General features: G+C 44.6%; 1 protein-coding gene, 2 long non-coding RNA genes and 2 pseudogenes across 10 annotated transcripts; 1 reads left to right on the forward strand and 4 right to left on the reverse strand.

Annotated features, from left to right (window-relative positions):
- Positions 1-73130: 73130 nt before the first annotated feature.
- On the forward strand, positions 73131-113298 carry LOC148004687 (uncharacterized). Of its 4 annotated transcripts, none has more exons than XR_015625327.1 (4): positions 73131-73179; positions 75217-75356; positions 75773-75906; positions 112643-113298. It is a non-coding gene; the product is annotated as an uncharacterized LOC148004687 (long non-coding RNA). The 4 variants fall into 4 exon arrangements; XR_015625328.1 differs by lacking the exon at positions 73131-73179 and adding an exon at positions 74858-75018; XR_015625330.1 differs by lacking the exons at positions 73131-73179; positions 112643-113298 and adding an exon at positions 74999-75076.
- LOC148004688 (uncharacterized) lies at positions 79239-102603 on the reverse strand. 2 transcript variants are annotated; one of them, XR_015625324.1, is made up of 8 exons: positions 102492-102603; positions 93678-93809; positions 87107-87194; positions 85925-86463; positions 85771-85815; positions 85103-85343; positions 83730-83821; positions 79239-80191 (listed from the first exon to the last, which is right to left on the reverse strand). It is a non-coding gene; the product is annotated as an uncharacterized LOC148004688 (long non-coding RNA). The 2 variants fall into 2 exon arrangements; XR_015625325.1 differs by lacking the exon at positions 102492-102603 and adding an exon at positions 97432-97674.
- On the reverse strand, positions 81849-82571 carry Rpl12a-ps1 (ribosomal protein L12, pseudogene 1; annotated as a pseudogene).
- A 5059-nt stretch (positions 113299-118357) lies between the features above and the next one.
- Positions 118358-235378, reverse strand: Myrfl (myelin regulatory factor-like). Of its 4 annotated transcripts, none has more exons than XM_087557914.1 (25): positions 235080-235378; positions 199750-199840; positions 191017-191084; positions 190684-190927; positions 189931-190022; positions 182122-182269; positions 177136-177331; positions 174738-174814; positions 173194-173304; positions 171561-171651; positions 164982-165182; positions 159604-159712; positions 158678-158787; positions 145878-146065; positions 145209-145272; positions 141264-141349; positions 138508-138582; positions 138130-138182; positions 137830-138012; positions 126812-126874; positions 125303-125390; positions 123146-123220; positions 119359-119470; positions 118960-119034; positions 118358-118850 (listed from the first exon to the last, which is right to left on the reverse strand). In XM_087557914.1, the coding sequence occupies exons 1-25, from the start codon at positions 235123-235125 to the stop codon at positions 118764-118766; spliced, it is 2733 nt and encodes a 910-aa protein (XP_087414040.1). In that variant the 5' UTR covers positions 235126-235378; the 3' UTR covers positions 118358-118763. The 4 variants fall into 4 exon arrangements, 3 of the variants coding, with proteins under 3 accessions (XP_087414040.1, NP_001419336.1, XP_087414041.1); NM_001432407.1 differs by having other exon boundaries at positions 118573-118850; positions 145893-146065; positions 235080-235350; XM_087557915.1 differs by lacking the exons at positions 118358-118850; positions 118960-119034; positions 119359-119470; ... (1 more) ...; positions 125303-125390; positions 126812-126874 and adding an exon at positions 130694-131270.
- Positions 235379-239101: 3723 nt separating this feature from the next.
- LOC148004689 (histone H3.3A-like) lies at positions 239102-239678 on the reverse strand (annotated as a pseudogene).
- Positions 239679-246309: the final 6631 nt, after the last annotated feature.

Consider the following 246309-nt stretch of genomic DNA (forward strand, 5'->3'; position numbering starts at 1 on the left):
ATGGTAGCTCACAACCATCCCAGGGAATCCAACGCCCCCTACCGGCCTCCATGGGCACTTCATGTATATGGCAGACATACATGCAGGCAAAACACTCATACATATAAAAAAATAACAAATAAATAAGTAAAAAGATTTATGTGTGTTTGCTTCTATTAAGTTGGTATTGATAGATGATTTTTTGAACCTGCTGCAAAAGTCAAATATATAAACCTACACCTATTTTTGGAAGAATTCACATAGTTTTTATTTGTTTCATTCTGAAGATGGTTTAATGCAAAGTATGTTCGGAGAGTGAGGGTTGGTCTGCCCGTACAGATCTCAGCACTGTGCTTTCCTTCCTGGCCTAGAACAGTAGCTACCCCAGGACATCTATGTCAGTGAGAGTCCAGGGTCGTGGGAGAACCTGCCCAGCCTGCATACCGCAGAACTAGTTCTAGCCAGCGAGGATTCTAGTACACACAGGCCGGAAGCTACTACGGTGAGGACAGCGCTGTTGAGCATTTATCACACGATCAGTCCCAACCTGCTTGATAGGAAAGACAAGACGCTCCAGGTTCAGCTGACGTGTTCCCCGCGCCTACACCAGGAAGACTCTAATTTTAAAGGACCCAGAAAGAAGTTTCTCCGCCGCTTCACTCCTCTCTCCTGCTTTATTTCCACCCCACTCCAATGCGCTTCGATGTTGTTCCACTTTTAGAAGCTTTAAAGTTTTTATTTTTACTCTCTTTCTTCTATTTATCAAATTTTGTACATGCATTTTTCCCGTGAATCCCTCTAGGCTAGACCTTTAACGTTTCCTTTTATTATTTTATGCATATGTGTGTTTTGCCTGCATGAGTGTCTGTGCACCTCGCACATGCCTGGAGTTCACAGAGGCCAGAGGTGGGCATCGGATCCCCTGGAATTGTAATTACAGATGTTTGAGAGCTGACGTGTGGATGCTAGGATTGAACCTTGGTCCTCTGAAAAGGCTGTCGGTACTTGTAACCGCTGACCCATCTCTCCAGTCCCCATGCACCCATTTTTCAGTTGGTGGGTAACCTGACGTTTTACTCTCTTGCTCTACTCTACCTGACATTCTCTCCCATGCTCTTAATCCTTCGTTTATTTATCCTGGTTGCTCCTTTTTCTTTCCCCGTCCCTGCCCCTTCCTTTCCGGCATTCATTTGCTTTTCTATATTTGTCTTAAACAATTCTTTATTTCATGGCATTCTTTGCATCTGTTTACCTTTTATTATGCTATAGTTGTTGTGTTAGTTCACATTAGCCACTCTTACATGTATTTCCATATCTTGTTTGGTTTAGTGGTATTGTTGTGACAGTAATCTTTCTCAGCTGTACTGGGGATTCCCCATTCAGAAGATTCTCAGGCTGGGTGTGGTGGTTTTTAATCCAGCCCTTCAGTTTGAGGCCAGTGTTGTCTAAACAGCAAGCTCCAGCCCAGCCAACGCTCCATGTTAAGGCTGTGTCTTAAAATAAATAAATACATAAAGAAGATTCTCAAATAAAATTGGGAGACATCTACCTGCCAACATCTACAAACCAACAGTTGTGAGCATTGCAATACAGAAACCCGAGAAACAGGAACAGGACTACACAATGCCTCTAGGAGATCAAAGGTTCCTGATGATTGAACCCAAAGACACTGACATGATCAAAATGCCAAAAAGAAAAATTTAAATCTACCTTTAAAAATAAACAGTGAACTTAAAGAGGAAACAAACAAGAAGATGAACAGAGAATTGTGGGTCCACTGATGAATTATACTAATCCTTTAAAAAAGAATACCAGTAGTCCTTCATCATTTATCATTATTAAAAGAGACAGGGAAGGAACACTATTGATTCCTTCCCACAGAGACAGGGAAACCCTCACACAAAAGCTAGGCAAGGGCTAGACAGTGACAATGACAGGAAAGCAGAAAGGGACTGTTGTGGAGAGGAAGGTGGTCAGGAGAAGGGAGAGAGCCAAGGAGCAGAATGGGCATCAAGCATGAGGGAGGTATAGCAATGTATGTGTATAAATGCCAGAGGAAATGCATTCTATTGTATGCTAACTTTAAAGGTAATTAATAAAAGCATCCAACTCTTTCCACAGTGAAAGAGAAACAAGCAAATATCGTCACAATAAGTTTTCCCTGCCACTCTGGAGACTCAAGCCTCCCCCCACAGGAAACTCTAGGCACTGCTGAAATAAATTCAGAAAGAATAAAACCCAGTTGTCTGTCTGGGATGAACTCTGGAAAATGTTAAGTGATTACTTGAGATGCTACAGTGCCAGGTCTTCCCGGGGCTGCCCTGCTAGCTTTCTGTTTCTTCACAAAGGGAAGCACCTGTGGGAAACATTACAGCCACATTAACTGAGAAGATTTGGCTACGGAAATTAATGCTTAGGGAAACAGTAATTACATCGAAGGAAAAGAAACTTCAGGCCATTTCTTCACCCATTGTCAAGGAGACACAAGATAAACATGTGGATTTAAATCTTTAAATTATGTAGAAGGAAAAGCCATCTTTAAACTAGTGAGGATTTGATTGAAAGCCACTGACATTGGGCTGAGTTGTAAGGCAAGCTGCCAAATCCCTTTGCTGGGTCTTCATGTGACAAAGTAAAAAAAAAAAAAAAAGCAAATGCTTCTTTCAGGTCTTTTTTGGCATCTGTGATGATATGAAGGAGGGCATTTTGTGGCATGGTAATTGCTACAGGTCCTGTTACTTTGTTTCAAGCTTTTCTTACTAAATTGCTACATTGTTTTATGTGTATGTGGGGTGTGTGTGTGTGTGTGTGTGTGTGTGTGTGTGTGTGTGTATGTGTTGTATATGAATGTGTTTGTGTGTGAGTGTGTATGTGTGGTGTGTGAGTGTCTGTATGTGTGTGAGTGTGTATGTGTGATATGTGAGTGTGTGTATGTGTATGAGTGTGTTTGTGTGTGAATTAATACTTGTTTCTGTAATTCCGTTATTCTTTCTCACCTTTGTATTCCTTAGGGGAAAATGCAGAATAAAAATAAAAAAATCTTCACCTCTGATGATTACAAAATTAATGTTGATATTGTTTGAAAGAAAAACCAAATACAATGCTGGCTCCATTAACTAAGGCTGTTGTAAGATGATTGGGTAATATTAATTTCTTATTAATTGATAGTCCATTAGGCTCTGATGTCTTGGGCTGTGCAAGCAAACATAAGGTCAGTGTAAATGTTAAACAAAAATTAAACTTTATCAATCAAAAAATGACCTTCTGAAGGACTAGTGGTGATCCTCTACTAGGGAATAGACAAATTCATGGACACCAAAACAGAATAGTGGTTCCCAGTGTGGGGAAGGGAGGAGGGAGAAAGTGATTACTAATTGGTGAAGGGTTTCTTTTAGAAATGGTCAACTGTTATAAAAGCACATGATGGTGAAGGCTATGTATGTAACTCTACACCAAAAATGATCTGTATGAAGGAGAAAATTAAATATTATGTAAATTATTCCTCACTAAAATAAGTATTGACTACCTTTTTTGTACTGGAGGTTCTAAGAATAGTGTGCAAATATTTTTTAAAAAGATTATGATAAAAAGAAATACCATTTGATAAGACTTCATGTCCTTGTAAGTCACATATGTCAGTATCCTAATGGTTTTGTCAAAGGAAATTCCCTCACAGTAACTGTCTTACTTAGGGTTTTACTGTTGAACAGACACCATGACCAATGTAACTCTTATAAGGACAACATTTAATTGGGGCTGGCTTACAGGCTTGGAGGTTCAGCCCATCATCATCAAGGCAGGAGCATGGCAGCATCCAGGCAGGCATGGTGCAGGAGGAGCTGAGAGTTCTATCTTCATCTGAAGGCTGCTAGTGGAAGACTGACTTCCAGGCAGCTAGGGTAAGGGTCTTAAAGCCCACACCCACAGTGACACACCTACTCCAACAGGGCCACACCTCCAAATAGTGCCACTCCCTGGCTCAAGCATATTCAAACCATGACAGTAACCTAAGTTGCTATCTTTTCCACTAAGAAAATAGAAAGTATTTCAAATCAACACAGGAGAATCAGGTGCCACAGATTAAAAGGGAATAGAATTTCAAAAGAGAGAGAAGGAAAAATCGCCATCAGATGCCTTGGAGACACAAAGGATAGAGTATGTAGCTTTGTATTTGACACTTCGACCTGGGCGAACCTCTTAGCTCAGTGGACCAGCACAGGCAGGGACAACTTTGAAGTGATGTCATGTACATAGTGATTGCAAAAGAAATGCTGTTGCAGTGAAAATGAGTGTGTTTGATGGTTTGAATAAAAATAGTGCCCCCTTAGGGAATGGCACTAGTAGGAGGTGAGGCCTTGCTGGAGTAGGTGTGACTTTGTTGGAGGAAATGTGTCACTGTGGGAGGGCTTTGAGATCTCAGATGCTCAAGCCACAGCCAGTGTGACTTTCAGTTCCTGCTGCCTATGGATCCAGATGCAGAACTCTCAGCTATCTCTCCAGCATTATGTCTGCCTGCATGCTGCCTTGCTTCTTGCCATGATAAAAATGGACTGAACCTCTGAACTAGAAGCCAGCTCCATTGAAATGTTTTCTTTTCTAAGAGTTGCCATGGTCACGGTGCCTCTTCATGTCAATAATACCCTAAGGAAGAGGATGTCCTTTGGAAAAAGCAAGCAAAACATTTGAAAAATAGTTTGTAGGAAATGGGAAAAAAAGCAAGCAGCTTTAGTAGGAATATAGGTTAAGAGAGTTTCTTTACTTTTTAAAAAAGACTTATTTATTCATTTTATGTATATGAGTACACCGTCACTGTCTTCAGACACACCAGAAGAGGGCATCAGATCCTGTTACAAATGGTTCCCATGTAGTTGCTGGGAATTGAACTCATGACCTCTGGAAGAGCAGCCAGTGCTCTCAACCACTGAGTCATCTCTCCAGAACGAAAGTTTATTTCTTAAAAGGCAACTAATCATAGTCTAAAAACAAGCCAATAGGAGAGAAGAGCTCCCCACGATGAGGTGGTAAGAGGTGGCAGACAGCAAGCGTTAGAAGAGATGAGAGCAAGGTCAACGACCCAGGTGGAGTCATTGGCCATGCAGATAAGGACAGGCATCTGGTCGTCCAAGAAGAAGCAATTGTGATTGGATGGGAAGTCCAGGGGAACGATGACTAGTGACTTCAGGCTTATTAATGTTAGGTAAGTCATCTGCACAGAGTAAAGGTAGCAACGAAGGGTGCTAAAGGTGCCCATGAAGACTCAGAACCAGTTTGTAAAGAGCAGAAAGAACTGTACAAAGACAACAGAATGGATTGCCGAGCATGGCAGAGATCCAGAGTCAACCGGAAGGTAGACTCACAGGTTAGTGAGCCTAAGTGCGTCTTAATTTCTGTCGGCTAACTTTTATGAGTTCTTTGGATTTCATATCATTTGTTTATATTCACCCCTCCAAACTTTCTCAGATCCCCTCCCCCTTCCCCGCTCACAAGTCTATGCCTCCTTAAAACACCCCATCCGACCAGAATGCACTTTATATTTTCATTTGCTTCTCAGACTTTCTTTAAAAATTCTTCAGGGGTTGGGGATTTAGCTCAGTGGTAGAGTGCTTGCCTAGGAAACGCAAGGCCCTGGGTTCGGTCCCCAGCTCCGAAAAAAAAGAAAAAGAGAAAAAAAAAATCTTCAAAAAATTCTTCAGCAGTTAACACACATTCAGTTGTTAAAAGACAAAGAAGATAGGTCAGGACTCCACAGATGATTTCTTTGTGTATGTGCTTTGTTAATATTTAAAGTTAGCGCACAGAGCAATGGGTTTCACTAGGACATGTCCAGCCTATGTGTCATACTGTGTTCCAGTCACCCTCTCCTCCTGTCCTGCTTGGTGCTCCCCCCGCAGATGGGTCTTGTCCTTCCTCTGCTTCCAGGCCAAAAATTTCTCCTATATAACGCGTTAATCTTGAACTCAGCTTTAAAGTGCCATTCTGGGTTCTAAGCAGCACTCTGTCCCTTAGTGAGATGGCCCAAGCAAAACCCGCATGACTTAGAGAAATCTCAGCTCTCCCAGACCACCAAAGACATGAGAAGGCTTAGTCCGTCAGTACTCCGTCCACTGCAAATGTACAAAGCTTCACTTAAGACGGGCTGGAGAGGTGGCTCAGCGATTAAGAGCACTGACTGCCCTTCCAAAGATCCTGAGTTCAATTCCCAGCAACCACATGTAATGGTATCCGGGGCCCTCTTCTGGTGTGTCCCAAAACAGTTACAGTGTACTCATTTAAATATAATAATGAATAAATCTTTAAAAAAATATTTCTATGAATTCTCTGTGATCTAAACAGTCAATTTTAACTCTTGTCTCTTGCACCATTTACCTAATTCAATGTTGGTCATTCACCCTGCTGTTCATAAGAATGTTATACCATGCTAACCCAGTTGGGGATTCTAATACTTTTCCCTAATAGTTATTACTGTTCATGGATAATTACCTTGCTAAAAGTTGATAATACGCAAGGATTTGTATTACATCATATGAACGGGGAAAGAGCCTGAAGTCATCTTCCTGCACTTTCTTTGCAAGGTTCTAATTTTCCCCACTCTTTAGTGGCAGTGTAACTTAATCTCTGTGTCTCCTGAATTCAGACCAAGGAACATCGTGGCCTACTCAAACTGAGTAAAGTGCTCACAAGTGGCTGCCTCCTCCTCCTTCCCCTCCTCCCCCTCCCCCTCCTCCTCCTCCTCCCCCTCCTCCTCCTCCCCCTCCACATCGTCAGTGCATATTATTATTATTTTCTTTCTTGTAAAGGATAGGATGCTGAGGGCTGGAGAGATGGCTCAGCACTTAGAAGGGTTGCTGCTCTTACACAGGATTTGGATTTGTTTAGTAGCACTCGTGTGTGTGTGTGTGTGTGTGTGTGTGTGTGTGTGTGTGTGTGTGTACTCATAACCTCCTATAACTCCAGCTTCAGGGAATCCAATATCCTCTTCCAGACTCCATGGGCAGCTGAACTCACATGCACATGTTTTCCCCATGCACATAAGTGAAAATAAAGAAAGTCTATATAAAAGAAATATGGATGCTAGACAAAAACAACAAGTGTATCTGAATTGGAAGAAAACTTAGTGCTCCTAATTTTGGTATTTTAATGAAATGTGTTCCAAAGGGGAAAGGGTCCTATAGCTGTTACACTCTTGAGGTTTATGTTCAACCCTTTTGTAGAAATGTTATCAACTATAACACATCTCAGCTTCTCAGAGAACAATATGTGTTGCCTTAAATCACCAACGTTGCATAAGCTCAATGTTTTCATTTAAGCTGTAGTATTCTCTTGTCAAGCACTACAGCATGGTGTCTTTAAATATTCCTAAAATATCTACGTCAGACTTAGTAATCCTCGCTACAAAGAGTAAAATCCTATTTTTAGTAACTGCCATTGTCACTTCTATTAGTAATAGGAGGGAGAAAAGGGCAAAACAAAAGCTGGTAAGACACCGGCAATAAAAGGACCCAGGGAGTCCAAGGTGGGATTTTTAAGGCCTCTTGAGGGAATCGACCGATGAGGAAGAGGGTAACAAACAAGCCGTGTGCTGTCCCATCTGTGAGATGGCGTGTACGAGACAAGACCAAACGATGTAAACCAGAGGGAGAGCAGCAGCCTACAACTCGAGCAAACTCATGTCCAGGTGCCTACGGCAAAACCCTCAGGAGTCTCTCCGGATTCAGAATGCTTCGGCAATTACCTTCATGTGAGTGTAATGTGACCAGGAGAATTTCATGTGGTGATTGTAAGATGGGACCAGAAGCCGGGTCTCATTAAGAAGAGTAAAAATGATAGAATGGCTGAGGAGAGAGGGGAGGTCTTCAAACACTGCCGAGGAGGCATGGGTGGTCTTCAGAAGACTGCTGAAGAGTTGTGGGTGGTCTCCACGACACCGTTGAGGAAGCGTGGGTGGTACAAAGCCTGACTAAGAGCAGTTACTGCTCTAATGGAATTGTAAGGAGAGAAGAGAGTGGGTGGTCTCTACCTGGGTGAGCAATGGAAGCTCAGTGAAGGAGACACTGAGCTTTGGGGTTTGTGGAGAAGGGAAGAGGGGGACCTAGAAAGCCAGAAGACTCAGAAAGTTGGTCTATTGCTCAGCAGTTTAGAACTCAAAAAACTATCATAAAAACAACATTTTATTTGATACTATATGTTATACTCTGAGAATAATGGGTTGCTGACTTGGACATTAGACATTCATAAGCAACAGGAATCAGGTTTTTTTTGGACCCACCCGAGGAGCTGGAGGGTCCTTCAGAGATAGGGAGCTGGAGTCGAGAAGGCAAAACTCGATGAATAATAACCGGGCTTGAGTTAGGTGTAAGCCCAATCGCTCACAACTGAATTGTGGACAGTAAATGCTATTTCTTGAGTAGCTATGCTAGTCCAAGTACTGGAGTTGCTTCTCGCAAACAATCTTCTTTGATTCTCTTAATAAGCAAAGTGACTCTCAGTGACCTGCATGGCTTTGGGATGGAACTGACTGGATAAGGTAAGGAGTGACCCACAGAAAAGCTAGGTCCGAGTGGGCCACGTGCTCTAACAGAGATGCTCCAGCAGCCTAGAAAGTCAGCCCAGGAGACTGCTAGCTAGTCTCAATAGGGGTAGTGTCTCAGGCTACCCCTGTACAGAGGAAGTACCAGGGGGAGTGCCTTGCCATTCCCACGGCTCTGAGGAAGTGGGGTCCTTGACAGAGCAATGCTCAAGCCAATGATCCACATCCCCTCGGGACTCCAGCTGCGGCTGGAGTGAAAAGAAAGATGCTGCTGCAAGTGAAGGGAAGTGAGGTGAACCAGAAGCATTCTAAACATCAGAGTCTGTAACACAAGGGCGTTCCGTCAGACATGTTTGTACAGGAAATGCTTGGTAAGCTCTGAGTTTGGGGATAAGAGGATGACATCACCTACTTTGGGCTTTACAGCAGAGATTAAGATTGAACAAGCCCAGGTTATTAATACAGGAGTAATTATATTATCCTCACCTCACTCTTTTTTTCTTTTCTGAGAGCCAAAGGGTTTAATTGGGGTTATTCACATGAGCATGGGTGAAGCGCTCTTTACAGAACGTGAGCAACTCACCAGTGGCTATATCACTGAAGAAAACATTTCTTCACTCAGCAGCCATTAACTGCCTGTACACCATCAGAGATTGGTGAGATTAATGACACCCTCTCCCTTCCACGATGGGATGTTGATGAACCCAGTCCTGTGCAGGTCTTGTTCAGGTAACCAATGGCCCTTAAGAGTTCAAGAGAGCAGCTACCATGCCGTGCACAGAAGACAGCATCCCACAGCACTCCTGCCTTTCTTTGGGCTCATATATTTTTTCTGCTCCCTTTTCTGTGATGGTCTCTGAGCCTTGGAGAGGGCGATATTGGCTGATTATTCTGTAATCAATTATCCCCCAGTTCCGATCTCTGTGGTAACCACTGCTCACTGCACATAGAAGCTTCTCTGATCGAGGCTGAGAGCACCATGGATCTGTGGGTCCCCTTCCTACCTTTTCAAGCACGGAGCAGTAGCTTAACCGTGTTAAGCGAATGAATGGAATCTGGAACTCTGGGAAGCTTACACAGTAGCATTGGAACCACAAACAAATGGACAGATGCTAGAGTGCAGGTGGTGATATTTCCACGAAGAGCATGTGATGGCTTGTGGGAGATTATAACTTCCATTTAGGTGGCCAGGGGAGGTTTTCTTCAGAAGGCAAAAGCTGATCTGATCCTTCTGTGAAGAAGTCAACAGCCTGAAGGAGTTTCAGAAAAGCATTTCAGGCAAAGAAAATAAATGTCAGGGAAGTGGGTTTGATTCTTAAACACAGTTGACCTGTTTTCTAATCCTAGACTGTTTCAGATTTGGTAACATTTTGGAGAATGAAAAGAATTTCAGTTGGTCTAAAAATGTCTTCAATTCTTTTTTGTATTTAAGCTCTCAGCGGTCCAATCTGCTTCTAACATCCCATCATAAATATATTGAGTAGCCCCTTGTATGGAGGAGTCTTTATTCTCAGGTCTTAGAGAAAGGCATATTTATAGGAATTCGTTTACCTGTTTATTTTGCTACTGTGGCTTTGCAGCTTTTTGTATTAAGACAGTGACTCTTTCTCCACATCTTTGAATCTGGGGCCGACTTGCAACTTGCTTTAACTGATACTTCAGTGGAAGTAACAGCAAGGGACTCTGTGCTTAGATGACATGGAGTCTTGAAGCATTTGCTTTTAGAATGCCATCACCATATAAAAATCCTTCAGCCAAGGAGTGTGTGTGTGTGTGTGTGTGTGTGTGTGTGTGTGTGTGTGTGTGTGTTGCATGCATTTGAGTGTATGTGTTTCTGTGTGTGTGTTTGTGTTGCATGCATTTGAGTGTGTGTGTATGTATGTATGTTGCATGCATTTGAGTGTATGTGTGTGTATGTGTGTGTTGCATGCATTTGAGTGTATGTATGTGTGTGTCACATGCATTTGAGTGTATGTGTGTGTGTATTTGTGTTGCATGCATTTGAGTGGGTGTATGTGTGTGTGTATGTGTGTTGCATGCATTTGAGTGTATGTATGTGTGTGTGTCACATGCATTTGAGTGTATGTGTGTGTGTTTGTGTTGCATGCATTTGAGTGTGTGTGTATGTGTGTGTTGCATGCATTCAAGTGTGTGTATGTGTGTGTATGTGTTTATGTGTGTTGCATGCATTCGAGTGTGTGTGTATGTGTTTATGTGTGTTGTATGCATTTGAGTGTATGTGTGTATGTGTGTGTGTTTGCATGCATTTGAGTGTATGTGTGTATGTGTGTGTGTGTTGCATGCATTTGAGTGTATGTGCTTTGCTCTTCATTCCTTCTTCTTTCCCCCTAAGCTGCTGCTTAAGAATATGCAATGAGTTCCTATGATTTGATGTTGCCGTGCATCCATTCTGAGAATGCTCGACTTAGTTAGGATCTCCAGTTCGCCCATTTCCCCAATACCTCAATGTGGCCAGTTCAAATCTCCATCTTCTATACCTTTCTTCTGGTAAACACACCCTTGTGAAGCAGCTAGATACAAGTTCGTTGACCTACTCCACTGACCTCCATCTGCTTCCTGGACTGTGTAGATAAGCCACAGTGACCACATCACTCACTGTGTGGGCCACAGAGCTCATATTTTCTTGCTATAGATCCGCCAGCTAGCATTTCCTGTAGGAAACCTACTTAACTAACATCCTGAGCCCCAATAAAGGGTCGTGTATGTATGTATGTATGTATGTATGTATGTATGTATGTATGTATGTATCTTGCTTTCCATCTGTGCTCATGTCCATCATGGCTCCCCTCTTTCTGTAGGCTCTACCAAACATGGTACCTCTTGTGAGAATTCTTTCCCTGGAGACACATATCAAAGTCATCCCTGTCCTTATAAGGTCCCAATAACAGACCAAACAACAGTACCCTGGGGAAATGGTGAGTTTATTAGGTTTACTTACAGAGCACGGGCAAGGGGTTACTGGCAGGAGCATGAGTTACCCCAAAACAGTAGCACTGGAAAGTCTTCACCCAGCCTAGAGGAAAAGCCTCTCTTCAGTTACTCTTCCTCCTTCCTGTTAACAGCTTTGGAGACCTCAAGATTCCAAGGCTGGGACGATCAGTGCAAATGCATGGCTGGGAGGGGAGACCGGAATCTTAGAGTCCAGTGGCCTTTGCTGTCCTCTTCTTCTATGAAGGATTGTGTCAATAGTCACCAAGGTGATGGCCTCAAGCCATCAGGTACAGATGATCAGATGGAGATATAGGCCTCTTGCTCAGAGGACCACCATCTAGAACAATGTCTTCTTCCTCCCCGGATCTGTAAGTTACAGAAGCATTTCTGCCTCCAGTGTCTCACCTGACCAGCACACTGGTCCTAACTGTTTACTCCCCTAGGCTCTTTTAGAGAGTAGCTGTCTTGGCCTGAAGGTGCTAATTAGATCAGACAAGAGTTACAAGTGTGTCTGCCAGTATAAATAAGCTTCCCATGGGAAGGGTGCCTGGTCACAGGTAGGACACGTAGGCACTAGGCCATCTACCAGGATAAAAGCATCCCAGGAAGAAGGCCCAGTGTAACCTCCATAACCACCTGCCCTGGGGGCCTGTCAGGACAGAACTAAGACTATGACCACTTCCCAGAGCTAGACCTCAGGAGCAGATAAGAAAGAATTTATGGGACGTGTTAGTTGGAGTACGTAAGAACGTCGTTTGTCTCTGTAGGTTGATCGAGAATCTGTCCACCTCAGTAACTTATTGATGGGCAAAGTTTACCTCTTCACTTTCCCTACTGTACTGGCTGGTTCTGTGTGTCACCTTGGCACAAGCTGGAGTTATCACAGAGAAAGGAGCCTCAGTTGAGGAAATGCCTCCATAAGCCCCAGCTGTAAGGCATTTTCTCAACTAGTGATCAAGGGGGTAGGACCCAGCCCATTGTGGGTGGTGCCATCCCTGGACTGGTAGTCTTGGGTTCTATAAGAGAGCAAGCTGAGCAAGCCAGGGGAAGCAAGCCAGTAAGTAACATCCCTCCATGGCCTCTGCCTCAGCTCCTGCTTCCTGACCTGCTTGAGTTCCAGTCCTGACTTCCTTCCTTGGGAAATGAACAGCAATGTGGAAGTGTAAGCTGAATAAACCCTTTCTGCCCCAGCTTGCTTCTTGGTCATCATGTTTGTGCAGGAACAGAAACCCTGACTAAGACACCTAGCTTCCAAACCTTTTCTTTTCTTCTTCTTTTTTCTTTTTAATGAATGGGAAACTCAATATGTCTGCTGACTTCCGCATCCTGTATTCTTGGTGATTAGCAAAAACAACTTCATCTTGTGTTTCCGGCTTCTGATGTTAACTATGCTCTACTTTTCTTTCAGGATTGGCTAATCCAGCTTCCACTGCCTTGCCCCACATGGTTCCCTGTTAATAGAGTTTTCTATCTTTAAATTTCTGTTTTAAATGTAGATAGAGGTTTTTTAGGTTAGTAAATACTACTGGATGTTAAAGAAAGTACAAGTTGAATACCTGTGATTTAAAAAATCTGAAAGACAACATAGAAATTTCTGAGTCAGGCCTTATGTGATGGGCTACAATTTAAACACAAGCACTTCCTCAGTACTATATAAAATTTCCTTCACTGTCTGTGCAGATAGAGAATATGGAATATAAATGAGTTTTGTATTTAGGCTTGGGTGTCATGCTTGTGATCTCATATTAAATATATGCAAATATTCCAAAACTTGAAAGGAAATTGCTGAACATTTTCATTATTATTATTATAATTCATTAGCAATTTGGATAAGGAGGAGCAAGTGCAAAAATTGTAATGGTGCACGTTAAAACGTTAAGTCTAAGAACATTTTTCCCAAGCATAGTTCTTTCCACTGTTATTAAGCCTGATTTTCATCATTGATCAAAAGTAGAATAGCTTGTATAAAATTCCTGGCTATTGTTTTTATATTAACAGCCCATAATCACTAGAATGCAATTATATATACTTCTCTGTAAAATTCCAATGTTAGTGTGACATTCGGTCAGCCTTCATCCACATCTAAATCAAGTCACCTCGTGGAGCTGTAAAGACTGGATGTTGTACCACATGGTGGCTCACAACCATCTGTAATGAGATCCGATGCCCTCTTCTGGTGTGTCTGAAGACAGCGACAGTGTACTCATATACAATAAATAAATAAATAAATAAATAAATAAATAAATAAATAAATAAATAAATAAAAAGACTGGATGTTGTATATATTGGCAAGAACTGGAGATGCTCTGAATTAGGTCCCAAAAGAAAAAGAAATCTGTAACACCAAAGTCAGCCTCTCAGGGGCTTTTCTATATGGATTCAGGACACGCCAAGTCACGTGTGGTTTCTAGGCCGTGTCATGTGGGTTTCTACACACACTTTGGCAATGCTGCTGCATTATCCCGTGAGTCTCCATTTTCTCTATTCTCTTCATCTGTGTTCCGACTTCTAGTGAACCAGCACAGTGGGTATGTAGCGTCTCCGGTCAGAACGTTGCAAGGCATCTTTGCCAGGATCCAGAGGACTTGTTGCATCTTCTTCATGCTTTCTCTAGCCTTCTCTGTGCCCACAGAGCTCGATATTTATCTCTAATCTGGGGCTCACTACATCGCATTATTGTGTTTATAAATTGCTCTGCTCTACCGCTGTGGACTTTGCCATGCATTACACACTTGGCGTCTACAAGTGAGCGGTACACACATGTTATCAAACACATCTTGGTATCAGTTGCCGTGACTCACCTGGCTCAAAGTTTCTCAGTTCTTCAGCCATCCATCCCATCTAATCATCCCTTCATCACTCCTATTTATGACATAAGACATACATCTCTTTTAGCTACATGCGTATTCCATTACTGTATCCATCTAGCCCTTCTATCCTCTTCATCCATCTTCACTTATTCATCCATTCATCCATTTATCTATCCATCCATCCATACATCTGTCCATGTATTTATCCATCCCTCCATCCATCCCTTTATCCTAGTCACTTCTCTATCCATCCAGAAAACACTTACTATGATCCAGTGATTGCATAATGCATAAAAATGAGAAAGATATGACTTCTAGTGTCAAGGGGCTTACAAAGAGGAAATGGCTTAAAAGAAAATATAAACAGTTTACCTGTTTTGTACTATCAAAGGAAGAAGCTATAATATCATTCTCAACTATATTTTATTTATTTTTCTAAAACTTAATAATAGTTTGTTTCCTAGCAAAATAATATTTTACCTTTTAAGGAAATTTAGTATCACATGTTAGTTTTTCTTGCATTAGGCATAACACTAAGCTTTGGTGGTAAAAATAAGCTATTTTTTTCCCTATTAACTTAGTGGACTTTTAAAGCTCAATTTTTTTTTTTTGGTTCTGTTTTTCGGAGCTGGGGACCGAACTCAGGGCCTTGCGCTTCCTAGGCAAGCGCTCTACCACTGAGCTAAATCCCCAACCCCTAAAGCTCAATTTTTACATGTAATTTTCTCTCTTTAAATAACAGGAGAATATAGTAGCATATTTGTGCATTGATGATTTTTAAATGTCATCAGTAAATAGCTACTTTAAATAAATAGAATTTTAATCTCGGATAAAAACATCTTTGGAATGTATATCACTGCAGAGGTTCGCCTACATGTGGCAGAGGGCAGGCTTTGGATTTCTGGCAAACTGTATGAATCTGGGAAGCAGGAGAAGCCACACTGGCAGGCTGTGCGTGAACATAGGCATGGCAGATCCTGAATGATGAGATGAGTAGTTCCTGGGCTAGGCCCAGCAGAACTCAAGTTTCCTTTGGGTCTCACAGACCTCTGCTTCCACCTTGAATAGGGTTCCATCATTTCTGTTTGAGCTGAACCACAGAGAAGCATGAAATCCGTATCTTGGAAACGTTACTGTATCTGTAGATGATGGCTGGGATGTGGACAGTTACGAGGTTCAAGAGTGCCAAGCTCTATTGCATTCGGTTTTGTTTTCATCCAGGGTGACTTACACTCCTGGACTCAAGAGATCTTCCTACCTTAAGCCCTCTCTGAATGCTGAGACTATAAGGCACACACCTGCCAGGAATGGTAGCACACACTTGTATTATTACCTTGATTAAGAAGATGGGGTGGATGGAGTCAGGAGTTCAAGGTCAGACTTGACTGTACAGCAAGGTAGCAGCCAGGTTGGGATACATAAGACTGTTCACAAACAAAATCTGTGCCCACCACCAACAGAAAAACTTCATTGCAATCAGTTGCCTGTCCGACAGGAGGATGAAATTAGGTGTATACTTTTAGCCACTATTAGTTACCCTTGTTCTCACAAGCCCCTGGCTGTCTTCTGCTAATGAACAAAGCCTGACTAGGCAGGCACGATGCTGCAAGTTTGTAATCCCAGAAGTTAGAGGCCGAGGCAAGAGGCTCACAGTTTGAGATCAGCCTGGGCTGCACAGAGATACCTTGTCTCAAACGATGAAACAGAGGCAGTATTTGTGTATTCAGTTTTGCTTCTCTTCACTAGACTTAAATGATCTTGCTGTTGGCTGTCTTGGGTTAATAAGCAAAGTACATTTCAGATGCTATCAGCTTCCTGTTGCTTCTGATATGTTGTTTATAGATTTTAATGAAATCTCTAAAAGTGAAACAATTTACCTCTAATTTTACCGTCAAAACTTTTAAAAATATCTTAGTTTATTTAAGACTGTGTTTTGTAAGATCTTACATTTCTTGTTTCTTCCTTTTTTGCTTTTATCAACTAGAGTAGATGTAATGATAGAATGTAAGTTATCTGTGCTGTTTGTGAATACATGTAAAAATCATGTCTATTATAATATATATTTTAAGATTTTATATTTACTAATTTGTTTACTGTGTGTATGAGAGGGAGAGAAAGACATACAGTGGGGAGAGGGAGAGGGAGGGGGAGAGAGAAAGAGAGAGAAAGAGAGACAGACAATGACAGACAGACAGACAGAGATTATACACATGCTCATGCTTTGGCAAGCATGTGGAGGTCAGAAGATAACTTGGAGGTGTGAGTTCTCTCCTTTTAAACCACGAGGGTTCTAGGGACTAAACTTAGTTCATCAAACTTGGTGGCAAGCACCCTTACCCACTGAGCCATTTTACCAGCCTGCAAAAATATATTTATAAACAAGAAAATCCCCACAGCTAAAAGACGGTATAAAAACAGTTCATTTGAAACTTCACTTTGTAAAAATAAATAAATAAATAAATAAATAAATAAATAAATAAATAAATAAATGAGTCATTATTTCATTCTATGTTTGCTCCAATTTAAAGGCTGGTGTGATAGTTGAGTGGATAAAAGTGCTTGCCACACAGGCCTGGTGACCTGGAATCCATGTAAAGGTGGGAGAACCAGCTTCACAAAGCTGTCCTTTGACTTCTCACCCAAACCATTGTGCCCTGTCCCCCACCGCAATGTACGCACAGAGCAACAACAACAAATATTTTTAAGTTGATTAAATCAAGGCTCAAAAAGAGGTGAATAAATTTTATATTTTTAGAAATGTACAAAATGACATTTTTCTTTGATGTTCTGTTACTAATTCTCATGATGAAAGCTGAAGTAGTTCCCAAGGCTATCATAACAACTATTATTATAAAATATAACCTATCAATTTATCTTTTGACAGTCCAAGGCTGCATTCTCTGGGAAATGTAATAAAGGAATTAATAATACGATATCAGTATTTCATGATAAAAGCAAAAGCATGTTAATTCATTAAAGTATTTACCTTAGACCAGGGATCCCAACTTTCCTAATCCTTTGGCTCTTTAATACAGTACAGCTCCTCATGTTGGGGTGACTGACAAGCATAAGATTATTTCATGCTACTTCATAACTGTAATTGTGTTGCTGTTATGAGTTGTAATGTAAACACCTGATAAGCAGGATGTCTGACATATGTCCGTCCCTAAAGGGCCCGAGACCCACAAGTTGAGAACTGATTTACAATGATCTGCATAAATAAGAGGTTATTAATGATAATACTTTTTTTTTCTTTTTTTCGGAGCTGGGGACCGAACCCAGGGCCTTGTGCTTCCTAGGCAAGCGCTCTACCACTGAGCTAAATCCCCAACCCCATACTAATTTTTTTGATAATACTAATTTTTAAATTGTACTTTTCCTAAATTCTTCTCTCATTATTAGTGATTATTAGCGCTCCTTACTGATTTTCTTTTCTTTACCTCTTGGTGGAACCTACCATCCAGAGACTAAGACATGCCGGAGGCACGCCTTAAATGGTCTTTCTTAAGACAGAAGTGTGACAGTGGGAACAGGCCGGGTGTGTGTGGTGCCTCCGACCCTAGATGGACTAGGTCATGGCTGGTGTCTGTTTCTGCTTTTGTGTCATCTGCTTTTGCTGTTGGTTTCCTTCCTCCCCACTTCAATGAACTGGGATCCTATAAACAGAAGAGTACGGTGTCATCACTTGATAACCTGTGTCTTCATTCACAAACTAATTCTTCACACAACATCTTCAAATGTTGGGATGAAATATGCCCAAGATGTCATCATAACATGAGAAGAGATATTTACCCTGTGTGTGTGTGTGTGTGTGTGTGTGTGTGTGTGTGTGTGTGTGTGTGTGTGAGAGAGAGAGAGAGAGAGAGAGAGAGAGAGAGAGAGAGAGAGAGAGAGAATAAGATAAGACTCCAACATTCAGGGAGAGTTGTAAAAGCAATTTGACCAACTTGACATCTTAGGATCAGTAGGAAATAATGAAATGACCCAGCTAAAACGAACAGGGACAGGCATTTAAGAGAAAGTCACTTAACAAAATGTGGAAGAGGACAAGGACGCTGTGTGAGACTTGAATGGAGAGGAACTAAGAGATGGCGGAAGAGACACAGCATCTCTGCAGCTTTATTTCCAAGGAAAGTGTCCCCAGTATTCTGAGAAGGTAAATTCTCCTCAAAGCTCTGAAAGTGTAATGGCAGATGACAGTCTTCGCTCTCTTTTCATTATCTCACAGGATTCTTGCACACCACACCGTTCATTCCGCATGTGTCTGTTTGCCGTGACTACCAGGTGGCCCACGCTTCTTTGGATGTAACCGCTGCAGCATCCCTGGACTGCTTTTCCAGATATAATCTTACTATCTATTCTTTCCCGTCCTTCTCAGCCGTTTGTTCTTAGTTGCTTCTTTTCCCTTTTGAGTTACCCTGAAGGTCTAAAGCAGTGGTTCTCAACCTTCCTGATGCTGAAACCCCCTGGTGTTGTGGTGAGCCCTGACCATACAATTATTGCTGCTTCCTGTCTGTAACTTTGCTACTGTTGTGGATTGTAAGTAAGTATCTGATATGCAGGATAGCTGATATGTGATTCCTAAAGGGGTCACGACCCATTGGTTAAGAACCATGGGTCTAGAAGACTCTGGAGCACGGAAGAGATATACTCCAGGTCAAAATGTGCCTACTTCCTGTCTCTGGCTAGACTGTCTGTGTTGGCCAGCAGCTTTTGTCACAGGAGGAGAAGAGCTCGATCCCTCTTGCCAGCCGTAGAGTTCAACTGCATGATCACTTGATTAAAACACTGGTGGTTTTGGAACTGTGCATACTGGTGACAGATAAGTATAGGGATTAAAGAATATTCTTTATTCCTTCCAGTATTTCAAAATTTAAACAACTATCCTTATATTTCACATAAAACATAGACTTAAAGTTTCAAGGAGATATTTTTTTGAAGTTTCAATTTTTTTCTGGACTGAATTTAAAATTAGAATACTGTGGCTCTCATGCTATCCCTGTTCTCTCTCTCTCTCTCTCTCTCTCTCTCTCTCTCTCTCTCTCTCTCTCTCTCTCTCTCTCTCTCTTTCCTCCTTCTGAGTCAGGCTTTCTTTGTGCATCCCTGACTGTCCTGGTACTCTCTCTGCAGACCAGGCTGGCCTCAGACTCAGAGATCTGCCTGCCTCTGGTCACTCTTGAGTACTGCCATTAAAGGAATGCCCCACCACACCCAGTTTCCCCTCCACAGTTTTTAAACCTGAATTATGTTCTTCAGATGTTTTTCTGTACCAGTCAGTTTCCTCTTTACTGTGTCAAAATATTTGGGAAAGCATATTAAGGGAAGAAAAATATGTTCAGGCTTAGGGTTTCAGACCACACGATCTGGCATGGAGAGAAGGAAGAGAGCAGCTCTGTTGACAGGTGTAGGCAGGCGAGCCATCCGACCACCAGTGTGACCACCAGATTTGAAACCAGACCAACCAGGCTGAAAACAGGCCATGAAGACATGGCCTTCTAATGCCTGTCCTTGTGACTCACCTCTGGCTGCCAGGCCTCACGTCCCAAAAGTTACACCACACACACACACACACACACACACACACACACACACACACACACACAAAACAGCATGAGCAAATGTAAACACAAGTCCTGAGGAGACATTTCACACTCAAACCGAAATATCTGCGGTCATTCAGTGCGCTACACTTACTGGTTATATTTCCTTTCAGGTTGTAAAATCATGCTGCATGGATTTCTATGAGTCATACTCATTTCTTTCTGCAAGGAGACATGGCATAAATAAACAGAAAAATATTTATTAAGCAGATATTTTAGACCATTTTATACCAGGCATATTAACTAGCATAGTAATTATAAAAGTAAATGTCATACTGTGGGAAAAGAGATCAATCTTTTAATGATTGTCATGACATAGTATAGTTATAAAGAAAGGTATGTCATGGAGAAAGAATATTTACAGTGGATATATATATATATATATATATATATATATATATATATATATATATATATATCTGAATGAAAATGCTGGGCTGGAGAGATGGCTCAGTGGTTAAGAGCACTGACTGCTCTTCCAGAGGTCCTAAATTCAAGTCCCAGCAACCACATGGTGGCTCACAACCATCTGTAATGAAATCTGATGCCCTCTTCTGGTGTGTCTGAAGACAGCTACAGTGTACTTGTATATAATAAATAAATAAATTAAGAAAAAGAAAGAAAGAAAATGCTCCCCTGCCCCCTCCCGCCCATAGGCTCAAAAAGTTGTACTGTTGGGAGGTGTGGCCCTGTTAGAAGTGTGTCACTGTGGGCGGGCTTTGAGGTCTCAGACACTCAGTAGTGTGACGTCTACTTCCTGCTGCCTGCAGATCCGGATGTAGAACTCTCAACTACCTCTCCAGCACCACTCCTCTCTGCATGATGCCATGCTCTTTGTCTTGACAATAATGGACTAAACCTCTAAACTGTAAGCCAGCCCTGACCAAATGTTGTCCTTTAAAAGAGTTGCCGTGGTCATAATGTCTCCTCCCAGCAATAGGAAAGCTGACTAAGACAGCATTTGTGCTGAAGGGTAAGGATAAGGGAGAGGGACTGCATATGCCAACTCCTGGTACCTTAGGGAACAGCTGTCCAGCCAGACTGGCTGGACCAGCAGACGCAGTGGTGACCTGTGTGATGTCAAAGCCTAACAGGCAGTCTGTGGCGGAGTTTACTGAGACACTACTGCATTTCCTACAGAACTACAATTAATACAATGTTTATGGCACAGTGCACCAAGTCCAGGAGGAAACCTTGACTTTCTCCCAGAGTTGAAATCCGCGTCTGGAGAAGTTTAAGCTAAGACGTAGGACTAGATGTGCCCTCCATGTGACTTCGTGAATGAGAAGAGTCAGAGCAAGAAGCGGAAGGACAAACTCCCAGGAATTACGTACACTCTAACAAGGAAACCACAAGGCACAGAGGAGCAGAAAGTATGAAGTTATCCCCAGGCCAGCCCCAGGTCCTCGGGAGGGAGGCTCTCGGTAAACCAGATAACACAGGCAGCTGCTGGGATAAGAACCAGGAGACGTAGCCACAGGAGGACGCCTCCTTCCTCAAAGTGCCAGTCAGTAGGAAGATTTGGTCCTAACGTGATTTCTCCTGCACAACAAAGTAGCTGTAAGAAGAAACCCACCTCAACCTCTTCGAAGAACGGAACTATTATCACGGCTTCTGGGGACACCTTGCCCCAGTGATTGGGGGGTGGGCACGAGATAAATAAAGAAAGGGGGGTCTTTTAAAGACCCACGAAGGAGTACAAGCCATGGAGAAATGGGCTGTGGGGGGGTACAGTGATTGGTCCCATTCTGTGTGGTAGGGTTGGGAGTAGGTCTAGCCACATGGAGTTTAGCCTCGGGGCAGGGTCTGAGAGTGCAGAGGCTGAAGAAACCGAATTTCTAACTTCCCACAGCCCCTCCTTTTAGTACAGGGCTCAGTGGTCTATTTGATTCCCCGTTCTTTGAGGCTTTCAGAGATAACCTGTGGCTGGGTTATTTGCCACGTCCCTAGGAGCACAGACTGAGGGTCTAGGGACCGTGTAAGAATTCGCGTTGCCTCCGCACACAGAAGGTTGCATTGCTGCTGTAGCTCTGAGTACAATGACCTGTGGGCTGACTGCAGCCTTGCAATCCCCGTGGGAAACACAGGCAGAGCTCTGCTTGGTGAGAGCTGAGAGAACAGACCACAGGCCTTAGCTTGCCATGGCCTACTGCCCCCTCCCAACACAATACAGCAAAATGTCCTTGGTTAGAAGAAAGTCTTGACTTGTTTTCTCGCTTATCTTCTCTCACTTTCACCTGCTGTTATTCGTCTCTATTCACCGTGACATTTTGTCTCTTTTCCTCATTTTCACTTAAAAGTCCGCTTAATTTTTTTTTGCTCAAATTGTATTAATTTTGACCATATATTTAACTTTATAGCTTACTGTATATTATTTTGCCCTTCTCTTTTTCTTTTCTCTTTGGTTTTATTAGTATAGTTGTTTTAAATTGATTTTTTTATCATATTGCTTTGTCTGATATATATATATATATTTGATTTCTATTTTATTTGTAAATATTTTTTCTCTTTTATCCTACAGGTCCTTTGGGTATATGTTATGGCTTCCAGTTTAGTGTTTTATGGGATTCCTGAGTGTGGGAACTTGGGTCTCTGCATGTGTTTCTGTTTACAGCAACCCAGAGGACAGGGTGTGTTTTCGTGCTGTAGCTGTTATGGTGAGTTTCTGCTCTCTGCGTGGTCCTGGAGAGCAAACCCTCTCAGAGAGCTGTGAAAACACAAAGCTTGACAAACACTGAGCCGAACTACAAGACAGACAAGGCTGGAATAATAAAATTAGGGACAAAAGGAGAGACTGCCACGGATACCATTGGGATCCACGCCAGGACCAGGGATATTTTAAAACTTAATATGCCAGTAAACTGAAACATCTAAGAAAAAATGGACAGATTTCTATACTTTTATATGGTTACAAAAATTAAGCCTCTAGTCTTGTCCCCCACCCCCTCCAACCCCTCTTCCCACTTCTGGCCAGTATGAGGTGGGCAGCACTGTTTTGTCAAGCTCTTCTACTAAGATGGTCTCCCTCCCACGCTCAAGGGTGAGTAGAGCTACTTAAAGATGGAGAGACACCTCTGAGGCCACGGGCCATAGCACATAATACATCCCTTTAAAGGAAATAATTTCATGTGCAAGCTGTTTATGTTGAATATTTGGGGATATTTAGACCTCTTAGTTGGTCAAAAATGAAACTGGATGAAAAGTCTCTCAACAAGGAGAAGCTCAAGGCCAGATTAGTTCATGGCTAAATTATACCAGATCAAAAAAACCAAACCAAAACAAAACAAAACTCAAACAAACAAACAAACAAACAAACAAAAAACACCCAAAACTAACGCTACCACTCCTCAGACTAGCCTACCAAATAGGAACAAAAGATTTGCTTCCCAACGCATTCTACAGAGACATAGTCTTGTCCTACATGTCTGTCAGCATTTTTGTTTGTTTGTGCTGCTTTTTTCGTCACTGCAACAAATATTCAACATAAACAGCTTGCACATGAAATTATTTCCTTTAAAGGGACGTATTATGTGCTATGGCCCGTGGCCTCAGAGGTGTCTCTCCATCTTTAAGTAGCTCTACTCACCCTTGAGCGTGGGAGGGAGACCATCTTAGTAGAAGAGCTTGACAAAACAGTGCTGCCCACCTCATACTGGCCAGAAGTGGGAAGAGGGGTTGGAGGGGGTGGGGGACAAGACTAGAGAGAGATGGGGACAGAGACACAAACGGGAAGGCATCAGGTCAAAACACTCTTCAAGCAGTGCCCATGATGATTTACTGCTGCCAACCAGAGCCATCTTCCTAAAGTTTCTAGTGCTCCTCCCGAATAGTACCTCCAGCTGAGGAAAAGCCTTCTACATAGGGGTTGGTGAAGGGCACCACAACACCCTAATAATAACACCACACACACACACACACACACACACACACACACACACACACACACACATGAAAACTATAGGTCAAATCCTTAATGAACATGCATACAAGAGTCTTTAAGAATTGGAGTATTTTAGCTCGGTGGTAGAGCAATTACCTGACATGCCCAAGACCCTGAATTTGATCCCCACACAAAGGCACACATACCACCCCCAACCTGCACTTTCCACAAAACCCCACCTGGATAAAAGAATTCCAAATTACCTCAATAGTACATTAAAAATATTTTATTATTTTATTAAGGGATCAAGTTGGTTTCATTTCCAGGGTTGCAAATAAGTATAATCATAGATCAAACATCACATGATCACATGATCAATAATGAGGAAGTGAAGTTGGCGATAGAGGAAGGTAAATTCCGAGGCAAGAGTCCTCTAGCTTTAGCATGTGTAACTTGGATGTGACTGAACTACATGGCTTCTGACTTCTTTTTCAACTCTAAAAAGGGGTGTGCATGACTGGCCTTTTTCAGAAGTCTACTGAACTTAAACTCAGGCCTGGAGGAGTGGATCAGGGCTAAAGCACCTGCCACAAATGATTTCCGTTCGTGCAACTGTCTAATCTGGGGTCTCAGCATGCCTTCAGCCTTTAGGCCCTGGGATCCGTTTAAGGTCATTTAAGTAGAGGCCACATCTGTGGTCTCTGAATTATATAACGAAGCTGTCTGTTCTCATTGGATATTTGCCAACCATATGTTAGATCAAGGCCTGTTGGAATGGTCTCATTTTGAGAGACTAAATTGCAAGAGAAATTAGATCTGAAAGAAACGCATAAAGAGCCCGAGGAATTGGAACACCTGGGAGGCATTAGCCGTAATCAAAGCTTAGCCAGTATGGAAACGCATGGGAAGGGAGATGAGCACAGTGGAATATACATATATTTATGTCCTTGTGAATTGGTATGTATGAAAACGGTATATGTATCAATATATACACCTATCTGTATACACCAATATATTTGCATATATGTCTATATAGGAAAGTAAATTTATAATTTGCTTTAAAAGTCTTGTTTTCTGTGGCAATTTTTACTCATCATTCCTAACTTGAATCTTCCTACTGTGTCTCCGTCTACTGTCTAATCTGTCTACTGTGTGTGAAAGAGTTCGAAATTCTAAGACTATTTCCATATATTCTCAAACATGTTGCCTACCTGAGAGTGTAGTTATTACATTGTCTAAGTCAGGGTTTCTAGTTCTGCACGAACACCATGACCAAGAAACAAGTTGGGGAGGAAAGGGTTTATTCAGCTTACACTTCCACATTTCTATTTATCACCAAAGGAAGTCAGGACTGGAACTCACACAGGGCAGGATCCTGGAGGCAGGAGCTGATGCAGAGGCCATGGAGGGATGTTACTTACTGGCTTGCTTCCCCTGGCTTGCTCAGCTTGCTCTCTTATAAAACCCAAGACTACCAGCCCAGGGATGGCTCCACCCAACTGGCCTTCCCCTACTTGTTCACTCATTGAGAAAATGCCTTCCTACTGGATCTCATCGAGGCATTTCCTCAAGGGAGGCTCCTTTCTTTCTCTGGGATAACTCCGTTGTGGGTCGAGTTGACACACAAACCAGCAGTACATACACCTGCTGCCACTTCATTGAAGGGAACTGATCTTTCCCTCTGGACACCTATGGATTGCAAATAGCTTCTTAGTTGGAGGTGGGGCTTTGTGCCTGCTTCCCTGTCTCCATGCTGGGATGTCTGGTTTGCACTTGTACAGGTCTTGTGCCTGCTGCCACAGCCTCTGTGAGTTCACGTGTGCGTCACCCACATGGTGTCTGCAAGTTGTTTCTTTGGAGTCACCCCCCCACCTCCAACTCTTACGACCCCTCTGCCTTCTCTGCTGCGTAAATCCCTGAGCCTTGAGGAGAATGATTTAATAAGGACATCCCAGTTAGGGCCAAGTACACGAAAGTCTGCCACTCTCTATACTTGACTAGTCATTGGTTTCAGTGTTAATTACTATCTACTGCAAGAAGAGACTTCTCTAATTGGGGGGAGGGAGTCAATAATACACTGGTCTATGGGGTATAGAAGTATAATGGTCAGGAATGATGTGATTGCTTTAGCAGGATAATTGTAATAGGTTTTCCTGTGAGTTCTAGATCTCGTCTCAGCTTCATTAACCTACACCTACACAGTGCTAGGTGTAGGTTCAAGCTCATAGGGTGGGCCTTAAATCCAATCAAAAAATGGTTGGTTACTCAAGTGATACTTGTGCCATTATTGTTCCAACCGGCATTCCTCGCAACCGATCACTATGGTAGCTCACAGGCTTTGTAGCAGAACGAGACTGGTGATTGCTTTCGTCTTTTGGTATAAAGAACTTTTCAGCACTGTGAACACTAGTCACTGGGGATGAAGCCTCTCGTTGAGTACCAGCTCAATTTACCCATATTCGTTGATGTACGCAAGTGCTGTCTTCTACAGCATGGCCTTACCATTAGGCTGTGGAGGGAAACAAATAGCATCAGCAATCATCTGTGAGTTTTTTTTAGGGAATGGGACCCCTTCAGCCAAAAATCAACAAGCTGTAACCCATTCTGGTCCTGGCATAACTTGTATAAAATGCACTACATGCTATTCAGAAAAAAAAAAAACAATAGAAAGCTTTAATTGGGGATTTTAAAACCAGGCTTTGTACATTTCTGAAACTTTATCAACAGAGTGCCCCCCTTCTGCCTCGGAAGAGCACCTGCTGAATTTCTCATCGTGAATTCAGTGAGTCCAGAACTCAAGGCAATGTATTTAAAGCCTTAACTCCTTAAGGTTGAGCCTGAGCCTCTGAGCTTGGCTACTTAAAATAATTATGTTGTAAAAATAACACAAACATTTCTCGCTAGGGTCGGGATGATTCGCAGATTGTTTATTTCACTTCATTCTGATAAGGTAAGCTGGAATTCCCAGGAGCCTGAGTAAGAGTGGTTGTCGAGGGCTGACGTCATCAGACGTGTGGATCTATGACGTAATTCCGAGGACATCATTTGACTAAGTATATGTTTTGCAAAACTAAGCTCCAGAAGCACCACGCCCAGAACGTTATCCAGGGCGTGAGTGTCAAATCCGCACACGAGGACTTTCTAAGCTGATGCAATGCCTTCCAGTGTGCCGAAGCCTTGGGTCAGGTTATGCCGAGAGGGACGTGTAAATGCTGAGTTAAAAACAAGGGTGCTGGACATCTGCAGTCGATTACTGTGGGAAGGAAAACAGTAACCGGTTAAGAAATGGTTCATTATGTGTTGGGGATTTAGCTCAGTGGTAGAGCGCTTGCCTAGGAAGCACAACGCCCTGGGTTCGGTCCCCAGCTCCGGAAAAAAAAAAAAAAAAAAAAAAAAAAAAAAGAAATGGTTCATTATAAACCTTCTATATTTAAACATTCTCATAAGTTATTAAAATCAGTTTCATATATATTAATTAAGTATGTGGTACAAAGTAGAAATTTTTACATTTTAATATCTACTCTAATTGTATGGTATGCAGAAATAATTCTGAAAATGCACTTTGGGCACATGACACAAGAAATGTTAATAGCACTTGGGCAGTCTGAAATCGTTTTCTCTAGAATGGCAAATTTGAAGGAAAAGAGAGGATGGTGCTCATACTTCCCATGACATCCCCCTACTTCCCATGACACTCCCCACTTCCCATGACACTCCCCACTTCCCATGACACTCCCCACTTCCCATGACACCCCACTTCCCATGACACTCCCCACTTCCCATGACACCCCCACTTCCCATGACACTCCCCACTTCCCATGACACTCCCCCACTTCCCATGACACTCCCCCACTTCCCATGACACTCCCCACTTCCCATGACACTCCCCCACTTCCCATGACACTCCCCCACTTCACATGACACTCCCCACTTCCCATGACACTCCCCCACTTCCCATGACACTCCCCACTTCCCATGACACTCCCCCACTTCCCATGACACTCCCCACTTCCCATGACACTCCCCACTTCCCATGACACTCCCCCACTTCCCATGTCACCCCACTTCCCATGACACCCCTCACTTCCCATGACACTCCCCCACTTCCCATGACTCCCCCCACTTCCCATGACACTCCCCCACTTCCCATGACACTCTCCCACTTCCCATGACTCCCCCCCACTTCCCATGACACTCCCCCACTTCCCATGACACTCTCCCACTTCCCATGACACTCCCCCACTTCCCATGACACTCCCCCACTTCCCATGTCACCCCACTTCCCATGACACCCCTCACTTCCCATGACACTCCCCCACTTCCCATGACACCCCCCACTTCCCATGACACTCTCCCGCTTCCCATGACTCCCCCCCACTTCCCATGACACTCCCCCACTTCCCATGACACTCTCCCACTTCCCATGACTCCCCCCCACTTCCCATGACACTCTCCCACTTCCCATGACACTCCCCACTTCCCATGACACTCCCCCACTTCCCATGACACCCCCCACTTCCCATGACACTCTCCCACTTCCCATGACTCCCCCCCACTTCCCATGACACTCCCCCACTTCCCATGACACTCTCCCACTTCCCATGACACTCTCCCCCTTCCCATGACTCCCCCCACTTCCCATGACACTCCCCCACTTCCCATGATACCCCCCACTTCCCATGACACTCCCCCACTTCCCATGACACTCCCCCACTTCCCATGACACTCCCCCACTTCCCATGACACTCCCCCACTTCCCATGACACTCCCCCACTTCCCATGACACTCTCCCACTTCCCATGACACTCTCCCACTTCCCATGACACTCCCCACTTCCCATGACACTCCCCCACTTCCCATGACACTCCCCACTTCCCATGACACTCCCCCACTTCCCATGACACTCTCCACTTCCCATGACACTCCCCCACTTCCCATGATACCCCCCACTTCCCATGACACTCCCCCACTTCCTATGACACTCCCCACTTCCCATGACACTCTCCCACTTCCCATGACACTCCCCCACTTCCCATGACACTCCCCCACTTCCCATGTCACCCCACTTCCCATGACACCCCTCACTTCCCATGACACTCCCCCACTTCCCATGACACCCCACTTCCCATGACACCCCCCATTTCCCATGACACTCCCTCACTTCCTATGACACCCCCCACTTCCCATGACACTCCCCCACTTCCCATGACACCCCCCACTTCCCATGACACTCCCTCATTTCCTATGACACTCCCCACTTCCCATGACATTCCTCCACTTCCCATGACACTCTCCCACTTCCCATGACACCCCCCCACTTCCCATGACACCCCCCACTTCCCATTACTCCCCCCCACTTCCCATGACACCCCCCACTTCCCATGACACTCCCCCATTTCCCATGACTCCCACACGTGTGATACTGAGATATTGTAGTTCTACGTGACACCCATTTGTTATCAAATCTTCACTAACGTCTCCTATGCACTAGGCATTGGGCTAGGTTCTGGGTGGACCGTGGTAATTACAGTACCCATTACCCCTGCTGTCTGGGGCTTCCAAGTCCCACGGACCAGACAGACAAATGTATAACTAGAAACCATGAAAGTTCCAGAAAACAAACAAGCAGGCAACTCTTCTAGGGAATGTCTGGGGTAGAAGGGACAGGCAGGGGAAGTCTCTGTCAAGAGATGGCCTTTAGAGGTAGGTGTGCAGCTCACTTGGCAGAGCCCCTGGTGTTCAAGAAGCCTAGGGTCTGATTCCCAGCACCACATTAAACAGGCATAGCAATTCATATCTGCAACCCCAGCCTTCGGGAGGAAGAGGCAAAAGGATCAGCAGGTAAATGTCAACTACAAAGGAAGTCTGAGGATAGCCTGGACTACATAATACTTTCAGAGTAGGTGGAGAGAGGGAGGGAGGGAGGGGGAGAAAGGATATTTAAAGAGTTTGCACGATGAAGCAAGGAACAGTGAGATGGTGTTCTTTGTTCTTCCCATTTCCTGAGCCGTGGGCCTGGAGCAATGCATTTTTAAGGATCACTAATGACACTACGAAGCCCAGATTACAGATGAGCAAACCAAGCCAAGGCCTGGTTACCAGGTTGGGAGAGGTCAGAGGAGGAGGGATGAGATTCCAAGTCTAACCCCAGAATTCAAAGTTTCAAAATATAATTCCATTTCTTGAAAAAAAAATCATTCAAGAGTAATCAAGTAGTCAAATTGAAACTTGTATAACAGGATAACTCTAATAGTGTTTTAGGGTTTTTATTTGGACACTGAGAAAGGGTTTAAGACTTAGATTATAGTTTCATTTAAGGACACTTCTTTTCTTTTTGAGACTTTAGCCTGTGTGTGTGTGTGTGTGTGTGTGTGTGTGTGTGTGTGTGTGTAAGTGAGGGTATATGTATGTGTGTATGTGTGCATGTATGCATATGAGTGTGTGTGTGTAAGTGAGGGTATATGTATGTGTGTATGTGTGCATGTATGCATATGAGTGTGTATGTGTGTATGCATGTATGTAGGTGAGTATATGTATGTGCAGTGTGTGTGCATGAAAGCATGTGTGTGTATGCATATGTGAGTGTGTATGTATGCAGGCATGCATGTGTGTGTAGATGAGTGTGTGTGTGTGTGTGTGTGTGTGTGTGAGAGAGAGAGAGAGAGAGAGAGACAGAGACAGAGACAGAGACAAAGAGAAAGGGACTGAGGGACAACTTGGTGGACCTGGTTCTCTCCCTTTGGTTTTGAAGCATTGAAATCAGGTCTGCTTTACCCATTGAGCAATCCCAATGTCCCCTTATTTTAAGTGATTTATGTAAAAGGGTATATAAACCGAGCAGCTATCAAGATCCTAAAAAGTGATTAAATCTTATCATCCTGTACCTTGATGGAGAGGTAAAAAACAAACAAACAAACAAAAAAACCAAAAAAACAAATAAATGAGAAAGGAGAAAGGACTATAAATGGAAAAGGCAGTAAATAATCATAGAGGAGATGGTGTTTGAAAATCCATCAGTTATACACTGTCTCCAAGGATACCATAGTTTCCCCATTACCTAAGGCCAGTGAGACCTATCGGGCTATCCCAAATAAAGTTGGTGAAGGTATTCCCAGCATTCTCCGGGAAGCTTTACCGAAATGCATTCAATCGTGATGGCTCCGTGTCCAGTGTGTCTTTAGTTCCATGTGTGTGTACAAAATGGGACCAGGAAGTAGGACAGTTAGAACTGTGTTCCATGAAACGTCAGCAGCCAGAGCTGAGAGACACCGGTCTTTAATGTCTTAAGAAAAAAACCTTTGAATTAAAGAATTCATGCTGCTCCATGGACTGATTTAGATCCCTGGGTCCTGTGGAGACAAAGTGATGGGAGAACACGTCTAACAAACAAACACACAAACAAAAAACTAGTCAGAGAAGGCCTGAGACAGAAGCACAGAATGGGAAGCGTCAGACTATTACCAATAGTAAAGGCTGCTGAAGGATTGTGTGAGGACGGTATTAAAGACCCAGATAGGTAAGTCAGTCAGCAAGGCTCGTCAGATGGAGATGGTGCTTCTCGGAGCAGAGGCTGCACAGACTGGCCTATTTGTCGTTAGTCCATTAATTGTAGCTTCACACCTCCTTGCTGGACCTCCTGCACGCTTCTTCTTTTCTTTTCCCGGAGCTGGGGACCGAACCCAGGGCCTTGCGCTTGCTAGGCAAGCGCTCTACCACTGAGCTAAATCCCCAACCCCTCCTGCACGCTTCTTAACCGCTCTCTGAATCTGCGTGGAATACTGTTTCCTCCTAGGTTAGAGACAATCTTGAACGTGTATTAAATTTATATTTACCTTAGAGTCTGACTGAACTTTTGAAAACTATACCTTAAGAGGGACAGAGGGTCTTTCCTTATTAATTCCAGGTTTTTTATTTTTAATGTTATTTATTTTTTGCTATCAACAGTTATTCTTGTTTCTTGTTTATAGAATGTTATATATTATATAATATTATACCTATTATATAATGTATTTGTATAATATTATACCTGTTTTATCTTCACAGAAGAGATTTTATTCCCCCCAAAATTTAAACTGATGGACCCAATCACATTTATAGCCAATAGTTAATGCCCAGAACAGACAAAATTAAAGCCAAATATCATAGCCGAGTGTAGTTGACTTTTTAAAAATATTTCTGTCTCTGTTTTCCTCCTGTGGCTCCTTTTATCCCCTGTATATGAGTGCTGCGAAATAATTTGAGGTAAGTCTGAAAACAAAAACAGCAGTCAAACGGGACAGTCCACATCTATGCTTGCCTTGGTTATGTGCTGTCGGGGGCAAGTAGGTACACAGTGTTAACATGTATGCTGGAGTTCTGGGCTTGATACTACTGCATTGATTTAAAAGAGTATAGATTCCCACTCTACAAGCCACATGTACCGATGGATCCTTCTGCGTATTATACCAGAAGTTAGAGACCAGTGGGTGCAGGGAATCTTGCTCTATAGGTCCCAGCTGCTCAAAAAATTGAGACAAAAGAATCTTGAGCCTAGGAATTCCCTGATATTCAAGTCAAACCATTGTTAGGTGGTTGGATGTTTAAAGTTTTGTGTGTGTGTGTGTGTGTGTGTGTGTGTGTGTGTGTGTGTGTGTGTGTGTGTGAGCGCGCGCTTCTTTTTTCTTTTTTGTTTTTTCTAGACAGGGTTTCTCTGTGTAGCCCTGGCTGTCCTGGAACTTGCTCTGTAGACCAGGCTGGCCTTGAATGAATAGGGATTCACCTGCCTTTGCCTCTCAAGTGCTAGGACTAAAGGCGTGTACCACCACTGCCCGACTTTAATTCATCATCCTGATTTGATAATTACATAGTATACATGTGTATCAAACACCACAGTGTACCCCATAAATATGTGTAATTATTATGTGTACAAAACAACAAACAAAACAAAATTCGAGAAAGGCAAACTTTTGGCTAACATAGAAGGGTGGGAAGGAGAGAAGAAAGTTCTTCAACCCCTGGCCAAGGCCCTTAGCCTCAGCCTCACATTTGCAAAATGAAGACACTGGGGATGATATCAGCTTGCGCAATGCTTTTCAAGACTGAATAAACAGTGGTTGTTGCTGCTGTGATCTAGGGATGGACAGACCCAGCTCCCACCCCGACAGTGGGCTTTGTGCCCTACCTCCTAATTCCTTAGTGACACAACTGTCCCTCTTTAGGTCTCTTGGTTGAGAGAGAGAGAGAGAGAGAGAGAGAGAGAGGAGAGAGAGAGGAGAGAGAGAGAGAACTCTCCATCTCCCCGGAGCGGAGACGACACTCTGATCTGCTTTAAAGATTAGAACAGTCCATTCAGCTGTCTCTGTCATCAGAGTTAATCCAGTCGGCATGTTAATCACCTGAAATCTGACTCAACTGAAGATCTGCAGAGGGGATGCGGAGGAGACGGGTGGAGCAATTAATTACCCCTTAATGAGATAGTGTTCTTATCCAGCTCAGAACCCCTCCCCCATTGCAGCCTCACAGAGCCTCCCTTACAGCTACACTGCCAAGTCCGCCCTCTTTTCTGAGGGAGTGCAATTGTTTTCTGAGACTGGGTTTCCTTCCCTGTGCAGTGCTGGCTGTCTTGGAACTCTGTAGACCAGGCTGGCCTTGAATTCAGACATCTGGCTGCCTCTGCCTTCCCAGGGTTTTTTGTTTTGTTTTGTTTTTTAATTTAAATAATACATGTTTTAAAGTTTGTTTGTATGGTTTTCTTTCAGATACTAGCCAAAAGCTGGAGCTTGGGATTTCCTGCCCCTTCTCCGAGGCCCCCGGCCCTTCTCCGAGGACCCCGGCCCTTCTCTGAGGCTCCCCGCACAGGGCTGTTTCCTCACCTCCCTTGCTGCTCTCTTCTCTATCTTTCTCATCTGCAGCATCAAGATTGACGCACGCCGGCCTTGCTTTTCTCTCAGACTCTCCTTGCTCTTCCTTCCAAGTCCACTACTAAACTCTTCTTTTAGTGAAGTTAAGAACCCAAAGAATGAGGGCCTAATTCCTCAGAAGCCGGACCTACTTTGTATGTTCCTTAGCCACACCCGAGAGGAGCCAGGAGAGACACAAAGAAACGGCCTCAAGTCCATCTCTGCCTACACGAACATTTTAGACATTTTTTCTGCAATGTTTATCTGGCAAACCTTTTCTCCTAAGAGGGGGAAAAAACCGTTTCAGAACTGTCTTCTCTAAAGCAGTTAGGAGAACTTTTGTTAGACATTAAACACGTAGAAACTGCTTGACAAATCAGGAAAGCCCTCTCTAGGACTCTTTATCCTCAAGAGTTGGGTACAGAGGCAGATGATAGGGGTTGGACCTATAGCCCTGTGGGTAAAGGCTCTGTTGCCCAGCAACTGACAACAGAGTTTGAACTCAGGGACCCTCCTGGTAAAAGGAGAGAGCACCAACCAATTCCCTCAGATTGTCCTCTGGCCGCCCTGCCCCCACCTGCCCCCAATGAAATAAAATGTAATTAAAATATTTTAAAAGAAGTAGATGATAGGGAGGACTCCTTTTAACTCTGCAGGTTGACTACTTTTAATTAATTAATGTTGTAATGAAGATCAAAGCAAAGGCCTCATAAATTCCAGGCAATTCTCTATCACTGAAATACAGCCCTAGCCCACATTTTGAGGCTTTGATTTTTGAGTCTTGCACTTAGGCCGTTTGAAGATCTATAGGTTCTGACTAGTTTTTGAGTTTTCTCTTAAAATAATAACACTCTCTGTCAGTGTTTGCAGCCTATAAATTGCTCTCAACGATTCCATTGGTTCCCAACAACATGTAGCGCATAATAGGCACATATTAATTTTGAGTTAATAATATGGATGCTTAATTCTTGCAACTTCAGGAGTTTTTTTTGTTTTTTTCTTTTCTTTTTTCTTTTTTTTCGGAGCTGGGGACCGAAACCAGGGCCTTGCGCTTGCTAGGCAAGCGCTCTACCACTGAGCTAAATCCCCAACCCTTCAGGGTTTTTTTTTTTTTTTTTTAAGGCACTGAAGTGTAATAGACGAAAAAAAATACTTGGACCCCACTCACTTTAATTGTGTCCGTAGTGGGAAGTCAGTTACTCCTTAAATGTTTACCAAAGGAGAAATGTGGACCACGAACTGGATCTGGATACAGATTGACTTCTGGTCTGGGATTAAAACACAAAGCTAGGAAATTGCTGGATTGAAGCCAGCACAAACAGCGCCAACACCAGGGCGGTTGTGATGAGGTCGAAGCTCCTGCATCAGAATTGAAGGAACAATACGGGCGGATCCCTAGACTTGTGGGCCACACAGCACAGCCAATTTGATTCGGTCTTAACTAAGGTAGACAGCTACCGAGGAACACACCCGGATGTCCACCTCTGGCCAATATGCTCCCCTTCTACAAGCACGCATGCACGCATGCACGCACGCACGCACGCGTACAGGAACACATTCACAAAGCCCATACGTCAGGTTACATGTTTTATATTAATATACACAGGAAGAATGGGTAGGACTTTATTGATGTTATCTAAGGAACACTAGATGTACTGGGTTTTGTAAATCCAGGGCAAGACTATTTAGCGATTGCATCCCAATCATTTAACTGTTGTGTTTCTTCAGAATTTGGAAAGCCAGCCTGAGGAGAGGAAATAGAGGAGGTCTCGGAAAGAGGTGGCCGATGCTACGGGAGAGCATCCCAATTATTCTGATCATCTTAATGATGGTTGATCAGTTGCAAGAGTCATTCCTATCCATCTTTTTTTTTTTTTTTTTTTTTTTTTTGGTTCTTTTTTTCGGAGCTGGGGACCGAACCCAGGGCCTTGCGCTTCCTAGGTAAGTGCTCTACCACTGAGCTAAATCCCCAGCCCCCATTCCTATCCATCTTAAAGATGCCTACGATAGGAGCAGGAGCGATCGGTCTCACTGAAGCAATTTGATGGCAGAAGGTAACGGTCTGAGAAAGGAAACTGAAAAGCTGACGGAGTCTACTGCAGATGACTTAGTCACTCGGCCTTCCCAATCCCACGTTTCTGCCTATGAAATCAGAAATAAATTTCTCTCCCATTCCTATTGGATATTGCAGATTCCTGTTTCCATGGTGCCTTCCAGCGATGGAGAAGGAGTGGGTGTTTCTTCTTTTTTTTCCCAGGTAACATTTTTATGGCTTCTCAAATTTACATATAGTGTAACACCAAAACCTATTTTGTGTCTACAGGTCATTGTCATTTATGGTAAACATAATACCATCCTGGCTTCTCATTTAATACCTGAAATGATACTCCAATGGGGAAAAAGTTAAAGTAATAATTGAATATATCCATTCATAGAATGCACAAGAAAGAATGTTTTACAAAAGAACATGATGTTAGTACGGTCTCTGTTAAATAATCAGTCAAAGGATTGTTGTAAGAATATGTAATTCCAAGCCACAGAATGAGACTTCTTGTTTAATTAAATCACACTAAATAATGTTTTAGTAAATAATGTTTAGTAAATCATACTAAATAATGTTTTTTCCTTAATAGCCCCACACTGCCCAAGCTTAAAAATAATTCAAAGGTGGTGAGATAAAGCCACTCCAAACTCATTTAAAATATTAAATGTCTCTGAGTGTATACTTCTGTGTGTCTATGTTATGTTTCATGTATATTTATAATTATGTATATGTGTGTATATATACAAGTATGTAGTGTGGGTGTGTTCATGTATATGCACATGTGTGCACATTTGGAGATCAGAGGAGAACTCATGAGAATTGGTTCTCTCTTCTACTGTGTGGGTCTCAGAAACTGAACTAACTTGGCAGTGGGCACCTGTACCTGTGAGGCATCTTTCTAGGCTCTCTTAACCCAGAGACAATTCTGCCTGGAGGAAGTAAGTTATTACTAACAGCATTGGAAGAGATAAGGCTATCAAACCATCTTCCAAGGAAACTGGAGAAAGTGCTTCGCCGAGAAATTGAAATGTAATTTGACTCAACCTGGGCAGGCTATGGAGTGGAACTGAAGAAACTGAGGTGAATCTGGACCTCTTTAGGCCGTCTGCGACCTCTCCAGTACTTACTCACTTCCCATAAAAGTCAAATAAAGTAGAAGGTAGAGAACCACCCCAGGAGGTCTCCCTAGGCAGACACAGCAGGGTGGGCTATTTATTATAAAAGATGGAATAATAAGTCAGACAATGGTGGCACACGCCTTTAATCTTAGCACCCGGGAGGCAGAGGAAGTTTGAGGCCAGCCCGCTCTACAGAGCTAATTCTAGGACAGCCAGGGCTACACAGAGAAAACCTGTCTCAAACAACAAGAACAAAGAAAGAAATAAAAAAAGAAAAGAAAAAAAAATACAAATGCCCAACAAATACATGAAAAATGTCAACATCCTCATTCATCAGGAAAGTATAAATTAAAACTACATTGAGATTGAGATTCCGTCTCAGCCTAGTCAGAATGAATATCATGAGAAAAAAAAAAAGCAAATTCTGGCAAGGATATGGGGAGATGAGTGTCCTTCTTATACTTCTGGTGAGAGTGTAAGGTATGTCAGCCTCCATTGAAATCAGTGTGATGATTCTTTAGGAAACTAAAGACAGAACTGCCATGTGCCCTAGCCTTGGGTGTCTGTCAGTGCATGAGTTGAATAAAGAGAATGAGATACACACACTGAACTTTATTCGCCGGTAAAGAGGAATGAAATGCTATTTCCTAGGACACAGATGTAACCAGAGGTGGCCCACACTGAAGAGAGTGGGCTGGTCTCAGAGTGACAAATGTCATGCTTTTCTTTCACTTGTTAGTCCTGGGTTTTATATGGACACATGAAAATGGAAGAGAAGGAAAGGGTGCGCCATTCTATTAGTACAGGAGGAGGAGGAAGAGGAAGGAGAGGAAAAGGAGGAGGAGGAAGAAGAGGAGGAAGAAGAGGAAAGGAAGGGGAGGAAGAGGAGGAAGAGGAGAAGGAGGGGGGAGTAGGAAGAGGAGGAGGAACAGGAAAAGGGGGGAGAAGAAGGGGGAGGAGGAAAAGAGGAGGAGGGGGGAGGAGGAAAAGAGGAGGAGGGGGGGAGGAAGAACAGGAGGAGGAAGAAGAGGAGGAGGTGGAGAAAGAGTAGGAAAGTGAGGGCTTGAGTGGCTGTGTCAAACTATTCCTTATACTTCAAATTGTGTTTATGAAACTCAGCCCTGTGGACAATGAAATGTATAACTATATATAAAAGCCATGTTAGAATTTGTACTTAATTTGTAATAATCTTTCGATTTTCCACAGACTTTACAAAACTCAGTCCTTGAAATAAGAAATGCTGCAGTATATAGGGGAGAAGGAAGAAAGTTGTTCTGGACTCTTCTGTAATGGAAGAAAGGAGTCCGCCAGGTCACAAACTTCAGTGAGCACGCATTCCTTTAAGTGATTTACATTAAAAATATCCAGCATATGTCTTCAACTTTTTTCTTTATCTCTTCTTTAAATTAACCAACCAGCTATGTCATAATAACAGAGTCCTTTATTAAGTTACTATTTCTCTTCTCGACCCACTCTTGGCCTACTTAACTACCTCTGGGGTTGGGCCTTGCTAATATTTCTACTAGACACCAAAAAAAAAAAAAAATTAAGAAGCTGTCACTAGTCCTTGGGACTGTCACACTGTCAGCTTATTACACGGGTCTGATTTTGTCAAGAGTGTTTACGTGAAAAGAAATAAAAAAGAATAAAGCAGGGGTTGGGGATTTAGCTCAGTGGTAGAGCGCTTGCCTAGCAAGCGGAAGGCCCTGGGTTCGGTCCCCAGCTCCGAAAAAAAAAAAAAGAAAAAAAAAAAAGAATAAAGCAAAACAAACAAACAAACAAAACCCTGACCCACCCCTAACCATAACTCTAAGTATTTCAAGTCATGAGTTGATCAGAAGGACACGGGGTTATTCGGAAGTCCTCCTGGGCCTCAAGAGATCAGGGAGATGAAGCTCACACTCAGACCTACTGAGAATGCAGAAGCCGCTCTCTCTGCCTCAGCCTCTCTCAGTTGGCTCTGGTGTCAAATATACAGGGAGCTTCAGAAAGAAAGGCTGGGGGCTCCTTAAGGGAACAATAAATGATGCTGCTTTGATCAAGATAGTGACTTAGGGGGTTGGGGATTTGGCTCAGTGGTAGAGCACTTTCCTAGCAAGCGCAAGGCCCTGGGTTCAGTCCTCAGCTCCAAAAAAAAAAAAAAAGAAGACTGACTGTGCTGCCAGAGGTCCTGAGTTCAACTCCAGAAACAACATGGTGGCTCACAACCATCTGTAATGGGATCCCATGCCCTCTTCTGGTGTGTCTGAGGACAGCTACAGTGTACTCACATACATAATATAAATAAATCTTTAAAAAAAAAGATAGTGACTTAGGACTGGAATCATTTCCTTTATGTTTTCAACCTAACTTCCATAGGTTGAATAAGAATATTGATAATCTGTTGCAGAATACTCTTGACTTTCCCCAGCTATGTGATGAGGATTTAAAATATAGGAAATTACAACAATGGAGATGCTCTGGGTTATGGTATTTACTCATACACACACACACACACACACGTGCATATATACACATTCATATGCATATATATACATATACATATGCATCATATGTACAATATACATATACATACACACATGCATATATACATGTATTCATATGCATATATACATATGTATATGCATCATATATACCATATACATCATATACATACACACATACACATACACACATATACATGCTTATACATATATACACATACATACACACACACACACACACACACACACACACACACACACACACACACATACCCTGGTGGGATTTGAGGTGCTGGTGGAAACAGAATATGCTTTAGATGTTAAAAGGTAAGGGGGTTAGATTATGCGCGGGAAGATTCTGGCCATAAGCCACGTGTTTAGCAATTTTTGGTGTTGTTCCTCTAGGGGATTTTTCACTTTCATTTGAGAAACCAGTTTCCCATTTCCATTATTGTCAGCCCGTGCAGGTTTAATGGAGGGGACTCACCCTCGGCATCAGGGAATGGCAAGTGACCTAGATTTAGCCACTCACCATCCTCTTTATCCACACACTAATTTCCTGAAGGATGAGACAGCGGACTTAATAGTTCTATGTGGCCTTAATGAGACTCAAATAGGAACCACTGTAAAACAGAATTGATTTTCTCCTCCAGGGTTGTGACACTTACAGAGATAGGGTTTGGTGGTACTGATACCATGAGGAAGAGGTAGGCAGAGAGGAGACTAGAGAAGGAGAAAGACAGGGAAGCTCTAGTGAGAAGGACAGTGGTGTGAAATTCCAACGACCATTTTTAAGCTTGACCTAGTTATAACTAAAACTAAATGGACTTTTCAATTGTGCAACAATATGATCCCCTTTCCTTTGAAATGGTTTGACATAGTTTTATTTACAAGCTAGTCAAGTAAAAATTTCATGAGCATGGTAATGTGATTTAATAATTTTCTTATTTGAAATTGTTTCCTGAAATAATCTGATGCTCGCATTTAAATCTCTCGTGTTTATAGGAGAGGCACTCACTGCCTCCCTAAGTCTGGTGGCTGCACCCTGGGAAGCAAACTGACAAGAGAAATAAATTAACAGAGAGAAAAAAATGAAAGATTTATTTGCTATTACCATTTTTATATGACCCAGTGTACTTTGTAAGAATTGAGAATTCCTGTGGGTTTGACGATAATTCATGGTCTTATTCACAGATCTCGCTATAGACATGGAAGGCAAAGGAAAGGGTTTGAGCTGTGGGTGAGGAATCCTGGGAAAGGTGTGTGTGTATGTATATGTGTGAGTGTGAGTGTGTGTATGTATGTGTGTATGTGAGAGTATGTGTGTGTATGTATTTGCGTGAGTGTGACAGTGTGTGGTATGTATGAATGTGAGAGTGTATGTGTATGTATGTGTGTGAGAGTATGTGTGTGAATGTATATGTGTGAGTGTGAGTGTATGTAAGTATATGTGTATGTATATGTGTGTGTATGTGTGTATGTGTATGTGAGTGTGTGTCTGTGTGGCCTGTGTGTATATGTATGTACTGTTTGTTTATGTGCATTTATGTGTGTATGTATGTAAGGGTGTGTGCATGTGTATATGTATATGTCTGAGTATGAATGTATTGTGGTGTGTGTGTGTGTATGTGTGTGACTAAATGTGTGTGTATGTGTATGTGTGGTGCATGTGTTTGTGTATATGTGTGTGTGTGGTATGTGTGTGTGTATGTATGTAGTGTATGTGTTTATGCATGTGTATGTGGTGTGTGTGTGTGTGTGTGCGTGCGCACGTGCATGTGTGTTTAGGAGAACCAGCTTATTACATGGGTGCTGGCATCCAAACTTTGGCTGGGATTGTTCAGCATGTTCTCTTAACCACTGAGGCATCTTTCCAACCCCAGAACAGACACATCTTGACATAAACACACCGTCCTTGCTGTCCTCTTGCTGGTACAAGAAGGTCACCTTTCCTTTGGGAAATGTACGCGCTTATTTAAGTTAACAAAGAAAGGAAGAAAGCCCTTCCTAGAGGTTACTATTTCTCAATTTAATTTCAGTTCAAAATAATATGCTAAGGTGACAACTTCCATAGCAGCATGTTCTGATTCTCCGTACGCCTGTCTACTGTTTTCTCAAATGGAGGTAGATATCTGGCACTGTTCTCTACTGGCAACCTCTGTAAGATACTTAGACAGACACATATACCTCAGGATGATAGACTACGAGTGGGATTTAGTGGCTAAGACTTTGTAACAGAGGCAAATAACACCATCGTGAGAGCTTGAAAGGGTCTGGCTCGATCCACTGCAGATTAGTGCTGTCGTTTGATTATGTGTGTCCCGGGTCCACTTTGATTAGAGTCTCGGTCCCCAAGGTTATATTATTGGGAGATAGTGGTTCCTTTGGGAGTTGGGACCTAGTGGGAGGGTCTAGGTCTTAAGTAGTGTGCTCTCAGAAGTACTGAGGCAGTGAAAACTTAATGGAACTTAATATTTATCTCCCCCTTTTCTCTCCCCTATCTGGTAATGTAGTCTCTCTCCCCTCTCCCCTCCCTTTCCCCTTCCCTCTCCCTCCCCCTTCTTCCTCCCCTCTCCTCTCCCTGTCTTTTCTTCCTCTCCCCATCCCTCTCTCCCTCTCCTCCCTTTCCCCTCCCACCCCTCCTTCCCCTTCCCCTTCCCCCTTCTCTTTCCACACACTACATTATACCCTCACCTACCTTCTCCACCAGAGACTGACCCGGTGCAGCTGCCCAAAGATGAGTTTTAAATCTCTAAAACTGTGAGCTAAATCAACTTCCCTTTGTTTGTGGGTATCTTGCCTGGTGTTTCATCATGAAAATCCGACTAATACAAGTAATTCTTAGTAAACACACTCAGGTGTACGCAGAGAGATGTATTTCAAGAAAAAGTGAAGACATCACAGTTTTTTTCCACTGAGTCATTTATTAATCAACTGTCCATACTACCGTAAGAAAGAAGCCTCAATTCAGACATCTGTGTCTTCCAAATAACCCTCCCTCCTGCTGGGTTCACTTTGGATTTAGTTCACGAAGACAGGCACCAACAATCTTTAACTGAAGCTTAAAAAAAGCAATTTAGATACCCAGCTTTTATTCCAAATACAGAAATGCCCACACTTTACTGCAAAATTTTAAACAGGAATCACTTTAACTTTCAGTATCTATCTTAAAAGTATTTACTGTATTTGTTCTGGTAACTCCCCACAAAAATGTTACTGTGGCTTGTCTTATACTATTTACAGAATTTTTTAAAAAGTTACTAGACAGGTTTTCCATAACTATATTGTATCTTCCTTCCCCACATCTCAGGAGACCTGTCAACTTAATGGATTTATTATGACATTCAGGTGCTCTCTGAGCATTGAACCACAGAAATAATTTTCTTAATATTATAAAGAAATTGTGTGTGTGTGTGTGTGTGTGTGTGTGTGTTCATTCTTTGAAATACTTAACTAGGTGTGTCTGACTCACTATAAAAGGGACTGCTTGCCCCTCCACTCTCTCTTTTCTTTTCTTTTCTTTTTTTTTTTTTTTTTTTTTTTTTCAGAGCGGGGGACTGAACCCAGGGCATTGCGCTTGCTAGGCAAGCGCTCTACCACTGAGCTAAATCCCCAACCCCCCCCACTCTCTCTTGATCTCTTCTTGCCTTCTTGTTTTAAATGCCCTCTTGTCCCTTTCCCCATCTCTCCCCATTCCCCTCCCCTACCTCTCTCTACATGCTCATGGCTAGCCTCTATTCTCTTTCTCTCCTCTCTCTCTCTCTCCTCTCTCCTCTCCCTCTCCCTCAATTCCCTCAACTCCCCTCCCCAAGCCCTGAATAAACTCTATTCTATACTGTGGCTGGTGCCTCAGGGGGAAGTGGTCCTTTCCCCACACCTGACTGCACATCCACCAGACATATTCCTTCTCTCCTTATCTTTTTATAAAACAAACAGAGCTGACGTTGACAGTTGGGATGCATGAGGATACCTATGCAGTAGTCACAGGAACTCTGGACAACTCTTCTGAAGTGGCTCCTTCAGGCACAGTGAAAATCTAAGAGCTTGACTAACAGAAATAGGGTTTCCATGTGGGAGGTGAGAAGTAAGTAGCATTTGGAGCCCTGGGTGCTCTCAGGATCGTAAAAAGAACAGCACTGGATGCCATTAGAATGTCCTAAGGAAAGAGGGGAGGGAAACAGACCAGAAGGACTTGAACACAGATTCATCTGCTTCAGTGCTAGCAGAAGGGACGCTGAGTCAGGAAACGGACAGAGAAAAATCGAGTTTAGCCACTTCAGTACCTGCCCTGAACATGTCTGTAGTCCTGTCTGAGTTTCCTTCTCTCCTACATATGAAGGATCAGTGTCACGCTGAGAATGCTTATAGATCAGTAGTAAAAATATGAGTGAAATTGTTCACGTTGTATATTAAAATAGTGAGATTGTTCTTATGAGAAACAACGTGATTTTCTCATTATTTAAATGGAGACGATGTCCATAAAAATGCCCCCAAAAGTTTTTCTTGTATTTCTCTGATTGCTAGACCTCTGTCAGAACTCTATTTACAAGGTCCTAAGCAATTTAACTGTCTAGCTGATAGCATTTGGAAAAGGTAACTGTCATGAACAAACAAACAAAAAAAGGGTATAGACAAAGCGATGTAATAACTTACGCATCAATTTTGTCCTATGGTGTTATTAATTAACTTTAACCTGTATAGAGCAACTTAAAATCATTCTAAATAGTGCATGAACTCTGGAACATTAGGTAAAACCAGATGCACAAACTCTCTCCCCATACAATAGGATTTTCCATAATCCAAAAATGAAGAAAGAGTCAAGACTCTGAGAAGGTATAAGATTGCCTCAGGAGTCTGAGTCATCTCTAATAAAAGGCATTCTTTAATGTTGGGCAAAGACTTCTTGCCGAACAGGTCAGTAGAAGACAGAGAACACATTTTGGAAGGTGCGCCTACATGCCCAGGCAAGCTGGGTTTTGCTAGCGATTCTATACTAATGCTGTACTTGTAGCATCAAAGACTCAGGTGTAGCATCTACGGGGGAGCACAGTGAGGAAACTGACCCATCAATGAGGACACAACTCATAGAGCCCTTGACAACATTCTGATCTGGTGGGAACTGTTTCAAAAGCCCAGGGAGTGGGTTGTGCCCACAGGCTCAGGACAGGGTATTGAACCACACTGTCCACACCATAGTATTTCTGCAAAGATGAGTAGCCATGAGCGCAAGGTGGCTGGTTTTCAGAAATCAAAGGGAGTGCTAATATTCTCTTTCAACATGTTATTTATTTATTTAAATAACATGAAGTTATTTAGATCACTTTTGAATTTATGTACGAATAGCTACAAGAATTATCGGTCAAGTGAACCAATGTTAACATTTATTCCCATCGGGTTATTTTCCTTTTCAAAATCTATGTTTTCTTCTCTAGCCTCCCTTTCTTCATTTCTCCCAAGATCTGCGTCATATGCTTTGGGTGCCCCAATCTTGTTCTGATTTCACACTTTATGTCCTACGGATTCAGCTTCACAGGATGACATCATCCATCTAGAGGCATAACTTCCATGACAACTCCTGATCCTAGTGTTTCATCAAATCATAAACATCAAGGATGACGACAGCAGTGTGTGTAGAGCTTTGCAACTGCATCCTGGCACTGTCTCTGTGCCTGGCCCTTTGATTAAGACGATCCAGGTACATTCCAGCAAGGATGAAATCACTTTTATTTTGACCAAACTACTGGCTTATCTCTCTGTTGCAAAATGCAGTGATCCAACTGGTCTCGACTCCCTGGACCAGATCTCCAACAACGAACCTCCGATAAATGCATTCTTTGTAATTCTAGGTCTGTGTGGCTTTATTTCCTCAGGCTCCTGACATCGGGGCCTGTCCTCATACACTGCCACCAAATTATTCTCCAATGTGTGTTCTTTAACAAAGACCGACATTTGTTATCATTTGCAGAAATGTCTCCACTGATTTCTAAAAATTGTTACCTTTTTTTTTCTAATCATAATTGCTGGTAGTTAAAAATGATGTTGACTCAAAGTGAACTCATCTTGGTTGCTTCAAGTGGGTTAGGGCACTTTTAAACTCTACAGGTCCTTCCCTTACGTACTATGGCTTTTGGTTTGCTGCTTTTATGGGATTCCTGTGTGTGTGTGTGTGTGTGTGTGTGTGTGTGTGTGTGTGTGTGTGTCTGTATCCAATGGTTTTTTTGTGCTTTCTCTTTAGCTCTTTGGCTCCTGTTTGTTTTGTCCTATTCTGACTTTTTTAGTTTCTTTTTTGTTTTGTTTTGTTTTATCTTATTTTATCATTCCCTAGACGCCTGTTCTTTTTCTAACAAGAGGCAGAAAGGCTGGATCCTGATGAGAGGGGAGGTAAGGAGGAAATGGGAGGAATTGGGGGAAGGGAAACAGTAATCAGGATATACTGTGTGAAAAGTCCATTTTCTTTTATTTTTTATTTGTTCTCCTCTCATACATTACATACCAACCACGGGTTCCCCTCCCTCCATTCCTCCCAGTACCCCTCCTCTAGATCCACTGTTCCTCTGTTTCCCTTCAGAAAAGAGCAGGCCTCCCAGGGATATCAACTGAACACTGCACAACAAGTTGCAACAAGACTAGGCATAAACCCTCATATCAAGGCTGGACAAGGCAATCCAGGAGGAGGAGAAGGGTCCCAAGGGCAGGCAAGAGAGTCAGAGACACCACACGCCCACTATTAGGAGCCTCGCAAGCCTACATAACCATGACATATGTGCAAAGGACCTAGCTAAGGCCCATGCTTCTGTGGAATATTACCAAATATTCTGTGAGGTTTGGAATTGACAATCTAATTCTGCATCTCAGAAGTACCAAAGTGAGTGTGAGACAAAAGGTTTCAGAATGCCCAGCGATGTTGCCCATGCTGTCACCAGCGCTCTGGTACATAGGCAACTTGATCCAAGCTACAGTCTATAAGACAACCTACAAATGTCTTTGAAGATATTTTGTGAAATGTATTTATTTTTCCCTTCTTTCCACAAAAAAAGGGCAACTATTGTTAAAACATTTCATAGTTGCTTGGGGGGGGGGCATTCTTTGGCATTAAACTAGCCAGCACGAGGGAATTTTCTGGAACATTAAACAATTACTGATAGCCAGCTACATTGGGTTTTGCTTAAATGAAAGCCAGCATGAATCAACCAAATTGCCATATCTGGCCAAGAGGAGCGACACCCAGGCAATGACTTTCTCAGTAGGCACTTGCCCCGAAGGTTAATCCCTTTTAGAAAAAATGAAAATAAAGCAAGGCTATGTTGAGACCGACTTAGGAAGTGCAAAGGAAGCTGGGCCTTCCAGACCACATGCTATCCCAAGCAAAGCCCACAGCACAGACTGAGAGTGCACATGCCTGGTCTCCCAACTAGAAAACCAAAAGCAACACATTAAGATACTACCTTTAGCAAATATTTTGTAATTAAACTGTGGGGTCAAAGGAGCAACTCTATAAGAAGTAAAGTGTGAATCCCTCTGCTGGGGAACAGGAGTTCCCTAAGCAAAACATGTCTACACAGTAACAAGGAAGAGGACCCAGGCAGGGTAAGGGGTAAGGGCAGAGACCCCCCCCCCATCTCCCCAGTTCAGGATCCACCTATAACTTAACAATGAGAATGTGAGTGCGAACCAGAGGCACAGCACTCGGTATTTGTAGCCTGTTGTGTTCTGAGCAGTTGCTTAGATCGACAGTGGAGCAATATTGTAAGAAGCACAGAACATGGCGTGTTTCCTTTTACACCAATATTAGGCCCTCTGAGCATTGGTGATAGAACTGGGGGTGTCCAGCTAGTGATTGTCAGATATGCTAATTATTCATGTGAGATGACTGAATCAGGGGGAAGTGACAGAGAAAGGGAGACAGAAAGAGATCCAGAGATGGAGGGGGAGGGGAGAAAGAGGAGGGAGGAGAAGGAGCCAGAGGGAGAGAGAAGGGAAGGGGGAGGGGGAGAGAGTGAGCACTCTGGTACAGAGACACCCACTGTGCTTAGCAAATTTAACCCTCCCCCTTGCATTTAGAATACCCTTAGCCCTCTGTCACCATCTTTGAAAGAAATAAGTTACTGGTTTACGTCCTTTTTGGTAGAGTTTAGTTTCCTGTGAAACCTTTAATGTGCTATCTGATGTGTCCTAGATTTCATGGATAAACTACTGTTAGGCTATTGTTTCTTGGTACTGGGACTTTCCTTAAAAGCATCAGAATTGTCTTTTAAGTGGTGGCTTTGAAATCTAAAGGGTATGGTGTCACACTCTGGTTCTGCTATATCCAGGCTGTTGGAAGGAAATTTATTTCCTCCCAGTGGCAATGTGTATAGCATGTCTCTGACGGAAGACCAGTGCCTACCTTGCATAACTGTGGAGATAACCTCATGAGAAAAAACACACACGAAACGAACTTTACTCAGCACAGTGCACACCGTCAGCATCAAACAAATGCTCTCATTAACCACCGGCCGTCTCCTGCCGAGCCATCTGGCATTGATTCTTTAGCCGCACATCCTGGGGACTCAGTAGGACCATAAACTAAAGACAAGGGAAGCAATAATTCTCCTCTGACCACTCAACTGCTGAAGTAAAGGGTCCTGGAATTTTACACCCTCTCAGATAACAACAGAGAGCCATGTAACAGAGTAGCTGTGGCTTGTTTGGTGACTGTCGATGGCGGTACAGGGGGGCTCGGTGGGCCAGAGGGCTTTCTCCTGTACCTTGGCACCAAGGCCCCCTCACTCTTGACGTAACCTGACATAAGCAGGGGTGTTTTATGAAAGAATTAACCCCAAGTAGCAGCAGCAGAATAGCATGCCATGCTGAAGGCTCGCTCACAAGGGACGTGTGCTTTAATAAAAGCAGAAGACAGGCAAGGTAGAGGCGCAGGGGAGACTGCAGAAGTGTATGTTGGTTCTTCCCGCTCGTTTTTTAGTTAAGCACCTATGGGTTTTTTTTTTTTTTTTTTTTTTTTTTTTTTTTTTTTTTTTTTTTTTTTTTTGGTTCTTTTTTTTCGGAGCTGGGGACCGAACCCAGGGCCTTGTGCTTCCTAGGTAAGCGCTCTACCACTGAGCTAAATCCCCAGCCCCGCACCTATGGGTTTTCTAAGTGCCTTTCGTCAGACTAGAAAAATTAATTTCTTAAGTTAAGGAAGATGTTTTGCTTTTTCTGATTACGAGATAATACGTATTCACCACAGAAAGTGTACAAAGTACATTAAGGCCAAACATTTTTAGTTCCCCACAACCGAGAGGAACCTATCAAAACTCGTAGGGAAGGGCGAGCCCCTCCACACTTCCACTCGGACTGAGAGACATTTTGTTAGAGACACAGGCCTTTCCCCTCTCCCACAGACAACAAAGGGTTCTGTGTGCTAACAAAGTTAATTTTTTTTAATATAAAACAAAATTCTTTGGGTAGTATTAAATATATATTTCAATATATATTATTTCAAACCGTATAGTCACCGAAGGTTCTCTATAACCCTTTGAGCCCTCCAACACCCTGGGTTTCCTGTGCCCGGTCTCTTTTGGCATTCTATTGTCTGAGAAGTTGTTCCGTTATGGTCAGCATCTGCCTGTCTTTGTCCTGTCTGGTGCCTTCTCTGACTTCTTTGCACAGGCCTTCCAAGGCTTGGACTCGGGGATTGAGGATCAGGTTCAACCAATGACCTTGCAGATCTCTGACTTCTTCTCCTTAGCTTCGTCTCCTTTAGCACCTCTTTCTCCCTTCTCTCGGGTATGGTCCAGGGAGCACTGTGTGATCACAGGTGCCGAAAAACGAGATGTTGCGACTCACAGCTTGGGTCTGTCTTGCTGTTTTCCTTGTTTCTTTACACTGCTCCTTCCGCTAACTGTTTGGCTGCCTCCTGGAAAGTAGGGCTCATAAAAAGGACTTTAGCTTCAGACCTTAAGGGAAAATGCCCCATCTGGAGAGACATAGCTGAAGTGACAACATGGAAAATAATCCGTTCTGCCTAGCGACTTTAAACGGTTAGACCAAGCAGATGCACCATGGGGGGGGGGGGGCGGCTTAATTCCTTTGAATCTTGCACCAGAGCTCGATTACAGACATAAATCCTATGAGTCTTAACATGACTTTTTACTTTACAATGAAAGGACTGTCACCTTTAGACTGGAATGTCTCCTCAGGAATGTGATGCTGGGAACTGGTTGGTACGGGAATATTGTTGCTGCAGGTTGCAAGGTCATTACTGCAATCCTTGGAGAGTCTTGGCTAATCCCTGTGCAAAGCCTCTGCTTGCTGCTGCACATAATGTGGGGCAAATGACAAATGGCAATGTGCTCCCTATCGTCTCAGAACTAAGATTCAGTTCCTTTAAGAACGTTCCTGATGCCAGAATGGCTGCTGCAGCATTCCAACTGCTTTCTCCACCTTGACCAAGAAGCCTGCTCCCCAATCCATGGGGAAATGGGGGGATGTAGTCACGCCGGGAAAGAGCAGAAGAGTTGTGGAGAGCCCATGAGTCCAATAAACATCTCACTTTTGAAAAGCTCACTCCAGGAATACATAAAAAAAGCAGCTCACCTACTTTCTGAACTACTGCATTCAAGAAACGCAAGTCCGAAGTGGAAACCGATGGAACTCCCAGAGACAGGAGGATGGTGACTCACAGTCAAGGCTCTCCAAGAGCAGAACCCAGGGTTGTGCAGTTCCTCAGTGGTAGAGCATCTTGGAGACAGCAGTGAGGAGTGGTGATGTGCCTTTTACCTTCAAGCAAGCATACAGTTTCCGGTTGCAGAGAGGAACACATTCTAGACCCCAGAGAATGGCTTTTGTTTTTCAGTTTGCTTTACTATTTCTCTCTCTCTCTCTCTCTCTCTCTCTCTCTCTCTCTCTCTCTCACACACACACACACACACACACACACACACACACACATACACGCTGTGGTGATTTGAAAATACTTGGCCCAGGGAGTAGCACTATTAGGAGGTGTGACCTTATTGGAGGAAGTGCGTCACTGTGGGTTCAGGCTTTAAGACCCTTGTCCTGGCTACCTGGAAGCCTGTCTTTTCCTAGCTGCCTGCCGATGAAGATGTAGACTTTTCAGCTCCCCCTGTACCATGTCTGCTTGGACACTGCTATACTTCCTGCCATGCTGATAATGGACTGAACCTCTGAACCTGTAAGCCCACCCCAATTAAACGTTGTCCTTTATAAGAGTTCTTGGTCATGGTGTTTCTTTACAACAGTAAAACCCCAAGATACACACAGGTATGCATACATGCCACACATACAAGCACACACACATGCACATACATATACTTGCACACACACATCCACAAATCTGTGCACACACACATATATGCACATGTGCACACACACAGACATGGTATTGTGCCAGGCAGTTTGATCGCTGGTCATAGGTTTTAGCATTATGGTTGTGATATTTTTTCTGTATTAGCAGCAGAGACTATATGAAAATGTCATCTGAATGTTTCTGTGTTTGATTTTTGTTTTTTTTTTAAGACAAGGTTTCTTCATGTAGCTCTGGCTGTCAGGAACTCACTCTGTAGTGAGGCTGTCCTGGACCTTAGAGCTCTGCCTGCCTCTGCCACCCGAGTGCTGGGATAAAAGGCATGAGCCACCACACTCAGCTTCATTTGAATTTTTTTTAAGTTTAAGTGTTCCTGTAGAAATTTATGCATCCAGAAAGAATGTCAAGGTTGGATGCAACCGGAGATCATCATACCAAAGTGGAATACATCAGTCTCGGAAGCCCAGACAGCACGTTTCCCCTCATAGATTATAGAGACAGGAAATCGTGACTGTGTGTATGTCATGAAAGTGGGAGTGGTGGCTAAGAGCATCCCACAACCTTGTGTAACTTGACTTCTGAGGGATCTGTTGCCCTCTTTTGGCCTCCTCAAGCACTAGACATGCATGCAGTGCACATACATACATGCAGGCACTCGTACACTTAAAACAAGGACATATACGTCTTTTTAAAGGATGAAACAAAATAGTCCAGGGAACACAGGAGACCATCGAGGGGGAAAGCAGGCTGAGGGTGGAGCTGTGTTCAGTGTATTAGACACTTGTGTAAACATGTCCTTGTGAAAGCCAGTAGTGTGCACAACGAATATACACCTATAAAATTTGAAATGACTTTTAAAAAATGTTAAGAAATCTCACTGGATATTATATGCCATTTACAGGCTTCATTTTCAATAATTTCCAGGGGTGGACTGCTTGTCTCCCTTGAGTTTCAGCATAGTGCTTAATTTTAAATGACCAAATACTAACAAATACTCATTTCGAGTCGTCCTTGTCAGCTATTCCTGAGAAGCCTGCAGTTCTGGTTGCTTCCGTATTTGTTACAGCCCTGGTGCTAGGGCTGCCGTGGCAATGGCCACACATGGAGTGTCTCAAGCAACAGGTAGCTACTGCCTCGTAGCTTTGGAGGCTGGAACTCTAGACCAGAGTGCCATCAGGACAGGCGCTTCCTGGGAGCAGGGAAAGAACATATCCTGTTTCTCCTTCAGCGGATGGAGCCCGCTGCCAAGCTCTGCAATGCCTGGCTTATCTGAAGCTTCCTCCTCCCGCCTCCCATCTCAGCAGCAGCCAGACTTGACCCTGCTTACCCTCTGAGATCAGAAGGTCCTGCATGTTTGAGATGGTGTGTGTGTGTGTGTGTGTGTGTGTGTGTGTGTGTGTGTGTGTGTGTGAGAGAGAGAGACAGAGACAGAGACAGAGATACACAGAGAGATAGAGACAGAGGGGGGAGGGGGAACAGACAGACGGACAGAGGCAGAGTGTGTATTTCCCCCTTTCACAAGGATAACAGACATTAGATGGAGTGCCATCTTACTACACTCTGAATTCATGTCAAATAGTTGCATTGTGTAACCCTATTCAAAATGAGTTCAGATTGTGACATACTCAACATTGGGTCTTCAATGCAGGAATTTGACTCAGAGTCCTTAGTATAGGGTAAAAGAATAAAAACGCCTTTCTCTCCTACAGCCATGTCACGCACACAGTGTGGTCACCTTCCTAAGGAAAGGATGAGGAGGAGGCAGAGGCATGGAAAAGAAACAGCACTCACCGGACTCTTAGAGTAGATCAGTTCATGGCAAGGCATCTGAAGCATCCCGTAACATACTGTCCACTATACCAGGGAGGCAAGCACAGATGATAAAAACTAATCTCAAGGAAACTGGGAGCTGGGATCAAATGTGCATGTGTGCTCCCCTGCAAAGGCTGTAGATGCGTGCTCTTTTGCAAAGGCTGTGCATGTGTGCTCCCCTGTACAGGCTGTGCATGTGTGTTCCCCTGCAAAGGCCATGGATGTGTGCTCTTCTGCAAATGCTGTGCATGTGTGCTCCCCTGTACAGGCTGTGCTTGTGTGCTCCCCTGTACAGGCTGGGCACTTTCCTGATGTGCTCCTTGCTCTTCTGCAAGATGTTCTGTGTGATCAAAGGCAGAGCGGTGCAGATAAAGGGAAAGATGATGAAATCGGCTCAGGAAAATGTCCTATTGCAGCACTTCTCAACTTTCCTAAGGCTGTGACACTTTAATACAGTTCCTCGTGTTGTGGTGACCCCAACTATACAATTATTTTCATTGCTACTTCATAGCTGTAATTTTGCACGGAACTCAGTTCCCAGCACCCATAGCTGTAAATTTGCTGCCATTATCAATCCTAATGTTAATCTTTTTGGAGATAGAGGCTTGTCAAAGTGGGTCTCAACCCACAGTTTGAGAACCGCTTCCTATTAAACCAATTGCTTCTGCTGCATGGAACCAAACCTGCAGACAGACCAAAGCAGCGGAGACACCTCCGACAGGTGTACACACAAAGCTGCAGTCCCGTCTAAACGCTGACCGCAGGGTTTTACTTTCCAAGGCGAATGGGAGATAGTTTCAAAGAGATGCGAAAAGAAGAGGTAACAATCTAATTTAAATAGTTATGAGTGTCGGGCATTGAAAACCATTTGACTTGAGCCCTTATGCCTGGCAATTGAGGTAATATCACCTTGCAATCTTCTCGGCAGCAGCAGGTGGTGGTTACTGCCAGCATGCCATACCCCGGGCCAAATGCGCTTCCCGTTCTAGCTCACTGGAGCCTTACAATAATCCCAAGAGCCAGGGGCAGTATTATCGCCATTTCTCAGATGCTGAAGTGGAGAAACAGCTCTGAAGTCCACTTTGGAAGCAATGTGGCCTGCAGCTTGTCACCAGAGCACAAAACTATGCTTTGTAGCTATTGCTTTTCATCGTGGAATTATGGCGGTTCCAGAAAAGGATTTGATGTATGGGAAATCTGAATTTGAATCTTGGACCCAACCATTCAACTTCACGACCAAATGCAAGTAAGTTGCCTTGGGTCCCATTCATTTTCAAAAGAGAATGCTTTCCCCACAGGGTTATTATGGGGTACTTTAAAAGCAAATCATGACTGCTAGTCTATATGGAAGATCTGTTACATTTCTTATTTACTAGCAGACACAGCAATCCTTTGAGTTGCATTGATATATTTCCGGTTTTGTAGATGTGACTCCTTGGCAACTTCTCACCTCAGAAAGAAGAGGCTTCGTGTGCTTCTGGGGAGGACAGGCCCCTGCTGGAGTAAGGAGTGCTGCCTCCTGCTCCTGCTCCTGTTCCTGCTCCTGTTCGCTGCTGCTGAAGACTAAGGCGGGACGTTAAGCCCAAAGGTCCCGCCCCCTACCCCCACCCCCAACCCCTCGAGAATGAGCAGACTGTTCACCAAAGAACAGTCAAAACGACCAATGAGCACAGGAAGCAAATGTTTCACGTCACAGGAAGTGACTGTTCCATGTCACGGGAAGCAAATGTTCCACGTCACAGAAATGCAAATCGAAAGCGCATTGATTTCATGCTGGTCAAAATGGCGGTCATCGAGAACACAAGTAACGAGCACCAGCAAGGATGTGGGTGAAAAGGGACCGCCGGACCTTGCTAGTGGGAATGTAAAATAGTCCAGCCTCTATGGAAATCAAGCTGGAAGTCACAGAAAAACAAAGAAAAACCCACCCAAAACAGAGCTGCCCCATGACCTGCCTGAACCACTATACTAGATACAAAACAGACCAGCCCCATGGCCCAGCTGGACCACTACTAGATACATACCCAACTGAGTCTGGATTAACACAGCGTAGAGACATTTGCACATCAGTGTTTACTGCAGCATTTTCATAGGAGCTGAGATAGGTGTCCGTCAGCCAACCTAAGTGTCCACCAACGGAAGAGTGGTTGAAGAAACTGTAGTGAACATATACAGTGTAATGGTCTTCTGGTCATAAAAGGAGTGAAACTGGGCTGGAGAGATGTCTCAATGGGTTATGAGTGTTTGCTGCTGTTCCAGAGCACCCGAATTTGGTTCACAGTATTTGGGTTAGGTGGTCCGCAACCACTGGTAACTAGCTCCAGGGATCCTCTCCTGGCTTTCAGAGCACATACACACACTGGGACACTTGAACTCACACATGTGAGTGTGCACATGCACGCAAGTGCACATGCACGCACGCACGCACGCGCCCCCCCACCACTAAAAGATGGGAAAGGAAAAGGAGGAAGTTACATAATTTGCAGATTATATGCAACTAGAGATTATTGTATTAAGTGAATTCAGTCACTTCAGAAAGACTAGTAGTCCATGCTTTCTCATTTGTGAGTCCTAGATCTCTTATAGACACACAGATACGTGTACACATGACACAAAAGTAGAATCAAATTATTTAGGGAAACAAAGGAACTTACAAAGTGGCCAAGAAGAGAGAGAACAGTGGGATATGGTGGGGGAAACCTGCTTAAAGTACACTTACACACGTGTGTGAAATTGCCTTGTGTAACCAAGCACAGTATAAGGATAATAAGCAATAAAAACTTAGCTTCCTTAGCGCCCAGAGAACTTAGTTTGCATATATGAAATGGAATCGTCTTCATCTGAGTAGGGGAGACTCTCCTTTAGAATCTCTCTTAGTTGGCTCTGCCTATGCTATCATAAGGACACAGCGTGGAGGAAAGAGCCCTCAGTCAAAGAGACAAACTGGAGGAGAGAAGCTTCTGGAGGCAGACAGTTCTTCGATGTGCCAGCGCTAACAGCCAGCCTCCCTACCTTGAACATTCTACAGGAGGCTGCAGGCTTGGGCCTGAAGCCTCGTTTTAGAGTAAGTCTTACTTCCTCGTGCTGTAAGAGCAAGCACGGGGGGGGGGGGGGGGGGGGGCAGTAGACCTCTCTCAGTGAGCCTCACAGTATCCCGGGTTCTATGGTGCTCGGAGCTAGCAGGTAGTGCACAAATATTTAGCAGGGGTTCAAAGAGGCTCAAGATCAGCACACTCTGCTGGAAAGTGGGAGTTAGAGGAGAGAGAATCTCTGAAAGGTCGATTGATGGTCAGCTAGTTTGCTGTAAACAACAGTGAACAATAAGAGAGCCTCCATTTCAGAGTGGAGGAGGAGGCCTCATACTGTAGGGTTGCAGGCTCTGAAAGGTATCTTGATTCTCGGGGACCCCAGGAGATCAGGACCCTCTTACATAGCTACAGACCCTCAAAACCCCCTGTAGAGAGGTTTGGGACAGATCAGTCACGTAGGACAACGCCCCACGCCCCTCCTCCACATGTGAGGACGTGACCACAGGTCATGTAGGCTCAAGACAGACCAGTAACATAGAAGCAAGACCGTGCCCTCCCACATGTAGATAAGGTATTCGAGAGCTCTCAGGCCAAACCAATAGGAAGTACCTGCTGTCAGACCCTGACCCAGGATGTATGTAAATATCCTATTCAGAAGGATTAAAGGTGTGCAGGAATTCCATCGTCTGAGAGTTTCTGTCATAAGAGCTGTAACACTAGTGCTTGGGGAAGTTATCTGCTCTCCTGAAATCCCCGCCAGAAGCTCCCCTCCACCCCTTGCCAGCCAGTCAGTCTCCTGCTGGCTCAGCCTGGCCCAATGTTCTGGAGCAACAGAAGTGGCAACAGCGGAAACAGGAGGAGCAGCACCACCAGGAGCAGATGCAGCGGAAGCCGTTCCCCCTCCCTGCCAAGTTCTCTCCCCTTCATCTGAACCCACGCACCTAGCTGGACCAGAGATCTCCGTAGAAAGCCTCCAGCATGCACGCCAACACCATACCGCAGGTTATCCTTTGACTCCCACATGTCTAGGGATCTCTCTGCTCTCACACACAGGCACATCCACACATAAACTATGAGACACAGAAATTAACTTCCCCCAAATAACTTATTACTCATTTAGGATATAACTAAGAATACAGATAATGTTTGTAAGTGAAGAAAACTACAAAGATAAGTAAATTAAAATAACGTTGTTTGGGGGGGGGGGGTTATGGTAGTTTTCAGTCTGAGTTATTCAGAAAACAGAACCTGAAGCAATGTGCTTATGGTCCTTCTACGTCAGTAGGAATTATCTTCCAAGTGTGAAGGGACAGGGGAGAGAAGAAAAGAGAGGGAAGGGGGGAAGCCAACGTGAGACTGCACTGTCAGGCTGAAAGCTGATATCCAGGACTGAGTGTTTAAATCCACAAGCTTACTTGGATCCCAGAAACTATCTCCCAAAAGTTCATCCAGAGGGAGAAAGGGGAAAGAATTTATTGACTGTTTGCTTTTGTGCTTGTAAAAGCCAAAAGAACAGTCATCCCAGATATAATCTTGCAGGTTTAACCAACACTCTCGGTTTGGCTTCCCCTGGCTTGGTTTACCCAGTACTTTCTCAAATCCAAAGGACTGGAACAAAGCATAGAGGAAGAGCTCTTGTCTAGTGTACGTGAGGCACAGTTTCAACTGAGAGCTGCACATGCACTCACATAAAAATTATTCTTATAGCTTCTTTGACTTTTGATTAAGGTCTAGTATAATTTCGAGCTTGCCTCAGATGCTCTCCATGAAAAGTCTGCTAACTGGCCTACAGCACGGAGGATGAACATGAGACCCGTGACTACAAGTAGTCAAGTTGGGGCTCATCCTGCAGAACCCCAACAGCTGAATCTTGGCTTCCTTGTAACAGAGGACACCTGTCTTCGAGCCCTTTCTCTCTAATTAGCTAGCTACCTTACTCAGAGGACACAACTTGATCGTTGTGACTTGTTTACTAATTTATGAAAATGTAGAAACGTTTCATCTTAAAAAGAAGGTAGAAACCACTGGACTCAACACAGGAAGCAAGGAGTACTGGCGATGTGCAAGGACCTCATTTTCAGTCTTCACAACAATTGCACAGGACCGGTGGGCACACCAGTGTTTGTGGATGAGAAACCGGGAGCTTGGAGTTACATGGAGTTAAGCTGCCAAGGCCGGCATGTAAGCCAGCTGCATCCAACCTCCAAGCCCTTTCCCTTCATCTCCTTTTGAAAACAGATTTTGAATTTCACCAACAGCGTATGACTCATGAAAATTTCAACTGTTTCCGAGAAAGTGAGTGTGTCCTTGGAGCACTGACTGCCCCATTCCCAATTCCATAGATGAGTCCTCATCGCCCCTTTCAGTTCATAAATTCTCTGACAGGAAACAAAAAAAGAAATATATGAGTCTAATGACATAATAATTCACTCCAAACTATTCATTTGTTACCCAGTAAAATAGCACCAAATTGTGAAATATACATTAGCACTAAAGATACAGAGCCAAGGACAGCAAATGCAAGGGAGGATACAAACAGGTTCAGACAGGACAAGTGTCTTGCTGCTGGTAACTAGAGGCAACAGAGTCCTGTTTATGCTCATGTGAGAATGTGACTCAAGGACTTGTGTGGTTACTCTTGATTATAGTAAACCATTCTATAATCATTACTGTGGCTCAACGTGGCACCATGCGCTATGTGGGAGACTCTGCTTATTATGTCACTTAGCCCTAATGATAATCCTTTAGAGTAGATGCTATCTCTTATTTTATTGCTGAAGCAACTGTGGCTTGGGGCCAGCTGACAAAGTGATATTATCAAGGTTCGACCCAAGTGGCCAGATTTCAAAATGTCTGTCTTCTTCCGACTGCCTACCTACCACCCATCAGTTCAGAGGACCTAGCGACAGAAGAGAGCCTCTCCTGGTGTGAAAGCTGTCCACACCCAGTGCCCTGTATCCCCTTCAGTTATCTCCCATCCCCTTTTGCCTAGCACCTAGCCCTGAATAACTCATGATTTCCCATCAAGGCATTGCTGTGAGCTTCCATGCATAGCATTTTGTTTTTCGGGGATGCTCTTCTGTTCTTTTTCTAAACCCTGAACAATGCTCACCTTTTAGTTCAAGCATCAATTCTACCAGGAAACCTTGACAGCATCACCCCCTCACTTGCAACCCCCTATTCTTTCATTAGGGACCTGCCATGTTTTCCCACGATGCGTTTTGCTACCTTTCTTAAAGTACTTAGCTAACGGATTCTACATGTTTGACACGCCCTATTTTCCTGCACTTCACGGGGACCTCCTGGAGAACTGGAAGCACATAGTCACATCCCCGGTGTCTAAAAAAAGAAGGCACGTGATGAATAATTGGTGTGTACACACATTTCGGTGCTATATCCAATGGCGCACCTGAAAGGGGATTCTTCAGTTTCAAGTGTTGACTGCCCCAAAATAGTCACCTTAGTCACCCCTCTGCCGGGTTACTTTCCAAACCCTCAACTTCTTTTTTTTTTTTTTTTGGTTCTTTTTTTTTTTTTCGGAGCTGGGGACCGAACCCAGGGCCTTGCACTTCCTAGGCAAGCGCTCTACCACTGAGCCAAATCCCCAGCCCCAAACCCTCAACTTCTTAATCAGCAGTTTTCTCTACTTAACAGGAAGGAAGTGTGGCAGATAAGATTAGGAAAACTGATGTCAAGAAAGTTCGAAGACGTCAGGAGCGGAGACATTAAAAACCAAACGTCCCTTCCCTATGAGGCGCCCAGACTTATGTCACCTGTCATTATCAGGCATTCCTGTGCCCACACTGCACAAAGAAGAAAGTAAGAAAGAAAAGGAAGCTCTAAGCCATTGAGGGAGCATACAGGGAGTTTGGTAGGTGGAGAAAAATAATGGCAATATCCTAGGACATGTGAAAAAAAAATCTGTATATTTCCAAAGTTCTAAAGAGCAAAATTCATGATATTCAAAACCGACCACGTGAAGCGAACATATTTAGCAGATGATGGTTGCCACACAGTGCGTGTTCCTCTCTGTTTGATCCCAGATCACCCAAGGAGAGAATCTCTTTATCTCAAGCTTGCCAGCATGGGTTTGCTCTGAAAGTTCGAAAGTGGATCAGCATTCTTCAAGTGACGTTTCAAGCCCCATGGTGCAGATGTTTGGTACTCTAGACAACGCTTTAAAATGATCGAGGAATGAGAGTGTGCAATTTGTGTTTGCTAAACAGTAGATAGAAAAAGGAGAGCATGATGTTTGGAAGAGATGAGCATGTGTTTCAGAAATGGCTACCACCTACACCACATTATCTAGTCATTACTGAGTAATAGACGTTGTTGCTCTTTTTTGAGGCCTAGGCAATTTGGCCAATCAAAGAGACCGGTAGGAGACTGGCAAACAAGCCAAGGGAGGAAACTAGAATATTCTTCATGGTTCTGTAGTGGCTTAGGAAATTCCTTCAGCAGTAGTGACATCTCTGTGGCTAAGAGGTCTGGGGCACTGAAAGAAATGTGGTAATAGCCTCAATTCTTTCCTGGGGTCTAGAATAAATCCAGGATGCAAGCCTCTGCCCCCTCTGCCGTCCAGTTGATGGATACTGTATATATCACTTAGATAAGGTTGTGATGAACCTAACCCAATCTATCCTTTTAGAAGGTCCTATGATAATAAGAAATGGAGAAGCTAACAAGGTATAGCAGGAACACACAAAAATCCCCTATTCTATTTTTCAATTAAAAGAGAGAAAAAAGTAAATACTGTTACCCATGACTGGAGTAGTTTTCCAAACTACCAACTCCAAACTTCCAAGCAGTGACTCACATGATCAGAAATTCCCATGAAAACAGCTGCCTGAAGATTTATTTTTCTCTTTGATGGCAAGCAATAGTGAGTGGAAAAGTTCATCCTAGCTGTGGAACATTGAGCTGGACCCGTGGTACAGAGCCCATTTGTAGCTTGTTGTTCTGGCTGGTTTTATGTCAACTTGACACAAGTGAGAGTCATTTAAAGAGGGGCCCTCAGCTGAGAGGAAGCTTCCACAGGAGTGGCTTGTAGAAGGCCAACAGAGTCAACTAACCTGAACCCTTGGGGGCTCCCAGAGACTGAACTACAAACCAAAGAGTATACACAGACTAGACCTAGGGCCCCCTGACATGTGTAGCAGACATGCAGCGTGGTCTTCATGTGGGTCCCTCAACAAATGGAGTGTGAGCCGTTCCCAACCCTGTTGCCTGTCTGTGGATCCTGTCACCCTGACTAGGTGGCCTCGTCTGGCCTCAGTGGGAGAGGGTGTACCTAGCCCTACACTGACCGATGGTGTGCTGGATGTGTGGATGTGGGGTTGATGCCCAGTGGGGGCTCTCCCTTCTCAGAGAAAGGGAGGAAGAGGTAGGGGCTGTGTGGGGGAGAGATTTGGAGAAGAAGGAGAGCTGTGATTGAGATATAAAGTAAAAATTAATGGGAAAAGAATAAATAAACTCTATTTGTAACCTTTTAAAAAGAATGGCCTGTAAGCAAGTCTGTATTTTCTTAGTGATTGATGTAGGACCACCCAGCCCATTGTGGGTGGGGCCACTATGAGCAAATGGTCCTGGATGCTATAAGAAGGCAGGCTGAGCAAGCCATGTCCCCGTGCCTTTGAGCAGTGCTCATCCATGGCCTCTGCTTCAGTCCCTGTCTCCTCCTCCTCCTCTGAGAAGGGGGACCCTCTCCCAGGTACCACTCCCACCCTGACATGTACCCCTGCACATCAGTTACTGCAGGACTAGGGGCTTTGAGTTCCTGCCTGACTTCCTCCAGTGGTGGCCTGTTACCTGAGAGTTGTGAGATGAACTAGGCCTTTCTCTCCCCAACTTGTTTTTGGTCATGATGTTCTCCCACAGTGATAGAAACTCTAAGATACTTATATGTTCATAGTAATAGTCACTAATTAGGCATTGATTCATCTCTAGCCCCTATGCTAAAGTAGTATATTAATATAACATTTTTACAGTAGCTCAAAATTACTTTTAATGTTATTATCTGTCACTAGTCTCTGGAAAAGAAACCATGGGAGAAAGATTCAGCAAGATGGTAACCGGTACCAATTCACTCCTGCCTGACTTTGAGGACCACCAGACAGCAGTATGTTATAAGATGTCATATCTGTCCACAATCTTGCAGTGGCTCGGCTCCATGCTAGAACTCATAAAACTATGGTTTGAATTATATTCCACTTCAAATACCATCAGTAACTGGCCTGGTTAGCTTTAACTGTCAACTTGACACAGCCCAGAGTCACCTGAGAAGGAAGTCTTCTTTAAAGGATTTCCCAGGGCAGATTGGTCTATGAATATGTCTGGGTGGAGGTGGGGGGATTTACTTGGTTGTTAATTGATGTACAAGGGCCTAGTCCAATGTAGACAGCACCATTCTCTTGGGCTGTGTAAGACAGGTAGCTAAGCATGATGTAGATTATGTGTGCAGAGTTCCTCTAAAGTTTCTCTTCACCCTGTCCTGAGTTCCCTTAAGAGTGGACTGTGCCCAAGTGGGAGGAAATGTAAGGCAAATCAAACCTTTCTTCCCCTGAGTTTCATCTGGTTAGAGTGTTTTGTCTTAGCAACAGAAATGAACTGGAAAAACAAAATGCCATTGGATCCTATTGCTTTCGACTTATTAGAAAAAACAAACTTTCATTGTCACCGATTTTTAAGGGGCAGGTATGTTTCATTGGCTCCCGAAGAGTAACAGGCATCCGAGAGCCATTCTTCTCAAGTTCAGTGATCAAGTATTCCGTATCACAGTCACCCATAACAGGGTATTGAGTGCCAATGTTAACTCTTTGGAGGGCTGGACAGAAACAAATCTCTGGGACTGAAGGAGCAGAACTAGTGCTATGACATCCCACATGCCTTTGGGGAATGAGGGAAGCACGGGCTGCTGCGTGTTTACCATCCTTGCCAGCACTGCCGGTGCCTCAGCCTTTGAGCTTCTCTCCTCTGGACGCTTTCTCAGGGAGGTTCCTTAAATCTCTATGAAGCAAAGTGTCACATGACCCTACCAAGCCTGGTGCACAAATCTTTAATCCGAACACATGGGAGACAGAGGCAGGCAGTTCTGTTCAAGGTCAACCAGATGTACATAGCAGGTTCCAGGCCAGCCAGGGCTACAGAGTGAGACCCTAACTCAAAAACAAAATACACAAAACAGAATGCCAAAACATAATCCAAAATGTATGGTGAAGGGAAAAAATATGTCCTTTCTTCTTTTCTCCATCTAACGTTAGTTTGTTCCTCCCTCTCTGCTTCCTTCCCTCTTTCCTTCCCTTCTTGATATATAAAAGAAAAGAAGAAAAGAGGGAGGAGCGATTGTTCATGTCTGTGATGGAACCTCACAGAGTGGCAGGCCTAACCCCACCTTCTAGACCTGAGAGAATGTTTATGTATTCCTAGAAGCTTAGCTGGACAGGAAGAGCAGTAGATGTCAGTTTCTCCTTTGCCTTTGCACTCTGGGACAGTGTAGTGACCTAACACAGTCCAACCCTGTGGGCTGAGGGTCCCACCAGTGTCTCCTTTGGGGATGAGGGTCCCTAGCTTTGTGGGCTTCCCCTCTTCTTCCACCTCTGCAGTCACTCAGAGGTGGGGCTGCCTCGCTCGTCCCCACTGGGACAAGGAACTAGAGAGCAAGCTTTGGCGTTTCAGACACATCACGTGTGGAACCTTGGACTCGAGCCCTTACCTCCACCTCAGTGTTCTCTCAGGATTCTGGCCAAAGGGCCCTTCCCTGCTGGAAGTCAACCGTCACCCTGGGAGGTCTGCCAGCAGCCTGTTTTCCCAAATTAGCCTTTGCCTCCCACTGCAGGATAAACCAGAAGACCTCTGAAGACCAGCTCGAATTGAGGCTACTGTGTCAAAATATGTCTGGCTGAGGCTTCGCCAACACAGCAACTGTCTCGCTCACAGTTCATGTCTGTTGATGAAAGGACTTTGATTAAACCAAAAGCTGTCGTCAGGTAGCACAATTCTTGGTAGTCTCACCATACCTGAACAGGATCCAACTCCCTCAAGTTGCTGCATTTTGAAGTCTTTTTCTCCAGCAGTTGTGTCTACCTCACACTGTGGCCTTGTTATTACTCACAGCCACCAGCCCTTTGTTAGCTCAGTTTTATTTCCTACCCCTTGGCTTTTCCCTAATATCAATTTCAATAATGCCTTGACCTTAGCCTCTCCATTGACCACAGTGCCTTTCCCCCAATCCTTTGCTTCGCTTTCTCCCCTTGCATTCTCTTGGCAACACCAAGCTGAAGGCTGAGGAGAAGACACAGTGACAAAGGTGATTGCCAAAGAGGGAAGATCTGAAGTTAAGTTGTGGTGTTTCCATCTGTAATCCCAGCACTAGGGGCTGGTAGAGACAGGAGGAGCTAGCTATCTCTCTAGCTATCGAGTCCAGACTCAGTGAGAGCTTGTCTCATAAATGAGTGACTGAAGGACACACCTGAACACCACATACAGGCGTGCATGCTTGCAGCCACAGACACACGGGCACAGACACACAGGCACAGACACATATATGCTTACACACACACATACACACACAGACCCACAGGCACACATACACATACATACACACAGGCACAGACACACACATACAGGCACAGACACCCACAGACACACAGACACACAAACACAAAGGTACAGACACACACATGTACACACAGGCACACACACACATACACACAGGAGCAGACACATGAACACATACACATGCACACACATGTACACACAGTTACAGACACACACAGGCACAGACACATACACACAGATATAGGTAGAGGTACAGGCAGACAGACAGACAGACAGACGCACACACACACACAAACACACACACACACACACACACACACCACTGAAGAGGAAAAGGAGAGAAAGGAGGCACAGATTCCGGTTAGAACTAGGCCTTGCCTGCTGGTGCCCAGCTTCTGGCTGAAGGAAAGCACCCAACTCTGGCTGTCCCCACTCTAAATGCACGGCTGTAAACACCAAATGGCAAGCTCATTGTATTTTTTCTTGTTTATCACTACACTTTTCTGAACTGCTAATTTCCCCTTCTGCTCTCACCCCACGTTCTCAGCAAACCTCCATCCTGATGCTTGACCCCAGACAAGCAGCCTCCTAATTCCTTAAGAAGCATTCTGAGGAACATGTCTTCACTTCTCCCCAGTAGGGGCTCTCCAGGGCCGCGGTATCTGCCCTCACATTCCCTGCCTCCTACTAAGAGGAGCAGTGTGCCCACGGTCTTAATTAAGAGTTTTATCGTTGCAATAAAACACTATGATCAAAAGCAACCTGGAGATGAAAAGGTTTATTCCAAATTTCACATCCCAACCCCATCCTGAGGGGAAGTTGAGGTAGGAACCTAGAGGCAGGAACTGAAGCAGAGGCCATGGAAGAACACTGCTTGCTGCCCTGCCCTCAGCTGCTTACTGTGGTGATGGTTCGAATAAAAATGGCCCCACAGGCTCATAGATTTGAAAGTTTGGTCAGTGGGGAGTGGAATTCTTTGATAGGATTAGAGGGATTAGGAGGCGTGGCCTTGTTGGGGTAAGTGTGTCACTGAGCGTGAGCTTTGAGGTTTTTCAAAAGCCCACACAAGGCCCAGTGTTTTTCTCTTTCCCTCTCTCAGCCTATGGGTCAGGGTGTGGTTCTCAACTACTGCACCATCACCCCCACACTCTCCACCCTGAGGATAATGGACTAAACTTCTGAAACTGTAAGGCAGCTCCCAGTTAAGCTTTCTAGTGTAAGAGTTGCCTTGGCGATGGTGTCTTCACAGTCCTAGAACAGTGACGAAGACACTTGCTTACCCTGTTTTCTTAGGGCACCTATGGCTACCAGCCCAGAGGTAGCACATTTACAACAGTCTGGGCTCCACTCACATCCATCACCAATCAGGAAAATGCCCTACAGGGTTGCCAACAGGCCAATCTTATGAAGACATCTGTTCTCAATTAAGATGTCCTCTTCCCAGACATATCTCTAGCTTGCATCAAGTTGACATAAAAGTAGCTAGCATACCTACTAAAATCCATATGTGTGCTGACTCTTCTCCTTTTTACACATGCAAGGGCGTCGCCCCAGCAAATACCTTTCCATCTCCTGCTTTCGTTTGTTTTTTTGTCTTCTTACTATATGATTTCTGTAAGTCCCTGACCATACTGTTCCATTCACAGAGAACAAGTAACCCATTCAGTTTGTACTTTTCCTAGCTACAGCAACCTTTCTTTTCTTCCTTTAGCAATAGCATTCCTTATGAGTTGCCTGTACCTGCTGTCTGTCTTCTGCCTCTAACATGGCTAACCCCCTGCTGTCAAACTCTTGCCCCCATGATCATCTTGGAACTCCCTAACCATCCCAGTGATGCTGACACCCATGAATGCTTTCAGGAGTGTTTAGCATGGTCTCTCTCTCTCTCTCTCTCTCTCTCTCTCTCTCTCTCTCTCTCTCTCTCTCTCTCTCATATCTTCTTCACTTCTAGGATACCATACATTCTTGATTGGCTTCATTTATTCACAGTCATCTCTTCTTTTCTCAGCGACGTCGTTATCCTTGGACTTCTTACTACTGAAGGCTCTGGCTGGCGTCTGCACCTCTTCTCTTTTCTACCTCATTTGCTCCCTTTGCTATTTCATCTAAGCCTCCTCGGCTGTGTTGGGGATTCCACCTACGTTTGACAGTTATTTCCGTCCTTCTGGAGTGGACCGCCCAGGGACTGAATTCCCCAGGTGCTTTGTCTTTCCATGAAGGTGCATTGGAAGTCAAATGGATACTGTGTAAATGAATTTAGTCCCCATCGCTTGGCATTAAAGTAGAGTTATGAAATACTCATGCTTAAAATTATCCACATTTATCTGAAATTTGAATGTAACTAATTTCCTATGATGTTTTCATGTGCTACATATAGCAACCTTGCTAGTATTTTCTCTCTCTGCCTTTCTAAGGGAACTTTTCTCAACATACAAACAATTTCATGTTCAGCCAAGAGCTCAAGGGATCTCTGTGAAGATGATGGATGGACTGTTTTCTCTAGGTAATGATTCTGGTTTCCCAGTCATCTGTCCTGAGTTCTCTCCCCACTCTCCCCAAGTTCCAACATCTATGTCTCCCACTCAGCGTGAAGGCCGTGTTCTACCTGGGCACCCCCACCCCCCTGTCCTTAACACTTTCCTGTGGTCCAGAAGGGGCATATAGGAAAGGAGACAGGGTAGATTGTACAATCATTTCATTCTCCTTCCGTGGATCACGCTCTGAGTTGCGTGCTGTCTGTACACCATATGATTGTTCTTATGATTATGAATTAAAACTCGTGGGTTTTCTGTGAGTTATGTATCTCCCCACTTTCCACAGGTCATAATTTTGCATTTCTTTTCAAAATCAATCTCTTTCATTTTCAGGTATGTATAAACCCCATGAATGTAGACTTTTACCTCCTTTATGCATCTTCTCTGTCCCTAGTCCCAACTGGCCTGACAGGTGATAGACACTCAATATAAATTTGTCAACTAAATTAATACAGTGTGATAACAAAGAGGGATTGTCTGGGCTTGAGTGCTGGCTCTATTACCAGGTTGTGTTGGCATGAATCCGAATTGAATTTCCTTGGCTTCGGTTTCCCTTCTCTTCAGTGAGGTGGTGTTGGAATAGTAACTCCCCATGAAGCTGTAAAGATTACATGAGATAAGCAGCTAAAAAGAATTTAATGGAGTACCTAGTACCTTGTTGCTTCTTTTGCTTTTTAATCAGACCACCGTATAAGTTTACTTCAGACGTAAGAGCAATATTGAAATTGGCAAGTTTAATTCTTTGGTTCTTTTTTTTTTTTTTTTTTTTTTTTTTTTCGGAGCTGGGGACCGAACCCAGGGCCTTGCGCTTCCTAGGTAAGCGCTCTACCACTGAGCTAAATCCCCAGCCCCGGCAAGTTTAATTCTTAATGGCACCAAGTAAACCTTCATTTCTGGATTTTCAAATCTATCATTTCCACAGCTGAAGGAACTTTGCCTTCCCACATAGCGCACACGGTTTCTCACAATCCTCTTTGGAGAGGACTTCCAGCTCATCAGCGAATGCCTTCGGAGCATCTTCAGAACTCCTCCCCTAAGTGAGAGCTAACACAGACAAAGCACAGACTGCACGGATTTGTGAGCAAAATATGACGGACAGCTGTGATGGACAGCCTGTGATTTTCTACTCACTAAGACTATTTGTCCTCTTAGATGGCTGCCACAAAGGTCTCTAGATTTGCTTATTTCTAAGTGTTTTGTCTGAATGTTTGTATGTGCACCCTGTGTGACTACAAAGAGCAGAACAACATATTGGGTTCTCTGGAACTGGGGCTACAGATGGTGCTGCTGGGAACCGAACCCAGGTCCTCTGCAGGACCAGCATGGGCACTTGACCATTGAGCCATCTCGACAGCCTACAAAGATTGTTTCTACTACTTAACAGAATAGGTTCAAACATGGATCGCTGATCTTTACTGACTCATAGATTATGAACTAGTGTCTATTTTCTACCTTGTCCTGTTTTGTTGGTGAATGGAATTATTTGATTCAAGTTCAGCATAGGACACTTGAGCTAGTACACTTAAGACTTATATTGTCATTACTTATGTAGAAAAAAAAAACTCTGTCAGAGAGCTGGCACATATATTTAAACTTTAACATGTTTTTCTCTGGGTAAATAACATAGTCTTAATAATCATCAGGCAGCCATTTGGTGTTCAATGTCCAGATCTAGGGAAAATATAGTCATAGGGCTACTTAGCTAGTCAGATGAAATGGTTATAGAAATCATGTCATCTTAAAAACATGGTTACTGATATATCTTTACTATTAATTCTCTTGTCCAATTGCTACAAATGCTAGTTCTGCTTGTCAACTGCCACCACTTGGACTAGACATGCATGTAGAAGTCACCGTCAAGTACCAACGGTGAGGCTCCAGGATAACACACATACTACACAAGGGCCTAAGTTCTGCTGTCATGACTACAAGACCTTTTCTCCCCACTGGTAAACATGATATCAGCTATTGGTTTGAGACACAGCTCTCGAAAACAAGTTAGGAATATTTCATATCTATACAGATAATCACATCGGGGCAGTCTTAATTCTGAACATGGATATGATTGGTTCAAACACCTTTCACAGTCTATTGAGGTTTATAATAGAGTAAATTACATAAATAGTATTGATGTTGAAAATTATTTTATTTGGGCATTAGGAATAAGGAATTATATTTTGAAAAATAGTCTTATCTTAATTTACATTTCAAACCCACCATTCCACTCAATTTCTTTACAGTAATAAACTCTCACAATGCAGTCACCTTCCACCTGCTCCAATGAGCATCAAGGAGCTCTCTGAGCTGTGCTGCTGCTGAAGGCTTTAACCCTGTAACTGAGTCCATCTGTTTTTGTAAGCAGGCCTTTGCATCCTCTGACTACCTCAGAACTGGTGTGGAGTTCATTCTTGTCAGAGCTAGGCCCTGACTCCTGCAGGGGCAAGACCTCCCACGGCAGTCTTGTGTTTGAATTCCTGTCTTCTCTGGGGGACAGACTGTAGGGCCACTGTGTGGCATATGGAATCATCGGAGGTACTGCTGAAAGCACGGCTGTTCAAGGATTAACATTTGTAGTAACAGAGGACATTGAGAATTCTTGTTTATTTGAGTTCTGGCCACGGTGGCTCCTGAAAGAGCTGATTCAGAGAATCATGTTTTTAGTCTATTAAAGAGTCCCAACCCTGAAAAAATCTGAGAATTTATCTATACAAAAATTCTCATAAAATTATAAAATCAAACCATGTTATTGCTCCTCGAATGAGTCTCTTTTTTGTGGAAAGAGAAAGCAATGTGAAAATGAGACTATTTCAGGACATTTACAATCTTCCTTGTGTTTGAAATGTGCTCCTTCAACTCTTTCCTGGTTTCACCTCCATGTACAACCTCTCCTTTTATACTTTGAGCTGTGATAAACTTTCTCTTACGTTATGACAGTCTCTATTCTTGGATTGGTTGGGTTTTGTTGTCTCTCTTCCTTTTTATTGGATATTTTATGTATTTACATTTCAAATGTTATCCCTTTTCCCCATTTCCTCCTCTCCCATATCCCCTCCCTCTGCTTCTAAGAGGATGCTCCCTACCACCCTGGCATTCCCTTACACTGGGGAAATGATCCTTCACAGGACCAAGGGCCTTTCCTCCTATTGATGTCTGACAATGCCATCCTCTTCTACATATGTGACTGGCGCCATGGGTCCCTCCATGTGTGCTCTTTGGATGGTGGTTTAGTCCCTGGGCTCTCTGGGGGGGTTGGTTGGTTGATCTTGTTGTTCAATCGACTGAAGAAGTCAGCCTACAGAATGAGAGAAAATTTGATGCCTGTACACTGGACACAGGGTTAATATCTAGAGTATACAAAGAGCTCAAGAAATTAAACATCAAGGAAACAGCCTAATCAAAAAGAGGGTTCTAGAACTAAATAGAGAGTCTTCGAAAGTGGAAATATTAAAGGCTAAAAACCACTTTTAAATGTGTTCAACAGCCTTGGTGGACTGCAAATAAAAACTCCTTTGAGATTCCAGTTCACCCCAGTCAGAATGGTTACCCTCAAAAATTCAAATGTCTACAAATACTGCTGAGGTTGTGGGACAATCCTATTCACCGTCAGTGGGAGTGTAGACTGATGGAGCCACTGTAGAGATCATTTGAGGTTCCTCAAAAAGCTAGAAATACAAATACCATATGACCCATTTAGACTGTGCCTGGGAATAAACTAAAAGCATTCTATATCCTTCTACAGAAATACTTGCTTACCAGTGTTCATTGTTGCTCCATTACCAATAGCTAGGAAATTGGATCAGCCTTAATGTCTGCCACTAAGTGAATGGACAACACAAAGGGGTCACATACCCACAAGGAAATTTCATTCAGTATCAAAGAAAAATGGAATATTGAAATTTGCAGGTAATTGGATGGGATTGGAAAAATTCTACTGAGTCAGGTAAGCCAAGCCTAAAGGGACAATCATGGTATGTTGTCCTTCATGTCTAGGTCTTTGCTCTGAGTCTTCAGTTTTACACGTTGAACTTGGAGCACCTCCAGAAGTCAAGACACTGGAAAAGAGCCATGGATGATGTCTTAACAGAGTGGAGCTAGCAAAACATGTGATTTATAAGAATGTATGGAGAATACTGGGGGGGGGGGTTTAAAGCAGAAATGGGGTTGAGGGAATGGGGGAGATATAAAAGTGGGGGGGGGTAGCCAAAGTGAAGGGTCTGTTTTTCAAAAACCTAGATGGAAAGCTGCAAGTTTGTTAGCCAACCATAAATTAATAAAATAGGAAAGATAGATCTCCTATGATGCCTAGATAATGTCTAGATAAAGGTTCCAAGAAACCATTGTTTATCAAATAACATTCCAGTGCCAGGTGTGAGATGCTCACTTACAAGTCATTGGCCATAGAGGCTGAGGGGTCCCCAAAACGATCTCCTCTTGGTTGTCTATCAGAACTAGCAGATAAGACTCTATTGTTGAAGACACGGTATAACTTTGTTGCAAACATAGAGAAGCAAGCGAAAGCCCAGCTTCCTTCCTGCTGGTTAGCTTTCACAGGCTCTGGGCAGAGGTAAAGCAGACTTGGTATAACCTGATTGTGAACCCTATACACTAAAAGTCATCCTGATCTATAAGCTGTGCCCAGTGGTGCCATAGTAGCACAATCGTTATAGGGGTAACTAACTACTCTATGAATCTGAGACCCACTCCATAGGAGGGAACATATAACTCAGTCAAAAACCCATAGCTGAGGTGGTCATTAGCCCTAGAGGAGAACTTCCTATTGTGGTTTAGCTAAATTGACACAGTGCTAAACTCTAAATATTTATGCTTTATCATAACCATATACAAACTCTACTCCCACCCTTAAAGAATCTTCTCTTTTCAGTAAACAGCAGCCGGTGCAGTTTCACGGCTACTCAAGGATACTTTTGAGTAAGCAGTGGTCTAATTAATGCTCAACCCTAAATAGGACGTTTATACCACCTGCTCAAAGGCTCGAGGAACATTATTGAGGGGTGGAAAGGGTGCTAGAGCCAAGAAACAGTCCTTGCAAATCCGATCTCACAGCAGCTATGGTTGCATGCACAAGATGGAGCCTGTCAAGCTACCAATATGAACATGGAGTCATGAGACTTCACCCCTTCCTGTTGAACTATTGATGACCGATAGAATAGACTCCAGGGCGGAAGGCCTTGTCTTCAGTATGTACTAAATATTGATCCCATTGAACCCCGTCATCTAGTTCCAAACCCATGGCCATACTCAGGGTCCTAGTTAAAATCAGTGGGTCATTAAAAAAAGCAGAAAGGCATGACTATAGAAAGGGGACCTGTGGGGAGGATGTGGTAATGGCAAGGGTGGGAGACAAGTGAGAAAAGGGAGGAGGTGAGAGTAAACGGAATGCCCTATATACATGTATGAAAATCAAATAAATTAATTGATCAAAAAAAAAGATTTTTCTAAGGTTTTCCTATCCCCTTCATCACATGATCATCTTTCATGTTGTTATTGCATATGGTAAGAACAACACTAGGTAATGCTAGAGACATTTAATCCGCCATCTAACATAACTTAGGAAACCCATGACTTCTCTTCCTCCTGACAGACTATGATAATCATACAGACATGGAGATCTTTCGGCCTTGACCTCCATTTTAGGCGAGTTTTTGGCATTACTTATTTGAATACCTTTCCTTCACGACACTGTTTCCCCTCTGCCTGAGGAAGTCCACTGTACAAAAGCTAAATCCACTACTTTGTATCCAGATTGCTAAGGCTCCTGTCTTTCAGGTTAGGCAACTTCTGTTTCTTCAGTCTCAAGTTCTCTAGCATCTTCCTATGTTTTATTCATTCAATTATTGATTACACCCAGTAAGGATTTAAAATGGATTTGAAGCATGTCGTGATTCCATGTACCAATGGGGTACAGTATAGTATTTCAATACATCCATACAACAGATAACGATCAGGTCTGGACAAGCGGCAGAACCATCACCTCAAATTTGGTTTACCTTTGTGCTGGGAATGTTATTATTTTGAAATATTTAATGAGTTGCTGTTACTATGGTTATCCTATAGAACTCATAATGTGCTATAGAACATCGGATACTGACTCTCCTCAGGCTCACCCAGTACCAGTTAATAATCCTCTGTCCTTTCCAGTGCCACCCCACCTGCCCAGGCTTTGGTAACCACTTTTCTAGCTTTTGCTTTTATAAGATCAGCTCTTCAGCATCCATGTTTAAGTGAAAATATTCATTTTTCTATTACCAACCTAGTTCGCTGAATGACCTCCAGGTCTTCACAGTAGCATCTTACTCTAGATTAAATAACAATACTCCATCTGTATATGACATTTGTCCCTTTGTCCGTTTCCTGGTGGATGCTTAGGTTGAGTCCATGTCCAGGGGACTGTGAATAGAGCCGCAGTAAGCGGATTTCTCATTCACTCGTTATTATCAGTTCTTTAGATGTGCCCTGGGTAATGGGACACTCAGTGTCAGGATAGGACTTGTTAATTTCCACTAACACTGTGTGAGATTCCTCCCTTCTCCACCCACAAAATGCTGATTCTTTCCTGTGCCTTGGAGGTGACCACTCCCACTAAGGCGATGTGACATTTCCTTGTGACTGTGATTTGATCATCTTTAGTAATGCTGGGTGCATTTCCACGTAAGTGGCCATTTGTATTTTGTTCTTATGAAAGTTGTCTCATTTCCACATTTTTAATTGAAGGGGTTTATTTTTTCCACCTTTTCAGTTCTAAGATTCCCCTTCTTCCTCTTCTTCTGCTTCCTCTTCCTTTTTCTTTCTTCTCTCAAACTTTCTATTTTCCATTTGTTTTTTAGTGTGCTCGTAATGGCCTGCTAAAGCGATTTCCTGATGGCTGATTTAAATTCCCATCAGATAACCCCAGTCCATCTCATCTCCTGTTGACTTTTGCTAACAGCCTTTTCCAACTCATGTTTCTATCTTGCCGGTCCTTGGTATAAGCGACTTCCGGCATATGTGGCGTGCACGGTACAGCTGTAAACCTCAACTTCCTCCTGCATCTCCTGTGCAAGTTATCATCTTGCTGAGCTTGCAATTCTTTTTTTCTTTTTTCTCCATCTTTATTAACTTGAGTATTTCTTATTTACATTTCGATTGTTATTCTCCTTCCCGGTTTCCAGGCCAACATCCCCCTCCCCCTCCCCTTCTTTATGGGTGTTCCCCTCCCCATCCTCCCCCCATTACCGACCTCCCCCCAACAATCACATTCACTGGGGGTTCAGTCTTGGCAGGACCCAGGGCTTCCCCGTCCACTGGTGCTCTTACTAGGATATTCATTGCTACCTATGAGGTTGGAGCCCAGGGTCAGTCCATGTATATAGTCTTTGGGTAGTGGCTTAGTCCCTGGAAGCTCTGGTTGGTAGGCATTGTTGTTCATAAGGGGTCTCGAGCTCCTTCAAGCTCTTCCAGTCCTTTCTCTGATTCCTTCAAGGGGGTTCCGTTCTCAGTTCAGTAGTTTGCTGCTGGCATTCGCCTCTGTATTTGCTGTATTCTGGGTATGTCTCTCAGGAGAGATCTACATCCGGTTCCTGTCGGCCTGCACTTCTTTGCTTCATCCATCTTATCTAGTTTGGTGGCTGTATAAGTATGGGCCACATGTAGGGCAGGCTCTGAATGGGTGTTCCTTCTGCCTCTGTTCTAAACTTTGCCTCCCTATTCCCTCCCAAGGGTATTCTTGTTCCCCTTTTAAAGAAGGAGTGAAGAATCCGCATTTTGGTCATCCTTCTTGAGTTTCATGTGAGCTTGCAATTCTTAAATGTGGAAGATCCACAGACATTTTCTATTTCTGTTTCTTCTCTACCACCAAGGGCTTCCCTGAGTCAGTTTACCCTCCCCAACCCGGCTTAGCTAGATTTTTCAGTTAGAATACAGACACGGAACTGCTTTCTGAGGTGTGAAGGCTCACAGGATCCTTGTGGCTTTGTCTCTCCAAGAGTGCACCTCATAAGCAGTTTGGGATTGCGGGGTTGCAGCTCAGTTTCTCTCACCACTTTCTCACAGCCCTAGCTGCTTCTCCTTTTGGTGTGGAGCACCTGACTTGCTGGAGGGGAGTAAGGGGGCACCCACACTCACTTGAGCAAGGGCTGCTCTCAAGTCAGCTCCTTCAGTTCACACCTTGGGTGAGAGATGACTTCTAAGTACTGGGCAGCCTCCTGCTGTGAGCGTTGTGGAAATGAAAGCTAGCTTCACAAGGGGATGTAGGTTTCAGAAAAATGCCCGCAGTGTAGGAATGAGGGCCGAGGGTGAGAAAGGCCAAAGCTGTGTGCATAAACTCCCCTGCCCACCCTAAAAGATCTTTGAGAGTATTAGAAAGACAAACTAAACGCACCCCTTCTAGCTAACAGATGAAAACAGGGCAGGACCAGGTAGGAGGGCAAACAACCTGTGACTGCTGTAGGTGGGAGAAGAAAAATCACAAAACCACTTAAGCTTGAAAGAAGAGATGTTAGATACGACATGGTAAGAAATAGCAGACACTCCAGCAGCCAATCACAATGCTTCTTTCTTCAGTGTAAAGGTGAAAGGAAGTTACCCATTCTCTCTCTCTCTCTCTCTCTCTCTCTCTCTCTCTCTCTCTCTCTCTCTCTCTCTCTCTCCTCTCTCTCTCTCCTCTCTCTCTCTCAACTTAAGGCCCATGATGCACTTTTCTGTTTGTAGTTTATGAAGATCCTTTCTGCCTATCAGACTGACTAGTGGAGCCCTCAGAGCGAACATGTGGCCTCCATAGGGAACGGAGGCCTTTTCCACCGGAAGTTGGCGCCACAGAGGACCCCCCTCCCATCTAATTGGCCTTGATTGTAAGTAGTGCATTGTTCAAGGTGAGCCAGCCCCTCCCTGTTTTTGTGGGAACCTGCTTTAGCCCAGCTTCCTTCTTTGCAGTCGCAGTCGCCTGCGGGCGGCCTAGCTCTTGAATAAATACAACTCCTTCATGGAACCTGACCCACCACCTATAACCTGTTTTCAGGCTGGCTCTATGACAGAAACTGAAGAAGGAGGAGGGGCCGGAAGGGATTTCTAGAGAGCAGGAAATGAAGATCTAAGTGCCTACCCAGCCAATGGGGATGAGGCTCTGCGGGCTTGCGCTGTAGAGGTCCAGGTCCGTTTGCACGGGATGTCTGCAGCCAGGTCCAGCGTCTGTGTATGTCTCTGACCTAGTGGCCCCTTCTGTTCTTTGTTTTGCTTTCTCTTTGCTTGTTGAAACTTCTCCCACAAGTGGTCTCAAAAGCTGACAGAATATCCATCCACTGACCCCCGAAGCTCCTTGATGGCACTCTCCCTTACACTGTGAAGGACTCTTTAGACCAGATTGTCTTCATCTTCCAGCTCAGCAACTCCAGCTTCCCAAAGGTATGATGAACCTGTTTGCTCTGGAGCCATTAACTAGGCCATCCCTTTCCCAATAGTTGTATCTTAAGGAGCCTCACAGCTCGGTCTCAGAGTATAATTCCATGTGTCCTGAGAAAGGGAGACACCCCACTCCCACCCCAAGCCAGGCCTGACTGTCCTGATAGTACGGTTTTATGAGTGCTCTATCTGTATGTACCTGAAGGCCAGAAGAACAGAAAGGGGCATCAGATCCCAGTACAGACGGTTGTGAGCCACCATGTGGTTGCTGGGAATTGAACTCAAGTCCTCTGGAAGAGCAGACAGTGATCTTAACCGCTGGGCCATCTCTCCACCAATTGTTCTGGCTTGTAATCTTAGCTACTTGGAAGGTGGGGGCAGGGGGAATTGAAAGTGTCAGGCCTGCCTGAGCTACAGAATGAGTTTCAGGTCAGCCTTGGTGACCTAGCAACACTGTCTCAAAATAAATCCATTAAGTCAATAAAATAAAAAGGTGAAAAGAGTAGGAATATCTCTCAGTGGTAGAGAGCTTGCCTCACACATAAGTCCCCAGATTCCATGTTTCCATTCTGTGTGTGTGTGTGTGTGTGTGTGTGTGTGTGTGTGAGAGAGAGAGAGAGAGAGCGCCTTCTCTAGAGGAGTGTGTGAGTTAGAATTTAATAAACAGATTGCTTTCTGAATCTATGAAAGACAGAGATTACAATACCTACACAAAAGGCTTTTCAGGTGTGAAGTGCTGTAGTGCATATAACTAGCCCAGTGCTATAGAGAAGCAGGAGGCTGCTGTGCCTCCAGCGGGAAGAAACTAATGTAGCACACTCCCATGAACATAGCTAACGAAATTCATTCCAGATAATAGCTTTCTCAGTCTCCTGTCCATGTGCCCTTCCCCCTTCCCGTCTCATCGCATTCTGCCTTTGTCTCCAAGCCATTGGGAGATGCCAAGGGTTTGCGAAAGATCCACACCCAGATTGGGGCAGCCGTCTTCCTAAGTGGGTCTGACTCAAAGGTGCGCACAGTACAGCGAAAGAAACTCAGAACAAAGGTTCACCTCTGCCCAAGGACTGAGCTCAAGACCAGTGAAACCAAGAAAAACCTTCCCAATTTCTTATTCAGGTCGTGCTTTTGAGTTTGGGTTCAGAAAACGCTCATCATTGTAAATACAGGGCAGTAGGAAATCATCAACAGCACTGCATGAAATCGAGCTTGTGTTGTCACTGTGCATTAAAAACGCTACATGTCAGAATCTCTGGGGGAGGGGAGAGGGGAGGGAAGGGGGAGGGAAAGGGAGAAGAGGAGGGGGAGGAGGAGAGGAAGGGGAGGAGGAGAGGAGGGAGAGAGGGGAGGGAGAGAGGGGGAGAGGGGAGGGTGGGAGGAAGGAGAGGGAGGGAGGAGAAAGATTGTGTGTGTGTGTGTGTGTGTAAGGAGTGGAGGTTATCAGAGGGAAACTCAGTGTCTACACTGCAAACTTCTTTATTGTAAGACAGACTCCATAAAGTTGAGCCATCAGTTGAAGAGTGCACCTGTCATTTTATTGTTTCTGTCAATAAAGTTTAGTGCCCAGGAGAGGTCCTGAGATGCTGTTGAAGTCACTGTTCCTAGTGTAGCTGCAGCCCAGAACAAACTTGTCCCATCACCTCTCTCAGCCGCTTCATGGGACCCAAATATAACTAAGGCAGGTGACTTCTCTCTGCTTCTTCCGCAGTTGCCACTGGCACGAAAAGTATCTTTCTGCGTAATGGCTAGCTGATTTCTTGACATAATGGCACCAGACTGGCAACCCAAGGTTGAGCCTTTCCTAGTGATGTCCTGTCACTGTAAGGGTGCAGCAGTGACTGGGACAGCGACCTGCACAGTGACAGTAAAGTCACAGGAGCAGGCTGCTAGAGGGGAAAGGTGTTTGCTAGCAAGTGTGGGCAGAGACATCTGGCTCCTTCAGGGCAGCAGGAGTTCTGGAGCTTCAGGCCCACTGGGACTGGGAGAGGAATGCAGGGGGTCTTCGCTGTGTGTGTCCCCCCCACAGCAGATACACAAGGGGAGCTTGGGCATTGCTTCTGGCTACATGGCATAAGGCTCTTCTTTTGCTTGCCCACAAATTCTGAGTGAAGTAATGCCTCAAAACCCACCATTTTCCACTTAAAACAATACCAGTCCCTTCCCCCTAGTCTCTCTGCATAGCGGAGTAATCATTAAAAAGAACTCAGTGGGTGATATGACCAGGCATTGATTACCTCGGACACTGATAGGAGAGACAATACCAGGTTGTGGAATCTCAGAGAATACACACTGGACTCAGACATCAGCTGCCTCTGCGGGAGACTGGCGGGGAGGAGGGGTGCATGTGGACTCTTGTCGCTCATCCCAAATTTTTACTTGCATTTTTTAAAATAAGGAGAATGTTTTCTGGTGCTGCTTATGCTTAAAATATCAAAATAAAACACAGGAGAGAGAAAGCAACCCTAAGTGTGACACAGAGAGCTGGACCCCCCAGCTCACTCATGGCTCCGTCACATTCAGCTATGTTGTAAGCAGGTCCTGTGGACTCAGCTCAGCAACTCTCAACCTTCCTGATGCTTCGAACCTTTAATAGAGCTCCTCATGCTGTGGTGACCCCCAGCCATGACATTATTTTCGTTGCTCCTTCATAACTGTAATATGAACATCTGTGTTTTCAGATGGTCTTAGGCGACCCCGTGAAAGGATCATTAGACCCCCGAAAGGGACCGTTAAGTGCAGTTTGAGAAATGCTGGTTTAGATGAGGTAAACTAAAGGGACCTCAATGTTCTCGGTGACCAGAGAAGCAGATACACAAACAGATGAGTAACCCATAGTGCTTCGAGCAGAAAGACATTTTGTGGAGAACCCTGGAAGGGTCCTCTTAACACACCCTGGGAAGGACACGGCTGACATACCAGTAACTCTGAGTCTGCAAGAATAGTTAAAAGAAGGAAAAAAATTGGCTATGTGTCCATGAAGTGCGACCTCCACTATCATCTGCTTCCAGCCCATCCTCCCCGAACCTATGGGCAAGACAATCTTTACAGACCGTAGGAGAGGGAACGATGAAAAACTAGGAACACAATGAGAACAGTTAATTTAAGTCTAAACAGCCCTAGGAAGGCAAAGGCAGGACCTATGCCTCTGTGGCTGCCTTTCTCACTGGGAGTCATTTGGAAATCAAGAGGCTTCCTAGGGATACCAAAGCCACCAGACTGCTACTACCTTTCCTGGGCAGGGTAGGTGCATTCACAAAGAAAAAAAAATTATTTTCATTTTTTTTATTGTTTCCTAAACTACGAAAGCTGTTTACCCAAAATAGCAGAGAGAGGAGCTCTCCAAAGAAACACATTTATTCCAGAAGGAATAGAAGATTTTAAATCTGAGATACGCGTCTAAGGACAGATGGCAGACATATCCAGAGAGACTAAGGCAACACAAAACTTTTAGAAGCTGGAGGAAGTTTACGTAAGTCGTTTTGAAACAAGCACCCTTGGCTAGAAGGATCAATAATGAGCCCAAAGTTGAATGGGCGGTTGCTGGGCGGACATCCCTGAGGAATATTCCTTGTGTGAAGTGGCAGAGGAGGCCTTTGGGCCGCAGTGTGGTTTTCACAGAATCCCTTATGGCTCCTAAATCACAGACATGTGCTGGATCTGATGTCTCAAGCTCCTCCATTTTGTGAAGGTTGGGAGTTAAGTGACTTCATCTTGATCCTGATGGTGTTCACCAAGAGTCCCGGCTGGGCTGAGCAGCAGTTGGGTTTGTGAATCAGCTGAGGCTTGCCCTCCACACCACACACCCTAGTCCTGCAGCTTCCCATCCATTCTCATCGCTGACTACCCCGCTCCCTTTCTGAATGGCCCTGCTCAGTGTCCTTCAGTAGACAGCTCACGAAGCTTGCAAACGCTCCTTCCCAGCCTTTAGTTGGATGTTCATACCTTCCCTCCTCCCAGACACACTGACAATCACCGATCTGACTTTTCTAGGTTTAGCCAAGCACCAGAGCCAATCTGATAACTTTAACCTGCCAACATAATGACCCAGGGTAATGTCTGAGGAAGTGCTCCCTTCACGTCATGAGATTCCTAGTTCAGTCAAGTCTCCAGGGTGAACAATCTCCTGCCCCAAAGAAAAACATCAATGCACAGAAAAGTTCACTACTGTACGCCCTCCCCGGCCATATTGTTCACAATGAATGCCTGTCACTATGGGCCGTCCAGTCTAGTCAAACATCCTTGATCACCTCCCAGAGTCCAAATGGTACAAGGACAGCATCCAGCACAGGACCTGCAGTAGCAGACAGAGATCAAGGGAAGTCACTTCTCCCATATGTATTTAGTGAATTCCTAATGTGAGCAAGACACTGCTAGCTCTGGGACACAGAGGTGACACTTGGATCTTTCTCCCCAAGTGGGTGAAAAAAAAAAACCCAGCCGGGTATGAGATGAAAAAAAAAGCTTAGGCATAAGTAGATTCACTAATCCAAGCACTGGTGCTCTGTACTGCAGCTCAGCCCTCCGCAGTGCACGAGCCAGCTCCAGGCTCTGCTGCACCAGTGCCTTGTGTTTAAATAGAAGAAACTTCTGTCTACTTCGTTTTTCTCTTGGTTTTCTATGTTATTATGAAACATTTGAATCTTACGAATAACAATACAAGTACCCTTAATTCACCTCGCCAGAATCCAGTGGCTGCTAAACTTCTTAGCGTGTTTGTTTTGTTCCTGTCTTTAATGAGATGACAGATGGGAGGCATAGGCTCTTTGAACCTTTGGAACGTCTTCGTTTATTTCCACATTATTTCCCCATCTGATTCCCAAAGGTCATCCATCACTGACTAAAGTTGCCTTGTCTCTTTCCTGTTTATATTTTTAATTCTTTTGTTGCATCTGTGTGCTGCAGAGGTGTGTGTGTGTGTGTGTGTGTGTGTGTGTGTGTGTGTGTGTGTGTGTAATTGATGACATGCTTTTAAGATTTATACAAACACATTAACATTGTGGTTTTTTTTCCCTAAAAGTGTTAATTAAGTCAAGATTTAGATGCTTTATGGTTTCTGTTTGATAAATCTCAACTTGCTTTAAGATTAGGATATAAATAAATCTTTTGAAACTCCATCTGACGGACTACTGTTCCTCAAGGCCTTCCCCAGGTGTTCACATCTGGCTGTTTTTCGGTGATCTCAGAGCACCTGTGTTAGGATTTCTTGCCGTGTATCTTTGTTAGGTGAGGAACTGCGGTGGGCATCTGATTGGTTGTCAAGGACCATTGTTGCCTATGAACTGTCCTCACAAAAGATCCTGGGATTTTCTTTGATGCCCAGCATCTAACCTAACATCTGGCTTATGGAAGTAAGTCCATAAATATAAAATGCATTAACAAAATATGTAAGTATATCTTTCTGTGGCTACATATTTGAGTCTAAAGCAGACAAATTGGAGTATTGTGTACACCCCCCCCCCCAACACACACACACAAATTTTTACAACTGAAAGAAAAAGAAAGGAAAGGTTTGCTTTCAAAACCCTAAACTGGGTTTTGTGAGAAGTACTTGCACTGTTGCTAGTCCTGAGACGGATGCCCTACTGACCTCCTAAAGGGGACAGTTGGGCATGGTGCTTGTGCCATGTGGGTCTCGGCAACAGACTGGGCTGGGTCGGGCACTCACCAGCTGCTGAGCCAAAGGCCTCATGGGAGCCAAACTGGGCTCCAGGCCCCCTGCCACCAAGGCCCTGGCAAGTGGCCCAGAAACAGCTGTCTGGGCCACCCTTGGGCAGTCCTGACACTCATGGTCTGCTATCCTGACTGGCAGTCCTTCTCAAACAGAACAGCCATCTTTGACCCTCTCTACTGTGCCCTTTAGTTCCTAAAGCCTAGCCAAACAGCCCAAGGGGCAAGCTCCTGCTTTCACTTTCTCAGTGGCTGGTCTCTCTCTCTTTTTTTTTTTTTGGTTATAAGATAGTCTTTTATTTAAATATTTTCTTGTTGCTTCTTTTTTTTTTTTCGGAGCTGGGGACCGAACCCAGGGCCTTGGGCTTGGCAAGCGCTCTACCACTGAGCTAAATTCCCAACCCCTTCTCGTTGCTTCTTAACTAGCTGGGCACTCCACCGCACTGCTGTTGATGTCATCTATGATGTCATGAGGGTGGCGGCCGTCCACATTGCAGCCCACAGACTGTGCAGTACCCAGGATCTCCTTGATAGTTCCAGAAAGTTCTCTGGCCAAAGACCGGTGTCTCATCTGCCGGGCAATGTTGACAATCTCATCAAAAGTGATGTTTCCATTGTGTTTAATGTTTTTCTGCTTCTTCCTGTCTCTTGGTGGCTCCTTGAGGGCTTTGATGATCAGGGCAGACGCAGAGGACACCACCTCAATCTGGGCCTGTCTGTTCTGGATGGTCAGTTTCACTGTAATCCTGAGGCCTTTCCAGTCACCGGTAGCCTTGGCGATGTCATCACCAACTTTTTTGGGAGACAGACCCAGAGGACCAATCTTAGGGGCCAAGGCGGATGTGGCGCCGACCTCGCCTCCGGTGCACCTCAAGTACACGACTTTGATCTCGTTGGGGTCGAACTTGGGCGGCATGGTGGAGGTGGCTGGTGTCGGATGAACCCGGATTCGGGACGACCGAAGAAAGTTGCACCGTTGCCTCCTCCGAACCGAAAGCCGAAAAGGTGACTGGTCTCTCTTAAGGATCATCTTCTTCTTCTTCTCCTTCTCCTTCTCCTTCTCCTTCTCCTTCTCCTTCTCCTCTTCTTCCTCCTCCTCCTCCTTTTCCTCTTCCTCCTCCTCCTCCTTTTCCTCTTCCTCCTCCTCCTTTTCCTCTTCCTCCTCCTCCTCCTCCTCTTCCTCCTCCTCCTCCTTCTCCTCTTCCTCCTCCTCCTCCTCCTTTTCCTCTTCCTCCCCCTCCTCCTCACTGGGGCTATGCACCCGCTGTCTTCATTGCAGCCTCTGTGCTGCTGCTCACTGGGTTCTACCACAAAACAGCAAAGAGTAAAACTGAAGGATTCTCAGGGGACCTCAGCTGGGGCACAAGAGGCTTTTTCGGATTAGGAACAGTGTAGTGGCCTGTTTGTTAACCTGTCTGAGTGTGTCTGAAAACTAATTTCATTACTATATACTTCAGTCCTAATCTGTGACTACTTGAAAAAAACTAACATTTGAGTCTGACTAAGTACATCATGGGTCCCTGCATAATATAACCTTGGGTAATACGGCTCTTTAGACTGCTTCCCTTAGTAACCGAGGACTCAGAGATTAGAGCTGACTGTAGGGCCAGGTCGTGCCTTGGCCCTTTTAACCTAAGCACCTGAAATAATGTGGGGGGAGGAATATCAGGAGTTCCAGGCCAGTTTGAGTTACATAAGACAGAGTCAGGCAAAGTGGGTAAAATCTTTGTTTTATAATCCCAGCACTTGGGAGGTAGAGGTGAGAGGTTCCGGGCTAGCCTGGACTATGTGATGTCCTATCTCAAAAATAAAATAAAACCCACACATTTGTTTAGTGATTAAAATGGAGTCAGGTGCAGCAGCTCCTCACAACTGTAATCTAAGTACTGAGTATGCTAGCAGGAGGGCTTTTGTGAGTTCGAGGCTAGCCTAACCTGAATAGTGAGCTCCAAGTCAGCCTTAACCAGAGTGTGAGACTCTGTCTCAAAACTTAAGCAAACTGATCACTGGAAAATACTCTAAGAAGCCCCGAATCAGCTTAGCCAGGAAAAAAAAAAAAAAAAAAAGGCTCATACAGATTGAAAGGAAAAACTTTCACTTGAAGAAGAAAGATGTTCCTGAGAATAAAATCTGAATCAGCAGTTAAGATCCCAGTTTCTTACTTTGCCACACATCTCTCCTGTCCGATGCTGTCTCCTGGAGCCTTCTTCCACACAGTCAGTCACCTGGAGCCTTCTTCCACACAGTCAGTCACCTGGCGGGTGTGAGAGATAGAGTTTTAAATTAGCTCAAAACTCAGCAACAGGATCTGACTCAGGAAGACAGATGGTTAAAAATGCAGGAGGACTGGTGCAGACTCACTGACCCTCTGGATGTCACCAGACGTGGGTAACAGGGTCATAACAGCATCTCTATAGGACAATGAGGAGAGAAGGGAAAGTACTTAGGCTAAGGCCCAGGGTCAGGGAGAGCTCAGTGAATGTTAATTGTGTGACACAGAGAGCATAGACACATGGACAGTAAAACTAGAGGTGACACCAGTGGACTTTCAGATAGGAACACCACAACTTAGGAACTTCATAGACTATGACAGGTATATTTGGGCTTTCCAACTGCAGGCACAGATCAAGCACCAATATCGGATATCCTAGTGTTAAATCTGAGGCACCATTGGTTGTCTCACACCCGTTAATTTTGTGTGTTACTACAGAAATTAAAAAAAAATCGCTACTAATCAAATGATGGAGTATGATCAAATTTGATGATTGTACTGATATTAGAGACTTTAATATATGAACAAGCACATCGGGCACAGTAACTGTGAGGTAATCCTTGGACGGCTATCTAAGCCTCAAGTTCTTTCTCCCCTGTGTCCCAGTGTCAACACGAATAGCGCACACACACATTAACTGAGGTAAAGAAGAAAGAATGTGTTTTCCAGCCCTGTCTGGGCCTGATTTGGGAGCGACTGTGGGAACAACTGGTGCCTGATGCTGTCAGTTTAGGGCTGCCTGTTTTAGCCATGAGCTTAGCTCCCTCATGCAGCAAAGCCTTACAGTTCTCCGGGCAAAAGAATCGACCCACAAACCCCAGGACAACCCAAAGTTTGTTTTCTGCTCAGAGAGGGAAGAGAATACACAGTGGAAAGGTTCCTTGCTTTGTTAACGGCGGCCGCTGGCCTGAGCTAAAATTATACTATGCCTGAAGAACTCTGTAAGGCCTTTGTGCGTCAGGCTGAAGCCTCAGTCCAAGTATGTTTCTGGAATTTGGTTACAATAATAAAAACAAGGACTGTAAAAATAACACTTTCTGATCAACGTGCTTTCTACCCCAAATAAGTTCTTTACCATGCTGGGCCTTGGAAGCCAGCCTAGGGGTGACCCCACAACATGCAAATTCACAGATATGTCTGGCTCGGCACCAAGTCACGGACCACAAAAAAAAAAAAAAAAAAAAAACCTGGAAAAAAAGAGAAGTTGGTGACTTGGCGAGGCAGAAAGAAGGGCAAAAAGGAGGGCACGGGTGTGAGACCAACCGACTGCCAATTTGAAGGTTAAAGATGGGATGCAAACTGTTTTGAAGGTCATTGTTGTCTTTAATGTTCACACGCGTCACTTGGAGAGAGATGCCGCCAGTCTCTTCAGACTCCCCGCACACTGGGCCCTGCCCGGAGCTGAACGTGGGCTTTTGCAGTGCTCTGTGCTCTGTGCTCTCGGCAGCTTGTTTAAACCTCTTGTAGCGAGTGCTTCTCCCATTATCGGTCAGATTTCCCCTGGCTTGGATGAATAGGAAAACTTAGCACGCAGACTGAAGGACCACAAGGCAGAGGGCATGTGTGGGCTTTCATACAGACTTTGTGGGACCCCGGAAGGGCTTGCTTTATGGAGATAAACCTCTCTCTTGGGGTCCCTAAAATTGCCTGTGAGACAAGAGAGCTGTGAGTTAGACCGGGTGCAGTGCGCTGAGCTCCGTTTGTTAGACACTTGCTCTGTGATAGCCTCGTGTTATGCACTGGAGGAATACGGTAGACCTAGCCTCGGGCACCGAGTGTAATCAACACAGAAAGAGCGACTCAGCTCGTCCCAAACGTAAAGCCAGAGATGAAAGATGGATCCCGTGGCAAACCCAGAGGAGGGAGGGGATTCAGAGACAGTCACCCCACACCTTAGCATTAGCTATTATTTTCCTTGGCTAGAAACTCACCTTAGATACCCTCTGTTCCTCACTTCAGCCGTGCTCAGAGAATAGCTAAGTCAGAAGATTATGGATAAAACAGACAAATCAGTAGGCTCTGTGACACTCACTAGGCTATTAAAATTAAAAACAAAAACAACAACAACAACGAAAAAAAAACTACATGTGTCAGATCTTTCTCCAGGGCTCAGTCTTCTTCGTTCCTAGTGGTTTCTACCTCTGGTGTCAGCTTCCCTCTGTGTCGAATCCCTCACGTGCGGTGACTATTTTGAAATAACACATTCTGAGCTAAGACTCTGACAGAAGAATAAATCAATACCCCCTCCCCCAACTAATCATTACTTCCTTGTGCATTGAGCACAGACATCAGAGCAGTAGCAAGGCTAGGAGCAGGGGCCAAGTGCTGTGGGTCTGGTTACCTCACCAGAACCGATGTTCAAAGTAATAAGGATTTATTTTTTTTTAAAAAGGCAGTTGGCATGAAAATTGGTAAACTTCAGATCAACCATTGTGGATGTATTCAAACACAAAATCCGGCTGACGTGAAATGCTGGCCTTCTTCTTTCAGGATGCTGATTCCTAAGCATTAACAACTCCGCTTTGACCCATGGAAGGTGAGGAGACAGTTTAGACAAATGGTCCCATTAGCAAAAGCCACGCAAAGCCCATGCCGAGGGACAGAGAGCTGAACCCTCTCTGGATCTGTGAAGAGAAACAACATCTCATCTTTGCTCTGTGCCTAGGACTCCCTAAAGCCTACTCTGCATACTTGAGGTAAAGGCCAGTAGGGTGTTTGGCTGGCCAGGCCATCTGCTCACTGCTACTGCAATTTCCTCTTGCGCTTACGACCCAGCAAGAGCCATAGTCAGGGCAGAGCTGATGGGTGTGGCCGGGTTCCAACAGAATGTTATTTATGGACACCGAAGGTTGAATTTCCTGTCATTTGCATAAGTCACAAAATAGCCTTCTTTTGATCACCTTGCAACCACTTAGAAATGAAAGAAACATTCTTGGCTCACATGCAGAGGCCTGTATTTGATCTGTGGGCTATAGTTTGACTAACATGTTGAAGGATAGTATACTGAATGATGCTAAAGAAGAAAAGCTGGCCCCCAAGTCTCTCTCAATCACAACAGCCACTCTGGTTTCTGGGTTGTTTATTCAACAAGTACTGTACTGAGAACTGTGTACATATTAACTCATCTAACATTTCAAGTGATACCAAAATGAGGTATCATTTAGACCCGGGTAAAGCTGCCAGGATTTTGGATGAATTTTGCATAATTAGCAAGCTCGTGCCCTTAGCCCGGGTCATCCTAGGCCTACAATCCTGGATCTCACTTACCCATTGCTATCAGCAAGTCTCTTCCCTCGAATTCTCTGATGAGCAGGACAGCCATGGTCTGTGACTCAGACCCTAAAGGCATCTTCATCTAGAAAAACAGTAAGATGAGTTAAGGCATACTACAAACTTTATCTTTAGGAAAAAAAAAAAAGAAAAAAAAAAAAGAAAAGAAGCTCTATAAAATAAAGACATGGGTAGAGTAGCACTTGCAATTTTCTTTTCCCTCAAAAAATCAAGACACACCTGGTATGAGGGTCAAGCGTGTCTACCAGAGGTTCTCAACCTGTGGGTCTTGACCCCAAAGGGGTTGCATATCAGGTAGGCTGTATGTCAGGTATTTATATTACAATTTATAACAGTAGAGAATTACAGTTATGAAGTGGCATCAAAATAATTTCATGGTCGGGGGTCACCACAGCATGAGGAAATGTGTTAAAGGGTCGCGGCATTCGGAAGGTTGAGAACCACTGCGTAGGGCTCTCTTTAAGGGCAGGCTCAGTCTAGGCGAGGCTGGGCTTCATGCTTGACTGACAAAAAGCCAAGTGCAAACCAATGAAGGGCATGGCCAAAGCTAAGAGCTCTGCATCTCCACACTTTAAAAAAACAAGGGATAGAAGACTAGCTCTCTAGAGGACACAGGATTCCTGACAGAAAAGCCTATTATGCTTTATACATGTACACGTAAGCAGGCGTTTGAGGCAGTAATAGCTAGGTTATTAAAAATGAAAGAAAAACCAAAATTATGATTTCATTACTCCTAGGAAATTGTCATAATTTCTGTATCTTAAAACTACCTTAGTGGGAAAATGATGACGCAAAAACGTTAATATTGTGGGATACAAGAGGGGTAAATCACTAACTGGAAGCTTTAGATACATGACAAATAGGGTGGTTAGACAGACTTCAGGGAAGAATACAGACAGCAGGGATTCTAAGATAAATGAGGGGAGTGGTGGGTGATGTGGGTGCCATTCAGTGGAGGCCTGACAAGGATTTTCCAGTTGAGGCTGGCCCTGACCACATACATTCCTTCCCTCAACCAGCTATCTGACTCAGCTTGGAAATGAATCCGTCTCTCCCTGCCAGTCAAACCAGAACCCCAGGCACACATTCAAAGGGAAGTTTAGTTAAGCCTCGTAGACCGGAATAAACATTCACCAACCTAAGGGAAAAGTTGATTTGCACTGAATGGGAACCCAGACCTTTACAGAGTGAAGTACCTGTCTCCTTAACTTGAGAGAGACCAAGTCAAGGGGACAGACCCCAGGCTTTCAGCAAAGAGGCCCGTGTCAGAGGGCAGGGATCAAGACTTACATTGCCCAGAGACAGTTTGATGACATGAGTGTCCAGATAGCTGTTTTAAATTTATTTTTTGTTTTTTGAGATTATCATATAATTACGTTATTTCTCTTAACCCTCTCTTCCTTCCAAACCCTCCCATATATCTGTCTTGCTCTCTTTCAAATCCATGGGCTCTTTTTTCAGTAATTGTAAATGTCAACGTATAAGAAAAAAATGTATCATGCATATGATGTATGATCTATATTTGGGATATATATGTGATATATATGATACATGATATATATGATATATGATATAATATATATAATATATTATATATAAAAGAATTATGGAATATATGTGAATAGAATGTATATTGATATGTATATAATATTCCACACCATTCCCTGAACCTTAAGGCAGGAGTTGCTTTGAGGAGCTCCTGGAACAAGACACAACAGCTCTGTATTGTGATTGGTTATAGTTCCTGTAATGGTCTCTTCCTGTTACAAAGAGAAGTTCCCTTAATGAGGGGTCAGGACTACATTTAGCTGTGGGTATAAGGACATAGCTAGAATCCTTAGAGATTATGCAGGTTTAGTAAAATGGTGGTTATAAGTTCCTCTTCTCCAAGAACCATGACTCCACTAACCCTGGGCAGTTGGCTCCCTTCCTTCTGAGAGGGTCTCAAGCCTGATTATAGAGCTGTTGGTTACAGCTAAGACATTCATGCCACCATTACCTCTTTGGGGCTATCCTGCAATGATAGTCATTGCTGTGGTCCATGGGTATCATACATGGGTAAGACGGTTATTTCTCTGCTTTAGAAGCTTGTATGGAACCTCTGGTACTGTATTAATTAATGCTAATGGTGCCTTCTAGTTCAGTTGGAGGAGATCAATTCCATTTCAGGGGTCTCTGGGCCTTGTATCTAAAGTACATGGTGTCTTCAGAGATGTTTTCCACCTCTGAGGTTAACTCAGGGTACCAACAATATCCAATAATGTTCTTTGAAATAGTCATAAGAAACAATACTCTTCACTATCTAGTTAAAAATATATATAATGCACATGACTCAGTGTATAAATATACATAATATAGTTTAAATAGACTTTCCCACCTGCTCTGACAAGGCTCTCCTCAGGAGCCAAAGACCTTCTAACAAGAACACCAGCACAAGGCATAAAGGCCCTCTCTTGGGCTAGTGAGCAGACAATTTTATAATGGAAATGTGAGTTGTAATAAGAAGAAATAAGGCAGCCTGTAGAAAGGGCTTTAAAAAAGAATCTTGCTAAGTGAAAGGATTTTTCACGAGCAAAAAAGTTAGAAAAGTAGGCTAAAAAGATGACTGAATGGGATGACAATTACTATAAAATTGGAGCTGATTTAAATAATTAGCAACAGGAATTCTGATAAATAGTTATAGTACACTACACAGCAGAAATCACAAGGCTGTCATGTAGGATGATGGACTCTGAATTTATGGATATGAATGAATAGATTTCTACTGTGCTAAGTGGAGAAAAATATCTCTGTTCTCTGATTCTATTTGTAGAAATGTGGTGTGTGTGTATGTGTGTGTGTGTGTGTGTGTGTGTGTGTGTGTGTGTGTGTGTGCGTGCGCGCGCGCGCGCATTACCAATTGTACCTTTTTGAGGGTTTTTTTCTTTCTTTCTTTTTTTCGGAGCTGGGGACTGACCAGGGCCTTGCACTTGCTAGGCAAGCGCTCTACTACTGAGCTAAATCCCCAACCCCTTTTAAGGTTTTTGAATCCTCCCAGGATCACTAATATACATACATTCACACATACATCACTTCTTGTAAATATACATTTACAAAGAAGTGGCAAAGGAATTTTACAACATTTTATAACTTAGATCAGTTTAAATCTAATAAGTCAATGTGTTTACCATTAAAATTCATATAATTCTATATCACTAATAAGATCTATGGTAAAATTTCATTTCAAGGCATTTGGACAGGGTGGTCTGAGAATGGACCACAATCTGAAGTGGTTTGGGGTTTTCAGGCCTGCCTACATATTCCTTTGGATATAAGGTAACAAATTAAAGTATCAAAAGTGAAAACATGTTGCCCTCTGGAAGCCTGTGCTCACAAATGATCCTGACTTGTAGCAAGCTGGACCTCTGTCCCGAGTTGGAATGCTCCAGTCCCCACCATCCCCTCCAACCCCCACCGTTTCCTCCTTCTGGCTTCCCCAGGCTGTACTGGCTTTCAGAACGCATAGTTCCCAAAATATATTCTGAATGCCTCTTGAGCCATGGTCACCCCCATGGATTTACACTGGGGAGTTTGGCCTTTATCAACCCCCACTCAGAAAGCATGACTGAGTATGGTCCTTCGACAAGAGCCCAATAACCCCACCATGGTGTTGTGGCTCCTCTGTGATGGGTTACTGCTGAAGATCTAGAAACTGTCTCAGCTGTTGAAGCCCTGTACTAGAGTCAACAACTGGGATGATCAAAGAGCGTGACACCTGCACAGACATCCAAAGGCCACAGCTACATTGATGTGGACTAAAAGCAGGAGTCACATGGTCCTTTCTGCATGACTGGCAGACCAGGGCCTGCCCCAGACGCTCCATTCGGATCACTGAGCAGGTGAGGCTTATGCATTCACAGTCTGGCAGAAATAAATCTTTCCCAAGAACTGATGGTCTTCTGGGAGCCAGCAGACTGACAGAGATGGCACCCTGGGCCGAATTCCCCAGTAAACTGGACAGGAGCAGACACTGGGCAGTCAGGGTCTGTAGCCATCTGCCACAGGGAATGCAGAACAAGGGGTGAAAAACTGGGTTCTGATATTCCAAAAACACTTCTGCAAGCCATGTAACCCTAAAGGGTCTACCAGGACATGGCTTCACAGACAGCCAAGCTTGGCAGGTAGTGCTTGAAACAGGAGATATGATCTGGAATATGGGTTTGGGTTTTTTGCTGGTGGTGGGAGTTCTGTTTTGTTTTGCTTTGTTTGCTTGTTTTTGAATCTTCTTTTTGGTGACAACATTGGTCTTTGCAATCTGACTCAAAAATTAATGCGTGGGATAAATTATATGTATTTATTCCCCCCACCATTTTACTTAGGAAACCATTTTAATATGTTGAGCTGTGCATCTTTCTTCTTGGGTGTGTTTCTGGCAAAACACATAACCTTTTGTGTGTTTTAACTTATGTAACATTCAGGCAGAATATCTTTCTTTGCTTTCTGCTCTCCCCCAGTAAGCACCAGTATGGCTGCGTGTTGCTGGATTCCATGTTGCCCCATGTGTCTCTAATGTGTTATCCACGCTGACTGTATGACACTGTTTAAAACTCCTCATACTGACTGATTTGATTTTCCAGTGAGTCACTCACAAATAACTCGACAATTAACACTCTCATATGCACCTTATACACTTGTAAGAAGACATCCCGAGTATCCCAGGGGCATATTGTGGATAAAGACACGCTTACCTAAGTTCTGAAAGATGCCTGACCCTGCCGTGATTCCAATCTATGCTTCTATGAGCACTGTGTAAAGAGATCCGTTTCCACACGAAACGGGAACCATTTAGAAGAGCTAGCTCCCAACATGAGGCCCTCCCCTTCAGGAACTCAGAGGTTTGGCGTTTTGTTCCCAGACTGTCTTTGTGAACATTGTAAGGGCAAGGAGTTTCACTGCCTTTTTAATGCTGTGGACTCTGGATCAGCCTCCGAGTCAAAGGAGACACTTCTCTAAATGTTTGATGACTAAAAGAACACAAAGTTAGGAGTTGGGAAGTCATAAAACTTGAACTGATCGCCAAAGACTCATATTGGTGAGAATATGGCGGCGGTGGTGATGGTGGTGGCTTGGATGGTGATGGTGATGGTGATGGTGATGGAACTGTGGTTATGCAATGGCGGTTGATAGTCTGCGTGGTGATATGAATAGCTTGCTAGGCTGATGTCAACTGGACATACAAACTAGAGTTATCTGAGAGGAGGGAGCCTTAAGTGAGAAAATGTTAAGATCCGGCTGTAAGGCGTTTTCTTAACTAGTGATCAATGGCAGAGGGCACAATCCACTGTGGGTGGGGCCATCCCTGGGCTGGTGGTCCTGGGTTCTATAAGAAAGCAGGCCAAGCAAGCCATGAGGAGCAAGCCAGTAAGGAGCACCCCTTTCTCCATGGCCTCTGAATCAGCTCCTGCCTCCAGGAGTTCCTGCTCTACTTGAGTTCCTGTCCTGACTTCTTTCAGTGACAGACTATAATGTAGAAGACAAATAAACCCTCTCTTCCCCACCTTGCCTTTGGTCATAGAAATAGAAAGTATAACTGAGACATTAATGGTGGTGACCATGGTAATGGTGGGAGTATGGTGACACTGTGACAGTGGCGGGAGTCTGAGAGGTAATGGTGATGGTGACTATATTGGTAACGGCTGTGTTTTGAGAGGTAGTTATAGCAGTGGTAGTGGTGCTGGTAGTTATGGTGATGGAGGTGATGACGATAATGATAGCAATGGTAATGATTATGGTGATGATGATGATGATATCTACAGTGGTGGTAGGGTGGTACTGATGATGGTAGAAGTGATTTGGGTGATGGCTGTGGTGCTGAGTAGTAATGATAATAACAATAGTAGCAATAATGGTGGTTGGGAGGTTGGTAGTGATTTTAGGGGGTGATAGAAGTTCTCTCAAGGCAAGGAATGGGAAGTAGACACATAATGACAGGAACAGCTAAACGTGTTCAAATACCATATCAAATACCTATGTAAGCACCAGAATGCTGGTCCCTTAGCGTTGCCGTTGCGGTCAGTTCAGTCTTGTGAAGGAAGGCCATGGACAACTAAAAACCCTGAAGTACAGGGAAGAAGGTGGCACACGTCTACGTGAAGCAGTTAAGAACTTGTTTGGCAATGTAGTGAACAAAGAGTAAGTTTGGGATCACAAAGACCTGGACTTAAGTCCTACCTCTCTGTATCTCTAGGCAAAGAGATCTCTGTAAGCTAAGCAAATATGTGCGTGTTAACTAACTTCTGTTAGCATCCTCATGAGGAAAAAGAAAATGAACACAGCTAGAAAAAGCAAATAAGATATATTATAAATAACACACTTCGTGTCATAATAAGATACAGTAATTATTCATTCTTATTCATTTCAACTGAATTCTCTCTTATCTATGGGGTCTACTTGTAAGGGTTGGCAGAGGAATTTTAATTCAGCAATACGGCTGCTCTGTCAAGGGATTACATCCAAAGACCTAGGTCTGTGAGATCGGCTGGAATAAAGACATGCCCTTAGTACATACCTTTAATCCCTCTGACTGGAGTTCAGTTGAGTTTGGGAAGTTCCATTGAGTTCCATTCAGTTACAAAGTCAGTGTAGTTTAGTTATTGGAATTCAGAGGCAGTTTTTCCAAGCAGAACAATTCGATGAGTAGCTAAGAGAAGACAGTTTGAATAAAAGTTACTTTTACAAGGGTTACTGTGGACACATGAATACTTAACTCGATACTTGTAACAAAAATGTTACTCATGTCCCATAAATACTCCCCATTTTACAGAAGAACAAACAGGTCTAGAGATGTTGAGTAACTTGCCCAATGCTACAAACCCAATAAGTAACAGCACTGGCCTTCATGCTCTCTGCCTGACATAGTGTCAGGTCTGATCAAATACATCAGTGTCTTGTCAATCTAAATGGTCAACTTGACAACACAAGGCCACCTGGAGGTCAGGCTTCCAGCCATGCCTATTAAGGTTACCTTGATTAGGTTGAGATGGAAAGACCTGCCCACAGTGGGCACCACCATTCCCTAGCCTGGGATCCCAGATTATATTTGTGAAAAGGAGAAAATGAGCTGAGCACCTGTCATCTGTCATTCATCTATCTCTGCTTCCTGAGTATGGCTGCAGTCTGACTAGCCAGCCTACTGCCATGCTTATCATGCTATGATGGACTATAGTCCTCTGGGACTACAAGCCAGAACAAGCCCCTTCTCCCTTAAGTTGTCTCTGTCAGGGTATTTCGTCATATGAATGAGAAAGGAAGACACTCCTCCCACCTACTCAGACCTCTTCCCACCCACACTGCATGTCTCTGCTTGCCTCCCTGAACCAAGTGTTGAAGTGTTTCTGTGTGGGTCTGCAGGGGCATGAGCTCGTTACACACACACACACACACACACACACACACACACACACACACCCCTGTCAGATGTGGGAGGAGGCCATAATTATGCTACCTAGTCCTTTACTGAAACAGCAGATAAACCGACTCCTGAGAATTCAGAACCTTTATGAAAAATACCAGTGGATCTCTGAACCTTGTTTAAACTGGAGTTCAAATAAAAACCTGAGTCATTCTCTTGTTTTTCCTTAAAGAAATGGGAAAACTCCACTATGGAGCCTGACAATTGCTACCTATTTCATGTAGAATTGAGCAGCCGTCTAGGTTGTTGGATTATGGGTAGTCACTACAATTTTCAACAAAGTAAACTCAAAGAATGAAGAAGCCCATGGGCAAGGATAAGTCATCTGAATAGACACTTGGGAGTGTTGAAACGTTTCTCCCCTCTTGGTATAATGAATTTTCCAGGGACGATTTCACTCTGGGAGTCATCTGCTTCCTGAGAGTGGCCTAGAACTAACTCTCTGAGGTCTCTCAAGGACCCAGAGGAAGGTACAGAGATGAAGTCACAGTGCAAACTCAGGAAGCACCAAGATCCAACTGGATGCTTTTCCCAGACTCTTCCTCCCCTCCCCCACCCAGCCCTTTCCTTTTAACCCTGTGATCCTCTTGAGCTTTGCGGGGACCTCACTCCCCACAAACCGGAAGAGCTTTCAGCGAGACAACCAGAGGCTCCCAGAAAGCGCAGAGACAAACGGACCTAGAGAGATAGATGCAAAGTTCTCGGCAGCTTGTGAGGATTTCTCACAAACTCTGTGAGGATTTCTCACAAACTCTCCGGAGCTGTCATGCTCAGAAAACAAAGAGCAGGTGCATGTTCTGAATCCCTGAGCCACTGAGATCACACACACACCGAAATGGGAGAAAGGAACACGGAAGGGGATTAAGATGGCTTAAACCTGGGGCAGCCCCTGGCGATGAGAGACCAGACAGACAGTGAGGGACCTGCATGATGAGTTCTAGAAACCAATCTAAATAATAAAGAAATAATGCATCTGAAGAAAAGCAAATAAAATAAATACATCCAAAAGGGAAACACATAAGCTGTTTTCAGGGCAGGCTTTTTGATTTTTTAAAGGAGTTTATTTTTTTTTAAGTCCAGATATTTTTCCAGCTGGGGGGGACCACTCAACAGAGAGTCCATGAACAACAGAAGGTGTGAACAGCATAGGAGAGATAGGCAGGGAGCGGAATTACTGTTCCAGACAAAGGTAAACTATATGTCATATCGATTTTCTAGTAACCCAGCACTAATTCCTGGCAAGGCACTCTGGGAAATTCCCGACGTATGAATGCGGCTCTGGAGGTCATGCTCAAGAGGTAGGGAGTCCAGCAACATTGCAAACAATTCCTGGATTTTCAAGCAGGAAACAGCTTGGGTCCTGCCTTGTCTCATCCTGGAACAAACGCCTTTCAGCATGCGAATAGTATTTTAAGGGTTTTACCTAACACGCAAAATATTTCAGTAGGAAATTGGTGAGTGTTGCCAACAGACATCTCCAGAGAGTAAAGACAACAAGAGTGCTGTGCTTCTTGACACCGTGGAGTGTGGGGGGGCCATTCTATTCTGTCATCTCCTATTCTGACTACCACAAAAACAATTAAGAGCATCTCTTAACTTCCAAACACGTTTTAAGAGACAAAATAAAAGAATGCCATGCAATCGAGTTTTAGGTTGACCCAGCACCAGTCATTTGGTTATTTGCAGTCAACAAAAATAAAAGACAGAAACTAATCCAGCTGTACACCCTGAACTGGGGTCAGTCAGTTGCTAAGGGCTCAGGCAAATTCACTGGCCTCAGGGGAGAGTGGGAAGAGAAGGAAAAGAGGGAGAAGGAAGGAGAGGGAAAGAGAGGGGGAGGGGAAGGGGAAGGGAAAGGGGGAGGGAGGCAGGGAGGGGAGGAACAAGTGAGAGAGCACAGAATGTCTGGATTATATAGGGAAGAGCCTCTGGGGGAAGGGCGGCCCAGCTCAGGGTTGTGGGCAGGATATGCCAAGTAGGGGCTGAGGGATGGATGTTGGGAGGAACTGGAGGCCAGGTCTGCTTTGGTACATAAATATGCACCTCACCCCCTTGTCCCAGGGTCTGAAACTAAACACAAACTACAACTTCTCAGCACTGAAAAGCAATACCAGGACCTGTGGCACTGCCTATGTACATGAGTACTGATTTCCTTTTGGTTTTACAGAATAGACTGGAGTAGAGAGCAGGAACTGTCAAGAATTTCATGCTACTGATAAAGGGGGAAGTCCAGGGTTCAAGTCTCTATGGGAAGTGCGAAGACCACTGTTAACCCTCCCCACAACTAAGCCGTCCCAGTGTGGCACCTCGCCACACTTATTGGCATTCTTTATTAGCTCTAGGAGAATGTAAACTTGCTCGGCCTTGTGTCCTAGTACTTATCAGGTAATAACTATTCCCTAATCTAGGATGGCCGCCTCCTGGGGTTTGTACCAATGTAGAGGTTTGGACCGGCGCTTGGACGAGGCTGCAGTTGAGTTTAGTGCTCTTCAATCACTGTCCAGTGCTTAATAGTCTTATCTTTGTTGGGTTAGTTTTCGTGTATATTACGTGTGTGTGTGTGTGTGTGTGTGTGTGTGTGTGTGTGTGTGTGTGTGTTTGTATGTGTGTGTGTATGCAGATGTGTGCATATATATGTGCACATGCATGCAAGTGGCTAGAGAGTAACTTCCAGTATGATTCCTCAGGAACCATCCACCTCATTTGGGGGGTTGTTTATTTGAGTCTCTCATGGACCTAGTGCTTACCAAGTAGGCTAACCGTGAAGCCCAGGGATCTATCTGCCTGGCTCCATACGTCCTCGTAGTTGACATTACAAACACATGCTATCAGGCCCAGCCAATAATCTTACCTTCGAATTTGTGCTTTGCTGATGAAGACAGTGTCACAGAGGCAACAGACTTATGTTCAGATATAATTCCACCTCCAGGGCCATACCAATGCTTCCTCCCCTCCCTGGGCTCTTAGCTGGTCAGCCGCCAGGTCACTGGGATGGAAGTAAGAGGCTCATTGGTTAGAGGCCTGTGCCATGGTATCCCCTCAGGAGCCTGGAAGCACCCAGCCCAGCCTGAATGGGCTGCTCCAACAGGCCTTCAGCGAGTAACTGAGCCAGCATTCAAACCCAATCCATGCCAAGGGCAAGCCAATGGGGACACTGCACTACCTCGGAGGGCTGGTTTGTCCTCAGCAGCAGCAGGCACTACAACACGTTTACGTTTTAAACCCTTTGCCGCTTGGATGAACACCAGTTTGCAAATGATTCCACAGATTGTACTGCAGGTCTATAGGGGATTAGGACTCAGCTTAGTAAATTGAACTCTCAGAGGTGAAAACTTCAAATATCAAAGGAATAAAGCAATGGGACGCAGAAGCAGAAGAATCTTATACTGGTGAGATTGTCTCTACTCGATACTCAAAGGGGAGAATGGATAAGAAACTGTCATAGCCGCAGGAATGCTTGCGTTTCAGGCAGAGCCATGCCCATGCAAGAGCCGTGCCCTCAGAGGACAGAGTAGGTCTGAAGACGTTCATTGTTTAGCCAATAAGGTTTCGTGAAGACTCTATTCGGTTGCCTTTTGGAATAGGTGTGGATTAATTTCCTCTTGTCCATGCATGTTTGAACGCTCGTGAACATTTGTCCTACTGATGTCTGAAACAACTGTAGTTTTGGCTGTTGTTGTTGTTATTTGCTTTTTGAAACAGGCTAGCCCTAGCTGTCCTGGAACTGACTCTGTAGACCAGGTTGGCCTTGAGCTCTCAGAAATTCACCTGCTTCTGCCTCCTGATTGCTGGAATTAAAGATGTACGCTGCCACAGGCCACTCATTCATGTGTTTTACTCTTGTATAAACATCACACTTTGGAAGGTCCCTCTTGATCCTTTTAGGGCTCTGACCCTATGACCTTAGGGATGGAAAGTGTCCAAAAATACAGTGATGTCCCCAGAAGTAATTCCCATAAGGTACCATGTATCTGCATGTTTCTTTTGACTGCTGACCTTTGAACTCCTCCCACCCCCACAGAATACATGTACTGTCATGACAGCAACGGCTGAGGTCGGTTTCACAGGGTGAAGGTTGGTTTTGTTTGGTTAGTTGGTTGGTTTTGTTTTGTATTTGCTGTCATAATAAAAAGCCATGGGAGTCAGTTGAGGTGATTTACATACAACCACTTGGGGTTTCGGTATCCTGTTTCTTCATCTCCGATTGTCTCAGATCCTTCATCTCCGATTGTCTCAGAGTCTTCTACTGGCTCACCGAGAGAGAGAGAGAGAGAGAGAGAGAGAGAGAGAGAGAGAGAGAGAGAGAGCGCAATGGACATGAGAAATAAAGGTCAATCAGAGTTAGAAATTAAAAGTATCACTTCCACCATATTCTACTGTGGGCTAAAATCCCATCACAGGATCCCGTACAACCACAGGGGCTGACCAGCCCTCGTAAGCTTGACCTTCCCGTGAAGCCCTTTAGGAAATTCGGATTCCCACTATAAAGGAAGAGTCGACTAATGGTCTGCAGGTGGGCTACTGTCTGCATTCGATCTGTGCCCCAAGCTTGAGCCCTGCTCTGTGGCTTTCCGAGCTGTGTGGTCCTGGAGAATTCGCCTGGCCTTCCTTTAGTGTGTTTGCATCCGCTTGGGTTCCTAGAAGGAACAGGAAGCAGAGTCTGCACTTGTGCTGCTGTTGCGGCTGCTACCTAAAAACCATACGAAGTTTCTCTTGTGCCTGTGATGGCCGGCACTTGGAAAGTATTGAATAAATATTTGCTACAAAAATAAAATAACTGTGGCAGCTTAAAATGAAGGTGAGCTGGATCCCCACAGCGACGGGAACATTCTGACCCAGATAACTGGACAACTGGAGTGTTATTTGGAGAAAATGAAAATTGGAGGTTGACTGAATTGTTGACCGACTGCTCTTTGATTCGGTGGCTCCGCCGATGCTCTGTGTGAAAATTAAGCCTCCACTTCCGCTCGTTTCTCTTGCGGGTGAATTGCTTCTCTCCTCGATAAGTCCTCTCTGCTCCTATTTGTTCCTTCTCCAAAGAATGTGCCAAAGGTTTTCCAAATTCTGGCCCTGATTTTTCCCAGGTGCCATCAGCTGCCTTTGGAATGGTTGTCATTACCTGCGAGTCATGACCGGCTTAACAACATACACTAAACTTCAGTTTGGCGTTAGGACAAGCCAAATGCCACACAGATGCACACATCAGCAGCACAGAGGATGAGTCGTCTGAGCGGTCAGAAAGCAGGCACCATGTGTTTCTTCCTTTCCATCCCCAAGCCCAAGTGTGGCCATCCACCGGAGCTGCCCCTCTGCCTCTCCTCCTGGCTTCTTATTTCACTTTCCCTTTAAGCTCCTCCCACTTTCACTGGGTTGGCCGAAAGCTCTGTTCTGTTTTAGCCATCAGTAAACTTGAATCTTCATCGAGGATAAACCAGATAGAAGAGTTCCCAGGACCCGGAACCTGGGGAAAGGTCCTTAGTCGCTAGTTTGTCCCAGTTCCTCCTGAGTTTTGTGTCGTCAATTCGAGTCCACAGACTCCAGGCCTCTGAGTTAGTACTTGTGAGGAGAACGCCTGCCTGCACTCTCTACTCCAGACTCCCAAAGATGTGTCACAGCTGTTGTATCCAAGTGATGGAGGGGGCTGTGGTTAGGAGTCTCTGCTAATAAGGAATAATGCATGCTTCCTAACTTGGTGCCGTTGCTCCGGTTGATTCTAAGGTGCCATCAGTTTATCTCGGTTTGGTTTTGCATATGAGATCAAGTGGGGTTTCCTTTGTGCGTTTGAGAGTAGGCACTTAGGAAAGGTTCAACAAATGTTTTCCAAATAAATAAAATCAACGAGGCAGATTAAAACTTTTACTAATGCCTACACAATGACTACTGCAGACAACTCTGTGTAATTAAACCAGTTTAAGGAGACAAATTCATCAGTACCTAAGGACACCCCCACACACACACACACACATACAAATACACCTCACCCAGACCATACTGTGTTGAAGAGTCTGAGACATGCTGAACCCTGTTAAACATGGAAGCCTGGTGCTGTCCAGAGTGTGATTCGTGCAGGTCCTACACACAAGCTCAAAGAATGGCTATTCAGCCCCCTAGCTTGGGTTTCCCCTCTTCAATACTCCTGCTTACTTTTCTACTACATTTCATGCTCTATTTAACTTATCTGTCATAAGTATCATATTAACGTAGTTACATTATTGTTACCTAAGCTAATTACAGTTTGTCAGCTCCAAACACCAAAGTAGAAAGAAAGGACTTCAGACTAAGACTTCGGATCTTATTTTAACCACAAAATAAATGAAGTTTGTTCATAAAGAATTCTACTTGGGTTTCTCAGTGACATTCAGTTTCAACCTTTACTGGTACACCCCGGGTCCCTTGCAAATGACGGCAGTAGAAATAGTAATTACCCGGGTTGCAGCAACCCGGCCAGCTTGGTCATCACCATAGCACAGGGGGATTGGGCAGCTTACTATTAATCACAATTTGCAGAAGAGGACACTGAGAAATTATACAATTGCCCAAGGCCATCTATTTATTACAGGACATAAATGGAGTCATAACCCAGGCCATTGTCTATCAGCCTTTGAGCCTCCGTGTTCGCTGCTTCTACACATCGTGGCTCTATTAAATCATATTGCTTTATTTTCCTGTTTGCTAAAGGACAGCATCTTAGAGGAACATCTGCAGACAGTATTCTTTCGGAGTCCCTTTATTCCAATGAGGAGGTCTGTCATCAGTTAACACCTTGGATTGGCCCTCAGGGAAGAAAAGGGAGGACAGCAGAGGTTTACAGAGAGGACAGGAAGGTTAGTTTGTGCTATTCTGCAGTATAAATTGTTTGCAGTCAAGGTAAGCTATTGGAGTAGCCTCATCACCCCTCGAGCACCAGCTATTTCTAGACTCCAGGCAGGAGGCACCAGTTGCTGGCCCTTGCTTTTGTCATAAGTAATCAGAAATGAACAGATGGGGACCATCCAGGAGGCCTGGACTGCAGCATATTTTCAGAGCCAGGCAAAGAGCTGGTTGTAGAAGAGAGGCAGGAACAATCAGTCTTCTGGTGAGTGTTGCAGGCAACAGCACAGGGAAATGTTTGAAATCAAAGGTAGATATAAGGGCAGGCTTGCAGGACAGGACAGCTGGCTACCAAGGATGAGTGGTCCAAGGAAAAAGGGCTTGAGACAAGATCTTTGTCTAATGCTGTTTATGTCATTAGGTATCCCAGGCAGGACTGCAACCTAGACGTTTGGCTCTAGGGTGTCCAGACACTTAATGGCTCAAGACATGGTTGATAAAGTTTGTAAGAGAGGTCCTGATTGAGGGCCTTGTAAGAAAGGAGGGAGGGGGCACAGAGAAGGGAAGGAGGGAAGTGGGGAGGAAGGGAGCAGGGGAGGGAGGGAGCAAGGGAGGGAGGGAGGCAAAGGTATTTGGAGAACCGGATGTGAATGACAGAAATAACAAAAACCCTGGCATCCAAAACCTAGTAACCACCCATGTGGAGAACCATCTATGCCAGATAATCACTAGCATTCTGGTGATGAGGTCAAAGACAGGTACAGAAGACAAGAGAGGAGATCATGGCAAAGGTTCAGTACAAATGGGTTCGTTGAACAACGACTTACATTATATAATACATTACGTAGGTACTTAAAGGTTCATCAAACAAGTAATTGACATGAAGGAACAACTGAGAAAACTAATCTTTCCTCCGGCAACACCTCCTCAGCCACGTCAGTATTATGAAGAAAGAATGGCTTTAGCCCTACCTAGAATTCTGACAACATAGATTTCCCATCTGTTTAATTTTAAGGCACCTGGCTTAGTCATGGTTTCTATTCCTGCACAAGCACCATGACCAAGAAGCAAGCTGGGGAGGAAAGGGTTTATTCAGCTTACACTTCCACATTGCTGTTCATCACCAAAGGAAGTCAGGACAGGAACTCGAGCAGGTCAGGAAGCAGGAGCTGATGCAGAGGCCATGGAGGGATGTTACTCACTGGCTTGCTTCCCCTGGCTTGCTCAGCTTGCTTTCTTATAGAACCCAAAACCACCAGCCCAGGGATGGCTCCACCCACAATGGGCCCTCCCAACCTTGATTACTAATTGACAAAATGCCTTACAGCTGCGTCTCATGGAGGCATTTCCTCAAGGGAAGGTCCTTTCTCTGTGATAACTCCAGCTCGTGTCAAGTTGACACACAGAAACAGCCAGTACAGCATCTTCTATTGGAGGCAGCATGAAATTACTACATTACATCACATTTCTCTCTTTTTCTTTCCTCGTGGTGTAATCTAGTTGAAAGACCACCTGGACAAGTAGACTAAAATCCCCACAGTCCCGGCAGTCCTCCAGCACTGCTCTGGAAGAAAGGTCAAACAGAGTATTTGTGCAGGGTGATCTCTTGGAACAGAATGTGGTTCTCCTGCAACTGTTCTGCCCCATAGCACATTTATAAGAAAGTAGGTCCCACTTTGTTCCTTTTCAATTCTCATTCCCATCACTCAAGCACAGAGCTCTGGAAGATTAGATTATTTGAAACGATTTGAATGTCATTGCCGACAATGCTCTGTGCTATTTTTCCTGGGCCAAATGACTCAGGTTCATTCAGATTAAAGGACTCCCATTAGTGGTCAAGTCTTTTGTCCTTGACCATATAATTAAAACAAAGGAGGTTACAGGCCCTGTGCTGTGATCTGAGGGATGTATATAAATGTTAATAGAGATCGCAAGGTTATTTCTAGTGCTGAAGGGTAATTTCAGGCAAGATATCACTTTGTGTAAATAGCCCAGAGGCTTCCGTCAAATTCCCATTAGTCCAAAATTTGGCTAAATAAATGCTAGAAGAAGTGATTACAGTTTTGAAGGACTGCAACGGGGATGTCGCCTGAAGAGGTGGTGATCACTCTTGTGGGATCTTAGGGTGAAGAAAGGATGATTAAGTGGGCAGTGTCAGATTAAGATTGGGCCGCCAGGTCTCTCGCCTGGTACTACCTCCAGCCAAACCCTTCTCCAGAGATTGAGAAGGCCAACAGACAAACGTGATCATCTCATCTGAAGACAAGCCCTGTCCTCTGAACCATCAATAAGAGGTCTCAGAGCTAATGTCAGGTCCAGCCTGATCCCTTTTGGTATTTATTCCCAAAGGAAGTCACCCGGAGGGATGGCTGCAGGATAGACCTTGGGCGAGGCCGCCCTTGTGTGCTCTCATGGCTGTCCCGAAGTGAAAGGAAGACTCCTCGGTGGAAAGGAAAGACAGTTGAGACACCGTACAAATTTCCCATTCACACTTTTCCCTGAACTCTGAAAAGAATAGGAATGGGTTTGCAAGGACAAGAGAAAGTAAGTTAGTTGGACCACCTCACAATGTAGAATAATTGATTTAATATTATCTGTGCGCCATAGGACACAAGACTGCTGGTGGTCAGGCTTTGACTCTGATCTTCTCTCCTTCCCTTCAAAGAAAGAGATGAGGGGTGAGAGAAGGGCAGGGTGGGAGGCTTTGTGCTTCCTGAGGTTGGGGCAGAAGCTGGATCACAGAGCAAACAGTTACTCATTTTGTTTCAACTGGCGGCAAAAGCTAAGGACACGGTCGGTCGAGCAGGCCAGCTGAGTAAGCCTGGAAGGGGTGGTTCTTTGTTCTATATGCATCTGGAATCAGGTTTTAGGCTGCACACATGTGTGTGGGTTATTTCCAGCGAGAAGAGAATTCCACAGCTATGATTCTGAAACTACTCTCTAACTTGGCATTGGTATCTGCGTGTGCCCTCTCTCAAAACTCTCTAGGCAATCCTATGTGCAGATGGCTTCTTGTTCTTATTAATGCTGTTTTCTCATCTTCAAAATCTTCACATTTATTTGTGTGTGTGCATATGTATGTGTTCATATGCATGTGTGTTCATTGTGTGTGTGCATACGTGTATATGTACGTGTGTGTGCGTACATGGTTCATGAGGATGCACACATGCCATGGTGCACACGTGGAAGTCAGTGGACAGCTTTTTGGAGTAGGCTTTCCTCCCCACCATGTAGATTCTCAGGATGGAAACTCAAGTCTTCTTGGAGCTGGGTAGCAAGCTCCTTTAACCCTTAGCTCTCTTGCCAAGCATGCTTTCTCTTCTTGCTACTACTAACACCCACTTTCAAATCTGGGCTCTGAGGAGGCCTCCCATTTTGCAGCTCAGTGGAGCTGGTCAGCCACCGAAGGGAACCAAGCTACTTAAACACGCTTCAAGAAGAGACGTGAAGAATGGAGACGCCCACTGACCTAAGCTATAGGCAACTTCTGCTCATGAACCTAAACTTTAGATACGACCAGTGATGGGGTCCCGGCAGCTGCAGAGAAAAGACAGCAACAAAACCTACAAAAATACCATCAGATTACTGCTTAACCGTAATAGATAATTGCCAGAGAACAAAATATGAATTATTGCAGACTCTTCCGTAAATATATTGGAGGGTGGGATAGAAGTAAAAATATACACGGCTTCCTCTAAAGTTGGTAGACAATAGCCTGTGTATGTTATCGTGAAGAGCGGACTCGGGAAAGAGTCATTAGTGAAAACAGCTGGAGCCGGTCATCTGTGGGGGATGGAAAGTATGTTTGAGAAAACTAGTTTGGGTGTGAGCTCGCCAGCCCGAAACCACATGTATGAGGTGTTCTAATAAGTATTCTACGCTGATCCTTGCCTAAGTGTACCCAAGTTGGTTCACTGGGGACTAACTTCATGCTCCCTGCCTACAGGCAAACAACCACAGCGTATTCCTCCTCACACACTCTGCAATTTGGAGCCCTTTATCCCCTGTAATCCAAAGCCACTGCATCTAGGGCAGCCGATCCCCCCAGGCTAGGATGGCTATGGAGGACGGATTATCAGTGTTTCTGGGTTCCTGCACACAAAGGCTCAGGTATCCCTGGCTGCATTACTGAGGGCAGAGCCTGTGAGTGAGAAGCTGTACAGTAAGAACGTTTCCGATAAGAGGCTGACTGTTTAAGGGATGGAGCTTTCCAGTTGCCACCGGTGACCATGAGCTCTGGTGGGCTCTAAGTGAAAACCGGAAATCCAAAGGGATGAATTGTTAAACTGTCCCGCAGACTCCTGGGAGTTCGCCCTTGCATCCATTTGTATTTCTTTGCTGTTTATGTGCACGTACCTGGCTCCCCATAGGTAATGAGAGGTTTTCATTCCCCTCTCTGCTTATCCCTTAGTTACATACCAGCTGCCTCACCTGAAATGTGAGGACCAGGGAGAGGCTGCTCTGATCAAAAAGCACAAAGGCCCAGAGCCAGAGAATTCTCGGAAGACAAAAGTTTTTAATCCAGGTGAAACAGAGAGCTGTCCTATGGGCCAGGAGGGTCAGCTGCTAACCACTGCCCCACGCCCCAGGCCAGGGTAACCCAGTTCCGTTTGTCTGGGGCAACAGAAACCTCCAGTAGCTTTGACTTCAGCCAGGTAGCTCATGCTGGTCATAAAACCAGCAATCTCTGGGTGGGGCTGGAAAAGCACCTGGAGAGAGCACAGCCTTATGCTGTTTTACCAACCCCACCCTTTTACCCCTCCCCAGCCCCACCAAGCAGCCTCTGCTAGGTCTGCGAACCTTGGCTCAACTTAAGGCTCCTTCTCTTTCATTCCACTCTCCCAACCTTTCCCCAGAGACAAATGGGGAAAGAAGATAGTGTGTGGTGTTTGCCTAAGTCAATATTGTCAGTTGGATGCTGCTGGGATGGGGGTGGGGGTGGGGCTGTCTGAAATCCTGTTGCCAGAGAACTGTTGACAGGACAGAGACCCAAGGGTCTGGATCCAGTTCCCAGTTTTACTTTCTCTTACTTCCCCAACTGGTCACTGCTGGTTATGCTGGGACAGTGCTGAGGTCATTCCTTAATGAATGTTGAAGTCATTTAAGCTTTTTAAGCCTCTGTGACTCCTTATTAAAACTAAGGAGACTAAGATGGATCCCTATGAGTTTGAGGCCAGCCTGGTCTACACAGTGAGATAGAACTATGTAGAGAGACCCGCTTTCAACCACCCTCCAACCCCCTCCCCAAAACCTAGGGAGACTAGAGTGTGGTGCATGAAGAGTGATAAGTGTTCATTAAAAATATTTAACTGGTAATTTTTGAATTTTAGTGAAGTACTAGTAAAGTAGTTCACTTGATTATAGTCATCGCCATTAAGGGACGTTGTCAAGCTTCAGTATTAACTTTGGGACCTAAAGATTGCTAAGTGTTTCAAGCACTTGATAGGCACCGGGTCCGGCTGAGAGTTAATTCATTTTGTGTTGGTTGTAAAAGCCATACCATCTCTTCTCATAAGGAAAACAAAGCATCGAGGCATTAGTAACTGGCTCAAAGTCACACAGTTAGTGAGAGGCAAAGCAAAGAGCTCCCAAGTCTTCGTGTTCATTCAGAACGTGAATATAAATGCCCAGCGTTCACTCTTACTAGCGTCCGTAGTTTGTAGTTCTCTGTGCACTTCCGGGTAGGTGTCCCTTAGTCTTCTGTATGTCCATACACACTCAAGCCTCCGCACGCCAACTGGGCCTTATAGCTTAATCTGGATGTGCAAAGTACCTGCAGGGTGCTGAGCCAAGGTTCTGTAGACCTAGCTGAAAGCTGCCTTGGTGGGTCTGGGGAGGGGTATAGGGGTGGAGTTGGTAAAGCTCTGGCACATGGCTGTGCTGTCTCCACGTGAGTTTATAGCCCCACTCAGGAGAGGGAGATAGCAAGTGTGTGGCTAGTAAGAATGCATCTGGAGTCTCTCCTGCTCGGGGTGCTTGAGCGCAACCACTAAAGAAAGCAGTTCAGGAGGAAGGGAAATCTTGTGAAATCCCTTAAAAGAGACCATCTGACAAGACTTGAGGAGCAGAGATGGCTTGGGTGTTTGGGGTGCTGGTAAATGAACACTCTGAAAATACAGGTTTGAATACAGAGCTTTTTCTGAGACTCGTCACAGGCCAAGGATGGATGTGTGCCAAGGAGGTCACAGCTGTGTGGGAGAAAAGGCACAGGGGTAGATTAAGATGGTCCCCTGTAAAAGTTTTGCTGACTGTGCAACCATGGGCAAGCTGTTTACCTCGATGATCCTGCATCTGCTTCTTGTAATGGGGATGCTCAGACACCTTATAGGAGGGCAATATGGGGCCCAGACATGATGGCATGTCTTGTCCTCAAAGTGTATCCACAGTTGGGCAGCATCCGGGAACTGTTAGAAAGGCCTTCTTAGAGGAGCCCCACTGAATGAATGGAGCCTGTTACAGCTCGGGGCTCCCTTTCCTTTTCTACACTGCCAAAGACAGCTTTAAGTCTTGACAAGCTGACTAGAGTGGGAACCATATGCCAACCATCCAAGTGGGTTATGGCTAGAGAGCAGTTCTCTTTGCTCAGTAAAGGACTAGTTGAGTGCCATTGCCTTACAAAATGGGAAAAACTAATTTAAAAAGAATAAAATGCAAAGTCACATGTAAAAAAAAAAACTATCTGGTGCTAAAGCTGGATCTGAATGAACCAGAGTGGACCTGGAGTCTCTCCTGCTCAGGGTGTCTGAGTATAACTGCTAAAGAAAGCAATTCAGGAGGAAGGGCTCGCCAGCCTCGGTTGTCTTATAAAATCCCTGCTAGGTGTGAAAGAAACATAATAGGTATTCCATAGACAGTGATTAAACTGAGCATACACAGACACATAAGCACTTGCACACATACACGACAGAGACACACACTCATAGACACATATACTGCATGCGCACATACCACACACAAATATACATTCATACATGCCACACACATACATGCACATACACATGTGGATACGCATGCCCATATTCACACACACACACACACACACACACACACACACACACCATTATTCCTTCTTTTCCATGTGATTTTTGTCATCTCCTTTTTCCATGACCTTGGTCAAAAGTTAACCATGAGAAGAACTCATGTTTTGATAACTTGTCATTGTGTCATAACAAAAATGGCGTGTTTCCATCTGTCAATGGCTATTTTCAAAAACGTTTCTTTGCATTTCAAAACTGCTTTAAGTCGTGGTGCTAAATTTGATTGATGTTACAATCAGTTCCAGAAAGTCTATGACTAAGACAAGAATAAAAACAAAAAAACAAGAAACCTATCATGTGTGCATGTGGTATTAGTGCCCAGATTTAAATCATTGTGCATTGTTCTGAAACTCCAAAGGGCAGAGACCTGTGCAGTACAACAAAAAGAGAGAGAATCTTGCAAGTGGAGAGCCTCTCAGTGGGAGAACCGTTCCGTAGGGTCTGTGTGCTCCTCTGGAATCATGGCGTTTTCTATTGCCAAATCTGGACCCTTCCAGCCCAGGAACACTGGGAATAAGTTAGAACCAGGTGTGTCCTGGGATTCCTTTGTACTGGCTTTTGTTCCACCTCAGTGGTAAGGTTACAGAAGACACTGAGAACAGGGGAAATCTGGCAGGAGATGCCATCCTGCTCACATTTAAGCATTTACATTATACTCCATATTTAACCTAGGATTTAAACACAACTGTCCTTGGGTGCATCCCCGGGGTCCTTCCTATGAAAGACCAATGAGTTCATCTTACTGGAAAAAGCAAGGGAAGACCCATCAGCTTGGATCTAGAACAAGAAGCCGCTTCTCTGGGGGAGACTTGCATAACACTGACTAATGCAGCTGTCAGATGGTCCCTGGATCCAGGCATCTTGACTGTTCTTGAGTGTGATTCTCAGGGAGACGAGGCTGCTAGGAAGTCTGCCTCAGGCCAGGTGCGGTGGGCCTGAGGCACTAATGTCATTAGTTCACTGGTGGTGGTGGGAGGGGCAGGCGGAGCGCATACACAGGCTGCAGAAGTCTCCTCCTACGGTCAGCTGAGAGCAAGCAGGTACTGTAAGTGTCTGCTGTGGCATCTTTGGTAGGTACCGGTGGATGAGTCACTAGTTTTGGCAATGGTAGTGACGCGTCACACCACAGCTAAGGACAGACCATTACACACCAATGCCAAAACCTGGGACTTCTCAGAACCATTGGAGGTAGGTCTGCGCTGAGACTCCTAAGCAGGCCACATCAAAGACAAATTGGAATCTTACAATTCTGTGAGGCCATGAGTGACCTTTCTGCTCCTTACCCTCAAACCCCAGTTTAGCAGGATCCAGAAAGCGACGGATGAGTAGAAACATTAAGTTTACGGGAACACAACAGGAGATTTTATGACTCAAACCACCACTCGGTTAGGAGTACCTGTCTCAGACTCATCAACTAAGAATCAATCCACCCATTGTCTTAGCCCAGAGGTTCTCAGTCTGTGGGTCGCAAGAACTTTGGGGCTGTAACTCCTATATCCTACATATCAGATGTTTGCATGATGATTCACAACAGTAGCAGATCTACAGTTATAAACTAGGAACAAAATAGTTTTATGGGTGGAGGTCACCACAACATGAGGAACTGTATTAAAGGATCGTAATGTTATGAAGATTGAGAGCCACTGCCTTAGCCAAACCTCTCCAGAACCATGTGCCCCATTTGTTATCTATGCCATGGACAGTGTCAGTCAGGATACTTACCTGGTTATCTTCCCCACTGCTGGGATAGAGAGTACCTGAGGAAAACAACCTAAGAAAGGAAGGACTTCTTTTGGAACACAGTTCAAGGCCACAGTCTGTCAAGGCAGGGAAATCATGCCGGCAGGAACTTGTGGCATCTGGTCATAGTGCCTCCACTCCCTTCTTTTTATGCAGTCCAAGACTAGCCTAGGGAATGGTGCTGCCCACTGTGAGATGGATCTTCTTACCTCAGTTAACCTTATCTAAATAATATATTTCAGGCAAGCCCAGAAACACAGGCACTTCTAGATTCTGTCGAATTGATATTAGTTATCGTACCAACCCTGTCTTATATAAAATAGAAACAATGCTAATTTCCACCTCTCAGAGCATGAAATTAAGAGGCTGGACTGAAGACGCCAATGCTTTCTGCAACTTTCTCCTCTTAGAGAATCTGTCCACTACTTAATCCTGCTTGCACAGGGCAGTCATACAGACCATGTGACCCTTTTAGGTGGCCACAGCTGATTAAAGCCCAAGTCAGATTTTCTTTCATAGAATTTGAAGCCTGAAAGACATTGGCCTTGGGGAACCAACTTGGAAATGAGCGGGACCTTGGGGTCTGGGCAACATTTTAGGATAGCCATAATGGATACATGCAAATATTGAGCAGAGAGACTTGGTATGAGCAAGAATAAACTGCCCAGATAAAGAGAAGAAGGCAAGTTGCCATGTAGCCCCCAAAGGAGAAAGAGATGGGAGTGAGCCCCTAGTGGCTGTCTACTGCTCCACGTGAAGTTGAGCTATACAATAATCTACATTAAGTGTGGAATCCTTTCACATGTTTGTAGGATAGGTATTTGTTCCTTGAAGAAAAAATAGAAAGAAAACTGTAAACTGAGAAACACTGTGCAGACACAATAGCTTTATCCAGTTTTCACAGCAAACCTAGTGATTAGGAGGAGGGACAGGTAAGCAACCCAGTCTTTGAGGCAAGAGCAACTTCATGAACCTTCCACACCCTGCAGAGCAGCGAACACTCAGAAACAAGGTCTCAGGAGCTGGGAGCAGCCGCCGCACATCCTGTGTGGGAAATGGTCAGCCTCGATAAAGGCTTGCATTCAGCCTAAGTCTTCTGGCTACGTGCCAAGATCTAAATTCAATCCGGGCTAAAGAACAAAACAGCCATGGTGTAGTGCATCTCACTGCAAAGTCTCAGGGCATATCTAGCGTAGACATCTGTCTTTCTCCTAACTCTGCCTTTGGGATGGCCTCATTTTCCTCCGTCAGGGAAGCGGTGCACACGACACTAAGGTCCCAGCCACTGAGGCTGCTTGATTCCTACAGCACAGGGACACTTCTGATTGGCCTAACTCGAGTCTAGTGCTTGCACCTGAGCTAAGCGCTGTCGCCCAAGGACTACAGTTTCTTCCTCGCTCGGGTGGGTGATGAGTTCTCGTTAGTGAGTGGATGGGATTGGCCTCGAAAGTTCACAGAGATGGAGACCCAAGATAGTTCTGGAGACAAGAAGCAGGGTGCTTCCACCACAGAGCAAGGAAGCCACGCTGAGGGGCTTTTGCGGTCCCTTTGAGACCTTCTTATTAGAGCACTTAGGAACAAATGAACCTCCCGCAGCAGGAAAGACGTTTCTATTTTACAGTGGGAAGCGTGACTGGAGACCCATGCATCCACCTTGCTTCACTTCCGCACCTTTCATCAAGCTTCTTCCACCGGTGAATGAGTCACCACCCCCAGGCGGGGCTCCCCACCCAGCGTCGTCTCTCGCCAGCTCCCTGAGTCACCCATACTCCACCCAGTACACTGTGTTTTTCTCACAGTTTCCTGGGATCTTCTGGGAGGGTTGTAGGCACTGGGGGAAAAGGTGCAGTGTCTCTAGAAGCAAGAGACCCTCTCCCGGAAGGAGACAAGCAGAAGGCCTGAGCAGGGTGGGTAAGGAGAAAATCGGTTTATCAGTCCTTGCTGCACTTGAAGTCTGTTGGTTTGTTTCCTGTGACTTGGGTCAAAGCCAGAGTTCCAAACACCCTAAGCATAAACCCTACTACCGCTCAGCCTTTAAAATCAGAGTCTTTATTAAACAAGCAGGCTTGTGTGAACTTCCCTTTTCCCCGACTCCTGTGTTTAAAACATAAGCAAACACCTTTATCATCTGGTACTCGACAGCTCAGACATTTCTTCCTGCTTGAAGTCTCTCCTCTTCCATCTTCTGCATGTCCCTGAGAAGCAGCATTTATCTCCCTACCCCCACTCTCAAACAGCACAAAGGCCAGTGCTAGGGTGTCAGGGTGTTGTGTGTAGGTATCTGGCTATCCCACAATGCCTCAGAAGGGTCAACCAAGCTTAGCAGTTCCCTAGTACCTCATACAGAGCCCAGCATACAAAGTCATGCATAGGTGTAGGGGAGCGAACAACTTGCAGAACAGGGGAGGTAAACTGCGTGCAGTCGGGTCTCTATATTCATTGAGGTGTTTCATTAATTTCTTCTTTCACTTCTAGGAGCTGCTAAGAGCAAGAAGAGTCCTTTCCTTATTCAGTACCATCTTGAGTGGCTTCTCTGTCATACACAGTTCTAGATACTGCTCTGGAAGCCAACATCGTCCACACTCGACAGGAACTGTTTCTGGGTAACTATGGAGGATGGCAGCCGAGAGAACCGACAGTTCACATCAGTGGAAACACCACAGCAGCGTGATTACTGACCGAGGCATTCAGAGTTGGAACACAATAGGAAACATTGCTCAAGGGTTTCGAGATCAACGTGCGACCAGTTCCAATGCCCACGCAGCTGCCCTGCACAGAAGTAACTGCAGCAGAATAAATATAAATGAGGAGAGTAATAAACCGTAGCTGGCAGTGCTCGGGAATCTCAGCAGACAGGACATTTGATTCGCCATAGTTTCTACTGGAAGTCTTAAGAGAGTTTTTTGCTTTTAATACGCCTTGAGGAAAAAAGAATACTAACCTCTTAATACAAGCAGTAATAACATAATAATATTTTGATCCCAAATATTAGCAATTAAATCCAATCCCAGGGGAAGACAGAAGTGAACTCTGGTGTGTGTGGGTATGCTCTCTTTCCTTACTGCCCACGCATAAGAGGACAGTGTTTCAATGGATACGTTCGTTTCTCATTAAATGTTAGTTAATCGTTATTATGGTCTAGGAAACATATTCTCTAGCTGAAAAAGATCGCTCATGGACTCGTAAGTAGCTTCCCTTTAACAAAACAAACGGAATCTTATTTTAAAAGGGGAGAACCCTGAGCCTTATTTACTTCTTCAAGCTAACACTTCCAAATAACACTTCCTGTATGCACACAGTCCTTCCTCTTTACAGCGAAGTTCTGCATAGATATCCATTTTCTCCCATGTTTGCAACAACCCTAAGTGGTAGAGAAGACTATTACCCGGCTGATTAGCCTTGAGGAAGCAGGACGCACAGGAGGCAAGTGACTTATCCAGGATGAGACCAGTGATAATTCCTTGAGCCAGGACTAGCACAAACAAGCCATCTGGCTCTGAGCTTCAGTTGGCCTCCTGATTATTTCGCATTCAAACATAGAGTCAGCTGGGTGTCACTAAAAGCTGGCTAGAAAGGTCAACTCTGGTTAAGGCACGTTATCAAGAATCTTTCTGAAATATGACCTCATTTTATATTTATGTGGGGCCATAAAGAAGTTGAAGGATTGAGACTGTGATCCTTGGCAGCTGTCCCGTTCTCAATTGTATGTCATAAGAACTGACAGAGACTTTTGGGTCCGTGGAGGCCAGCCAAGAAGGGATGGATACATCTTAGCAACAGTGTTGGTAAACTGGCAGACTCTGAAGCCGAGTTTCTACAGGCTTTAAACAACCTCTCATCAAAAATGCACCGGATTCTAAATCCTCGGGTGCTTCTTAAGAGCTCAGCTGGTCCTTTAGAATCAGACGCAGAAATCAATGATGCGTGCCCTTGAAGACTTTTAGCTTTGCCAAGTGAAGACTTTACTGGAGTGTTCCTCTGAGTGAGTCTGATGGTTAGCATTCCTGAGTGAGCTGTTAAGCTCCAGGACAATATAAATAGAAGGAACTTAGTGGCTGGTGACAGGAGACTCATCTCTTCTCCGTCCCTCCTCACTCCTCCCCCACTCTATATCACGACTTAATGGCCTCTAATTAGTTTACAGGTCCCAAAGAAATACCCCTTACTCAAGCCATTAGCGTGTTAGTGGTTTATTTGGTGGGTCAATATCTAAGTTGGTGGTCTCTCATAAATTCTAAAGAGCCAAGGAGACAGAAGAAAATCTCAAGGGTAAGTGATATAACGGAGTGGATGGGGATGACATTTAGCAGAGAGAGGCTGGCTCGTTTTTTGTGCCCAGAGAGATAGGAGGCAGGAAGGATTCTCTGTGCTCTCAAGTCGCAGGGCGGTGAGATCACACAAGAGATCTGAAAAGTGCTAACAGAATTGCTGATTTGGCTCTTCTTTTGAAGTTCACTAGATTCATGACTTATTGTACCTCTGAGATTCTATACTAAAGATGAAAGTCATAAATCCTGTGGGAGCAAGGCATCATGGGTCAAACCTCTATTACCAGAACCTGGGCGCCTAAGGCAGAAGGGTCACCAAAATTTCAGGCTAGGCTAGATTGTAGAATAAGATTCTACTTTATTTTTTTTTCTTTTTTCTTTTTTTCGGAGCTGGGGACCGACCCCAGGGCCTTGCGCTTGCTAGGCAAGCGCTCTACCACTGAGCTAAATCCCTAACCCTGAGATTCTACTTTAAAAAGAGAGCAGGATGGATGGGTCAGAGGTGAAGAGCACAGGCTGGTCTTCCAAAGGACCTGGGTTCAATCCCAGCACTTACACGTCAGCTCACAACTCCAGTTGTGACTCTAGTTACAGGGAACCTGTTACCTTCATCTGCTCTGCGGAATTCTGCACACACATGGGGCACAGAAATTCACACAACTATACCTACCCACACACATAAAAGTCAAAGATAAATAATGTTAAAAATTGTATGGGAAAAAGAAGGGAAATCTAGTAAGAGTAACCTACCTTTTTAAAAATGTTTCCTTCTCCTTTTGTTATTGTTGTTGGAACATTGGCTGTCTCCATCCCAACTGTTATAGATGAATTTTTGTGGTTCTGTTATTTAAAAAATCAGATAGCTTTCAAAGTCTTAAGGGGTCAGTGTTTAGCATTTGAATACGTGGCGGCAGCAGACCAAGCCCCAACACTCACGTACCTTTATTAGAACTCACCAAAGTTATTAGAATCGTACTTGCTCATATTGGGTGATTGTTTTATAATACTCTATTCGGGGGGATTAATTAGGTTGATACACAGAATCTCTGACCTTAAGCAATAGGCGAAGAAGGGAGTTAAGATACTTTGAGTACCTTGAAACTTAAAACAGGCCTGAAATTTATTTTTCCAGGCTAAAGTTCCACCATGGTCTCAGCAGTGGCGTTTAGGGAGTGTATGGTGCTTCTACTCTAAGAATGCCTCAAAAGTAAACTTATTTTACTACAGTTACACTGCAGAAAAATCAGAATACAGAAAGTTTCTATGAACCCATTTCCCAGTTTCCTTCTCTCTCTCTCTCTCTCTCTCTCTCTCTCTCTCTCTCTCTCTCTCTCTCTCTGTGTGTGTGTGTGTGTGTGTGTGTGAGTTGTATTCATTGCATTGAACCAGTGGAAGGCATCAGTGTGTGAGCATTTCTCTTCCTTTGCTGTCTGCCCTTGAGACAGGGTTTCTCACCGGACTGGAAGCTCATCCATTTGGCAGTGCTGGCTTGCCAGGAAGCTTGAAGGATTTGCCTGTCTTGATCCCCCCAGGGCAGTTAACACATGCATGCATCCATGCCTGGCTTTCTGTGTGGATGCTGAGGACTGGAACACACGTGTACAGTAGGCACTCTTTACTCCAACCTCTCCATACCCACCTCTCCCGTTAGTCACACTTTATATGACAATGCTGCACTTTTCATATTTAAGTAATTTTGACACCTCATTACTAGCTAAAAACCTAGAATTTCATTTATACTTTATTCAGAACCCCTTTGGAACTAATAACCTTTTCCATTCTTGGGGCCCAGACAAGCAAGATGCCATATTGAATTTTAGTCAACACTTCAGAGAGACATGTCTCTCTCTGTGTGTGTGTGTGTGTGTGTGTGTGTGTGTGTGTGTGTGTGTGTAATGTATATGCTTTCAGGACTCATCTCTTGTCCTCACGGATCATGAGATTGAGAAAAGCTGTTAAAGATGTTTTAATTACTAGAGGCTAAAAGTGCTCAGCTGGAAAGCCAGTCACCCTCCAGCATGAGGAGAAGCTGAGGCAGCAATGGTTCCCAGTGGACGATTCTCAGCTGGACGGGCACTTCAAATACAGAACCTCCCAGCAGCAACTGTTCACCCAATAACCGATGTCAGTGTGCCAGAGATCACCAAACGTCTGTTGACTGCGTAGAGTCCTTTCCTGAGACTTTTAACACTCCTCTGCACATTTTCTGTGGGGAAAAGTGCTTCGAGCTTCAAATGGAGGTTAATGCAAAACAGTACTCTCTTTATAGAAACTGCCTTAGGGTCAGCATTACTGATCTACAGCAGACATGGAAACTGCCCATGGTGTCTGCCACACAAAGGTCTGGATAGACATAGGATTTATGCAGAGACAAACATTTTTTTTTTTTTTTTGGTTCTTTTTTTCGGAGCTGGGGACCGAACCCAGGGCCTTGCGCTTCCTAGGCAAGCGCTCTACCACTGAGCTAAATCCCCAACCCCAAACATTTCTTTATGAGAAAAGTCAAATCAGTGGGTCTGTCTCCCATGGCCACCACCTGAGTCTATTAAGACAATGGAGTCGAGTCCCCGGCATCAAGTTGTTGTGGTGTCGAGCTGATGCCACAGTCGAGGAGAAGCAGCTTTGAAGGTGAGTATAGGAAATGGGGGGACCATGGAATGTTGCTCCCAAGGATTAGCTACCTCTCCTGTGCTGCCCAAGGGCTATGCAGTTAGTAAAGGAGAAGCTGTTTTCAAAATTCAGAAAGGAAAATTAAACCTGACACGATGCAAATGCCTGTGTTCTGTGTGTAGTTTGGGTTTGGGTGATGAAAATGTCTCATTATTTGTGTATAGTTACTGGGCGCCTTGGTAATCCCACTGTCATCTGTCCAGTAGTCTTCAAGGACTTCAAGAATAGCCAGTGTTTACTTAGAAACCTATCTTTGCTGTCTTTACTTCAAGCTTTCTTATATCCCCAGTCACCTGATCCTCAAATGACGTAGGAAAGTTAAGGATCCTGTCTAAGAAGACATGGATAAAGCCAGGATTTGAACTCCAGAGTGAGCCGGTCAGCCACGGAATCTCAGCTCCGAACCCATCACTACTCGACACTCCTTTTGTGCTAAGTTTATTTCAAAGTGCCTCTGAGTGATCAAGTCTTCACTAGATTGTCAGGGTCACAGTATCCATATGACACATTTTTCATAGTAATCTCAAAGTAGAGGTATTATTACTCTCGATGACCTTTGTGAAGATTAAAAAGAAAATCAAAAATCAAATATCCTCATTCTCACTGACCCGCTGACTGGAGTGGCTTAAAGGGAAGCCTGACAGTGCACGGCCCTGTGCTGTGGACTGCAGTGTGTGATGATTGGCCCTCAGCTTTCTAAAAGCTAGCAGCACAATGGAAACTGATCAGGAGGTGGTTGCCACCAAAAGATGGCCTTTCTCTCATTCCCTGTTCCCAAGATAAGAGCCTATGCCACCCTGCATGGAGTCCTGGGGACAGTGGACAGAAAGAGGAAGGAAAGACAGTTGTAGGCGCCGGCATTGACATCCAAGGGGATGCACCATAAGGCAGAACAAGGCTCTGGAAATAGGGACTTCTGTCACCTTCACACAGAAAATTCTGTATGTTTCAAACTTAGCAAAGGATTTCATTATTGAGCCAGATTTATACTTTAATGTGTGTGTGTGTGTGTGTACGTATATGTGTACTCTAATGCTTACATATATGTATATGTAAACACACACATATATAAGACACTTGCATGCATACAACAGTTTGCCTAAATTCAAGATCAGCATCATTCATCCCCTCCCTCAGCTCCACACCTCCCCAACCCTGTCACAGATTCTCTATATTTAATGGGTCCAAGTCAATGTGGTCTTTCTTCTCAAAAGCCTAAAACTGCAATAAGCCCGAGTAAGACTAGACAGGCTTATTCTTTTTTTTTTTTTTTTTTTTTTTTTTTCCGGAGCTGGGGACCGAACCCAGGGCCTTGCGCTTCCTAGGTAAGCGCTCTACCACTGAGCTAAGTCCCCAGTCCCGACAGGCTTATTCTGACCTCACAGCTTCTTCCATAAGAGAAGCTGTGTCTTCAGAGACACCAGAAAAATGCTTCCTTCACAGTCGTGACAAAAATCAAACACCGTATTTTCTCAGTCCCTGGCAAACACTTTATTCTCCTCATTAGAAGCCGTTGGAGGCCAAACCTGAAAGGGTCCTTCAGAAAACGATGTGCTCGCTTGACAGAGAAGTAAACAAAGTTGTGAGAGGAAATACCAGCTTCTGTTAACTGTGTCTCTCAGTGCTTTCCTTTGGTAACGCCCTCAAACTTGAATAAATTAGTTACAACGTCGATAGAAATAAAAAAAGTAATCTGTGAAGAAAATCCCAGCGAAAAAAGGGTCTGTCGAACAGTCGGCTAAATCCTGTGGGAACAGGAAAAGAGAAAGTTAATGTAAGGAGTATAGCGTTAGTGTTTCTAACGAGAGTTTAATTTCCTACTGAAAAGAAAAAGGGAGGGAAAAGCTTGCTTACTGGTGCAGCTACCCGGAAATGGTACGCGCTGTCGGAGAACGGGGCCACCGGGAGGCTCCAAATGTGCTGGTATCCCTAAGAGATGAAGGAGAGACGCCCAACTTACATCACGTGTTACGACTCAGTTGGGAGAAGGTCGGGCCAGGGCGGCACACCCTTGACAACTGTAGGATATAGGTTCTATGACAACAGCTTTTGATAGTGTCACTAGGACAGTCCACGGTCTCTTAAGGATGCAAGGCAGATGCTCAGCCAAGCGGGATGGCCAGGGTCAGCTAAGAAGGGGCACTGGCATTTGGTTCCAGGCATCCTTCCCTCAATAGGGAGCAGGGGCTGGTGCAGCACTGAACAACTTCTGCTGGAACCAGGACGTGACGTTAAGGAGCCAGAAAACATTACCTGTGTCATCTGAGCGTCTTCTCCATGGCTCTGGGTTCTTTCCCGTTGACTGTGGAAACATATATTCCCTAGCGTGAATTTGCACTGGAAGACTATCAAGGGCTCTGTTGTGCTTCAAGAGATGAGGAAAGAGGGTAAAGGCAGTTAGTAGAGTCTACTGGGCTACGTTTTGATAAGAAGATGAACTAACTGGTGGCACAAAGCTAATCCTCCCTGGGGCCATGGCATAGTCAGGAATGGGCACCATGACCAAAAGCAACTTGGGGAGGAAAGGATTTATTTGGCTTATGATTCTGCAGTGCTGTTCATCATTGACAGAAGTCAAGACAGGAACTCAAACAGGGCAGGAACCTGAAGACAGGAGCTGATGCAGAAGCCGTTAAGGGGGAGGGGTGCTTATTGGCTTGCTCCCCATGGCTTGCTCAGCTTATCTTCTTATAGATCCCAGGGATGGCACCACCCACAATGGGTTGGGCTCTTCCTCATCAATCACTAAACAAGAAAATGCCCTGTAGGCTTGCCTGTAGTCAGTTTTATGGAGGTATTTTCTCAGTTGAAATTCCCACCTCTCAGATAGCTACAGCTTGTGTTGAGGTGACATAAATCAAGCCAGCACATTGTAAAACAGGCATTTTGTCACTTAATCCTCAGGGCCAAGAGACTCGCTGGTACAGAAGGAGGCTGACCCTCCAATGACTAACGGGCCACAGGGTTCTAAGCCTGGAGTCACGCCTCTAGCCCCTGCATCAGAACATCTTGTGTCCACGTGTTGTTGTTGCTTTTGGATAAATCTCTTCTCTTTCCGCTGGCAGCTAAAGTTACATTTACCCGAAGCCCCTAAGACTCTAGATGCTGCAAAGCCCTGGTTTGGATTGATCGTGTTTGAAATGGCACGGCAGGCACACATTAGCAATGATCTGGAACGGAGGAGAGAGTACAGGTGGGGAGGAGCTAAGAGGGCGTAGTGCTTAAAATTGTCAAAGAACTACACTAAAAAAGAAAGGAAGGAAGGACAGAGGGAGGGAGAGAGGAAAGAAAGAAAGAGAGAGAGAGAGAGAGAGAGAGAGGAAGGAGGGAGGGAGGGAAGAAAGAAAGGAAGGAAGGAAGAAAGAAAGAAAGAAAGAAAGAAAGAAAGAAAGAAAGAAAGGAAGAAAGGAAGGAAGAAAGAGAGAAATCACCAACTTATAAAGTTATGAGGGCAGAAGACCTACAAGAAGGAGTGGCTAAGGGGTTGGGGATTTAGCTCAGTGGTAGAGCGCTTGCCTACCAAGCGCAAGGCCCTGGGTTCGGTCCCCAGCTCCGAAAAAAAGAAAAGAAAAAAAAAAGGAGTGGCTAAGATTCATCCTTTGTTTGTTTTGCACAAATGAAAAAAACCTGCATTCTCAGCTGAGCGCTTCCCTCGGCCTCAGGGAATCTTCTCAAAGACACCCAGTGGATCTGACACTGCAGATCGCACCAACCCCCGAGTCTGCTGTCTGTTCTCAGAAACACACATCCATGTGAGAGGACGACTTTCTAAATGAAGCACAGCAAGGGATCAACAACACTCAAAATAAGATAGGAATGATTATAACAATATATTGTTTAAAATGTAAAGGAATTGTTTGTTTCTAGAAACTTCCATTCAGTATCTTGGGGCCATAGTTGATCATGTCACCCACATGAAGCTGTGGATAAAAGTGGGGACTGTTACATGCGTTTGATTTAGTGGTCTAAGGTGATAAGACTCTTTTATTTTTTATTTTTTATTTTTTTTGGTTCTTTTTTTTCGGAGCTGGGGACCGAACCCAGGGCCTTGCGCTTCCTAGGCAAGCGCTCTGCCACTGAGCTAAATCCCCAACCCCAGGTGATAAGACTCTTATCGGGTGTTATAATTTATAATTGTGTTTCCTTCCACTGAGAGCTGGGAATGAGAAAGGAAGCGCTGTTCCACGGTACCTAGGGGCGCCGGCGGACGGCACGCCTGTGCTGTTACCCTAGTACACTTAACGGTCACTTGATGGACTGTGGGTTCTAGGTCGTGAAACTGCAGCTGACTTTCCACAGCATGCAGTAGGGTCAAGTGTGGCTACCTCTGCGATGAGCAAATAAGAAGGAAGGATCTGACGCCCAGGGGAGACAGAAGAGACAGAGGTGACAGTGGCGACGATGGAAGAGAGGAGCAGAACCTGGGGAGCCAGGGAAGGTGGAGAGACTAGGAGAAAGGAAAAAGAGAGAAGCCGCAGGAGCAGGGGGTAAGACTGCACTGGAGAAAAGGAATAAAGCCCTTCCTTAAGAGAAGCCTCTTGCACAGGTTTGAGTGAAGTGGATTGGAAGTTATAATTAAAGCATGGGATGACAAGACAGATATGTCAGTACACACCTAGAATCCTGGCACTCAGGGAGTAGACGCTGGAGGACTGAGTGCCAGGCCAGACTGAGCTACACTGTCTGAAAATGCCCACGCCCTGGACATGAGGCTCAGTGGTACAGCCCTTGCCTAACATGCTTGGGTTTGGTCACACCACACACACACATGCACATGCGTGCGCACACACACACACACACACATACACACACACATACACACACACACATACACACACACACACACGCACACACGCACACACACATACACACACACGGATTCTGAGCTACAGAATGATTAAATTATAATATCTGTGAGTTTTAGAGGGATCATAGCTATTAAGCAGGCTATTCTTCATTGACCCCAACTGCAGGTCAGGAAGGGGCACTGTCTTTACACACATCCTCTTACAAGATAGGCAAGAGGATGGCCGGGAGCTACACATGAAGCACACTTCCACCACTTACTAGCACGTTGTTTACGTGTGATATGTATTCACACATGTGCATCGGCCAGAGGTCAATGCTGGGTGTATTCTTCTATCGCTTTCCACCTTAGTTTTTGAGACAGGAGACCTCAGGCTCACCCAAGGCTAGACCAGCCAGCCAGTGAGCTCAGGAGTCCTCCTGTCTCTGACTTCGCAGTGCTGGGCTTACAGACAAGCACTGCTGCACCTAGCATTTTACGTGGGTGCTGGGGATTGAACCTGAGTCCTCATGCTTGCGTGCAAGCACTCTACCGACTGAGCCATCTCGTCAGCTCCAGAACACGTGTATGACCTGAGCGCCCTAGCCTCCCTCTGGCCAAGCACGAGCTAAGAAGGAACTCATCCTGAGAGGGTAGGATTGTATGTCCCAGCACTAATGTGCGCACTAGTTTACAGGTAGTCAGTGATCAGCTGATGGCAGTTACTAATTTTGTCATTGCTAACAATTTCTCGTCACGGCTCTATGTCCCACTGCATTATGTGATATTATAGGTGGAGAAACAGTAGCCCAGAGATGGTGACTGTCTCTCGCGTGATCCTGAAATGAGGAAGTAACAGACAGAATTTGAATTCTGGTCTGCCCAGCTTAAAACTCGGGCTCATTTCTTTTCTGCCCTTAAGCAAAAGAAAAACACCTACATTTGTATTCCCACCGGGATGTCACCAAGATGTTCGGCTCCTACCCAGGGGCCACGTTAATACTGATGCTCCTACCTCAGTTTAAAGGAGGCTGTCAGGGAGCACTGCAACCTGTGAACTTCCTACAAGGCAGGAGTGCGGCTCCCAGCCCTCCCAGCCCCTGAAGGAGCCTGGATGATCTCATCTCTTTACCCTCTATCACTTCACATGGACTGACAGCACTTTATCTCCTAACTGGCTCAACAATGACGGCATTCAGACTTACTGTTGGGAGAAGGAGAAAGGGCCATTGTTTCTTACAGCCACATACTTACTTGATTTCCAGAGAGAATTTGACATTGGTGGGTGTGTTCTTATTAACAGGAATGTTATAATTATAATGGCCAGGCCTAATTTTAGAAGAAAATAAAATCACAAGTCAAAATATGCTCCAAAAGTTTCGAAAAGGATTTTTGACATATACCACGTAGGACCATAAACTGCAAAATAACATCATAAATTTAGGAAGTTGAGTTTAATCCCCTGTGTCTATGGTTTTTCAGAGACAAACTCATCCACTGTCAGAGTGAACTTGGCTTGTGCTTTAATATAAAATATGGAAAGTCAAATCACAAACCAAATATACAGAATCAAATGCACAGGAAATGACTTTGGTCACAGAGAGACAAATTTCAGGAGAAAAATGAAGTAAACGTAAAATCCACTTGGAAAGGCAACATGAGATAACACAGCATAAACCACTCTCCCTTTAAAGACTTTTAGCAGGAAATGTGTATATTTAGAACCAAAATCAGTTATAATTATGATGGCCCTGATTACCGTTCAGGGATGGAGGAAATTGTAAGGTAGACTTGCTTATCCCTAGGTACACCTACCAAATGAGAGATGCTTGGAGGCAAGGAGGTGTCCCACTGATTGCTGCTGTAATGAAACCCTCAGCGAATGACATCTGTGCAGTTAATCAAGCGCTCCCTCTGATTGGTCTTCCCATGGATGGCATGGGGAAACAACACGAACCAGATAAGGGGGAGGTGGGAGAACCAGCCATTCCAGAGTCTCTCTAAATGATACTAAACTGATTGTCAAAATGTGAAAGGAAGGATACAGGGAGCTGGGAAAATCCAGCATTTACAATATTTAAGAATATCAAAACATCCCACTGTGAACCTTGGATGTGCACAATTTTTATTTATCATTATATTTTTTAAAAAACTAAAATTAAATGAGTTATATACCAAGATACATTTTTTATAAAAAAGCACAATACATTGTGCACCAGGAGTGTATTTAATTTTCGCTTGTCAATTAAATGTAAAAAAAACTGAAGAAAAACTTTACATTATTGCCCCCACACACACACACACACACACACTGATCAGAGCCTATAGCTCAACTGGGAAGCTTACACACATGCAATTCCTTTCCTGTTGTGTGCCTTCCAGTACCTGCTTCTTCTCAGCGATGGATACTAGCCTTTCTTTCAGGGAGAAATGAATCTGTGAGGATCAACATTTTGCTTGAGTCTAGAATTTGGACCTGAGTCATGTGACTCATCTTCCTGATGTCATTCTGTCACAGTAACTAGCTAACATCTGTCTGGGATGCTCACTAAAGCATGTGTGGTCTACAGAAAACCCGTTAGCTCACACAAACTGCAAAACAGAGATAAATAAAACTGACTTCTTAGTGCCAATGCGAGAGTTCAGGGATCATAAAGAAGGCGTCAGAAGTCACTTCTAAATACACGCTCTTTTTATAATGCAGGAACATCAACTTGAAGCCTAGTCTATTGGGTTGAAAAAGAGAACTGTGCCTGAAAAACCCACAGGTCGCATGTGTGACTCCAACTGAAAGGAATGCCTTGCTTGCCTCTAGGTACCCAACAGGTACATATGAAATTAAGAAACACTCCTCATGTTGAATGTCTACAGTTTTCATTTATGTTTGCTGCAGCCACGGTGTTCTCTGTGTCTAATACATCACTGCCCCGAGTGTGTGTGTGTGTGGGAGGGGGGTGTCACACACTGGGGATAGATGTTATATCTGGGCAATTGTTTGTCTCCTAGAATCAAAGCTGAGCTGGATTTCCACAGCAGTTAAAATAACACCCTGTGTTGTTATACAAACGTCAACTCACTCCAGTCTATCTGGTGTTCAACATCAACTAGCCCCTCCAAGCATTGCTGTGTGACCCCGAGGGTACTCTCTGTTCCCCAGGATTTGGCTTTAGAGGTAGCCATTAAACGAGAAGATAGGAGATCAGGATCATGGGGTTTGCAGTTTATTGGCACGTGCTAACACCCACCATTTGTGATTCCCTCATCTTCCATGTACCCAATGTGCTTTTAGTAAAGGAACGGTGTAAACACACATGGATTTCAACATGAAGCTGTGGTTTTCATTCCAGTCTCAAAAGTACAATGCTGACTGACTCCCAGACGCAGTCGGAGCATCGTGGGAGGCTTACCCACCCGCAGTGGAGCATTCTGCTGCAATACCGACGGTCTATCGTTTGCTGGATTTCGATGATCTGAATGGAAGCGATGGTTGTGTCGATCCCTGGATTAAGGAGAAAAGAATAGCAACTAGATTAATAGAGAAAAGAAAATAAACTCTCATGCAGGGGAAAATGCTGTGTCCCTGCTCAGTCCCAAACTACAGAATGGAAACCAAGAAAGTCCCAGACAAGTCAGAAAAGGAGGGAAAAATCTGGGCAAGGCTTTTGTGCTTGTTTGGGGGGTGAGCCATTGTAAGACATTTTAAGAGATTGTTAATACAAATCCTGGCTCCTAGAAAGAGTGGCCTCACATCCAAAAGAATTTCTGGACTACAGAAGTCCTGCTAAATTGGAATTTCCTAGAGATAGGGCATGCGAACTAAAAATACAGTCAGAACAAAAGAGGAAGGCAGGAACTTCAAAGACCTTATTAAAATCCTGGAGCTTAACCACAGGTTATCTGGCTGCAGGTGACCAATCCAAATGCTTCATTAATGTTCAAGCTGACAAGGATTATAAAACATGGCCACCCAGGTACCCACAGTGCGTGTGTGTGTGTGTGTGTGTGTGTGTATGTGTGTGTATGTGTGTATGTGTGTATATCTATATGTGCATGTGTGTATGCATGTGTATGTGTGTATCTGTATTTGTATGTATATAAGTGTGTGTGTATGTATGTGTGTGTATGTATATCTATGTGTGCATGTGTGTATGCATGTGTATGTGTGTATCTGTATTTGTATGTATATAAGTGTGTGTGTATGTATGTGTGTGTATGTATATCTATGTGTGCATGTGTGTATGCATGTGTATGTGTGTATATCTGTATTTGTATGTATATAAGTGTCTGTATGTATGTCTGTGTGTATCTATGTGTGTCTGTGTGTGTGTCTGTGTGTGTGTCTGTGTGTATTTGTATGTGTTTGTATGTGTGCGTCTATGTGTGTATATGTTTGTGCATATGTATGTATACGTGTATGTCTGTGTGTGTCCAACTTTGTGTTTATATGTTTGTGTATCTGTGTGTGTCTATATATGTCTATATGTGTATTTGTGTGTGTGTGTGTGTGTGTGTGTGCGCACGCGCCTGTATGTGTCTGTATGTGTGTCTGTGTATGTCTGTGTATGTCCATGTAGGTGTTTGTATGTGTCTGTATGTGTGTCTGTGTATGAGTCTGTATGTTTTTATGTTGTATATCTGTGTGTGTCTGTGTGTCTGACTGTGTGTCTATATGTATCTGTGTATGTTCCTGTGTGTCTGTGAGTGTGCCTCTATGTGTGTGTGTGTGTCTGTGTGTGTGTGCTTGTGTATCTGTGTGTATGTGTCTGTCTGCCTTCCTGTGTGCTGGTGATGGGTGGCAGGTGGGGTGGCAGGTAGTGTGGCTGTCACGTTGTTCCTGTTTCTCACCCCACTAATGTTCCTAAGGCTGTGGTGCTGCCTAGTCCCAGAGGGCAAAAGAGCGTCACTTAAATGTCAACTTACAGTCACTCTCCCAGTCTGGGCTGATAAGTGCATTTCTTGTCAGGAACGATTTGCTTTTGTTTTCTGAAGAGTAAAGACATCTGTCAGTCAGGATGATAGAAAGCTGACTGAGATGAGAGTTGAACACATCCCCACCCTTTCCCTCTCCCACTGTAACACCCACACCTATCCCATTTCTTCTCTATCTAGTTTATTCTTGCCCTCACCCAAGGGGTCGTCTGTTACGGGAAAGTCACACCCACCCCAACACATGTCGAAATCCCAACACTGTCCTCCTCAGAATGCCTCTCTATGTGGAGATATGGCCACTAAAGAGGGGATCAAGAGGCTCCAAGGCAGTTTAGATGGGTTCTAGTTCAATCTGACAGCTGTCCTTTTCAGAGCAGAGACTGCAGGGAGACACACACAGGCACAAAGAAAATATCATTGTGGGCCTAACAAGAAGGGGGCCTTCTGCAGGCAAAGGGAAGACCTCTAAAGAAACCAGATTTGTTGACACCAAGATCTTGGACCTCTAGTCTCCAGAACTGTCAACCCCCCCCCCCCCAAATATCTGTTGTTTATACCATGGTGTTGTGACATGGCAGCCTGAGGAAATCACACGTCATCCCAGAAGTCCTCAGAGCTCACAGATAAGCCCCCTCCCTCCCTCGCACCCCTGGTGCTGAAGCATGCACTCCAGTCAGTGACACACATCAGCCCCCATGCACAAGGCACAGTGCCTCTGGGTTACCCTTAACTTTGAATATGTCTTTATTCCTATTATCTTCTGGGCCCTCCCGGGACAACTTGGATCGAATTAGGGAAGCATTGTTCTCTGATTAATGAGAAGCTAATGGTAGTTATATTTCTCATCTAGATCTGGAATCAAAAATGTTGCTAACCAAAGCTGTTAGACCTATATCCCTCAGGGTCACCCTTGGCATGGTTTATGCAATATTTGAACAATGGAAACATGTCACTAGAGGGTGTGGGTGTGGGGATACATCTGGTGACAGAAGACTCGTAACTCCGGGGACAGGCCATTCCTCTGCTGGGCAGGCTGAAGGGTCCCTTTCAGTGAGTTGTCATCTCTCTTCCCGTTCATGTATTTTGATGCCAGTTCTACTTGGGTGAGAACAAGCCCCAAAGGCAACAGCTGTGCCCAGCCCAAGCCTGGTTCCTACGTGGTTGCTGAGGGTCAGATTTCTTCATCTGTGAAGATGAAAATCATTACAAACTGACACTCAGAATCCAGGAACGAGGATGAAGCAACCACGTGTATGTTGCAGTCTGATTTCTGACCTATCCTGGAAACTCAGAGGACAGTAAAAAGGAGTAATCCATTGAGAATTCGGTCCAGGTATCACTGGGCCATGGAGTCAAGGGTGCATGGTTCCCATTGGCTTTCTCTTTCTTGGCCATTCCATGGCCCCTCTCCTATATAATAGATCCTATTAAATTAAATAGCATGGCTCAAAGGGCATAGAGTGAGTAGAAATGAAGGAAAGTAAGTAGAAACAAACTATACAGTGACACGTTGAATATTAACCTTCATCCAAACAGCATTGGAGGTGCCTGAAGATGAACAGGACTGTACAATGGACTAGGAGCTCCTTCCTGGTAATTAAATAACATGGACATTTCTATATCCATAGACAGATAGATAGATAGATAGATAGATAGATAGATAGATAGATAATATATACATATATATATACATATCAATCATAAGTCCAATATGCGATATATATATATATATATATACATATATATTTGCAGTGAATGGCAATAATGATAACTGTACCAACTATTCCTTGGTTATTTTCTATTAGATGATGTTCTGAGCACCTAATGTCAGCCCAGTAGGATGGCTGTCCCTTCTTGATAGATGAATACAGGGGATAAGGAACAGAGAATCGGGGATACGGCAGACATAGGACAAAGAATAGTACAAGGTCTTGAAGTCCGGACCGTCCAATTGCCTGCACACCATTCTGCCATCCTATTACTACATAAAACAAGGTCACTGGAGAAAAACAAGTGAGTCTAAACTGTAAAGGTAGGGGGACCCACCAGCTGAAGACAGGACTCAGATCACTGGGGTAGGGACAGAGCCAAGACAATAACTCTGCCTGCAATAGAAAAATGGTGCTTCCGGGACTGGGGATTTAGCTCAGTGGTAGAGCGCTTACCTAGGAAGCGCAAGGCCCTGGGTTCGGTCCCCAGCTCCGAAAAAAAGAACCAAAAAAAAAAAAAAAAAAAAAAAAGAAGAAAGAAAAAAAAAAGAAAATGGCGCTTCCAAACCACAGAGGCAAATGTTTGGGTGTCAGGGCTGTATACAAAACAGATTTTAATTTTTATTATTTTTTTTTAGATTCCTTATGTGTATGAGGTTTTGCCTGCACATCTGATTGTATACCATGTGCATGTCCGTGTCTGAAGAGGTCAGAAGAGGACATTGGATCACCTGGAATTGGAGTTCCAGATGGCTGAGGGTCAACATCTGGATGCTGGGAACTGAACCTGGGTCCTCAGGAAGCACAACAAGTGTTCTTAACATCTGTGCCATTCTCCAGCCCTACACAAATCTTTTAAAAATTAGATGCTGGGAGCAATCACTTAGTGTGACAGATAACCTTGGCTGTCAACTCAGTTCCATTGAGAAATGAATCAGCCACAGTGTCTTAAACTGTGACCTCATGGGATCCCATAAGTGAGTGTGACGGTTGTAAAGATGCCTGGCAATAATAAAAGATCTCTGAGTGAACAACAACCAAGAATCAACTGAAAATCACATGCTTACTGGGTTCTGGGTGTTTTAGGCTCACTTGATGGCACTCTGCCATGCTCCCCCACCGCAGCCTTGGTTCTGAATATCCCATGATGCTTTGTTGCTACCCAAAGCCATCTCACATGGCCATGGCCCCCTCAGCTCACACTCAAGACTACAGTCCTGTTTTCACTCAACTACAAAGCTTTCTGTTCTTATAGACACGTATCATTCCATAACAGGAAGTCAAGACTTTCAATGGGTCCCTACCGCCGTTTCTTGGCATGAAGATATCTAGTTAGTATACCTTTTGGGTGGACTGTGTTAGAATGTTAGATTTTAAAGACTGTTATTTGGGTTGCTGGCTTAAGTTTCATAAAGTCATTAAATGAATCCTGGAATAGGGATTAGGGAAGATTTTCTGAGAGTTTCTAAAATGTCCCTAAACACAGGTTTGCACTTATGTACCAAGTGTCTGTCTATGCAGACATTGTCAGCCCCAGGGATGAGGAAATCAAAAAGGTTCATCACTTCCCAAAAAATAATGGAGGTGCAGTACAATAATAACGGGTCCTCCAGTACAAGATTTAATTATTCTTTTTTAAATATCTTTTTTTATATTTTTATGTGCATGTGCCTGAGAGTACATCCTGTGTGTGAATGGCTAAAGGAGGGTGACAAATCTCCCAGAACTGGATTTAAGGTGCTTGTGAGCCACCTGTTTAAAAAATAAATGTAGGATTTGTTATCAGTATAATATCAACATCAAAGAATTATTTTGAACGGATTCTTTTAAACACACATTTATCAGGAAATGTGTTAGTTTTGTGCTTATTTAATATGCTTATATACCTAGGGTCACTTGAAATTTCTCAGACAAGAAGGACCCTGAGTAGAAAAGAAGCCATAGCCTAGGTGATGGGGATAGTACACTTGCAGGTGATTTCAAAGATGGCCCTGCTAGGGAAAGCCCCACCCTGAATGTAGATCGTACTGTTCAATAGACTGGGGACTGGGATGGAGAAAGGCAGGAGAGAGCATTCTACAGCAAACCCACTCTTTATCTCCATTTCCTCGCTGCTAAGAGGTGAACAGGCTCTCCTCAAGAGAAAATTATGACCAAGGCAGCTCATAGAAGGACGGGTTGTTTATTCGGTCTGACAGACCCAGAGGGGTAACTAACCACCTTGCAGGGGGAGTGATGGCAGGCAAGCATGGCTAGAACAGCAATCTGAGAGCTCACATCCTAAACCACCAGCACAAAGCAGACAGAGTGCGCCCAAAGTAGCTGTCTTTGAGCTCCCCAGGCCCGCCTCCAATGATGTGCATCCTCCAACAGAACCACACCCAACCTTCTTCAACAGGGACCAGACTCGCTAAGCCTCCCCAAGGCACCAACTGGGGACAAAGCATTCAAATGTCTAAGACCTGGAGAATGCATTTAAACCACTACAGAGAGTTGGTTTTTGTTGTTCAGATTTATGTCCACATTCAAGTTTCTACATTCAGCCTCAGGATAGGAAGCAGAGGTAGCTGGGTATAAAACCTGGAGAAAATCTTTCTTGACATCTCTCTCTTCTTCTGCTCATCCTACACCAGGTGGAAGGGCTTGCCCACACACTGCTAGCCCGACTGCGAACACCTTCAAAATGAACTTGTCTGTGTTTGTGGTTCCGTGGACGGGCCGTGCTGTCTTCCTGTGATACTCTGCAAATATTTGCAGAAGAATAGAAGGGAAAGTGGAAGGAAATGAAAAAGGAAAGCCAGTTTTTTAATCCATAAGTATTTCCCAGTTACTCAGAGGGAAAATTCCCAGGCTAGGACTTGAAGGATGCAGAGAACAGATTTGAGAGGCTGTGCTTCTTCCCCCTCTCGGCACACAGGAGTGAGGAGGCTGTACCCAAGTGTCTGAGCACACAGCCCAAAATGATGCACTCCATTATTGGCTCTTGAGATATGAGGAATTTCTAGAAAACTGAATATTCATTTTCTTTTGTACATAAATACATATGCTTTCCCCAGGGCTTCCAGATTTCTTAGACTCGAGCTGTTCCAAGAATAACTTTGAGGTGCTCATCTGCTACTAATAGTTCCACTTAAGAGTGCTTCCTCAGAAGGCTGCAGGCTTACAGGCAAACGAGGCCTAAAGAGAAGTAGAAACTGGAACTTCTCTGTGCTGCCTGCTTGTCCCCTGCCTTGTGCCCTGCTTCCTTGCTGAGCTTGCAAGGGAAGGAGCTCACTGTAGATTCTGGCAAGAACATGACAGACTCAATTCCATTCCACAGAACTGTGTTTATGAGTTCTTGAAGAAAGAGAACCCTATAAATAAGACGATTGCCTCGTGCGATATTGTTCTTACCCACGTGTGCACACTGCTGATCTTCCTAACTGTAGGGATTCTGGGTATGTGCTACCATGCCCTGATAAAGCATTTTTAAGGCAGTAATTTAAAAGGGAGGGTGGAGCTCAGCAGTTTAGAGCTTGTACTGCTCTTGTAGAGGATCCAAGTGTGGTTCACAGCATCCATGTCAGGCAGCCCACAGCCACCTGTAACTCCAGCCCAATGGAGGGATCCAGTGCCCTCTTCTGGCTGCCATGAGCATTTGGACTTATGTATACAAACACAGAGCAGACACAGAGCAGACACAGACACAGACACAGACACAGACACAGACACAGACACAGACACAGACACAGACACAGACACAGACACAGACCAGACACAGACACAGACTCAGATCAGACACAGACACAGATACAGACACAAAGACAGACCAGACACAGACACAGACACAGACACGGATACAGATCAGACACACACACACACACACACACACACACACACACACACACACACACACTAAAGTAAGTGTTTTTTTGAAGGTGAGGTTGATTCTGTGGGTAAAGTTGTTTGCCACATAAGCCTGATGACCTGAATGGTTATCCCCAGAGCCCATAAAAGGAGAAAAGAGAAACCTGACTCTATAGTATTGTCTTCTTATCTCAACACGCATCCATGACATCGTATGTGTGCACTCACACATCATGCACACGCATACACTCTCACATGATAATAGTAAAGTTAAAAAGATTTAGGCAAAGTTGAGAAGGGATAACCTTACAGGTTGAAATCCTGAAAATACTTTTTTTAATTTTTTCAAAGGCAGAAAATAAATTTTAAATTCTCTACAAAGTGGCCCCAACTTGTCCCTTCTATGGAGCAAGACAAGGCTCTTCAGTTCTGAAAGGCTGACTTTTAGAAACCCATAAAACTTGTTGTGTCAAACACACAAAGTCCTCACTCAGTAAATACCTTCCAGCAACTTTCACAACAAGCTTGCAGTTCAGAGCAAGCGATTTTCATTAAAAAGCTCAGGGTCCAGTTCACAACTGGTAGAGGAGACCCCCCAACAAGAGTGGAGAGATTTCAGCTATCAAAAACAATGACTTTATGAAATTCGTAGGCAAATGGTTGGAACTGGAAAATATCATCCTGAGTGAGGTAACCCAATCACAGAAAAACACACATGGTATGCACTCATTGATAAGTGGCTATTAGCCCAAATGCTTGAATTACCCTAGATGCCTAGAACAAATGAAACTCAAGACGGATGATCAAAATGTGAATGCTTCACTCCTTCTTTAAAAGGGGAACAAGAATACCCTTGGCAGGGAATAGAGAGGCGAAGATTAAAACAAGACACAGAAGGAACACCCATTCAGAGCCTGCCCCACATGTGGCCCATACATATACAGCCATCCAATTAGACAAGATGGATGAAGCAAAGAAGTGCAGGCCGACAGGAGCCGGATGTAGATCGTTCCTGAGAGACACAGCCAGAATACAGCAAACACAGAGGCGAATGCCAGCAGCAAACCGCTGAACTGAGAATAGGACCCCCGTTGAAGGAATCAGAGAAAGAACTAGAAGAGCTTGAAGGGGCTCGAGACCCCATAATGTACAACAATGCCAAGCAACCAGAGCTTCCAGGGACTAAGCCACTACCTAAAGACTATACATGGACTGACCCTGGACTCTAACCTCATAGGTAGCAATGAATATCCTAGTAAGAGCACCAGTGGAAGGGGAAGCCCTGGGTCCTGCTAAGACTGAACCCCCAGTGAACTAGACTGTTGGGGGAGGGCGGCAATGGGGGGAGGATGGGGAGGGGAGCACCCATAAAGAAGGGGAGGGGAGAGGGGGATGTTTGCCAGGAAACCGGGAAAGGGAATAACACTGGAAATGTATACAAGAAATACTCAAGTTAATAATAATAAAAAAAATTAAAAAAATTTTTCAAAAAAAAAAGAGTGGAGAGATTTAAACTGATATCCAACTGAAGCAAACTGCCATGGCGAAAGGTAGGTAATATATGAATGTGAAACCGCGCTGAAGGTGAACTCTAGCACAGTGTCTGGGATACCTTCCTCACCCTGTAATTGACACAGGCCTATACCAAGAGGTCGATAAACCCTGCCCATCATGGTTGAGGTTTTTAGCCCAGGGGCCCATTTTCTTTGGGATATTTATTCTCTTAAAAGTTCTTACATTAAAGACAAAGAGAGCATGGATTCCAAATGTTATTTTGCCTCTGTCTGTCTGTCTGTCTGTCTGTCTCTCTCTGTCTCTCTCTGTCTCTCTCTCTGTCTCTCTCTCTGTCTCTCTCTCTGTGTCTCTCTCTGTGTCTCTCTGTGTCTCTCTCTGTCTGTCTCTCTCTCTCTCTCTCTCTCTCTCTCTCTCTCTCTCTCTCTCTCTCTCTCTCACCAGCTTGTTACAATCTGTAGAACTTCAGAGATGTTTTCGATATGGACCCTTTGTTTTCCCATATTTAAAACTCTCCTAGTTACTTAAATCTCTATGGGTTCCAAAATACTTTGCACTTCCTGATCTATTTTTCTCAAACGGTTTGTTAAGGAGTAGGGAAACAGGAGGGGGGCAGGTGGATGACTTTTCTGAAAGACACTTTACAAAGACTTAAGCAATCAACTTAGACCTAAAAGAAAAATTATGACTTGAGTTCAGTGTGTCATAACTCTGCAGATTTTCCTTCACTTCCTTTACTGTAGTCTGACTCCTCAGGGGGGAGTCTCACGAGTGTCTTTGGGGGCTGAGTAAATTGCCAGATATTACTCTGCACCCCACTGACAGTCCTCCTATTCTTTTAGATTCCTGGAATTTTTAAAAATTTTTTATTTCTAAATTTTTAAGTGTTCTTCATGTCTCAGAAACATCTGGTTGCAAAGAATAGTTACCCAACCTGCTTTTCTTTCGTGTTAGGACCCCTGGGGCTGTACATCACCGTAGAACAGAGGTTCTCAACCTTCCTAATGCTGTGACCCTTTAATACAGTTCCTCATGCCCCCAACCATAAAACTATTTTCATTGTTACTTCATAACTGTAATTTTGCTACTGGTATGAATCATAATGTAAATATCTGTGTTTTCTGATGTCGGTCTTAGGTGACCCCTGTGAAAGGGTTTGGGGTTGCTACCCACTGGTTTGAGAACCACTGTTCTAGATTGGGGTGGGGGATACAACAGCAAGAAAGGAGCAGCCCTTCTCCATCCTGGGACAGTCTGCATCAGGGAACATCCTGCTGGCTATAAGTAGGCTTGAGGAGGATGGGAGAGGCTTTTTAGATGCCCTGAGTGGTTACTGTCTGCATCTTTCAGAGGTGGGTTCATGAGTGTGTGAACACCCCATGTCCAAACAAATGAAAGCAGGATGTCAGACTGGGAGGAGTCACGGTCATAAAAATGAGGGCCCAGATTCCAATTCTAACTTGACCAGTGATTCGGTTAGCAAATGGGGCTCTTCTGATGTAAAACTCTGAGAACTTGCATGAACAGGTCTAGAGTACTGTCCATGGACTTGGGAGGAAGTCTCTTCCCATGGGTATCTAATATTTTTTTTAATAATTGGATTAATTTAGAAAAATATCATTTAGAAGTTCAACTGGATTTACGGTGACATTTGTTCTTTACAAATTTCATAATAAATTCATTATGAAAGTATGTTAATTGGATTCCTAAGATCAAAAAGGCAAGATGTCACTAGTGTGGCTGCTCTCTGACAATCTATGACATGTCCAGGTACTTGGTGGCAGATCTTTCTCTAGTTCCCTCAGATAGGGAAATACAGGATGAGCAGACACTCACTGAGATGGAGATTCAGCCAGTTGACTCAGAGCTGATCTTCCTAATGTTCTCTTATACAGAGAACTGGTTCTTACTGACCCAACAAAGCCCCGAGAATGAAGAACGGAGCTCTGACTCCCCCTCCCTTTAGAACTCATAGTTATTGATACATCTTGTATAGGTGGGATGGCCCCTTCTGGAGAGACCTGTCAAAGAAGGCCATCAAGTGTCCCCAGTGAGGACAGTCAAAGTCAGAAAATGCTTGGCCAACCACAAACTTCCACATCCGTTTGCAAGATATAAAGGTTTTAGGGATTCTGTGGTACTAATAGCTTTCCTTTGTTTCTTTCTTTCTCTTTCTTTCTTTCTTTCCTTCTTTCTTTCTTTCCTTCCTTCCTTCTTTCTTTCTTTCTTTTTTCTTTCTTCCTTCCTTCTTTCCTCCCTCCCTCCCTTCCTTCCTTCCTTCCTTTTTTTCTTCCTTTCTTTTTTCCTCTTTAAGATTTATTTCTACTTAAGTGCACGTTTGTGCCTGCATGACTTTATGTACACCACATGCCAGAGGCTACCAAGGCTGGAGAACCTCAGACGCCCTGAGATTTGAGTCACAGTGGTCGTGAGCCACCTGACGTGGGCACTTGAGTTTAAACTCAGGTCTTCTTTGAGAGCAGACTCAACACTGTTCACTGCTGAGCCGTCTCTCTGGCCTCAGTGCTGGGATCTGCTGAGATGGATGGGTTAGTGGATGTAAAACACTCCCTGGACCAGTGTGATAACCTGAATTTGGTTCTCCAGCACACATCCAGGGCTGGAGAACATGGCTGTAATTCCAGCACTCATACAGTGATGTGGGAGATGGTGACAAGAGAGTCCCCAGAAGCTTACAGACCTCGTGGCCTGGCACACATGGCAGCAATCAGCAAGAGACCCCACCCCAAGGTGGAGATCAAGAACTGACACCCCAGGTTGCTGTCTTCTGCCATGTGGACCATGGTATTCATGTCCCCACACTCAGACACACAAATACGAACACACAGACACAGACACACCCACCGATAAATAGAAAACACTCTATTGAGAGCAAAATGGCGGAAACATTCTTCAGATTGAAGCTTCATTTTCACTCTGGAATGCTACAACCATCCCCAAATCCAATCCAACATTGTTTTTATGAAGGGGAAAAAAAACCCTACAAGTCTCTTAGAGATGGTGGGGAACACTTAGACAACTATCTGTCTGCAGGCAGGAGGACCAGGTTCAGATCTCCAGCACGCATGTAAAAAGCCAAGCACAGCAGCATGCCCCGGTACTGGGGTAGGGTAGAGTCAGGTAGAATGTGTGCAGAAGTGTACAAAGGCAGAGTCCCAGAGCTTGCCTGTCAACCAATCTAGCCGGTCAGTGAGCTCTTCATTCAGTGAGAGACTCCACGTGACCACACAGAACCATGCACATTCGGGTGCATTTATGCATATACCACACACACAAAACCAAATAAAACCAATAGTGCTGTACTCCTATATCCAAGGGGAAAAAGCTTCTGAAAATGGAATGCCAAGCTGGTGGTTGTCACTGACTCAAAGTTACTGTCAAGTTAGGGTTTCCAAAGTTCCTTCCTTCCTTCCTTCCTTCCTTCCTTCCTTCCTTCCTTTTTCCCCCTCCTTTCTTCCTTTTTTTTTTACATTTCTCATATTTTTCTCAAATTAGTTTAGACAGAAAGTCCAGACAACACTACACCAAGTTCTAAATGAGACGCACACACACACACACACACACACACACACACACACACACACACACACACACATCACATCACATCAGAAGTGCAAAAATACCGAACAAACAAACAAAACAAAAACCTAACCCATGTGCACATGATTACCTCATCATCTTTGTTGGTGGACAAATGAAAATGTTCTGATTACAAATAATTAGCTAACATTTTCTCCCTGGGAAGGAACTCAATATTCAGATGGTGGGCAGTACATGTGCCTATGCTTTGAAAGATTTTGCTGTGCCAAGCAGAAGGGTAGAGCCACTGCCCGGATCCATTCACAATCCATTCAAATAAATATCAACAAGGGGAAAACTCAGGTTCAAAGGCCTGGTTGTTTCTCTTTGAACACCATTTACCTGCCCATTGCCTCTGATGGATTTCTCTCTCTGCCTCCAGTGGTCTTTGTGCAAGACTTGAAAATAATCTTCCTGGTCTCCACACAGGGCAGCAGTAAGTTTCCTGACAGGGCAGGATCTCGCAGAAAGTGATTTCAGGCACTTGCAGGGAGGTCTGTGTGGTCACCACAGTTGTGTGGGGAGCTGCAAGGCATCGCAGGTAGTGTCACCCAAAGTGGTGGCATGTAGAGGGTCACCCAAGGTGGTGGCATGCAGAGGGAAAGTGGGCTGGGGTTATCATTAGGAACAGGAAGACTGTACCTGAGGTGGGAACAGTGGAGGGCAGAGCTGGCTCTGAAGAACTTGTAGTATTGCTGTAAGAGTACCAGTTGGTTACTGACAGGGACCTCTGAGGGACTTCTCCCGGGGCTGTAATGATGACTCAGAGATTAGGAGCATTTGCTGTTCTTGCAGAAGACCCAGGTTCAGTTCTAGCCCTCACGTTAAGGAATTTCATCACTCGAAATTCCAACTTCAGGGGATCCAATGCCCTCTTCTGGCCTCCTAAGGCACCCACAAACATACATATGTATATGTACATATATATGTGTGTGTATATACATATATATGTATATATATATATGAATAAATCTTTTTTTAAGTCCTTCTCTCAAAGGAATACAAGATCTGAACTCTTACCTTAGAGGGAGATTTGGGGAGCGCCGGTTCTGATCCTTTAAGCTAAGTATGTAGAGGGCAACTATTGTCAAGGCACTGTTGAAGGGGGAAAACATTATGTGGCAGATTTGTTTCCACATGTATCTCAGTCAAGCTGCCAGATGGCCAAAGTTGTTCTCACAGGCCACACATACGGGAGGAGGAGAGAAAGGCAGCTATAGCTGGCAGAAACACCATGGAAACAACCCAGTTAGGTTTTTCTGCCTGGGACAGAGAAAAGAGTGAGCTCCCCATAGTTTGGAAGTTCAAAGGGTTCTCTGTGCAGAAAAAAACCTTCACAGACCCCACCCTTGGCCCTGGCAAGAGGTCACCAGAGGAAGCCTGTCAATAGCTGGAGGCGGGGCAGAAAAGAGCAAGAATGAATGAATCTTGCTTCCTGCTGGTGGCTTTGATCCATGCTGTTGAGCTGAGAGATGAGAAGGTCGGTCCTGGACCACAAAACCTTTGCTCACCTCCAGTATCTCTCTCACAGTACAATGTATCAGCTAGAGAGAAGGGAGAAAGGATGCGCAACAAAGTATGCACACGATGTGACTACAAAATAACAAAGGTGTCTGCTCTCTGGAACACAGCTGATTCAACAAAATTAAAGTGTTCCTCCGTAAGGGTTCTAGGGTTTGGGGTGGGAATCCTAGCAGTGCTTAGCCATCTGAACGTTGTGGCCTGCCTTCCTCTTTGCACGGAATTTATTAGACTCTCTCCTGAGTCACCCAGAAGTCTGCTGGAAGTAAGGCTACCTGACTTGCCCCGCCTTGCCAGCCTCACTTCACGCCTTGCTTTCCAAACTCAATTCCTCAGTACTTTGTTCTCCCATGAAATCGGTAGAGTTACCATCGCTGCAGAAAAACAAAGAGATGTCTTACAAACCAATTCCGTTCACAGGAAGGGAATTCCTCACGGTGCCCTGAGAGACAGCTGGTGGCTGCCCGACAGACTCAGTTCTTTCTGGAAAAGTGGTACTAAGTCTAGAGATGTGTCAGACAGAGCCTGTAGTGTTACCCTAGCATGATCACTGTGGACCGGTGTCCCTTGCTTTGGGCTTTCCTGTGCCTCCCCGTCTCTGTCTCCTCCACTATGAATTCTAAAACCTTGCCCTGATTCATGTTTGACAGCTGCCTCAATGCTCAGATTAGAAGACTTCTGATGCATTAGAATGAAACAGACATATGCTTTCTTCAGAGGCAAACCCTGGTTTTGACCCTTCTCAGGCACAACTGAGACCAGAACTATTTGTAGTCCTAATGCTCAACTCTGGGCTCAGAAGATCTGATAAACAGTGTTTTTTCTCAGAACTAGACTCCCTCTCACCTCCTCACTCACAGGCCTGGGTTTGCTATCTCTGGAGAATATGAAGTATGTCTGCTAAAAATAGATGCTCCATCCTCTCCCTGGCTAGGAAACCTAGCAGAAGACAAGTACTTGGAAGAATTAGGAAAAAATGCAAAGGCTTCTGATGGGAATTTTGGGTCATGGTATTAAATTCCTGGGCATTTCCCCCCTTCTCCCTCGTCCACTCTCTCCCCTCTCCCTCCCCCAATCCATCATCTCCTCTCCTTCCTCCACTCTCTCTCCTTTCTCTTCCCCACTCCCTCATCCCCTTTTCCTCCTCTACTCTCTCCTCTTTCTCTTCCCCACTCCCTCATCCTCTCTCCCTCCTCCACTCCCTTCCCCACTCCCTCCTCCCCTCTCCCTCCTCCGCCCCCTCCTCCACTCTCCCCAACTCCCTCTTCTACTCCTTCCCCACTCCCTCCTCCACAACCATATCCATGCAGAGGCAGAGGTCAGAGCAACCACAGCCTCTCTCACTTATTTTCAGGGCTACTCTCCTAGTCTGGGCTTTGGTTTCATTACATCAATTGGCTCCCACAGCTCTTGATGTCTCTTCAATGTGATTTTAAGTGAAGAATGCAAAATGTGCTGATGGATGTCGGTGGCCAGGCAGCACTGACTGTGGGGTTTCAGACTCACCCTCTCTCGCACACAGCCAGAAAGGAAAACAAAGAACTTGAGAAAGCTACATGCAAAGGTAAGACAAGTAACACACACATACACACACACCACACCACACCACACATATCACACACACACACACACACACGCACACCACACATACCACACACACACAGCACACCACACATCACACACACACGCGCACACCACACATACCACACACACACAGCACACCACACACACACACACACACACACACCACACATACCACACACACATATCACACACCACACCACACCACACATATCACACACACACACACACACACGCACACCACACATACCACACACACACAGCACACCACACATCACACACACACACACCACACATACATTCACACACACACACGCACACCACACACCACACATCACACACCACATACACACACCACACATACATACACACACACACACACGCACACCACACATACCACACACACAAACACATCACACACACACACACACACACACACACATCTGCTAAGTCACAAATGAAAAGAATAAAATCACCATCTATCATCTCACATCAAAGTATACAAATCAGTAATCTTTTCTTCAAGTTATGAATTTCAAAAGGGCTGCCGTCTCTTTAAGCTATTGAAGGTTGTGTCTGCTTTAAAAACCTCCTTGTCTTCAAAGCAAAGAGAAGATCAGAAAGGTAAGGGGAAAAGGAAGGGCTCCATAGCATAACATTGAAGTTTGTCTTACCAAAATGTCATCACAGCAATCAGAGCTATAACCAATGTCTGGAAAACCCAGGTAGGACACGATGGTTTCCTTCCTGAGAAAGAGACCTGTGGAAAGTTGATGAATGGGGACAGATCAGCACAGCAGCTGTGAGGCCTGAAGACCTGAGCACAGGAATCCTTGCTGCCTCCCTAGGACGATGACTGGTGACTGCTTCTTACTTGCCTCAATTTACATCTGCCCCTCTGCTCCTCCCTCTCTGAATAGAACAACCTTGGTCAGAGCCTCCCTTTGTTTGGTGCTTAGCAACCCATCCTTTCCCTGGTCTGCACCAGACAATCTTGCTTTTTACCAAAGAAGGCCAGACACCAGCCTTCTAATAGACTTGGAAAGATCCAAGCTCCTCCAGATATCAAGGAATAAATCCCCACAGGAGAATGCCAGGGAAGCCATAGAAAAGATTTTGTGGCACAAAATCCTACCACACACACCTTATAGTGCATAAGGGTCCCATTCCCCCTCCGTTGAATGAGGACAGCTCTGGGCCTGGGTCCTGTTAATCTTCCATCCACTCAATGACTATTTACTGACTGCTGTTACGTACAACCACTGAGTATATGAAGTCAGTAAGCACTGTCTCTAGGAAGGTAAGGAAACACACTGGCACATGGGGAACGGGCAGGAAGTAACGGGGAGCACTGTTTCCTTCCTTCTCGCAATACAGAGCAGAATCGTGATTTTTGCTCAAAGGAGCTGTCTACAGGAGTGGAAACAACTAAGAAATATCTTTAAAATGGCCTTTAGTTATTTCTTGGATTTGCTCTCTGGTTAAGAAACATAATTTCCAATGCTAAAAGGAAGTGTTTGATCTTAAACTTTTTAACCAGCTCCCAAGCCTGCGGGCTACTAGAACAAAGCCTTTTTCCATGATGTCACTGGAAGCAAGTCTGGAAGTCACAGAGTCCATGACTGGCCCCCTTCCTACACCTCACTGTGAGTGTTCTAAGGATGCGAGTGCTACCCTACAAAGAGAGGACTCGGTGGAGTTTGTGGAGTTGATTGGAATTAATAATTCTTAGAAGTATTCCCTCATCAAACTGCTCTCTGCAGCTGCCAGACTCGTTTGCATCCCCTCGATTTTGCTCACCGTCCTTTGACCACACGTTGGTAAATGACTGAGAGTCATTCCTGGACACATCTCCTCCGTATCATTGACTCTCATTGTCCTTACCATTCACATAGGAAAATAAAATACTATCTGAGTGCCTCTCGAGTTATTAGGAGGGTCGACTTAACAACAGAGCAATTCTCCAATTTGGGTCACGCCTAAGGATTACTATAGAACCTATCAAATATCTAAGTGCCCTGGCAAGCTCTGTCTCAATGGGTTTTATTGGGAGTGAGAAATATGTATCCATTCAATTTCCTCCCCTCGCTCCCTCTTTGACTTATTCTGAATTCTATCTTGAACTGCCAGGGCCTCTCTCTCCCTTCCTCTGCATATACCAGCTGCCTGCATTTGGGAGACAGAGAAATAGAGAAAAGTCAGAGCACTCTGACTGAGTGCATTAGCACTATAGACAGATGTCTTGGCCAGCAGGGAGAGTTGTGCTGTCCTACCTACTCTTCATAGCACCTAGACATCCATTAGCTGTTCACAGTAGCACTCACCACTCAGCCTAGGAGCACCATTTTCCACCTATGTGTATGTCTTTTCCCCCAGTGACCCAAGGAGGCCTCTAGAAGAAAAGGTCACCTGGTCCCAGGCAAGAGAGGTCAACATCAGAGAAGCAGAGAGTGCTACTGGGACAGCACAGGGGTGATCATTTGTACTTTATCAAGCTCCCTGGACCATTCTGCTGCACACCATGAGAACCACAATGATGGTGGGTTTGGAACATTCACAATCATGAGTATGGGCTGGAGACACGGCTCAGTGGTTAAGAGCACTGGCTGCCCTTTCAGAGGTCCTGAGTACAATTCTCAGCAACCACACGGTGGCTCACAACCATCTCTAATGAGATCTGGTGCCCTCTTCTGGCATGCAGGCATGCATGCAGGCAGAACACTACATATATAATAAATAGAACTTAAACAAGTGTGAGTGTGTGCCTAGCGTTTGCTGTGTCCCAGGCATTCTGAGTGCTTCGTGCACACCAATGTAGCGCATCCTCACGATCCCGCTCAGCAATGCTTGGAGGAAGGTGCCTTGACCATCCAATCCATCCTCGGAGGCAAGAGAAGGCAGAGGAAGGCCAAGTTTCTCTCCAGAGACATATAGCTAAAATGTCATGAAGACAGACTTTGAATTCAAACTTTCCGGCTTTGTAGTCTGCGGTTTTAAACACTGTGCCGTGCCACCCATTTGTTCCGTATGTAAAAAGGGGGAAAATATCAAGCAACTTAGGAATTACGCAAAATATCTTTATGGCTTATCAATGAATACATGAACATGTATGTGCACGTGTGTGCATGAGGCGGGAGTAGCATTTTCCTCTGCAACTGAAACATTTCATTCTACATGGACAGCTCCTTAAGGTAGGAAATAAAACTTCAAACTATCTTCAGAAAGTCATCAAAATGGACCAGATTCATTAGGTCCCCCTCTCTTGAGTATACAATCAGTTATGACCTTGAGTGGCACTTTCACAGACAAGACAAGCTGCAAAAGACACCCAGATGAGCCCAGGCCCTCTGAACAAAGCAGATGAACAAAAGGCCACTCAGGGGGCCTAGAAAAGGCTCAGAATAACAGAGCCACCCAGATAGGACACTGCCCAACGTGCTAAGCTGCCTGCAGGTGTGCAGTGAGCTCCAGGACCCCAGCTCTGAGAGCTGTCACCTGTGCTGCTGTGACTTTGCAGATGCAGCTGTCTCTGAGGCATTTCTGCTCCTATAAGTAACCCCTCACCCGTACTCCCATAAGTAACCCCTATAAAACTAATTGGTTCACCAGGTTGGACTTTTGTGGTCTGTCATTGGTTATCCGAGGTGAGGACATATTTGTTCATGTCTCCCCAGGAATAAATGTTTCACAGCGATGTGTGTATATATATATATGTGTGTGTGTGTGTGTGTGTGTGTGTGTGTGTGTGTGTGTGTGTGTGTGTATGTATAAAGATGCTATGTGTATATGTCCCATGTGAAGGCTGTTGGATGGGGTTCCTTAAGAGATGGGGTTCACTTGAGGCAGTTCGTGTAAACAATAACTGGTAGGTTGTTTCTGAAGTGGTCTGGTCATGTTCTGGACTCTTTAGGCTTTTGTTGTTTAAAAAACAATTAATAGTCAATAACACACCAGCCAAAGAATGCAAATGAGGGAAACAGACCAAGGAAAAGGTGCTGGTCAACTTCTCTAAAACGTGTCTGTGTTTGTGTGTGTGTGTGTGTGTGTGTATGTGTAGTGTGTGTGAATATATGTTTGTGTGTATGTGTGTGTATGTGTATTGCAGTGTTTGTGTGTGTGTGTGAATGTGTGTTTGTGTGTGTATGTGTATGTGCAGTGTGTGTGTGTGTGAATGTGTGTTTGTGTGTGTGAATGTGTGTCTGTGTGTGTGTGCAGTGTCTGTGAATGTGTGCACCTGTGTGTATGTGTGTTTGTGTGTTCGCAAGTGTGTACGTGCATTACCTGCTACTGTGGATTGAAAACAGGAGCACTCATGTGTGAGGCAAGTGCTCTACCGTGAGCTACTCGCACTGCCTGTCTTCTGTGTTTTCATTTTGAGACAGGGCTCTTACAAAGTTGCCCAGGCTCATCCTGACTCATTTTAGATCCCAGGCTCTAACAAAAGGCAGGCTTTGCTCTCACCATCTCTAGGCCTCCACCTCCCACTGCCCCCCCAACACCCATCCCCCAGTAGCTGGGAGACAGATCTACCCCAGGAGGCTCACTAAGACTTCCATTTACATTCCAGTGTTTTGTTTGGAGGACAGCACCTCCGGTCATTTACATTTCAGTCTCTTTACCTTGGTGGGCTTTGTGGAACCTGCCCTTCTTGCTGAAGATGCACTGACAGCTCTGCTAAATTTGCTTTAAAAGAGAGAGAGAGAATTGATTACTATTCAGATGCCTCTCTAGGAGGTATGTGACAATGGCCCAGGCTGTCAGAACCCAGCAGAGGGACTTTTCTTTTGTAGGACAGCGATAATTTGAAAAAAGAAAAGCCACAGCAATTGGGGTTCTTTTGTGTGTGGGGGGGGTGGCTTAAGTAAACATTAATGATTGCATTAATATTACTTTTTTTTCTTAAAAGAACCAGAGCCCAGGAAATGGCATTTAATTCCTTAAGTAGTCAGAACAGACAATAAAATAGCTCTCCCACCCCCAAATCAAACATGATTCTTCCCTTCATATTTAGAAATGGCCACCTCTTCTCCTTGAAGGGACAGACATCCTTTTGCTAATACTTAGCACTTCTCTAATGGTTGAGGCGCTTAAACGGAGTCCTCATGATTCATTCGTTTTAAAAGCACCAACAGAAAAAGTAACAAGGATATCCAGGAGGGGGAGGATGGCATCCCAAAATATTCCAAGGCAGGACTGGGAACCGCAGAGTATAACTGTTGCTCTGCCCACAAGGCCAGGCAGAGTGGTCTCCAATGAGAGGGAGCCACCGAACTGACTGGCTCCTTTACCTTGTCTGACCTGACCTGAGTGAACTGGCTTCGCTGCTGCTGACAGAGGACTTCCAGCTGCTCCTGAGGTGTTTCAACCTGACCAGGTTTTTGTTCCATATCTCTAACTCCTCTATTCTCTCTTCCAGACTGTTGGTGAGTTTGCACAGCTGCTTCACGGCCCCCACGTTCTCCATGAAGATCTGGTCCTGGAAAGGAACACAGTACAAGCTGCAGACCTATAGACTTTGAGGCCACCACTCTCTCTAAAGGCAGAGGATGCCACCTTAAACGGTCGTGTACCCGCAATTTCTACTTCACTCTGGGGAAATCTGCAGTGGTTCGAACACTCAGAACATGTTACCCAAACTGCCAGGTGTGCCGTAAAACTGCATCTGATCAGTTTGCAATAAAATAAAAATGTGTCTTTGTTACAGAAGTAAGAAAAGTGAACTGAAGGACACTGTCAAGTATGAAGTCCAAATACACATCCTCTAAGACCATTGTGGTAAGTTTAAGGCCCATAAAAAAAATGAAAAGGGGACCAGGCTTCCATGGGCTGATTTGTATGTTCATTGCTAAATCCCCTTATGAAGCGACAGCAGCTCTCCCCGATAAAATGTGCACCAAGTTGTTCAGGCCCTGAAGGAGGCTTTAGCCAGGTGTGGCATGCACCTGTAATTCTAACATCCAGAAGGCTGAGGCAGGAGGATGACTATGAGTTCTAGCTAATCTGGGCTGTCCAGTGAGTTCCAGGTCCAACCTCTGCTATACAGAGAGACCACATCTCCAAAATAAAATTTAAAAATAAAATAAAAACAACAACATTTCTCTAAAGATCCTAACTTTTCACTGAGTTCCGCTACCAGGTAAAAAATGGATGAGTTCTTGAGATTTCAGCCTTTCCATTTGTAAGCGTGACAATAATTCTTGCGATTTCATTTCTCCTTAACATCTCTGGAGTGATCGTGTATAATCAGATGATAATCTGGCTCTCAAACAGAATGTTTAAAACATACTTAGCCCCGTTTGTTCAATGAAAGCCACTAAAACATCTGAAGCGACAAAGAAGACTGGAGAACTCACCAAAGCCAAGATGGCCAAGCCACATCCTGCCCGACCCAGGGTTCGGTCTTACTATGAGCACGTGTCTATCTTGGCCATAATAAAAAGCACCGGCAAGCTCTTGTCAGATCTCACACTGACCCCATGACCTTTCCTCTTCTCTCTTCTCAAAAGTTCAAAGTGCCAAGCAATGCCTGCGTCTTACAGAGAGAGCATACGACAAAGACCCTGAGGCCAAGATTATCTATGGCTGGGACGTATTGGGGTTGTGTGTTTGTGGGGCTCATGCAAACTGAATCGTTCTTGGTTTAAACCATCAAAAACAACTGCTGAAAGAGGGGATTAAAGTATGGTATTCACAGGCATGGAAATGAACTGGTTAAACCTGTTATTTGGAACAATGAATATACGGTAATACGGTGCGGACAGTAATACGGTGCGGACAACGGAGAGGTATATGGTAATACAGTAGAGGCTCAGAGCGGAACATTCCAGAGTTAAGATTCAGTTTGTTTTGAGACAACATTTGTCTCGAGAAGCATTGAAAGATCTTGTAAATTCCCAGCCAGTTGAGAGGGTTTAAGGAAGCCCTCGGATCCTGTCAGTTGGCCGTTTGCCCATATTGGGTGTTGCTTGCTATCTCTCTACCCGAATGGAGAGTGTGTGGGCGGCCATTGTGTTGATTCTTTGTTAAATAGCAAATGACAGCAGGCAAACTGAGAGGTGCCAAGTTAGCAGCTTGGAAAAGCAGAAAGGCTTTGGGAAGCAACAGACCAACAGGTTCATCTCTGAGGCTTGTGTTTGCTTTAAGGGTGTGTGTTTGAGTGTGTGTGTGTGTGTGTGTGTGTGTGTGTATGAGTATGTGTGCATATATGTGTGTATATATATGTGAGTGTGTAAGTATGTATATATCTGTATGAATGTGGTGTGACTGTGTGTATGTGAGAGTGTGTGTATGTGTGAGTGTGTGTATGTGTGAGTGTGTCTATGTGTGTGAATGTAAATGTGTGTATGTGTGAGTGTGTATATGTGTTTAAGTGTGTGGCTGTGTGAGTATGTGGGTATGTATGTGTGTGAGTGTGGGTATGTATATATGTGTGTGAGTGTGTGTATGTGAGAATGTGTGTATGTCTGTGTAAGTGTGTATGTGTGAGTGTGTGGGTATGTGTATATGTATATGAGTGTGGGTATGTATGTATGTGTGTGTGTATGTGTGTATGTGTGAGTGGTAAATGTGTGTATGTGTGAGTGTGTATATGTGTTTAAGTGTGTGGCTGTGTGAGTGTGTGGGTATGTATACATGTGTGTGAGTGTGAGTATGTATGAATGTGTGAATGTGTGTATGTCTGTGTGAGTGTGTGGATGTGTGTATGTGTAAGTGTGTAGATGTGTATGTAAGTATGTGTATATGTTCATGAGTGTGTGTGTATGTGTCTGTGTATATATCTGTGTATATATGTGTGTGTAAGTATGTGCATATGTGTGATTTTGTGTGTGTGTGTACCTGTATTCTAAAATTTACCCCCAAAAGTGTTTTTCTCTGAAAATCTTATTCGATAGCCTTTTTAAAATCTATCTAAAATACCGTAGTGATAAAACACACAGTGGGGCAGATTTAGCAATAACCTATTAAAACTACACGTGCGTTTATTTCCTGAGCCAGTAATACCCACTTCCAGAAATATCTTCCCTGGACTGACTGGTAAAATACAGGATAGTGGGGAGTGACTGACATCACCCGAACACTGTCAGAGAGGCTCCAGGATGAAGGCGAGCACTGCACAGCAGCAACTGCACCTCAGGAGGGAGGAGAGGACCTTCCGGTACCGATGCACGGCAAAGAGTGACCGTGAGGGAGGAAAAAGGTGGGGAGGTGCACACAGGTGATCCATTGTCTCTAGAAAGGAGGGTATTTTCCATTTAAGTTATAATTTAAAATTTTATACATACTGGAAAAGAAGAAGCAAGGCAGGCAAAATGAATAAAACCAGGCTGTCAGAATAAACCTTCATTGTATATGTCATGTGTAATATATTATATATGTGCACAGCTATTTAAATTTGCCTTTCAAATAATGTGGGTATTTTACCTTATGTTCTCATTCGCATGTGAATATACCCTCTAATTGCTAAATACATATATCAGGTGGGAGACTAACTGGGTAGAGGCCACGAAACTAGCAAGGGACTCAATGTGACTGGAAGACAAGACAACAGAGCCAAGTAAAGGGAGAGGCTGGGGGTAAAAGAGGCAGCAGAAAAGGGGCAGGGAGATAGGGGGAGTTGGGGTTCAAAAATCAACCAAATGGAGTACACATGAAATTCCCATTTGGAATCTTAACTGCTTTGTAAGACTACAAAAAATAAAAATACAATAAAATACAAAGAAAGAAAAAATAATGTGGGTATTTATTAATAATGAAGAACCATTATTATACTAAAAAAGCAACTTATTTTTCAAAAGCAAAGAAATAAATACAACATGCAATTGAATTTCTGGTCTTATCTTACAGAAAGGATTTATTTTAAATGTGTTTTCAAAACACTGATTGACTAGTCCTTCTTAGAAAGATATATTCCTCACAGAAACTAGAAATCATTAGCAATGAAAACTTTTAAGAATAATACTGTAAGTAATAACAGTGAAAGATTATAGGTACACACATACCACACACAATTCTAACTGGACATAACAGATGCATGATTGTGTTAGAGACCTTCAGTTCTTAAGTATTGAAGGTAAATATATAAACACAAAACCAAAAGTTTAAGATCCAGCTAGCAACTCTAGGTTTACATTACAAGTATCAGCGTGGATTCCTGATGTACTCCATCTCCTTGGAGGAAAACTATTTCCTATCTTTGCCCATGAACAAGTATAATAAAAAGACATTATGAAGCTAAAACGTGCATGCTGAAAGGGACCGGATATAGATCTCTCCTGAGAGACACATCCAGAGCATGTCCAATACAGAGGTCAATGCTAGCAGCAAACCACCGAACTGAGAACAGGACCCCCTTGGGGGGAATTAGAGGAAGTATTGAAAGAATTGAAGGAATTTGCAACCCCATAAGAACAACAATGCCAACCAACCAGAGCTTGCAGGGACTAAACCACTACCGAAAGACTATATACATGGACTGACCCAGGCTCCAACTGCAGAGAATGGCCTTGTTGGGGCACTAGTGGAAGGGAAAGCCCTTGGTCTTGCCAAGATTGGACCCCCAGTGTAGGGGAATGTTGGGGAAGTAAGGGAGTAAATAGGTGGGTAAACCCATATGAGGGAGGGGGAAGGGGTGGGGGGACTTATGGACAGGAAACTGGGAAAGGGAATAACATTTGAAATGTAAATAAAGAAATATATCTAATTTTTTTAAAGAAAGACATTTCTGATCCACTAACAGCACATTCATTATGGTCTCTAAATACCACTCACTGAAGGGAACCAGGAATCTTGTGAGGAGTAGTCCCAGGTTTGGGGCAGGCAGGGTATGAAGAGAGAGCTCAGACACCTCTCTGAGGAGGCAGAGGATGGCAGCCCACAACTGTCAGAGTAAGCAGCAACCTCCTGAAGAGGCCGGAGAACATCAAAGGACAAACTGCTGGAACAGATCAAAGGACCGTATTTGTTTTAAAAGGACCCATGGTCATACCCAACTTAAAAACGTTATGGGTTGCCATCAGAAGACATTGAAGTTTAGCTTTTCTTCAGAGCACTCATAAATAGAGGAAGGAACGAACTGTTGCTTACTCCACTAAATATCAACTATCTAGTGAGGAACGTGTCCTTCGCTTAATAGAATGCCAAAGACTAAGTAAGGAATGACAGACTATCACTGTTTGCTACCCCCCTCCAACAATGGAACTTAAAAAATTATTCTTAATGGCTGCCCAAACCAGATGCTCCTGTGCATGCCTGTTGTGTTACACAAACAAAACAAAAACACTTGTGAAAGCTCAGCACCAACTCTTGTAACATTTACCATAATCGGTAAATTTTTCTACATGATAACAGTCCTGCAGTTCCATTTTTAAGAAGTGCTCCTTCCTTTTCAGAAAAATGTTGTCAGGCTGGGGAGACAGAGCTCCAGGTAAAGCCTTGACTGTGCAACCACAAAAATGCAAATTAGTCACCCAGAACTCTAGGGGAGAGAGAGAGCCAGGCAGGCATGGTGATACATACTTATAACTCTAGGGAGACAGAGACAGGCAACCTAGGACTCTCTGACAGACACTCTAGAGCAATCAGCAAGTCAGCGAGAGACCCTGTCTCAAAAAACAAGGTTGATGGTGCTTCTGAGGAATGAGAGCCAAGACTGACCTCTGGCTTCCAAATACATGTGCTGTAACACACACACACACACACACACACACACACACACACACACACACACACACACAGAGAGAGAGACAGAAGACAAAGACACAGAGACAGACAGACATATATATATATAAAGTATCTATAATAAAATGATACAACTTTGGAACTCAGTTTAAATAATTTAGTTGGAGAAAGGTAAGAATTTGTAGCAGGTTGGAACTGGAGTTTAAAATGCCCGCTGTAGACTCACACGCTCCAACACTTGGTTGACTGATTGGTGGGCAGTGCTATGAGTCTTGGTCACCCTTGGGATGGGCACAGAGCTTCCAGTAGCGAGTCACTGAGGATGGACTTTTGAGGGGTGTGGCCCAGGCTACCTGTAGCCTGAGTCGTCATCTCCTGCTGCCTCATGCAGTATTGCTTGCTGCCATGAGCTACCCCATCACCAGGTACTAAACCTGAGTCACAATAAATCTTTCCTCCCTTAAGTAAATTCTGTCAGGTATTTTGTTACAGCAATGAGAAAAATAATTAATATACTCTGGATTCTGAATGAGAAGGCTGGAGGTTTCATTACTGTGGCGGTCTGAATGGAAAATGGCCCCCACGGGCTCACAGGAAGCGGCATTATTAGGAGGTGTGGCTTTGTTGGAGTGGGTGTGGTCTTGTTGGAGGAAGTGCGTCATTGGGGCGGGCTTTGAGGTCTCAGAAGCTCAAACCAGGCCCAGTGGCTCACTATCTCTTCCTGCTGCCTTTAGATTCAAATGTAGAAGTCTCAGATAGCTACCACTCCATCACTATGTCTGCCTACATGCCGCCTTGATGATAATGACTGAACCTTTGAACCTGTAAGCCAGTCCCAGTTAAATGTGCTTTCTAAGAGCTGCCATCTTCATGGTGTCTCTTCACAGCCATAAAACCCTAACTAAGATAATTACTATTCTAATTTTGTGTATACTAAAACTATTTGGGGGCAGTGGAGAGAGGGCTTAGTGGTGAGAAGCAAATACAGCTCATGCAAAGGATGCGGGTTTGAGTCCCAGCATCCACGTGACCCCTCAGAGCTGCCTGTAACTCTAGTTCCACAGGGAATCTGATGCCTCTAACTTCCGGCCTTCTCGGGCACCTACACTCAGAGGTACAGCATCAAAGTAACAGTGATGATGGTGGTGGTGGTGGTGATGATGTAGAGGAGAAAGAGGAAGAGGAGGAAAGATTCATTAAAAAATGTTTTCTTTAAAAATTAAAAGATCTTCTGACAGAAACTGTTCTAGGGTTTCTGACATAGGTTCAGGCTTTCCTTGTGTTTAGTAAAACTACAGCAGAAATAATGAAGATAAGAATAGCATTCCCAGCTGGAGATATGGCTCAGTGGTTAACACACTGACTGCTCTTCCAGAGGTTCTGAGTTCAATTCCCAGAAACCACATGATAGCTCACAACCATCTATAGTGGGGGTCTGATGCCCTCTTCTGGTGTGTCTGAAGAGAGCAACAGTGTACTTATATATAATAAATAAATCTTTAAAAAGGAAGAAGAAGGAGAGGAGGAGGAAGAGGAGGCTGGTCCTCTTTAAAAAAAAAAAAAACAAAAGAAAAAAGAGAAAAGAACATTCCATGATTCGAAGACATCATGGATGTTCCACTATTGCTCACTAAGCTTAGATTACATTAAGCGACAACAAGGGTAATATTCACAGTGGGCCATGTGATCAGTAGATATCCAATCAGTGACCCAAATCACACTGCTGTTCATTCCCTGTGACCTCTTCCCCCAGCAGCTCGCACACAGCCCATCCATCCATCTACTGTCCTACACCCACCCCCAGGCCATCTACTATCCTACAGCTCCTGAGCCCTGCCCCCTTTCTCCACCACACCCTGCACACACCCTCTCCTTTCTCTGCTTCTTTTTAGAAAAGGTTTCCCTCAATACACTGTGACTTAGCTCTAACCGAGGCAGGCAGTGAAGAATGGTAAGATCCTCCCTAAACTACTAATCAACTCTTTCCTCAATGCCTTCCCCGAGGGATTTCTAATCCTGTCTTAGGAGATATAAGCGATTGCTGCCCATGCCTAGTTATGTGTCAATGATGATAAAAGGCCGGCTCTTATTTCTCCGGCTCATAGTTTTCAGCATCATAGATCTTGTAGGTGTCCTATAGGCAGGGAGATATTTCACGTGTTTTTCTATTTTAGGAAGTAGTAAAGATGCAGGGGGAATTTATTACTCCTTACTGCTTATAATCATGGCCTGTCCTGACTTCACAGAGATTTCTAGGATCTGTTAGTGCGATCAACTCTCGCTGAAAGACTTAAAATTCTGACTTTTGTCCGGCATGTCAGTGAAACTTGTAAGGACGTTCAAAACTAGTTGTAAACGCCCCTGACCCTGGTAAGAGTGGCTCTCTGAGAGTATTTGACCAGGAATGTGTATCTGGATGCTCGGGGAACAATTTCTTCATAGACATGTCTAGTCTCCATGGAAAGGTTTGAATTTATTAATGCAAGAGCATATACTCTACACCGAAGCACTTGGCAAGGTTTTCTTATTGATTATCACCCTTGGTTATAAACAACTGAACCTGATTCAATTCCTTAGCTCTGTCCAGCCGCAAATGTGGTCCAATACCTCAGCTGAACCACAACTTCACAGTTGCGATAAGAAAAAAAAAAACTGTCACAAAAAAAAATTACTGCTAATGTTAGAGAAGAATAATTTTGATACTGCACAGAGGGACACACGGACACCGTGAAGTAACTCAGAAGGCATTCTTTGTTTTTTCAAAAGAGCTGCAAGTGTCAGAACCCAAACTCAGCCAGCAAGCATACATGGCCAACATGGCGTCTGACTTTTACTCCTGATGTAGGTGGTCACGGGTCTCATTCCATGTTTCACAATCTGCTGTGATTAGGTGATCAGCAAGAACTGGGGAAACTCAAAAGATAGGAGCTGTCGTCCGGTCAACTACCTTTGCTAGGAGAACAGCAACGAGTTCCTCACCCGGGCCGCTGAGATGGCTCGAGAGGTGAGGGTTCTGATTGCTCAGCCCGGCAATCCCAGTTCATTCTCTGGGACCCTCGTGGTGGAAGAACGGAACCAATTCTGATAAGCTCTCCTAACACCCACCCACGCCTGTGCCGCCGGAAGCATGCGCGTCGTTACTGACTGCTCCCACCCCACAGACTTTCTTTCTTTTTTTTTTTTTTCCTTTCTTTTTTTTCCGGAGCTGGGGACCGAACCCAAGGCCTTGCGGTTGCTAGTCAAGCGCTCTACCACTGAGCTAAATCCCCAACCCCACAGACTTTCTCATCCACTGTTTGCACAGAATCGACCCTTCTTCAGGACACGCTCCTGCTGTGTTAGGCTCGGCAGCAGGAGGGAACAAACCAGACACCGCAGACACAGCTCCCGCCTTCAGAGGACACTGTTCAACGGAGAAACTGCCCACTAGTCAGAATAAACTATACAAGTAAGTATAGAGTTTAAAATTGTTATTAGCACCACAAAGGCCAAACACCAAGAGGAAAAACGAGCAGCACGGCCTACAGCTATGAGCAGAGCTACAGGAGATTAGCTTTGTAAAAGAGTACCAGGAAGGGATGAGAGAACAAAGGGAAGGTTCTTCTCCTCTTCTCCTGCTCATACACACCTACACACCTACACACCTACACACCTACACACACACACACACACACACACACACACACACACGAGAAAAAGAAATGACTAGAGGGCTGGACCAAATTCATAAGAGGACTCTAAGTACCAACTCCAAAAAAGGGGTCCACAGGGGTTGGGGATTTAGCTCAGTGGTAGAGCGCTTACCTAGGAAGTGCAAGGCCCTGGGTTAGGTCCCCAGCTCCGAAAAAAAGAACCAAAAAAAAAAAGGGGGGGGTCCACAGAGCTCTCCCTAATCACAGAAAGAAAAAGTCGATCTCACTCAATAATAATAGCAAAGTTTAGAAAGTCGGATGGCACATTAGTGCTTTGCACGAGTGCCAACCAACAGTCCGGTGGGTTGTTTTTGTTTGTTTGCTGAGATAGGGTTTCATTCAGTCTAGGCAGGCCGGGAACTTGCGCTCCTCCTGCTCCAGCCTTCCAAGTGCTGAGACTACAGGCATGGAGTGCCACACCCAGCCAAGCGGTGTTTCACAGCAGAAAGGCTGCCTGCATCCAGTACCCACTGCCAGCTTAGTCCTAGCTAGACCCTCCCATGGCCTCTCCCTCCTCCCATGGGCTCTCCCTCCTCCCTCTTCCTTACTGGTCCTCATAACTTGGGTTTGGGGTGCTGTCCTTACCATGTCTTTTCCTGACTTGCCCCATCCTCTCAGCCTCTGCCCTCTGTCTCTACTGCACTGGTTCTCAACCTGTGGGTCACGACCACTTTGGGAGGTAAACCAACCCTTTCCCGGGGGTTGCCTGAGATCATTGGAAGACACAGATACTTAGGTTATGATTCATAACGGTAGGAAAATGACAGTTATGAAGTAGCAAAGAAATGATTTTACGGTTAGGGGGTCACCATGACACTGCGACCCTGTGTTAAAGGGTCGCAGTGTTAGGAAGGTTAGAACTGCTGCTCATCCTCAACTGAAGGCTGCTAACAAATGCTCACACTGCTCCTCTTGCTTCACCACCACACAGATAACTGGAAGCTGCAACATGGAGCTCAAAGCCCCTGCTAGGAGCGTCACCCCAGCCCTATGTTTTCAGAACTGCTATTTCACAGGAGACAAGGGTCTAAAAAATCATGGGAAGATATATGATTTTTAAATATAGACAACAGATTTGAAAGGGGTTTTTTTGTTTGTTTGTTTTTGTTTTTTTTAACTATGAGAGAAATGCTACCCTCAGGCCAGACGGGGCCACAGGCTTCTCATCTGTGACTTTCATCCATAATCTCTCCTTTCCTGGCCTCTTCACAATTTTGCTACCGCCTCCTCTCTGCCCCCAGCTGCTCTCTAGAGTCCCACAACCTACACAGCCTTCTGGACATTTTCATCTTGGGTGTTCAGTTGACATCTCAAGGAAATCTGAACTCGTCTTCCCCAGAAAACCATTTCATCAGATTTTCTAATGCAAATAATCACTTCTCTTCCCTTCTCTGAGCTTCAGAAATGGAGCATTAATCTAAAGAAACCCTTCCTAGAATATCTACAGCCTACTGGACCCTGGACTTGTCCGCACGGGATATAAGAGTTCTCTGACCTCCAGATGACAGCAGATAGGATGGAACCCAAGGCTGTGGAGAGGCCGGATCAACCAAGACATCGCAGAACTCGTCAACCCATGCGTCCAATAATTGGTTCAGTTCCTAGAGCTTGAAGCCCTAGGGTGAAAACCAGGATAAAGTACCAGAGAATCATTTTGAAAAATATAGATTTCTGCTCTCACACAACTATTTAGAGAATTGACAAAGAACAAGTAAATCTACAGATAATTTCAGTAGGGTACAAATACCCTCCAAGAGGCTATGAATGGGAGTGTACACTATCCTCAGTAAAGAAGTCCAGCTGAGGGGTAGGTAGGTGTGCTGGCTGGTTTTGTGTGCCAACTTGACACAAGCTGGAGGTAGCACAGAGAAAGAAGTCTCTCTTGTGGAAATGCCTCCCTGAGATCCAGCTGCTTCTTGTGCAGAAATAGAAACCCTAAGACAGCAGGGTCTGTGCATAGTCACTGTATACCCTGGAATAACCATGAACCTCATAAAAGAAAGTGATGTGGTGCAGAGACCACTTCAGACCTAGGCAGTGAAGTCCAGAAGAGACTGCCTGGGAAAGTCTTCCCCTGTCTGGGAAAAGTCTTTAGGAATAGGAAACACTCGACAGCTCTGGGGCCAAAACATACTGGGTTGGAGGATGAGAGAAAAACGTCTAGTAAAAGAGGGGCTCACAAAGAGGAGGCGTCTGGGTGGGTGATTAAGAGGGGCAGGACACAACCTGGAGAAAGGGGAAGGGTGTCTTAGTTAGGGCTTCTATTACTGTAATAGACGCCATGGCCATAAGCAAGCTGGAAAAGAAAGGGTTTATTTCATCTTGCAGTCCATCATCCAAGAGAAACCCGGGCAACTCAAGGCGGGAACCCAGAGGCAGGAACTGAACTGATGCGGAGGTCATAGACGAACACTCTTACCGCCAGATCAGAAAGAGCATTTCAGGGAGACTCCCAGTGGGCTGTGTGCACTTTGAAGTTTGAGAAGCACTCCCGAATGAACTGACTGACAAAGTATAAATTAGTCTCCACTTAAACATCCGTGCCCACTGCTAAAAGAAAAAAAAAAATCCCTATGGCAATTTGCCTTCCTTTTCATACCTAAATCACTCGGTGCACATCCAGCTGGCGGCAGAGTAATTTCTGAGCCTTGCAAAAGAGCAGGATATCACAAGATTGACAGACACAGTATTACAGAACTACTGAAATCACACAGACTGCATTGCCAAGAGAGGAACTGCCTGACTTCGACCAGTTATCCAGCAAGGGGGGGGGGGTTAATGTAGAGCCATGAGGGCATCCTTCAACAGAGAACAATTTGAATATCAAAGAATTCAGGCAAGCCCTTGCTTGGTGAAACGGATGAGACTCATGAATTGCACTGTAAAAATGACCCACTTTATGATCCTTTTGTGGAATTTAAGCACGATTTCATCACACACACACACACACACACACACACACACACACACACACCCTGTAAAAATCTCAACATCTTGTTTAATCACTAATTATTCTGAGGAGCACATTGAAGAATTATAATTTTCCTTGTATTATAGAACACGAGTATTTTGTTATGAGCTATAGTTCTCTCATTTTATTTTGCTTTTAGTTAGCTTGTTATTTTGTGTGTGTGAGTATTTTGCCTCCACGTGTCTGTGTGCGGGGTGAGGACAGGATGGCCAGAACCGCCACTGCCAATGGTTGTGAGCTGCCACGTGGTTGCTTGGGACTGAACCTGGGTCCTCTGGAAGATCAGCGAGTGCCATTAACCACTGAGCCTTCCCTCCACCTGTAGTTTTCTGTTTTTAAAGACAAGGTATGATTGAGCTTTTTGTTAACATTTCCTGTGCTGTCTGGACCTTGTTTTGAGAATAGCCGTGCAAAGTGAACTCTGCCTGGGCCAGTTTTCCTTCAATAATCCCTGGTGAAAGGAAATTCTGACCATTGCAAGTCCTTTGCCCCTCTGAGGCCTGTTGTTGTTGTTGCTATTGTGTTGTTGTTGTTGTTGTTGCTATTGTGTTGTTGTTGTTGTTGTTGTTATATGCCGGAAATATATTGTGTGAAAATTGGTACCAATTCTCTCTACAGCTCAGTGAGTGATCCTTTTCATGCCCCATCTCTGGGTAAACTGTGTCGGCCCCTTGTGCAGCCTGCAGAGGGGTGTAGCAGCGGGTGACAGCCGTAGCTGGCTGGAGGCACCTATGGAGTCATTGGTTACCTTATCCACCATGAGGAAGTTCTCCAGCGTCTCCCCATTTCCACAGGTGACACCCCCAACCTCTCTCACAGCTCTGGGCAGGATCTCTTGCACCTCTTGGGCAATCATTCCTACACACAAAACAGTTCGACAGGGTTAACGGGGGTGGGGAAATGCTCGCAGGATTTCCTGCATCAGAATGGAATACTGACGGCCATGGAAACTCTTTGGAAAGAGATGATTCGCTTTTGCTTTGATCTATAATTGAGGTGAGAACCACCACAGAATTGAAAGTAGAAGTGCCCACTCCATGCACTTGTAGTCGTGGCCGAGTGGTTAAGGCGATGGACTAGAAGTGCCCACTCCTTCCCTTCCTCCCCACCTCTCATTCTTAAGTCCCTGCCTAACCGGGACTGGGGGGTGGGGTGGGAAGGGTAAATAAATACTGTTACATCCCTATACATAGAAGGAGGCATGTTGCTAGTTTGATTCATTATGTTCCTACAGGAGACATTGGTCCTTCCGTGTTCCTGCTTATTATTCCCAGGCTAAGGAACGAGCATCACGGTGCTGATGTTCTTAGACAGTTTTATCCATCTCTCATCTTCATCCCCAGACTACCCAGGCCCCCACCCCCACCCTCGTCCCCATCCCCATCCCAACTCCTCTCCCCCTTCACACAGTTTGTGTTCCTCTTGGCCCTTGTACCCTTACCTCACAAGCAATATATTCAAAATCTTCTACCAGGACTTAGGGGTACAGCGTGGGGGTGTTACATGAAAGGTAACCCACACATTCTCCCTGTTCCAATGACTGTGAGTTTCTCAGAGGATGCGTTAGCTCGGCAGCCCGGAGAGTGAGTGCAGAAGCTCAGGATAAACAGACAAGCAGAAGCTCCCATAGCCGTAGCCGGCCACAGAAAGTTAAGGAAGGTTCTGAGTCTGTACCTGTTTGGTGGGCAGTGTCTATCCCCATGGCAGACGCAAATTCAGGTTTGTAGTCGTACTGTACAATCCTCATCTGCGCTATTCTTCTCAGCTGTTCATTCGTGTCAACCTGGTTTAATTAAAGGAGAGCAAATTTCACCTGGTTAGATTGTTAATTCAAATCAATGCGCAGCATGACCCTGAGAGATGCGGAAGACTGACGGGAAGATGAGAAACGTTCTCCTCAGAGAAGACAAAGCCTTAAGATCCACACTGGTAAACGCCAGTCTCCGACATGGTTCTCAACTTGTGGGTCGCGACCCTCAGAAGCCCAAGGGAAAACAGAGATATTTACATTACGATTCATAATTCTTGCAAAATGACAGTTATGAAGTAGCAATGGAAATAATTTTGTTGGGGGGGGGGAATACCACAACATGAGGAATTGTATTAAAGAGTTGGAGCATTCCGAAGGTTGAGAACCGCTGCTCCGATAAACGGAGCCAGGGATTCGAGTCTAAATTATGGGGCCAAGGAGCCGCCTACGCTGCTCTTGTCTCCTCTGGAAAGTTCAAGGATTCTGCCCAGGATACCAAGAAGTCCTGCTCAACTGTGTCCACAGCTGTGTGGCCCAGCCTCTACTTACAAACTGAAACTGCGTTGCCAGTTCAAAGACAACCTCTAGGTGAGGAGGGATCCCACACTCTTGAGTTACTTTGGACATTTGCTGGACTGAGTTTCTTTCAGTGGATTCTCCCTCCCTAAACCTCTCAGGGTACAGGTCAGCATAGATACCCTTGTCCCCTGCTATTGGGTCTAATGATGTCCCCAATTGCCACTGCCAAGTCCTCAAAGAAATTTATTGGTCCCCAGAAAGTTGATAGAAAGATGGTGAAGTTAATCTTCCCTAAAACTAAATGTTTGATTCGAAAGATCCCCTTTAATGTGAAGGATTGGGTTGTTTGATAAATTCACAAACAGCTGTATCTAATTATAATGATATTAGTTTGATTAAAAAAACAGCTACTTGTCTGTATGTTCTCTGGTTTTTCTTTAGAATACTGCTGGATTATGAAATCAATGGTATTTGGGCAATCAGAAATATATCACCCAGTGACTTCTGGGTAAAATGGCAGATTAGAAGCCATCTCTAAGTGAGTGGATTATTACAGTTGGGGAAGAAGAAGGGCAGCCCTACTGTACTACAGGCAAGCTTCTCACCGCAGGGCCCACTGATTAGCAAATGTGTGGCCCACTCTCTGTGAACTTCCTCCTAGGTCTGACTTGGCACCTGCTATGGCAGCCACACTGACCACTTGGGATATGGTGCACTGGCCTGGGCTCTCTCCAAGTCAACCTTAAATGCCACCTCTAGCAAACACCTCCAGAAGCTGTGTCATCCATGAGTTTCTACCACAAAGAGATCTGCAGTGTCCATCGACCACACAGACTGCCTGCTTCTTCTGCATCCGCACCACTCCACTGGTGCATAGCTGTAAAGAACAGTAGCAGTCAGTGTAGCTGCCACTGTCCCAAATCCTATCCAGGGCAGCTGTCATCCATAAAGCAAGGATCATGTCAGGGCCCCACCTGAATCAGCATCCACAGCTCAGCTTCACAGAGGTAGGAATGTGAGTTCCTGGGATCTCAGAGAGATTTGCAAACCTGACCCAGGAAGCGCAAGGATACACTGCAGCCAGAGTCATCCAGAAAACAGCAACTTTCCCTCTCTGGCCTTCGAGGGTTACAAAGTAACAGTTTGGGGGAACAGTACTCTGCCAGCCCAAATCAGGAAGAGAAAGGGTTCCATCAAATCTAGTCTACAAAGCCTGCATTATCATAATAACAAAATCAAAGACTGAAAGAGGACCTAAATACAAAAGACCAATTTCCCTGTGACAAGAGATGCAGAGTGTCAGCCAATCTCACAAACTGAATTCAAGAACATAGTAAGATTCCAAACGGGCTCCACCTCAGGTAAACAGGGTTGGTTCAACATAGGCAAACCAGGAAGTGTAATACACAATTAATAGACTTACAGAAATCATAGATCTCCTCAGTAGATACAGAAAGGACATTTGGCAGAATTTAGTATGCCTTCATGATAAAAGTCTTAGACACATTGGGAATAAATTGAGTATACCTCAAAATAATAGGGGTTATCTACAACAGACCTGTAGCCAGTGTTGTGTAAGTGGGGGAAACTGGGAATATTTCCTGTAAGGTCTGGGATGAGATAAGGGGTCCCCCTCACATTCAGTACAATGCTCTGAGTCTTAGCAGTCAGAGAAGAGAACACTGTAAGCTGGTTAAAATAAGAATTAAAATTATCCTTCTCCACAGATCACCCTATTCTACATACTCTTCTAGAATACCTTTTCAGTTATACTGCAGAAAGCAAAAAACAACACAGGAAAATCAGTGTTTTCTTCTACGCAATAATGAACTTGCTAAGAAAGAAATTAGAAAAATTATCCAATAATAATAATAATAGTAATAGTAATAATAATAATAAAGAACTAAAACAACCCTAACCAAGGAGGGGGAAAACCACTACAATGAAAACTTTAAACCTCCCAAGAGTTTGAAGAAGATTCTAGAAAATGGAGAGACCTCCCATGGACATAGGTTGGTAGAATTAATATTGTGAAAATGATCATTCGGGGCTGGGGATTTAGCTCAGTGGTAGAGCGCTTGCCTAGGAAGCGCAAGGCCCTGGGTTCGGTCCCCAGCTCCGAAAAAAAGAACCAAAAAAAAAAAAAAAAAAAGAAAAGAAAAAAAGAAAATGATCATTCTACCAAAAGCAATTTACAGATTCAATGCAATCTCAATCAAAATCCCTACAACATTCTTCATAGAAATAGGAAAAAAAATCCTAAAAATTATATGGAACCACAAAAGACTCCAGATAGCTAGAACAAGCATTTCCCTAAATATTTTAATATACCACAGTAGGGGGTTAAGTCATGAGGTCTCTACGCTCATTGACAAAAGAGCTATAAGGAGTGGGGTGTGGGTGTATGAGTCTATTCCCTACATTCGGAAGGCAGAAGCAGGTCTATCTCTGTGAGTTCGAGGCCAGCCCGATCTATTTGACAAATGGGATTCTGTCTAAAACCAACATCAAAAATGTAAGGACTCGCACCCTTTCTCCTGCACCCTTCCATCTTTCTACCATGTGAAAAGACAGTTGCCACCACGCCCTGGCACGCCATTAGCCAAAGCCTTCAACAGATGTTAAACCTGTCAGTGCCTTTATCTTGGGATTCCTTGGGATAGCCTCTAGCATTACAAGTAATAAATTTCTATTGTGTATAAATTACACAGCAGCATCTCTTTATAGCAACACAAGTGGTCTGTGATCCTTCTAGAAAGCATAGCTCTCTCCTTAAAAGTTTGGAGAAACTGAGTCAGTGAGAGGAAAGGATGTCCACAGATCCATGAGGCCACTAATGGCGACCACCATCTATCTCATAGCTGAGGTAAGTGGCAAATGGGACAGCTAGATGTCTTAGGGATGTATCCATTTCACAAATACAGATAGAACGCAATATTAATACGATATAATTCTTAACATGCCACATTGCTGATATGTATTTTATGGAAGCAAAACTACTGTTTACTTAGTTTTATACAGGTAAAAAGTGTTCCACACGTATGGTCTTAGAAGAAGCTCTTAACATGGGGAAAATGCTCACAGTTGAGTCTGGAGACAGATTGCAAACCAGAAACTGGGCATATCTCTGGGCTGAAGTCCTGAGCTGATGCTGTCAGGATTAATCTCCCGTCATCTACCCAACTCTACAATTCCCTTTATCCCCTCAGGTGGCTGTGAGCAGAATTAGTGGGAGGGGGCATGTTGCCTATACAGAGAAAGCTTCCTGGACGGATTTGAGAAGCTCCGGGGAAGTTTTTATTTAAGGCAACGTGTCTTCTTTAACCAAGAGCAAAAGTGGTGACTTTTGGCAAATGGCAATGAAATCCTGCACAAGCCTGGTGACAGCAGCCAGGATGGTGGAGGACCATCAAACTGGGACGTTCCACTGAGACTTCTTATTGAGACCTCCTAAGCCACTGCTGTGGCCAAGAGCAAGGGTGCGTCTGAATTGGTATAACCAGAAATGCAGATGGAGTAAGTCTCACTAAAGCTCAAGATTTAGAACTGATATTTGGAAATGTATGTGAGAACCTTTAGTCCTGAGTTCTCATCCAGTGAGGAGGTCACAGCAACCCTAATGTGAGCGGCAGCTGTGCACTAAACATAACTGAACATCAGCAGATATAACAACCGTTCTTTGGAATCCTCACCGCGCCCACTTCAGAAAACCCAGCATGCTGGGAAAGAAAAGAATGCAGTCTGGAAGAGAGGCCAATGATTGATTAACAGGTTAGATCCTCCAGTGGCTAGAAGAAGAATAAATATAGGAGGGAAAATGAGGCTTAAAGCAAAACAAAACAAAAGATATTCATTATTTTACATATGTGAGTACACTATGTATTCAGACACACCAGAAGAGGGCATCAGCTCCCATTACAGATGGTTGTGAGCCACCATGTGGTTGCTGGGAATTGAACTCAGGACCTCTAGAAGAGCAGTCAGCGCTCTTAACCTCTGAGCCATCTCTTCAGTCCCCTAGAACAGATGTTTAACAGTCTTAAGGATGCTTTTGTGAGAGGAAACCAGGATGAGAAGCTGGAAACAGGAGTGGCCTGAGCCGTCATCCTGATCACCAGACCATCCTGAGCTAACACAACCTGCCAGACCTTTGTATTGCATCCCAAGTAAGCAAACGACTCCTGGGGGCCAGGCAGGCCCACCTCCACGTCACAGCCGAAGACGCTGGGCAGCCTGGGGAAGCATCTTCATTTAAGCAAATCTTCAGGCCGGATTTTCATATGCACTAGGCAACTGCCTGTCCTAAGTGAATCAAGGCACCAGATTTCTGACCCAAAGCTGATTGGCCCATAAGGACCCGCGACTGGGGAGCTTTACAAGCACTCCTCACAAAGATCTCCTCATGCAAGACAACGGCTGGCAGAGCCAGTGCAAAGGACCCTGGGAGGGAGGGGCTGGAGAAGTCTCTATTAGCAACCGGATGGCACGGAAGGCAGGTATTGGCCTGTAGAAAACAACGTAAGACATGCTGCCCGTGACTCGGTGACATGCTGCCGCTGCTCACTGACTCTGTTAGGAGGACCCAACCTCTGGTAACAAGAACAGCTTTACGACCGCAACAGAGATGCCCCACAACTCCACCCACCATTATCTTCAAGTAGCGTGTTGGTTTCACAGCGACGGGTGACACACAGACATGCCGGAGCCAGGCATGACAGGCTGGGAGTCCTAGACACCCGATTAGGTGTCCGAGGAAGGGTCCTGTGGCATGCCCCAGACTCACCTCCTGGACATTCTCCTTCACCCGGATGTCAGAAGGATGCATGACAGTCCCCATCACTTTCATGTTGCCACAGACAACCAGGGCTTCATCAGGTGTGTCTGTGTTTATTCCTACTCGCCCATGACAGGTGACAGATTCCGGAACTTGTCCTCGCTGCCACAGGGCGTCACTGTCATTTTCAAACTGCCCTGGGTTAGAGGCCTGGAGAAACACAGCAGCAGACTGCAATTAAAGTTCCGGTGGCAGAAAGAGTTGATCATGCATCCTCAGAGCAAAGGAAAACTGACTGTTATCCGAGTCTTTCCTATGAGACTGGGTTGAACACGCTGATATAGTCAATTAACACCAAGAGCCCAGGAGAGCCAGGGAGACCCACAGCAGTAGAAACTCTGAATACCATGGCTGAGAACACAGAATCTCTGTGTGTTTGGTCATACCACATAGACAACTTTAAAAGGTGAGAAAGGGGACATGGACTAAAATTTGACTCTCTTTTCAGGTATAATAATAATTAAAATTCATAACAGAAATAAACATGTTATCCTATGATCAATTAAATAAAAATACCTTGTATTTTACTAGTCTTTATAACTAACTTCAAAACACTCATATTGGTGGTGTGCCCGTGCAATCTGTCAAACAAGTAACAGTAACACAGACAGCTTCGACTACTCTCTGAACACGGGTGGTGCTGTGGCTTCTCGGCGGCCGCATGTTTTGTGTGCTACCCCATGAAGCAGTTCTGTGATCTAAGTACCACCATGCTCATGCTGACACGGGCACTCTGAAAGGATAATAAATTGCCCAAGAACACGTAGGTGATCCTTGCTACAGCTACCTCTGCATGTCCTCTGTTTACCGAGTAACAGCTCTCCACTCTGCTCTTTCACAATGTGGCTTAGAGGTCGCACCAGCGGTCCTTACAAACAATCCAAAGGGAACCAGGCCTAGAAACACGCTTTGCCAAAGAACTTCTGCTGGGTTGTACCCTCTCCTCTCTGCTCCACTGTAGCTGCTGACCTGTTTTCTAACACGAGGTCTCCAAATCCTTCACATTCCTCATGACAAAGTCCGGTTGCTTTTTCTAAATGATGGTATTCTAAATGTGATTTTCCGTTTGCATCCCCTTGAAGAGAGTCCAGACTCGCTAAGATCCTGACACCTCAGCAGACAGCACTAACACAGGGATTTCCATTTTGTCTGCCTGGGGTGCTTCGAATCTGGGCACCATCTATCCCTGCAGACCGCTCCGAGTCCTTACAGAGATTTGCTCCTGAGCACACACTGGGAGAGCTAGGGACTGGGGTAGGTGGCTAAGCCACACTGTTCACTAGATACTTTTTTGGTATTGCGTGAATGTTCTGCCACATGCATGTGTTATACATTAAAGTAATAACAAAATAAAAAGAAGCCACCAGGTTTAGCTCTTAGTTTGATTTCAACTGAAGAATTTTTGGGGCAACTCCGACCAGGACTTTGTTTCTACCATCTGAGAACCTCTGCCTCTTAGATGACCCAGCCACAGATGCTTAGCAGACAATAGCGGTGGGAGAACACAAGGCAACAGTTTTAAAAGTTATTTTGTATAAAACACTTCCACAAAAGCTTTTCTGCAAGATCCTTGGCTGGTTGGATGTGAACCGTTGTTAAGCTTTGACTCAGTTCTTTTTTTTTTTAATTTATATAACATTATTTTACTTTTTATTATTATTAATTTTTATTAATTATTCCATTCTTTTTTATTCTTTTTTTCCATCTTTATTAAATTGGGCATTTCTTATTTACATTTCAAATGTTATTCCCTTTCCCGGTTTCCATGCCAACATCCCCCTAACCCCTCCCCTCCCCTTCTATATGGGTGTTCCCCTCCCCATCCTCCCCCCATTGCCGCCCTCTCCCCAATAATCACGTTCACTGGGGGTTCAGTCTTTTTTTTTTGGTTCTTTTTTTCGGAGCTGGGGACCGAACCCAGGGCCTTGCGCTTCCTAGGTAAGCACTCTACCACTGAGCTAAATCCCCAGCCCCTGGGGGTTCAGTCTTAGCAGGACCAAGGGCTTCCCCTTCCACGGGTGCTCTTACTAGGCTATTCATTGCTATCTATGACGTTGGAGCCCAGGGTCAGTCCATGTATAGTCTTTGGGTAGTGGCTTTGACTCAGTTCTTTTATGGTGAGCGATCTACACAGAAGCATAGAGTGAACATGCACTTTGCTCTCTGCTGAACGTAAGGAGCCACTTTAAGGAAGCAGAATGGGACAGGGACGGATTCCTGCTGCTGCAAACGAGCTTTGGGATAATTCTTATCATGTTGGTAACTGGATACTGGAGAAGCAGGTGGAAGTAGTTTTTTTTTTTTAAATTACAACTGCAACATTTATATTTGTTTCAACAGATGAAACTTAATCCCTAAAATAAGTTCAAATTATTTCATCAAGGAATGCAGATAGATCTACAAGAGCTACTAAGAAGGGCTCATAATCTCGAATGAGAAATACTACAAGACCTATATATTTACTTCCCCTCCTGGAACCCATGTCTTCATGGGTGAAAGCAACCCTTAGTGCATGCTGTCCAGAATCAGGAGCTTCTCTCCATAGGAGACCCAACAGCGGTTGCTTGATACCAAACGCCAAACTGGTTTCATGTACTTTTCTAAAATACTTTGTGTCTCATGGCTTCATACGTTTAGGGAAGAACTCAGCATTCCAGTCTATGTTATATGAAATCAACTGGTTGTAAGACTTTAGGGCAAGTATCTTCAGATACTAGTGTTATCCTTTGGAGAATGTTGATAAGCCTACTTTCCGTCTTTACCCATCTCCAGAGATTATTGTGGAATTCAGGGAAATCATATGTGCATGAACAGTCATCAAAATTAAGGATGGATGGACACAAATTCATCCTCCACATAATTGCCCGGAGGCAGCGCTCACTGTTTAACCTGTAATCACACAGCAGCACAGCTCTATGGAATCACAGTGGGGTAGGACTCCCTTCTGCAAGAACACAGTGCAGAGGGCACCTCCTGCTCAGGATAGCAGAAAGCATTAGAAGTGATTTGAGTCTGGAAGGAAAAGTCACAGGAATTTTTTGTTGGTGTTGTTTTACTTTTATTTATGACTCTAAACACAGACAAGGAGCTAATAGCAGAGTTTGTGCATCTTGTGGAAAAGTTGTTGAAACGGGGTCCAGAGATGCTCTGGACCATTCAGTGTGGTGTATTTAGATCTGCATCTGCAGCCAGGAGCTTCTTAGAAATGGATATCTGTGGGCATCGCTGTGGAGATTAAAATAAAAGCTTAGGACTCGGCTTAGCTATTTGTGTCTGCACAAGCTCCCAGGATTGTATTTCTGTGTGTGCACACACTATGTGTGTGTGTGGGTATGCGCATGTGCATACACATACATGTGTGTGCCTATGTGTGTCTTTCTATGTGTGTCTGTGTGTGTGTGTGCACGTGTGCGTGAGTGCCCATGTTCTCACAGGACAATGAGCTGCCTCCGAGAATGTCCCTTTTCCATCTGTACCCTTCACCAGTCTTACAGTCTTTGGTGTTAGTCTTCTACCTCAGGGTGGTTTGCAGGAAAAGCAGGAATCCTTGAGGATGGGACCATTTTTCTTCTTCCAAGAATGAAACAGAAAAAAAAATGTGCTTCTTTTCAAAAGAAGGAAATCCCACGGTGGCTTTGAAAGGCAGACAGAAGTAATTGTACCTCCTGCTTGCCGTACAGTACCTCAAACAGTCCCTAACTGAATACTTAGAAAGGAAGCAGAGCTGAGCAAAAACCGGGTCAGCACAGGGAACTCTGAAGGAACGCCACTCAAACCCTGAGAAATAAATCGGTGTATTGGAGAAGACCTTAATTAACACTAAGTCATTTACACCACAGGAGTTTAATATATTTCTAAACCTGTTGTGGTTGACAAATCAGATTGGACAATGGCCAAACACTGGCCACCATGGTCCCTTCAAGAAGAACTTTGACAAATGTGGTGTCCTGGATACCTCCCCGAGACCAAAGTCTTGGGGACAGTCCTCATAACGTCACTTCTAACAGAGTAAAATACTGATCCCCGCCATTTGAGAAATGGTTTAGTGTATACACACACACACACACACACACACACACACACACACACACACACACAGAGACAGAGACAGAGAGTCAGAGAGACAGAGAGTCAGAGAGACAGAGAGACAGAGAGAGACAGAGAGATTCAGAGTCTCCCATCATGGTCAAGCATGCAATGCCTTTAATTATTAAACCTTCCTTCTTGTCTCTTATTCTGGAGTTAAGCTAGCAGAACCAGGCCATAGCCTCAGAGGCCACACTTGACTCTTGGATACAATGTAGTCTCTTTCCATTGCTATATACCACACACAGATGTCCTTCTAGAATGTGAGGTGCAGCAGAGACTGGCTGAGCATTTCTAAAACTACCTGAATCAAACAATCATGCCATTCTTTGCATTTCTTCCCCACCTCTCTCTCTCTCTCTCTCTCTCTATATATATATATATATATATATATATATATGTGTGTGTGTGTGTATTATATATTATATACATATATGTGTTTGTTTATGTATAAATATATGTATATATAATCTAGTGTTATATGATATCATATATTATGTTATACAATATATTGTATATTACATATTGTGTATTATATTTTATACATTATATATTATAAATACATAATAAATGCATACATACACAGTGTTACAGTGTCATCCATTTAAATGGACCGAGAAGTCCGTTTCCACCCTCATACCTGTGTTTTGGAGCAAGAATGAAATAGTGCCAGTGAGCTATTTGGAGTTAGAGGGTCTGTGTTACTGTTATCATTGTTCTTGTTATTCTGAGGGTACGTTGGTGTCTCCAATTCTACTGCAACACTAGGGCGCTCTCTTTAACCAAGAGTAATAGCTGGGAGAAAGCTACTGTCTCCAAGTACGATGCGTCCTTAGAATTTAAAAACTGGGTCAATTACGTGACCCCTAATCTCGGTGTGTCACACTCAGACTAAATGTGGATTTCGGCAAGTTTGAGCTAATCATCTTTGTGCTGTGATGAGGATCTGCCGGGGCGCACTGGTTAAGCAGCTTCCTGTTCATGGAGGTCAGGAGAGCCAGGTTCCCTTCCTTCCCTGGCTGCTCTCTGAACTTGCATAGCGCTCACAGTGCTGCCAGCTGAGAAAGGGGAAACCTCTGCCACGAAAGTTAGTCAAAGAATGCAGGCGACTAACAGAGTGTGTGTCCCAAGTAGAAAGATGGTACTGCGTCTTCATTCCTCCTGAGGAAAAGTCAGGAACAGTGAGCAACCTAATTTCTGGGCTGGCGTTCAGACCATATTTGTGACCACAGCCAAGCAATTTAGGTTGTACCGAATGAGAGGTCCGGCATAGCTTTGAACAGGGGGTAGAGAGGAGGGGGAGGGCGTCTATGGGAGGACTGGGCAGATACCTGGTTTTACCTCAAAAGACTCTTACTGGCCTATGGTTATGTCAGAAACAGCCGTGTGCAAACAGCCAGCTTCTGTGCAAGCATTTTACTTCACTTCTGTCTTTGCTTCACCTCCAGTGAGATTTCTGGGGTAACTGAAGGGTTTCCACTAGTAGCTAATTTATCACGTTTAATTGGCTAACATAATAACAGAGGGTCCTTTGATTCAGAACAGCTCAAAGCAGGCAAGAAGAAACTCCACTTTCCAAAAGGAGGCAGACGTGTCCTCAGTGCCTCAGGTGGGCAGCTGGGAACACAGGCTTGCCCACAGTGGATGGTGCTCCCTTCTGGAACATCACATCCTCCCTATGCAGCTCTCAAAGGCCTGGGGCAGCACGTCTCACCTAAGGCTGCCATGCCGGGGAACCTACTGTCTCCTGCAACACTCTCGGTGGCGGCCAGTCTGGACCCACAGCCACAGCTGCAGCTGCTAGGAGCTTAATGTCCCCACAGCTGCCAAGACGCCATCCACAGCTGTAACCACTCAGCAAATGTGTTGTGCTAGTCCCTCGTGTGAGGCAGTGGCCCAGATGCCCTGGGGTCAGCAGTCGCTCTGGGACACAGAAAACCTTCCTGGTACTTTCTTTACTCAACAAGCCTAGATCAGAGAGAGAGAGAGCTGGGCTACTGCTGACTCCATTATTTATGAGCTGAGTGATATTGCGTGAGTTGGCTTCTCAAACCTCCGTCCTCTGGGTATTGAGACTACTCACAGAATAAAAATGTGTCATCAGTATAAAGTGGTGCCATGCGTAGATGTTTAACCAGTGCCTCCAACAGAGAGTCAACATCAGGATGTTCCCAGCCTCAGTACTGTGGCATTTGGAGAGGGAATACTTCCGGTGGGAGGGTTTTCCTGTCTGTTGTAAAGTATTGCACATCACTTCTGTCCTTCCTGACCCTGACTGAGAACTACTGTATGAAAACTAACACAATCGTTTCTGCTATTACGATTACCAGCCACGGTTAGGAGATGATGCAGTTCAAGTCTACCTATGTCCCCGACGATTCGACTTCTTCCTGCAAGGGAGAAAAGTATACACGGTCCAGAAAACCAGAGCGCTGTGCTTACCCTCACAATGATCCTTTCAGAGATGTGGGCAGCCAACAGGTAGAACTGGTCTTGGTTAGCAGCGTACAATCCGACCACCAACATGAAGTATCTAGTTCAGAAACAGCAAACCAATGGGAGCATGTCAAAGAACGGAGCCTCTAACTCAGAGATCCGCCCACTTCTGCCTCCCGAGTGCTAGGATTAAGGCCATGAGCAACCACCTCCCAGACTTTGATCCTCTTCTTAGGCTGCAGTTCTATAAAGGGCAAGAAGGCAGGGCCTGGAAAACGTTTTTTTCTTCCCCCACTCAAATTTATTTTATGGGTGTGAATTTTTTCCTGCATGTATATATGTGTCTATATGTGCCTGACTACTACTGCTCATGGTGGTCAGAAGAGGGTGTTGGCCTCCCTGGAACTGTCGTTATGGATGGTTGTAAACCACTATGTGGATGCTGGGAACTGAATCTTGTTCCTCTGTAAGAACAAGGGTTCTTATCCAATGAGCCATCATCTCAGAGACAGAAGTCTTTCTTTTGGGCTCTGGGGCTTTGAGGGTGGTGGTAGGGCTTTACCCTGAGCATGGCAGCTCCTTTGGCTGGGATCTTAACTCCTGAGCCACTCCAAACCCCCTCACCTTGTCACTCCAGTTTCTAGACAATGTGAATGCTCCCCTTGAACTAAATCAAATCACTATTAATTATGATTGTTTCCGTTGTTGTTAACTCCCAGGGAGGACTCAGGAGGGGTCATGCACTGGACTAAGTCATCTTCATTGCTCAAGAGCCCTCAAAATGTCCTGGGGCGGGTACTGTTCCTGCACCCACTTGACAGTCTAGGAAATGAATTAGAGATGAGACCAGGAGCACGGGAGGCAGTGTGGCCGTAGACAGAAATTAATTTCAGACAAGTTAAGCTGCACACCCAAGGTCACTGAGCTAGCAAATAACATGCCTAAATCTGTCCTACTGGACACCAAAGCATATGCCAGAGACCGATGGGACAGACACCACCCAGAGGCTTGCTGAGCTATAGCTGGCTACGCTCACTCGCCAACACTTGAGTCAGCAGGTCTTGGTGAGGCTTGAGAACGGGTGTTTTCCTAATGTAGCAGCCATCTCTGCCGGCCCTGGGTCAAGCCTCTCGAGGAGACAGGTGGACATTGTTAAGGGTTTTTCCTTGTTTCTTTTTCCGTCCCTTTTTATTTATTTTTTACCCTTACTTCTCCTTTTGGTCTCACTAAATAGCCCAGGTTAGCCATGCCGCCTGCCTCTGACTCCCAAGTCCTGGGATTGCAGGTGTATGCCGGTCTGCCTCTCCTTTTACTTCTGTTAAAATAAGGAGAAGGGGCAGTGTTTCAGGACCGGCACACAGATTTGGAAACTGCAGTCAGTCCTGAACCCAAGAGCGATGTGGGCGCCCATCTGGAGAAGCACGGAGGGAATTAGACCGAGCACTGCTGGGAGTGAGGACCGGAGAGCCAAGGTATCTGGGTAAACGAGATACATTAATAAACCAAGTCGGAGAAGGGAGGAGATCCCCGAGTCTGGCTGAGTGTGCTGGCTGGGTGGCCCAAAGGATCATGGGCACTGGAGGCCAAGTCCTGGCTAGGTCACGTGTGCAGCCGTTCTCATTCACGGCGCCTCAGGTACCTCTGATCGGGATTGGGCTTCCCCTTCTTTCTCATGTTGTTTGCTGTGGTTTCACCGAAGTGTAATCGTCCCAGGGTCACTTTGGTAACCTGGTCAGTCAGGAGGTCGATTCTAAAACAAACAACGGAAGTATCGAGATACATAAGAGAACGCAGAGCTTGATCACGCCTAATCTGCTGGGACCCCGGATGTTTGGCTCCCTGATCTCATCGCACTGCAGAGGACAGCTTATCCTAGGGTTTGTCACTTAGGGATCCACAGCATGGGTAGGAGTGTCCACCAAGGAAGACCACAGAAGGACGCCTTGCTAGCAGAAGCTGTGCTTCAGGTTTCGATCCAAGGACCACGACTCAGCATGTCCTAAACAGTTTCTGTCACTTCCATGGTGAGAGGAAAGATACTCTCCTGGTCTCAGCACTGTTGCTCTAGCACCCCACACTGGCCTTTTCTTTGTGAAGGTGACCTCCCATAGCCTAGCCACAGGAAACAGCATCCTTCCATGAAAAGCGGCATAGCCTGACCAAGCAAGGGAGATTCCCCATGCACCGGGTCACGTGCTTGCCCGTGTGCCTGGACTGCACCGCAGTTTGTATGAGTGGCTCTGTCTAGGCTGAATGACCATCCTGCCCCGAGGGCTTGACAGCAGTTAGCCTAGGCTACCTCATCAGTATCCTGACCCAAACAAGCCAAGAAACAGATCCTGCCTCACACCATTCTAGAGAGAGGACTCTGGTTCTTTATGTCACTACTGCTGTGGATAGTACCACAAGATCCAGCTCTCAACCTGACATCTGTCACGGTAACCATAAAATACACAGAGAAATGGACTGTATGCATGCGTAGAAGGGAAACCTCAAAATTAATTCAACCAAAATTGTGCTAATCTAAATTAAAAAACTACCATCTCTAGGCATGTTGCATATCCAGGAATCAAATTGTTAGCAACTCCATTCGTTATCAAAGCGTCTAGAAGAGTGGTGAAGTTTTCAGGTAGACCTTTTCATAACGGTCTTTTGCAATGGCCTCGGAGTTTTTTTTTTTATAATTGATAAACAGGTGTTTATAATACTATCGTCCTGTTATACATGTATCAGAGGATGGCCTTATCTGGCATCGATGGGAGGGGAGGTCCTTGGTCCTGTGGAGGCTCAATGCCCCAGCGTAGGGGGATGCTAGATCGGTGAGGTAGGAGTGCGCAAGTGGGTGAAGGAGTACCCTCACAGAGGCAAAGAGGAGGAGGATGGGATGAGGGGCTTGTGGAGGGAAAATCGGGAAGGGGGATATCATTTGAAATGTACAAATAAAATAATAAAAAATTAAAAAATAAAATGCTGGGGCTGGGGATTTAGTTCAGTGGTAGAGCGCTTACCTAGGAAGCGCAAGGCCCTGGGTTCGGTCCCCAGCTCCGAAAAAAAGAACCAAAAAAATAAATAAATAAATAAAAATAAAATGCTAATTAGCAAAAAGAAAAATAAAAAGTGAATAACATCATTCTTGTTCCCCAAACCTTCACCAAGAAACGCACTCAGAGAAGAGCATCTTACTTAACAGGTTCAAAGGTCTTTTTGCTTCTATCTGCTTGGGACTGTTCAATCGAAATCACTTGGTTGATGGCTTCTACCTGTGTGGGAAAACAGAAAAAGGAAATCAATCTCTTAATAGTTTAGGTAAGGTACCGAGATAGTGTCCATTTGTAGAGAATGTTCAGATGCCTAAAACCTTCGCCAGGGTCCCAGGCTAGGCTCCAAGTGGAAGCTCTGAATGCTGAAAAAGCCACGTTAGACTAGATGACGGGCACTGACATCAGCAGTGTACCACTGGTACTCAAAGGGAAAGACACCAGTTGGAGGAGGGTCTTGCCTACAGAAGTAAGTGATGAAATACGGTGAGTGCTATTAAAAGATGGAAATATCAGAAGTAAGAATGAATAAAATAAAAAAATAAACTAAACAAGACCAAGGCAACGTAAAGAATCCATTCACTCATTCATTCATTCACTATTTAGTGCCAGGCCCTGCAGTAGGCATTCAGATAAGTGAACAAAGCAGCCGATACTCTTACTGTTGCCCTTTTCTTTCTAAAAGAAAAAAATGTGAAGAAAATTGGAAATGGCAGGATTAATGCCCTTGGACGCACATATCGAAACACAGCGAATTCCATTAGTGCATACAATTAACACATATTAAAGGGCGTAAGTTTAAGTGGATGAAAATCACTTGGCCTAGTGGTACAGGCTTGTAATGGTAGGCCTTGGGGACGCTGAGGCAGGAAGATCATCTAGTTCATGCTCGCTTGGGTGACAAGTGAATTCGGGAATAGCCTGGGCAACTTAGTGAAATCTCATCTCAGAACAAAACACCACAAGAGGAGCTCAGTGATAGAGTTCTTGACGCCCATCAGTTCGATCCCTGCTAATACACATACATGTGAGGACACACACACACGCCCATGTGCACACACACACACACACACACACACACACACACACACACACACACACGCTCCTGTTCTGGCAGAGCTTCAGTTCTAATATGAGGCAATAATGACTTGGCATATAAGTAATGCGGAAGTCGTAGGTGATCTAAGGAAGTAATCGCGCCGCTGCTACACACCCTGTTCTGTGAACAGTGCCAGCACATGGGCACTCACGCTGGAACCATCTTTCCAAAGGCTGCTGGACCTCAGCTAGCGGCCAGCGCCATCTCCCCTTCATGTTCTAGTACACACCAACGTTTTCACAGTGGACACATTGTCTCCGTCATCAGAAAATGTTCGGCTGTCCCTATTGGCTTGCTGTTTGCATTTAATTATTGCTACTGACTCACTTTAAGAGTTCACTTGGGAACAAAGGGGAGTGGTAGATACAGCATTGGGCGACATCTTAGAAGACACCACGCCTAGGGCCAGCTTCACTGTTAGCGTAAAATACATACATAACGGACATGGGTTCCCCTAAGGGGCTGGATAGGAGAAAACAGTGTGACCGCTCGCTCTCAAACCATGCTGTGTGCAACTTAGAAGGGACTCTGCCGAGCTGTTGATGATGGCTAGAAGTGAGGTGTCACAGCCAGACTAACCGAGTGGCGGATGTGTGACCCAAATAAATGATTGCTGCTATCTTTAAGTCAAGAATGTTTGACATAAACATTATGTAGCATAGATACAGCAACTCTGCCACTACTGTCCTAGGTGAATTATGTAACACCGCTGGGCCTCAGTTTCCCCGTGTGTGGCCTAAGTAACAGTTCTTTATCTTTTGAAGTTAGAGAACTCCTTGAGAGCCAGGTGAGGACTGAACCCACTTCCTGTGCTCATCCACCAGTACCAAAACTAAAATGGCCACGAGCAAATACACTAAGATGAAATACAGTTTATACATTGGAAACCAAAAGCCACGGTTTGAGGGGTTGTAGTGCTGGGTTTAGGGCTCAAACTCGAGGAAGTGGCAGATTCCACTTCCTATGTCTTGAACCTTTATCCACCATGGTGTCGGAAGCACAAGCCACCTCACCGATGTCCTCACAGAGAAGAGCTGACACCCCCCAGCCATAATCCCATTTAGGCACCAGGTGATAGGTCACCCAAATGTGACTGGTGCATCACAGAAGCTGACAGCAGACACACGTGTTGTCAAGGCAACATCACGACCACATCTGACCAGGGCAGAATTGTGCTCTGAATAAATTACCGCTGTTATTAATTTGTTAAAGTCACTAAGGTTCGAGGTTAGGATTATGGAGTAATAGATAACTAGAACACTTAAGAAATACAGATTTGGGGCTGGGGATTTAGCTCAGTGGTAGAGCGCTTACCTAGGAAGCGCAAGGCCCTGGGTTCGGTCCCCAGCTCCGAAAAAAAGAACCAAAAAAAAAAAAAAAAAAAAAAAAAAAAAAAAAAAAAAGAAATACAGATTCGAGTCAGTTGAATGAATAAAAGGCCTACCTTAATTCCGAAAGCTTTCAAGTAAAACATTTCTATTGGCTTCAGGCCCACTTGGGTCTTAATAAACTTCGGACTTCCCCAGACTTGGATGTGGACGGTTATCTGGAAATGGTTCTTCTTTTGACAAACAAAAGCTTCATCTACTGGTGAGAAAGTGAACCCTTTGTCTGTCACAACCTGATAGCCCACTTCAGGCCTGAAAGAAGAGGAATCAAGAAACCAGTTTGCACAGTATTTTCCTTTGTCGTCGATAATATCAGTAGTATGAGCGCTCCAAGAAAGCCCATTGTGCAAAGTGCCCTCCACGACATTTACTCAGTCGACTTCCTGCATTTTCACTGCAGAAATGGAAATGATATTTGGAAGCACACCGGCCTGCTTATCTCCCTACAAGGAAGCAGCACGAATTTTACCCAATGGGACCATTGTTTCTCTGGACTCCGTCCCCTGGGTGGTTTCTTTTTTTTTTTTTTTTTTTTTTTTTTGGTTCTTTTTTTCGGAGCTGGGGACCGAACCCAGGGCCTTGCGCTTCCTAGGTAAGCGCTCTACCACTGAGCTAAATCCCCAGCCCCGGTTTCTAAACTTTTAATCCGACTCCACACCATACACTAGAAATGGGCGCTGGAAGCTGAGACGACACCGCACCACTTAAAATTATCTGGAGTACAGTTAATCTCCTCCCTTTAAAAAGAAGCTTCTAAATTTCACAGACACCTCAGATACTCAGGTGAAAAAATGTTCAGCCCTCTGGCTGTAAAAAAAAAAAAAAAAAAGCAGGCTGGTCAGAACTGCCTGGAACAGCCCTGAGGCGAATTAACCAGAGCCGGTCATTGCACCGATTGGAAAGAGTCTCCTCCCTAGAATTCTCTTTTCCCTTCCATCCCAGGCTGGAAACAGCGCTGGAAACACACCACACCACGGGATTTCTTCTGCATAAAGGGCTGGAGTGGTAACAGGGAGGGTAGTCGGGATTTTGCTTTATTTAGTAATTCCAATAGTAATGCTGTCTGTAACATGATTAAAAAAAGTACTTTTAAGTATTAATGAGAGAGGGAGCTGAAGAGATGGCTCAGCAGTCCAGAGTGTGCACTGCTCTTCCAGGCGATTTGAGTTCAGTTCCCAGCACCCACTTTGGGCAGCTCACACCCACTCCTTTTCCCTTCAGACTATGTATGTGCACATACCCACGTACGGACACATGATTAACAAAATAAATCTGTTTTAAATATTAGCACATTAATAAATGGGCACATTAGGTGCTAACTAACATCATTGAGTAGACACAAAACTGAAAATGTTAAAAACTTTCCTGGTGAGATTTTCCTGTACACGTTGCCACTGTGGAACGTGATCTTTAATTCATCGGGGCTCCTGAGAAAGGACGTTTTGTTTACGAAAGCAGTTTCTTCTCAGAGGCAGGAGTGAGAGGAAGCGGCACCCACTGGTCTCTTGTGAGGCTCCCTGCCTCTGAGGCCTCAGCCAAGGTGGCTGCTGCTATCACAAAAGCACCAAACTTGGAAATTTTGCTCTAATCCCCAAAGCGGAAACCATGAATGGGTCTCTTGGGAAGGAATGTCCATGTTCTTTGTGAGTTGAGTACCTGCCACTGAATCCTGTCCCTGCATCATTGATACCTTCCAATAACCAATCAAAGGCCTGGCCAATGCAGTGATCGCCAGCAGCAAAGGAAAAGTCACTGAACAAGGAATTGGACAAAGACTATGTATGAACCTTATGCTGTCTAGGAACTTGACACTGACTCTGGTTCTTCTTGAGTTGTGGGTCAGAACCCGACACAAGGGCCATATAACTGAATGGGCAAAATCTAGATAACAACAAAAATCGGTAACAATAAAAGGTTGATGGACACACAGTGGCCAGAAGTAAATTAAAATTAAATGTGCAATGAGTCCATGGTGTCTCTGGCTGCGTTGGTGCATACCACATCATCTGGTATGATGTCGCTGTACCCTTAGTTCTGAACACACATGTTGTAGTATGCACACCATCACACCACACGAGGCCAATGATGGCTGCCTGAAACACAGCTCACATCCCCAACTGTTGGATGTTATGAATTGCAGCATTTCTACCGTCCGTACAAACTCTTCTTGTTCTTCAGAAAGATAAAAATTTGATGACAGAAAATACTTTTTTGATATTTTCCTGTGATAATTACTCAGCATGTAAAGATCAAACAAGTTAGTTTATCTTTGAATTGGAATGTGTTTGAATATTTTATTTTAAAAATTGGTGTTTGAATTGTCAACTATTGTTGCAATTTTAAAAAAAAACGAATGTTGGCTTAGAATATGGATAGAATTGCCAACAGTTACTGAATGACTTTAAATATACCTTTTACAGCTTTATACTATGTATTCATGTGAATCAATGTTCTTGGCATTAACAATAACAAAACCAGAAACACCTATCAACTCTGAAAAACACTGAAGTTATTCCATGTCTTACAGTAGCGAACATTGAGCCAAGACTTAATATTTATGTAAAAATTAACAAGCATACCCATCCTGTTAGTGTACAAATTTATTTCTCTTTTTTTTTTCTTTTTTTCAGAGCTGAGGACTGAACCCAGGGCCTTGGGCTTGCTAGACAAGCGCTCTACCACTAAGCTAAATCCCCAACCCCTATTTCTCTTTTTTAAATGGTGAGGTTATATTTATACCAAAGATTTGTTTAAATGTTTTGTGTACCTTTCATATACATACACACACACACACACACACACACACACACACACACACACACACACACATCTTCCCAGGGTCATTTAACAATTGCTCAGGCAAGCAGGCTGTGAGAAGAAAATGTTTAAGAAGCCCAAGGCTAAAGGCTAGATGGATAAAGTTACACTGATTTACTGTGGATAATAATAACTGTCTTGGTGAAAAGGAAGATTTTTAAAATGTTTCATACTTCTCTGTCAAAACAAAACAAAACAAAACAAAACAAAAACCCTGGAAGTGAGGCCTTTCAGCCGGACAGGAGCATCGGACTGAGTTGCAGAGCAGCTGTGTGCAGAAAGGCGAGGACCAGTGAGAGCTGAACTGAATTGTCCCGAACTGTGACAATCTCCAACTGAACACTCATTCTATTTGCTGCTAAAGGAGACTCTCCTTGTGACGTCAAAATGACATGAAGCCAACTGAACTTGCGTTGCAAACTCTCTTCTGTCATATATACTTGAAACACTCAGGAAAGGAAGGGTTAATAAGTGTTAATGCCTAACTCCATTGCTTTGAGGTAATCTAGGGGAACAGCATTTTTGGTGACAAATTAAACATATTTACCTATAAACAAATAAAGGATTTTCTGTCTCAATGACTTGAAACGTCAAATCAAGGGAGCTTGAATTATCATCTCAGTGAATGTTGCTTTTCTGTTTGTTTAGAAAACGTGAACATTGGTTAAGTACTGGCCTTTGCGTTGACTCCGTCTATGTACTCCTCTTTCCAGGTCACTGGAGCACAGACAGGCTTTTGAAATAGACTGGTGTGTGCATGAGTGCATGCGTGTGTTCGTGCATGTGTATGTGTGTGCATGTGAGCCAACGCTTGTGAGCGTGCATGTGTGTGAGTGTGTGTGTGTGTGTGTGTGTGCCTGTGAGCACACATGTGTGCATGCATGAGTGTGTGTGGTCTGTCTGTGATGGCTGGCTCTAGAGCACCAGTACAAGTAGAGGTCAGATGGTTCTCTCCTGCCATCTTGTGGGTCCCAGGCACGGAACTCAGAACGGCGCATAGATGCTTCTATGCACTAAACCTCACAGAAACCTGTTTTAAAAGTCTCTTCTGGTAAGAGGGAGAGGGAGAGGGAGGGGGAGGGGGAGGGGGAGGGGGAGGGGGAGGGGGAGGGGGAGGGGGAGGGGGAGGGGGAGGGGGAGGGGGAGAGGGACCTTTTAAAAGTTCACCAACTCAGATGCGTGGAGATAGGAAGGTCTTTTACTAAGACACATATTTTGAGTGTGACAGTTTCATGCTTCAGACAGAACATGACATGTTGTCCAAAAGATAATCAAGGGAAGGCTAGCTCAGAAGCAAGGCCTAGAAGCTTTCCTTTTGTTTTCTAACTCACAGACCCACACACAGCCGTGACATGTCAATGAAATTAGCTCCTTTTCTACCAAATACACACAACTCCCCAGACCCCTTGACTCCTCAGGCTTGACTTCCTATAGCCTCCCCAAGATTTCTGTCCCAGAGAGAAGCTTCACTGTATTTGCACTTGGAAGATGCAAAAAAGATCCTCAAATGCACTGTCTGGTATTTCTCACCTCATGGCATATTTATTACTTGAAAATTAGACTCTTAGAAAATGTTGACTTTGAACCTGACAACATGGATTCTCCGCATGGATGTTAGGAGTAGACGCTGGTCACCAATTTAATGTGCCCACCCAAGGATTCTGCGGTATCACAAATTTACTGAAGAGTTAGTTGTTAGTTATTTTCCAGGGTTTCCTTTTTTTCCTTTTATCTTATTTTTAACATTTATTCTGAGAGCGGTGCACATGTGGATGTCCATCAGAAGACAACTTGTAGGGCTCAGTTTTCTCCCACCATGCAGGTACCAGGGATTAAACTCAGGTCAACAAGCTTGACAATGAGCACCCTTATCTATTCAGCCATCTGGTCAACCACAGCCCCCACTCCCCACTGCATTTTCTACTGAGCCTGCGGTCATAGAAAAAGCTTCTCTCCCTCCAACATTCAGTGGGTAAATTATAATGAGTTGTAACTACAAGTCTGGGTTCTTGAAAGCCAGGAGGAGCGTTTGTCTCAATGATTCTTTATTTAAGGTACAAACTATGAGGGTCAGGACAGATACTTTCTCAATGGCTTCGCTGATAAGATCAGGGGTGGCCCCTAAGCCCAAACACTTGATTCAGTCCTAACATACAGCTCTGTCTCAACATCTGACACCAAGCCCCCAGTCCATCTCAAAGGCATTGCTCTTTAAGACCACTTACAGTTTTTCATAATGACTGTCCAACATGCTATGCCAAGGGACACTTTGGTATGGCTTCCACTTCAGAGCAGGAGAGCACTGGTCCGCAGGCATCCCGTTATGACCCTCTCGGTCATGGTCCTGCTCTTCAATGCTCTGAGTCCTAGTCACTGTGAAAACAAACAGGTGAGTTAGGTTACTCTTACCAGGCTGGTCCTCTGTGACTCACGTTGCCCCTGGAGCTAGGGAGTTGGTTGTGTGTGAAGCAGAACAACTAAGGGAGCTACTGAGTGCCGGAGACCAGAGGTGTGTTGCTGACCCGGATCCATGCCCTCTAGTAAGGATGTGTTAGTGTCGGCGATCTCTAAGAAAGGTGACTGGACACCTATGGCATCGTACTTCTTACATAGCTCCTCAATATTTCCTGTATATCTGGGCCTAACGAAGTCTATGCCCAGCCCAAGGAGGCTGGTTACCCAGGTTCAGTCAAGATGTAGCATTAATGCTTGCTTATATCTAGAGTGGCCATGTGGCCTAATCCAGTGCAAGCACGGCAGATCCCAGCACTTCAGGTAATGCAGTGATCAAGGTGCTTTCTCTTTCCCACGAGGTTTGAGCCTGTGAGATACATTCTCAGGAGCACCTGGTAGCTTCTGGGAACAGGAGAGAAAGCCCCTCTGGGGAGGTGGGGATAGCAATGCTGACATCTGGTCCTGATGTAACTTGTTTCTGGCTCCGATCCTAAATGTTTGTGTCCCACAAGCCAGCAGATCCAGTTGGCTTCACGTTTGTATGTTTTTGTTTGTTTGTTCGTTCATTTTAGGCAACTTGACGATTTGGGTTTTCAGTTTTACTAATTTCAGTCAACCTCCTAGTTCGGTATGCATCTTCGTGGCACCAATAGTCTGTGGCTCCCAAAGATGTCAAAGATGCACACTGGAGAAAAATGTCCACTCTTCAAACTGCTGCTAGAAAAGCCCGGTATCTGCATGTAGAGGAACGAAACTAGACTCCTATTTCTCACTCCATACAAAAATCACCTCCAAGTGGATCAAAAAGACCTTATACTCTAAAACCGCTAGAGGGAAAACACAGCCCTAGATAAGGACTTTCTGGGTAGGACGCCAGGTGCTCAGAAAAGGTCAGCGACCAACAATGGGACCTCATGGCGTGAAGAGGCTTCTGAATAGCAAAGGAAACAATCTGAGTGAGGAGAGAGCTCACAGGAATGGAAGAAAATCTTTGCTAGAGGCACCTCTGTGTAAACGTTGGGGGCCCCCCCCCGCAAAAGCAGCTCCTGCAGGAGGACCAATTGAGGACTGCCTGAGAGACCAAGGCCTGCTGGTGCCAACAATGCCAGCCAATCAGGAACTGCTATTTAGAAGAGATGCATTCTTGGGACCAATGGGGGTGCAGGTGGAGGGTATTAAAGGAGCTTAAAGCAGTGTTCCGGGAACTTACTGTGGTGTTTCTCATCTGCTCCCAGAGTCCGTGTCCTTGACTCTGTGCCACCTCACCTCCAACCCCCAAGGGCAGGTAGGGTCAAGTGGCCAGTAGGTCCAGGGCACAGGCAACACTGGCAAAGAGTTAATGCCAAGTGTGTACACGGAACCCAAGAAACCAAACAAGGAAACTAACAACTCAACATAAAAATTGGTCTAAGGAACTGAACAGAGAATTTGCAAAAGAAGAAATACAAATAGCCAATAAATATACTTTAAATTGTTTGTTTGATTTTAAGTGCTTTGCTTGAATTTGTGTGTGTGTGTGTGTGTGTGTGTGTGTGTGAGATGTGTGCTCCTTGTGCACATGGAGGTCAGAAGAGGGCATCAGAGTCCCTGGAACCGGAGTTACAGATGGTTATGAGCCATGCGGGTCCCTCTGAAAGAGCAACATGTGCTCTTAACATCCAAGCCAGCTCTCCAAATAAATGTTTTTAAAAGTATTCATCATCTTCAGCCATCAGGAAGATGAAAATTTAAAGTACTTTGTGATCCCATCTCACCCCGGGTAGAACAGCTCGTAATCAAGAGAGAGAACACAGACAGCAAACCCTAGAAAGTTTACAGAGAAGGGTGCACTTACTGTCTGTGAATGTGTCTGCTAGTGCAGCTAGCATGGAAATCAGAAAACTAAAAAGAGAAAACAGTAGGATCCCACAGAACCACCTGTAGGCATGTTCCCATGGCTCTCTAGCCTACCACAGAGACAATCGCACATCTCTGCTCATTTCTCCTCTAGGTCACAATAACTAGGAAGGGAAATCAGCCTGGGTGTTCATCCACTGGGATGTGGATAGTAAAAGTGTGATCTATAATAGAATTCTATCCAGTTGTAAAGAAAAAATGGGTGGAACTGGAAAATAATAATAATAATAATAATAATAATAATAATAATAATAATAATAATCAGCCATATGTATAGAGAGTTAACCCAGATGGAGAAAGACAATATCACGTTTGCTCTCATACAATGAATCTATTTTCTAATTTGCATATGTGTGTGAGTGTGCGTTCATTTGTATGTGTTGCAAGTGAATCTAGAGCTGACGAAACTAGAAAGGGAACTATGAGAGAGAGAGAGAGAGAAAGAAGCTTTGAGGTTTGCTAGTAGAATACATGCAATACAATAGCAGGAGACAGATGTTGGGGGGTGAAAAGGTTAAGGGGGTGGGGTTGGTAGGAGTGTATGCTTCTCCAGAAAACCTAGGCTGGGTGCTCAGCACCCATGTCAAGAAGTTCATAACCGTCTACAATCAGGAGATCTGATGCTGTCTTATGTCCTGTGGGCACCTGCACTCAGGAGTACATACCCACAGAGAGATGCACGCATGCACGCACCTATACACAATTAAAAAGAAGCAGTTCGAACAGAGATAACTCGTACAAATATGGTCATGCATTAATAAATGGAAATCTTAGTGCTGGGGGTGGGCTACTTCCCTTTACTGACAGCTAAGGGGACCTGAGACCTCCGAAACAATGCTGGCAATTGCAGCTGCTATTGGTTTCGCACCAAAAGAAGCTGGTAAGACTTGCTGCTATTTTGCTAGATGGACATGATATGTCAATCAAATAGTCTTCTACATAATCATCTTTATGTCCATTGGCTGATACTGTCAACTTTGGCCAAAGAAGTTTCTTTCTGTAGTGGCCAGTGCTAAGTGCAGAGCTGCATACATAGTCACGTGACAAAGTGACTGTTGCCTGCTCAGCCATACATGGGATATCTATATCATCCCCTCCGAGGCTTGGAGGACAAGGCAGAAGAGGGGAGAGAAGAGCACAAAGGCCAGAGGATGGGATAGAATATTGTGAAATCTTGCATCCCAGACAGACCTAACCATTGCTCACTTGAGCTCACAGCTACTGTGATTATCTGCACAGGACTGGGCCCATCAGTATCCTGCCATGGAATGGGATGTAGCGCACAGAATGTATATGGTTGAGAGTGGTCAATAGGAGAGGGTGGACATTTTCTTCAGTGGCGTAGCCATTGGTATGATGCCAGTTTCTTGTAAGAAACATGAATGAAAATCACTGAGTCATCAAAAATGAGGACATAGAAGCAAAAAGAGAACTGGTTTGTAAGAAGAAGGGGATGGGGGATGGACATCTTGCCTGACATCAGGAATGAGAGAGCCAGCAGTCTTTGGTAAGACCGGCTATGGGCTGTTAGTAATCATGATATTAGCTGTAGAATGTGCCACAGTCTATAGCTTGGGGAACATGAGAGAAAGGGTTTGTATTTTCTTTCGCTATCCAATTTTCATTTCCTTGTACTTCCATAAAACAGAGTAGCTTCAAGTCACTCGGCATCCCAAATGTCACAGGAAATGTCATTTCTTGGGATATCAGCATTAAATGTCTCCTAACACACATGAGTTTTGGTTGTTCGACTTCTCAGGTGAGAACATGAACAGGGTGTGATGGTTTGAATACGCTTGGCCCAGGGAGTGGCACTACAGATGTGGCCTTGTTGGAGGAAGTGTGTCACAGTACGGGTGAGCTTTGAGACCTTCCTCCTAGCTGTCTAGAAGACAAACTTCTTCCTGGCTGCCTTCAGATCAAGCTCCTTCTTCGGCACCATGTCTGCCTGGACAGGGCTGCCATGCTCCTGCCACAATAATGGACTGAACCTCTGAAACCGTAAGCCAGCTCTGATTAAATGTTTGCCTTTATAAGAGTTCCTTGGGTCATGATGTCTCCTCACAGCAATGGGAACCTTAACCAAGACACAAGGTGATGCTAGAACTCCTCATACCAACCTCATACCCGCAAGTGCCACATAGCGTTAATCCCCAAAGCAAAGCCCACCAATGTTTCTCTGTCCGTCCAAGTCTGTCCTGAGCTTTATATTGAACCTCTACTCCTAAAGGAGAAACACCAGGAAAATGGTGCCACTCTCCAAGCTTCAGTTTCCTCATCGGCCAAGTGGAAACACCAAACTTCCTCCTGTGGGAGCACCACCGGCTTCCTCTATACTGCACACCACCAAGGAGACGAAACGCAGCCGCCGGGGAGATGAAATGCATCATCAGATGGGGTACTAGGCCGTGTTTCTCTGGGTGAGAAATGGAGTAGACTGGGACTGAAGCTGTGGTTCTCAAACTCCTGGGCACCCAGATGCTTCTGGGAAATGGCAAAGAGTTGAGAATGAGGACTCACAGGAACCGTGAGCATTTAAATATAACTGCCTGTGGTATTGTTACTGTCTGCTATTCCAGAGAAGCCTTGGGAAATACTGTGTCTGCTGTGCTGACTGGAAGCCAACCAACTTGGCCTCCTTCTTGCTCACAGTGGGTAACAGGGTCAGTGTACCCGGATGTAGCCACAGGACAGCTCTGATCCTTCCAGCCCTCACGGGGAGAGAGTATTTACTCGCTGGAAGAAGTTCAGTGCTAATGACGCTGGAGTTATCTCACTGAAGATAAAGGCATTTTCTGTCCTTCCACATCAAAAATCCATCCTGGTGGCCAATTGGAGTGGTTTAGTCCCAGCTTCCCAGGGAACTGCTAAGTGGCTGGCGAGGTCTTGGAGACTGCAAGCACACTCTGAAGTTCAAGGTTGATGCTGGGACCCATTCTCCTTACTCTAATAACCAGCCCTTGGTGCTTTCTGCACCTGAGAACTGCCCCAGACTTGGCTTTTCACCAGCTCCTTCAATCATCTCCAAGGCAAGAAGCCACTTGTTCACACAAAGTTCTTTGAAGTTTATTTGACGTGAAGCACACACACATATTTTTTTTTTTTTGCTTCTTTATAAGTAGATCTACTGTATCACTGCCATCAGCTCAATCAACAGGATCAGCCTTCCAGGACACACACACACACACACACACACACACACACACACACACACACACACACACACCTTCTAATAACCACCACTGTCCTGCCGTCTGACAGCATAGAGAAATGTTTAAGAGATGCGATGAGAGGGAGGGGTGTTGCCCAGTAGTTAGAGGGCTTACCGGGCATGAGCAAGGTGCAGGCCTCCATCCCCAGCGCCAGCCTCAGAAAGAAGGAAGCTAGGCAAGAAAGAGGGAGAGGCAGAAGGGGAGGAGGGAGTGGGAGAGATAATAAAATATAGTAATATAGGTGTTGGCATCTTTTACCCGCTGTTATATTCATGGGTTTTTTTTTATTATTGCTACATTATCATTACCCATTATTGCTGCAAATGGCAGTCCTCCGTTTGTTTTTCATGACCACTTAAACCCTGGTTGTATAACCTGCCGTTGACAACCATCTGAGTTACCGGGAATGCAATGACAGACGTTCTGAGCCTCGTGTCTTTTGGCGTGTGTGTTTACTTTTCTGTTAGGTCTAGTCCTATGTGACACATCACAGGCTGATAGACTAGGTCTGAGGATGTGCCACCAAATGCTTCTGGAGTGGTTATGAGGTGGGGGTTCTAAGTCTCCTTAACAAGTGTTGACACTGAGGTTCAAAGACCTCAAAAATCCGCTTGGTATCACAGCTCTTAAGAGGAAAACCCGGGTGCAAACTTCCTTCTTCCCTTCATGTAATCTAAAGATCTCTAGAGAAAATCTAGCACGCCAAGGACAGATTACCCAATTCTACTGGAGAAAGTCCTTGGCTTGCGTCTGAATGCCTTTGGAAATACCCCGTACACCTTGCTTTAAAACACTCTCAGAGGTGAACGAACAGAAGATATGATTCTCATTTGATAATTAAGGGAAGCCATGCTTAGAGAGTCCCCAATGGCTAAAGAGAAGAAGCAGGAATGTCTCCGCCCTATATGACATGTTCAGTTATGACACCTCTCACTGGGCACAGGACTGTGTGATCTTGTCTCTAGAGCTGAAAAACCCTTTCCTATTGATGTTCAAAACGCAGAAGAGTCAAGGCTGAAGAGATAGTTTAGTGGCTTTAGAGTACTTGATACTCTTGCAAAGGATCTGATCTTAGTTTCCACAGCACCTACCAAGGTAGCTTAAAATCACCTACAACTTCAGGTCCAGGGCATCCAACATCCTTTTATGACCTCCAAAGGCATCAGGCACACATATGCCATACATACACACATGCAGGCAAAACACCTTGTACATATAAAAGTGTGTGTGTGTGTGTGTGTGTGTGTGTGTGTGTGTGTGTGTGTGAGAGAGAGAGAGAGAGAGAGAGAGAGAGAGAGAGAGAGAGAGAGGGTCCCATGGAGGACATGAAGCCTCTTTTACTCAGACAAGTGGGGTCAGAAGCAAGAGAGCAGGAGTCTGTCTATACAGACATTTCCTCAGCTCCCTGGAAATGTTAACCTGTGCTTCTGTGGAGGGAAAGAAAAGACTAACCACGGGGTTCACAGATCAACGAGACAGGAAAGGAGGCAGTAAGAGGTTCAAAGCTCCACTCAAATAGAACTGACGTCCACACTATTCTAACATGAACACTCTCAGAGACGACCACATCTGGGACTTGGCTAAGAGGGTAACGTCGTTGTTCTCAGCCACAAACAACAAAGCCACATATGCACATGCCCATGCCTGAAGCCAGTGGTCTCTGGGAGAGTCCTCAGGGTTTAGTTAGAGGCAGCAACCACAGCAGGTAAGAAGCAGCAGTTCCCTTCTTTCAGAGCATCCATTGCGAGAGTTTGAGGACAGGAATAGGAGGGGGAATTCCTGGAGGAAACCCTCACAAAACTGACTCCTGGGGACAGAGCATGGGATTTATATACCGAATTTGGGGCACGATTCACACTGCATACATTGGAATGTCTATAGTAGCAAGCAGAGTTGGCCTGGAGTATTATCCCTTCTCCTAAAAATGCCAACAGTTTGACTTCAGATACCAAAGGACCAAAGGACCAAGTTATCCCAAGTCCATCCCTTTAAGCTCAAAAAAATGTGCTATGTGTTATAGAAGATAACACACATGTGGATATGTACACACACACACACACACACACATGCACATCGCACATCACACACACACACATGCACACACCCACACACACACTCACGAAATAAATCTACAAAGGGCGGTGGGCAACAACGAAACAGGAAGCCAACAGGCTCTTGAGAGCTCTGTATATATACCATTTCCCCAGGCTTGCTTGGAGCCTGTCCCTCTGAGACCCGTTTCTCCTGAAACAGAAAGCATTTTCCCTGCATGGGAGAGACAGAGGGGCACCTGTGTGACTGGGCTGCATGAAAGATACATCAATAAGGTGGACTACAGTCCCACAGCCCATTGTTGGTCTTCTATGAGAGGGATCACAGCTGTGCAGAGCTGCTGAGAGGCAGGTCAAAAGCCTTCCCGAGACAGCCAAGGCTTTCATGCCTTGACTTTGTCACCAAGCCACACTTGCTCACTTGGTCTTAAGTGGTGGGCCCATGCGCAGCAGTCCCATGAGTCCTCTTGTATCTGCGAGAGCTTTCTCTTCTTTGTCGGGGGTAGCGAGGCTCTGAAGTGGAGAAACAGAAAGGTTGGTTAGTATCTTTGCTTACTGTTGCACGAAAGCAAACTGAACTTCCCAGACCTTTGCTCTCTGGTTCCCCGAGTCTAACTCCAGTTCTTTAAGGTTTGGAGGGCGCTACAGTCTATACCAACCAATGGAAGATGCGTCTGCGTGAAAGATAAACTAGCAATAGATTCGAAGCAGAGGGGACTCGGACTGAACGTGCGGGTGTACGTTTACGTCTGTGAGTTCTCTTCGCGTGGAACTTGACCACATCCACAAATGGCTTGCTTTGGCTTTCCAGAGAAGGAGGGATAGAGGTGGGAACGAGGAGAGAAGAAAAAAAGACCTTGATTGACAGTTATCTAAGACCTAACTCGTTCCCAAACTGCCTTGAGGGCCTCTGCTGGAGGCAGCATAAGAGAGAGGCGCTTCATTCTGCCACCTGGCACTGTTATACATATTCCTGACATTTTAACTTTTTGTTGGGTGAGGACCTTGAATCCCCGAGATTTTTAATGAAGCCTGTCTAAACCAGGAACATAGGTCCTCATGGGGTCCTTTGTACGTCTCCACACTGCCACCTGCTGGACAGGCTGCCGTGGTCCCTTCTGGCACTCCAGCTGTGGCTGCTGAGGGATTCATCACCAAGTATCTGATCCTTTACCCAGGAACGTGGCACAAAGGCTGCTGATGGTAAGAGAAACTCATCCCCAGTCGGGAGGGCCCCGTTTGGTGGTGGGAGGTGGCGGGGTGACTGGACTCCGGGTAGCCGTTCTGAAAGCTGCTGTGGGTTTTGCCAGACATGCTCTGCGGTGGATGCTCAGGCAGTGGCCCGGGGGCTGTGGTGGAGTGGAGGAAGGCAGCTGGGATCCTCCCTGCAGTAGGTCTTGGGGTCCCGCAGCATGCACCTGAGGGGAAGACAGGAGCAAAGGGTGTGCCTCATTCTCACCAACCAGGCTTGAGTGACCTGTGCAAGGTGCTATGCGGGTGGACTCACCTTTGACCTGCGGAGGAGAGCGTGGGTCAGACGCCGAGTAGGGTGGGGTGTCAGGGAGTTGCCGTTGCCTGGGGATTAGAAATATTGCTTTTCTTTTTGCTCTGTTTCGTGTCCTGTTTTAGTCACCGACGGGAGGCAAACCTCCGTGGGCAGCACCCCAGGGGCAGGGAGGAAAAATAAATTCAAACTGGGCTTCAGTGTGTCAGGTTGGGCTTCAAGTTCCAGCTCTTCTCTTTTCTATTCACTTCTCCAGGTCCCTGATGCCGCCGCCCCCTCCAAAATAAAAATCATTACCACACCCTCTTCAGAGAGGGTTTGTGAGAATTGGGGAAACGTCCCTAAAGCCCGAGCTGCAATTGCTCCAAACGTAGGTTCAATGGAATGGTAAATGTTGTCACTGAAGCAGGGCAGGGTCTTCCATCCATGTAAGTGTGGGGCATCACAAGCTCTTGGAAGTTACTCAAGGGTTCCAGAAAAGGAACATCACAAAAGGAGATAAAAGTTTGCTTTCATCCGGCACTATTTGGGGGCTTGGCGGAGGGAGGAGTTAATTGAGGGGGGGGGGAATGGAGAGATTGGACGACAGGGCTTGAGTTAGCAGAGACTGCCTGGATCTGGCAGAGAGAACTGACAGGGAGAACGTCCATCAACCAAAGCTCCAAGAGGAAGCTCAGGACACTAAGGTCACCACAAGCTTCAAATTTAGAAGAAGGGTAGAGTCGGAAATAGGATAGAATGTAGGTAGAAGGAACAACTGGACCCTTGGGTAAGCCCCCATTCATCACTCCGAAGCTGAAAAGGTTTGTTTTCTGAGGAAATGGATCCAGGAGGGCAGTAGTCCAGGTAACCAGAGACAGCTACGCCTGCTGGGATGAACACAGAAGGATGTATCACAAATCTAAATACCGACACTGGAGACAGAGCTCTGTGGCAAAGAGCTTGCTTAGTACATGCTAGGTACTGAGTTCAATTCCCAGCACTGCAGAGAGAAAGAGAAATCTCAGTGCTGAACTGAAAGGCCCTTCCTCAGCTCCACTCCGAATACATCTGAGCAGATTTAAGACGTGAGAAACTGGAATATTATTACTGCCACGGAACAGTGAATGTGCCATGGATAAGGAGAGGACACGTTCTTTAAATGACTTATGACGAAGAAATTGATTGTGTATTATGAATGAATGGTACACACACACACACACACACACACACACACGCGCGCGCGCGCGCGCGCGCGCGTACGTGTAGGCCAGAAGAAGGTGTCAGATTCTCTGGAGCTGGAGTTAAAGGTAGTTGCCGGCTGCCAGATGTAGATGTTGTTAATCAATGTTATCCTCAAATGGCCGCTGGGCCATCTCTCCTGCCTCCCCTCCCCATTCTAGTAATCCTAACTGGAAATAAAGAGTCAGTCCCAATCACTCTTCAGTGAAGTCCGTCCTTTGAACATGATCTGCACACAGAACTGACACAGATCAATGAAGCAGCAGATACTGCCAGGAAGCCTGCGGCACTAAGGCCAGAGCAGCCAACCACATAAGGAATGCAGAAGAATTCCCAACAGCTCTCCTGCCTAGGAAATGCATGGTCAGCTCCTGCCAGACCTGATCTTCCAGCCAGGGGAGACCTTAAGTTGTGGAGGGCATAACTCCCCAAAGATGTTGGAAAGTGGACAAAATCAACAGGATTCTGGAGAGATGTTAGACTTTCGAGTGGCTAATACTGTCTCTAGCTTTTGGAATAGATGGTTATTTTTAAAAAATTCAAGAGATTCTTAGCAGCTGACAAAAATGTATGAATTTGCATTCTAATTCCCTTGCTTTTGGACATACAATCTGCTTTTGTCCTTTGGAGGATTAGTAGAGAAACACAGTCTTCTGGATGTTGTGGGCCATGCAGAGCAAGAGGAAACCAAAGAGGCTTTATCCTTCCATAGCTGAGGTCATAAATACCTCTATGCCCTGTGCCCAAAGCAGCCCGTGTTGCTTTATACGTCAATTCTGATGGAGTCCTAGACTTACTGACTGCATACTATGCTACTGACTCCATGAGACACCAGGCAGGACCCACACCCATCAAAGCAGGACTGTCCTGGGACCAGCTACAATTCAGCAGCCAAGTTCCCAGTTTCCTCCCGCGACTCCCCCATGCTCACACACTCACCAACTGTACCTCTCTGAAACCCCACAGTGAGCTCAGATCAGCACAGTACTGCTTCTGAGCTGTAGCCCCATAAATATGAAAGATTAAAACAGAGCATGAGGGCTAGAGAGGTGGCTCACCGGTTAAGAGAACTGACTGCTCTTCCAGAGGTCCTGAGTTCAAATCCCAGCAACCAGATGATGGCTCCCAACCATCTGTAATGAGACTCGATGCCCTCTTCTGGTGTGTCTGAAGACAGCTACAGTGTATTTATATGTAATAAATAAATAAATATTTTAAAAAAATAAACAGCATGAACATGTGAACATGCTTCGTGTGTGAGTTCATATCTGAGGGCCGTCCTTGACACCACGTCAGAAATGGCGACCTTTCCCAACCCTCAGTTTCTACTCTTACCTTCCTCTGATGTGTTTTCATCTCACTAAGGGACTCCAGACCACCTGCCATTGTCTCTGTTCCCACTGGAGATACTAACAGCGGTGGCTGGTGTGCTAAGACTGAGGGAAAGCAAATGTCTCTCCCCAAGAGTCAGCAACATGGAAATACATTGTCTGAGGAGAGTCTCAAATCTACACTGACTCCTATTTAGAGTAGATCTACCTTTTGTTTCCTTCAATACATCACCGATCCTGGAGGTGGGGCTGGGTGCTCTGCCAGGACAGACTGTTCCTTACCCTTGGTAAACTCTCGACAAGGAATCCATGTGCTTCATTCATGGTTGTACCTTATCCCCAACTAGGACAGGGACAATGTCACAACCCCCCTGAAGCCTGCTTGCAAGCTGCAAGGCTCTGGCTCTCTTCCCACTCCTCCTCTGCTGCTTTAGAGACAGAGACCCTGTTGGGAGAATCTTGTCTGAGCCTGGCACCAGACTAAATCTTACATCCATGTCTGTCATCCCAGCTGCAGAGGTGCTGTGACCATCCTTGCTCCACAGTGAAGCCAAGACTGGTGACATTACACAGTACGCCCCGGGTAGATATCCGGGGAGCAGTCAGAGTGAGGAGCACCAGAGCTCCCCTTCCGTGCTTTCAATGCAGATCAAGCTAACGCTACTCATTATTAAAGGCAACTTCATTTGTTTTTACAAATCCTCTTAGGCTGGGGAAGAGTGGAGCACTGCTTTAGCCTAGGTTTTCTCTCTAGGCTTCCTCGGACTTCACTAGTTTGAACCCAGGAATTAAATGGGTCAGTGAATTCATAGAGCTGTTTACAAGCTCTTCCCACAGAATTGCACATAGCACTCACCCCTTTCCACAAATTCAAGGTGAACCGGGTCAGCACCATGCTCTAGAGGCCACAGAAATGTAACAAACTCCTGACTCCAGGTCCTAACTAAAACTAGAACACTGGCTGCTTAAGCCGAAACTCAAGACAGGAAGAAAATAAAACCAGTTACCGACTCCTTTGTGACCCATGTGTCCCCACCCCCATGATGTCTCCTCTACTATGAAGTTCCCACACATCCTCACGTAATCAAAGCTATATTAGGTACACAGAATAACATTTTGCCCTATTGTTGATGGTGCCTCCATAACATAATGTTACCCAGGGATGTTATATCCATCTGAGATGTTGTAATTTTTTCTTTTTTTTTATATAGGGTCTTAATATGTAGGCTTGGCTGGTCTGGAACTCACTATGTAACTGAGACTGCCCTTGAAGTCACAGAGATCCCCCTGCCTCTGCCTTCTGAGTGCTGTGTGTAACTCGTGTGTGCCTGGTCAGGGTTGTGCTATCATGCAAATGACTGTGAGCTATCAGGTGGATGATGGGGTTCAAACATGGTCCCTCTGCAAGAGTAATGAGTATTCCTAACTCCTGCGACAATTCTCCAGTCCTGAAGATGGCCTTTCTTAATGGCCGTTAATCAAAGAGCAATTTAGTAGAAGAGGAAATAACTGAGGACTGTGGTAAGCTCAGATCTGAAATTCCTCTCTGCCCAAGCCAAAAAAGAGAAAACTATTGGGTTAAAACCACCACCAACCTGCATAAAGAGACTAGTACTGTAAAATACTCAAGACTTAAAGTATAGTACTTTTGTATTGTAAGGTAAAATAAGCTTGTATTAATATCACGATCATCAAACCAGTCCACTACCCCTAAGGTCACAGCTGAGCCTGATTCTCCTTGCTCGTGCTTGGACGTGACTGCCTCACTTACCCGCCTGCACATAAGCAAGTTTTATCTTGAGTCAGACTTTTCCATAGATCACTATTGACACTTTTAATGTATTTCCCGGGTTTTGTGTTTTTCCAAAGCATTCCTCAAAATGGCCATCAGCCTGAAAGTCGTGTGTAGAAGAAAAGATGTGTGTGGTACCACTAGGCAAGGTGTAAGCCCAGCTTTCATCAGAGCATCACTAGACCTCAGCCTCCTCCCATCCGTGAGCCATAGAAGTAAACGTATGGCATCTCACAGGCACTTAAGTGTAGATCACTACTGCCCAGAGCAGTCTATACTCAAAAACACCCATTTGCTTGTCTCCCTCTCTCCCTCACTTATAGCTGCCCCTCATCCCGCTCCCAAAGATACAGGGTGGGTTCTCTTGGGAAAACCAGGCCTGATTCTTAATAGCAGTAGCTAAGGTTGTGGGTAGATATCTATGGGTCTACAGGAAGGACCATGATTCCCAAGGATACATCTCAATGGCCTGAGGACCCAAGGATACAACCAGACTTTCCACCTGAGAAGGTGGTCCTTTGGGTTAGGTTCCTGTTTATATCTTTCATCCCAAACTGTTAGGTTCCCACTTAAATGTGGGAGCTAAAGTGTTTATCTCACAGGAAGAGGCTATGGAAGAGGAGTGACTAGACCCTAAGAAGAGAGCTGGGGAGTAGAGATGGGATGATTAATGATACAATGGTCCAGCAGAGTAAGAGAAATAACTCAATGTTCTATGACACAGCAGAGTACCCTTGCCTGATGATAAATAACTACATATTTCAAAATAATAGGATTTTGAATGTTCCCACCATAAGTAATAGAAAAAATTTGAGCCAATGGGTGTAATAATTACCTCGATTTGATTTGATCATGGCACGTTTTATATCTTCAGTGTACTGTCACTGCCCTCATAAATACATACAATTCATTTAAAACATACATCTTTAGTGTTCTAGATTTATCAGGGAAAACTAGAAAAGAAAGCATTAATACGAAAAACAAAAGGTCTCCCTAGACCCTTCAGAGAATAAAAGGTATGCCCGCACGCACATGCGCACATGCACTGCTGGGCATTTGTTAATGCTGTTTGTATTGTTGACGTCCTAGTTTGAAATGACTGTATTCAAGCTTGTGAAGCTCCTGCCTCAGCTTCCCACGTAGTCAGGATTACAGGTGCATGCCACTGTGCCAGGCTAGAAGTAATGTTGGTAGTCCTGAATCTGCCCACACACTTCCACTCAGATAATTAAAGAAGAGGGAGAATTTCCTAATTGTTTAGAAGGGCTATAATTACTCCAGTTGCAAATTGGAGTAATTGCTATACAATTCCGTGTAAGAAAGGAAAACTGGGGGTTCAGGTTCTCAGGAACATAGGCGTGAGTCCTCAACAGGCCGGGTGGTGGTGTTTGCCTTTAACCCCAGCACTCAGAAGGCAGAAACAGGCAGGTCTCCATGAGTTCAAGGCCAGCCAAACCTACATGGCAAGTTACAAGCTGACCGAAATGTTCACAAATTACAGCTAACAAGATTCTTAGGTCCAGAATACTTTTTAGGTTTTCTAAACCAAAAGAAAGAAACCCTAATTTTTAAGAATAGACATAAGATTTTAAGGACAATTTATCACACAAAAAAATTGAATAAATGGGAAAGGAACACACAAAATTATGCCCAGCATCATTGCCTATTAGACAAACATAACTAAAACACAATGAATGATACACACTTGCTAGGATGGCTACATTTTGTTAAGATGGCTACATTTTTTTTTAAATTGATGATTCAGACAATAAAGAGAAGCAACAGGATAACTGATAGATTATAGTGGTAATATAAAAGAGTATAATAACAAGACAATATTTGGCAATTTTTACAGTTGCATTTGCGTTTACAACAATATGACCAAGCAGTCTTTATGCTACATATTTACTCTAAAGAAGTTTAAACTCTTGGTTACACAAAAACCTAACCGGAGGGACTAGAGAGATTGTTTAGTGGATAAGAAGACTTTCCCACAAACAGGAGGACTGAGTTTGGATCCCTGGCACCCATTTGGAAAGGGATGTGTAGCCTCTTGCATGCACCTGTAACCCACACACTATGTGGGGGCAGAGGTGGGAGGGTGGCCAGGACTTGGTAGAGGCCAGACGAGTTCTAGATTCAGAGAGAGGCCATGTCTCAAAAGAAAAGGCAGAGAGAGGCAGAGCAAGATACTGCATCCTCCTCTGGTCTATGCATGAACACGCACGCACACTGTAAGTAACCGAAAATCTGTGTATAGAAATGTATATAAGATAGCATTTATAGATGCTAAAAAGTGCAACTAATCCAAATGTCTGGGTTTGGGAGTGGCTAAACTGTGGTGTGAGCATTTAGAGGAGTCTTTCTCTGGAATAAAAGAAATGAGGGAATGACCAAAGGCATTCTAACTGGAAGACAACAGATTCAGAAAGTATCATATGGCTTCATTTATTTGATGTTCTGGCGGGGGGGGGGGGGAATAGAAATTATAGAGACAGAAGAGAAATCAATGGTTACCAGAGTCTAGGGGGGCTGTTCTACAGTATAACTATAGTGGTCCTCTATGAGATTACCAAAACGTAGAAGTATATCCAAATAGTGTTATTGAGACCTGAAGAGATGGCTCCGTGGCAAAGAGCACTTACTACTCCTCCACAAGACCAGAGGGAGTTCTTATCACCCACCTTGTGTGGTTCATAACCCACCCCAGGGAGCCAATGCTTTCTTCTGACCTCTGAAGGCACCTCCACACACATGGCATATAGTCACACAAGTGCACACACACTCACACACACTCACAAGTACACACATTTATAATTTTTTGAAGCACATTGAGTTTGCTTTATGTAAGTTAAAAATAAAAGAAATCTGAAGCAGCTATATCAGTGGCAGAAAAACAACACGGGCATAACTTTCTCTTAAAAAGTTAAGAAGATTCATAAACAGTCTTCCAGACTGAGCAAGGAAAAGATATTGCCGACTCCAAGAGCAATAGGAGAGTCACACTACAGATCCTACAGATGTTAGAATATAACAGGGAGGGACTGGAAAGGTGGTGGCTCAGCAGTTAAGAGCACTAGTTGTTCTTAAAGAATACCTGGGTTTAGTTCCCAGCCCCATATGGTGGCTTGCAGCCATCTATAACTTCAATTTAGAAGGAATCTAATGCCCTCTTCTGAGTCTCACAGGTACCAGGCATGCCTATATATATGCATGTATATGTGTGTGTATGTGTGTATATGTACATATATATGTATGTATATACACACATATATACATATATATGTACATATATATATATATATATATATATATAGATAGATAGATAGATAGATAGATAGATAGATAGATAGATACACTGTTGTGTTTTATAAAAAGATAGAGGGAATATGTTTTGGTGGATGTGTAGTCAAGTACAGGGTTAGGTGGTGCCTCCATGGGTCCATGCTGAGGCATCCCTTCCCCCTGAGGGACCAGCCACATGACAGTATAGTATAGAATAGGATTTATTCAGGGAATGGGGAGGGGAGTTGAGAGGGTAGTAGGGCAGTGAAAGGCAGAGGGAGAGGGAGAGGGAGAGAGAGAGAGAGGGAGAGAGAGAGGGAGAGGGAAGGGAAGGGAAGGGAAGGGAAGGGAAGGGAAGAGAGAGAAGAGAAAAGAGAAGAGAAGAGAAGAGAAGAGAAGAGAAGAGAAGAGAAGAGAAGAGAAGAGAAGAGAAGTAGAGGCTGGCCATGAGCATGTGGAGAAAGAGGGGGAGGGGAATGGGGAGTGATAGGGGAAGGGGCAAGAGGACAGAGTGGGAGCAAGAAGGCAAGACAGCAAGAGAGAGCTGAGGGACAAGCAGCCCCTTTTATAGTGAGTCAGGCACACCTGGCTGTTGCCAGATTAACTGTGGGGGTGGAGCCTAGACCAAATGCTAACATATACACAAATACTCATGAACATAAAAATGATTAAAATGTATAATAGGGAAATTGAGCTTAACAACCTAGGTAAAATTAATAAATTCACTGAAAGTCATGAACAGCCTAAGCTGGTCCCTACCCATCAGTAACCTCAATATCCCCCTATCTATGAGACATACTGAACTTGCTGTGAAGGAAAGGATTTGGGAGAGAGAAAATAAGGCCTGGGTAGCTTCACTGGTGAAATTTGCCCACGGTTTATAGAAGAAATAAGATTAATTCTACTCAATTTCTTGTTTAAAAAAACCGAAAAAACAAAAACAACAACAACAACAAAAAAAAAAAACCACACAAGCAAAGACAACACTCTCCAGATCATTCAATTATATCACAATTTTAAATACATCAAGTGGAGAGCGGACCACCATTACTGATGGGGGAGGGGGGATGGCACCATTACTGTGGAGAGCCGGGCGCCATTACTTACAAGGCTCCTAAATCAAAGTCATTGCCCAAGAATTCTTCAAGCAGACTCGTATCCAGGGCTGGGTTCTCCAGAGTGCCACTGGCTCCGTGTGCTGCAAAGAAAAAGTGGAAGTCTTGAGAAGCACAACTTTTCAGAGTGGCTGCTGAAACCTGGGCAAGCGGATACCCAGGCTTACAATGTGTTTATTATTGTAAGTGTGTTCTCTTTGCCAATGAAATACTTCCTCCAGAAGTTTCTCCAGATCACCCTTTCCAGCAAGACTTCCTGGTATTGTTTGTATGAGAACAATTAGTTCTTACGTTGTATTTAAGCCAGTCCTCCTACTAAGCGTTCTGATCATTTGTGATGGTAAGTTCTTTCCGCTGACTGTCTGAGGCTGGTGTAGTGCTCTGTTTTTGAGCCTCTGTAACACCGAACGCTTGTCTTGAGCACTGTTGAAAACTCTCTTTCCCTCGCCCTCTCCCTCCCTTGCCCTTCCCTTTCCCTCTGCCCCTCCCCTCCCCTTCCCCTCTCCTCCTTTAAGGAGAGGAATTGCATCTTCCTTAATTTTCCACTTTGACCTAAGGCATGAAAGAATCATTTACTGGATAGATAGACAAATAACGGATGAGTGGATGGATGGATGGATGGATGGATGGATGGATGGATGGATGGACGGATGCATGCATGGCTTGCTGATCAGTTTGATCAACATAAGTTAAATATCCTCTTCACCTTTTTTGTTAGACTTCCTAGCATGTCACAGTTCTGTCCTTCTTGACTTACAAAATGAAAAGAAAACATTTATTTTTCACCGACTGTAGTGAATATTATTAGAATTTTAAAAGGATATATAATGCAGTGTAAAAAACATAATGAGGAAGGAAAAAACACATTTTGGGGGTTGGTGAAATGGCTTAGTAGGAAAAAGGAGCTTTCTGGGGGTTGGGGATTTAGCTCAGTGGTAGAGCGCTTGCCTAGCAAGCGCAAGGCCCTGGGTTCGGTCCCCAGCTCCGAAAAAAAGAAAAGAAAAAAAAAAAGGCGCTTTCTATACAGGCCTGACCACCTGATATGACCCCTGGAAAATGTGGTGCAAGGAGGGAACCCACTCCAAAACGTTCTTTTCTACCGTCCATATACACACATGACCACCCTCACACATATACCACACACACACACACACACACACACACACACACACACACACAAATAACAATAAATAAAACACTTTTGCCAGCAGTGAAAATGATTTTTATACTTAGCGAACTCAAGAGAAAATAATTGATTATCACAAATGGTCGGAACATCAAATAGGATGGTTGACTAAAATAAAACATGAAAACTAATTGTTCTTCTATAAATAAATAATACCAACTAATGTTCAGATGAATATAACGGGGGATTTCGCTGAAAATAGCAAAAAACCTAAAACACTTAAGCATATATTTAAGAATGCTTTTTAATTTGTTTCTCATTTTAGCATACTAGCTAATAAGTTTCATTTTTTCATCTTCACACATATTAATAATTATACTAGAATAATTTTTAACTGAAATCTCCATCCAAGGACTTAGGGTGAGATGTAAATAAATGGAGACACATACATTGATCTTTAGCTGACTCAGTAGTATGAAGTTTTTAGCAGATGTCCTTTCAAGCATCTGCCATGTCCCGGTGACTTTTCTGAGGCCACTCCTCTCGCAAAGCCACCTGCTGAGGCGCAGGTCCAGCATGCAGTCTCAACAGACAGAGCAAGGCAGAATCGCAGGTTGTTAGCCAGCAACCAACTCGATTATTTCAACCAATAATTTGAATGAACAGATTTTAAAATCTGGCATTTAGGATGAAATCATACAATAGTAAGGGGAAAAAAACCCCTGGATAATAATATAAACATTTCCGCTGTTTGCCCAAATCCTGGTTCTGTGCTTTCCCTTCTGAGGCCTGCTTATTCCACCTTTATTCCAATTGCCTGTCAACTATTGAACAAACACAGTAACCCACTTCTTAAAGGTGTCCTACTGCTTAAATCAAATGCCCTCCACATTAAAATGTTTTGAAATAATTCTTTAAATTATTTCTTCATAGCAGGTCATGGGGACACAGTCCAAAGGTAGAGGCAGGAGGATCTTTGTAAGTTCAAGACCAACCTTGTCTCTACATTGAGCTCCAGGACAACCCAAAACACATAAAGAGACCCTGTCTCAAACAAACAAACAAGTATTTATTCTCTCAAGGTACAAATGGAACAAAATGATACAGAGGAAAGTAAGAACTATACAAGTGGGCACACTGAAGGGACACAAGCCACCCAAGATAAAGAAATATTATTGTTTTGCTACATGACAAACATTTTGGGAAACACATGGCTGGGCTTCTGTGGGGAGCAATCACTACCCAACTTCAACATCAAATTCCAGATGGGTCAAGCATTGCTATGTGAAAATCAGATCACAGGGAAAAACTGTGCCCAGAGTCACGTGAGATCACGGACGTCTGAGCATAGTTCTTACGATCGTAAGACAAACAAGGCCTTTACCCATGACATGAAAACCAGAAACAATAAAGAGATACATGAATGAGCTTTTCTTTATAAATGTGATTGAACAAAAATTGTCATTCTGTACAATGAACATACCCTGGTAATTTTTAAAGATCACCTTATATGGTTGGGAGAAGGAAAGAGTTTTCAATATTTTAAAGAAAATGTTAAATCTAATGGAGAAGTGATAAGAAAACAAAGGAACTCACAAAATAGAATTCTTCCAGATTCCTGGATGTTAACATTATAGTGCATTTGCCTTTCTCTGTCTCTCTCACACACACTCTCACACAAACACACATGTGCGTGTGCACACACACTCCCACACACATACATACTCTCACACACATACACACACTGTCTCTCTCACACACACACACATACATACTCTCACACACATACACACACTGTCTCTCTCACACACACTCACATACATACTCTCACACACATACACACACACTCTCACACACACACATGTGCATGTGCACACACACTCCCACACACATACACACACTGTCTCTCTCACACACACACATACATACTCTCACACACATACACACACACTGTCTCTCTCTCACACACACTCTCTCTCATACACACACCTGCATTCTCTCACAAACACACACACTCTCTCTTATTCTCAAACTCCTCTCTCACATATATGCCATACACGCACATATAAAGACATTTATCTTTAAAAGCCAAAGCAATAAAAATACATATACATTTTCCTATAGAATATTTTCACTAACACACACACACCATATCAATCAAATATTTTCACAACTGCAATTCAATTGTGAGCATCAAGAAGTTTAAACATTGATATGAGTTTTTAACATAGTTTATGTTCCTATTCAAGTTTTACCTATCAACCCTGTAATGTTACCTGTGGTAAGTTTTTTCCTCATCCAGCATCTAACTAGTTTCTCTACCAGGACTTCCTAGATCTATTTTTTGAAAGAACTGGCTAGTCGTTTTATGAATTGACAGTGGGAAAATAATATAAGCAATAAAATTTGGAAGGCTGGAAGATGGGAGATCCTGATGCTAATCCTCCATATCTCAGAGCCATTGAAAGATTCCTTCTTCTCCTCCTCCTCCTCTCCCTCTTCCTCCCCCTCCTCCTCTCCCTCCTCCTCTTTCCCCTCCTCCTTCTCTCCTTCCTCCTTCCCCCTTCCTCCTTCCTCCTTCTCTCCCCCTCCTCTCCCTCCTCCTCTTCCTCCTCCTCCTTCTCCTCTCCCTCATCCCCCTCCTCCTCCTCCCTCCTCCTCCTCCTCCTTCTCCTCAGACTTTCGTTACTATAATTAACTACCTGAGGCAAGCTAACTTTATAAAGAAAGGTGGTTTGTTTAGTCCATAGTTTTAGAATTTCAATGCTTGGCACTGGTACCAAGTGCCAGGCCCAGGTCTGTAGCGGTTTCCTCATGGGAATGGAACCACACAGCACTTTGTATCAAATGGGATGAGGAGGCTGCACATCCCTGTCTCTAGGTGCAGTTTCTGTTCCTTTTCTTAGCAAGCACGAAGAGATCAGTCATGGGGGTCCCATCTAATTACCTCAATTAAACTATCACTTTCTAGGTGCTTCGTCTCTAAGTCCTGCAGATGGATTAACTTTCCAGATCGGTAATTCTATTAGCACGTGAATTTAAAAATAACGAATCATAGCACTGCTTAAATCTGGGCAGTTAGAAGAAACTAGTCCAACACATTAGGGATTTTTTTAACCCAATTTCTTGGCTTTGAAAGAATTCTTTTAAACTGGTGTCTCTAACAGCATAGAAAGAAATAAGATCTATTTATTTGCCAAGTATTGTGGTGCATACCTGAACCTCAGAGTATAAGATACAAAGGCAATTAGAGTGTGTGTCTGAGGCCAACCTGGGCCACAGAATGAAGTGTTCCTTAGGAAATAAATTCTTCTTTCCTTAAAAACTATCCTTATCCCTTCATTTATTCTCTCTGTGACAAGAGACAATGGGTGTGATTACAACACTATTAACAGCGGCTTCCTTATAGTACTTAAGACAATTTTATCATTATTTAGAAACAGCCACTTTATACTTTGGAAAAATATGTTGTCCAACTTTGCGTCAAATGATATTTTAAAAACAATGCTAAAGCCAGCTTGCCAGAATTCCAAAAATAAAGACAAAGTCTAAAATTACTTGTAGCCTCGGAATAAATAGGAGAACTTGCACTCATTCTTATTAACAGACCCTGTATGTAACAGACAAAGGCCAGGCGTAGTGAGACCCGTAAACCTAAGCACTCAGGAGGCAGAAGAGGGCAGAGCTCTCTGAGGCTGAGGCCAGCTTGGTCTACACTGCAGGCCAGCCAGGCCCAGCCAGAGAGAGAGAGAGAGAGAGAGAGAGAGAGAGAGAGAGAGAGAGAGAGAGAGAGAAGGGGGGGAGAATAGACAAAGATAGGTGATAGACAGATGAATGATAGATAGATAGATAGATAGATAGATAGATAGATAGGCAGACAGACACAGGTAAATAGACAAAAAGATAGATGATGCATACATAGATAGGGACATAGATAGGGAAATAGGGAGATAGGGAGATAGATGGACGGATAGATAGATGGATGGATGGATGGATGGATGGATGGATAGATTAGGTAGATAGATAGATAGATAGATAGATAGATAGATAGATAGATAGATAGATAGATAGATAGATTAGATAGACAGATAGACAGACAGGCCGAAGAGATGGCTGTGTTTAAGTGCTTGCTGCTCTTGCAGAGGACCCTCATTCAGTTCCTATGATTCACATGGGTGCCCACAGCTGCCTATAGCTATAGCTTCAGGGGATGCAGTGCCCTCCTCTGGCTACTGTGGGCACCTACAAAAAAGTGGCATACACTTACACAAACACAGACAGACAGAAATAAATAATAAATAAGTAAACAAATAAACAAACACGCATTTAAAATGTGAGCATGGTCACTCCCCCATGCTGTGGAGTCTAAGGTGTGGTGGCTTGGATGAGACCGGCCCCGATGTGCTCAGATACTTGAATTCTTGGTCCCCGGTTGGTGATGCTCTTTGAGGAGGCTTAGGAGATGTGGCCTTGTTGTAGGAAGCGTGTCACAGACACTGGGCTTCGAGGCTTAAATGCCTCACACCAGTCCCGGTTTGCTGTCCCCACTTCCTGCTTGTGTTGCAGGTTGTGTAGAAGCTCTCGGCTTGCTGTCCCAGCTGCCAGGCCTGGCACCTCCATAAACTCTAATAAACTCTTCCTTTACGAGACTGCCTTGGCCGTGGTTCTGTTGTTGCTGTCTTGTTTGTTTTCTGTTTCATGGCAGAGAGGCATACACTCACAATACACACAGAGAAATATATAATAGTCCGACGAATTAATTAATAAAATGGCATCACTGGTCACACATTTAAAACACGAGCAACTAGCGGACAATGCCTCCGCTAGTTTCACAATTCTAGAACTCTGGGGAAAAATAAAAGGCCACATAGGCAGGCAGAAAGAAAACCACAGACTAGTATGATACCCAAGCTCTAGGAAAAATGTTGTCGAGTAGAATTGAACTTTTGGAGACTCTATCATTAAGGATCAAAAAGATGATGCAGCCCTTGGATTTATTTATTAAAGAGGAAAATGTGTCTGGCTTTTGAAATGAATGCCAAAAGCACTGAGAATTCTGCAATTCTAATGAATACTTCTCCTGTACAGCATGACGATTAAAAACTCCCATCGAGGAACACCCACTGATAAGTTTAATGTTCTTTTTTAATTAAAATGATTTAGCTAGAATGACTATTAGTTCCGGGTAAAATATGATGTTGTTGATTTGTTATACACTTCAATACACAGAGCTGCAGTTCTCAACCTCTGGGTTGCGAAGCCCTTGGGGGTTAAGATCACTGGAGAACAGATATTTACGTTATAATTGATAATAGGAACAAAACGACAGCTATGAAAGAGCAATGAAAATAATTTATGGTTGGAAGTTAGTACCACGTGAAGTACTAAAGGGTCGCAGCATTAGGCAGGTTGAGAACCACTGCTCAGAGCCTCACAAGTAGACAACGTCTAGAAGCTCTGACCAAGGGTTGGTCGAGGCAAGCAATTGGTTAGCCATGCACTGCTGGCACTGACACAGCACAGCAGGGTTAGAGGACTGGCTTTGGCAACGCCTGACCTCCATTCTGCGTGGCTCGATTTCTTGAATGAAATATTTTGCTTTTCCAGATAGCAAAATCCTTGTGTCTTTAGAATCTGAAACAAGTGGAGTTTTGTTTTATGGCTTTGGCCAATGGTAGGAGGCCAAAGGCTTCTCTTTACTCTTACTAAATTCTGAAATTGGTGCTAGGTAGTTGAATAAGGGCTCAATACATTTTGTGGGTTCTTCTTCTGGGTCTGATTTAAATATTCATGCACTTCAGTTCCCTCTCACACCAGCATTTAGAATGTTTTGTGATGGCTTCACAAAAGGAAGGTGAAGACTTCCTTCTCTCTGTGTAATTGTGACACTCGTGGGGAAGAAACACAACTCTATTTGCAGACATGTGTTGAAGAGAGAAATGGGTAGGATGGGTCACAAATGTTTTCTGGATTTATAGGGGAAAGAGATCCCTGAACTTTGTGATGCTCAAGAATGGGACCATGACCTTTAGCCTTTAGATTGACTTTGAGAAAAGGCTAGGATGCAGACTATAGCACAAACGTCATTATCTCCCATTGAGTCAATCAGTGTCTACTAAGTGGCCATCATATGCCAAGCACTGTGCACTGTGCTGGAGACATAGGAGCCAAAAAGGGAACGAGAACCTTCCATGGGGACCAGCAAGATGACTCAATAGGAAAAGGCACTTGTCACCAAGTGTGATGGTTTGTATATGCTTGGCTCAGGGAGTGGCACTTTTATTAGGAGGTGTGGCCTTGTTGGAGTGGGTGTGGCCTTGTTGGAGTGGGTGTGGCCTTGTTGGAGTGGGTGTGGCCTTGTTGGAGTGGGTGTGGCCTTGTTGGAGTGGGTGTGGCCTTGTTGGAGTAGGTGTGTCACTGTGGGCATGGGCTTTAATACATCTTCTCCTGGAAGCCAGTCTTCTCCTATTTGCTTTCAGAACAAGAGGTGGAACTCTCAGCTCCTTCAACTCCATGTTTGCCCAGATGCTGCCTCGTTCCCACCCTGAGGATAATCGACTGAACCTCTGAACCTGTAAGCCACCTCCAATGTTGTGCTTATAAGAGTTGCCTTGGTCATGGTGTCTGTTTCACCCTAAGGACAGTTAGTACCAGGAACTAGGGCACTGCTGTAATAGGCCTGACCATGCTTTTTTGGGAGGATTTTGGGTTTAGAAAGCAGTGAAATGCTTTAAGCGTGACTTAATGGGCTATCCTAATAGGGATGTGGAAGAATTTCTTGCTGAGACTGAGTTGAACTGTGCAGACCTGGCCCAAGAAGTTTCAGTAGAGAAGACTTTCTGTGTGTGGCTTAGAGACTGTTTTTGTGTTATTTTGGTGAAGAATGTGAATGCTTTTTTGCCATTGTCAGAAAAGTCTGCCTGGGGCTAAGGTGAAAAGATTTATTAATTGCATTGACAAAGGAAGCCTCAAGAAAGCCCAACGGAGACTTGTTCTCTGGTTTAGTCTTATGAAGAGTAGTTTAATGAAAGGGAGCAAGCTGAGGAAGGAAAAACACAAAATATGTGGTGTTGCTGTAAAATTATAAAAAAATATGCTGTCTTGTACCCTGCACTAGATCCGGCACCGTAGCGCCCCAAGATAACTGGTAGATACCTTCATCTCAGTCAGCAAAGCCTCTCACCCGCTTTGTTCTATCCCATATCACTCTGCCTGCCGATGGCTTCTCTCTGAGCCTGACAACAGTCTCTCTACATCATCTCTCAACGATCATCCAGTTCCCAAGGCAGGCTGCCACCATGCCAAACACACATCTCAATTTCATGGCGGCCCCGTGTCTCCACCACCACAAACTCTCTTTTTTTTCTTTTTTCTTTTTTTTTTTTTTTTTGGTTCTTTTTTTCGGAGCTGGGGACCGAACCCAGGGCCTTGCACTTCCTAGGCAAGCGCTCTACCACTGAGCTAAATCCCCAACCCCCACAAACTCTCTTAAATTCAATTAAGTTGCCACATGAAAGAACATGTAACACAATAACCTCTGACCCAATTGATAAGATATAATTGTCCACCTAGACATACAAAGCCCTGTACACATCCACCCCTTAAGAATATTCATAGCAACCTGTAAAGGTACAGAGAGGAATCTTAACATCAGCCTCCATGTTGTCTCTCCTGCTTCTTCCTTCTCACTCCAGTCTCCTCCTCTCTCTAAAACTTTTCTCCCGCCCATCCTTCCTTCTCATCCAATGGCAGGCCTCACTCTATCTTGTACCTGCCTTCACCTGTACGACATCATCCTACAATGTGGTTCAAGTATTAAAAAGGGTACCAGGAGGTAGAATGGAGCTGAATTCCTATATTCTAGGAGTGGTGACTTTAGTCACCACCCAGCTAAGTTTAAGTACAGGCATGGTGGTACAAGCCTTTAATCCCAGGAGATTGAGGCAAGCAGATCTCTGAGTTCAAAGCCAGCCTGGGACAGAGCAGGTTCTAGGTGAAGAAAAACTTAAGTCTAGGCATGGTGGTACATGCCTTTAATCCCAACTTTACAGCAGATGGAGCCATGCAGATCTCTGAGTTCAAGGTCAATCTACAGAGCAAGTTCAGGACAGTCAAGCTTAGGCAGTGAGAGAATTGGAAAACAGAAAGCTGGTGATAATATAATAAAACAAGGGGCCATGTTCCAGCCCCAGCAAGCATCAGAACTCCGCAGCTTTGGCCACCTGGTTCTGGCTTTAGAGTCAAGAATAGAAGGGACTATTGGGACAATTGATGCTGGTCAGCTAGAGCTAAGAAATTAGCTGTGATTAAGAAGAGACCAGCAACACTGAGGAGAAATCTGGGAAGTGTTTTTCTGAGAGCACAAAGAAGCTCTGTACGGGAGATAGCCAAGGTTGAACCTCGTGCTGCAGCTGTGCTTAGTAATGTGTGAGAGTCACCCAGGTGGTACTGGTTTTGAAGGCATGAAGGGGTCACTGAGAACAGCTGAGGCTTAGCAGTATGAGAGGCCAGGGAAGGTCCCATTGGTGAAGGTACAGACTCAGTTGATGTTCACAGCCCAGGACTGAAGGAGTCATGCAAAGAAGTTGAGGCTTGGCACCATAAAGAGAGCCTACAAGAGGCTATTGGTGAAGCCTAGTTGCTGCAGAAGATTTCAGTGAATTAAAAGATGCCAGTACCATGGGATGATCACCAAGAGCAGTGGAGTGAAGTCAACCAGAGTTCAGAGCGCTACAGAGGGCAGAGCTGGAGATGGGACCCAAGCTCTTTGGAGGAGCCCAGAAGATCATGCGAAGATCCCAGACATTGGAACAAGACGCTGTGGAGGTGATGTTGTCTTTGAGACACCAAGATGTTAGAGATGTCAGATCATGGGCTCCCTGCTGCAAACAGGGAGTGGAACCAGCCCGGTAGAAAGAACTTTCTTGCAGTCAATAAAGATGAAACAAAGAAGAGATCTGAAAACCAGTCTTTTCCTCTTTGCCTTTGGAACAAGAGGTGGAACTCTCAGCTCCTCCTGCACCATGCCTGACTGAATGCTGCCATGCTCCCACCTTGATGATAATGGACTGGACCTCTGACCCTGTAAGCCAGCCCCAATTAAATGGTGTCCTTATAAGAGTTGCCTTGGTCATGGTGTTCATTTCACAACAGTAAAACCCTAACTAAGACACCAAGTCAGATGATCTGAGTTTAATCCCAGGAACTACATGGTTAGAAGAGGAATAACTCCTTCTGCAAGTTGTTCTGTGACCTCTACCTGCATACTGTGATGTATGCCAACACACACATGCACAAACGCACACACACACACACACACCCAAAAAAATGTGAGAAGGAAAAAAAGAAGAAAGACAAAAGAAAAAAGGAAGGAAGCAAAGAGGGAAGGAAGGAAAGAAGGAAGGAAGAGAGAAGAAGAGCAGTGGCTGTCAGGACCAGGGAAGGAAAGGGAAGGGAAGGGAAGGAAAGGGAAGGGAAGGGAAGGGAAGGGAGGGGAGGGGAGGGGAGGGAAGGGAAGGGGAGGGGAGGGAAGGGAAGGGAAGGGAGGGAAGGGAAAGGAAGGGACCTTCCCAGTGTCTTACTAAGCAGGGATTGGGTACAATACCCACAACATAAAGAAGTAACTAGGATTCAATCGAACAGTGGTGGCAGTATGACCAGGCTGCCTTAAAGGACACCATTCTGATTTTGAAGCTCTCTGAAGAAGCCAGTTATGCAAACATCAAGGAGGGAGCATGCTGGGCAGAGGGATTGTCAAGGGCAAGAGCAAGGGATCTGTGTTGAGTGGGCATCCTCCCGGAACAGAGCACCGGGCTGTAGGAACGATGAGATCAAAGGAACGGAAGCCTTTGGGAAGAGATGTGATGTGCCTCACAGTTTCAAAGGGCCCCTGGCTTTATGCAAAGGGATTTTAAGGGAACAAGAACAAGAGGGAGATGCATTTGAGTGTTACTGCAGTTGTCCAAAGACAACCAGTGAAATTTCAACTTTTCACTCTGTACCTGGCTGGATGCTAGACTTGGCCCTCCTTATGTCATTCAACCTTTATTTCAGTCCTAGGCAGTGGCTGTCAGGACCACGAAATCTACAAAGGTTCGGATTGCTGGGAGAGTCTGTGCTTTGAGAGGTAGGGATATGGGGGTGGGGGAGGTGTTGAGAACAAGCTCAAGGGTCAAGGCAGAAGGCTGGGGAAGTAGCGTGACTGATAGAGTGCTTTCCTAAGGTGCTCAAAGCCCCGGGTTTCACCCCAAGGGCTGTTTAAACCAGGTAAAGGTGGCGCATGCTTTGGGAAGCAGAGACTGGAGGAACGTAAGCTAGAAGGCAATCCAGGCTATATAGTGAGTTTGAGGTCAGGTTGGGCTAGAAGAAACTTGGGGTCAAGGCAGGCTTGGGTTGGGATGGCTCCCCCTTGTCACACACTGGGAGTGACTCTGGGCAAGCTGACTGAGCTGTCTCTGCCAGCAATGTCAACCAACTGCTGAGAGGACGTACCTGCTCTACTGCCTCACTGGGCGTCGGGCAAGCCAAGTGCTAAGCAAAGCAGATGGAAGGAGAAATCTGTTTGGTTTCACATGGGTTCCTGCTGGCATCCCATCTGCTTTATAGGACACCCTCCCCTAAGACACACACACACACACACACACACACACACACACACACACACCACACACGTGCACACACACATGCACGTGCCTGTGCACGTGCACATGCACACACATGTACACACACACCCCACACACGTGCACACACACAAATATGCCCATGCATACATACACCACACACACACACACACACACACACACACCACATCACACATGCACGTGCCTGTGCACGTGCACATGCACACACATGTACACACACACACCCCACACACGTGCACACACACAAATATGCCCATGCATACATACACCACACACACACACACCCCACACACATGCACGTGCCTGTGCACGTGCACATGCACACACATGTACACACACACACCCCACACACGTGCACACACACAAATATGCCCATGCATACATACACCACACACACACACACACACACACACGTGAGCGCATGAACAAGCATAAACACGCGTGCATGCTATGCATGCACTTGCACACACGTGCACACACACAGACCCTTCTGAAGGTGGAAGTAGGCATCTGTATTCCTGAAGGTCCCTAATGTCCCACTTGCTCTTTATTACCCTGCTCCCCTTCCCAGATGGACACAGGAGACGGGCCCTGCCTGACACAGCTTATCCCAACGCCACAATGAACACAGAGAAATGATCCCCAATGCAGCCCGCTCTCTCTAGGAGTCCAGATCACATCTGTGCTTTCTAGACCCAGAGGAAATAACTCAACAAGATAAATTTCTAGTGTCAGATAAAACTGTTTCAGGAGGTTTTACACACAGAGAGCAAGCCTCAGATGGCTCTTAAAATAAATCTTGTGCTTTTAAAAATAATCGCTTTGCTCCGAATGTCTTAAACGCTTGCTTAGATCACCTGGCTTGCATAGCCCTCCTCCCACCAGGTGGCTCATTTCCCCCTGCAGTCTACTTGCTTCTGCTTGGAGGCTTCATGGCTGAGAGGGTTGCCAAGGTCCTGATCCCGGGAAGAAAAGCTGCATAGGCCCCGTGGGAGTGTTGGAGAAGATGCATCTTGACGGGGTATGCAAACAAGTTTCAACTATCAGAGACAGGAAGCGGGTAACAAATGTGTCCCAGAATAAGAGCCATGCCCTCCGTGAAGTTCACCCCCAGCTTTGCATCTCTGTATTTTAACCAGGTGCCAATCATGTGTTGTGTGTCTGCTGTCTCTACCCAGCTCTAAGCTCCTCTAGAACATGAAGTGTCTCTTACTGGACATCTCCTAAGCACCCCCTTTGGGAGTCAAATATTGGATAGTCTGCCTTTCAGATGTTTACAGTATGACCCATAACACTAGTGAAATCACGGTTACGAAGTAGTGACAAAATAATTCCATACGTTGGGGGTCATTACCACACGAGGAACTGTATGAAAGGGTGGTAGCATTAGGAAGGTTGAGAACCGCTGATCCAGAACATGACCTGGGATATGGTAGTTATTCAATAACTATTAAGTATGTTACATAAATGAAGGCTTGGGTGAGTTGTAATTGTCCTTAGTACAAATGTGAAAAACCACAGGCTTCCTTGGTTGGCCTTCACACTGTGGTCACCTGACCCTTGTTCCTGCCACTGAGGCCATGAGCCACTTCCCCACCATGACGGTCTATATCCCCTGATATACCATATGTGTGCCATATGTGTGACCACGGTGAGATAAACATAGCTGACACGATCCTAAGCAGTAAAGCTAACGTATCAAGATGACACAACACTTCAGGCAGAGAAGCAACACAATCGCGTTTGTAATTCTGAAAGGTCCCTCAGCCTACAGCTGGCTGCCTCAGTTTCATCGTCTATAAAATGATAGTAACAGCCCTACTCTGTAGAGTTGCGAGAGTTAAATGAGATGATACACAAATCAATTACTGCTACCTTGTATTGTTACCATCAGTTTCTCTGCTCAAAAAAAAAGTCCACAGACTGCTGAGAAAAAAACCCCATAGCAACAAATGCAACATCTAAGACATGGCCCAGGGGTGATCATTATTCAATAAATATTAAAGACCTGCGCAGGGATTGTGGGATACCTAGATGACTCAGCAGAGTGAAGTGGTGTCAGGAAAAGCTTCTGGGATGGGGTTCAATGAGTGGTAGCAAGAGCAGCTTCTGGGCTAGTGAGTGTCATGTGACTCTGATCCAGTTCAGTGGAAACATGGTCCAGAAAGTAGGACCTATGCAATAGGGTGAAGAAGCCAACTGGGACATACTTTTGTCCCTATCCCAAGACTGTAGTTAGTAACATTGAATTACTAGCTTAAGATTGGCCATAAGAAGAATGTGTGTGTCATCAAAATGCTACAAAAAAGGGGGGGGGGGATCTGACCTTTTTTTTTTCCTCTTAGAAAAAACTTGGCTATTAAGTATTTGTCCACAAGTATTGTGAGTGGTACTTGTAAGGATAAAGCGCTGGACCTGGTGACTGGTCCGGAGGGCAGCCGAGTCCTTAGCCCTTGTTTTGAGAGTCACGCTGAAGCCTGGGAACTGAATTGAAACTGGGGTTAACAGCCTGGGGAAGGAGATGCTCAGGTGTCAAGGGAGTCCTTCGCACTCTCAGTGATCATTACGCTTGAGTATGAAATGTCTTCTTCAGGCCTGTGTTTGCATGCTTGGTCCCAACCTAGTAGCATCATTTGGGAAGGCTGTAGAACCTTTGTGAAGTAAGACCTAGCTGCTGGACCTTGGCTAGTAGGAGTGGATCTTGACAGTCCCAATCCTGTTCCAATCCTGGCCCAGACTCCACTTCTCTCAACCATAATGAGAGCAAGCCACAAGTTCCTAGTGCTGTGGAGCAAGCCACGCCATGGCCAGGCTGTGTTCCCTGAATGCTGAGAGTCGAATAGATCCCTCCCTCTTCACATGGCTCCTGTGAAGTACTCCATCACAGTGATAAGAGGAGTAACTTCTACAGGATGAGTATCGGGACAAGGCATGCAGGAAAGCAGCTCCACCTGCTGTCCTGGGTGTCCGGTCTTTCCCAGTCTCCCTGTGTGGATATCTTACACTGATCTAGCCAGATCTAATCAGCTCTTCCCGGCACAGATAGCCGGGCAGAATGGACTCTCTCTCTCTCTCTCTCTCTCTCTCTCTCTCTCTCTCTCTCTCTCTCTCTCTCTCTCTCTCTCTCTCTGGACTTTAACATGGTGTGAATCACCTGGAACTCAAATGATTGGTAACTGGGAGATAAGAGGAAGATCAATCTTTACTCAGTTCCAGTAAACACATAGCTTAAGTAGATTGGGCATCGGGGCAGCTTCCATATGGGGTCTCTACTGTGCTCAAAGCTACAGCGTTCTGGAGAAGGCTATTGAAAACCTGGCTTCTGGGTTTTTCTGAGAGCAGGAGCCATCAGAGAGCCCGTGCGTGCCCACTAAGGACAAGCTCCACAGGACTTGTCTTCCTGCACAGCAGCCGAATGGCGGATTAGGAGACTGGATGGACGGGCGCATCTTGATTCCAACTCGACGCGTAACAGAAGCGCTCATTCCCTCACTCGGCCCTCAGTGAGTGCTCACTGAGGTGCTGGTGTGCCAGGGACCACAGAGACAAGCGTGGGCTGCCTCACTCCGCCCCACCTGTGAGGCAAGGGAGAGCAGAGCGGCCAAGCAAGAAGGCAGGCAACGACGACGACAGACATCACAGAGGAGTGTCTAATCCAGTGGCAGAATCCCGTGGAATTTGATGACTTTAGCAGCAGTTCTCAACCAAGACCCCTTTGCGGGGGATCAAACAACCCTTTCACAGGGGTCACACATCAGATATTTGCATTATGATTAAAAACAGGCAAAATTCCAGTTATGAAGTAGCAACAAAGCGATTTTCTGGCTGGGAGTCAGCACAGCCTGAGGAAGTGTATTAAAGGGTTGCAGCATTAGGAAGGTTGAGGACCATTGATTTATATACAGGAAGAGAGCAACCATCCTCCAGAAGGCCAGCCTAGAGAAAAGCTTGGCGTTAAGTATAAAAAGACCCTCATCCTGTCCTCAATAATGCTATAGTGACTTGGATAAATACAGAATGGCAAAGTCTCCAAGTATCAGACTTGAAGGGGGCAGGCACGCATGGAGGCATGGAGCACGAGGAGGAGCCTGGTCCTGATTGGCTGCTCTGACGACATGGCAACCAGTGAGCTAAGCACAGGGCTTTGCATTGGCTTTGCTTGGGAATGAGTAGATGATAAGGATGTGTGTCCTTTAGCAAGTCATTATGAGGAAGTATTGATAAAGCAAAGCAAATATGGTCGTAAAATCATTGAGTATGAGAGTAGGACCGTCATGTCCTCGTTCTTCAGAACACAGGTCACCTCTGGAGGAGGTGAGACCCAAGCCTATCCTAGTTTGCTTTCTTATTAAATACATGGCCAATAACAACTTAGGGAAGAAAGGGGTTAATTTGGCTCACAGTTTAAAGTCTATCACCAAGGGAAGCTAAGACAGGAACGCAAGACAGACGTGTACAGGCAGGAACTAAAGCAGATTGCATAAAGGAACGCTGCTTACCAGATTCCTACCTTTGGCCTGCTCAGCTACCTTTTCTATACAGTCCAGGGTCAATTACTAAGGGGCAGCGTCACCCACTGTGGTGGTGGGCCTTCCTGTAGTACTTGACAATTAAGAAAACACCTCATAGATGTGGCCACAGACCAATCCGATCTGGGCAGCTCATCAGTTGAGGTTCTCTTTTCCCAGGTGACTCTCGATTTATGTCAAGTCGACAGCTGACATTAACTATGGCAATGCCTTTCAAGGAAAAGATGACAAGAAAAAGAGTACCCAGGAGGGCCTGAAAGAGCAAAAGACCCTTCAGGCCAGTCATTGGAGAGCTGACTAGCCAGAAAAAGAATGCTTGGTAAGCTCTAAACATATAATATACCATCACTATGTTAAGTCAATTTACAACTATTTCTCTCTTTTCTTTTTTTAGATTTATTTGTTTATTGTGTCTGAGCACATTGGAGCTGTCTTCAGACACACCAGAAGAGGGCATCAGATCCCATTACAGATGGTTGTGAGCCACCATGTGGTTGCTGGGAATTGAACTCAGGACCTCTGGAAGATCAGTCAGTGCTCTTAACCGCTGAGCCATCTCTCCAGCCCTACAACTATTTCTTTTTTTCCCCCCTGGAGCTGAGCTCTACCACTGAGCTAAATCCCCAATCCTGCTACAACTATTTCTTAATGTTTAATCCTCATGTGTAAGTAAGGCGGCAACCTTACTCTATCAGATCTTTTACTCTCCCCATTTGTCAGAGACACAGTTTTGGTCTTTGTAAGGGCCTGGGCATATGTTATTGTCACCTGCTATCTGTGTACTTCCTATAGAACCATACAAAAATAATAGCAGACTAGATGGCTGGTACAAACCGCTAACAGTCAATAAAAACGGAGGTGTTCCTACTGAAAACGTAAGCGGCTTGTTAAATTGGTATTAAAGTGGCTATGCACTTCAGTGAATGAAGACGTTTCTCCTTTATGACCACGCTATTCAGCAAAGAATGGCAGTTGTTGAATTATGAGGGCAAGGGAAGGGAGGGAGAGAAGACCGTTGTGAGAACTGACTGGTGGCAGCTGCAGTCCTTGACAGAGCTGGCTCAGAGACTCTCTTCTCAGATCTGAGAGCTCTCTAAGGGTGACTCCGATGACCAGGCAGATAAAGCTACATTGAGCAGGACAGGTGCTGAGCCTGTCTGCAGACGGTGCCAGCCACGAACAACTTAAAAATGTTGTAAGTGCCCTCAGCGTTGATGATATTAAAATGCCACACAACCGTGTCTTCTACTCTGAACGTACTTGGAGTAAATAATAAAGAACTGATGGTTGTTTCTGTCTTGGAAGCTGCCCTTGGGTGATCTGTTCCCCTTCTTCATGAACAATGTGTAAGTTCACATGGGATTCAAAGTAGGGAGGAGAGCGAGCTATTGTATTATGACATAATTATTTTGGTCAAAGTATTTCAGTGTCTTCATTGGTAAACTATCAAATTCATATCATACTACTTTTAAATCAATAATTTAAAATAGAGATTAAGCAGGGGTCTTTCTCTATTTCCTGGGAGTCTGAATCCATCCTCCCATCAATCTGGATCCTTATATCTGAAAGCCTTCTAGCACATGAGGAGCTTCGCTCCTCTCTTCAGTAAACACATTAACACAAATGTGCAATGGAATAAACAAGGAACTAAAAAGGTTAAATCTAAACATCGCATGTTAACCACTATTAGTTCTAACTGTAGTTGATAAATTTGAGGAACGTAAGCCGACAAAAAAAATTTAAGCGGCACAACGAAGACATGACAACAATCTTATTGTTTTATAATGTAAGATTTTCTAGTATTATTATTCTCATTTGATCTATTAGACCGTCAGATTTTGCAGGCCAGCAAGACAACTCAGTGGGGAGAGGCAACTGCCATGCAAGCCCTGCAGCCTGAGTTCTGTGTTCCCCGAGCTCACATAAGGTGAAAGAAGACAACTGACTACACAGAGTTGTTCTGACTTCCACACACACAGAGCGGCATGTGCACCCACAACAGGCACACACATGTGCACACATGTTTAAACACTAGGATGTCTGAAGCCATGTGTGGAAACTTAAGGTTCTCTGAGCTTACTTAAAATATATATACATATCAGTGGGAGAGATGGATCCAAGGTTAAAGCACTGGCTGCTGGCTGCTCTTTGAGAGGACCCAGGTTTGATTCCCAGCACCTCCAGGGTGGTTCATATCATTTGTAAGTCCAGTTCCAGGGACAGCATGTTTCCCCTGACCTTCACAGGCACTCTATGAACATGGTACGCACATGGACATGCAAACTAGACACCAACTGATTTACAGTAAAAGCAAGATAGATAGATATATATATAGAGAGAGATAGATAGATGATAGGTTCATACAGATAGAAATAGATAGTAGATGATAGGTAGATAGATTATAGATAGATGATTGATAGATGATAGGTAGACAAGCTATAGAGAGATGATAGATAATAGGTAGATAGGTAGAAAGATAAGTAGATAAAATGGAATTATACCAGAGAGATGACAATGTTCTCCCATGGGCCACAGACTATCTAACAGAAAGTCCAGTGCCAGGAATAGACAACTTCTCTTTGAGATCAAGAGAATCCAAGAGACTCCCCAAACAATATGGGCTATTCCCTCTGCACTTGGTTGCCTCTCAGAGCTTAAAATTATAATCACCACACACCACAGACACAGACTTGGAAGAATTGAGCTGGACCTGACCTGGAAGCTTCCTTCTTGAAGACTAGTTCTCAGAAGGGGCTATGCAAGCTGCCAAGAGAGAAAAGCAGTCAATAGTCCTACCCAACTGTAAAGACTATGAACAACAATGGCCAGCCCAGTAAGACAGACTCGATCTGCAATTGTGACACTTTGGTCTTGGGGATAACCACCAGCTGTCTAATTGTTCAATGAAGGGAAGTCATTCCTGGTGCTATCAACCTAGCCAACTACCCATGGATGGAAAGACCACAGAACCTGGAGGAAAACCAGCTGCCACCATCTTCCTAAGCCAGTGTAATTTCTCACTGCATTCTAAATACTTATCCTATGCCCACAGACATGCAGCACCCATCCTCATCAAAGAAGCTTCTTTTTGCAACCAATGGAGACTATGACAGAGATCCACAACTGGTCACAATACAGAAACTAGATGACCATGGAATGCCAACCCCATTAGACACCTCTACAGTGAACTGTCTCACGTCTAAGGGTCAGGGGAAATGGTGTAACAGGAAGCAGAAAGATTGTTAGAACCAGAGGACCAGGCTGCCTGCTGCTAGAGGTGTCTGCTAGACACGACGGGAGAGCAGCATATAATATCCCTACAATATGGTTGTAAACAAGACCTACATCACAACACCTGCCCAGGCAGATGGGGGAAATTTCATAACAACCCACTTGACAGGTGAAGAGCTACAAGTGATCAATGGCCGCCAACAGAATAAGAACCCATTTTCTCCAGCAACAAAATCGCAGAAAGGTTTTCTAATCTAAAGTGGTGTGATGCTTTGTATAGGCTCAGTCCAGGGAGTGGCACTATTAGAAGGTGTGGCCCTGTTGGAGTAGGTGTGTCACTGTGGGCGTGGGCTTTAAGACCCTTATCCTAGCTGCCTGGAAGACAGTATTCTGCTAGCAGCCTTCAGATGAAGATGTAGAACTCTCAGCTCCTCCTGCACCATGCCTGCCTGGATGTTGCCATGCTCCTGCCTTGATGATAATGGACTGAACCTCTGAGCCGGTAAGCCAACCCCAATTAAATGGTGTCTTTATAAGAGTTGCCTTGGGGTTGGGGATTTAGCTCAGTGGTAGAGCACTTGCCTAGGAAGCGCAAGGCCCTGGGTTCGGTCCCCAGCTCCGAAAAAAAGAACCAAAAAAAAAAAAAAAAAAAATAAGAGTTGCCTTGGTCATGGTGTCTGTTCACAGCAGGAGCACCCTAAGACAAATGGTCAGCCCCAAACACATGTACATATGATGAACACTAAATAGAGTCAATAAGTATGTGTGTGTGAGAGGGATTATTCTGCTCTATGTGTACTTTTATATGTGTATACTGATATTTAACATACATTTCCATGTTCTATGTAAACTAAGGGTAGATAAGATAGTTCAAGGGGCTGGGGATTTAGCTCAGTGGTAGAGCGCTTACCTAGGAAGCGCAAGGCCCTGGGTTCGGTCCCCAGCTCCGAAAAAAAGAACCAAAAAAAAAAAAAAAAAAAAAAAAGATAGTTCAGTGCTTGCTTCCAAGCCTGGTGACCTGACCTCAATCTCCCAGAGCTCACATAGTGGCTTTATTTTTTTGCAATCCACACACTCAATGGTTACACAAGAAATGTAATAAAATTTTGATTTGTAAATGTGTAAACTCCCCTCAGCATTGAGACGGGGAGGGGGGCAACAAATGTGTGGGGATGGAGGTCTGTGGAACATTGGACTCTGTAGCATGCTAGGAGTGGGTGAGAGGGAAGCCTGGAAGATGGGCTGGTGTTGAGGTTCTGGCTGTGGCTGTGTATTGTCATGTTAAATGCAGACTTTGCTCCAGAGTCTTCACATAGACCCAAGTGATGCTTGTGACCTTGCCCCCACATTATTGCTCAGTGAATAAAGATGCTAATGGCCAATACCTGGCAGAGGAGACATAAGCAGGCTTTAGGGGTTCTGGGCTTGGGTTCAGAGGAGAACAAGGAGGGAGAGAAGAAGGTGAAGAGAGGAGAAAGCTACCATGGGTTAGATGGGTCATAAAATAATGGCCATCTGGCCACCCAGGGTGACTAATTGGAGGTAAGGGCAGCCCAGACAAAACATGGCAAATATATAACATGATAATTGGCCATGAAATAGACCTAACAGCACAGCTGCCCAGTTCTTGTGCTGATTGAAGCTTATTATAAATCTGACGGGTGTGTGTGTGTGTGTGTGTGTGTGTGTGTGTGTGTGTGTGTGTGTGTCTTGTTCAGGAACTAAATGGTGGAAACAGAGCATAAACCCCAAACTGAGATTAAATGATTCCACAATAGTCTGAGAACGAACTGTCAGAGTAAGAACGTACAGAAACGGGTGGCACAGAGAGCTTTGTTTTCCCATAGAATGCTGGCAAAGAGAATGAAGTTCTGGGCCTTGTTTCATAGACGTGACCTCACTCACCACCATGTTTAGCTTGTGAGATTCCCTGGCAGCCAGCAGGTTTCTGCCTTGTCTTCCTCCCAGGCAGACGGAGGGCCAGGAGTTCAGATGCCGCGTAAGGTGCTGCAGTTTGCGCATGTGGATAATAGATTTCTTTCTTGTCTGGATTTCTTATTTTCAGTTTTGTTGTTGTAGTTATTGTTTATTTTTGAGGTTTTAAAGTCTCCCTCCTCTGTCCAAACAGGATCAACCTGTTCCTAACAGACAACTCTTAGTGCCTCATTCTCACCCAATCCCCCTTGAAGGACACTTGCTCTCAGGGACAGAGCCTTGACCAGCCATTACAGCAGGGAATTATAAAAGGTTTAGAATCCTTCCTGCCTTTTCCTCCCAGTTAACATTCAGGACTTCTCAGGAGACTTGTTTCAAAGCAATAACTTTTCTAACTCTACAAGGAAAGACAGAAGAGAATCATTGTCTCTGTTCCCCATCTGTAGTACCCCCCACCACTTGTACAAAATGCACCTCAGAATCAAGGGCCACTAGAGTTTAGACAGGACAGTCTAGTAAGGGTGAAAAGAGAAATAGTCACATAAACCTTTTTAAAATGTTGTTTTTCATGTCTGCATTCATGAGTTCTGAAATTTGTGCCATACTGAAGTTCTTTGTAAAATTTTAAACAGTGGTGTATTCTCTGGGGCCAAAGCTTCCCCTATTGAAAAATCAACAGAAACGATCAGTTTTATCGGAAGCAAAGATGTTCATTACATTGACTGATTAAGACTCTTAAAAGCCAGCTTCCCCAAACACTGTTGAATTGGGTTGAATGACCTGGCTTGATAACCTCTTTCTGTGCAGGAACCACACCTCAACCTTCCCTCAAGACCAACTGCCAGTTAAAGAAAGGGGCCTTGCAACAGAGCATCAGGGAACACAGGTAACATGTTACCTCGCCTCAAAGTGAACTTGTCATCTCTCAACTTCAGGTTTCTTCTAGGTTCACAGTCCATATAACTAGCAGAAAAAGCTTTAGCCCGTCTAAGAACGGCAAAAGAATCACAATGCACACCTTCCAGGATTAAGACTATCTCCACACAAAAATGCCAGCTAAGCCCTTTGGGAAACAGGATGTTCTGTCCTCTCTAAAATATGCTGATTTCAAGAGAAATACGGAAAAGTTGAACCTTTCGTAGTAAAAGGAAATGCCCAGTACTTTGTCCTTGGTTGCTTAGCAATGAAGGGCTGTAAATGGATTTTATGATTATGAAGGTTCAATAGCTAATGAGAGCATGCAAACGTTATAAAAACTCCCCGGAGACAGGACTGTTTCCTTGAACAAGAAATGTGCAGGTCTGTGCGTAAGCTTGGACACGTTCTTGTCTCAAAATAAATAAACTAGCACTTCGGTTTCTTTTAGAGTTGCCACATAACAGAGATCCATGCCCACTATCGATTTCCTCCATCTAAGCATTGCAGCATCAATCTACCCAACGCTGTGAGGTAGGTGCCATTATCCCCAGCATGCAAATAGAAGGGAAAAAAAACCCATAAAACAAAAAGCCCACTGAACCAAAAGATGAAGTCAGAAGCCAAGTTAAGCGAGTTAAGTCACACAGCGGAAAAGCCAACAAGCCAGGATTCAAAGCCAGGCTGTCACACATAAAAGAAAAAGTTGCTCAATGTCCCCGGAAGAGTCCTAGCTGGTGCCTCTCTCAGCTCCCAGTACTAAAAGCTGTCAAGAGCTTTGGACTGTAAACGTGACATTAACTCCATCTATGAAATAACGTGAACAGAATTCTTCCCATTGCTATCCGTGACATTTCTTTCTGTCGTTGCTAATACTTCAGTCTGGTTACCCCAGATGCTGAAAAGCAAGAGGTAAGATTTCCTTAAAGCTTCAGGGTAAGCCTAGCTGCCTAACCCCACTCCCACCCCCACCCCCCCGAGTTACAAGGTGAGCAGTGGGACAGGTCAGTGCTGGTGCTGTCACGTTCGCATTATTGCTTCTTCTCTTTTCTTTTCAAGATTTATTTATTTTATGTATGAGTACTCTGTCGCTGTCTTCAGAACACCAGAAGAGGACATCAGGTCTCATTACGGATGGTTGTGAGCCACCATGTGGTTGCTGGGATTTGAACTCAGGACCTCTGGAAGAGCAGTCAGTGCTCTTAACCTCTGAGCCATCTCTCCAGCCCCACCCCCTTTTTTTCTTTAGTTCTGTGGCCACTTGCTCTGTAACCATAATCCATTGCCTTCTTTCCATAGTTCTGGAACTAGGCTTTGCCAGACGGCAATAAAGTACCAACTATTTGCTGTCCAGAATAATTTCATATGCAAACTGTAAAAAAATAAAAATCTGAATGCTTTAGCATGAGCCATGAATTCTACAGGCACTCCGGTAGACATCTCCAACAAGCCTCCAAGAGTCAGACTTCTCTGCGAATGCAAGCTCTGACATCTAATAACACACTGCACTCCTTGCATGAACGTGTCCCCCTCGATTGTAAGATGCTGAGGGTGATGTTTCCTTCCGTGTTGTTGTATGTGGAAGAAGTTAATACATGACTGGGGGTGAAGGGTGACATGGTAGATTAGTCATAGAGCTCATGTCTCTCATGTGTGAGGTCTCAAGGCTTGATTCCCAGAACAGCACATTGTACCACAGAATCAAACGTTCTCTGACTGACTTTTTTTCTTCTTCTGATCATAGCCTGTTTAAGGAAACTCCTTTATAAGAATACTTTAAATGGATACCACTACTTTATTGGATATTAACTATATGCCAGGACGTGACGTATGTCCTAATTTGCTTTCTGTTGCTATGATAAATTCTATGACCAAAAGGGAAAGTTTATTTGACTTACATTTCAGTCAATAGCCCGTCACTAAGGGAGATCGGGCAGGAACACAAACAGAGCAGGGAGAGAACCATGGAGGACTGATTGGCTGGCTCCCCCTGGTTAGCGCAGCTACCTTTCTTCTTGTACAGCTTTGGCCCACCTGCCCAGGCATAGCACCAGCTGACCCCTCCTTCATCAATTTCCAATTTTAAAAAGGCCCACAGGCCAATCTGATGCTCTTTGATGAATCTTTCCTCAACTGAGATTTGTCCAGGTTTATGTCAGGTTGAAAAGGAACACGGTTATATGACACAAGTCCAACACAATTAAGAAAATGCCCACACAGACGTGACTGAAGGCCAATCTGACAGAAGCAATCCCTCCACTGAGATTCATCAGATAACTCTAGGCTATGTCAGATTGGGAGCTGAAGCTAACTAGAACATATTTCTACAGATCTCTGATGAAGTATCACTCAAGTCCTTCACAGAGGAGGAAAGGGAGTCCTTGTCAGCAGCTCTTAAGAATGCGGAGGAGACCACACTTGAGCCCAGATAAGCGAGGTAAAAGTCAGCGCTCTAACTGTGATGTACCTGACCACCACGGCAAATGGAAAGGCAGATCTCAGAGTCGATGCCTATGACGTACAAAGACATCCACTCCAGAGTGACTGGAATGCCCGCTGCACGAAGCTTCAAATGGAAAAGCTACTGTGCTTACAGCCTGCGGCCATTCCCAGCCCCAGGCCTGGTACCTAACAGCGTCTTCAAACACCGGCTCTCTCTCACCCGGGGCTGTTGCTTCCTCTCCATCAGCCATCTCCGAGAGATGTTCAAGAATTGATCCTGATCCTAAGACCACCTTATAACCCAGCCCTAGTTTCTGGCTGGACGTCTTAGTTGCAGACTTTAGTTTTCCATCCACCCCCAGGTAGTGTCTCTACTAGGTTTTCTACGAAAGACCTCCATTACCTATCTGATCCAAAGAATGACTTTTAAGTGAGGAGGTAGACAACCAACCCCCAAATGTTGTCCTCTGACTTCCGCCCGTGAACTGCAGCACTGCACACGCCTGCACTCATAAAGACGTGACAGATGTACACAATCACACACGATAAAATAGAAGTTGTAAAGGTAACTTTCTAGCTAGGGGTGTTAGCCTCCTGGGACCCCAACACTCCAGAGGCTGAGGGCAGAAGCTCAGGCTTGGGGCTAGCCTCAACTAACGAGGGATAGAGAGGGAAGGAGAGAGAGGTTTCCAAACAAATGGAAGTTGTGTTGCAGCTAAAATGTATTTCTGAGGTGCAAGCAGCCCAATGTAATAGAGAATTAGGAAGAGACATTAAGTGATATAACCCTGCTTCTGGTTTGAGAGGTGCTAATTTGTATGGGAGCCCCTCCAGCATTCAAGTGTTGGGGTGTTATAGCCTTCAGAGGTGGACCTTTGGGATGTGAGGAGACCACGGGGCTCCATTTCTCAGGATGGGATTAAGATGCTTTTCATTATTACTATTTTATGTATATGGGTGTTATGACTGCGTGGACATCTATGTACCACTTGCACGCATGGTGCCCAGGGAAGCCAGAAGATGGCATTGGACTCAGAGGAACTGTAGTTACAGACGACTGTGAGCCACCATGTAGATGCTGGGAATCGAACCCAGTTCTCCTAAAAAGCACCCAGTGTTCTTAACCACTAAGCTATTGTCCCAGCCCTGGTGTCAACACTCTTATTAGAAAGCTCTCGGGCAGCACTCATCCCTCTTGCTTTCTTGTCCCTCTGCCTTCTGCTATGGGAGGACACAAGAAGGTCCTCATCAAACAAGAGGCACCAAGGCCTTGACCTTGGGCTGTCAAGCCTCCATAACTGAAGACTTACATCCTTCATAGATTTCCCAGTCTCCAGTGCTGTGTCATCTCACACAGAGCAGAGGAACACACACCAGCTATGAAGCAAAGAGCATGCAGGGCACAGTGTGCTGGAGGAGGAGGGTAAGTCTGGCCTCCGTGTGAACACTCAGGAGCTGTAAGCATAGGTCGGGAGATTGCCAACAGTTAGGGCTGTGCTGAAAAGTGGGAACTCATGGGTAAGCGTGTGCTGCTCGAATACATGTGCTTCGGAGGCAGGTGTTGGGTCAGATGTGGAGGAAGGAAGCTGATTTTGGAGAAGTAAGAAGGACAAGGATGTCGTGGGTGTAACTAGGAGAGAGTGTCATGAGTAAACAGAAGGTGACAGTGGCGGGTACACACAACTCTCAGGGGACCCCGGCTAACGGCTTCCCACAGGTTCTAGCAATGGGAAGACCTTTCCGAATAAATGGGTGGAGAAGCCAAATCACTGTGTGCTGAAAGTGACAGTGGGTGTTTGTGGGAGGTTGGCCATGGAAGTGGAAAAAACAGGTGAGTGTTTGGAAGTTAAGATAACACAGAGATGGGAGAAATTCAGATCAAAAAGATAGCTCAACACTTGAACCAGGCCTAATGACCTGGTTCTTCCTATCCCGACTGACATGACACGAGACCTTTGAAACCGGAGTGAAAGTCAATGTGAGGGAGAAGAGACAACAGTCTCCAGATACCATCAACCTGATTCAGAGTGTGGCCAAGGGCCACAGATAAATCAATGACTGCCAAGGAGTGGGGAGGAGCTCCAGCGAAGGAGAGAAGGAAGCTCACAGAGAAAGTAAAGACGGCGCCAGAAATCAGATGCACCTACGACTCGAGGAATCAGAAGATGGTCTGCCTCCTCCAGAACCTCAGAGACAGACGGAAGCGAGACTCCCTGGAGCCATCACAGTTAGCAATGCCGTGCTGGCATGCTGATTTTGAACTTCTGTCCAAAACTGTCATTCGAAGCCACCAGGTATGTGATTTCTGATAGCAGCCCTAGGAAGTTAATACACTCTCTATGACAATAAATGTGTAACTCCCACTTAGGAATCTTAAACAACCCCTACCACACTCTCAATGCCTGGTCTCTCTTAGGACACCTCAAATGCGATAGGCAAAGCAGACAGAACTGAAACATTTACCACAGCACCCATCTCTCTTTGGAACATCCCACCTCCCCTCTCACTATAGAATTGGTTGTCCTGCCATCTGAGCATGCTCCGTCCAGATGCTCTCTGTGCCATGCCGGCCTGGGTCGAAGTTCACCATCAAAGTGTCTTCCTTTATCCCCCTACGTGTTCAGTTGGCGTCTCTGGACTGGTGTATTTACTGATGGAAACAAGTTCTGTAGCATGTCCCATCTTAAAATCAAAACCAGACCAACTCTCCAATTATATTTCTCTCCCTCTGCACACCTCTAGTTACTGACACATTTCTTGGTTCCTACTCCACAGTGAACGTCCCCCAAAGTGTTATCAATTCCAGCCCCTCATCTACTCTCTTTCAACCCCATTGACTGACTTCTCCCCTGTGATGATTTGTATATGCTCGGCCCAGGGAGTGGCACTATTTTGGTATAGCCTTGTTGAAGGAGGTGTGGCCCTGTTGGAGTAGGTGTGTCACTGTGGGTGTGGTCTTTAAGACTCTCACTCTAGCTGCCTGGAAGTCAGTCTTCCACTAGCAGCCTTCAGATGAAGATGTAGGGCTCTCAGCTCCTCCTGCACCATGCCTGCCTGGATGCTGCCATGTTCCCACCTTGATGATAATGGACTGAACCTCTGAGCCTATAAGTCAGCCCCAATTAAATGTTGTCCTTAAAAGAGTTGCCTTGGTCATGGTGTCTGTTCACAGCAGTAAAACCCTAACTACGCCCCATGGAAGCCACTTGAAAGGTCATAGGCAACCATCTTTTATCTAAGTAATTATATGAATGGTCCATTATCTGATCCTTTTCAAACACTGTTTCCTATCTTAACCTCATGCTCCCCCCACCCCTCTCTCCACTTTGCAAACCACTCTCACTGGGATACCCATGCCCTCATTGTTGCTCTTTTCTATCTATTTTACCTTCTCCGTGATCTGATCCAATCTCAAAAGCTGTAGGCATCACTGTTAAGCTGGTGACTCCCAGACTCTCAAAAGCAGCCCTCGCCCTTCCTTGGGATTCAGACTCAGTTAGCTAACTACCTCACCATTGCTTCTATTTGGTCATCTCAATGCTTTCTGAAATGTCAAGATGTCCCCAATACACATACACACAGAGAGACACACAGACACACACACACAGACACACACACACAGAGGCACACACACACACACAGACACACACACACACAGAGACACGCACACACACACACACAGACACACACACACAGAGACACACAGACACACACACACAGAGACACACAGACACACACACACAGACACACACAGACACACACACACACACACACAGACACACACACACACACACACACACACACACACACCTGTACTTTCTTTCCTTTTCCACCTCTAAATCAATCACACCACCATGTATGTCTTCTGACTCTCACACATGGCATCATTCTTTCCAGACAGCCTGTCTTCCTTCCTATCACACCCTATCCATTTGAAAGTCCTTCTGTCCTGCTTGACACTGTCCACGAGTTTTCCGTGACATAAAAATGAGAGCCTGACCTCTAATGCACCCATTGGCACTTGCTACAGGCCAACCACCTCCTCCTCTCCTCATCCCCATGGGGCCCCAAAGCTTTCTCAGCTTGGTGACTCTGTACTGCTTCTCGTTGCCTGAGACGATCTCCTCCCACGTCAGGCCCCTCAGGTACGGTCTCTTCAGAGGCCTTTCTTGATTGCTGTAACCCAAGTGATCCACTCTCCCTCCCTCCATCATGGCCCCCATACTGGCCTCTGGGCTTAACGTTATCTTTTGCTTTTGTGATCGATGAATCTTCTTGTTGTCTTTTGAAGACATTTTTAAAGTTTTGTGTGCACATAGGTGTATACATCCCAAGCTTGTCTGGTGACCGCTGCAGACAGAAGAGGGTGTGGGATCTCCTAGAACTGGAGTTAGTCATTTTTGTTGTTGTAATTGTTTGGGAATCTTACATTTGTGCTCTGATCATGCTCACCTCCCAGATTTCCCACGTCTGCATTCCATCCCCCATTACCTTCCTCCCAACCCCACCCTCCCCCCAAAAACCCAAGTCCATTTTGCATGGTCCATATATACACTGGAACATGGTAAAATTCCTAGTGGCCAGTGCCCCAAAGGAAGACGAGTCATTGAGCCAGCAGCCAGCAGCCAAGACCTGGGACAATAAGGGGGCTAGCTCTCCCACACATACACAAAAACCTATACCACAGAGCTGTGGGCCAGCGAGGGGCAGGGCTAGCTCACTGTCACTCACAGATCTTAGCATGGCTTCAGGCAGCAGCCCAGACCACAGGCGTCCACTCCGGCTTTGTTGGCAACACACCATACCAGGCAGGTCTTTGTCATTTTTATTTGTTTCCTTAGCTTCTTTTTAGCTTAGAAAAGCCAGCCCATTAGGACAAGGTCTCTGCTTGACATGAATACAATGGGGTCCTAAGAAACACACATTTCCCCCCAACTGACTGGCTCAATAAACAAAGAGAGAAATCAGTAATGATTTGTGCCCTGGCACTCTCCGGCATCTGGCATAGGTGTGGGGGTCAGAGGTCAACATTTACAGAGTTCGTTCCCTTTTTCTTAGGCAGAGTCTCTCATTGCTTTACTGCCATGCTGCCTACTCTAGACTGGCTGGCCACCAGCTTCTGGCTAATCCTTCTGTGTTGGTCCCCTATCCCTATGGATTACAGACACATGACACAACAACCTACTTCTTTTTAGTGTGGGTTTAAGAGATCTGAACTCGGTTACCAGGCTTGCAAGGCACACCTTGCACTTGCTATCTGGATGACTCTTAAGCAAGGTATTAGCTTCAGGATTAAGTTGCACAAGGGAGAAGGAGAGATACCCGGAACCTCTGTGAGCAAATAAAATGTTAACACTAGAAATAAGCCAAGACTACTGACCTCTCTGCACCAGGCACCATTAAAGAACAAAACAACCACAAACAGAGATAATATAATCACCTTTTCTTTACAAATAGGGAAACATAAGGACAGAGAGGTCCACTCAACCCTAGACCTAGAAATAGCACATTGCAAAACCACACGATTCACAGCTGGGACGAACGACTCAAAGTCCATGGTCTCAACTACCGTCCCACACGCAGCACGAAAAGGCTCAATAAATAACAACCATTATTGCTAATTGGGCTTGAGACTAGGGGTTGGCAAACATTTCCTGTACAGAGTCAGATGGTAAATGGTTTAGGTTTTATGGTCCGTAGGGGTCACCACTCGAGTCTGCCACCACAGCACCAAAGCCTCGGTAGGCAGCGTGGACGTGACTGGATGTGTTCTAATGAACCTTATTGGCTGGGAAGATGTGGACTCGAGGTCCTGGCTTGTGGCCGTCTGCTGCACATCAGCAGGAAATACCTGACGATACGAGTTGTTCTCTCTGCAGTCCATAAGGAAGTTTAGTGCTAAAGAGTAAAGCGATATAATCCTGTGTCGGTGGTGCTGGTTTGCTCGTTTAAAACATACGAAAGGACAAATTTGGTGAGACAGGCCTGAAATTCCAATGCTTAGGGAGCTGAGGCAGGAGGATTTATAGTTTGATGCCAATCTGGGCTACCTAACAAAGTATTATTCGTAAAACCTAAACCCAAGCCAAAACAAAAACACGTGGGACAGTGTACTGAATAAAGAGACCATAGACTAACCTCCCTTCTGGTTACCTCTATGTTAGTGCCTGTGTATTGAACACTTAGGTTCCAAGACACAGGGGAGTCTGCCAGAAACCAGGCTTACCTCAGAGTTGGAAAGATGGCACCAGTAATGCCAAGGCGACTTATGAAAACCGTCTCTTGGGAGGGTTTATCTGGGGGAAGACACTGGCAAGCCTAATGGGTTTCAAATGAAGTACATGCAGGTGGCCGAGGTCTGAGCTGATCTCTTGATGCCACACTTTAAACTGATCTCTTAATACCTCCATTTAAACTGGAAATCGCCTTCACTTTAGGGATCCCAGCATGAAAGAGGAGAGGAGGTGTGTTCTCTGCATGGCTCATGCCAAGACCACGTGGTTTCTAACCAACTGCCCACACCAGACAGAAGCTTGCAGAAAGCCTAAATCACTTGCATGATCTGGCTGGTTCTTTCTGTCATGGGCTTTTTCTTGTCCCATCTCCTGGAAAGTGTACGCTGTCTCCACACAGCTGTGGTGCAGATAAAACAAGCTCCCACGTCTATAAGAGTAACTTTACACTGGAGGCGATGCTGTCTAAAATCCTAGCCGCAGAGGTGAATCAAGTCTGCCCTTAATGAAGGTAACTTTCTGACCCACTGGGTCGGGCAGCGAAAGCCCTCTGAGCTCATGACCTTCTAGAAGTGGGACATGGTCTTGGGGCACTTGCCATTTGCTCTTTCTCCACGAGCCCAGATTCTGCTGAGACAGAAGAAAGCGAGAAGAAGGGTGCTGATTGTTTGAGACAGGAAGTGGCGATCCCAGTGTGAAAGACAATCAATCAATAGACTAGCAAGGTACTCCTTGCCTGTGGGAATATCTACCCCAGGACCAGCTCCAGCAATGGGCAGTCTGCCCTGTCTACCCCAGGACCAGCTCCAGCAGTGGGCAGTCTGTCCTGAACATTGCACTTGGCTGTTCCTGGCTTCTGATCCTTCCCTTGAAAAGTCAGGAGCATCAGCCCATCAGAGTCAGTATTTCACTTTGGAGAAATAATATACAAGGTCCACTTTAGGCAACTTGTACCTGTGTCTGTCTCATAATAGTGGAATCTGAATCTTCCCACCAATGGTTGGTCTTTGTCTCTGCTTTCTCTGGCCCATTCACTGGGCCGTTCTGCCACTGGGCAATTCTTTCTTCTTTCCCTGCATTTGGCTCTGTTGAGTGCCTCAAACAGAGCTGCAATTCAACAAGGCTGGTTGACGGGAATAGGGGCTTGCACCGTTCTTTCATTCTTTTCGTAAATATTAGGGAGCAACCGCTGTACAGTGCACGGTGTCAGCATGTTGCAAGCTTTCTCTCTCCTCTACTCAGCAGAACTACCTCACCATCCTCGGAGCCTTTCTCGAGTACTCTAGGAAATTTGCCCGTTATTTTACTGCTCCAGAGCCATCTGTGTTTTCCTAAACCTTGTGTTCTCAAGCAACTTGTATATAGCACAGTGGTTCTCAACCTTCCTAACACTGCGACCCTTTAATACAGTTCCTTATGCTGTGCTGACCCCTCCCCCAACCACGACATTATTTTCATGGCTACTTCATAAACTGTAAGTTTTTGCTGCTGTTTTATGAACTGTGATACAAATATCTGTGTTTTCTGAGAGCCTTAGGTGACCCCTACGAAAGAGTTGCTGGACACACACACGCCCAGGGCTGACCCATAGGCTGAGAACTGCTTCCACAGCAGCTAGTTCTGCCTTCCCCGCATCTGTACTGCCCTCTTGTGATAATGGCTGCCCGGGGAAACAGAAACAGAAACCATTCAGAGCTTTGTTGATAGCTTTCTAGAGAGGCCATTCCTGAGAGACTCTGTCCTTGCACAGTCTGGGGTTCTAAAAACCCCCACCACAGACGTGCAGGGAAGCTGGATTTTGGTATTCTAGTTTAAAACAAAAACCAGCATCAGCATAAACTTCGACTGGCAAAGCTTTAAAATACAAAAGTATACTATCAACTTCAATTCTTTAACATCAAAATCCTTATACGGGAAAATGTCTTATATAGGACAAAGACTCCATGGAAGGGAGAAAGATTGCTTTCAAATGTACGACGGTTTGCCAAGAGTTTTACTGGTTTTTTAGACCTTGATTAAATAAACACACACACACACACACACACACACACACACACACACACATTTTGGGTCAGTGGTTAAGGATACTTGCTGCCATTACATACATATGTGTAAGCAAGCACTCACACATACACATACACTAAAACTAAATCTTTAGAAATTATACTTTGCATATTAAATAGTACTACGATGGAATGATTTGATACCGTTTTATCAAAAGTGGAGGGGAAAGAAAAAGAGGGGAGATTTTCAGGCTATTAAATCCCTCCCCCAAAACAATTTTTAGTCACGTTTTAAAAATGGGTGAGTATGACACATGCATTCAGTGACTAATCATGTCTAAGTCCCACTTCACTTGTAACCAGTGAAATTACATGCAAAATGACACTTGATTCCAAACAGGGAGAAACAAATAGGAATATGGTTGCAGCAGATCCCCCAACACACACACATATACACCCACTACACCACATCCAGTTTTGCCGACTTTGTTCTAAAGAAGCTTTTTATTCTTTAAGTTTTAGGGAAAGGATAGTATTAAAATCTAAGGGACCAGTTTCATTCAACAGCCTGCAAGTTCCACCTAAAGAGGTGGAGTAGACATGGCTTAAATAGGCACTCGGTGTTTGTAAATAGCGGAAGGAATTTTTTTTTTTTTAATTGGCAGCTAGCTGTAGTTGTCTGGGCTTGTGCCTCTGTTTCCCCAGTATTTAGCATTTTTCCTACTTACACGCTCAGAAAAAAAAAAAAGGCTGTGCATGGAAAATGGGATCCTTCCCCATCAAAGAGGTTGCGCAGTTTAGTTTGAGGCTAAAAAGGAAACTGAAGGATAGTGATGATGATGATGGTGGTGGTGGTGGTGGTGGTGGTGGTGATGATGATGATAAGTATAAGTATATACCGTGTGGAATACATATCCCAGTAACTCCAGAAGAGATTTATAGAAACAGTACCCTAGAGCTCTCTATGGGGACAGCAGGTGAATGGTGAGAGTCTAAAAGCCTTTCAGAAAAAACAAAGGCCAGAGACCAGGTTTCCTCAGTAGTAAAAGGAGACAGAATCTTTCTGTGTCTGTCTACAAGATGAATGGTGGTTTCTCTTTCAAAAGAAAAGTGTCCTGGCAACTGTCACATAAGATGTGACCCTAGAAAACATCAGGAGAACGGTGTTGCATTAGTGTGTGGGGCACACACCAAGCAGGACCCGGGTGCATGGTGTCAACCCTGGCCTCAGTTGCAGGCAGGACTCTGGGGGCCCGAATGCAGGATCAAAGGAACACAGTGACTCTCACGGCTTCATTTGACTTTCCTGCCACTTCCGGCAAAATCTAAACCATAGAGATGACCTCATCGTACCCATTCCTTTTGGCTGTGACCCGGAGTCTTAAAGTGCCTTTGGTATGACGTGCCTTCTTAGTGCGCAGCGTCTGTTGGGCCTTACTTCTTTTCAATCTTCACTAAACTCAAGGCCAGAGTCACTTTTTTGAGCATGCTACTAACTGTCCTTGAGCGAGTGCACCCTGCACCACCCTCATTCACCTTCATGAAAACCCCTGGGCCGTGTAAAAACCTGGCCACATTTCTCTTCCAGACAAAGTCTGAGCCTGGCTAATTGAAGTTCTCAACTATATATCAAACGGGGCAACAGGGCCAACCAAGGTCTTCCTAACTTGTTACTGTAAGAGTATCTTCTCTGTGAGATGTGAACAACTGCACCGCCATGTTGGATGTTGAGGAGGGAATGACGATGTGGAGTAACAATGCCACTGTCAATCATTTTCATCAGGGAGAAGAGAAGTTCAACTACCAAAGCAAAGGACCGTCAAGCCACAAGGTTTTTAGAAGCGTTATGAACAAACAGAAAGGTGGGAGCAGGAAGCGGGTGTCCCTTCGCTGTTTCAGGCTGATTTGAAGGTAGTTATGCTAAAGTCCACTAAGACGTTTTAATTAAAGCCTTACTTTTTTGTTACATGGTATTTAGTCATTTCAGAGAGAAGACAGATCTGGCGTTTTTATAAAGGACAGAAGGAATGGGCCCTAATACATGTAGACAGGTGACAAGACAAGGGCTCACTTGACTCTTAATGAAGAACCTAGGTAAGGCGGAATCCTCTGGTTTAAAAACCATTTCCCCAGCCTGCCCTTCCAACTCAGGAGTTATCTGATAGCGATCTTCCAGGGGCAAAGCATAAGTGGACTCTGCGGAACAGAGAGTGAAAGTGAGCGGAGACGCAGCTCCGGGAAGAAACCATGGCGCCCAGCGGGCCTTACCTTCAAAGAACTGCTGCAGAGCCTCGTTTTCATCCAGGACGTCCATGCTGCTCTGGTTCTGTGGCTGCCTCCTCTTCAAACAGGGGCTGCCAGACCTCAGGGAGCGTTGTCCTTGGGACCCAAAGTCTAGGAATACTCCCGGAAAGCCTCCATCGTCTTTTTATTGACTTGAAGCATTTCTTCGGCCATCCGCTCAAGCCGGGAGAGATGGCTAAGTTCTCAAAGATGACTGTAAAGCAAAAGGACGTGCAGCCACATAGGAAGTAGTGACAAATCTCTCTTGGTTCAGGGACTGCTTCTACTTTGCCCAGTGGGCTTTGTCTTAAGGACCTTTGCCCTTGGTGACACATGTAATTACATAAATGGGCAATAAACGCCGAGCCTTATCTCCTGTGGGCTCTTTGCACCAGTGGTTCTCCCATCCCCACCTCCATCAGCAGATCCAGTCAACCACCGGAAGAAAAAAAAGATAGCTACTTTTCCTTAACCTCAGAAAGGGGGCACATCAATGAAATCGGTGTCGGAGGCGGCCCAAAAGGCTGAGTTACTTTAAAGGCTTTGTTAGGATAAAAAGTTAAAATTTGTTCAACCTTTTTAAATGTAACATGCAAAATTACATTTTCCTCAGTACTTAGACGACTTCTTCAAAATACACTCGCGCACACGCACACACACAGACACGCACACACATGCACACACACACACACATGCACACACACACACATGCACACACACACATGCACACACACACACACACACACACACACACACACACACACACACCGTATCTCTGTAGCCCTGGCTGTCCTGGAACTCAGTCCATAGACCAGACTACCCTTGAGCTCAAAGAGATCCTCCTGCCTCTGACTCCTGAGTGCTGAGTAATAAAGGTGTGAGCCACCACACCCCACTCTACCCCACCCTCGCTTCGAAACCTATAAACTTTAGATGTAGACTAATTACGAAAGTCCCTCTGCACTGGGTTCTCGACGTAGAACATTTAAAACTATTTTTTAACCTCACAATCTTGAGACAGAACTAAACAAAAACTGCTTTCGCTGTTTAGCTAGTTTGTTTAGTAATCGCCTAAGAACATAGTTGGAAGGTAAACTGTCATTTGCCCCAACCTCCCTCTTTTCACTCCACTGATTATTCTGAAAACCATCCTGAGCCTAGCAAAAAACCTGGAAGAGCACTTCCACAAAATACCCATATACATTTCATCCAGATGTATTAGTTATTACCTTCATGTGCTTCGTTTTTCCTTTTTTAGTAGATAAACAGTTTCTCTTAGGCTGAGCCATATTAAGAGACTGTCACTGACATCTTGACATGTCACCTAAAAATAAATCAGTAAGTCCCCATAAAGTAACTGTTTGCTCATGTCACAAACAATTTCTACTAAAAAAATAACATCAATTTCATATTATTATATTGTATAGTTTCTCCCATTCCTGAAATTGCTGCTATATGACTTCTGGTTTGCCAGTCAAGCATTCATTAAGTCTTCCTGAATGGTCTTTGTTACAGCTTTGTAAAACATAGAGCGGGGCTGAGGATGCCACGCCCCGCTCATTCTGTTGGTAGAGTGCTGGCTTAGTGTGCATGAGGCCCTGGGTTCTATCCAGAGTATTGCATTAGTATTAGTTAGTTAGTTAGTTAGTTAGTTGGTTAGTTAATGGACAGAACAGTCCCCTTGCCGCTTCCACTAATTGCTCCTTTGTGATTTTGATGTTTGTGTCTAACCAGTCTACTGTCTTATAGAATGTGCCTTGTGAACTTGCCTCTTGTTTCACTATCAGGATTGGTATAGCTGATGTAGGATATTTCTAACATGTATTTTAAAATCGCACACAAATAGGGACTGGAGAGATGGCTCAGTGGTTCAAACCACTGGCTGCTCTTGCAGAGAACCCAGGTTTGATTCCCAGCGCCCACATGGCAGTTAAGAACCATCTGTACCTAGCTGTGGTTGCAGAGGATCCTAGGACTAGACCCTGGAACTAGGGCACATACCCCTTTCACGTTTACATAGGAACTAGACACAAAAGTGGTGCACAGACACGCATGTCAGCAACATACCCACACATAAATTTAATTGTTTTTTGTTGTTGCTTGGCTTTTTGTTTTGTTTGTTTGTTTTTTGCTTTTTGAGACAAGGTATCTCTGTGTAGCCCTGGCTGTCCTGGGACTCACTCTGTAGACCAGACTGGCTTGAACTCAGAGATCCACCTGACTCTGCCTCCTGAATGCTGGGATTAAAGGTGTGGGCCACTATGCCTGGTTAATTTTAAGTATTTCTAACCAATTACCTCTCTCTCTCTCTCTCTCTCTCTCTCTCTCTCACACACACACACACACACACACACACACACACACACACACAGAGAGAGAGAGAGAGAGAGAGAGAGAGAGAATTTATTGGAAATAAGCAAATGATTTTAGGGAAGTTCAGGGAGTTTAAAGTCACATTGAGCCCCAGGTCTAAAAAGAATGTCCTTCCATTTTGTTTTGTTTTTAAGATTTATTTATTTATTTCATGTTTGTGGGTACATCATTGATGTCTTCAGATACACCAGAAGAGGGATCAGATCCCATTACAGATGGTTGTGAGCCACCATGTGGTTGCTAGGATTTGAACTCAGGACCTCTGGAAGAGCAGTCAGTGCTTTTAACTGCTGAGCCATCTCTCCAGCCCTGTCCTTACATTTTTTAATCGAAGGAATTTTCTACTTTTTTCACTTGACTTCTGTGATGCTGTGTGCTTGCTTAAAAACAAATGTTAAAAGACAAATAAATAATGTTCTTTGCTCCCTGCAAGCTCAAATCACAGGAATGAGAAAACCACCCCTAACTATAACTACTTCTGTGTTCTCCTGGGGAACCAGTCCAGGAGAACACAGAAAGACGATAATTAGTTTCATGTGGAAGAATCTATCAAGGTGCCGCAGAGCAGACTTAGATAATGACCTTGTCTTTAAAAGCAAGAGCAATTGCGTGAGGGGAGAGAGCACAGCTGCAGAGCCTGTGAGACACACTGGGAAAGGCCCGGAGGAGGGTAATCGATTTTAAATGGAACTCCACCATATGCATATGCACGTGACACTGGTGGTTTCTGTTTCTGTTTAGAAACTGATATAATTACATCCAACTTGGAGAGACAGCTCCATTAGAATGCTGGTAAATGTCAGTTGAGATGCTGTAAATGGGTCAAAATACACCAAACCTTTGGCACCCCTTAAGCTTGGTGTCGCAGGGATAGGGAGGGGCAGTGTGGCACAGTAGAATCAGAAAAGTGACTAAATTTGTCAGAACCATCACCCTGAGCAAAAATTGACACATTAATCCCACCCCTGCCCCCACCCCCGTTAACTTGAACTTATAGGAGATATTTTTGATTTCCTGTAACAAGCACACAGCTTCCTTCACGTTGTCAGCTGAAAAAAGAGAAAAAAAAAAACTGGAAACAATTCCACAGAACTGTTCAGCCTTTTGGGGTTTGGTGATGGAACGCGTGTGCACGTGTTTCCTACCGTGGCCCCAATAGTCCATGAGAGCTTCTTGTTCTTTATTTCCTGCACATATTTTTTTAGCTTAATGTATTTTAATAGCAAATTTACAGGAACAGCACAGAAGACAGACAACATTAAAAACATGTACTTGCATGTAGGACAACTCCGTTAGAAAAGTATAGTGAATGGATGGAATCTACTGTATGATAAAATGCTACAAACACCATTTAGTTGCTGTCAATAAGAAATTTACTTATTTTAAAAAAAAATCCAAATGCTGGCATTGTCCAGAACTTTTTAACAGGTTTATTTATAATTGTTATAAAGTTGAACTGTTGAAATGTGTTCACTGAAACATTTTGCTTGCATTAATGCTTTACATCTTGCATTTATATTAAAAAATTCACCCACAAATGAACGTGGAGAAACTGCCAATACCTGATTCTGTCCCCTATGTTTCCACTCACAATTATATACTTAGGTACCTTTGATCCCATGCAAAAAATATCTAACATTCAGAACTACTGATAAAAGGAAGAAGAGGAAAAAAAAACTTGGTTTTTGAGAATGAAATGTTTCCCCTCCTAGTGGACTCTTAAACACGTTCTCCTAGTATGCGGCGTGCTAGCTGGATGTCTTTTGGCATAATTGTTACACGTTTGGCATGGCTAGCACACAGGTTGGTATCTTCAAAAAGGCCAATCAGATAGGCCTCACTTGCCTTCTGCAAAGCACCAATCGCTGCACTCTGGAAGCGCAGGTCTGTTTTGAAGTCCTGAGCCATTTCTCGCACCAGATGCTGAAAGGGGAGCTTGCGAATCAGAGGTTCAGTGAACTTCTGATAGCGTCTGATTTCTCAGGCCTGTAATGATGAGGTTTCTTCACCCCTCCAATAGAGGGCGCACTCTTGCGAGCGGCTTTTGTAGTCAGTTGTTTCCTGGGTGCCTTACCACCGGTGGATTTGCGGGCAGTCTGCTTTGTATGAGCCATGCTATGGGCACCTCCTTAATTACCCGCCTTCTCCTTCGGCTGGAGCTCAGCAAGAGAGAGGCAGCACTGTCGTTAGAGAGCGGCATCAACAAATGAGGATCTATAAACCTGAGTGAGGAACATGCCAAAACACTGAAAGTGACTTGTACTGGTATGTCTGTCTCACCTGAGTTCTCCCACATCGACAAGTGACCACAACCTGAACCATATTACTATCTTGTGGTTTTAAATTGCTATGAGTTAAAGACCAGCCTGGGATATAAGTGAGTCCCAAACTAGCCTGGGTTACATAGTGAGATACTATGTCTTTAAAAAAAATGAAAGTGAAATTATCTATTCGCGGATATGCAAATACTTAACATTTCAGTTTCCCTACCTTTAAATTTATTGCCATATATTCATTGTAAAAAGAAAAAAAAAAGGGGGGGGGGTCTCATGATCACGTTTCCGGGCACATGTTCTTGGCTTGTCTTCCTACTCCCTTTGCACAACCCCCACCCCACCCCCAACTTTTAAATCTCAACTTCATATAGGAGAGAAAACTGAAATATTTGTTTTTCTCAAATAACTTACTTTGTTTCAAATATTTGACTTTCGAATGAATGGCTTCACACAGTAGATATATCGATTAACACAGCAGCAATAAGACCGGTCATATTGATTAAAATCTTCAGAACTGGATTTTACTTCATTCTTGCAGGTTTAATATATTTAAATATGTCACCGTGGTCTTGTTTCTCTGATCGAGAATGAAACTTTTTGACGCTTACTCTCATTTGTGAGCTTCTAACTTGGAAAACACAAACCAAGACATTCTGGCCTTTCACCTAGCTTTCTGTTAGCTTGCCTGCTGCGTTGTTGTAGAACCTGGGGCCTTGTACATGCTTGACAGCACCCTATCGCTCAGCTATCTCTCTATAAACTACTACAAAATACCATTACCAGGACAGTTTAAAGAAGAATTTATTTCGGCTGTGGTTGCAGAGGAACCAGAGCCCATTGCGGCAGAGCAGGGGCAGGTAGGAGGCACGGTAGGAAGAGACAGAAGCTGAGTGCTTACATCTTTAACCATGAAAAAAAAGCAGAGAACTGTAATCACGGGCTTTTCCACCCACGCCCCAGATCCCGAATAACGACTTGGTGGATTATTTATTTATTTATGAATAAACGCCTAGGCCATAAACTAGGCTGGTTCTTCAGCTCTTGTTATTGAATTTATTCTGAGTTCAGCTACATGGCTGGTTCTTCTCCTCTGTTTCATACCCAACTTCCTCTGAGTCTGGGTAGTGAATCTTCGATGCCTGACTAGCTCCTAGAGCACCATAATCTCTCTACCGGAAGTAACTCCCACCTTCTAGTTCCTGCCTTTTGCTAATAGGCCATCAGCTTTTGATTGACAGGTGATGCTTCCTCATAGTGCACAAGAGATTATCCCTACAGAAAATGAACTTGGAAGATGAGTACATCCTGAAAGCCTGCCCCTTGTGTTATACTTCCTCCAACTAATCACTTCCCAAACCTCCCTCAAACTTAAAATCCTCCTGCCTTAGCTTCCTGCGTAATTAGCTTAATAGGCATGAACTTCCAGTCTCAACTTTAAATACTTGCATGATGCTAAAAAATGTCTTCCCATACTTTGGTGGACAAAAGTTCTAAAGTAAGAATTTATAACACAGCCAATTTTATTTTAAAATTACCTTACAGGAAATCTTTCTGCCTCAAATTTAAATTCTGAAAATAAGAAGATATTTCAAGATATAGTTTAAAAATATGTATTTTCTACATCAGAGGTCTTAAGGTTCAAGATATTTACATTGTGTGTGTTGAAAACATTTTAATTTCTTATTTCCCTGTTGTCTTAGTTAGGGTCTTATTACTGTGAACAGACACCATGACCAATGCAAGTCTTATAAAGGACACCATTTAATTGGGGCCAGCTTACAGGTTCAAGGTTCAGTCCATTATCAGCAAGGCGGGAGCATGGCAGCATCCAGGCAGGCATGGTGCAGGAGGAGCTGAGTTCTACATCTTCACCCGAAGGAAGCCAGGGACAGACTGAGCATCCCCAGGCAGCTAGGAGGAGGGTCTCCAAGCCCACTCCCACAGTGGCACACTTCGCAACAAGGCCACACCTTCTAATAGTGCCGCTCCCTGGGCCAAGCATATGTAAGCCATCACATGGGTTTTTGTTGGTCTGATTTCACAGATACTTCTACTAGTCATCTATAGGAATGGCTCTCAACCTGTGGAACACAACCCCCAGGGTTGTGTATGGATATACTGCACACCAGATTTTGCATTATGATTCATAACAGCAGCAAAATTATGATTATGAGGTAACAGTGAAATAGTTCATAGCTGGGCGTCACCACAGCATTAAGAACCGTATTGAAGGGTCATGGCATTAGGTTGGTTGAGAATTGCTGGTCTATATAGCTTGCCTACTGTGTCAATATGAAGTTTATGTACACAAGTCTCCTACAGAGCTGTGTATTTTTGTTTCTCTGGCTAGTTTGTCCATTTCTGCAGTAAAACATTAATATTCTGCCTTGTCGATAGGATCTGAAGACCCTCCTTCTGTCTTTTCTGTTGGCACTTTGGCATGCTCGTATCATTTACTTGGGCACATTTATTTATAACCAGATTGTCAAATCCAGGAGGAATACTGCCTACTTTTCATTTAGTAAGGTCACTTAAGTTTTTGTTTCTCTGGTCATGAGTGTTACATGTCTCTGTCTTTTAAGTTTTATCATCATTTGCAAACAAAACTAGCAAACATTCAAATTCACAATTATATATTAATTTTTCTATTAATTTTAGTAAACTGCTCAATGAAGGTCTAATAATCTGATGGTGGACTTCTTAATTGGATTGGACAACCGCATAACCTACAAAACTCTTTTTAGTCTATCTCCTTTCCAATAATTAGGCTTTTTTTGTTCTCTCCTTGTGTTGTGGTAACACTTCTATTACTATGTCAGATTTAAACTTGAAGAAAGTTATTATCTTTGTCTTGATTTAAAGAATTTTAGCTTTTTATTTATGCTATGTATGTGACAGTGTGGGTATGTGCACATGAATGCAGGTGTCCACAGAGCCCAGAAGAAGGTTCCCTAGAGCTAGAATTACAGGCAGGTATGAGCTACTCAATGTGGGTGCTTAGATGTTGGAGAATTTTATATTATGGTACTGTATTTATGTCATTTCCTCCTCCATCCCTCTGTCCCCTTTCATAGACTTTAATTTTTGTTAAGTACAAACATGCATGTAAGTATATCAACACAACCTGCTGAGTTGATCCAATGTTGTCTTTTTGTGGATGTGTTTGGGGGCTGACCACTTGATGTTGGAAAATCAATTAGAGAGCACAACCCCGGGGAAGATGGATCCTCCTGCTCTCAGTAGTCATCAACTGCCTATAGTTCTTCACCTAGGGTTGGGGCCTTGTGTGAGGTCCTCTGTGGTGGGTGCCTTCCTCTCCAGCCCTTTGTCTTGTTGGTTAAAGTTGTATCTCCCCTTCCTCTCCCAAGAATGGTGATTACTGGACTTTCAGAGATCCTTATCATGTTGGAAGCACTCTCTTACTTAGAGACGGCTGAGTTATTATCAGCAGGTATCCATTTTTATCACTTCTCTGCATCTGTTGATCAACTGGCTTTTTATATTTACTCTACAGTGAAGGGGATCAATTTTCTAATATGCTCTTCTGTTGCATTCCCGACATGAGTTCTGTTTGGTCAGTGTGTTAGGTTCATGGCTATAAAAGACACACATGATTTTGTCCCTCATATAGGTTCTATCTAGTGTTACTATAAAGACAGCACTGGTTTAGCTGTAGGGGACATGCTAAATTATTTATCTACATAAATTTGCATATTAGAATAATCCATTCTTAGTTTGGTGAAGCTATTTGTTCTTAAAACTTTATGAGGAAAATTTTAACCATTTCACTTAATAAGACTAGTACGGTTTTATTTCTTCTTGATCAATGTTTTTTCCTGGAACTGCTTGAATTTTCATATTAACTGGCATGTGTTATCTGGGAGTATATGCAGAATCTGTAATGGCAAGTTTCCACTCCCAACATTGGTTATGCTTTCTTTTCCTCCATAATAAACTTGCCTTAAATGTTTGCCTACTTTGTCCATTTTTTCAGTTGACTCTTCTGTTGTCCATGCATCCTGTGTTGGTTTTACAGATTCCCTTGCTTCACTTCATAATCTTATGGTCTGTAAATTTATTCAGTTACTTTGCTCACTCTAAATCAGTGGTTCTCAACCTTCCTAGTGCTGTGACCCTTTACTATAATTCCTCATGTTGTGGTGACTCCAAACCACAAAGGTTTTGTTGCTAATTCATAACACTGTTATACATCATGATATAAATTTTGTTATAAAAAAAAAAGTACCTGTTTTCTGATGATCTTAGGCAACCGGTGAGAGGGTCAGTTGAGCTGTAGTTAAGGTTTTACTGCTGTGAACAGACACCATGACTGAGGCAACTCTTATAAGGACATTTAATTGGGGCTGACTTACAGGTTCAGAGATTCAGTCTATTATCAGCAAGGTGGGAGCATGGCAGCATCCAGGCAGGCCTGGAGCAGGAGGAGCTGAGAGGTCTACATCTTCATCTGAAGGCTGCTAGAAGACAGCTTCCTCCACCAAGGCCACACCTACTCCACCAAGGCCACACCTCCAAATACTGCCGCTCCCTGGGCCATACATATTCAAACCAGCACAACCCCAAAGAGGTTGTGACCCAGAGATTGAGAACCACTGATCCAAACCATTACTACGTAATCTCTTCTTAGGCTTAGCAATCTGGATGTTTTGTTATTTGATGCTTAGAATTTAAAAATTTCCTAATATTTCCATCTAAAAAGGGGTCTTGAAGTCCATACTGGCTTTGAACTTGCTACGTAGCTAAGGATGCCTCTGCATTCTCTATCCTCCTGCCTCCTACTTGGGGAGTGGGATAGGATATCAGGCATGGTCACTTACTTTATCTCCTCTTCCCCTCTGTTTGTCTTTGTAGAGTTATGTCATAGTGACTTCTCCCTCCAATGCTCCCTTTTAAAAGTTTAAGGTCGGGTTACGTCCAATGATGAATGCTGTCAGTTTTCTCCTAAACAGTTCTCCCACGTGTTAACTCAAACCCTCGTGGCTTAGCTGCAGAGGCTACATGTGGCCAAGCTTCTCTGGAGACGGAGATAGTCCGTTGTTTGTTTGTTTGTTTGTTTGTTTGTTTGTTTGTTTTTTTTTGCCACTCACTCCCTGGGTCAGCCTCCTGGTAACTGTGTGGTTCTCCTCCAGCATCCTCATTTTTCTCCACACCATGTTCAGCCTTCCCCAAGAACTGGATGATCTTGTCGTGGTAGTCACCTACTGGCTGTGTTGTGGTAGTCTGATGGCTGTTTCCCATAGACTTTTCCCCATTTGTTCTCTTCCATCCACTTCTTTTTAAATTTCTCAGAGTTCTGTACCACACCCTACCTTCTGATTTAAACCTCAGTTGTCCCAAGTGGCATGGATGACTTCTCTTGCTGCTTCCACTTTCCCCCTTATCTGATCGATTCTGCTTTTTCCTACACAGCCGTTTGTGGATTGATGGCTATATGCAGGTGAGGGCAGGCATAAGATAAGGCAAGGCCTGTGATTGGGCAGTGAAAAAGAATCATCCTATCAAGTTTTCCCTCCAATATAAGTGAATTTTAGGTGTATGCAACATCAGTAGCTTCAAGATTTTTTGGAGAATATTCTGCAGAGGCTCACCTTCTGGATATTTCGCTGTGTGTAAACCTGATGCGACTCGGGTTAGAATTACTGCTTGCTCGTCCCAGGGAGAGCATGGTGGATTTCCAGATAACACTCTGAAGAATGAATGAGGCAACTTCCAGCTGCAGGGGTGCCTCACTCCTCACCTCGGAAGTGCAGGTGCCTGTCAAGGACAGCTGCAACTCTCCGGTCTCTTAGGACCTTACATGATGCATACAGAGAATGTGGCAGTAGATACAACTGCCTTTTGGAAGGCTAGTCATTGAGGAGGTTGGATCAATGTACCCTAGGTAGTGGGACTCTCAAAGCCCTCTGGGCACATCCCTTATGAGCCTCACAGCACAGCCGATCAAGTGAGAGGATTGGAGCCGTACAGGGTTAGCGCCTGCCTGGGAGGAGTCAGGAAGATGACCCCAGAGGCTTGTTGAGTTGTTCATCATTGAAATCTATCACCGTGGCCCTACTGCCACCCATGGATATGGATCTTCCCCATACCCAGTCATGCTGCCCTGAAGACTGGGTGCAGGTGTAGCATTACAAGGGATTAAGACTTTCTTAGTATCTATCCAGACTACTAATCATACAAACATACGTATTTTCATACAAATATATTTTGTATAAACACTGGCATTTTCTTCACCCCCCATTCTTCTATTGTAGTCCCTGCCCCAAGCTTTGTGCGTACACATTTGAATCCACCTTGACTCTTCCCAGAATTGAGCATCTCACAGCATCTGTAGTCCATGCTATCCCGTATCTTACTCGGTCTTGTTCATTGTTGCTCTCTGTTGCCGTCGCTACGTTCCCTTTAGCATGGTGAGAAATCTAAGGACGCCTCCTGGTGTGTGCACACTGCACTGCTGATGCTGAGTTTGGTGCAGGATGATCAGTCTTGCTGCCCCTTGTGGTCCTGGAACTTCACCTCTCATTCACTCTGTCAGCAAACTCCCCAAT

The sequence above is a fragment of the Rattus norvegicus genome, chromosome 7 (genome assembly GCF_021556685.1).
Source record: "Rattus norvegicus strain SHRSP/BbbUtx chromosome 7, alternate assembly SHRSP_T2T, whole genome shotgun sequence".
NCBI lineage: Eukaryota > Metazoa > Chordata > Mammalia > Rodentia > Muridae > Rattus > Rattus norvegicus.

Bases quoted from the DNA above. Each gene is read 5' to 3' on its own strand.
- Myrfl (XM_087557914.1), bottom strand. From the start codon at position 235,125: ATGGACGTCCTGGATGAAAACGAGGCTCTGCAGCAGTTCTTTGAAG. The intron at 173,305-174,737 runs GTAAGATGCTCT...TGTTTGTTTTAG, and splicing joins AAGACCTTTGAACCTGTTAA to AATCGACCTCCTGACTGACC. The intron at 141,350-145,208 runs GTAAAGAGACTG...AACTTTCCACAG, and splicing joins GTTCCACAAAGCCCACCAAG to GTCTCTTTCTCAGGAAGGAA.